Source organism: Martes martes, assembly GCF_963455335.1.
Source record: "Martes martes genome assembly, chromosome: 18".
NCBI lineage: Eukaryota > Metazoa > Chordata > Mammalia > Carnivora > Mustelidae > Martes > Martes martes.
The window spans coordinates 13,560,358-13,791,856 of record NC_137906.1 but is presented as its reverse complement, the minus strand read 5'-3'; the positions used below and the strand labels follow the sequence as shown (position 1 = coordinate 13,791,856).

Sequence of the window (231,499 nt, the reverse complement as noted above, 5' to 3'; positions counted from 1 at the left end):
TCACGGGAGGAGAGCCTCACCTCTTAAGTGCTGTGTGTCCCATGAACCAGCCTTTGGGAAAGTCACTCTGGTCACATGGCCATGGTGACACTGTGCAGAGAGGAGCACCCATGGCCAGGCAGGAGCCGGCACCCCTGGAGAAAGATGTACTCACACCCGTCCTCGATGCTCAGGGAGAAGCATTTCCAGAGGCCGCAAATCCCCTATAGGTCTTTCCATGGCTGATGAGCCAACAGCTTGGCCAGGAGTGAGGATGACGGGCATTGCGAAAGTGTGTCGGGTGACTCGCATGGGATGCTGTAGATGCTGCTGTGAGCTCGTCGAACCCATGAGTGGCCTCTTATATGTGATGTAGATATGTATGCAGGACCCAAGGACACACTGCTCACCAACGAGCTGCTCTTGGACAATTTCATCCACACCTACCAATGGTGCCTAATGTTCACGTTGGTCACACGGTCCTTCTCAGTGGTCTTCTCTTTGGAAAAACAGAGGCGCCCCATATAGTTCAGCATGGCTTGAGTTTAGAGCCTGTGTGTATATGTCTGCTTTTTGTGTGTTTTATGTATTCATGAGTTTTTGTATATTCATGTTTGTGGTGCGTCTTTGTGATTTATGCATTTGCCTGAGCATTTGTATGAGAGTATGTGTTTGTGTGTTTCTGTGTGCATATGTATGTCTGCCCATGGAGGTTTGTGAGTATAAGGGGCAGCATGTCACATTCAATGGGGATGCCTGGTGGGCTTGCCCCATCTTCCCGTAGATACGGCAGCAGAGCAGGGGGCTCTGGGGAGTAGCCTGGGGCCTGGTGACCGACTGTGGGGTGAGGAGCGTGGAGGGAGACACGGGCAACGGCCAGGCTTTTGGCTCAAAAAACCAAGTGGCTTATGATGTTGTCATGGAGACAGCATCACTGGGCAGGGGCAGGTTCGGGGGTGAAGTTCAATCAAAGCTGGACCAAGCTGAGTTGAGGCACCTGAGGCACGTACGTGCAGATGTCTGTCTCAATATTTGGGGAGTCTGGGCATTGGGCATGGAGCCCTGGGGATGCCCGCGTCTAACAGACACGCAGGGGACTGGGCTGGTACAGGCCGGGGTGGGGAGGGGAGAAACTGAGTAGGCAGGGAGAGGAGACCCAGGGAAGGGCCACTGCATCAGTGCTGCCGAGAGGGACGGCCCTGGCGCCGAGCTGGGCAGAAGGCGGTCTAGGTGGGTGGTGGGGGAAGAGGCGGCCGGCCATCAGCAGGGACAGCCGCTCTGGGGCCCCAACCGCAGCCACCCCCGCCCTCCCTAGCTTCCATTCCCTCCCCGCAGTCCAGGAAAGGGGAGGGCTGAGGAAGCAAGCGGCCAGGCTGGGCTGCCTGAATGAAAGCTCCAGGGGCCTTGGCACACATTGGACCCTCTCCTTTGATTCTCAGGCTGTTCTGGGGCTTAATTAATGAATAGCTCAGGGGCACCCCTCTCCCTATTCAGAAACGATTCCATGGAAACTTCTCACAGGTTCCTTCGGCAGGCTCTGGCTAATGGGGCCGCCCCTCCAGGCTGTAACGGCCCCGCTGGGTTCCCAGCATGTTAATGGATGGTGCTGGCCCAAGGCCATCATCAGCCAGTGCCCCAGCCAGGAACGGGGACCTGTTCCTCCTCCTCATTCAATGTCCTCAGCCCAGCAGCAGTACTGAAAGGAACCAGGGACCGGATTCCGACATTTCCCCCCATATTCCCTGGCGACTTTTGAAGAACCTCATATTTAAAGTCATCTTGGCAAGGGCCTGGGGGTAACTTGCAGTAAGAGTCTGTAAGGACTCCTGGTGGGGCAGGCTGAGCACTGCTTTCAGACCGACAATTCCCGAAAGCTGAAAGCCAGTGGCAGGAGCGGGGAGGGGGCGTGTGTGCACGCATGTGCATAGGTCTATCTGCATGCATACCTCCATATCCACGCGTTTGGCTGTGCCTGCTGGCTGGGGGCCCGATGCTGGACCTCACTCCACTCTCTCGCCAGTTCTAGCTGAGACGCCCACCCCTGGATGCTCTGGGGAGAACGCACGGGGGCGGGCTCATGGCCAGGGAAGGGGTCTGCCGTGCCCTGCTCCCCGACGCTGTGCAGACTCAAGGCCCAGGCCGCTGCTCGACAAAGCATGAAGCCTTCCGAACAGGCCAGCTGCCCACGAGACCCACAGGGATAGGGCATGAAGTGGGCTCGGGCAAATGCTGGAGGCCGCTGACAAGTCCTTGGAGGGGCTTCCGGCAGATTCCAGGGGCCCTAAAGGCCCAGCAAGCAGCTGCGTGCAAGCAAAGCCGGGCACTGCAAAATCCTGGCAAGCAGTATCCCCAGAGAGTAGCTCTCTCCCGTCACCGGAGGGTGGGATTCCTGTCCACAGTTCCTTCCCTGCTCCTCAGGTGAAAGGTGAATGGAATTTGGGGAAATGCACTGGGCCGGCCTGGAAGAGGGAAGTGGCGAGGTGAGAGGGAGCAGCCGCGGGGTGGTGGCAAGGCCCCTTCCTTCCAGCAGGCCCTCAACACCCGAGCCGGTGCTGCCACCCAAGCGATGGGCCAGAGGCCCAGGAAAGGCATGTTTCTCAACCACGCCGGCCGCCGGGTTTGCACAGTGTGGGTGACAGCGTCACTCCCCTGGGGGCCCTTAGAAGCAGTAGGATTTATGGGGCAAACGAGATAAGTACCTGTAAAACCACCATGATTGACCAAGGCCAGTCCTGAGTAGCACAGACTGAACCCGTATCCCGTCCAAAGACTCACATACGCACGCCGCGTAAGGTAGGAGTAATTCTAATAAAAACGCTGAGGATCTGCAGATTCTTCTGAGCCACCCGATGGTGTCGGGATCCCCCCTGGCTTTTAAGAACACTGGCCCGGCCGGGATCTGTGGCTAGTGGACTGCTGGGAACTTGGCGAGGTCGCCCGCTGGACCCCTGATCCTCAGAGACATCCGTGAGCCCTGTGACAGCCAACCCTGCTCCGAAACCAGAGCGGGAGCTTGGAATGAGCTCAGGTGGGTTGTATCGAATTCAAATTGCGTTCAGACCCTGAAGGGTAGCGGGCTTTCTGCAGCGGGTAGTTATTTCTTGAAATCCCAACAAAGCCCTGCTGCTGTGCTCACCCTGGTGGACGAGCTAGGCTGGCCTCACGCAGGTGTTCTTGTGGGGACAGAGGGCTCTGGCCAGAAGGGCCGGGACACAACACAGGTGGCACGCGCAGCCAGGGCCGGCATCTGTTCCACAGACCCCCTCTTAGCTCATAGAGGAACGAGCAAACAAATGGGGCTGCCCCGTCCCCTGGAGGCCTGCGGGGCTCCGCCCCTCCTCCCTGCTGGGGGCGCTTCCCGGCCCGCACCCCACTCCCGGGTCACTCTGCAGAGACACCCGCAGCCGCGCTCCCTGAGAACCACCCACCTCCTGGCTCGCCACACGCACGTGTCTCACGTCTGCCCACGGTCCGGCCCACACACCAGCTGGTCCTGCCCCGTGGTCTTCTCACTGGCACCCGCTCCTCCTGCCCTTTCTCCTCAGCCCACGCTTGCTGGGTGGGTAGGAACTGAGGGCTGCAGATGCCACGGCACGGCCTGGACTCATGTGTCATTGGCCAGCACCTTCAGACAAGTGACACAACGGTCCATCCCTGGCTCCTGGGCCAGGGTCTCCCCCACGTCCTGGTGACAGGAACAGCATCTTGAAAGCCGGGCCAGGTCAGCGTGCATCCTGGGCAGTGGCCCCGGGGACCCTGAACCACACTGCTTTGGGAGGGTGGGCGGCCACGGCCTGGAGCCCTACCCCCACCCCCGTGGCCAGGGTGCCGGCATGCGCTCTGCCTGCGGCTGCCCTGGTCAGCCAGGACCGGGCACATGGAGGGTACTTGGGATGGAGAGGCGGCAGCTTCTCAGAGCACAGCTACCTACACAGACTCACGGTAAATGGTTCTGCTGCTGGGCGTCCCGGCTGATGCACGGGTGCCGTGACAACCCGGGCAAAGTGAGCCATGCATGGCCCTGGGCCTCCCCGCAGAAGGGCAGTGACCTGTGTCTCTGGGGTGCTCAGGGCCTTCTGGCTGGATCCCCTTCCCCTCTGTCTCGCGGGCCTCAGAGGGGACTGGCCCTGGGGTGAGCGACACAGCGGCCGCAGTTCCTCAGGGCCCCTCTGCAGCTGCGGCGCCCCAGCCCCACACCCAGGCCCTGCAAGCGCGCCGGTGCCCAGGGTTCTCCACGGGACCTGCGGGGTGACAGAGCCGCGGGGCAGGCCATCCCGCAGAGGCTGTGTGTGGTGGACATCAGCTCCAGTCACGGACTGGAGGCGCATCAGTGACCGAGGCAACTTTGAGACTGTTGGCTTTTAATGGATCAACAGCGTTGCACCCAAGTGCATAGACAAGTGTACACATTCACAGTTCTCTGCGGTGTTTCCTTGGAAATCCCCAAGTACAGGGGCTGACCTTGTCTTCTCAGCCCCGCCCGCTGCCCAGGCCCCTCTGGCCATGGCGCACAGGCCAGCCCGAACGCCGCGCGCAGCCGCCCCTGCCCTTCTCCCGAGCGGGCCTGGTTCTCTGGACCCGAGGCAGGGATGTCCCTTTGACCTGAGCCCCGGAGGCCACTGGCTCCTCAGAGCGAAGAGCGGGCAGGAAGGCCGCTGTTTGCGTGAGGGGTGGGAGCTGCGTCCTGGGAGCGTACAGGCTGCCGGCCCCACCTTCACTACCCCCTGGCGCTCGACTGGCCCCTGAGCTCTGAGCCTGCTCCCCGCAAGGGTGGTCCAGTCCCTGGGGAGCGCACCCCACAGACATCACAAGCCAGGGCCAGCAACAGATTCAGTCAAGTTACCAATCAGTTCGGCGCGAGAAAAAGAGAAAAGAAACGACGAGGCAGCCCATGACTGGACAAAGAAGAAAAGCTAAACGATCAAGTGTCCCAGCTGAATTTTTCTCGACCCGCTGTGGGAACAGAACCTAGCTGAGGAGACCCCTCCCACCGGGGGATGGCAATGCAGAGCGCCCCCCGCCACATGCCTAGTTGGTGCTGGAGCTGGAAGCTTCCTGACCATGGGGAGGATGGCCTGAGGTTCCCCAAGGAGACCATCATGCTCCCTCAGAAGGGCTCCAGGGGCCACCCTCGGTCCCAGCAAGAGTGAGCTTTCTAATGTCAGACACCTGACCTCAGGGACATGGGGCTCTAGAGACTCTTGAAATGCCACCCAAGCCAGAGGCTCTCCAGGTCACCATCAGCGAGGGCTGATCTCACAAATAACAGGCAAGACTTAGCTCCTGAGTGAGCTTTGTGCGGCAGAGGCCGGGCCGTGGAGCTGGGGTGCACATGCGGCAAGGGCTCGTGGGCTCCCTGCTACCCCTTCCTCAGGCCCTGGGGACAGCCAGCCCCCTTGCAAGTCTCAAAATTCCACCAGACTTCCTCCTGGGCATAGCAGCTCATGGGGACAGCGCCCTGGGGAGGTGGGGACGATGGCAGATGAGGGTCTGTGTGGAGAGGCGCAGGAAGGAGCGGCCCGAGGAGCCTAAGCCCATCTTGGGGCCCTGACATCTTCATGCCCTGTCACGGGGGTGGGGAGAGCCTGCCCTGCACAGGCCGATCACATCCCTCTCTTCCGGAAGGCATGGCCCCGGCATGTCCAGCCTGACCTACTTACTGGGAGGAGGTCGGGGCACGTGGTGTCAGAGAAGATATTGGCAGGCAGAAGGAGGTACTGCTGGGTGGCTCCAGACAGAGCAGCTCTTCCCAGCTCAAGGCCAAAGGTAGCCAGGAAGCCGCCACCCGGAGTGTGTGTTTGCCCGGCTCGCGGCTGCCCCCATCCCGGACACACGTCTGTCCGGCTGACCCTGAAAACCAGCCCAGACATGAAGCGAAGGCTTCAGGATTCCTACACAACCACCCACACAGGCGGCAAAACCACACCGAAGAGAAAAGCCCAAGAGAGCGCTGAGCTGTGGACTAGGTAGTTCTTGCCTAACGGGATAAATCACTTTCCAATTCTGGTCACTATGTCCTCTAGAGCGCACCTCTTCCTCAGAACCCTGAGCTCCCTGGCGGAGCCGGCAGCGTGCGAGGGCCCAGGGCTGGGGCCTACGGCGGGGCGGTGGCCTTCCTCGTGGGCAGCGCAGGAGCCACGACAATCTCATCTGAGTCATCCGAGCTGCTGTCATCTGCGGGCGGAGGCTCCGTGGGCTGGGGCTGGGGCTGGGGCTGGGGCTGGGGTGGTGGTCCTGAGGGAGAGGGCGGCCCTGCAAGGAAGCAGAGGAGGCTGTCACCCCAGCGGCTCAGGGTGGGACAGACCTTCAGAACTGTGTCTCAGCCGCCACAGAGCCACCTCGGCTGCCAAGCCCAGCTCTGAACACACTGGCCATCTCCAAAAGGCCAACACCTGCAACAGGTGAGGGCTGGCCGGCGGGGAGCCAGGGGCGCGCGCGGTGCTCCGATTCTGGGGCCGGGGTGGGGTTGTGACCTGAGGGCAGCCGGGGCTGGCGGCCACCAGAATGGGTCAGAGCCACCTTCCTCGAGACTCAGGCCTCCAGGCGGGGGAGGCAGGCGGGACCAGGGGATGCCCAGGGAATGCCGTGAGCTTCCCCACGGACACACCCCGCACCCCGCTTTCTTCAGCACAGCTGACTTCCCCAATCCTCAGTCCACCTGCACCCTGGGTGTGGGCTTGGTGGTGAGGGAGGGGAGGCAGGGGGGCGCCTAGTCACAGGAAAGGCTGCACTCAGACTGCTTGGGGACATGGCAGTCACAGGGCGGCCGGGCGCTGACTGCGCTAAGGAGGGTGGGACACCACACAGCTGCTGGCAGTCATGGGACTGGTCAGCTGTCCTCTGGGACTTCCGAGGGAACTATTAAAGGAGAGCCTCAGGACACTACAACACCTGTTTTCAAGCTTATCTTCAGTTTTTTCCGCTACAAACACTGGCACTGTTGGAACACACAAGGGCTGGTCCCACTTGCCCTGCAGGCTGCCCTGGGGGCAACCAAGAGCAGTGAGTTCGCACGCGGCTCTGCTGGCTCTGCGGCAACCTCTGGGCAGGGGGACGCGGCTGCCCCTTGAAGACGACACACGCTCCTTGAAGACGACACATGCTCAGCAGGAGGAAGAGGTTGCCTATGCGATGACAGTCACCAAACGTGGGGTTGGGCGAAATCAGCATGAAGCTGGTTTCTGCAGGATAATGTGAGCTTTGGGGAGCCCGGAGGTTCTAGATGACAGCCCCTCAGGCTCTGTGGGCTCTGCTCACCTGCACCTCACGTCCTCCCTGCACACCTGTGTGTCCTCCCTGCACACCTGTGTGTCCTCTCTGCACACCTGCACGTCCTCCCTGCACACCTGCGCGTCCTCCCTGCACACTTGCACATCCTCTCTGCACACCTGCGCGTCCTCCCTGCACACCTGCACGTCCTCCCTGCACACCTGCATGTCCTTCCTACACACCTGTGTCCCCCCTGCTCCCTCCCAGAGCTGCTCACGTTCGCTCCTTGAACTTTATATGTGGAGCTTGTGAAGCAAACACCAACGTCACAGGTCACAAGCTCTGACAGGCTAGATAGGGAGTGGGGACCTTCAGGTGAGACAAGGGCATTGAACTCTCAGCTCGTGCAGGAGATCCTCCAGGACCCAGCCCCAGAAGGGATGGGCTGGCCAGGCCCCCCACCCACAACCACGGCCTCCCCCACTCACCAGAGCAGGGCGGCAGGGCTGCTGGCTTCCCTGGCCCCCACGGCCCTGGTGCCTCGTCCTCGGCTGCCGGCCCCTCCACGATCTCCCCGCTGCTTGTGTCACTGTCCTGACCTGAAACAACACGCACCCGCCCTGCACAGAGCCGGCAGCAGATGCGGACAGGGCTCACTACCTCCACCTGTCTCTCTCTACCCCAAAGGGCTTTGGCTCAGAAATCTACTTCCTTGTAGTTTGTCCTGAAATGAAGCACCGCTCCCCACCAGCACCTGTCCTTCCCGGATTCCATCTGTGCAACCGAGAAGCTCGGGACATAACAGACCTCCCCATGAGCAGCGCATGGTGACTGCGTGGCACCCTCTCACACGAGACCTCAAGACGTGTTTCTGTCCAAGGGCAGCATCAAAGCTCACAACACGACCTCCCTGCTCGTCTCCAGCAGCAGTACCGAGAGTGCAAGCGAGCAGCATGGAGGGAGGTTCCCAGCCAGCGTGAGGGGCTGTCGGACTCATGGGGGCCCAAGAAATGCTCTAGTGGCCTTGGGCGGGCCTCTGCCTCACTCAGGAGGACCCAGGGCCCTGCCCGGGACCCCACATCAGCCGCCGGGCAGAGCAGGGACTGGGCCTCGCAGCTGGGGTGCGGCACCCCTGCCAGGTCCCAAGAGTTCTGCACTGTTTTCTACCCTAATGAGGTGGAAAAGCAAATACCAACAAAGGTTCATTCAAAACCAACACACAGGAAAAGCACTGGCCCAAGGGAAGGACACCACACGGCTGCAGTAGAGCCAAGAACAAAAACCGGAGACATACAAGCCACGAGGCTCCAACTGTGTGGCCCGTAGCTGGCTGGACACCACCATGACTGGCCCCTGAGCTGCCTCCCATGGGCTCGCCTTTCCCCGCAGCCCGAGGGATGAGGGACGAAGCCCTGTGTGGGAGGCTCGGTGGAGGCATCTCCCCGCCGATGGCCTCGCTGTATGGATGGGGGTCAGGCCCCGCCGCGTGCCCGCACACCCCAGGGCGGCAGCCACTCCTTGCTCAGAGCTCAGAGGGCCCCAGCTGCCCCTCGTGTGGAAATTCAACATGAAATGAAATTACCAGGAGAAGCAGGGCAGGGCGCAGCTGGCGGCTGGCGGGGGCTGGCCAGAGCGGGACTCCTCCTCCTAGAGGCTGCTGCAGCGGTTCTCTGGCTGGAGGCACTGGAAAAAAGAGAGAGAATGGCCGCGTGGACTTCACAGACTGCCCCTGTAGCCTGGGGGCCCGGCGGGACTCATGGAGGCGCTGGAGGGCAGCAGAGCTGGCACAGGTGGGCTGCAAGGGACACGGGGGTGCCCTCTATCAGACTCGCGGGCACATACCAAGGTCAGACCTCAGACACGTTCCTCTCCCAATCTCTCGTGCCCACTGCCATCTCCGTGGACATGGCCACCAGCTGTGTGGCTCTCCCTGGCCTGGCCAGGGCTGGCGGCACTGGGAGGGACCCTGACCTGCGCCGTGCCCCGGCCGTCCCAGCTCGTCCAGAACCGGGACCGTGAGAGTCTGCCTCCACCGCTCTCCTCTGGCAGAGAGGAAGCAGAGACCGAAAAGTGATGTGTGGACTGGGAAACAGGGGAAGCCTGAGCCGCCTACCCTCACGCCACCCCTCCACCCCCAGAGATACTCCCCTCGCCTCGCTGCAGATCCCACTCTGGCCGAGTCGACCTGGATGGGGTCTGAGTCTCTGCGGCCGTGGCCCCAGCAGGTGAGAGCGAGTGTGAGCTGCTGTGCGAGGGGCCTGACAACACCCATGTCCCCCTGAATGCTGGGGTCACATCACTTTTTTTTTTTTAAAGGGTGGTGTGTTAGGACAAGTGAGCCATCCTATAGACGGTGGGGACCAGAACCACACGGTGTGTAAGCCCTTCTGCTGGTTTTCCGCCAGCATGAGGAACCGTTCCAGGAAGGCCCCTCTGAGGGCCAGAACTGGCGGGCTACCCGACCCGCACGTGTGGGAGGGACTCTGCCCGGGCATTTGCGCTTGGTGACTCGCCAAGGTCCTGGCTGCCATACCCTGCGCGGGTGTGTTATGGGCTGCCCTTGTCATCAGGCACCTTCCTGCACCACGTCTCAGTAACACAGGACAGTGGTGGCCTGCCAGTTGGATTTACCTCTGCCTGACCCGTGCCAGGTGCGCCCGGAGGACAGACTGGATGGTGGTAATGGCCTCTTCCTGCCCTGGGTCATCCTCGGCCTGGACGGCGGGGCTTGGAACTTGTGGTGGCAGAGGGTCCTGCGGTGACACGACCATGGGGAAGAGAGCCCTTTGGGAGCCTCTGCCCACCTCCCGGGTGTGGCAGGGCCCCCGCCAAGCCCCCAGAGAGTCAGGTGAATGCAGCCCCATTCCAGGGAGCCTCCTGACACTCAGACTCTTAGAGATTCTTAGAATGAGTGTCTGGCCATTTTTGCAGAGGAGGGACGGATCTAGAAAATGCCTATCTTAATGCTTCCATCTTTACTGTGAGCTGGCATGCTGCCTAGTGCGTGAGCACCTCCAAGTAATGTGGCCCCCGGCGTTAAATCCATCCGGTGCCTGCACCACGGGCTCCGCCGCCGGGCCCCATGTGGTCCCCATGACAGCAAGGCGCCAGGGAGGACACGCACACTGCGATGCTGTGCTGCCCCAGCTGATGGGGCACGAGACGGGACACGGAGAAAGGGCAGGAAGCGCCCCCGCTGCATCTGGCCCCCCAGGGTTACCTGGCTGGGCGAGCTGGGCGGGCCGGGGGATTCTGAAGCACGCGCCTGGCTTGACAGTAGCTTCACCCGCGCTAGGTGTCCCCTGAAAGCTGCCTGGAGCACCGTAGCGGCCTGGCGGGAACGAGGGTGGGAGGGAAAGAGAAGTTAAGTCCCCTGGAAGGCGGCAGGTGCAGAGGACAGGGTCCTGAGGGAAAAGCTCTGCCAACGGAGAAAACAACGTCTCTCACTGGTGCACGGCCCCTATGCCACCCGCCAGCGCCTCCTGCAGGAAGAGCCACCCCCACCGCCCGTGCAGACAGAGGCACCTGCGTCCCCTCCCACAGTAAACCTAGTCCTCTGTTAAATGCCGTTCCGTTTAGCGGCCAGTACTCGTCCGTATTTTACATGCAGGTATGTTTCCATGTTGGGCAGTCAATCCCATGCCACGTGCTTTCCATACACATCTTCCAAAACCAAGTGGGGCAGACGTGGTCTCAGACTGTTGCCAAGGAATTATCTACCCTCTGACCTTAATCGTAAGTGGTTTCCATTTGGATGCTCTGTTAAGTCCTGAGATCAGTGTTCCGGACTCTGGGGGCAGCCCTGGCTGGACATGTCACAGCGTGACAAAGGGGTCGAGCTTTTTTCGCATCTCAGGGGAGTGCCACATGAGCACATGGGGGCCTGACGCGTCATGTGTCCAGAGGGCATGACCTTCCAGAATCATGGTCACTAGGAGGAACACCATCACTTTGTTGTTACAGGAAGTGGGGTGAAGGAGATGTTCTGAAAGCGGGGTTCAGAAAGTGGCCCAACAAAGCGTGGGGAGAGAACCCTCGTTCGGGCAAATTCGAACAATCAGGTACATGTGTAGACAGACCCGGGGGGCTCGCTGCATACAGACAACCTGGGGCAAGGGCTCACTATAGGCGACACAAGCTGGGGCGACGGCTGCTGTCGTCATAGCCACCAGAATCTGGCAGAAGCCCAGCCTAGCCCAGCCGCAGCCCCACACAGGGGTCCTGTCATCGCCTTGCCTGGGGAGGTGAGGACACGCAGGCCTGGGGGGGCCCCGGGGGACCAGCAGCAGAACACGACAGTGCATGCCAGCTGGCTGGCTGGTTGGGAAAGACGCTACACGGTCCTTTGAGGAGTCCCCAGCTCACCCACTCACCCACTCATCCCACAAATATTTGCTGAATGCTGACCATGTGGCAGGCACCATCTAGGAACCGTGGATACAGCAGTTTAAGAACAGAAGTGGGACTTACATAAATTGCAACAGGAGATAAGCAATTTAAAGCAAGCAAAATAGCAAAATGTCGAGGACGGATAAAAGCTACAAAGAGAAATAAAGCAGGACCCGGGGCTGGACTGATGGCTGGCACGGGGTATTGAGAGAGAGGGTCTCTGAGGACGCAACATTTCCTTTGTAAAGCGGAGGGGGCAGGGCCAGGCATGCAGGTGTCTGGAGGAAGAGTCTTCTAGGCGGAGAGAGCAGCCACTACAAAGGCCCCGTGGCACGAGTAAGCTTGGTATTTCCAAGGAGTCCCAAAGAAGCCTCCAGACTGGCTAGAGGAGAATGAGCAGGGCTGAGGGGTGGGGGTGGGCAGCGAGGGCGTGTGGCGTGGAGGGTCTATAGGCAACAGCTTCGGCTCTTGTTCCAAGTCTGGGAGTGAGTCATGAGCAGTGGTGGGTGTCACTTAACACTGAAAACATGCCACGCTGGAGGCTGCCTGGGGAACAGGCTGAGGGAGGGCACGGCAGCGCGGCAAGGGGCCTTGTGGGTCCCCATGCAGTCCAGATGGCTGCAGACTCCGTCGGGTCCCAGCACCCATCACAATGTGTTCTGCTGCTCACCAGACCTGCTCTCCTCCCAGGCAAGCTGCACTCCTGTGCACACCGTCTTCTGCCGGCAGCCCTTCCCTCTTAGCCTGGGAGCCCGCACGTCCCCCAGACCCTGGGCCAGGCCCTCCCGAGAGCCCTAACGCACGCCTTGCCATCCTGGCCTGCAGGGACTTGTCTCTACACCTTTCTGAGTCCCGAGGGCCCGCCGGGTCACTGGACCCAAACTGATGACCGAGAAACGTGTGTTGAAAAATCACTGAGTGACTGAATGACTCCGAACATGGAAAGTTATCCAAATAGTCATCCGGTGCTGGAATCACCCGGTCTGGTGGGTTTCACGAAAACAAGGCGCCAACACATCCCACCGTGACCTCGCTCTAGTGCAAGAATACGTATTGGAGGGGCGCCTGGGTGGCTCAGTGGGTTAAGCCTCTGCCTTTGGCTCGGGTCATGATCTCAGGGTCCTGGGATCGAGCCCCGCATCCGGCTCTCTGCTCAGCGGGGAGCCTGCTTCCCCCCTCTCTCTGCCTGCCTCTCTGCCTACTTGTGATCTTTGTCAAATAAATTTAAAAAAAAATCTTAAAAAAAAAAAGAATATGTATTAGAAACAGGTGACATAAACCTCACTTACCTCAGTCAGAACAGCCTTTTTTTTCTGAAATAAAGAGACAGATTATGAATTAACACAAGGATGAATTTTTCACAATACGGCATTCGTGTTCTCATCCTGGCCCTGCCACCGTCTCCGCAGACAGAAAGCTGAGCCGGGGCACCGGGGCGCACCCCTCACTGAGAGTCTGTGGAGGGCTCTGGGGTCCCTGTCCTCCCCTGCCTGGCAGACATTGCGGCGGGAGCCAGCAGCGATAACCAGATGGCCAGGCTTCTCTGGGCGAGCCGCAGTTAAAGATGAGCCTCGTTGCTGGCGTCCACGGCTCTCAGCCAACCCGCGGCAGCTCTCCAGGAGACAAGACCCACGAGTACCACCGTGGGCACTTATCTTCAGCCCCACGTGAGGAAGCCCCTTCCCCCAGCCAGAGCTGTCCCGACAAGGGGGTCCACTCTGGAATGGTCACACAGTGGCTGAGCCCCCGCCTGCTGGAGAAGCTACGAAGGGGAACCCCACCCTTCACAGGTCAGGTCACTGGCTCCCAAATCTGACCCATCATCAGAAACACCCAGGGACTGGAGAAGATTCAGCCACACCCACGGCTGAACAGTGAAGCCTGAGTCCTTCTGGTGTGGAAACCCCAGGATGACGCACGTGTCATGGGGGACAAGGGCCATAGTCCCTGAAACATACACCCGCCAGCTCCACGTCGATGTCGATCAGAATGCCTGGCCCCCCGCCTTTATAGAAGAGCGTATGTCCCTCGACAGATTAAGGAAATGCGGAGTATGAGGACCTGCGGGATGTACAATGAATGAATGAATGAATGAGTGGCCGAACGTTTAATCACAGTAACAATCAAGACCAATGAAGACCACGCAGATGAGGACAGTGCCAGCGAGGATGTGGGGTGAGCCGCAGGATGAGGAAGTCCAACAGGAAGCCTGGAAAGAGCGTAAGTGCAGGAGTGGAAATATGCTGTGACTTGAGAGAGAAGGAAAAGCCATGTTGCCCACGGAAATGGACCCTGAGTGGAGGAGGCATGTTGGACCGTGGCCGGCCGTTGGCCCTGTTGAGGGCAGCCTGCGGCTCACCTCAAAGCACTGGCCAGGAGGGCTCGGGAGGGTCCCGAGTTTCCTCCTCACAGCCGCAGACACCCCGGTACCCCGAGGTGAGTCTGAGACGTGCAGACCAAGAGGACCCTGGACTGAGGTCCCAGGACCCCGAGGTCTAAACAAGTGGCCTTAATTTTTTTTTTTATTTAAAGATTTTTATTTATTTATTTGACAGACAGAGATCACAAGTAGGCAGAGAGGCAGGCAGAGAGAGGAGGAAGCAGGCTCCCCGCTGAGCAGAGAGCCTGATGCGGGGCTCCATCCCAGGACCCTGGGATCATGACCTGAGCCGAAGGCAGAAGCTTTAACCCACTGAGCCACCCAGGTGCCCCAACAAGTGGCCTTTCAAATGCTTTATTCTCAGATGTAGGTATGTGCATTTGATTTTCCTGAGTTGTTTTAACGCAGAACCCTGAAGGAAGGACTCAACCCGTGAGTCAAGAAGGCAGCTGTGCCCAGCTCCCGGAGGGGCCAGCAGTGGGAGCCGGTGTGGGTGGCTAGGCCTGCCTGGGGGGTGGGGAGCAGTCAGCTAGGGCACTGCTCTTAGAGCACTGCATATTTTGTCTTTTTAAAGTTAATTAATTAGGACGCCTGGGCGGCTCAGTTGGTTAAGTGTCTGCCTTCGGCTCAGGTCATGATCTCAGGGTCCTGGGGTTGAGCCCCGGATCAGGCTCCCTGCTCAGTGGGAAGCCTGCTTCCCCCCACTCTCTGTCTGCTGCTCCCCCATTTATACTCTTTCTCTCTCTGTCAAGTAAATAAATAAAATCTTTAAAATAAAATAATTTAATTAGAGAGCTTTTTAACTTATTTAATTTGAGAGAGAGAGCATGAGCGAGCCGAAGGGCAGAGGGAGAGGGAGAGAATCTCAAGCAGACTCCCCGCTGAGCGAGGAGCCTGATGGCGGGGCTCGATCCCAGGACCCTGAGATCATGCTCTGAGCTGAAATCAAGAGTCAGCCACTCAGCCAACTGAGCCATCCTTAATTTGTCTTAGTGAAGCAAAGGCCTGATGGGGAGAAGGGTGAAAGGTGAGGGGAAAAGCTGCACAGACAGTCAAGTGGCTCAGAAGTGGCAAGCACCACCCAGGTCTGGGCTGAGGAGGACGGAGAGCTCGGGACACCCTGTTGTGCAGAAAATAAGGGTGCGCCAGCAAGACCAAAGTCACCAGAGCCAACCCCGAGTGCTCCCACAGATCAAGTGTGCGACACGATGAATGTGAAGAGAAAAATGACGCATTGATCTTAAAAGCAGCAGTGCTCCCTCCCCTGAGAGAGAGCGGGGGCAGAAGCCCACTGGCCCCCCCATCCCTGGCTTGGAAATCAGCGCTCACTTAGTACTTGAACGAAAACAGCGAAGCATTTAGCCTGCCTTTTTGGAAGACCATGGAGCTGTGCCCCGCTGACCAGCCGATGAGGAAAACCACTTTACAGAAGAGTGCCAGCCACTAAGTAGTGGGGGGATCTGAAGTCACCCCACAACCGTGTGAAAGATGGGCTGAGCTACGCAGCGTGAAGGGTGTAGAGCCACCAGCAGACGGTGGGCACCAGGGCTCACGGAGGCCACTCCCCCAACAGATGGATGGGCTCACTGTCGAGGGCAAGGTGTTTCCTGAGAACAGCAACATTACCCAGCACCTGCAGTCACACACGGGTGGGACTACCTAGCCTCACCTGGACCTGGAGGGGGACAGTGCACCCAGCACCACCTGCAGGGGCGTGCTCTGGCCAAACACGCCTCACCGGACCCAAGGCAAGCCTGTACACCCGATGTGCCACGTACGGGAAGTAAAGGGGACAGAGGAACAAGCTAAGGGCCACCCCAAGGACACAATCGGACAGAGGCAGGATGCGGGACGTCCTGCAGGAGACCGGCCTGTGCTCTTCAAGAAGAACATGACTTTCAAGAGAAAAGAAGGCGGAGGCTGACAAAGCACTGCGCAGGTTTATACAACCAAAGAGGAAGCTTTCACTGGATGCAGGTCAAGACCCAACCTTGACTGGATCCGGGGTGGAAAAAGACAGTTGAGCGGCATCCCGGGGCACGGGGACAGACGTGACCGTGAAGCGGACACCAGAGGACTGAGAGAAATTTCGGCATGTTTTGGGGCGTCTGACAGTGCGACATGTGGTCAGTGAGACGCCCTCATGCGTAGAAGACACTGAAGTTTCACAGTATCTAAGACTCTCACATGGTTGTGCAAAGAGACGATCCGCATAGAAAAGAAACACAGCTGCGTGTTAACTACTGTCGAGTCGGTGTGGGAGCAAGCATTTGTGCTGGGCCTTTGTGAACTCGTGGAATTCCTTCAACTATTCTAAGTGTTCTGTACGTTGTCATAACAAAAGGTGGGAAGAAACCATAGCTGGAGAAACTCTACAGACAAAACCGGAACTGAGATCGTACGATATTCAGGCTGGTAGAGGACTCTAGAGTCTCTGTTGGTTCAGCTGGAGAGATAGGGCTCTGCTGTGTTCTGCACAACTGGGAGCTCTTTCCGAGCACGCCGCTCGTTCAAGGAGATCGCCACCCTTACCCTGGGAGCTCAGGAGAGGGGCCCCATTCCTCCCTCCACAAGACAGCATGGGGGGGTCCCCCAGGCTTCATCCCCCCACTTCCCCCACCCTGGGCTCCTCTCTCATCCCTGCACTTCCCCACTTCCCATCGGCCCACTTGCTGCCGAGCAGGAAGGCACTCAGCACAGATCCACAGCTACTTGTTTCCTGGGGCCTGAGATGCACACGCTCAGCTTGGTGGGTGGTCTTCCCGTCCCCTAACCTCCAGGTGCTGTCCTCTGAGGAGCAGCCACTCAAGGCAGGTTTGTCATAGTCCCAGTAAAATGGACCACAGCTCGAGCTGCTGCCCCCCAGACAACCCCAGAAGAGGGGCTACTCTGGGGGTTTGAATTTCCAGTTGTTTCTGCAATGGGTGCATCTGCCTGGGGACCCTGTGCTCGGGCCGGACACGGGGCGGTGATTCCAGAGGGGGTCTCCCTGGCAGCCCGCCACCCGGCCACTGTGTTCACCCGGCCCATGGGCCAACAGAGGCTTCCGGACGAGACACTGCCATTTTCCACTGGCCAATGACCCCTGCCCTCAACGCCCTGAGGACGAGCTGAAATGGAAACCTCCCCTTCCTTCCTGCAAGACCAAGTCCTTCCCTGGCAGGTCCGGGTGCTGGTCTGTCCCTCAGCCCCCGTGTCCTCTCTCTGGCCGCGTCTAGTCCATCCCGCATTTCCACCTACGCCTGTGGCGCCAAGCCCGCAGCCCACGCAGCACAGGGACGGCCTCCACGGTCTCTCACCTGGCGTCGGTACACCTTCCACCGGGTCTGCAGGATCCTGGCTGCCGTGTCTCTTCGCCCCTCGGAGCAGCTGGAGGGGGGCCGGGAGCCCTCCTCACTTGTGTCTGGCTCCCAGTCCTGCTGAGAGGGCCTGCTGGTGGGAAGGGAAGGTCGGGGTTCTTCTGGGGTCTGTAGAAATTCAAGGTGTAAAGGACGGTTAAGCCAGGCAGGGAAGATGGGGAACGGATCAGGCGGCAGGATGTCGGCGGAATACAGACGGAGCTCGTCAGGCTAGACTCTGTTCTATAACACGGAGGAGAAATCTGTTGGTTCGGCACACTGCACGACTAACAACATCCCCGCAGAAACAACGTACAGCTAATAAACAACTGAAGGTCGGTTTTCATCCCCCTCCCAGACCCGGTGTGGCGGCGCTCCCCTGGGAGGACAGCACAGTGACACCACCTGTGGGTCGTGGCCCCTTACTCGCTGTGCCATACTTCCCGAGCTCAGGGACACGTGTGTGTTATTGCAAGGTCCACCTGCTTTTTGGGGGTCCTGTGTTTGGTCTTTCTTTTAATCTGAGACTCTGACAGAAAAAGGACCTCTGTGATGAAAGGCATTAGATTTCTAGCTGGGTTTTCCCAGTGAAAAGAGGCAAGAATTGCTATTTTGACCATTGAAATAACCCCGATTTCTACATACTCGAGGGCCCAAATTTATTATCTGCAGGGACATCTCTCGATAAAAATCAGCACACCAGACTGTCCTCCTCACCACTGGGGGCACACGTGGAGAGGAGACTGCCCTGCAGAAGACCAAAAATGTTAAAAACTGTGAAACTGTCCTGGGTCTGAGGCACCTGGGCCCCCCCCGAGCGGATCAGTCACAGCAGTCACCCAAGGTAAAGGAACATGCACTCAAAAACTCTTGGCAAACAGCTAAAAGAATTTTAAACTTTGGTAGACGTAGAAACTCCGGGAGGTGACTGTTAGAAACTGCCCCCACTGTCACCCCGTTTAAACCTACGACTAATGACTCACATCCCAATGCTAAGAACTGAATCCCACATTTGGAAATGCTTCTCCAGCAGGAAAACACCCAAAGCCTGTTACAATGACATGTGTGCCTGTAGAAAATTCCAACAATGCTAGAAGTAAAACAGTTCCCGGATGCCACCGCACAGAAGCAGCCGCACTTTGGTAATCTGTTCGGACGTTTTTCCAGGTGTAAGTTTTTTCTAACATCAGGGGGTCAGTGCTATGACCTTCTCTGGAGGACAGGGTCACAGGCGGCTTTTGGAGTCAGCAGACAGAGAACCTGATCTCCCCTGGCGGTGGCTGGACAGTGTCCCCGTGTCCCGCTGTCCCACCTGCAGATGCACCGCTCACCCACGGGTCTCCTGTCCGTGGTGTCTGCACCATGACCTCGGGGCTGCACCTAATGTCCTTGTTCCTATAGCTTTGTGGACAGCACGGCTCCCTCCCTCGGCCCAGTCTGTGAATGAACAGTGGGGTCCAAGACCCACTCCTGCCATTTGTGGGGACACCAAACCTCCAGGATGGATACGATGTCCCAGTGAGTACTGAATGTAACTCCAATGCCAGGCAAACGTGAAGGCCCTGCTGGGGACGCAGACACAGTGATTAAGGATGTCATCCTCCGAGGAAAAGAATGTTCATTGGGGCTTCCTCTTGACTCGGCCACAGGGCCTCACACTGAGTTAGTAGAGGATCGAGATCCCGAGTTGGTGGGATTAGCAGAAACAGCGGCACGTTTGTGGTTAGGGGCTTGGAGAAGCGGGCCTGGGCCTCGGGACCTCCATGACCTCCTGGAGGTCCGCTCGAGGGCTGGAGGGGCGAGGGGCCCGCAGCTGGGGCCACCCTCCTGATGGCGGCTGCACGTCAGTCCCCGGGGGCGGACACCGGGCTACCGTGACTCCATCTCTGGAGCACGTTGAAGAGACAACAGGGGAAACTTCCTTTCCTTTCCATGTGAGTGTCTGCAGGAACACCCAGCGGGCCTCCCTGCAGAGGACAGAGTCTTCAAGAACCAGAGAAATTAAGATAAGCAGAAGAATCTCCATTGGCTTCTGTCAGGTGCTTCCCCGGGGGTCAGGATCATGGACAAGTCACAGGTGGGCAAGCGCTGCTGTTTCAGAGCCCGGGGAGCACCTGCGTGGGAAGCAAGGGGGCCCCGGGGGACCCACCGGCGACACGGCCCCTGGGGATACGTAAGCTCGGCTCTGCCGCATGTGTGGCATCCCTGGACTCCTGGCTGCCCAGCACCGACAGCAGGTGTGGACCTGTGGGGCAGCATGGGGTCCCCTGGAGAGTGATGGTCGTGCAGAGTGGCTTGCTTTGGGATGTGGGATGTTCACCAAAGCACTGGAAAAATGAGCACGGAAAAGCATCCCACGGAGAACACAACAGTATGCTTTACTGAGCAACAGAAACAGTTCCCAGAGGGATCGGGAAGAACTCACAGCGTCTGTCCCTCACACTTGGCCATCTAGTACCAAGGCCACGCTGCAAACTGGGGGGTGGGGGGGGGGGCTCCTGCCAGCACATGCCACGCCCCTGCCTTCCCTAGCCTCCTGGGGAAGCTGCGGCCCATCTCGATTTGCAGCCAGAGCTGCACTCATCATCTTCTCCAGATCCCGACTTCCAGCTCTTTCCCGGTTTCGAAGCACACGGTGTCCTGCAGTCAAAGGGCCTCTCGGTGGAGACTCCAGCCAGTAAGCTTCAGAAGCCGGCTCGGATTCCAGCACCACCCTCAGCAGAGACTCAGCCCCGGTGACCATCTCCATCAGGTTACTGGCTATAAAACAGGAAGTCGCCTTCCGAAGCAATAGAACTCCTTGGCCGAAGCATGCACCAGGCAAAGCCCCGCCGTCCTGGTGGGCCCCCTGGTGTTACCAAGTCTGCAGCAGACAGACAGACAGAGGCTCGTGGAAAGGGACCACAGACAGGCTGCCATGTGTCCTCTACCATCTCGCACACTAACCAGCTCGGCGCCAGCTACCCGCGGGGGCGTCCTCTGGGGAAACAGGGCAGCCCCAGGATTGTAATACCTCTGTTGTTTGTGTGAACAGATTACACCCGCCATCTGAGAAAACCCATCAGCTGGAGAAAAGGATTAACACAGAGCCACCAGACGTCCAAGTGCAAGTGGCATCGGGCCCATAGGCACCAGAGGGCTTGAGAGTGGTGCCAGCCAAGCCTCTCATGGCCACAAAGGTCACCTCAGCTGCAGCTGCCTCCATGAGGGGACAGGGGTAGGACAGTGGGAGCCTGCACTTACCTCTCGCCTTGAACCTGCCATTTGCCACACACTCATTCAACACCTGGATGAGCGCACAGCTCAGTGGCAGGCACGGGGGCCCTGTAAAGACACCCCGCCATAGCGAGCGCCCTCCCCGCCAGGCCGTGTCAACGTCAGAGTTTGAAACTCCCACGAAACACACAGGGCGGGGGGCAGGAGGTCCTCGCTCAGTGTCACTCCTTCTCACCCATGAATGGACACCCCCTTGTCGGACAATTAGACTTTCTGCTTATGTCAAGTTTGGGGAGGATCTTCACTCGGCTTCACTATCCAAGACTCAAACCCTTATTCAAAAGTCACTTAAATGACAACAGATGGGTTCAGAACCCCGGATTCAACACACACCATTGATGAAGATAGACAGGGACGATAAAGGGGAAGTGGACCGTCAGCGTCAGAGTCAGAGTCAGGACAGCCGGGGACAGACCCCGCAGAACCATCTACGCCCGGCCAAGAGCCCCGAGGTGCCTGCACAGGAAGTCCGAAAACCCACTGAGCCATACCTCGGGACTCCTCTCCACGGGGTCGTTTCTCTCTTCTCTCCTGATTTCCTCCAGTTCTTGACACTTCTTCGTAAGTGTTTGAATTTCCTCTCTAAAGCGGGAGGGGAAAGATGACATATTACTCCTCATCACGTGGCGGCCCACGCCTGTATGGGATGGCAGGGAGGGCCGCCCGCAGGGCTGGCAAGGCCACCTCCCGCGCCATGATGTGGGGCCCCGCTACCAACCCCCTGCCCCTCGGGTGGGATGGGGTTCCCACTGCGGGACTGCACTCTGCGGCCTGTGTCCACAGCTGGACCTGAAGCCCTGAGAGGGCAGGGCCAGAGGATCCCCAGGCCAGCACCACCTCAGGCAAGTGGGAAGAACTGAATAGACCATGATGGCAGGAGTGACACACGGGAAGGCAGTACACGGGGTTTTCAGCGCATGGTGTGCATGAACGCAAATACACCTTGCGTCCTTGCTACAGGTCTCAAAGGTGACAGAACAGCAGCTTTTCCCTGTGGACCTGCCCCTTCTGTCTCCTTCAGTCCTGCTTTCTGACAAAACCTAGTCACAGTTCTCTGGAAGATAAATATTCTTTTTTTTTTTTTTAAGATTTTATTTATTTATTTGACAGAGATCACAGGTAGGCAGAGAGGCAGGCAGAGAGGGAGGGGGAAACAGGTTCTCTGAAGAGCAGAGAGCTCGATGCGGGGCTTGATCCCAGGACCCTGAGATCCTGACCTGAGCCGGAGGTAGAGGCTTAACCCACTGAGCCACTCAGGCACCCCCGGAAGATAAATATTCTTATTCGTTCCAGCAATCTGTGTCTTCCTCAGTATTCTGAGCATTGAATGTTTCCGCTCAGGGTTCGAACTTACTTTTGGGGGCATTTCTCACTGAGGTAAAGCTCGTAGAATGTAAAATTCACTAGAGTAAAATACAGGATGAAACGGGTTTCCGTGCGCTCATGGCGTCGTGCCATTGCTACCAACTCCAGAACTCTCCTGTCACCCTGAAGGAGCCCGGACCCGTCAGCCACCCCTTCCCGCTTCCCCGTCCCGCACCCCCTTTCCGAGACTTTGTCTGTGTGTGTCAGGATTGTTCGGTGCGTGGCACTTCCCGTCTGCTTCCTTCACGCGGCGCGATGTGCAGGAGGCTCAGACACTAATGTCCCGTGTGTCAGAACATAGTCCTTTCTATCCCTTTGTGTGGATGAACTACTGTTTGTTATCTGTGCCTCAGCTGATGGGATTGGGGCTCTGTCCCCATTTTTGGGGTGTGAGCGATGACCCCGATGGTGCGGGAGGTCCCACCCCAGGAGTCCTGACCCGGGGGGTGTCAGCAAAGGGTGCGTGCAGAGGCAAACCCCGGCCCGGTGGGGAAGAGCCCTTTCCCAGAACCGGGACTTGTACTCAGAGGACCCGATCAGGACACGGGGGGCGGGGCACGGGGCGGACCTGGGTTGGGGCCGCATGCAAAGTGTTCCAGAAGCTGCATGGAGGCAAGACAGGAGATGCCTGGAACCCCGTGATCTCCTGATAGCCCGTGAGTCCTGGCACACTCACCTCAGAGCCTCCTCTCTCCCTCGTCTCTCCTCTTCATCTCCCTTCGCGCCCTCCAGCTCCTTCCGCAGCTCGGCGTTGGTCCGCAGCAGCTCCTTCACCTCCAACCTGGGTGCACAGAACCACAGACCTTCAGCGTTCGTGAAAACAGGGGGCCACAGTTGCGCTGATAGCCACAGAGCAGGACGAGCTCTCCGAAAACACCAGCCGCCCGACTTCCTTCCTTATGACAGTCGATGGACCCGGAGGCAGAGGGACAGAGGTGCTCACTGATTAGCCTGCGGAGCCAGGAACACACCCAATAGGCCTGCTACCCCGGCAGTGGTTCCGCCAGATATTTACTGATGAGCACCTGCTATGTGCCTGCGACAGTTAGGTGCCCGGCATACAGGGGTGACGAGCTGTGACCCCAGACGAGCTGGAATAGCGTGTAATCCCAAGAGTTACATGGTATGTGACCCTGAGATGAGTGATCAGAGGATCTGGCCCGCACTACACAGGGCTGCTGCCTGAGCCGAGCCATCGAGAACGGGGGGTGGGGGGGCACCCAGGACCTCCAAACGCATTGCTTCCCCACGGGGTTTCCCGGGTCCCACAGGTGGCACGTGGCTAAGAACATTGCTCCGAGTCAAGACCTCAGTCTGACCTCAGCTCCATAGCTCACTGCTGTGTGGCCTAACTTTTCAAGGTCCCTTAATCTCCTTATGAATCAGAGGGAACACCCTGAGTGTTCCACAGAGCAGCCTGTCACAGAGCAAGGGCTCGTTAAGTGCAAGGTTTTATCACGCCAGGTGACAGCTGAAGAGATTATCAGAGACGTTATTTACCTTTCAAAATGACTAGCTCAATTTTTAAAATCCTTCATGAAACACTAATTCTTACAAAGTACCTACCAATTTGCAGAGATGCATTTGGATTGGAGGAGTAAGAACAGGTGGGGTGTGAAAGAATTTTCCTCTGCTGTAAACAGAAGGCAGCAGAGAGTAGACAAGGAGTCAGCTAGGGAGTCCTTCTGAGACCTAAATGTGCACAGGAATTGCCAGGGGACCTCATTAGACACAGAGTCAGATTCAGGAGATCTAGGTCTGACGAGGTTCTGCATCTCTAACCAGCTCCCAGGTGGGAGGAGACAAAATTCTGCATCTCTAACTAGATTCCACCCCCCCCCCACCATGGGTGGGGCCTAGAGTCTGCATCTCTAACCAGATTCCCTGATGGGCGGGGCCTAGGTTCTATATCTCTAACCAGCTCTCAGGTGGGCAGGGCCTAGGTTCTGCATCTTTTTTTTTTTTTTTTAAAGATTTTATTTATTTATTTGACAGACAGATCACAAGTAGGCAGAGAGGCAGGCAGAGAGAGAAGGGAGGAAGCAGGCTCCCTGCTGAGCAGAGAGCCTGATGCGGGGCTCGATCCCAGGACGCTGGGATCATGACCTGAGCTGAAGGCAGAGGCTTTAACCCACTGAGCCACCCAGGCGCCCCTAGGTTCTGCATCTCTAACCAGCTCCCAGGTGATGGTGAAGCTACTGGCTTCCCAGGCCATACTCAGAGAGATAAATCCCATCTCAGAAGACATGAATTTGGCTTATTTATGACAGAACTGCGACCAGAGAAGCCACAAGTAAACAGCAGAGGAGGCAGACACATTTTCAGTAGAGCTACAGATCAAGACACTAGAGAACAAACAGTGAACAAGCATAATCTGGAGACTTTGCCTTTCAAACTCTCAGGGTCACACTGAACACAGCATTTATGTCTTATTTGGCATTTAGACTGGGTATCACAAACACATTACTGACTCTCTAAACCACTCTGCCAAGATCTAACTGATGGCCTATCTACTTTATACAAATCGATGAAAGTAAATTCTTCTCTAAAAAAGAATTTGGAAGTCACTCTGGAGTTCAGCACGAACAGATTTAAATGATACCTCCCCTTCTTTCAGTGACATAATGTGGTCAATTAATGTCTTCTTTTTTACCACTAAAGTGACTTCTACTTCATAAGCAAAATATAGGAAGTTTCTGAATCATGTAAGACTACAGCAGCAACTACCACGAGGAGCTGAGCGTTTCCCCTGAATTCTCCAGAATGGCTGGACTCTAGCCACAACCCCCTCCCAGGTGCCGGCCGTACCCCACAACCTACTCTTTCTCCTGCAGCTGCGTCTGTAGGGCATTCCGCTCGCCCTTCAGGCTCCGCATGGCCCCCCGGAGACGCTCGCTGTCCTCCTGCTGGTCACCTCGAGGCTGCCTGGGCACAGCAGAGCTGGACACAGAGTGCACCACGGCAGTTGAGTTGACTGCTTCGGAAGTGTGGGACTTGGGGCTTTCCATCGAACTTATTTTCTAGAGGCAACACAGGCATTTTTTTTTAGATATTCTTTCTCATTTTACTTTGCGGTTATGAAACCTAAGGAAGAGACGAGGGCAACTCAAGCACAGCTATGGGACTGCATGTGACCTCACAACCCCAGGACAGCTCCACCTTGTGGGAGCCTGTCGGAAGAGGAGCCCATCGGGGAAGTGAAGGGCACCCGGCCAGCAGAGCCCAGCCTGGGGCAGGCGGGGGGCAAGGCGCCATTCATAAAACAGAACACAGCCACAGGAGGCGAATTCACAAGCTTCTTTTCTTTGTGCTCATTTACCCTAGTGTTTCCTTAGGATTTCTGGGACTTTCAATCTCTGCGCTTTCATCCTGAGTGATAGCCCAGCTGTGCCAGCGGAGCGCTACGGAGCCCTGCAGCCTGCCCGACGCCAGCCCGTCTCAGTCTCAGGCGAGAAAGCGCCATCCCGAGGCACGTCTGAGCCACCTCCGGCTGACTCTGTTCCCAGCGAGCTTTGTTTTCAAAATACCGACAATAAATAGAAACAGCTTGGGTTTTGCTGCTGTGTAAATACGCAGAACTGTTTTGTTAAATGCTTCCCTCTAGGTTTGCTCTGCTTGGCCCAACAAGTGGGCAGCCCTCACGATTTTGCCAGGCTACTCAGAAGAAGCTGAAACTTTGGGCCAGCTCCAGTAGAATCCAGCTGATTACTGACCAGAGGAGTGAGATCAATTTTGCAGATTCAAATCTCCCTAGTTTTCTGGTGGATGGACTGTTTGTTTCCTGAGGACTCAGGCACATAGGCTGGTGGGTGAGCAGCCACGGAAACCCACAAGCACTCATCAGGCTGGGTCTCCCATCACCTGCCTCTGTCCCTGGTCACACACAGAGTCTGAAACCATGTGCCACGTGACCATGGCATTGCCCCCTGTGACACCAGGGAGAGGCACAAGGCATGGGTCTCATCCAGACCTGCGAGAAGCCTGCCCTGGGCGCCAACCGTAGACCACCACCACGCATTCACACGTTCACTCCAAGTGTCCTGTGAGCAAAGGTCTCCTCTGTGTCCACACTTTATAAGCTGCCTGGCTCCTCCCTGAGCATGGGCAGGTTGGGAAGGGTAGGAGGTGAGCTGAGAGGCGCACCACTCACTTTTTCCAGCTCTGCGATGCGTCTCAGCAGCCGGGGCTTACTCCATTCCACATAACCTGATGGAAGCAACGGTTTTAAGAGACAGACCTCATACAACCATCCCGATGGCCCTTTCAGCCTGGGCCATCCGTCTCAAGCACGGCCTGTGAGTTTCTCCTCCCAAAGCAAGCTGCAAAGCCGGGAGACCCCCACCTGGCAGACGCTTATAAGCCAAAAGGTGCCTTCCTGGGAAGGATTCTGTTCCCCACACTGTGGCGCTGTCCCTCGTGGGCCATCCAGTTCTGATTCTACCCATCAGGCTTGGCCCCATCCGTCCAAGACAGTCCTTCTCAAGGTCACACAAATCCGCTTTGCCCTATCCTCTACCCCCTCCCTCCTTCCAGCATTTCCTTCCGTGGTGCTCCTAGCTCGGCTGGCCATCTCGCCGGCCACTGGCAACCGTGCTTGGGCTCACCCTCACCTCGCCCTCTGCACACTGCTGAGTATGTCGGTGGCTGCACCCGGGGCCCGCCTCGGCTCCACTCACTCTCCGGTGCTCTGAATCCCACCCGGGTCCTCTGCTGGCTGGGGACCACCTGCCGAAGCCTCTGCCCTGAATCAGTGATACGTCCTGCCCCCACCTGGACACCTATTCCATGCAAAAGACTGGACCCATTCCCTTCCCCCATGGCTGCCCCTCTCTGTCACCTCCACCTCAGTAAAGGACACCGTCCTTTCCGGGCACTCAGATAAAAGCCCTGAAGCCTGGCTCCTCCCTTCCCTCAGAGGTTGCACCAGATCTCCCAAAGGCATCCAGAACCTGGCCACCTCTCACCCCCCAAGGTGCCACCCTGCTCTGGGTTGCCAGCAGCTCCTGCGAGGACACCGCAGAAGCCCCGTCAGTCCTACAGTCCACTCAGCACAGAAGCTGGTCTTCTCCCCTCGGCCCAAACCCCAGGGGCCTGGGCCTGGCCTGCACAGCCCTCTCCTGTGTCCAACCCCATGCCTTGTCTCATTGCCACCAGCCTCCCACTGCTGCCACATGCTGGGCACGCTGGTTCTGGGCCTGGCTCTCCCTCGCCTGTCCCAGCTTTGGCAGCTGTCACTGTCCCCGAAGCCCCTATTCACAGGTGCACACCACCGCCCCCGACACTTGCTACCACCTGACCCATGACCTATGGGTTGGCCTCTCGACCCCCTCCAGTATGATGCTGCCCCCACGAGGGATATCTGCTTTCATTCCCTACTCCATGATGCTTCCTAGAAGGGTGCCCGGCACACAGCAGGCGTTGGTTACATTGGGGAAGTGCGCGTCTGCAATTGTGGCAGCTGAACAAGGTCCTCAGGGACGCGGCGGGAGGGCCAGGACGCTCCCACGGCTTCTGCCCGCATCTTCCCTCCAAGAACCAGCCACGCGGCCTCTCCTCGAGCGTCCCTCTGCGGGTGGCTCTGGGGACCGTACCCTTCGCGGTGGAGACGGTGGGGGAGTTGCTCAGCACGCGGTCCAGATCTTCCTTCAGGCTCTGGTTCTCTTCCGTGAGCTCCTGGACGCTCCGGGACAAGCTCAGGAGGGCGCTGCTCACTTTTTTCTGCCTTTTGAGGCCCATTTTCTTCTCCCCGGGAGGCCTGGGAATAACAAAGCCAAGGATTAGGTTTGAGCTCCTAAAAGGGCTTTGTAAATGCCTGAAAAGAGGGATGGGCACAAGACAGCCTGTCTCTGGCTCAGAGTGGCCTCCGCAGATGTTTGCTGTGGAACAGGGAACACGGACTTTGAGCCCCCAGGAAGCAAACTGCTACCCCCCAAACCGAATCCAATTCTCATTTGTAAATCTGCATAACAAAATACCGTATTCAATACTAGTGATCTGTTCTAAACTGCATCGCTAAAGACTGTGTGGGAACTTGCTTTCCGTCTCGTTACATAGATCCCTGTTTAATGATTCTGCCCCTTATCCCGCGAAGTCCAACATAACAGCCAATCCTCACTGTTCCGTTTCTGCATTTGCAAATTCGGCTACTGGCTAAAATTTATTTGTAAGCCCTGAATTGACTCTTGGGGTGCCTCCGCGGTTGCTCAGGGGCACGGGCAGCGGGCGGAAAGCCTGAGGGGTGAGCTCCTGGTGGGGGTGGGGTAGGATAGGGGTGGGGACCCGGCCTTCCCCGCGGTCCCCACGAGCTCCACCAGCGGCACCTCCACCATCTGCTGAGCACTCTCCCCCCATTTGTGCTGTGGCTGGTGATCTCACGGTTTAAAACCACCCCCTCTGCCTACACAACGCTCAGGGGCTATCCCGTGTCCCTAATTGCGAGAAAGCACGTGTGCGTGTGCGTGTGCGCGATGCCGCTCCGGGAATCCAGTATTTACTAAATAAGCCGTCTCTAAACAGAAACACACACAGAAACAGGGCGGGTGACGATGTCGTGACCGAGGCTCTAGGAACCTACTCTGCACGCTCGCCCCGGGAAGCGACGGCTCAGTATTCAAGCAGGTCCCTGTTGGCAGACACTTCGCAGGACACACCTGCTGCGGACAGCAAGAATCAACCGTCCTTTATGGAAAAAGCTCGCCAACCCCAGAAGGGGAATAGGGAAGCCGTGCCTGGCACAGGGTGAATGTTGGATACTCGTTTGCAGCTCAGCGCTGAGGCCGGTGACACGGCCAAATCTGTGATAAGGGAATCTTCGAGATACGGAAACCCGATGTCTCTCCTAAGAAACTCTTTTGAGGAAGTGAACTTGTATTCTTTGTACTTGGTATTAAAGGTTCTGGACAAGGAAGGCCTGGCTTTCGACAACAGTGTTAACTGCGTGCGGAAACCGTTCCGTAGCAGGAGCTACGTGGAGAGCGGGAGCAGGAGCTGCGTGGAGAGGTGAACGTGCTGTTAGTAGCCAGCACGTGGCCACTAGGAGGGGACATGGGTAACGGTCCCAAGCGGAAACACGTCCACTCGAGCCACTAACACACCACACAGGTGCGGGCTCCAAAGAGGAGGGCACTGTGGGCTCCCACATGATGTTTGTGCTACTCCTAGGACTGAACACAAAACACAGATCCCGCGGACATGATCGTACTTCTTTCCTATGGTTTCGGAGCTTGCCAAGAGAGTCTGGAGACGATGGATCTGTAAATACCAAAATAAAGTACATTACGATACTAAATGAGCATGTAGACCTTCCCCTGAAAACAAGCTGAAACCGGATTCCTGATTTCCACCTAGTGGCTGGAAGTAACACTGAGTTGCTGGGATTCACGTGCAAGCGAAGGGTCCCCGGGTGCAGCAGGACAACCCCCACCCTACCCCGGAGAAGGCCACGCACCTCCTCGTAGTAAGTCTCCATGGCAATCCTCATCTCTTCCAAATTAGTGGTCTTCATATCAGTCTGCAGCTTGCTAGAAACCCAAGTTCAGAGTTAGCGCGCCAGTGCCAGCACCCCCGGGGCAGACCAAGGGCAAGAGTGCTTCTGGAACGTTAGCTGAGGACGGCTTTGAGAGAGAAGCAGGCTGGGTGGGGAGCCTCGCAGACTCGCATCGAGACCCACGGGAGGATCCTCACCCCCTCAGGACCCCCTCCGTGTTGGACCCGCCACCTCCAGGTGCGGTAACAGACTCTCTAAAGATATTCCTTCCTAAGCAGGAGGTCTTCTGGGAAGAGGCGAAGCGACTGTGAAGGACCCAGTCTTGGGGTGAGAACAGCTGCCTCGGGGGGGCGGGGGGAAGAGTGCTTTGTAAGGAAGGAGCATCACTTCCCTCCCACAGCACCAGCCCCTTCTCCCCACCCTCAGCAGCCCACAGACTTCAGATAAAAAGCTCCAGCAGACAAATGAAAGTACAGTACGAGTTCAGGATTCCGAAACAGGAGAAATCAGCAAATAATCCAAACGTTCACAGTTGACAATTTCAGCAAGAAACATAGGGCGGGGAGGCTGTTGTACACAGGGGAGACCGGGGCAACAGAGGACTCCCCTCTGTGTTGTATTACGGGGCGGCGGAGGGAGCGTGTGCGGCCGCCCCCAAGCAGCACCAGGGCGCCACGGGAACGGGCCGGCGGCTGGCGTCCCAGCACCAAGGGCTGGCATCGAGACCACAGACCCAGCGCACACCATCAAGCGGTCCACAGACGACCGAGGAGAGAAAGCAGTTCTCAAATGCACCAGGGACAGGAAAAGAGATGAAGGGATGGTCCCATTCCCAGTGATGTTTGGAAGAGGTGGCTAATACCTCTGGTGCAGAGAGGAAGCTGGGATAAGACACATAGGACAGAGGGTGGCGGGGTGGGGGACTGAAGCTGGGGTCTGGGCAGACAAAGCAAACCCTGGTACGGGAGATGAGGCAAGGCGAGGGCACATGTGCTGGCTCCAGCCAGCCTTCAGTGGGGCGAGGCCTCAGTGACCCTCCAGAGCCCGCCACCCCTGGCCACCCACCAGCGTGTCCGTACTTGATCGTGTTGTCCTTCTCCTTGCACTGCTGCTCCAGCTTGAGAATCCTCTGCTTTAGCCCATTAACGACCTGCCGATCGAACACCAGCACATCAAGTTGACTGCTTCCGTGTCCGCGACCTCCCCCTCCCGCTGGACACTCAGATTGCCCTGTCCCCAGGCTGCCAGCTGAGCTGGCAGCATCCGGACACCCTTTCCCCCTTGATCGCTGCCTTCTTTCACAGTGTCTAGGTGCAGCGAAGAGAGGGCCGGCTGTCCCACGGGCTCTGGGTGTGGTGGCGAGGGCAGGGCAGGGCCGGGAGATGTGCCTGCAGGTGCAGAGCCCTCCCCTTGGCCACATCCCACATTTCCAAGAACTGACGGGATGGTCCGCACTTTGGAGGAAGCCACTGCCAGCACTAGACACAAAGATCCCATCCAGACCTGTCTTGGGCAACTGTGTCCACAGTGTTCCCTTAGAAGTGAGCCTCTGCTGGACAACGTTCCCCTCCCCTCCCCCCCCCCTCGCCCCCGGGCTTCCCTCTGGGGAATGAAAGACCGCTCATCCACCTCATTTCTGCCTTCTCTCTGTTAACGTATCACTCTGGGAGATAGCACCCTTATGTTTCTGGAAGACTATCCCTTTCTTCTTGAACCATCAAACAACGTTTAAATTGGATTTTAAGCTGATTTTAAGTTATATTAGTAATACATGAATACATCTTCTTACAAAAAAAACTAAAACATTATAGACGGAACTATGCTCCTTGACCTTAACCCTCTCAATTAAATATTGTCCTCAACTGAATCTGAGTTCTCTAGACCTCATTATATGGATGTGTACCCCTCGACAGTAAGACGTTCGGCTGTGTTTGTGGAAACGGCACCCCACCGCACACAGTCCGCAACTTGTCATTTTCACACCATGAATGGTCTTGGTGTCTACTCCTCTTGTGCCTACAGATCTCAGTGATTCTTACACAGTGTGATCATGTGGTGTAGACATCCATCCCTCTACTGATGGATATTTAAGCTGTTAATACAAACAAGCCTTCAATAGACATCTAGCCCTCCTCATGCACGTGTGCAAATGTCTCTTGAGGGGAGACGGTGACCAGCACGGAAGACGCAGTGACTCTGAAGGGCAATTTGGCAGTGGATATGAAAGTGGGAACAGTACATTCCTGAGGATCTAGAATTTCTACTTTTTTTTTTTTAAGATTTTTAAATTTTATTTTATTTATTTGACAGAGATCACAAGTACACAGAGAGGCAGGCAGAGAGGCAGGCAGAGAGAGAGAGAGAGGAGGAAGCAGGCTCCCTGCTGAGCAGAGAGCCTGATGCAGAGCTTGATCCCAGGACCCTGAGATCATGACCTGAGCGGAAGGCAGAGGCTTAACCCACCCCTTTTTAAAGATTTTATTTATTTATTTGACGGAGCGAGGCAAGGAGAGTGGGAACACAAGCAGGGGGAGCGTGAGAGGGAGAAGCAGGCTTCCCGCCCAGCAGGGAGCTTGATGTGGGGCTTGATCCCAGGAGCCTGGGACCACAACCCGAGCTAAAGGCAGATGCCCAACAAATGAGCCACCCAGACACCCCTAGAATTTCTACTTTTAATCAACTTTAATAATTTTTTAAAAAGGGGTGCCTGGGTGGCTCAGTGGGTTAAGCCTCTGCCTTCGGCTCTGGTCATGGTCTCAGGGTCCTGGGATTGAGTCCCGCATTGGGCTCTCTGCTCAGCAGACAGCCTGCTTTCCTCTCTCTCTCTCTGCCTGCCTCTCTGCCTATTTGTGATCTCTCTCTGTCAAATAAACAAATAAAAAATCTTAAAAAAATGATTAAAAAAAAACCCCACAGCAGGGTGCCGGATGGCTCAGTTGGTTGAGCTTCTGACTTGGTTTTGGCTCAGGTCGCAATCTCAGGGTCATGAGATTGAGCCCCGCGTCAGGCTCCGCGCTCAGTGCAGAGTCTGCTTGGGATTCTCTCTCTGCCTCTTCCTGTCCCATGCTCACACACACTCTAAATAAAATCAATAAAATCTTAAAGAAAAAAAAAACCCCACAGCATCAGAATAAAAATGCAAAAAGTCCTTCCTCTACAAGTACATGTTATTTATGTAACTCCAGATTCTCACCTAAATTAATCACATAGACATTGCTGACCATAGCTGTACTATTTTATGTTCTTTTTTTATTTAAAGATTTTATTTATTTAGGGGCGCCTGGGTGGCTCAGTGGGTTAAAGCCTCTGCCTTCGGCTCAGGTCACGATCTCAGGGTCCTGGGATCAAGCCCTGCATCAGGCTCTCTGCTCAGTGGGGAGCCTGCTTCCCTTCCTCTCTTTCTGCCTACTTGGGATCTCTCTCTCTGTCAAATAAATACATAAAATCTTTAAAAAATATTTTTTTTCTGAAGGTGTTTTAATGTGGCATTATTCTGATTTTAATGGTTTCTGGTTTAATGGGCAACTATAAATATCCTTATATGAAAGGCTTTTTGGTTTTTTTTCTGCAGACACAGCCCGAAAGAGAGCAGCCCTAGACAAATGGCAGGCATGACCTCACAGACCATTCCTCAGCTCAGTCCTGCCAACGGAAAACGCAGTGTCCATCTCGGAGCACACCTGCACGGTCTCAGTCCTGCTGACACTGGTTCCAATAGCCTTACTCGTGGTAGTTTGAGCAAATGTCCTCACTCAAGTACGCACGCGGGTTAGCAGTGGGGACCCAGGTGGGCACTGCCGGCTGTGCGGGGCCTGTGGATTCACTATGAACCCACTCTGGGCCAATCTCTTAATCTCAGTTTCAGGATTTAAAAAAATGGGGACTGGGTCCCTATCACAAAAAAATCCACTGAGATTACATACGACCATACAAGGTCTAGGAGCTGCTGCTCACCTAAGAATGATTTTCTTGTGGAAACACCTGCGTCTGTTCTAGGCCCTGAAAGCATTTCCTCCGTGCTGTCCTTGGGGCAGAGCCAGTCTTCAACCACGCACACAGGGCCGGCCGCTTGCTCTCCGTCCAGGCTAGTACCGGCCCTCCGTGTGCTCGGGCCAGATTCTTGTCTGTCCCGCTCCCCCTCCTACTGATCCAGCTCCCGCTGTTGTCGCGGGGCGGGGCGGGGGGGCTGTTATAAATTTTAGGTCACCAAACCCGATAATCACCTCACTAATGTTACTGAACTCCCTGTGTTCTGTAATCTCAGACTTGTCTCCCTTCCAGTTTCCTTTTTGCATTTTGCCTTTCTAAGAAAAGTGTGCTCCCCTGACTCAGGAGAGTTAAGGGGATGCGGCTCTGTCCACCTGCGGTTGGTTCCCACCACGGCACTGGTCACAGAATGGCGCTGCCACCCGTCACTTCACTCCGTCCGCTGTGGGCTGTGCGCCCCACGGCCACGGTGGCATGTGTACCGACCATAAGGGTTTAGTCTGTTCCTACTTAGTTGCCGTGTTCACTCAGCGTCACTACTCGAGCTCGATGTGTGTGTCTCAGGTACGGCAGGGACGCCCCCACTGTGACCGCGGTTCCTCCAATGGCCCTTCCGCCCCGCGCGGAGCCCGCTCAGCCTCCCCTTGCGTCCCCCAACAGCATCCGCAGTGCTCCGGCTCCGTGGAGGCTGGTTTAGGGAGTTTTGGGGCCTCACGCTCTGTCACTCCTCTCGTGCGACTACGTGAGAGGAAAGGCAGCCCTCACCCGTGGGGCGATTTCAAATTCAGATTTCAGCGGGAAGGTCATCTGTCCTGCGGGCGATCGTACTCACCCAGCCAGTATCAGGCCTTTTCTCTGCCAGAGTCCGAACAAAATCAGGGCCCTGCGGTAAGCAGACGGAGAGATGAGGACACAGGCGGTGCGGCCTCTCCCCCCGACGGCCTGAGGCCTGGAGCCTGTGCCGTCCCAGTCCGAGGCCGGGTGCTGCCACGCGGGGCCACCACTTACTCGGGAGGGGTCCAAAAGCTGCTCTATTTGCCGGTCCTTTCTGCTGTTTTCCTCTTCTAGGCGCCGAAGCTTTGTTCTCATGAGATCCACATCACTTTTCTGCATGTGCAGTGACTGAAGGGAGACAGAACCACACACACGTACATCCGTGCACACACACGTGCACACGAACGGCCTGGTCAAACGCCCATTGGAGCAGATCTTGCAAAGCAGCCCGGTGCCCGGTCAGGGTGCTGTGTGTGTCACGGAGGGGAAGGATGGCTGGATGTCACGGCAAGGAGCCCCGCGTCTGTCACAGTGTGTGTCGCTAAAACTCGTCAAAGGCTAACTACCATCCTCTTAACACCCTTGTCTTCTGCTGGGGCTCAGGGGGTCAGAGCAAAGGCCCCACAGGTTTTCACCAATCTGGGGTGAACTGAGTTGATTCGACCCCGCAGCTGCCGTGTACTTGGAATTCTCTCCTGCTTCCTATTCGGGACTTACATCACCCTTTTAGGAAACGGCAATGGCAAGGTATTTCTGTTTTGTCTTCCTTGTCCTCACTGAAAAAGCTCTCTCCCAGGCCGTGGAACCCCAGAGCCCAGAGAGCGTGAGGTTTGGTGGCGCTCACAAGCCACAACAGGCAATGCCCATGCCATCAGCCAGTGCGGTCAACCCGCAGCCAAACTGGCCAGCTCTCTTGGGAACACTCTTCTCCACTCCGGGCACTCGTGGTGTGCAGGAAGGGAGACAGCGTCTGAACAAAACCACCACCGGCCAGTCGACTCAAAGCATGCGCCCATGGAGGGAGGCCTGGCAGGTCGGCCACACGCCCATGGTAGGCCAGTAGCGCTCTGGGGCACGAGAGGTCCCTGGCACTCGGTGAGGGTTTAATGAATAAGTCAGTTCATGCACAGCCATTGAAAAGGAGAAGAAATCATATCATGGGAATTCTACTTCTGGAAACAGGGGGTACGCTCACTGTTCCCTCCTGCTTTGTACCCTGAGAAACCTTGGACAGCGTATAGGAGGCAAACATGAGGAGGCGCAGAAGGGTGGGGAGAAGCGGCAGACTAGTTCAGGACCCAGGAGATGACCACAGAGTCCCTAGTCCCTCCTTGTGCCTCATACTCACTCACTGGAGTATGGGGGAAAGGCAAAGCCTGGACTAGCCCATGGGCACAGACAGGAGAGCCTCCTCTCCCCAACAGGAAAGGGCACCCCCCAGGCAAAAAACTTATGGATAATAATGGCTCCACCTCGGGCAGACCCTACAGAACCGAGCGTGGCCCCATCCCTGTCAGTGACAGCTGAGTGCGGAGCCCAGTCCCAACCCCCGCCACCCCCGCCAGGCTGTATGTAGCAAGACTCCCTGCCCCCTCCTCACTGGGGGAGGGGTGGTCAGAGAAGGCGTGGGGAAGGGTCAGGACTTCCCTGTCCAGGGGTAATGAGGCCACATACACACACACACACACACACACACACACACACACACACATACACACAACAAAATGCAAGACTTAAATCCTAACATACCAAAAATTACATTAAATGTAAGTGATCTAAACAAACCACCCGGAAGACAGAAACTAGCAAAGTAGATTAAGACCAACCATATGTTGTCTACAAGAAGCGGATTTTAACATGGCAAGAAAGGAGGTGGAAGTAGAAGGATGGAAAGAGAGACACCACTGAAACATTAACCAAAGCAAGCAGGAGTGGGTCTGTTAGTGCCAGTCAAAGCAGACATCAGAGAGCAGAGACAGATGTCACGTGTGACTATCAGGTTCAATGGGACACAGTGACCCTAAAGGCACACACACCCAACAAGTGACAAGACTGGAGGGGAAGCCAGACCCACAAGCACAGTGTGGCCTTCAACACCCTTCCCTGAGCGACGAGCAAGCAGCTGCACAGAAAGCCAGCAGGGGTGCTGGGGAGTGCGCCTGGCACCCCACGGGGGCTGACAGCCTGCACACCACATCCTGCCTGCCAGCAGCGTGCACACCCTCTTCCCAGGCCCGTGGCATAGATGCGAGAACGGACACTCCCTGGGCCACGCGGCTGACCTGGACACACTTACAAGAAACAAAACTACATGGGGTGAGTTCTGTGGCTGCAACAAGTCCACTACAAGTTGGCAACAAAACAACACGAAAACCTCTAAACTCTCAGACACTCAACGACATAATTCCAAATAATCGTGGGCCAAAGGGTCTTCAGGGAATTAGCACAACAGAAAAGTACAACAATATCAAACTTGGCAGGATGCAGCTGGACCAGGGCTGAGCGGAAGGAGCCACGGTACGGGCCGCCTTGGAAGGTTCCCAGGGCAGGACGCTCAGTGGAAAATGCCAGTCTCCAGGGGTCCCATACGGTGTGATTCCATGTACAGAGCATCATCAGGACGCCAAGATTATAGTGATGGGGAGAAGTCATGGTCACCGGGAGTTAGGAATGGTGAGTGGGGAGGGAGACAGGTATGACCACAAAGGGACAGCTCAAGGGACAGCCTGGGGCAGCATGTGTGCTGACAGTGTGGCAGGTACATGACCACACACACGTGGCAACATGGCATGGAACTGGACACGCACATGGCGCACATGTCCGTGTCCTGGTTTTGATACTGTGCTGTTGGGTGGGGGAGACCAGTGCAGGGTCAGGGGACTCTCCATGCCACCTCTGCCACTGCTTGGGACAGTCTACATCCTGGCTCCCTGCTGAGTGTTAAGCTCCCTGGGGCAGTCTACACCGCCGGCCCCTCGCTGAGTGCTGGGCATGGCATGCAAGCACTCGCACCAGTACTCTTTTGAGCTCTCACAGCAACCCTGTGAGACTATACCTCTATGGTCCCCATTTTCAACAGGAAACTGAGGCATCACTTGCCATAGAAAAACAACTGATGCTCCAGACCCCAGAGCCACAGTGTCAAGGAAGTAGACTCTCTTCTCTCTGCGTCTAGAAGCCTGGGCTGATTTTTTCCAGAAGCCTGTGATGGTTAAGTCTGAATAAAGTCAGCGTAATTTTACCCAGAGACCCACTTCTAGCCCCACGATTCAAGAGTGCCACCGCAGTGATTATTCAGAGTTCAAAATCGGGGTTCTTCCCACAACACCTGCCCAACACCTGCCTAACACCTGCCCTGAGAACGTGGCACACGGGAGGCACCTTCACTGCTGGGCACTCCCGTGGGGCACAGTCTCTTGGTTCTACCTGAAATCTGAGCATCTTGTCTGGACCAACGCAGAAGGACTGTGTCTTGTACACAGTGGCCTAGACCAGGCGCTCCTCAGGGAGGGACGGCTCGCAGGCCTGTCGCCGTGGCCGGGCCCTGGACGTGCTTCCTGCCCACACCCTGTTTAACCTCTGGTGCCCGGACAGGCTGTGGTCCCCCAGATGGGGTTCGGCTGGTGGGGACAGTAGGGCTAGAAAAAGACAGACATTATGGAAGGGAGCGAGCCCTGGCCTCTTCTCTAGGGGCCTGAGAATGCGTATGGGCACTAAAGCGCAGCATGGCAGTCGTGGTTATGGTGACGGTGACGAGGATGATGGTGATTCAGCTCAGTGCACTTCATACGTCAGGGACTGGGAGATAGCACGCGGCGGGAAAAGCAGCCTTGGCCTCGGGAGGCAGATGGCCTAAGTGGAAGTCTTCATTCTGCTACTGGTTGACCGGACGACTACCTTGTCTGAGTCTCAAGGTCATCACCAGCTAAGAGCTGTGAACTCCCTCAGAGACTCCTGTGGAGATCCACAGAGCGAGGGCACGTGGAACGTCCAGTTCACACGGAAGACACACACACACACACACACACACACACACACACAGGAGGCTACTCATGACAACGACACCAGCGACCTTACCCAATGCCAAACCTCTGTGCTGAGGGACTGTGAGGTCAAGCCCGTGTTTCCCCCACCACCCTGCCATGCTGTGGGAGCAGAGCCGAGATGGCACTGACACACCGGGGAGGCCTCTCCCGCAGCTGGCGCAAGGTGGGCCACCAAGCTTGCAAGGCACGGGGCCGGGCTTCAAACTCAGGCATCCCTCCAAAGCTCACGTTCTTTCCACGCAGACACATCAGCACCGACCCAGACCTTCCCACCCGTCCTTGCAGAAGGCTCTCGCTGTCCAAAACCAGCAAGGGACAGTCAGAAACACTACCTTCTTCAGCTCAATGATCTCGTCGTACATGTCTTCCTTCTCTCTGTAGACCGGGGTCCCGGGAACGTGACCTGGAGGGAAACACGCAAATGTCTGAAAAGATCATCCCAACAGCAGAAAGAATTCCTGGTTGTACCTTAAGGAAAACCTGGAAGTTGATAAAATTACCCTTTAAAAAAAAAGGAGGATTTAAAAAAAAAAATAAAAGAGCAAAAATACTTGCAAGTTTTTTTAGCCTGACCACAATACTTCCCCTGAAAGTAAGGAGACCAAAACTGATAGCAGTGCAGAAAGATAAAGCAGGAGGAAGTGGAAAGGTGTGAAGACAGGGCTTACTTGCAGGAAAAGGAAAGAAGGGGCCAAAAGGAGAAGCGGTATGTTCAGGTTTTAAATAGCAAACAAAACGAAAAGACTAACACCCCTTCCCGTGTCCAGGCGGTGAGGCACATTCTGGTTCCGATGTGATACCCGATATACGGAGACTCCAAACCACCGAAGCCTAAAGTAGAACTCGGAGCCAGCCAGCCTGGGCCGGGGGTCAGCTCACGGTCACAGTGACAAGGGCGGAGGCCCTCAAGGAGAGCTGTGAGAGCCGGGCAGGAAACGTGGGTAAAGGCCAGGCAGGAAGACAGAGACAGGACAACAGACGCAGCTTTTCTGGTGAGATGTGGGCTTTTCCTTATTTGCAATTGTTATTTCTAAGGTTGTGTGTCCAATAGATTTCATTAAGACTCTAAGTTTAGGGAGACGGGCCCTACTGGAGCCCGGGAAGATGTCTCTGTCCACATGAGCAAAGCTACTTTCTAGGAGGACAGAGTGGATTTGCAGGACCCCGTCCTCTCTCCGTGATCTCGCAGGGATCCAGCACAGGAAGCCCCAAATCTCACTGTGTCCCAGCAGATCCCGCGCTCTCCCTCCTGCTCTCCCTCACTTGGGGCCTCACCAGCATCACCGGGCTCACCATTGCTGGTAGAACGCCTGAGATCTGACCTCTTCATTCTCAAAGCTTCTGTCACATAGTCGGGTGTGCTGCTGGGGGGGGTGGTCCATGCATGCTCCAAGGTCACGTCTGACTTCAGGGGCTGGGTCAGACTTCCTGGTTTGAATGTGCATGGATTTAATACGACAGGTACACACAAACACGACGGGAGGTTTTGCCTCTAATCATCAATCTTCCTGGGCGGAAGACAGCTTAAGGCAGCCATCAGATAGTGGCGATCAGTGCCTTGCTGCTAAGTGTTCAATAAGCAGATCTCAAGAGACAAAGAAAGCCCAGGTCTATTGCATCTGCTTAGTTCCCTGGTATAAATATTCCCACCATGTCCAATCTAAGCTGCCAGGGTGACATCGACCAGTTCCCAAAATTCCTAAAATGGAACAAGAGGCTCATGCAAGCTGGCAGGAGCTGTTTCCAACAGGCCGAGGCCTCCTAAGACTCAAAGACGTACGATGTCACACACGCAGACCGTCAGAAACCACACTGACCGGTTCGTAAAGGTTATGAGGGTCAACGTCTTCGGGAAGATTAAAAACAATGTCATTCAAGGAAGTCAAATCACAAACTGTAGCTTAAATCACCACCCTCGATTCCTAACTCTCTCTTGTGGAGTGGGAAAGGTCTCTATCAGAGCGACTACGTACCTGGCTTTGAGCTTCCCAGCCACAGTCTCTGTGGGGTTAAGGACATTCTGTTACCAAGAGGCATGCTTGCTGCTGTCCTCAAAGATCTCCAAGATGCCACTTTTCTTGGCTTAGAGTGATAAGGTGACTCTAGAAAGTCAACACATGGTTTCAGAGGTGCAAGAGATCAACGCCCTCCCCACAATGCAAGTGTCTCAGACAATAACCAGACCACAGAACAGTCACAAGAATATTCTGGCAAAAGTAAGAAACACAGTTATGATGTGTAGATATATTTACATTTCCTTTTAAAATTTCATTATAAACACATAACATAATGGGAAATTTATCTAAAAACACAAATCCATAAATCTGGCCATATTGGATGTTTTCTGATGCGTGTGTAGCTCAGCATAGCCGCAGTTTAGTGAACATATAATTTTGTGTCCTTTATACTCGACATTGTAAAAAATTTTCCATTTTGCTTCCATAAGCAATAATATCAACAACTTAATATATTAAAAAATGTGGAAGAAATGAGAAGAAAATTATCTTTCCAGGCCATTTTTTACTTTGTTATCAAAATAAGGGAAATGCTTTAAAGCTCTTTTTTAATCTGGAATTTCATCTCTTTAATTATGGAAGATATGACAAATGTATGTGAAAACTTAGTTATCCAAAAAACAGGCTCATATTTAGCAAAGAAATGTCTGTCTACAGCAGTTCCTAAAAACCTAAGTCTAATATGTTTAGTTTTTTAAAAATTTCTATATTTTGGGGCACCTGGGTGGCTCAGTCATTAAGCTGCTGCCTTTGGCTCAGGTCATGATTCCAGGGTCCTGGAATCGAGCCCCACATTCGGCTCCCTGCTCAGCAGGAAGCCTGCTTCTCCCTCTCCCAACCCCACGGCTTGTGTTCCCTCTCTCACTCTCTCTCTCTGTCAAATAAATAAATAAAATCTTAAAAAAAAATTCTATGATTTTGGGGAGCCTGGGTGGCTCAGTCGTTGAGCATGTACCTTTGGCTCAGGTCATGATTCTGGGATCCTGGGATCAAGCCCCACATCAGGCTCCCTGCTCAGTGGGAAGCCTACTTCTCCCTCTCCCTCCCCCTGCTTGTGTTCCCTCTCTTGTTGTCTCTCTATCAAATAGGTAAATAAAATCTAAAAAAAAATTTTTTTTCCTATGTTTTTTCCATGGCTTCAAAATTTATGAGAAATATCCCATTATGATTTAGAACAGGAGAACGAAGACACATTTGACCCGGACACATTTTCGCTCACCGGGACAGCTGATGGCCTTCCAAAATTGTCCATTTAAGTGCTCACTTATAAAGTAAATCAGCAATCAGGTAAACAGCTGTCCGAGCAACATTTCCCTCCTAAATGCATGTGATTCATCAACGAATCGTAAGAATTCCTCAGGAAATGTGCGCGCACACGGACCAAAGCAGGAAAGGCAGAAGGAAACTCAGGCAGGGGAGCACATTGGCGAGCAGGGCCCCCAGCACCCAGCCCCCATGCTCCGGAAGCTACAGACCCACGTGGAGCTGGCCTGCACATTACAGAGACACACTTGTGACGCTAACAGGACACGCAGTTGCTGCCATCATGGCCCAGGAATTCAGACAAAAGCACACGTGCTGAACAGGCTTTCCGAAGGCCGTGAGGGGAACGGGCCTTGGGCCTGAGGTCTGGCCAAGCAGCGTGAGAGGGAGTGCAGGCCCACGGAGAGAGGAGCCAGAGCTTGGGGTCAGGACACGCAGGTCAGCGGGGAGCAGGGCAGCCTCGATCAGTGATCAGTGCAGGACCAGACTCCCCACCAGGCGCCAAGAGAAAGCACGGGAGCTGCGGGGCCGCTGAGGCTCAGCAGCCCCCTCCAGTGGTGATCCGGGGGTTCTCACCAGTGTAACTTACATGAAACAATTCTGACATTTTAGAGAAATCAAGATAAAAACGATTTGCTAATTGTGATTTTAAACACTTGAAATGCTGACTTTCGGTGAGAATGATGAAAGATGCTGTGATATTTACCTTTGGCACCTCGTAGCCACGAGGACTTAAAACAAAATGGTTTTAAAACAAGAACGTTTAAAACACAAACACCACCCTTTCACTTTGTATCAATTGTCAGGCTCCTCCATGGAAGGAGGGCAAGATCATCAAAAATCCAAACTCAAAAACAATTTCTCTCTAATGTTTATATTTCTTTGTAATAGAAAACACACTTTCTTTCCTTGGCAGGAATTATCTTTCAAATATGTTTCCCTTGGGCTACTATGAAAGTCCGTTAGCATTCTCTGAGCGCGTCATACACGTGACACGGTGTTTGAAGTGTACACGCATGTAAGGAACATAGCTATGTGTGTAATAAAGTCTGGGACTGCCTCAGGTTTTTGGCGAGCAAAAAGGAAGCCAATCCAGGATTTAAACTTTGTCCTGAAGACACTCCTAAGCATAAAATTCACCTGTGGCTCACTGTGCTCTAGAGTAATGTCGTAACAGCAGAGAGGAAGAGGCTGGCTGGCCGTCTGGACAAAGCCCATGCGTCACGGACTGAACATTTGTGCCCCCACAAGTCCTACGCTGAAACCCCCTACTGTGACTGCGTGAGGGGGTGAGGCCTGCCGGAGATGACTAGCTCATGATGGGGGCCCTCATGATGGGATTAGTGCCCCTGTAAAAGGGACCCCACAGAGCTCCCTCGCCTTCACCCATGGGAGATATAACCTGGCAGCAGCTGTCCACAGTCCAGAAGAGGCCTCACCAGAACCCGACGGTGCTGCCACCCCAGTCTGGGACGTCCAGCCTCCAGGGCTGTGAGAAGTAACTATCTGTTGTTCAGAAGGCGCCCAAACTTCAGTTCAGCTGCCTGGGCAAAGGAGAACCCACCCCTGCAGCCTTGTACCCGACGGGCAGCCACCTGCTTGCCCACAGCCAAGGACGCTGTCTCCCAGACGGAGCTGCTGCCCCTGCCGAGGATGTGGAGCACAGAGTCACCGGGCTGGCACAGCCAGGGTGAACCCATAGGAAACCATGACACCTGCTCAGCCCAGTGTGCCGACAGCAGCTCTCACGCAGGAGCCGATCCCGAGGGGACAAGGCTCTCTGGCCGCGGTAGCATTCCAAAGACACAAGCAGGTTCAGAGGGTAGGGAAGGAGCACAAGAGGCCGGAAACATGGCATCTGCTGGGGGCTCTGGGGACCACGAACAGGAGCCTCAGCCTCTCGCTGGGCCTCCTCCCACAGGGAGCACTGGGGCCATGGGGGAAAGCAGGAACCCCAAGAGTGCCAGCTCGTAAGGCTCCAACACAAAACGGAGCCAAGCAGTGGAAGCGTCGCATTTCAGCGACCCCAAGTGTTAGAAGAAGGCATTCGCGATCCTTCTCCCAAGACGCCAGGGAAGGAGAGCTTCTGAAAACCATTTTCTGAGTTCAACTGCAGAACTGAGGGACGAGGGGCCTGGTCATACTTACTCGGTGATGTGGGTGGAGGTTTGTGGAAACTTTTCCTTTTTGTTTTCTGAAAGAAAGAGGAAATGAGGTAAAGCACGCTGAGCCTTCTAGAGCAGCCCGGAGGCCCCAGTGATGAAGTGCGGGCGTGTTCAGGAGGGGTCGGAGCAGGTGTGAGGGCAGTGACAGAGGAGCTGAACTCAGCAGAGACATGAACACGGTCTGAGCCAAGGAAAAAGCCCACAGCACGGAGGAGAGACCCCAGGACACGTGATCAGAGCCGCGTTCAGGCCAAGCTAGGTCCCCAGGGGCCCTGGCAACACTACATAGGCACAGACTGAAGACACCCCACAAATGGCGTATCTTCGACCACCCCACTGTCCTCATGCCAGCGCCTGGAGCGTCAGCGCCTGGAGCGTCAGCGCCTGGAGCGTCAGCCTGGAGCTCCTGTGACTGTCAATGAGGGCGGATTCGGCAAGAAGAAACGCGTGTGAACACGGCACTTGCAAGGCCGCCTGGGGAGGGCTGGTCCAGCAGAGGAGTGACCCTGTCGGCATCCCGTCTCCCGGGACAACCCTGATGCCAGGTCTGGAACTGGGCACCAACTGGGTTCTCCTCCCCACTACTTATGTGACATGCTGTCCACTCTCCCTTCAGGCTAGCTCCGGCAGCCCGGGGGCCATCTAGCCACGACATCATGCAGCACCAGGATGGCTGCCAAAGGGTCTCCTCTTTCCTCCCGGAGCCCTCACCCTCCCCTTTCAGGTCAGGACTGCGGGCCGAGGGGTTGTAGCCAAAACCAGACCCAGGAGAGGAGCTTACCATCTGCCTCAAATATACGCCATTCGGGACTAACATCTGCATACAAGTCTTAAAACTATAACCACAGTTGTTTACATCCAACTGAGGGCTCAAAACTCTTCAGGTGCTGAGGAGCACGTGCGGTTTGTATTCCAGCTCTAAACTCAACACTCGGGGGGAATGACCTAGTGCACGCGTTTGGGTAACATGAGCAACGGCAAAACAGCCAGCGCGGGAATCAGCGGCTGCCTTGGTCACACTCACCGTCTCAAAGTCAGAGTCAAAGGTAATTGCAGATAGACTGTCATCTCCCTGGAAGAAGAGATGCAAACATTGAAATTTTAGGGCACCTGCTTGGCTCCCCACGGTCGTACACACAAGGTGGAAAGAGCCCATCCACAGCTACACAGGCAGAGACTCAAGAAACCCGGTCAGAGTAAGCACGTGGCGGCCAGACAGCTCAGCCTGGCGGAAAGAAGGGGTGGGGGACATAGAGCAGAGCCTCTGCCTGCAGGACAGCTCCGTGTCTGTCCACTTAGCGACACCGTTGGCACAAACTGTTGATAAAGAGACAGTTTGGGATAAAAGGACTTCATTTTCCACATTTTTAAAACATGCTCTCGTTCACTTTCACATCAAAGCACGTGGAATCTGGGACTGGATCCTGATCAGAACAAGTTGAAGTCTTTCAAAAAAAAATACGCATTAATACATGCATTATTCAGACACGTAATGTTTCCTGCCCTGGCCCGGGGAGGGGCGCGAATAAAATCTGTACTGCCTAATTTCAGGACTAGGAGGTCGTTTCTCAAGAGAAGAGTGTTTCTATGTAACTCACTGGCTCAAGTTTACATCCTGAAGAAAGGAGAGAGACGGGAGGAGCAAAATTTAAATTCTTTCGGACTGTTTGTCGCTGGTTTACGAAGCTGCTGCTGGGAGTTAGGACCGCACGCCCCTCCTGTGAACCGACTATCCGTGTCTGGCTGTGGGGGTCCGTGGTGTGGTGGAGCCCACTTCCCACCCCAGCGGGACTTTGCTGAAAGCCCTCTGCAGTGCTGAGGGTCAGCACCTAAACAACATGCTACTAGCAGCTTGCGGGTCTACTGCAAATGGTGGCAGCGTCCCCCTCTCTCTGAAACCCAGAGTCGGGACCCATGGTGCCGCGTGACGTGGGGCCGGGGAAGGGAGCGTGCTCTGATAAGCACAATCTTTTACCAGCCACAGACTTGGGTTTTCGAGGTCACTAAACAGATGACCTTTTCACTGGGGAAGAGCACATGCCAATTAGAGAGAGTTTTCCTTGAGCAAAGTGTATGAATATAACATGCAACATTTAGGAAGGGAAGACAGGGATTCAATGTGCAGATCCCGGGCAAGACCAGAGGAGCCACCACGGCGACCGCATCCAGGTGCCTGGGCATCGCCAAGGACGCGCCTGCCAACGGCGCGTGTGAACCCGCTGGAAACCACACAGCAAGCAAGAGGTTTCTCTTGTGGACACTCGTCATTATTACTTGTTCTGAATACACCCTTGAAAGCTGTAGTGACCTGAAGGCTCAATGAGGGAATGAGGTTATGTGTGTGTGCGGTGGATAACGCCGAGGGACCTCCCTCTCCCACAGGTGTGCCTGCCCACCACACCCTCTCCCTAGCCAGTCCTCCCCACCGGTCACTGTGGTGTCTAGCCCTGCCAGCCACGTCTGGAGCCACGGAGCTGGTGCAGACCCGCCCCTTTCACGCCACAGACGGCGTGAAAAACAGCGACCACGTTAAAGAAAAAAACCGACAGCGAACACATTAACAGCCGGTTCTCTGAGGCTGCCGGGCTAGACAGCACCTGTTGTGCGATGGGAACCTAGGGGCCATGGGCGGGCGGGCAGGCAGTCCATGGGCAGAGAGTCCCAGGAGGCCTGGAGCGGCATCAGGCTTCTGTGCATGTTGTGCGATGTGGCTCATGCCACTGACCCTCCCCATCTCAGCTTCCTCGACCACAGAGGACACGTTCCTCTACCAGATTTTTAAAAGCACTGAAAGACCACATACACCACTAATTAAACACAGAGGGAGACGACATGGCGCGTCCATCTGAGATGCGGGGGCCTGCGGGGACTCAGTTCACGGTGACAGTGAGGGAGGGATACACTTCCAGAATGGTTGGGTGAGGAGCTCGGGCAACTGTCTCTTCTACAACCACTGAACACAGAAGCTTATAAAATAAATAATCACTTGAGGTTTCTGGAAATTGACCTAAAGGCATAGAGCAATAGAGGAAAATTCATTCAAGAAAATCTACTTAATGTGGGGGAAAATAGTGGGAATCCGGGGCACCCCTCGCCCCCAAACTCCATCCCTTAGAAACTACTTGAGAGATACCCAATCTAGGTGGGTGCAGGTAGGATGGTGGGGAATGGTAGGGTGTAAGTTCTGCCCCAGATGTGGCAGGCTAGGAATTCTGGGTCCCCAATGCCCCAACACTGGCTTGCTGGTAGGGCAGAGGTTCCACACAGGGAGAGTCAAGCCCAGAAGGCCAGCACCACCCCCCCCGAAGCAGGGGTGTCACTCCAGGAGAAACACACAGCCATCCCTGCCGCTGAGCGTAGCACCGAAGTCCTTCCCCGGGGAAGAGGCAGGCCAGTGGTTGTGCAGGGGGGTGAGGGGCCACTGGCTTTATTTGTAGTGGGTAGTGGAGCACTCCCATGCTTCCCCGATTCCACTGTCAAGTCGAAGGTCGTGGTGATGTGGTGGGGAGCAATTACATAGCCCTCCCGGCTCTGCAATCATTGCAGCAGAAAGTTAACCAGCAGAGCAAGTGAACTCTAACAGGTCCGGGAGCGCCTTCCTGGGGTCAGAGTCAACCCTAAGGCTCAGGGAGGCCGTCTGCATTAGAACGCACCCACCAGGAGTAGGCTCAGGGTGGGCTTGGAAACATTCTTCACACCACACCTCGATCCACCAAGGGGCACAAGCCCATGGGCACTACCTTGAACCAAACGCTGGTTCAACGAGGAACTCCGAGGCTAGAGCAGCTCCGAGGAAGCCAGGTTTAGAGGTAAAATCACACATTCCTGAAGTCCAGGGGCCACATGGGTGGCTCAGGTTGCCCTTTCAGGCTGCCCTTTCAGATGGAGAGGAGCGACCCAAGCTGCTAGACCTTGGCTGCAGGTAGACAGAACTGTAAACTCCCGCCCTGTGCCAGCAGCCTCCAGGCCACAGATGCGCACATGCAGGCACACACACCACAGATGCACATGTGCATGCAAGCAGGCACACACATCATGCACGCACACACAGACATGTACAGGCATGCACACATACCAGATGCACACATGCATGCACACGCACGCACACACATCACAGATGCATGCGTGCACACCCGCACATGCATGCACACACACATACACGCAGTGGTCAAGGGTAGAAAGTTGACCAGAAAGTGGCTTGTGCTGACCCAAGGGTGACCCCTAGGTGGTGAGGCTAGAGGATGTAAATAAGAAAGAATCCAAGCTGGGAATCAGAGGCCACACAGTGTGGGGAGATCAAGTGCGGGTCAGTCCAGCCAAGTCGCTCTGTGAACAGAAGAGCCACCAAGCAAACCACATTGGTCCCATGGGGAGGAGGGATCAAAACCCAGAGTTGCTGTAACATTCTTTCTAAATGTCTAGCTTCCAATAGGAAACTATGAGACAAAGAGAAAAACAGGAAAGTGTGAGCGATAGACGGGGAAAAAGAAGAAACAGAAACTTTTGAAGGGGCCCAGATGATGGACTTAGCAAAGTCTTTCAGAGCAGCCATCATAAATATGTTCGAGCTGTGTTGCCGGGAGGCTGCAGGAGGGTCCCGGAGGCAGGAAGGCACAGAGGTTGTGCAAGAGGTCGGGGGGGGGGGGGTTGCCCAGGGGTCACCTGAGTAGTAAAGCACATGACACAGAACCTTACACATGGTGAATGCCTAATAAATGTTCTTACTGTCTTGTTCTAGAAACTCTAAGCCCTTCCACAAGCGTTGGCTCTTAAATCACTGGTGGTCCCACTTGGGCTCCGTGTCATCCTGTGGCTCTGTACACAGCCACTGCACGGTGAGCCCTCTGGCAGAGAGTAAGCACTCTGGGAAGTCCACCAGCCAGCCCAGAGGCAGCTGCAGTCCACTAGGGGAACAGACAGACAGCACAGTGCCTGCTCTCAAGAGGTTCCTGTCTGATACCAGACAGACCCAAGCTCAGCAGAAAGCCACAAGTTAGCCTGGACCAAGGGCTGAGAGTCTCCTAAGTGCTGAGAGAGCTTTGTACTGGTTCCTCTACGAGACCGGGTTCCTTGAGACCAAGGCACAGGGCTTTACTGGTTTCGCGTCCTCAGAGCCTCACATGGAAGGGGCTTAACAAATCCTTAAGTGTATAAGAATGTTCACACCCGCGCTGTTCCTAGTATCAAAAAAGTGCAAACAAGAGGGGGAAAGCAGGGAAACGGATAAAGTAAGGGTAGCCACAGCTCAGACTTTCTAAATCATGCTCTTGAAAATGTGTGGCTGTGGGAAAACGTTAACAACAAATTAAATAGTAAAGGTCACAAAACAACTTAAATATGATCTCGATTTTTTTTTTTTTTTTAAAGCTGTGTGGGAAGAGATCCATTGAGAAAAGATCAGGAAGGAAATAGACCAACATTAAGGTGATCTTGTGTAGGTGGTTAGATCATGGGTAAATTGGCGTTCCACATTCTAGCGCTCACAATTTTCACAATCACGACCTAAGGAGTTACTTTCTAAAGGAGCAGTGAGTGAGTCCTGGGTAGGTGGCCCGGCCTTCCAGATGAGGCAGGGCTTGGTGTCTTGAGGGACGCTCTGCACAGGCCAGCTCTGTGTAGCCCTGCCCAGCACGGCCTTCTCCGTGAGAAGGAAGCAAAGTGAACAAAATGCCCTCTGTCTGGAACCCTCCAGAAGCCCTAAAATAAAGTTCAAACTCCCCGTATGGCCTGCGAGGCTGTCCAGGGTCAGGCCGGCGCCCACCTTCCCCAAGGAGGTTGCCCAGCAAGCTTTCTTTCCCGCCTTGGAACACACACCATGTTCCCCACCCCAGGACCTTAGTGCTTGCTGGCCCCTCTGCGCTCAGATCTCCTCTGGTCAGGGACATCCAGGGCGTCCTGGGCACCTGCCCGGCGCGCGCAGCCTAAAGCAGCCCTCTGCAACCCACCGCGGCCACATAGGCCTGTTTCATGTTCTGCACAAGCCATGTTAGTGCGGTTTACTGCCTCGTTCTCCTCCCACCCGAAAGCCGCCCATTCCTCCACGTTGACCCTCCAGCGAAGAGCATGCGCGCCAAAAACACTCGAAAAAGGCAGGAGCTGACAGCACGCTTGCTCTCACCCAAGGGAGGAAACTTGGAGGCACCTCCTCCGGGAAGCCTTCTCAGACCCGCGCTGGGCAGCGCGCTGTACCCGGGAGCCTGGGGCTTCTTCCCCCCGATTCATCCCCCCACCCCCCTCGCGCATCCGGATGGCTCCGTTCCTCAGCCCCGGCCGCTGCCCTCGCCCCGCAGGCCCGGGTGGAATGGCACTTACGCAGTGGGCTCCGTTGCCCCGCGGACCGCGGTCGCAGGCTCGGCACAGGCCGGGGCCTCGCAGGCGCGGCGCGGCGAGGGTTCAGCGTTCGGGAGGGCTTCCTGGAAGCGGCGGCCTGTGCAGGGGCGGGCGGGGTTTACGGGCCGCTGGGGGCTGGGTGGGGGGCGGCGACGCCCGGCCGGCTGCACGCGGGCGGGGGCCCGAGGGCCGCTCTTATGCGGTAACAATAATGGCAGCTGTCACCCGGCGGCCGCCGGCCGTGCGCCCCTTCCTCTGGCCCGCGCCCGGCCGGGAGAGCCGGAGAGTTGTAGGGAGTGAGGAGGCCCGCCCGCGCTTACCGTCTCCGAGGCCGGCTCCGCGGTGCCTAGCGACATGGCGGCGGCGCTGCCCAGCCGCCCGTCGGCGCTGCCCAGCCGCCCGTCGGCGCTGCGGGCTCGGGTGTCGGGCTGTGCGGCTCCGCTGGCCGCCCGGCAGCCCGCAGCCTCCGGGCCTGCCAGCCCGCGCGACAGCCGCGACCCCGCTGCCATGGCAACCGCGCCGCCTGCGGAGCCCCGGATGTGGCCGGCGCCGGCGAGCCCGGCCGGCGGTGCGCGTGCGCTGAGGCGCCTGCGGGCCGATCCGCAGCGCGCCCGGAGGTGAGGGGCGGGGAGCTGGGGGGTGGATGTCGGAGGTTGGTGGGGAATGTCCCGAGAGCCCGGCCGGTTGCGCTTAACGAACGGTTCCTGGGGTGTGTCCCCCAGCCCTCTCTCGTGGAGGCTCCTCAACAAACCTGTATGCTGGTCACCAGAACGGGATGCTAGTATTTGTTAGATTAACGCTGAAAGGGACAAGGGGCTTGTGCAGTGTCCCGGGCTGCTCCTTCGGGATACATGGCATTCGTAAAGTTATTCTCCCTGATCTCTGTTTTAGGCTCTTGGGTTCTGATGTAGCCCCAGGACAATAAAAAATAATGAGTTTGCACTGCACTCAGTGGCGTCATGAAGATCTTCAGGAGCGCTGGGCTCCAAAGCTTATTTAAATTATTATTAGCAAGTACCATTTGCTCTTGCTCCTTCATACAGGTCTCCAAGGGCACCTACCCTGTCCCCTCACCCAGCTTTTTTCCCCCTGGCCACCTGACATTATCTACAAGAGTATTCTGTGTCTAGATCGTAAGCTGTCTGGGGCAAGGTCTTTGTTTAGTTCACAGCCGTGCCTCCATGCCTTGGAACAGGGTCTGGCTCAGGCAGGTGCTCAATTAATACATATTTGGCATCCAAGGAGTCATGTAACTTCTCTGTGCCGCTGTTTCCTCAAATACAAAGTGGAGAAAAGTGTTGTTGTGAGGCTCCAATTGTAAGGGTCCGTGATCAAAGGAGCGAGACTGATACAAAGCGAAGGTCAAGCAAAGCTTTATTTCACGCCATGCATCGAGAATCAGACTGACTGGTAGGGGCCGTCTCTTACGAAGTCTTACGAAGAGACGATGACGACGACAAGAAGGCCGCTCCGGACAAGGCCGCTCTGGACGAGACCGCTCTCTGACAAGGCCACTCCCCAGACGAGGCCATTCCCCGGAAGGAGGCTGCTCCGGCGAGGCCGCTCTGGAGGAGGCCGCTGCCGAGGAGGCCGCTCCCCGGACAAGGCCACTCTCCGGAAGGAGGGTGCTCTGTCAAGGCCACTCCCCAGACGAGGCCACTCTAGATGAGGCCGCTGCCGATGAGGCCACTGTGGAGCAGGCCGCTGCTGACGAGGCCGCTCCCCAGACGGGCCACTCCCCGGAATGTGGCTGCTCCGGCGAGGCTGCTCCCTGGATGGGGCCGCTGCTCTGGCGAGGCCGCTGCCGACAACTCTAACAGCTCTTACTGCTCTAACAGCTCTTACTGCCCCTACTAGCCTCGCAAACTAAACTTTTATAGAGGCACTTTTAGCCGGGCTATACACAGGTAGCCAATGAGATTGCAATACACAGAGAAAACTGCACAGTCATGCTAGATCTGCCACACACAAAAAAACCCTGCTAGGTTACACACGGGCGGCCAATTGAATTTCAATTTACCCTAGTAGATATATGCGTGCCCCTCTGATTGGATGTCTTCACCTGGCCTGACCCGCCCCTGTATCTAGGCTTTGCAAGGAAGTTCTTCTAGGAGGGGCAGGGTCAATCTAAATTCACTGCAACAAAATGGCTCCCTCTGATTAAGTAGGCCCTTACACAATGAGTCGGTATCTGTAACATGCTTAGTTGCCCGTGCTAGAGTGCGTGCAATGTGACAGACTTCGTTTGATGGGGTGAATGAAGGAACCGCTGTAGTATGGTGTGGCAGAAATGCTTGGCAGGTTATTACTGCTCTAGTTCTGGTACCAACAACTACTACAGGTTCGTGGCCCTCTTGTCCTCTGCGTCCTCACCTGCACAACAAAGGGGTGAGCCACAAGATGGTTCAGAGGCTGTCGCCCCATCAGCAGGAGAAACTGAGCTGGTTATCTTAATGACTCCCATCTATTTCCTCCAGGTATTGCCCACAAAGGGGACAAGAGCTTTTGCTACCTAAACTGCCTATGCAGGTGTACCTCTTGTTCAGCTCCTGGGGCTCTGCAATCCCCTTGCTCTTCTATTTGTGTTGCTTCACTTACTTTCTCTTGTTTAGTTAGAGAGAGACACATCCACTTTTTATCTGCTCTTCTGAATTCTAAAAACTTCTAAAAAGCCTTTCAAAATTTTTTTGTTGGCAAAACCTGTTCTGACCTCAACTCCCTTGCCGACAAAAGTCTGAGCTGAGGCTATGTACAGTGCTTATGTATTCCACTTGGAGTGTATATTAATGCATCTCACGGTGGGGGGGGGGACTTTTAACACATTGGATTATGGCATGAGATACTGCTGGGATTGTAATCTTGCATAAAGTGTGTATACCAGTAACTTCCCTTAAGTGTGAATAGTTACGTGTTCTGATCCACGTGTCCTCAAAAGTTTCAGGTACGAAATGGTGGACCTGTATAATATAGTATTTAACTTTGGAGCCAGACTGCCTGGGTTCAGACCCAGACTGTGTCAGCCCACTAGCTGGGAGTTAGCCTCTCTACCCTTCAGGTTACTCACCTGTGAGGATGGTAATAGTACCCACCCTCCTAGAGTTGGCACAGAAGCACCTGGATTTATGTTAAGTGAAGCACTTAGCACAGTGCTGCTGAAAGATGTTTTTCCCCCACAACTGCTCAATCACGCAAATATTAGTATCCCCAGTTTTACAATGAGGGATCACAATTCAGGGAAGATAACTGTGCAGTCAAAACCTTCTCACCCATGTAGTTCTAAGGGGATGGGGTGTCTGGAGTGCTTACCCATCAAAGTCCATGTTTTTTTAAGTTCTTTTTTTTAGTTTAGTACCCCTAGGAATTCTGCTTTGTATATGGTAATATGTACCTGGTGTTTCCCCAGAAATTTCACTGAAACACTGACACTGTGGGAAGACAAGGCTTGTTCTGTTGCTGTTGTTGTCGAAGCCAGAGGTGGGGCTTGATCTCATGACCTGAGCTGAGATCAAGAGTCAGAGGCTTAGCCCACTGAGCCACCCAGGCACCCCAAGATGAGGCTTGTTTTTGTCCACTGGCTTTGAGTAGTCTGGCACACAGCTGATGGGCCCTGAGGATCCAGTTTTGAGGCCAAAGGACCAGTGACTTCGCCTTAAAGTTGGGGAAGTCCCTTTTCCGTCGTGCAACCCTCCCACCTGCCCCTAGTGCAGACTCTAGGTTCCCGGGCGGCGAGACCACACCTTTTCCGGCCTTGGCCCCACCCCTTCCTCCAGAAAAAGCCCCGCCTTCCGGGCGCAATGCCCCCTGGATCCTCCGCACGTACCACCGGCCTCCCTGTGAGACTGACCGGTGGGGCCCACAGGTGAGGCACTGACCTGGCTTAGCGCTACTCAGTTTGAGCTCGTTCCCCAAGTGTGGGTTCCCGCGGCTCCCAGAGTGGCCTTCCGGGGACTTTGAGGGTCTCCCGTGGCCAGCTGTCCTTTTGCGCGCTCCCGCCAGACCAGGCAAGTGGCACGGTCCGGGGCGGTGCCTGCGGCGGCCGAGGGACGCGGAGCAGGTGAGCCGTGGGCCCCGGGAGCGGTGGCAGCCTGGGCGGCCTCCCGGGTGGAGTCCTGGTCTCGTGCCCCCTCTGCGCCCGTCGGCCGGCCGGGCCGCGGCTGCTCCCTCAGCGAGGGCTCCCTCGTCAAGGAACCAGCATCACCGGGGACGGACTGCGACGGAGTCCCTGCCCACCCCCAGCCTCCCGAGAGAGCACGCCCTGACCGCAGGACTGAGGGGCTCCCGGCCCCTTGGCGGCAGGACTCGCAGGTGCACTTCCCGGCCCGGGAGGGACTGACAGTGGACAGAACGCCTCCGCCTCCCCGCGCTGCTGGCTGCTGGGGTGTCGGATGCAGACGCTCCGACCCCTAGAGAGACGCTGTGCCCCGTGCGCGTGGCTGGCACCAGAACGCGCGCACACACCCCTAACTGGCTCACGCGCTGTCCGAGGTTGGCAGGCCCCGAGCTCCTTAGGCCCCTTTCCAGCCCAGGAGGCCGGAACTCAGGGCCTTGCTTGCTCCTGACCAGCGCCACCCAGGCTGAGGTTTTGCATCACATCCCGGCAGCGCCCTCAGGGGACGACCGTCTTCAGCGCCTGGCCCAAGGAGACACAGGGGCTACCTATGGCTAGCGTGGGTGGGACCTGGCTCTGACGTTTTCTTTGCAGGACTCTCCAGCCTCACCATGGACCCAGAGTGCTCCCAACTCCTCCCGGCTCTCTGTGCCGTTCTGGCAGACCCCAGGCAGCCCATGGCAGATGACACCTGTTTGGAGAAGCTGCTGGACTGGTTTAAAACCATAACTGAAGCTGGTAAGGGGGAGGGTGGTGCTGTTGACTGTCTCCCGGAGGCCAGAGGGTGCCTGTGCAGGGGAAGGGGTGACCCTTTGTTTCCCTTCCTTCACATCCTAGAGAGCCCCTCTGGCTAGTTGGGGACACATCAGGTTGAAGCCTGAGGGAATGAGCAGGGGACAGTTATATCTTGAGGTTCTGATCTGCTCCCAGCCCTGATTCAGGCCTCCTCTTGTTCAGTTAACACTGGGTAACTGCAGAGGAACTTACTTTGTTGTTACTGTTGGCATTTACTTGTTTGTTTCAAGAAACCACTTGTTGTTATTTTGAAACTAATACGGATTCTTTAGGTGAAACTTGAACAACACAAAGGAGTAAAGAGGAAAACTAAACCACTATCAACTTTTTAATTTCTTCTCAGTCCCTTTTCCTAACACATCATAAAGCTGTTTTTATCTTTTTCTTTTTTTTTTTTTTAAAGATTTTTATTTATTTATTGAGAGAGAGAGGACATTTGTGCAAGCGGGTGGTGGGGCAGAAGGAGAGGGAAAAGAGAATTTGAGTGGACTACCCACTGAGTGTGGAGCCCCACGAGGGGCTTGATCCCACGACCCTGAGAGCATACTTGAGCTGAAATCGAGAGTCAGACAATTAACTGACTGAGCCACTCGGGTGCCCCAAAGCTGCGGGTTTTTTTTTTTCCCCCAATATTTTATTTATTTATTTGACAGAGATCACAAGTAGGCAGAGAGAGGGGTGGGGTAAGCAGGCTCCCCCTTGAGCAGAGAGCCCGAAGCTGATGCCGGGCTCAGTCCTAGGACCCTGAGATCACTACCCGAGCCGAAGGCAGAGGCTTTAACCCACTGAGTCACCCAGGTGCCCCAAAGCTGCGTTTTTCTTATAAAAATGAAGTCACACCATAAACATAACATCGTGTTTTGCTCTTTCTCTGTTACCGTTATAATGGGAGTTTTCTGTGTAGAACATGTTGATTTTATCAACTCTGTTCATTCGCTGTGTGAATGGACTATATTTTATATAACCACACCCCTGTCATTAGGTATTTGTGTTTCTGATGCTTCTTATTATAAATAACTCGGCTTTCTTCCTGTGGAAATCTTTTCATGTCGATGGTTGATCTCTTCATGGTTGATCTCTTGGCTGGCAGGGGCCTTAGGATAGAGCCCATGTCAGTAATTTTTGCTCTTCATTTGGTGTATCCTGCTCTTTTCCTCTCCTTGGAGTTGAGCATCTCCGTCTCTCCTCTCTAATACATGCACGAAAGGCTGCATACTTCTCTGGAAGCTTAGTCCTGCACATTTTACTGCGAGGTGCTTCTGTCGTTTGTTTTCGGGTATATCGTACTATCATGGTGTTTTTTTTTCCCCCTCACACACAAGGGATTTAAAAGGGTATCTTTTAGATTCACAGTGTGGGGTTTTCTTCAGTCTTATTACCCTTGACTTCTAACTTGTTTCATTGGACTTGGAAAACGTGCATATTTTGATTTCTCTGTACCCATCAGGGTTTTTATCGTGGTGGAGCCCACAGACAGTTTCCACAGATGCTCTGTAGACATCATACCTACTGTGCTTCTGGTATTTGTAGAGTCCTCAGCTGTGGCCTAGTTTGTCGTCAGATTTTAAAAATTCCTTTCAGACAGGTTTCTTGGAGACGTAATTCCCATACCACGGGCCTGACGCAGAGTGTACAGATGGTTGGTTTTCAGTGAGTTCACAGCCAGGGCGGTACGAGCATTGGCACAGTGTGATTCTGCAGCCCCGGTGCCCCCCTTCCAGGAAGCGGGGTGCGTCCACAGTTCACCTCTCCCCTGGCTTGCCTGGGCTCTGTCGGCCTCGGTGCTCCGCACGATGGCTCTTTATTCAGCTGTCCGTGGTGCAGGCCCGCTGTGTTCTTGCTCATCGCTTTGCTGGATTGTTTTTGAGGTAGGAAAACCCTACCCTGAGATAGTGGATTCAGCAGTTTTTCTCTGAGATTCCGTTCTGTGTCTTCCTCTATGGATCTCGAAGCTAGCTTAGGCCCGTGCGGGTGCAGGCTGTTCCAGCTTTGAATAGCGACGTTCTCCCGAAGGCACCCATCACGCTTTCTGCTTTCACGTCTGGTTTGTCGCCGTTCCTCTTGCTGCCGCCGTGCCCTGGCCGCTGTGCCCCCAGCCCTCTCACGTCATCCTGTTTCCCCGATTCTGGCAAACGCTGCGTGGCTGGATTGTTCTCATTTTTTTTTTCTTTTAAAGATTTTATTTATTTGACAGAGAGATCACAAGTAGGCAGAGAGGCAGGCAGAGAGAGGAGGAAGCAGGCTACCCACTGAGCAGAGAGCCAGATGCAGGGCTCGATCCCAGGATCCTGAGATCATGACCTGAGCTGAAGGCAGAGGCTTAACCCACTGAGCCACCCAGGCGCCCCTGGATTGTTCTCATTTTAATAAGAGCAATTCTTTAATAGACAATCTGTTTCATTTGTCAAGCTAAATGTTCTGTTTGAACCTGTGTTCTTTTGCATTTTCTTTTAGAACTTCCCATACCTTGTCTTTGTTCCTTTTTCCTCCTTTTCTGGCCTCCATTGGATTGATAAAACTTTTGCTTTTAAAATTTTTTCATTTTCTGGTTTTGAAGTTATGCCATCCACTTCTGTTCTTCAGTGGTTACGTTCACACACAAACTGGATTTAAAAAGTCAAAAGTTAAAATAAAGTCAGAGGTTAACTAGAATCTCTGTCCATCCCATCAACACGAGGATCTCAGGGCACTTTATCTCCAGCCCAGCACAATCTTCCGAGTTACCATTCTCTAGAATTTTGATTCTGTCTTGTTTTAAAACCCATCAAAAGTTGTTCCATTTGTAAAGTTGATGCCTTTTAAAGATTTTGTTTATTTGACAGAGACAGAGATCACAAGTAGGCAGAGAGGCAGGCAGAGAGAGAGGAAGGGACGCAGGCTCCCTGCTGAGCGGAGAGCCCAATTCGGGGCTCGATCCCAGGACCCTGAGATCATGACCTGAGCCGAAGGCAGAGGCTTTAACCCACTGAGCCACCCAGGTGCCCCAGTTGATGCCTTTTAGATTCACCCACGTGGTTATTGGTTTCTCGGATTCCTGCTCTCTCTTCTTCACTCCGGTCTTTTTCCTTCTCACTGAACCACAGTCGGTGGTGGTTGTGTCTGCAAGGGCCTCTCAACGGGAAACCCTCCCAGCCTGCGCCCCACATTTCCCTTGGCCCACCTGGGTGCCTTCGGACAGCAGCATTGTGGAGTACAGACATTTCCGGTGCTTGTCTGGGAAAGGATGGCTGTTCCATTGTACTTCTTGCAAACAGTAGTCACAGTGTAAGAGAAAGCATCCATTTGAGAGGGAAGGCGGTCTCCTGCTTTAATTTGCATTTCTCTTTTGTAATCAGCAGCAACAGAAGGCCCGTTCTGGTGTGCTGGGCCCTTGTGTTTCCTATCCTGTCCCTTACCTGATGTGGGGGTGATGCCTTTCTAGCTTGTGCCCTCCCATTGAGTTCAGGTCGTGACTCCTTTGTGGTTGTCGCAAATATTTCCTCCCGTAGGATTGCTAAATCTAACAGTGGGAGAGATAGAGGTCTGGAAGATGCCAGAATGGTCCTTTAGGGGAAGGGCTGGCTGGCTGGGTCGGAGAACGTGCAACTCTTGACGTCAGGGATAGGAGTTTGAGCTCCACTTTGGGTGTAGAGATGACTTAAATAAATAAAACTTAAAGGTGGGGAAGCACTTGGGTGGTCCAGTCAGTTAAGCATCCAACTCTTGATTTTGGTTCAGATCATGATCTCAGGGTCGTGGATCAAGCAGTCATGCTCTGTGCTCGGACGGGAGTCTGCTTGGGATTCTCTCTCCCTCTGCTCCTCCCCCCACTCATTCCTGCGTGTGCGCATGTGCACTCTCTTTCTCAAATAAATAAACTGTATTTAAAAAAAAAAAAGAATGGTCCTTTAGGGCAAGCTGCATCACGGTGCCCCGGTGACCGTCTCTCTGGCTGGGCCTGCCCCCAGGGTCCAGTCTCCTGTTGTTGCAGGAGAACCCCTGCCTCGTGGAGCTGCTGTGCCATGTGCTGAAACCCCAGGACCTGAGTTCCAGAGTCCTCTCCTTCTCACTCCGCCTCACGGGGGTATTTGCAGCCCAGGAAGATTGCTTCCAGTATCTTCAGGTGAGCCTGGGTCCTGCCACCTCAGTGTCCCGCTGAGAAGTGCACAGCTCACTTCTGTGCAGGTGCACAAAACAGGGCGGCCGCCGTGGCCCCTTGGTCTCTGAAGTGCGCTGCCCCGTGCTGTGACTCGTAGCACCAGGTTTTTATTCCTGAGTGGGATCCTTCTTTGAAAAGCTGGCCCAGAATGATGTTGGGGTAAAAGGGTCAGATGTTTGGAATCAGAGCTGGGATTGACTCAGCTCTGACACTTGGCCCGCTGTGTGGACTTGCCCGAGATCATGAGCCCTCTTAGCCTTGGTTTCTTCCTGTGACAGAGAGGAGGGCTGTGCATGTCACAAGGCTTAACCAAGACCACTGGTCTCACACTTGGTCCTGTTGGATGAATGAATGAATGACTCATAAGAATTTCTATGTAGTACTAAGGCATGGAGCTTAGAGAGCCCCCAGAGCCGTGTGTCTTATGGCTCTGCACCCTCCTGCATGGGCACAGCTGGGTTGGTTAGGCGACGCCCGATGGCAGCCTGTCTGGCCCGCGATGGCATCTCTGGGCACCTCGGAGCCTCCCCAGCTTGTGGGAGGGCACATCAGCTTTCTCTGACCCAATGTGCCCAAGGCCCCAGGAAGGCCATGCTGTGATGTGGCTGCTTGAAGAGAAGACAGTAGCGGGGAGGGATGTGTCCCCTCAGTAGCTTTGGGAGGCCGCTTGTGGGCGCTCCTCAGTCCGGCTGTGAGTGTTCTCCAGAGGCACAGCTTGCTGTGGACCCACCTTACAGGGTGTTCTCTGGCCGCACCAATGCGTGTCTTGGGGCATAAATCTGTGCTGGCTGTGCTCGCGTGACACATATGATCACACACGCACACCTGTGGTGCCTTGCGGTTTGTAAAGCTCTTCGGGGTTTGCAGAAGCCCTTTCGTTTCATCCTGGCAGCCCGGCCAGTCAGCAGACCAGCGGTCTTCATTTCGCAGGTGAGGATATGGGGGAGGCCTAATGTAGGAGCCCTGCAGAAGTGGCAGCGCTCACACTAGACCTTCAGGAGTCTGCCGCTGGCTCCCTCAGGGCCGAGGGGCCTGGGCCGGGGACGGGCTCTCAGCTGCAGGGAGAGGCTGCTCTCCCTGCTCCGGAGCCCACGGCACTGGGTGACCTTCTGTTCCCTTCCCAGCTACCCCTGCACAGACTCCTGGGGTGTCTTAAGCGCCACGGGCTCCTCATCAGCCAGCTGCACTTGACAGTGTCCAGGCAGAGGACATGCAGATGGTCGAAGCTAGGCAAGGGGCCGAGCCTCTGTGCCCCGCCTCCCCCTGCTGGCGAGGGGCCCTCACTTTGGGATGGTCCCCCTTCGGAGACAACGGCTCCCACAAGGTGCCTTCCCTGTGAGCCGCCAGCAGTGGCACCCCTTCAGGGGCCCGTGGCCTCTGTAGAGTTAGACTCATGTCCGTGAGCAGTTGGCATCTGTCTCTGGGGTCTCGCTGTCCCAGATCCTGGAGTTGGAGATGATCAGAAGGGCTCCTTGTAGCTTGAGGGTCAGGCCGTAGCTGAACAGGATGCCCTGGGTCCTGGCCCAGGCAGGCAGAGGCTCTGACCGCCGTTGGTTTGGCGCACGGAGGCTCAGAGTGAATGGCTGCACCAGCCAGCAGTGCCTTTGGTAAGAGGCAGCGCCGGGTTTCCCACACACCGTGTGGAAACTTAGCAGTGAATGAGAATGTCACACACCGGCAGCAAATGTAGGACAACGCGTGATAGTCCCGTGGGCATCCACAGCCAGTGGAGCTTGGGTGGGGGTATTAGCCACTGCCAGCTTGGGGGTGGGGTGTCAGCTTTGTGAGGGTGGTGGGCTTGCAGCAGGTGTGCTGAGGCACCGGAGTGGGGGATACCTGGAGGAGGGTGGGTGCCCTGGTGGACCCTGCCTGCTCAGCTCAGGAGTTTGATAGGCTGTGGAGACCTTCGGGGTCCTGGAGCACAATGTCCTGGTCAGAGTTGGACTTTCGGAGGGGAAACTTAACGGTGCTCTTTTCAGGGGAGGATTTCTGAAGTAAACAACCAACAGGGTTGATGAAATTTGATTTATAACCCAGTTCTTCTCCCAAAGCTGTCCCCTGGTCGGCAGACGTGATCTTGCTGGGGCTGCTGGGGCTGGCACTGGTGGTCACCTGCCACTTCCCAGAAGCCTGTGTTGGCAGCAAGTGAGAAAGTCCCAGAGAAGTGCTTTGACCCCCAAACAACAGCAAAACCATCTCTGATCTGCTCTTCTCCTGGAACGGGCCCTGGTCACCTCTTCCTTCTCTGCTTCCCAGCAGGGGGAGTTGCTACCCAGGCTCTTTGGGGAGGCAGGCCCCCTGGGGGGAGCCGCCTGGACTGCCCCCACCGTCCGCAGCGGCTGGATCCAGGGTCTGCGCTCCCTGGCGCAGCATCCCAGTGCCCTGCACTTCTTGGCGGACTGCGGTGAGTCCCCTGCCTGGTCCGCCCTCGGCCATTGGCCTTGCCGCATCCGTGTGACCCTGCTGACATCACGGCACCTTGCTGGGCCACGTTTGCGTGTCTGTGGAAGTGGCTGTGATGTCACAGGGCTGCTGTGAGGAGCATACGGGGTCATGGGGAGTGGGGGGCTGGAGGCCCGAGGTCACTGCGGTTTCCTTAGCTCGCAGGACAGACCCAGCAGTTGGGGTGACTTGGAAATTAATTAGGATCGAAAGGCTCCTCGCAGGGGTCTAAGGCTGCCGCCCTGGGAGCTCTCCCGCTCCGGTGCCCAGCCACTGTGCGGATGGGAGGCAGGGCCGAGCAAGCCACTTGGCTCTGTTACCATATCTGCCCTCTCCCTTGGGTTCTGTCCCAGCTGAACCCCATTTTCTTCTCTCCCCGCCCTGTCCCCGACCCCAGGTGCCGTTGACACCATCTTCTCCCTGCAGGGAGATTCCAGCCTGTTTGTGGCCTCGGCAGCCGGGCAGCTCCTGGTGCACATTCTGAGCTTGTCTATGCGAGGCCCGGCCGAGGGGCTCCCCGGCCTGCAGGCTGATGATTGGCCGGCGTGTGCCCAGAAGATCGTGGGTCACATCGAAGAGTCCCTGCGCTCCATGGCCGCCCCGCAGATCACACAGGCTCTGAACGTCCTGACCACGACGTTCGGTCACTGCCATGACCCTTGGACGCAAGTTTTGTGGGTGCGGCTGCATCCGCTCGTGGCCGCTCTGCTGGAGAAGGACCCCGTGCCAGCTGCACACTCGCTTGTGGATCTCCTCCTCAGTGTGGCCCGGTCAGTTCCTCTGTGGTGCAGCCGGGGTGGGCAGGCATTGGGGGTGCTGTTTCCCTTGGGAAGTCTTAGGGTACCTCTTAGACCTGGGGCTGCAACTCGTGGGCTCACCCAGGGCATGCGGGGGGGCAGGGGATGCCAGAGGGGGTCTGAAAGCCTGCACACCTAGGAAGGACTCTGTCTCCGCTGGACGTACTGGCAGCACGTGGGCTTCGGTGGGCAGGACTGAGAACTGAGTTTCTTTCTGGGCTTCTCTGCAGTTCTCCTGGGCTGAGTTCTTCTAGCTGTGGCCTGTGGGAGACGCTGGCTCAGACTCTGAGCCATCTGAGCCCCACCCAAGCAGGGCTGTTGGCGTTAGGGATCCTGAAACTGCAGGACTGGTAAGGATTGGGGTTTATCTTGTGTGAGGACAGACAGGAGGGTCTCGGGCATGGGCCCCATGGTCAAGGAGCTTTTGGGGAGTTCCTGAAACCAGAGAAGGGTCAGAGGCGGCCAGCAGGGTGTGGCCAGGCCATACTTGGGTCATTGCCAAGGCCTTGCTGGAGGCTGTGGCCTCTGCATGTTGTAGAGACAGAAGAACGTTTTCAAACAAAAGCTTTATAGGTTCCCCAGAGATGAAACAGAGTCTTGGGCTGCTCTGGTCAGAGCAGGGCTAGATTTATACCCAGGATCTGCTTGCTCAGCTGCCCTCTGCTCCCCTCCCAGTGGCCTTAGCATGCTGTGCACATTGCTGGTGTGGGTTCTAGGGGCCCTGGGTAGACAGGAGTGGCTAGAGAGCCTCCCACAGGGAGAGGGAAGGAGGCAGGGGTCCAGAGAAATGCAAAGAAAGAGGGAGTCTTTCCAGGGTTCTGGGCAGATGAGAGGTGGTCACGTTGGCCCACGTTGCTGCCGGGCCTGGGAGGACAGTGTAAGCCTGGCTCTGGGCTCCAGCTCTCCAGATGTTCAGGGAGAGGAATTGGTCTGAAGGGGGAGGACCAGGCAGCCAGCCTGGAGGCAGAATTCTGTGCTGGCTTAGCCTTCCACCTGACCCTGAGCCCCAGAAATGCTCCTGGGAGCTGGGCCTCCCGTCGCCCTGGCCCTTAGCAGACACTGTCCATTGGAGCAGGTGTGGCCCGTCCTTCTAGGGTCTGTTTCTGGGGCCTGGGGAGCTTCCTCGGAGTCCCACGCTGGCGGCCTGTGTGCCGGTGGCCTGAGTGCTGGGCATGGTGCTTGCAAGAAAGCTGTTCCTCAGGAGGGTGTCTGGATGCGACTTGCTGAGGATGTCAGGGGGCAGCCGGCTCAGCCCAGGGCCGAGAAGGGTGCTCACCATGTCCTTTGTGCTTAGTCCACAGGCACTGAGGGCGCAGGCCTTTGCTGTCCTCCTCCAGCCTCTGGCCTGTGTCCTCAAAGCCACGGCTCAGGGCCCCGGACCCTCAGGTATGCTGCTTCCTAAGGGTGGGCAGGTGCAGGAGGGCAGGCTGCTGGGGTCCGGAGCTCATCCTTGGTGGCGGGGCAGGCCAGTAGGCAGCAGGGTACCCCGCTCTCCGCCCTGACTGAGAATGCAGGGTCCTGGGTAGGGCTGTCGCCCTGGGCCTATCTGTTGCTTGTTTCCTGTTCCAACTGTGGGATGAATGGGGCAGCGTCACCCCCAGTGGGTGGTATCTGAGGTGGCCCCAGAGCAAGCTGGGTGGTTGCATGGGCCCGTGCCACATGGCGGTTCCTGGCCCACAATAGGCCCACCAACTGTCCCCTGGATGCGTCCCAATTCTGTGACCAGGGTGGTGGTGGAGTGGTGGCTTCCCCTGTTGTGACTCGTCTTGCTTCTGCTGCACGGTGTGTTGAGGGTCAGCGAAGGGGACCCGCTTGTGCCTGGGACCCCTGTGTTGTGTGTAGGGACCAGTCTGCTGAGCAGCGGGACCAGCCCAGGAACGGGTTGTGGGGAGGACTGGGCTCAATGGCTCATGAGCCCTGCAGACAGAACCAGAGCCCAGGTCTGGCCACCCCCTGTCACCCTGGGCACGTCCCTTGCTGGGAGCCTCCGGTGCTGGTTTCCAGCATGCAGCGGCAGCCCCGAGGCCTACAGGGGCATGTGGGAGGCCCGCTGACTGGGTGCTGCCTCTGGCTGGGCCCGCAGGCCTGCTGGACAGTACCGTGGCTGACTCCATGACGGCCGACATGCTCCTGCCCTCCAAGGCAGCCTGTGTGGGTCTCCTGTGCCGGACCCTGGCCCACCTGGAGCTGCTGCTGCCCCTGGTGAGTGCAGCTTGGGCCCGTGTCCGTGGCAGCAGCAGGACCCGGGGCCTGTGCTGACCCCTCCCTCTCCCCCAGCCCCAGCGCCCCTGCCCCTGGCCTCAGGCGTCCCTGCTGGGGGCTGCGGTGACCCTGTTGCAGCTGTGCGGGGGTTCTGGGAGCCCTGCCTCCGACGCAGGGCGCCAGCTCTGCGCACTCCTGCTGGGCTGTGTGCGGGTCCAGCGGGCGGCCCTCGATTTCCTGGGGACGCTGTCTCAGGAGACAGGTAAGCCAGAGCGCCCCATGGGCCCTGCTTGCCTGCTGCTCTGCTGTGCCAGGACCACCGTCCTCCACGTGTCCTCTCTGGGCAGGGGTGGGATTCGGCCGGCCCACGGGTTCTGTTCCCTGCTTTCCACGGATTGACGTGCTCTCGCGCTGGGGAGGCCCCTGGTGGGGAGGGTTGGGTGCTTCCTCCATGTCTGTCTCAGGCCCCCCAGAGTTGGTGACGCAGGTGTTTGCTGTCCTTCTGGAATATCTCAGGAGCCCAGACTCCAGCCCCACGGTACAGGCACGGGGTGCAGGGGGAGGGAGGGAAGGATGGGGGAGACGTGTGGGGAGCACCCTGCAGGCCTCTCAGAGCAGGGCCTGCTACAGGGCCAGTGGCTTGTTTTTTCCAGATTTATTGGGAGAGAGAACAGGGAGGGGGCGGAGGGAGGGGGAGACAGTGCCAAGCAGACCCCGTGCTGAGCGTGGAGCTCCGTCTCACGACCCTGAGATCGTGACCTGAGCCAGAACCCAGAGTCGGACACTTAGCTGACTGAGCCCTGCAGGCGCCCCCAGAGTCTCTACTTAGAGTGAGGGGCAGGCGGCAGCACAGGTTTTAACCCAGGCCCAGCGATGGGGAGGACTGAGCACCGGGCGGGCTGAGCCATGGGGAGCAGGAAATTAATTCCCCGGGAGAGTGGGGACTGCAGCCAGTCGAGCCCTGCCCTTGGGGTCCAAACTACTTGTCAGCGTTTTCTGCAAACATAGTCCTCATCCTGCCCACGGTGGCTGCGCTCTGGCGGGTGCGGTGAGAGCACCCCTGCCATCGAGCTGGCAGTTGGAGGTGGGGACAGCAGGCTTGGTGGCTTCCTGGGCTTTTGAGGAAAGGGGTCCTGCAGAGTTTGTCCAGTGCAAGAGGGGGGCATCCTGACGGGAGCGGCCGCCTCCTCCTGTCTTGGGCCCCGGAATGCCAGCTCTGCCGCTGCCCAGGGCTCCTGCCTCATAAAAACGAAACCCACTGCTGCCCTCTCCCTGCCCCTGGGGCTCCATCTCGTGTCCCAGAGCGGGGGTAGGAGCACCGGATAGGCAGACCAGGACAGGCAGGCCAGCTACCCCCTCATTGCCCCTGGCCCTGCAGCGCGCTTTGCCTGCTCCAGGTTCTGAAGAAGGCCTTCCAGGCCACGTTCAGGTGGCTCCTGAGTTCCCCCAGGACCCCCGGCTGCTTGGACCTGGATTCCCACGCCCTGCTCTTCCTAAGAGGTAATCTGGGCCCTCCCCAGGTAAAGCGAGGGGGTTGCCGGGGTGAGCGGTTGGGGGCAGGGCGGGCCTGGCCTGGGCCCCTCTGAGCGGCCCCTCCTGCCCCAGAGCTGCTCCCTGTGCTGCAGAAGCGTCTGTGCAGCCCCTGCTGGGAGGTGAGGGACTCCGGCCTCGAGTTCCTGACCCAGATGACCAGACGCTGGGGAGGTGAGTGCCAGGCGGGAGGGGGCCCAGGCTCGGCACGCCGGCTGTCTCCTGTTGGCTTCGGGAAGTAGAGCACCGTGGCTGCCCTTGGAGAAGCGAGGGAGGAGGCTGCAGGCTCTGGCCTTAGTCACAGCCACCTGTGGCCACTTGGACCCCCAGCGCAGGCCGGCTTCAGACACGCGCTCCTCGCTTCGGAGGTGCCCAGGCTCACCGAGCAGCTCCTGCGAGACCCTGAGAGTTACGTCCGAGCCAGTGCAGTGACTGCCATGGGGCAGCTCTCCAGCCAGGGGCTGTGTGTCCCCCCCGCCATCCCTGAGCACCCAGGGGGCCAGCAGGTAGGAGGCGGTGGGTCCCCAGGGAGCTGTCTTGATGTGCAGGGCCCAGTGGGTTGGCTGCCCAGTGTCGGTCGGTCTGGGACCAGGGTTCCGTCACACACATTCTCTGAATCTCTGGCTCTTCTTACAAGCACCCTGTCACTTGGGTGTGGTTACCCTTGTTTGATACATGAGCAAATGGGGCCTGAGGGGAAAAGCAGGTTTCACGCCACACCTGGGGGGCGGGGGGTTGTGTGCCCGTCATTGGGGGCCTGCCTTCCCCTGTCCCCTCCCATTGCTTCTCACTCTGTCCTCCAGAAGAGCGTGCTCGGGGAGCTTCTGCACATCCTGTCCACAGACTCGGAGGGATTCCCACGGAGGGCTGTCATGCAGGTCTTCACCCAGTGGCTGAGGGATAGCCATGCCGACGTGGTGGGGGACACAGAACAGTTTGTGGCCGGCGTGCTCCAGGTGGCCGGCCAGGATCTGGACTGGGAGGTCCGGGCCCAGGGCCTGGAGCTGGCGCTGGTGTTCCTGGAGCAGACGCTGGGCCCGCCCCGCTCCCACTGTCCCTATGCCGTGACCCCACCCGTGGAGGCCCCCGCCGGCCCGCTGACCCAGGCCCTCCAGCCACTCTGCCGAGTGCGGCTCTTCGAGTTCGCCTTCCGTGCCTTGTTTGACTGTGACCGACCCGTGGCGCAGAAGTCCTGTGATCTGCTCCTCCTCCTGAGGGCCAGGACGGCTTCCTCCAGCAGCCTGCAGGAGCCCAGGAACAGCCCCGACGTGGCCTCCGTGGAGGCCGCCCTGCAGAGGTGGCGGGCGGGCGATCAGGCCCAGCCCCTGGGGGACCTGGAGCCCGAGGTTGTGCTGGCCGTGCTGAGGTCGATGGACCTGGAGGGCCTTCGGGGGGCACTGGCCGAGAGCAGCGACCACGTGGAGAAGAGCCCTCAGTCACTCTTGCAGGATATGCTGGCCACGGTGGGCATCCTGGGGGAGAATGAGGCCGACTGCTACTGAGGCAGCCCCGGGCTGACGTGCCCGGGCCCCCCTCCCCTGTGCCTTGGGACCCTGTTGTCCTGAGAGCGCTGGCCAGTCTGGTGGTGCGAGGGATCTTTGGGGAGACCGGAACCAGGTGGGACCAGCCAGGTTGATGAGTCCATCTTGATGTATGATGAAGGAAGTGGCTTGTTTTTTACTCAAAATAAATGTTGTTTGGCAGTGCCACTGAGTTAGCCTGTGTTAGACAGCCCTGGGGGTTAGGTTCTGGGCCTGATGGGGCTTGGAGAAACATCTGCAGAAGGATTTCTCTGCTGAACAGCCACGTGCTTCATGGGTGTGTGTTGGGGCATCTCCACTTGGACCCACTGTGCCCCAGGGATGCCTTGATGTCAGAGAGCCAGTAGCTCAGGCTGGAGCGTGTCCGGCCCTGGATTCCAGCCCCCAGTGATTGTGACCCCGGGTTGGACCAAGGCCAGGCCTCCAGCCTCTGAACCCCCAAGATCACCATACACTCATAGTGACTGACAGCTTGCCGTCTCAGCTGACCGGGCAGGAAGAGCTGCTGCTGGTGGCGTGGCAGGGAGTCGGGACCCGGGCCGGTGCCCAGGGGCTGTATGGCTACACCGGGGCCAGCTCTGCCACCTCCGGGCCATGGGACCCTGGGCATGTCGCTACCTCTAGGAACCTGTTTTCTCATCTGTGAAATGGAGATTCTCCCCTTTGCCTCCCACAGGTAAGTGTCCTGGAGTTCTGAAGCAGCTGGCACGGTCAAGGAAGAACTTTCAAGAGAAATTTAGAAACGTTTTTAATTAAAAGAAAGTAAAAATACAACTTATGAAAGTTTGTGGGATGAAGCAGAGCGCTCAGAGGGAAGGTTACAGCCTTGAGCGCAGAGATTAGGAAATGAGCATCTCAAATCAATAGGCTGTACCTTTGATGAATAGAAAAAGAATAAATCTAAGGCAGAAAGAAAAGGGGAGTCAAAATTGGAGCCAAGATCAGTGAAATTGAAAACAGGACATGAGTAGAGGAAATCACCTAAGCCAAAAGCTGATCCTTTGAAGAGATCAGTAAGTGGAATTGAAAAGCTGACTACGGAAAAGAGAGGGCATACAAAGGACTAACCCCCGAAATCAAAGTGGGGCGCTCGCTGCAGGTTCCGCGGACATGGGAAACCGGCCAGGAATAATGGACGGGGTCCTGTGAGCGGGTTCTTGCCACAGACTTGACCTCGATGAGACAGGTCGATCCCTTGAAAGACACAATCTGCCAAAACTCACCCAGGAAGAAATGGAGGATTTCCATAGGCCTGCTTCTTTTTTTTTTTTTTTTTTTTTTAAGGATTTTATTTATTTGGCAGAGAGAGGTCACAAGTAGGCGGAGGGGCAGGCAGAGAGAGAGGGGGAAGCAGGCTCCCTGGTGAGCAGAGAGCCCGATGCGGGGCTCAATCCCAGGACCCTGAGATCATGACCTGAGCCGAAGGCAGAGGCTTAACCCACTGAGCCACCCAGGCGCCCCCATAGGCCTGTTTCTGATAAGGAAACGGAGTCAGTAGTTCATAGCTTTCCGAAACAGAGCAGGGGGCCTGGGATGGGTGCGCTGGTGAGCTTAGCAGACACTCGGAGGAAAGGAGGGCCAGAATGCTCATCTGGTGAGGCATCACCCTGACTCCCAAGTTCCACAGAGGCTCCAGGAAAGCGCGGGAGACCAGGATGCTATGAACAGAGGCGGCAGGTGTCAAAGCACTAGCACGTCGAATCCCACAATGTAGGAAAACACCGCCACTGCCACCGCCACCCGGTGGGACCCATCCCGGGCGTGCAAGGCTGGGTTAGCCTTTGAAAACTAACATAAGCCGTGCCACCCACAGGCTAAAGGAGGAAAATCAGATGCAGAAAAAGCATCAATAACCCCTGCCCTGTTCTCCCCCAGATGAAGGCCCCAGAGACTTCTGGAGGGAGAGAGGTATGTGCAGACAGCAAGGTCAGCTGTTCTGGGAGCCTGCTCGGTGGGAAGCTGCTGCAGCCGTTTCGGGCAGGCTTTGCAGTCACAGGGCAGGCCCAGTGCTTTCCACCTGCCCACGACGGGGGTCGAGTCCTGGCTTCGCCACTCACGGGCTGCCGTGTCCTGGGTGGGACCCTGCCTCCCCTGAGTTACGTGTGGGCCGCCCCGGAGTGCGGAGAGCCAGCGGGGACACATGGTGTGTTGCTCACAGCGACAGGGGTGGATGTGTTGGCTTCTTGTTTTGCTCCTTCCTCTTTAACTGTTGTGTCCCCAGGGTCATGTGGATTGGCCTGCTCTCCTGCTCTGCCCTCCTCCTTCCCCTGGCTTCACACACCACCCTCACGCTCCTGCCCAGGCTTCTCTCTGAGCCCTGGACCTGCACGTCCACTGCCCACGGGTCAGCTGCCCTGGGACAGGGAGAGGTCACTGTACACATCCTAACACTTCCCTGTGTCCACTGCCTCTCCGTGGGTTCCTGCAGCCACTTCCTCATGGGTCTCCTTCCACCGGCCTTCCCTCCCCGCCGTGTGTTCTCCTCGGCTGCAGAGTGAACTGTCTAAACCCGGCCATTATCCCTTCCCTGCCTAGAACCGGCCATGGCTCCCCGTTGCCAGCAGGCTGCACACAAGGTCTTTTGGGCCCGGCGCCCATCAGGCTGTCCTGCACGATCTCTTACAGAGCCCTACCTTATTCTCCTGGAGAATCACCCGCAGGAGACTACGGGAGTCACGGGCCATGGCTAGATCTCTGGGCCTCTCCGTTTCAGCCTCAGCAGGTGGTCTGCGGGGGGCCCAGCAGTCTGCATGGGCAGACAACACTGCAGGAGAGGCGGGTGATGACCATCCCTGTTTCGCTTAGTCCTAAGATGTCATCCTGTCCCCGTCCTTCTCAGGGCACGCTGACACCAAGACTCTAAGCAGACAACGGTTTCTTCTAGCACGTGGCAGTCCACCGAGCAGGTTCCACAGTCCCCGTCTCCCGCTGCCACGGCCGAGAGCTCACTGCCCGCCTCACTGCTGTCTTTTCTCTGTGGCTTCTCTTAGCATTTGTCTCCTTGTCTTTGGTTTTCTGCAATTTTACTATCATGTAGATGAGGGGTTTTTTGTTGTTTTTTGTTTTGTTTTGTTTTGTTTTAATTCTTGGGATTCACTGGGATTCTTGAATCTAGATATTCTTCCATTAGTTCTGGCAAATTCTCACCTGTCGTTTCAGATGTTGTCCCCGCTCCATATTATCTCTCACTTTTCCTAGAATGCCAGTAAATACCTGTGATCTCACTTTTCCCTTCACATATCCTGTCTTTTGATTTTTCAGTGTTCCGTTCTCTCTGTGCTTTTTGGAAAATCTGTCATCACTTCATAGAGCTTCTGCTGTGTGCTGGTACTTTCAAGCTTGCCTTTTTGTCTTTGAACACAGCAAGCTCCATTGTTTTACAGCCTGGGTCTACCTACACTAGTCATGGTGACACTAGTGGCTTATCATGCACCTTAAGGGGGCACGGCTGAAGTACAGGTTCCCTCGCTGCCCACAGAGCGTTTCTGTCCTCGGCGGCTTTCCTCCCGATGGTGAAAGGGAACCCAGGCCCCTCTGTTCTGGTGCCTTATCATCAGCCTACGACTCCTAAGGCTCCTGCGGGTTTGGGTCCCTGCCAGGCATACAGAAATGAGAGGAGAGCATGAAGGATCAAACAGGAGTGGCTTCGTGGGCTGGGCGTGGAAGGCCCACGTTCCCACGCATGTTCCCTGGCCTGGTTTCAGTCCCGTGGTCATGCCCAACAGCGCCGCACTCTGGGGAGCATGGCGGTGGGGGGAGAGTGACTGGGGCCAGCCAGCTGGGATCTGCCACAACATGGGACAATCCCAGGATCCAAGTCTGTCTCAGTGCCTGCCTGTGGCTCCTCGTTTCCGCCCGTTGTTGGCCGCTAACCGTGTGCTCCTCCCTGGATCTCCAACACCTGGAGGCCTAGGGTGAAGAGGAACTCTTCTGGGGAGCTCAGTGGGGACCGCCCCCAACCCACACTCACAGCCTGAAGCTGAGAGCCCCACCCAGGTACCATGGCCCTGGGTCTGAGGTCACTGTGGGTGCAGCTCCCTGGGGTTCCCAGCAGGATCGGGGGCAGGTGTGATTCTGACCCATCCCCACCCGAAGAACGCAGTCCTTCAGGTTTTCAGTTTAGGGTGAGAACTGGCTCTGACTTCTGCCCTCTGACCCCACTATGGGAGTCACAGGCCATGGTCCCCTGGAGAGCAAAACTCAGAGAATGAAAGTTCTGATCCAGCCGGATCCTGTGGCCATGGCCTTGGGCAGGTCCCCCACCCTCTTGCACCTGGGAGCTGGGACGAATAAAGCCTTTCTCTGTGTGCTGTGGGCTCCTGGGAGGCAGCAGGCTGGCATCTGGTAGGTCTGTGTCCTGCCCACACACTCTAGGCTGGTCCTTAGCAGCCTGGGGGTGGGGGGCATTTAGGGCTCTCACCATGTGCTGACTGCGTTAGATTGGTGGCTGGCGGCTGGGGCCCTTGGGAAGGGGTGTATCAGTTAGCTCCTGCTGTGTAACAAGCTCTCTAGCCAGGGACTTGGAACAACAGCATTTGATTGTGTCTAAAGGGTCTGGGGGTGCCCTGCAGGCACTGCTGCTTCTCTAGGCTTGCTCTCCTGCATCTGGGCTCCGCCAGTGAGTTGGCTGGGGGCTAGCTGTTCCGAGGTGGTCTCAACGGGAATGGCCCAGGCCCCCTGTGCTCTCGCACCTTCCAGCAGGCCAGCCCGGGCTTGCTCTCATGTGGTCACTCCAGCCCACAGAGAGCAGGCCGAGGCACACACACACCCCACCCTGGGGACCTGCCACAGCGTCTCATCTGTCACCATCACTGGCCCAACCATATTGCAAGACAGGCTCAGATTCAAGGTGGGATACGGGCTCCACCTCCCACAGGAGTTTCTGCAAAGGGCACGCGGGTGATTCAGGGAGGGCTTTGGGGTTGATCTTCCACAGAGGGGGAGCCCTGAACCCTTGCCCCACTGAACCGGCCTCCATGTGGTAGGGGGAGGCTGGGCCTTGGTGCTCTCAGAACTGCTCACCTGCCTCGGATGGGTCTTCACTGGGCCAGTGGGAACAATAGTCCAGCCTCAGGACACGACACCAAGTCCTTTGGGAGCCAGGCCCATGCCCAGGTACTGCAGCCAGCATGGGGGATTTGTTGAATGACTGAGTGACCAAAGTCAGCCCCTGCAGTATGTAGCCCCTGCAGTATGTAGCAAGAGGAAAATCTGAACCTCCTCCGTGTGCAAGCCCGGTTCAGGGTTTGGGGGGCTGTCTCCACAGCGAACCACGCCCCCCTTGCCTGCTTGGGAGCCTGAGGGCAGAGACCTTGAGCCTCATCGCCTCTGTGGAGACTGTCTTCCCTGCACTTGTCTGTTCCCGTCAGAGCCAAGATGTGTCGCCATGGAAACTGCTTGGCAAACACGCCAGCAGGCAGAGGCGGCAAACAGCAGCTTGGGCGCCTGTTGCAGTGAGGGTGGCGGGGATGGCATGAGCGAGCGAGCAGCCTGGCGGCGCGTGTGTGACCTGTGTGTGTGGGGAGGGCAGTGAGGGCTCCGGGCGGGGCTGCCCGCAGGTGGGCGCGGCCGGGCGTGCCCTGTGCACGTGTGCAGATGGAGGCAGGTATGTCCGAGCCCGTGCGCTGGGCGTGCCACGTGCAGACGGGCCGTGTGCAGGGGCGGGGCTGATGGGCTGCGAGGCTCGGCCGCGCACCCGTCTGGTCTGAGTGCTTCGTAGGACACGGACGGGAGCGCAACAGAGGTGGCCGCGGCGCCCCAGCCCACAGCACGCCATTCCGCGCCGAGGACCACCGCTGACCAGGTGAGGCGCATGTGAGGAGGGCTTCTGGGAAGAAGTCGCGCTGGGCTCATGGTGGAGTGGGCGTCGCCCCTGCCAAGGGGAGCCGCGGGCTGCCTGTGGAAGGCGCTGCCCTGCGAGGGCCTGGAGGTGGGCTGGGAGGGAAGGAGGCAGCCTGGAGCAGGTGGGGAGGGCAGCCGGGGGCGGCGGCCAGAGTGCCTGGGCCCCCTGCACGGGGAGGGGTTCCGTTCCAGTTTGGGAACCCCAGGTGAGGGCTGCGGGATGCCTTCTAGGCAGAGGGACCCCAGAGGCAGAAAGAGGGTAGCATCTGGGACACACAGAGCCAGGGGCACGTGTGGGACATGGCGGGCCGAGGGGCTCCAGGGGGAAGCCTGGACTTCCGGAGCGAGGGGACTCCTTCATAGGCCTCCGTGGGGTGCGTGGCCTGGAGGGGGCTGCAGGGAGGCCTAGGCCATCACCCAGGTGAGGTTGGGCAGCCTGTCTGGGACTGGGGCCGGTCAGGAGATCGCCTGGGGGTTGACCAGAGGCTCCCTGGTGTCCATGGGGATGAGGGAGTGTTTCCTGGGATGCTGTGGGAAGAGGGCACGGGGGGAGGCTTGGTTGCACACCTGAAGGTGGGGTGATTGTGGCCCCGGGGCTGCCCCACCAGGAGCTCCCAGAACAGGCTCGGAGCGTGGGGCTCCGATGGGCCGGACCCCGCCGCTGCCTGGGGCTCCAGCTCTTGCCATTCCGGCCCTCCCAGCAGGGCGGGGTGTGCGGTGCACCCAGCAGGCCCTTCTGGGAGACCCCGGCTCCAGGTGGGACTCCCTGACACTCAGGGAGTGCGCCCGTGTCCTTGGCACCACCCCAGCTGCTATAGCTCCGGGACTGGGGTGTGGATGTGGGTGCGGGGGGGCTCATGGCCTCATCAGGGAAGGGGGGCCATGCAGCTGTACCACCTCCTTCTGCCACCCTCCCTGCTCTGGCTGGTGGGAGATGCCGTGACACGGGTTCACTGCACCCCTGCAGCCCAGTGAGGCTCCACTCGGGACCCCTCCCCTGCCACCTTCCCTGACTGAGCCCCACCTCCAGTGCTGGGCCTGGGCAGGCTCAGCTGGGCCCCGGGGATGGAGCTGTTATGCCAGCGGCTGCCGGGGCCCAGAGCAGGGGCTGTGGTCCCTGGGGCCCAGGTGAGCCACCTATGGAGTCCAGGTGACCCTGACGGGGACCGATGTCCCCAGGGCATGGGGCTGCCTCCCCCCGAGAAGGCGTCTGTCCCAGCCGCGTGCTCACCCGGTGTCTGTGTGTCTCTGTGTCTCTGAGAAGAGTGGGGTCTCTCTCCGGTCCCCTGACCTCCCCAAACCAGGAGAGGCAAAGGGATGCCCCAGAGGGAGGCAGACACAGGTGGAGGGGACATTGGCCAGAGCAGCCCTCCTGGACCCCCACTCCCCCTGCAGGCTTGGCCGAGCCCATGAGGAGGGCCCTCCTTGTATGGTGTGTTGGGGCGGCCCCTTGGCGTCTGGCTGCTCTCTGGGGGCACAAGGACTTTGTGAGCCTGGCTCGAAGGGATATTAATCCAGAGCTCGGAGGTGGCCCCCCCCCCAGCAGCCCCAGCCCTGCTCTGCCCCTCACTCCCATCTGTCCCACCTCCAACGCCAGGGGCTTCTGTCCGCCCACCCCCACCCCCCAACCCGTGGCCGCCCGAGCTGTAGGTGAGGGGCTCCAGCTCCGGGAGCTGGGAGTGCCCGGGAGCCCGGGTGCGGTTCCAGGCTGGCGGGCGGGCGGGGGCTGAGCTTCACTTTCCAGTGACCACCCCTGAACTCCAGGAGCACTGCTGAGACCGGAGGCCTGGGGGAGCTGGGGCAGGGGCAGGGAGACCCTGAGTCCACATCCCTGCTCCATTTGAGCTGACTCCAGGTCCCACTGAGCAGCAGGGTGAGATCCTCCCACAGCCTGGGCCCGATGTTCCGGCCTCCCCCGCACGGCTCCCAGGTGACCTAGTGAAAGACACGAACGCCCGTGCCAGGCTGTCGGCCCCCTTGCCTTTGTTCCAAGGCCCCTGACCACCCCCGCCGCCCCCCATGTCGCTCTGCTCCCCTTCCTGAGCCCTTCATTCCCCCCTCCCCCATCCCTGGGACAGTCCTTTCCCCAGAGGCCCCACCCACTCTGACCTGCAGTCCCCCTGGCCGGCAGGACCCCCGTGCCCCCGAGCCAGGCCTCTCGTCCCCCTCACGCTGCACAGGCTCTCCAGCGGCATCCGCAGTGCTCTGTCCGCCCTCGCAGTGTCTGCTGCCAGCGGACGGAAGGGTGGCCCGTCCCCCCGCCCAGCACCTGGCACGCCGCAGCTGTCTGAGCTTTGCTGGATGACGGCTGCCGTGTTCTCGGGGCCGACGGAGTGCTTCCTGGCCCCGGCAACAGCCCTGTGGACGGGTCTCCTGTTTGCAGCCCGGGATCAGCTTCCTGAGGCTCCGACGAGTTCCACAGACCACAGGGCTGGAAAACAGCCGAGACCCATGCCCTATGTCCTGGAGGCCGGAAGCCCCAGTCAGGGTGTCGCAGGGCTGTGCTCTTTCTAGACACTCTCGGGGAGGGTCCTTCCTGTGGCTCTGGAGTCCCGTGCTTGTGGTCACACCCTGCGTGTTGGCCGCCGGGGTCATCTGGCCTCCCTGCGTTGTCTTCTGTCACTGAGAAGGACACCTGCCGTTGGATTTAGGGACACTCTGATCCAGGACGATCTCCTCTTCAAATTCTTACCTTAATTCCTTCTACAAAGACCTTATTCCCAGTAAGATCCCATTCTGAGGCTGCGGATGGGCCTCTACCCAACCCCTCCCAGGGAGCAGGTGCAGGGAGGTGCGGGGATGCCCCGGACGGAGGATGGCAGTAAGCCTGGAGCTGGACACGGTACCCTTCGACATCACCGCCTGTTCTGAGAACCGGCTCTAATGAGGAGACATCACTGGAGTGGTCTGGGGTCCGCGGCCAGTGTGTCCGTGGGGCAGCGCGGAGGGCGCGGGCGGGGAGGCGTGTGGCTCCCGCGTCTCTGACCCCCACGGGGAGAACCCGGACGCGCGTCCAACATGTAGCCCCGTGAGCCAGACTCTGTTTGTGGGCATTTATCCCGACGGGGAGAGAGTCGGACACACGGGCCACAAAGATGTATGGAAGTAAGATCAGCTCAGACTGTGCGCTCGTAAAATAGCGAGGAACCTGGGAAAAAAACTAAACATCCTGAACCAGGTGACCCATCCACGAAACACCACGCACCCAGGTGGGGACGCCCATTTCCACTCGTTGTCGGGGAGGGCCGCCCGCAGGGCCGGACGTGGGGTGCAGACCCCTGAGAAATAGGTTCGGACACGGAGCAAAAAGATCCTGTGAAGGATGTCCGGCAGCAAGTCGAGAGACGACCTCGCGAGGGTTACACGACAGGGTCTTCTTTGTTTCCCTTGATTTTTCAGAGTTTTCCAAATCTGCTACAATGGACGTTTGTTGTCACATCATTTCTTACGGTTGAAGCAACAGACTCCCATGATGACAAATCCCTCAGCCATCCGTGGGGGCACTTGTTTCTCCAGACTGAGGCTGGGCAGAACGGTGGGCGGCTGGGGAGGGCCCGGGGGCCGGCGGTCCAGAGCAGGGCGACACTTGGCTCAAAGGGAGCCCTTAGCATAGAGGTTTCCGGAGAGAAACAAGGCAGCTTGGGGGCAAGACGAGCCGGAGCGGTAAGGCCAGCCTTCAGACGGGACCTCCCCCTGCACGTGGAGCCCGTCCCCGCCACGGGGCTGCCGTGCGGGGCCCGGACCACACTCGCCGCTGGCCCTGGGTGGAGCCGGGCGCCGCTCTCACGGCCGCTGGCTGTGGGGGCCCCACGGGAGCCCGGATGCCCTGGCCATGGGAAAGAAGGGGGCCCCCCGCTCAGGGGCCTTGAGAACAGAGCCCCTCTGTCTCTCCCTCTGGCCGGCTCCCCCCCACGCCCCGCCACCAGCCCCAGGTAGGACCCTGGGGGAAGGGAGAGAGGGACCTCATGGGAGCTGGTGGCAGTGCAGGGCAGAGCAGTGGAGAGGGGCACCTCGCCTCCCAGAAGTCTGTGGGGAAGCTTCTCCCCCAACTACAGGGGCCAGGAGGCGGGAGAGGCTTCCCAGCCATCCAGGTGACATTTGGGAGCCTGGGGTGCCCGCTCCCTGCCCTCACCTGTTCACTGAGCTTTTGGGGTCCCAAGCCAGCACCCAGTGCTGTTGGGGCTCAGGACAGTGGCTGCTTGAATTGGCGGGTCTGTCTGGGCCCCACGGATGGGGGGACGGGCTGCACGGCCCTGCGCACCCTGCCTGGCCCACTACCGTGCTTCCCTGGGTCACGGCAGGCAGACGGGCGCGCGGACTCAGGACCGGGAGGTCCGTGTGCTGTCAGGGGGGCGGCCTGATAACCTGGGGCTGTGGGGCTGGGGCAGGGACCCCCCCGGGAGGGACAGTAGGGAGGGAGCCCCGGGCATCCTGGCGTGTCTTGGTTTGGGGAGCTCAAGGTAGGGCACATTCACAGCCGAGACAGGTGTGGGGTCCTAGGGCAGCAGCCCTCTGGGGGCCCAGGAGTCCCCCGACGCCAGAAGGGAACCTCACCCTAAGGGAACATCGTGCTGGGGCTGTCCCCGGGGCCTCTCCCCAGCTGTGCGGACACCCACCCCCCAACACCTCCAGTGTCCAGACTGGAACAGGCTCTGAGTGCAGGGGGCAAGGCTGCTTCTGTAGAGGCCGAGAAGGTTGTTCTCCCCGGTCTTTAATGGCATGCCAGGATCTGGTGTGGGTTCTCTCTACAGTTGAAGGGACCATCGCCAGGGGGCGAGGGCACCTCCGGCCCCCACAGCGCAGACATCAGCCCTGGCCCTTCCCCCAGCATCTCCCAGACCCCATTCTAGAGCATTCTCTGTCTGCACTCCTGAGCTCCTCTGGTCTCATTCCCCGTCACACCACATCTCCTGAGAGAACGGTAGGGCCCCCCGTTTGCCCCCCCGCCAGTTACCCTTCACTCCTTACCACCACTCGATAGGACAGCTTCGTCCAGGGAAGGCCCCAGAAACCTGAGAACCCGGCCCGGAGGCCCCCTCCCCACCCTCCCTCCTGGACGGCCCTCCCGACTGGGCCACCGCAGCACCAACACCCACCCCCCTACGATCTTGTCCCTGGTCCGTCCTGGCCACGAGGCCATGAAGGGGTGCTGGTGAGGGTGTCAGGAGAGGGGCGTGTCCACAGCATGTTGGCTTGTGCTCCAAACCCAGCGTCCCCCCACCTCTCCTCACCATGGCCAAGGTGTCCTAAACGGGTCTCAGACTTTGTGCCCCCAGAACTTGCATTTCCTCCCGCTAGCAGTTCCGGCTGCACGATCCCATTTGTGAAGGAGTCCAGCTCAGAGGTGGTGCCGACGGATGTTTGGGGGAATACGTGACCTCAGTTGGACACGAACGGAAGAGGTAGCCTTCTATCTGACGGCATCAAGGGTTTCTCCATCCAGCACATACTTACTGACCATCTGCTACGTCCCAGGCACTGATCCAGACGCCTCCCAGAGCACTCGCGTCCCGGCGTGGGTTTATGGCACGGAGGGAGGGAGGGAGGGATGGTGAGCAGGGAAACCGGGCTCCGCTGCACACAGTCGTCGTATGAATTGCAGACTGGACCAGGGTGAGCAAGGGAGAGAGGGAGGGGTCCGTGCACCGTGCACAGTCAGTGCTTCATGAGCCACGGGAGCAGGTGACAAGGCGAGGGGGGAGAAATCTGGAAGAGAACACAGAGACCCGGGAGGAAGACCAGCACGACCGTGCCGGGTGGCGTCTGGAGCTGCGTGAGGTCAGGATGAGGACTGGGGCTTGGGACGAGATGACGTGATGCACCTTAGGAACTGCACGGACCTCAGTGTCCGTTTCTGGGACTCCCTGAGCCTCCTGCCCTCTGGGTTGGCATAAGCATTACCGGAGGTGACCACGTCATCCAGTCCCTGGCCCACCGCCTGGAGGCCCTGTATCCCTGAGGGGATGTTCAGTGCATCTAGGGCGGTGCAGGGGTACACGTACTGAGTTTCAGGGGACTATCATGGAGGCCCCCTCCGGCCAGTGCTCTGCAGGCGACCCAGCCGAGGGACTGGCCCCACGCCCTGCCCTGTGGAGCCAGGACCTTTGGCGTCTCCATCCTGCAGGTGGGAAAAGAGCTCAGATGGGAAAGGACTTTCCCTGGCCCGGCTGCCTGAGTACCAAGTCCAGATGGTTGACCACCAGCCCCGTGGCTCAGGACGATTCGTATGCCTCCCCGGGCTTGCTGGGAAGTCTTTGCAAAATCCTCCAGACGGGACCGGTCCTCAGTCAAAGCTCTTTGGGGGCAAATGGCGGAAGCCCCTAAGGCACACCCAAGGCCACGGGGCCTCGGGTGGTCATCAGGGCTGGCTTCACCGACTCTAGAACATTCCCCGTTCTGCACTGAGGCTGCTCTTGGTTTTTCATCTGTAAAATGGGGACAACAGAGCTCAGGCTCGTTGAGATGCTGAAATGAGGGTACATGTGCAGAGCGCTCAGAGTGCCTGGCACAGAAAAGTCCTGGAAAGTCATTCCATTCTTACAGGAGGACTGCCAAATCCAGGGGGAGTTCTGGCAGGCATGATGACAGAACTGGGTGTGTGTCATATGCTGGAGTTGTACCCCCACATTACTGGGGTAACTGCTGCCTGAGTGCGGGTTTACCTGCCTCACCTGGGGTCTTACCTGGACCGTGCGGGCTTACCTGCCTCACCTGAGGTCTTACCTGCCTCACCTGTTTGGCTCTAGGAGCTTAGGCTCCACCCCCCACCCTCTCCCATGTGTTTCTGGGAGCGGCCGGGAGTCCCAGGCATGCTCTGCCCGAGCTCCGTGGAGGTCAGCAGCCATGCCTGGGGCCCAGGAGCTCCAGTCAGCCTTCTGCCCGCTGGTGGACGGCGCGGGGTTAAGATGGCAGCAGCGAGCAGCCCGGCTCCTGCCTGGCAGCCCCATCACACTTTCCACTGGGTCCACCCTAGTTAGTCTCTGCCCCGGTGCTGACGTCACACGGGTACCCCACGACAGGGGTCCATGCTGCCCTCCGTCGCGCTGCTTCTGCCAGTTCCTGCCAGTTCCCGAGGATGCGGGGCTGCAAGGTAGGGAGGAGGCGCGAAGGTCATGGGCGTCACGCGGGGGATGGGAAGCCTGGGGTATGGGGACTCTGCGGGGGCTGGAGCCCAGGTCACAGGGTTTGGGCTGAATGGGCTGCAGTGCAGCACGGGTCCAGTCGCACGAGCCCCGAGGACGCCCTGGGGGTGGTCATACCTCCACTTGGCTGCGGGAAACGGAGCTCCCCACACAGCCCCGGGGGCAGGAGGTGGGGAGTGCCGGGACAGTTTGGTACAGGGCTGCGGTTGGTGCTCCGAGCTCCGCGCCAGAGCCGGACTTCCCAGCCAGCCCTGCAGAGGAGACACCCCGCCGTGTAGGGGTCTGGGGAGGGACAGGGCCATTGGCACCCCAGGACAGGGTGGCCCAGGTTCTGGAAGCAAACAGGCAGCAGCAGAGCCCAGGGTGAGGGAAAGAGGGCATGGAGCCCCCCCAACCATGGGTTGGGAGGGACCCCGAGAAGCTCAGCCCACGCAGGGCTCCTCCCCCGCCCACTCCTTGGGAGGGGCCTCAGGGACCCCCGTGCTGCTGGGCAGGGAGGCTCAGGGGCCTGTTACAGCCCCAGGAAAACAGGGCAGCAGGAGAGACGCCGAAGTTAGGCTCACGGCCGGCATCTGGACAGGGAGGGGCACGGGGAAGGGAAAGGAAGGGCGGCCGGAGTCTAGGCTAGGGCTCAGGGCTCGCCGGTGAAGGGAGCCACAGCAGGAGACCCGGGTCCGACTCCTGGACCTTCGCCCCTGTGCTCTGAGCCCTGGGATCCACCCTGGCAAACGGAAGCCCTCGGAGCAGCATGAAGCCATCACCGCGCCTTTCGCATGGAGCTGCTCTAGACGCCCGAGGGCTGGGCCCGGGCTCCCGAAGGGCTCCGTGCAGCTGCTGGGCTGTTGTGCCGAGCGTGTTCAGAATAACAAGAATCAGAGTGCGTTTCTTGCCCAGAGGCTCGGGCCTCTGTCCAGTCAGACGGGGACAAGGGCCCAGTGCTGTGGGGTTGGGCAGCCTGCCCTTCCGGCAAAGCAGAGGCTGGGACAGGGGGACGTGGGCACCCCAGAGGTGGGGGTGTGCTTGAACAGCGTGGCCAAGGCCCCAGTGTGGAAGGGCCGTGCAGAGTCATCCCTGCCCTCAGGAGAGGACACGTCCCACCCCGTGTCCACCGTTCGACCTCTCCTGCTTCGGGGTCGCAGTCAGCACGCAGGAGCTTGGGCTCCATCATGAGGCATGGCTTAGAGACACGGGCTGGCTGCCGTCCAGCCCTGTGGCCCCGTCTGAGGCCTGGGGACCGTCACAGTGCCCGCAACATCCCACATAAGAAAGACTCCCATGGGACGATGCAGGAGGAGGTCAGCTGTGTCCCGTGCCCCGCGTGCTGAGCTGCTGCCCTCACCTGCACGTGGAGGAGCGTGCCAGAGGGTGGCACAGCTGGGACCGGCACGGAAAGACAGAGGGACTCCAGCAGCCTTGTGCCCAAGCTGGAGCCTCAGGTCCCAGTGACCTGCCAGCCCAAGCGCGTCTGAGACCAGTGTGGCTGCTCCTCCCAGGCTCTTTGGGCCCCTGGTGGCCAGTGGGGCTGGGGCCGGTGCCAGGACAGGGCTCATGGGATTTCGCCGGCTGGCGCCAGCCCCATCCCCCCATGCAATTGCCCATGGGTATGCAGGAGTCTCAGGGAAGGGGGTTCGGGGAGAAGACCGTGGTTCTCAGTAGATCTTGGACACCCTACGTGGGATCCACGAGGCCAAAACTGTTCTCGAAACAAAGCTGAGGCCTAATGGGCTGTTTCCTCACACATGTAGGCGGGTGTCTCCAGGGGCCACGTGATGCCACGTGTGGGGGCGTGTGCTGGAGGTGGCAGAACTTTGTCCTTGTGTTTGACACGTGTCTCGGTTCTAAGTTCAGAGGCGGTGGCTGTCGGCGGCTGTAGCCCACATGTGCCAGAGCTTCTGGGGGTCCCTGTGGTCTGTCTGCGTGGCAAAGCCCCAGGAGGGATCACGGGCTGCACGTGGGGCCTGGCCAGCCTCCTTTGGAACTGCCGGCCACGTCTCCCCAAACTCTGGTACCCGGGTCTGTGCTTGAGGCTCCCAGACGCGCCTTCCGGGCCCTTCCCATGCCACAGGACTGGGTTCTGTGGGGACGGTGGGGCTGAGCCCGAGGTTTATAGTTTGGGTCCGATTCCCACCGGGACAGACGTGGCAGGGCTGTTGGATGTTCGGTACAGAGGAGGCATTCTTGATTTTCCTGGGCTGTGCCTGGGCTAGGGGTGTCCGGGGGCCATGGACCCCAGAGCGGAGTGTGGTGCGGGGGGTGTGGGCAAGCACACTGACACGATAGCCCCTGCAGGGGTGGGAGGAGGACCTGGAAATGAGGCCCAGAGTGAGGGGCGCTTGGAGCTGTGCATCCCCGGGCAGGTGGCTTCCCCTCTCTGGCCTCCGTCTCCTTGGCTTATACGGTGGGTGAATACTGGCAGCTACGTTTTGGGTAGTTGTGGGTTCCCATGAGGTGTTGGGTCAAAAACGGAGCTTGGGGTTTACAGGATGGAGGCCCTGGGGGGGTTGGCAGGGGGCGGGTTGCGGACTGGGGCTGGTTCGGACTGCCCTTGACACAGCCCCTCCCGGGTGTCCAGGAAAACCAGGCTGCCCTAAATGCTAGTTTGTAGACTGCTCTCAATGATGGAAGGATCCCGAGCTGGCTGGGACAGCAAGGGATGACTTGGGGTGGTTACAGCTGGCGGGAGAGCGTCACAGTCTAGCTGGGTGCCCCGAGGACGCTCATGAGTGGAAGGTGTGGGGAGAGGTAAGGGCATAGGAACAGGGTCAGGGGACCCATGTCCAGAAATAAACCGTGAGTGTGCATGGTGTCAGGGGCTCAAGGCAGCACCCCCCGTCCCCCTCCTGGGATGGTGCCTTCTTCCTCCTGCCCAGGAGGACACTGAGGCCTATGGGGTTGAAAGTCAGAGGGCTCCCTCATCCAGGGTCTCCTGAGCGCCTTCCTGTCCCCAGCCCCCAGGGCCCTGGATGGTGAGGAGCTCACAGCCCACCTGGAAAGCTGGCCAGAGGGTCCAGCGTCCACACAGTGTGGTGCTGGCCCACTGGGGAGGAGGTGGGCAAGACACACACATGGAGCACCCCCCACACCTCCCAGGGGGAGGCCAGAGCCCTCGGCACAGCCTTATCCATGCCTGTCTCTCCATGCCTCCTCCCACCACACCGGTCTCCTCGCTGCCCCTGAAGCTACCCACGGGGCCTTTGCACCTGCTCCTTCACTTGAGACACAGGCCCCAGCCCCTCCCTGACCTCTTCCAGGCTTTGGGGACATCGTCTTCTCAGTGGGCCCCCGGCCAGCTCTGCCTTTTCTCCCCGGGGCCGTTTTTCCTCTTTTAACACCCCCTACCCGGTATTCACTTTTACTACCTTGTACTGTCTGCCTTACGTCGCTGGAATTTAAGCTCCCAAAGGCCAGGGACCTGTGCCTGTTTGGTCCAGGGGGAGTTGGCCAAGCCCCAAGGGTGGGCAGGTGCTCACGGACTGTCCGTCCAGTGGAACGGACACAGGAAGGAGGGAAGCTGCCCCTGTGCACCCTGTGCTGCACCCCCCTCCCCACACAGCCACTTCTGGAAAGCCAGATCTTCTCTCGGGTCCTTCTGGCTCCATGGAGAGCCTGCCTGCGAGGGCCCCTCCCCAGGCGGTGCGATTTGGTCTGTGTGTTCGTGCAGCTGATGCTTTCTCCAGGCAGCCGCATGTCTATACCTTGTTGCAAATTGCCAACCTTGTGCTGGAGTCTGGTGTGGAAAGAGGGGTCCCCACTGGTCCGGGTGATGGGGGCCCCTGCTGCTCTGGCTGATGGGGGCCCACCTCTCCGGGTGATGAGGCCCACTACAGGTGCATTCCTGCCCCGCCCCCAACTCTTCCCAGCTGGGTGGCTCTAAGGACAGTTTGTTTGAACCTCTCTACATCGTCTGCTCCCTCTTGGAAACGTGGGTAGGAACGGTCCCACCTCCCCCAGGGTTCAAGTGGAGAAGCCCCACCTGGGACTCAGTGGCGAGTTGTATTGGCTGCTGACCTCTTTGAGCTCGAGGGTCATTGGCAAGACCGTTCCGAAAAAGCAGTGGGGCCATACAGACACGTGGTGCCTTCTGGGAATCTCTCCTGAGGACAGAAACTCAGAGCTGTGTACCAAGACGTCCATCACGTTTTGGAGGGGCAGTCAGGAAAAAACAGAATTTTTTTTTTTTTAAAGTAGCCTCACGCTGAGCATGGAGCCCAATGTGGGGCTCAGACTCCTGACCCTGAGGTCAACAGCTGGACACTTAACCGACTGAGCCAGCCAGGCGCCCCCTAAAATGGCGTTTTTTCATAGAATGTCGAAGGACTTGGGGAAACGCTCATCATATACAAAATCAAAAGGATGTAAGCTTGTGTGCGGAATCAGGCCTGACCTCTGTTCTAAAACACACACGCAGAAGGAAAGACGTGCCTCTGAGGGTGCTCTGTCCTGGCCGGCCCCCGGCTCCCCCAGGAGCTCCAGAAAACAGGTCAGAGTATCCGTACGGATATACATCCCAAGAAAACTTGGGAATTCCAGAGGACGCCGTGGTGTGTATGTGTGTATATTGGCGTGGGTTTGCGCAGATGTCTGTACACACACGTGCCTGTGTGTGTGTTCTCCAGATGAATGTTTTAAGTCAGGGTTAGCCAAAGGGGGTGTGGGCTCATTTCTCCATTCTTCCGCCCAAAACAAGGCCTGCTCCTGTTTTGGGGTTTTGCATCGCTGGCTTGACTTTCTAAATGGAGAGTGGGCCAAGCGCTGTTCTCCTCTGCGTTCTGATCCCCCCCACCCCATGCCCCGCCGTGCTCTGCTCTGTTACATGTTCGTCTTCTGGCTTCCTCCGTCGTCGGCTCCCCCTGTTCTGCGAGGCTCCCCCTGCCCACGGCGCACGCCTCTGGATGGAGACGAGAGCCCGTCGTCCATGGGAAATGTGGTAGCATTTCTGGGAGCCTGTGCAGGGAGGGGGCCTCGTGTCCGATGAGCTGGGACGTACGGGTCCGCACTCAGACTCTCAAGGAGAACGCCGATCTGTGAACCGACTTTGTCCCCTTCTCCCGGCCCATCTGTCCTCCCCGGCGTCTGCTCTCCCCGCCCTGTCTGTTCCAGCCCTTAAAGCGCTCTTTGTTGCTTTGCCCCATCACCCTATTTATAGCTTTCCGTGGTTGGCACGTGTGCCCGCGCCTCGAGTGTGAGGGGAAACCTCCGGGCCTGGTGCTGTGCGGGCTCCCGGCTGGCCGGGCGACTCGGGGAGCAGGCTTCCGTCCTCGGGCATGCGGGGACCTGCCCGGAAGGCCTCCAGTTGGCGCAAGGAGGTGCTGCGGGGCCCCAGGAACGGCTGGGTTTCTTCTCGGGGAGGCCCTTCCCCCGGCGTCTGAGGGCAGGTGGGGTTGGGGAGTGGGTGCTGGTTCTCCACGGAGACAGGGGCTGGGGGCTAGAGCAGGAGGACATACCGTCCTTCTGTCCCCCGCCGGGTGAGAGGGCCGCGTCCTCTCCCCTGCCGGAGAGAAGGGGCCCAGTGTGCTCAGCGGGGCCTGTCCCCCTCTCCCCAGGGTGCCGCCAGGCCTGGACGTGTCCGTGCCGCAGCCTCTTGCTGTCGCAACGAGACCCCACACAGGGCAGGGCTGGGAGCCCCAGGACCCTGGCCTAGCATCTGTTGGAGGGGAGGTTTCGGCGGTTCCCATCGGCCTGCAGGAAGGTTCTGGAAGAGCTGGTGGCCGTCCCCGAGGGTGTCCATGGGCCACAACGGGGGCTGCCCGGAGAGGCCAGGCCCGCCATGCTGCAGTGCAGGCCGGCCCAGGAGTTCAGCTTCGGCCCGAGGGCCCTGAAGGAGGCGCTGGTGTCCACCGACCCCAACCTGCAGCAGCACTACGTGGCCACCTTCACCCCTGCTGAGAGGCTCTTTCTGGCGGAGGCCTACAACCCCCAGAGGACGCTCTTCTGCTCCCTGCTCATCCGCTCCGCCTTCGACTGGCTCCTCAGCCGCCCGGAGGCCCCCGAGGACTTCCAGACCTTCCACGCCTCCCTGCCAGCCCGGAGGCAGGGCCCGGCCCGCAAGCACATCTACTTGCAGCCCATAGGTACCAGGCTTGGGGGGCCTGTGGGGGTTGGGGGGGGCGACCCCGAGCCAGCAGGGCCCCGCGGGGAACCTGGACTCTGGATCTGGGTAGGGAGTCTGTGCCCAGGCCCCACGTGGGCCCTGCGGGGAACGGGACAGCGCCGGGGGGTTGGATGTGGGGGTGTGGGGCTGGCAGAGGGTACGTGGGGCAGGTGTGGACCTGGCTTTGCAGAGGACGAATAGGCGGGAGCTGGGCAGAGAACCTGCGTGTCCCACCTGCCCTGGGGGACCAGAGGCCCAGAGGCACCCCTCCTTTTCCATGGCCCTGCAGCCAGTCGCCCAGCTCTGCCTGGAGAAGCTGCCTCCACCCACTGCTCCCAAACCATGCACTTGGCTCCATGTCCCCTGCTAGTGACCCCCCAGGGCTTCCTGTGCCCATGTGAGCAGATCACGGGCACCTCGTGAACGTAGTTCTGGAGCTGAGGTGGCCTGGGGCTCTGCATTTCCAACCAGCCAGTCCCAGGCCCTCCAGGGTGCCACCCCGGGTCTGTGCCCCTCTGTCCTCCTACAACACAGCCTGTGGGGGCTCCCCCAAGGGCACCTTGCCCGCCCGGCCTCATTGGCACCCTCACTGTGTCCCACTCTACTCCTGCCAGGCAGGCTCTTTGCAGCATTAACCCCGAGGGGCCTCTCTGACCTGCCCCTGCTGCCCCCTCCCTGCCAGCCTTATGGACTGTGGCCCTGGGTGAGTCCCCACTGCTCCTTCCGGAGCTCCCTGCCCCCAGACTTCTCATCTTTCCTCCAGGCATTGGCCTTTCCTTCATTTTTCTTTGTCCCTTAAAAAATGTTCGGGACCGACTCTGGAAAGGCAGGTCCCTGTCAGCCTTCTTGGCCCAGTGGTCAGAGGGGGTGCTGGGTGGAGATGGGATGCTGGGGGGAGGGGTGCTGGACTACTGGGTGCTGCCAGGGGCACTGAGGTGCTGGTGGGGATGCTGGACTACTTGTTGTGGGTGGGGGTGCTGGGGTGCTGGCAGGGATGCTGATGTGCTGGGTGCTGGCAGGGGGTTCTGGGTTGCCAGCAGTGGTGCTAGGGTGCTGGTGGGGGTATTGGGGTGCTAGTGGGGGTGCTGGTGGAGGTGCTGGGGTGCTGGTGGGAGTGCTGGGTGATAGGGTTGGTGGTGGGGGTGCTGGGTGATAGCAGGGGTGCTGGCAGGGGTGCTGGGGTGCCAGCAGGGGTGCTAGGGTGCTGGTGGGGGTGTTGCGGTATGGGGTGCTAGTAGGGTGCTGGTGGGGAGTGCTGGGGTGCTGACAGGAGTGCTGGGGTGCTGGATGATAGCAGGGTGCTGGCGGGGGTGATGGGGTGCTAGCAGGGGTGCTAGTGGGAGTGCTAGGGTGTTGGCGGGGGCTGCTGAGGTGCTGGCAGGGGTGCTAGGTGCCAGTAGGGGTGCTAGCAGGGGTGCTGAGGTGCTGGCAGGGGGCTGGGGTGCTGGGTACTAGCAGGGAGCTGGCAGAGTGTTGGGTGCTAGCAGGAGTTTGGGGTGTTGGTGGGGGTGCTGGGTGCTAGCAGGGTGCTGGTGGGGAGTGCTGGGGTGCTAACAAGTGTGCTGGGGTCCTGGGCGATAGCAGGAGTGATGGCAGCGATGCTGGGGTGCTGGGTGATAGCAGGGGTACTGGTAGGGTGTTAGGGTGCTAGCAGGGGTGCCAGTGGGGGTGCTGGGGTGTTGGCAGGGGTGCTGGGGTGCTGACGGAGGTGCTGAGGTGCTGGTGGGGGTGATGGAGTGCTGGGTGATAGCAGGGGTGCTGGTGGGGGCTGCTGGGGTGCTGGTGGGGATACTAGGGTGCTGGGTACTAGCAGGGGTGCTGGTGGGGGTGCTGGGGTGCTGGGTGCTAGCAGGATGCTGGCGGGGGGTGCTGGAATGCCAGTGGGAGTGTTAGGGTGCTGAGTGGGTGCTGGGGTGCTAGTGGTGGTGCTGGGGTGCTGGGTGATAGCAGGGGTGCTGGCAGGGGTACTCTGGTGCTAGCAGAGATACTAGTGGGGATGCTAAGGTGTTGGCAGGGGTGTTGGGGTGTTGGCAGAGGTACTGAGGTGCTGGTAGGGGTTCTGGGATGCTGGGTTATGGCAGTGGTGTTGGTGGGGGCTGCTGGGGTGCTGGCGGGGGTACTGGGGCACTGGCTGGGGTGCTGAGTTGCTGGCAGGGGTGGTGGGTACTACCAGGGGTGCTGGCAGGGCTGTCAGGGTGCTGGCAAGAGATGCTGGGGTGATGGTGGTGCTGGGTGCTGTCAGGAGTGCTGGGGTGCTGGGTATTAGCTGGGTTGCTGGTTCAGGTGCTGGGTGCTAGTAGGGTTGCTCGGGTGCTGGCAGGGGGTTCTGGGGTGCTGGCAGGGTTACTGGGGCACTGGTAGGAGTGCTGAGGTGCTGTCAGGAGTCCTGGGTTTTGGGGCACTAATAGTGTGGTGGCGGGAGTGCTGGGGTGTTAGTGGGGCTGCTGGGGTTTGGCGGGGGTAATGGTTGCTGGTGGGTTGCTGAAGTGCTGGCTGGGGTGCTGGGGTGCTGGGGGCTAGCAGGGGTGCTGTTGGTGCTAGTGGGGTGCTGGGTGCTTGGGTGGGGGTGCTGAGGTACTGGTGGGGGTCCTACAGTGCTGGGTGTGAGCAGGGCTGCTGGTGGGGGGTGCTAGGGTGCTATGTGCTAGCAGAGGTGCTGGCAGTGGGTGCTGCGGTGCTGGCAGGGGTGCTAGGGTGCTATGTGCTAGCAGGGGTGCTGGCAGGGGGTGTTGGAGTGCTGGCTGGGGGTATTGGGGTGCTGCCAGGAGTGCTTGGGTGCTGGCAGAGGTGCTGGTGGGGATGCTGAGGTGCTGGGTACTAGGATGATTGCTGGCAGGGGTGCTGGGTGCTGTTGGGGTTACTGGGTGCTGGTGGGGGTGCTGAGGTGGTGGCAGGGGTGTTGGGGTACTTGGTGCCACAGGGTGCTTGTTGCCAGCAGTGGTGCTGGTGGGGGGTATGGGGTGCTGGCAGGGTTACTGGGTGCTGGTGGAGTGCTGGGTGCTAGGGGTGACACTGGTGCTGGTGGTGGTGCAGGAGTGCTGATGTGGGTGCTGGGGTGTTGGTGGTGGTTGCTGGGGTGCTGTGTAGTAGCAGGGGTGCTGGCAGGGGTGTTGAAGTGCTGGTGGGGTATTGGGGTGCTAGTGGGAGTGCTGGGGTGCTGGTGGGTTTGATGGGGTTCTAGTGGGGGTCTGGGGTGTTGGCAGGGGTGCTGCAGTGCTTGTGGGGGTGCTAGGGTGCTGGGTGCTAGCAGGGGTGCTGGCGTGGGTGCTAGGGTGTTGCATACTAGTAGGGATGCTGGTGGGGTGCTGGGGTGCTGGCAGGGGTGCTGGGTGCTGGTGGGCTTGCTGATGTGCTGGCGGGTGCTAGGGTGTGGTGCTGGTGGGGTACTGGGGTGCTGGGTGGAAGCATGGGTCCTTAGGGGGGTACTGGGGTGCTTGTGCAGGTGCTGGGGTTGTGGTGGGGGTGCTGAGATGCTGCAGAGGTGCTGGCGGGAGGTGCTGGGATGCCAGCTGGGATGTTAGGGTGCTGGTGGGAGTGCTGGGGTGCTGGCTGCTAGCAGGGTGCTGGTGGGGGGTGCGGGGATGCTGGCAGGGGTGTTAGGGTGCTGGCGGGTGGTGCTGGGGTGCTTGTGCAGTTGCAGGGGTGCTAGTGGGTATGCTCTGGTGCTAGTGGGGATGCTGGGTGCTGGCAGGAGGTCTGTGGTGTTGGAGAGGTGCTTTGGTGCTGGCGGGGGTGCTGGGGTGCCGATGGGGGTGTTAGGGTGCTGGTGGAGCTTGCATGGGTGCTAGTGGGGTGCTGGGGTCCTGGGTGCTACCAGGGTGCTGGTGGGGAGTGCAGGGATGCCGGTGGGATTTTAGGGTACTGGTGGTGTGCTGGGGTGCTAGTGGGGGTGCTGGGGTACTAGTGGGGGTGTTGGGGTTCTGGGTGCTAGCAGGGTGCTGGTGGGGTGCTGGAATGTTGGCAGGGGTGTTAGGGTGCTAGTGGAGGTTTTGGGGTGCTAGTGGGGGCGCTGGGTGCCAGCAGGGTGCTGGAGGGGTTGCTGGGATATGGGCAAGGGTGTTAGGGTGCTGGTGGGGTTCTGGGTGCTAACAGTGCTTGCAGGGGTGCTGAGGTGCTGGTGGGGGTGTTGAGGTGCTTATGGGAGTGCTGGGATCCTGGCGGGGTTGCTGGGGTGCAGGCAGGGTGCTGAGGTGCTGGCAGGGGTGATGGGTTGCTGGGTGCTAGCAGGAGGGCTTGTGGGGGTGCGGTTATGCTGGCAGGGGTGTTAGGGTGCTGGTGGTGGGGACTGGGATGCTTGTGTGGGTGTAGGGGTCCTAGTGGGTGTGCTGGGTGCTGGGGGGAGTGCTGGGGTGCTTGGTGTTAACAGGGGGCTGGTGGGGGGTGCTGGGGTGCCGGTGGGGGTGTTAGGGTGCTGGCAGAGTTTGCATGGTTGCTAGTGGGGTGCTGAGGTGTTGGGTGCTAGCAGGGTGCTGGTGGGGGGTACAGGGATGCCAGTGGGGTTTTAGGGTGCTGATGGGGTGCTGGGTTACTGGGTGCTAGTGGGGGTGCTGGGGTACTGGGTGCTAGTAGGGGTACTGGCAGGGTGTGTTGGGATGCTGGTAGGGGTGTTAGGGTGCTGGTGGGAGGTTTTGGAGTGCTAGTGGGGGTGCTGGGGTGCTAGCAGGGGTGCTTGTGAGGGTTGTTGGGATGCTGGCAGGGGTGTTAGGGTGCTGGTGGGGGTGCTAATGTGCTTGTGGGGGTGCTGGCAGAGTACTGAGGTGCTGGGTGATAGCACGGGTGCTGGCGGGGTATGCTGGGGTGCTTGTGGGTGTGCTTGGGTGCTGGTGGGGTGCTGGTGTGGTGGCAGGGGTGCTGAGGTGCTGGATGCTAGCAGTGGTGCTGGCAGGAGGTCCTGGGATGCCGGTGGGGTTTCTGGGGTGCTAGTGGGGGTGCTGGGGTGCTGGCAGTGCAAGGTGCTGGCGGGAAGTGCTGGGGTGCTGGCAGGATGCTTGAGTGCTGGATGCTAGCAGGGGTGTTGGCAGGGATGCTGGGGCACTCCGTGATAGCAGAGATGCTGGCGGGGGTGTTGAGGTGCAGGTGGGGTTACTGGGCTGCTGGGTAATAGCATGGATCCTTGTAGGGGTACTGGGGTGCTTCTGTTTGTGCTGGGGTGGTGGCAGGAGGTACTGAGGTGCTGGCAGTTGTGCTGGGGTGCTGGGTGTTAGCAGGGGTGCTGGTGAGAGGTGCTGGGATGCCGGCTCAGGTGTTAGGGTGCTGGCGGGAGTGCTGGGGTGCTGGCAGAACTGTTAGGGTGCTGGTGGGGGGTGCTGGGATGCTTGCTTGGGTACGGGGTGCTAGTGGGTGTGCTGTGGTGCTAGTGGGGGTGCTGGGTGCTGGCGGGGTTGCCGGGGTAGTTGGTGTTAGCAGGGGGCTAACAGGGGTTGCTGGGGTGCTGGTCGGGGTGCTGGGTGCTGGCGGGGGTTGCATGGGTGCTAGTGGGGTGCTGGGGTGCTGGGTGCTAGCAGGGTGCTTGTGGGGGATACAGGTATGCCAGTGGGGTTTTAGGGTGCTGGTGTGGTGCTGGGGTGCTAGTGGAGGTGCTGGGGTGCTGGGTTCTAGCAGGGGTGCTGGTGGGGTATGCTAGGATGTGGACAGGGTCTTAGGGTGCTGGTGAGGGTGCTGGGGTGCTGGTGGGGGTGCTGGGGAGCTGGATGCTAGTAGGGGTGCTGGTGGGGCATGCTGGGATGCTGGTGGGAGTGTTAGGGTTCTGGCGGGAGGGTTTGGGGTGCTAGTGGGGGTACTGGCTGTGTACTGGGTGATAGCATGGGTGCTGGTGGGGCATGGTGGGGTGCTTGTGGGTGTGCTGGGGTGCTGGCAGGGTGCTGGTTTAGTGGCAGGAGTGCTGGAGTGCTCGGTGCTAGCAGGGATGCTGGCGGGAGGTGCTGGAATGCTGGCAGGGGTGTTAGGGTGCTGGCTGGATGTGCTGGGGTGCTAATGAGGGTCCTGGTGGGGTTTCTAGTGTGATAGTGGGGGGGTGCTGTGGTGCTAGTGGGGGTGTTGGTCGCTGGTGGGGGTTCTAAGGTTGCTGGAGGGGCGCTGGTGGGGTTGCTGAGTTGCTGGTGGGGGTGGTGGGTACTAGCAGGGGTGCTGGCGGAGCTGCTGTGGTGCTGGTGGGGATGCTGGGGTATTGGCAGCGGTGCTGAGGTGCTGGCGGGGGGTGTTGGGGTACAGTAGGGTTGCTGGGTGCTGGCGAGGGTGCTGAGGTGCTGGCAGGGGTGCTGGATACTAGCTGGGTTGCTGGCAGGGTGCTGGGTGCTAGTAGGGTTGCTGCAGTGCTGGCTGGGGGTGCTGGGGTGCTGGCAGGGTTACTAGGGCTCTGGCAGGAGTGCTGAGGGGCTGGCAGGGGTCCTGGGGTGTGGGGTATTAACAATGGTTGTGGCGGGGATGCTGGGGTGCTAGTGGGGCTGCTGGGGTTTGGTGGGGTATTAGTTACTAGCGGGATGCTGAAGTGCTGGCTGGGGTGCTGGGGTGCTGGGTGTTAGCAGGGTGGTGCAGGGATGCCAGCACCAGCAAAGAGCTGGTGTTCGGATGCTGGTGGGGATGTTAGGGTGCTGTTGTGGGTGCTGTTGTGGGTGCTGGGTGCTAACAGGGCACTGGAGGGTGTGCTGGGGTGCTTGTAGGTGTGCTTGGGTGCTGGCAGAGGGTGCTGGTGTGGTGGCGGGGATGCTGAGGTGCTGGGTGCTAGCAGCGGTGCTGGCAGGAGGTGCTGGGATTCTGGTGGGGGTGCTAGGGTGCTGGCGGGGGGCACTGAGGTGCTAGTGGTGGTGCTGGCATCCTGAGTGCTTGCAGGGTGCTGGCGGGGAGTGCTGGGGTGCTGGGTGATAGCAGGGGTATTGGTAGGGCTGCTGGGCTGCTGGGTGATAGCAGGGATGCTGGCGGGGTTGCTGGGTGCTAGTAGGGGTGCTGGTGGGTGTGTTGAGGTACTGGTGGGGGTATTGGGCTGCTGGGTGATAGCATGGGTCCTCGTGGGGGTACTGGGGTTCTTGTGGTTGTGCTGGTGTGGTGGCAGGCATGCTGAGGTACTGGCGGGTGTGCTGGGGTGTTGGGTGTTAGCAGGGATGCTCTGGTTCTGGCGGGGTGTGGGGATGCTGGGTTTCTGGCGGTGCTGCTGAGGTGATGGTGGGGACGCTGGGTGTTGGGTGCTAGGGGTGTGCTGCCGGGTAGTGTTTGGATGCTGGAGGGGGTGTTAGGGTGCTGGTGGGATGTGCTGGTTGTGGTGTTGGTGTGCTGGGTGCTAGCAGGGTGCTGGGGGGGGTTTGGGTACTAGCAGGTTTGATGGTGGGGGTGTTGGGTGATAGTGGGGTTACTGGGGTGCTGGTGGGGGTTGCTGGGGTGCTGGCAGGGTGCTGAGTGATAGCATGGGTGCTGGCGTGAGGTTCTGTGTGCTAGTGAGGGTCCTGGGGGTGCTGGAGGTCCTGCTGGGTGTTGTCAGAGTTCTGGGCGCTGGAGGTGACACTGAGTGCTGGCAGGGGTGGTGATGTGGGTGCTGGGATGCTGGCGGGGTGTTGAAGTGCTGGTGGGGGTTCTGGGATGCTAGTGGGAATGCTGGGGTGCTGGTGGGTTTGATGGGGTGCTAGTGGGGATGCTGGTGTGCCCCAAGGGTGCTGCAGTGCTTGTGGGGGTGCTAGGGTGCTGGGTGCTATTAGGTCCTGGCGTGGGTACTAGGGTGCTGCATATTAGCAGGGATGCTGGTGGGGTGCTGGGGTGCTAGTGGAGGTGCTGGGGTGCTGGCAGGTGTGCTGGGGTGCTTATGGGGGTGCTGCGGTACTAGAGGGGTGCTGGGAGCTGGCAGGGTTGCTGAGGTCTGGTGGAGGTGCTAGGGTGCTCGGTGCTAGCAGGGGTGCTTGTGGGGCTGCTGAGGTGCTGGTAGGGTTACTGGGGTGCTGGGTGATAGCATGGGCCCTTGTGGGGGTGCTGGGGTGCTTGTGGGGGTGCTGGGAGGGGTGTGGAGGTGCTTGCCAGGGCGCTGGGTGCTAGCAGGGTGCTGGCGGGGCTGCTGGGATGCTGGCAGGGGTCTTAGGGTGCTGGTGGGGGTGCTGGGGTGCTGTGGAGCTAGTGGAGGTGTTTGGTGCTGGCAGGGGTGTTGTGCTAGGGGGATACTGGGGTGCCGGCGGGGGTGCTGGGGTGCTAGTGGGGTGATGGGTGCAGGGGGGTGCTGAGGTGCTGGTGGGGGTTGCTGGGTGCTGGCAGTGTTGCTAGGGTACTGGGTGCTTGTAGGGGTGCTGGGTGCTAGTACAGGAGCTAGAGGGGGTGCTGTGGTGATGGATGCTAGCAGGGGTGCTGATGGGGTGTGCTGGGATGTGGATGGGGTGTTAGGGTGCTGGTGGGTGTTCTGGGGTGCTAGTGGGGGTGCTGGGTACTAGCAGGTTGCTGGAGGGTGGTGCTGGGATGTGGATGGAATTGTTAGGGTGCTGGTGGGGGTGCCTGGTGCTAACAGGGTGCTTGTGAGGGTGCTGAGGTGGTGGTGGTGGTGCTGGGGTGCTGGGTACTAGCAGCAGTGCTGGTGGGGGTGCTGAGTTCTAGCAGGCCTGCTCGGGTGCTGGTGGGGGTGTTGGGGTTCTTGTGGGGGTACTGGGGTACTGGCAGCAGTGCTGGGGTGCAGGAGGGATGCTGAGGTGCTGGCTGGGGTACTGGTTTGCTGAGTGTTAGCAGAGGTGCTGGCAGGGGTGCTCGCAGGGGGTGTTAGGGTACTGGTAGGGGGTGCTGGTGTGGGTGCTGGGGTGCTGGGTGCTAACAGGGTGCTGGAGGGGGTTGCTGGGTGGCTGGCGGGGTGTTAGGGTGCTTGTGGGGGTGCTGGGGTGCTTGTGGCAGTGCTGGCAGAGTACTGGGGTGCTGGGTGACAGCACGGGTGCTGGTGGGGTGTGCTGGGGTGCTTGGGTGTTGGTGGGATGCTTGTGTGGTAGTGGGGGTGTTGAGGTGCTGGTGGAGGTGCTGGGGCATTGGGTGCTAGCCATGGTGCTGGCAGGAGGTGCTGGGATGCAGGTGGGGGTGCTGGGGTCCTGGGTGCTTGCGGGGTGCTGACAGGGAGTGCTGGGGTGCTGGTGGGAGTACTTGGTGCTGGGTGATAGCGGGGGTGGCAGGGATGCTGGGGTGCTGAGTGATAGCAGGGATGCTGGCAGGTGTGCTAGTGGGGGTGCTGGGGTGTTGGTGGTGGTGATGAGGTGCTGGCAGGGTGCTTGGATGCTGGCAGGGTTCTCAGGTGCTGGCCGGGGGTGCTGCGGTACTAGTGGGGGTGCTGAGGTTTGGTGGAGTTGCAGGGGTGCTAGCAGAGGTGCTGAGGTGCTGGTGGAGGTGCTGGAGTGTTGGGTGCTATTAGGGGTGTCTTGGGGGCTGCTGGGGTGCTAATGGGGATGCTAAGGTGATAGGTGCCAGCAGGGGTGCTGGCGGGGGTGCTGAGGTGCTGGTGGGGGTCCTGGGATGCTGGGTACTAGCAGTGGTGCTGGTGGAGGTGCTGGGTACTAGCAGGAGTTCTGGGGTGCTGGTGGGGGTGCTGGGTACTAGCAGAGTGCTGGCGGGGGTGCTGGGTGCTAGCAGGGGTGCTCAGGTGCTGGCAGGGGTGTTGGGGTGCTTGTGGGAGTGCTGGGTTGCTGGTGGAGGTGTTGGGGTGCTGGCAGGTATGCTGTGGAGCTGGTGGGGTGTTCAGATGGTGATGGGGTTGCTGGGGCCTGGGTACTAGCAGGGGTGCTGGCAGATGGTTCTGGGATGCTGGTGGGGGTGTTAGGGTACTGGTGGGGTTGCTGGTGGGAGTGCTGGGGTGCTGGGTGCTAGCAGGGTGCTGGAGGGGGTGCTGGGATGCCGGCGGGGGTGTTAGGGGCTGGTGAGGTTGCTGGGTTACTTGTGGGGGTGCTGGCTGTGTACTGGGTGATAGCACGGGTGCTGGTGGGGTGTGGTGGGGTGCTTGTGTTTGTGCTGGGGTTCTGTTGTGGCGGGGGTGCTGGAGTGCTGGGTGCTAGCAGGGGTGCTGGTGGGAGGTACTAGAATGCTGGTGGTGGTGTTAGGGTGCTGGGTGGGTGTGGTGGGGTGCTACTGAGGGTGCTGGTGGGGTTTCTAGTGTGCTAGTGTTATACTAGTGGGGGTGCTGGTCGCTGATGGGGTGCTGAGGTGAGGGAGGGGGTGCTGGGGTGCTGCCAGGGGTACTGGGGCACTGGCAGGGGTGCTGTTGGTGGTGGGGTGGTGGGTACTAGCAGGGGTGCTGGCGGGGTTGCTGGGGTATTGGTGGGGGTGCTAGGGTGCTGGCGGGGGTTGCTGGGGTACAAAAGGGTTGCTGGGTGCTGGTGGGGGTGCTGGGTGCTATTGGGGTTCTGGGTCCTGGTGGGATGCTGAGGTGCTGGTGGGGGTGCTAGGGTGTTGGGTGCTAGCAGGGGTGTTGGCAGGGGTGCTGCAGTGCTGAGGGGGTGCTGGGTGATAGGTGATAGTGGGGGTACTGAGTGCTGGTGTGAGTGCTGAGATGCTTCTATAGGTTCTAGGATGCTAGCAGGGGTGCTGAGGTGCTGGGGTGCTGGGTACTAGCAGGGTTCCTTGTGGGGGTACTGGGTACTAGTGGGGTTGCTGGGGTGCTGGCAGAGATTCTGGGGTGCTGGAGCCATCAGGGGTGCTGGAGTGCTTGGTGCCTGCAGGGGTGCTGGCTGGGGGGTGCTTGGGTGCTAGTGGTGTGTGCTGGGGTGCTGGCGGGTATGCTGAGATGCTGGCAGTGGTGCTGGGGTACTGGGTACTAGCAGTGGTGCTGGTGGGGTGCTGGGTGCAGGCAGGGTGCTGGCAGGGGTGCTGAGGTGCTGGCAAGGCTGCTGGGGTATTGGCGGGGGTGCTGGGGTGCTGGGTGCTAGCAGGAGTGCTGGCAGAGGTGCTGAGGTGCTGGTGAGGGTGCTGGGGTGCTGGTAGGGGGTGCTGGGTTACAAATGATGCTGGGGTTCTGTTGGGGTGCTGTGGTGCTAGTGGGTGTGCTGGGTGCTGTTGGGGGTGCTGAGGTGCCTGCAGGCAATGCTGGGGTGATGGTGGTGCTGGGTGCTGGCGGGGGTGCTGAGGTGCTGATGGGGATACTAGGGTGCTGGGTGTTAGAGGGGTGCTAGCAGGGGTGCTGAGGTGCTGGCAGGGGTGCTGGGGTGCTGGGAACAAGCTGGGTTGCTGGCGGGGTTGCTGGGTGTTAGTGGGGTTGCTGGGGTACTAGTGGGGTTGCTGGGGTGCTGGCAGGGGTTGCTGGGGTGTCAGCAGTGGTGTTAGGGTGTTGGTGGGGTTGCTGGTGTGCTGGTGTTAGCAGGGGTGCTGGCGCATGTGCTGGGATGCTGGTGGGGATGTTAGGGTTCTGGTGGGAGGTGCTGGGGTGCTGGTGGGGTGCTGGGGTGCTTGGTGCTAGCAGGGTGCTGGCGGGGGTTGCTGGAATGCTGGTGGGTGTGTCAGGTGTCTGGTGGGAGTGCTGGGGTGCTAATGGCAGTGCTAGGGGGGTGCTGGGGTGTGGGTAGTGGTGTTAGGGTACTGGTGGGGTTGCTGGGTGCTAGCAGGGTGCTGGCAGGGGTGCTGAGGTGTCAGTGGGGTTGCTGAGGTGTTGGTGGGGGTGGTGGGATGCTGGGTACTAGCAACGTTGCTGGCAGGGGTGCTGGGTGCTAGCAGGGGTGCTCTGGTTCTGGTAGTGGTATGGGGGTGCTTGTGGGGATGCTGGGGTTCTGCCAGGGGTGCTGAGGTGCTGAAGGGGATGCTGGGTGTTGGGTGCTAGCAGGGGTGCTGGCAGGTGGTGCTGGGATGCTGGTGGGGTGTTAGGGTGCTGGCTGATGGTGCTGGTGGGGGTGTTGGTGTGCTGGGTGCTAGCAGGGTGCTGGGGCGGGGTTTGGGCACTAGCAGGGTTGGGGGTGTTGGGTGCTAGCGGGGTTGCTGGGGTCCTGGTGGGGGGTCCTGGGGTGCTGGCAGGGTGCTGATAGCATGGGTGCTGGCGCGGGGTTCTCTGTGCTAGTGGGGTCTTGTGCTGGCGGGCCTGCTGGGTGCTGTTGGATTTCTGGGCACTGGGGGTGACACTGGGTGCTGGTGGGGGTGCTGGGTGCCACCAAGGGTGCTGCAGTGCTTGTGGGGATGCTAGGGTGCTGGGTGCAATTGGGTGCTTGCGTGGGTACTAGGGTGCTATGTACTAGCAGGGATGCTGATGGGATGCTGAGGTACTAGTGGAGGTTCTGGGGTGCTGGCAGGTGTGCTGGAGTGCTTGCAGGGGGTGCTGTGGTGCTGAGGGGTGCTGGGGGCTGGTGGGGTTGCTGAGGTGCTGGCGGGGATGCTACGGTGCTAGCAGGGGTGCTGGCGGGGTGCTGAGGTGCTGGTGGGGGTACTGGGGTGCTGGGTGATAGCATGGGTCCTTGCGGGGATGCTGGAGTACTAGTGGGAGTGCTGGTGAGGGTGCAGAGGTGCTGGTGGGAGTGTGGGGATGCTGGGTGCTAGCAGGGGTGCTGGCAGTGGTGCTTGGGTGCTGGCAGGGGTGCTGGTGGGGATACTGAAGTGCTGGTAGTTCTGGGGTGCTGGCAGGGGTACAGGGGTGCTGGGTGCTAGCTGGGGTGCTGGCAGGGGTGCTTGTGTGCTGGGAGTGCTGGTAGGGGTGCTGAGGTGCTGGTGGGGGTTCTGGGGATGTTGGGTACTAGCATGGTTGCTGGTGGGGTCATGCTAGCGGGGTTGCTGGGGTGCTGGTGTGGCTACTGGGTGCTGTCAGGGTTTTGGGCACTGGGGGTGACACTGGGTGCTGGTGTGCTGATGTGGGTGCTGGGGTGCAGATGGTGGTTGCTGGAGTGCTGTGTAGCAGCAGGGGTGTGGTGGGGTGTTGAAGTGCTAATAGGGTCCTGGGGTGCTAGTGGGAGTGCTGGAGGGCTGGAGGGTTTGATCGGGTGCTAGTGGGGGTGCTGGGGTGCCAGCAGGGGTGCTGAAGTGCTTGTGGGGGTGCTAAGGTGCTGGGTGCTATCAGGGGTCCTGGCATGGCTGCTAGAGTGCTACGTACTAGCAGGGATGCTGATGGGGTGCTGGAGTGCTGGCAGGGTTGCTGAGGCACTGGTGGGGGTACTGGGGTGCTGGGTGATAGCATGGGTCCTTGCAGGGGTGCTGGGGTGCTTCTGGGAGTGCTGGTGGGGGTACTGAGGTGCTGGTGGGGGTGCTGGGTGCTAGCAGGGGTACTGGAGGGAGGTGCTGGGATGGTGGCCAAGGTGGTAGGGTGATGGTGGGGGTGCTGGGATGCTGGTGGGGGTCTTAAGGTGCTGGTGGATGTGCTGAGGTGCTTGTGGGTGTGCTGCGGTGCTAGTGGGGGTGTTGTGTGGTGGCGGGGGTGCTGTGGTGCTGGAAGGGGTACTGGGGTGCTGGCAGAGGTGCTAGGGCACTGGTGGGGGTGGTGGGTACTGGGGGGGCTGGCGGGGCTGCTGGGGTGCTGGTGGGTGTGCTGAGGTGCTAGTGGTGTTGCTGGGTGATAGCAGGGGTGCTGGCAGGGATGCTGAGGTGCTGGCGAGGGTCTGGGGTCTTGGTGGGGAGTACTGGGGTACAATTGGGTTGCTGGGGTACTGGTGGGGGTGCTGGGGTGCTACTAGGGTGATGGGTGCTGGTGGGGTGCTGAGGTGCTGGTGGGAGTGCTGGTGTGCCAGGTACTAGCAGGGTTGTTGGCAGGGGTGCTGGGTGCTAGCAAGGTTGTTGTGGTGCTGGCAGGGGTGATGGGGTGCTGGTAGAGGTTCTGGAGTGCTTGGAGCCAGCAGGGGTGCTGAGGTGCTTGGTGCCTGCAGGGGTGCTGGCAGGATGTGCTGGGGTGCTAGCGGGGGGTGCTGGGGTGCTGATGGGGTTGTTGGGGCACTGGTGGGAGTACTGAGATGCTGGCAGGGGTGCTGGGGTGCTGGGTACTAGCAGTGGTTCTGGTGGGGTTGCTGGGGTGCTAGTGGGGGTGCTGGGGTGTCAGAGGTGTTGCTGGTGTGCTGGGGTGCTGGGTGCTTGCAGGGTGCTGGCAGGGGTTGGGGTGTGGGGGTGCTAGTGGGAGTGTTGGGTGCTAGGGTGCTGGGTACTAGCGGGGGTGCCGGCGGGGGTGCCAGATTGCTGGTGGAATACTGGGGTGCTTGGTGCCAGCAGGGGTGCTGGCTGGGCATGTGTCAGTGCTGGTGTGGGTACTGGGGTGCTGGGTGATTGCATGGGTGCTGGTGTGGGTGCTAGGGTGCTGCATACTAGCAGGGATGCTGGCGGGTTCCTGGGTGCTAGTGAGGGTCCTGGGGCACTTGCTGAGGTGCTGGGGTGCTGGTTGGGTTTCTGGGGTACTAGTGAGGGTGCTGGGGTACTGGCAGTGGTGCTGGGTGTTGGTGGGAGTGCTGGGCACTGGAGGTGACACGATGCTGGCAGGGTTGCTGGGGTGCTGGTGGGTGTGCTGGGTGCTAGCAGGAGTGCTGGCAGGGGTGCTCAGGGGCTGGCAGGCGGTGCTGGGATGCTAGTAGGGGGTCCTGGGTGCTAGCGGGAGTGCTGGGCGCTAGCAGGGGTGCTAGTGGCGGATGCTGTATGCTGGTAGAGGTGCTGTGGTGCTGACGGGGTACTAGGTGCTGGCTGCAGTGCTGGGGTGCTTGCAGGGGTGCTGGCAGGGTGCTGGATGCTAGTAGGGGAGCTAGCAGGGGTGCTGGGTGCTAGTGGGGGTGTTGGGGTTCTGGGGCACTGGCTGAGGTGCTGGGGTGCTGGTGCTGGATGCTGGTGGGGGTGCTGGGGTGCTAGCAGAGGTGCTGGTGGGTGCTGGGGTATGGCGGGGGGTGCTGGCAGTGCTGGCGGGAGTGTTGGGTTGCTGGGGGCTGGGGTGCCTGGCACCGGGGGCGTGCTGGGTGCTGGGGTGCTGTGTGCTGGCGGGGGTGCTGGGGGGTGCTGAGACACTGGTGCTGGGGTGCCGGGCGCTGGGGCGGTGCTGGGCGTGGCCGGTGGGGGCCGAGCGGCTGACGCACTGCCCCTCCCCCAGATCTGAGCGAGGGTCCGGTGGGCAGCGGTCTGCTGGAGCACCTGAGGAACTGCACGGAGGCCTTCTTCTTGGGCTTGCAGGTCCGCTGCCTGCCCTCGGTGGCGGCGGCGTCCATTCACTGCTGCTCGCGTCCCAGCCAGGACTCGGACAGGCTCCAGCTGCACACAGGTGGGCGAGCGCGGCGGGGCACAGCCTCTGCCACTTTGCATGGAGGCAGAGGGCGGGAGGAAGACCCCCGGGGGAAGGCGGGAATCCCTTCCCCCTCTTTGCTGGGGGAGCCTCTATTTCCCAGCCTTGGGCAGGGGAGGGTGGGGCAGAGTTGCCTTCCCTATCCCGCGGGTGTGGGGCGGGACTCCCAGCCCCGAGTCCACGGGGAAACCCCACGGCGCGCCAGGCGGGTGAAGCGAGCCCTCCTCCGGCTGCCCGCTGCATTGCACGGCCTCGCTCCAGCCTTTAGTCTTGGGTGCGTCCAGAAGACCCCTCCCTGCTCCCCAAATCCCCGGGGTTGCTGGCAGCTCAAGAGCGGCGGGGGATGGGGCACAGATGGACCGGAGGCTCTCAGATGTGTGGGACACCCCGACCCAAGTCTAGGGGGCCCCAGCAGGGGTGCACATCTGGGGTGCACCGGGGTCTTGCGTCAGAGGCGGAACCCCAGCCGTGCTCTTCCTTCCAACTCAGGGCTCTACCTGGATGTGCAGTACCTCCCCTGTGCGTTACCTTCCCTGTCTGGTACCTTCTCTGTGCCCGTGCTCCAGCCACGCGTCATTCCCGTGCGGATGACCGATCCCCCAACTGCACCATGGACGCCGTGACGCCCGCGCCCCGAATTCTGCATTTCACTTCTCCTCTTGTGCATTTCTATAGTTTCTCGTGGATTCTTTCTCAAACCAGCAGTATCACTTCTAAAAATACCGACTTCCTGCTGGAACTTAAGCTCTGTATTCACACCCATGAACGCGGCTGCTGGGAGGGCTAATTCCACCACCGGGGGCGCGCTCGTGGTCTCTGCTCACTGTCTTGATCGCCTATGCTGTCTGCATCTCTTGTTATTTTTCATCGTTAGCCATCTTAATTGGAAAGTTAGTTTAACTTTGAGAACTCGTGGCCTGGGATGATGTGATCGGCTCTAGGGAGGATTCTGGATTTCCTCTGCCAGTTACGGGCAGGTGGTGCCTGAGACAGAGGTGGGCAGTTTTTCGGGGCCACCCATGGCCCTGGGAGTCCAACCTGCACTCCCCCCACCCAGACCAATCCCAGAAGCAGCTCAGCCTTAGCTTCCTGCTCCAATCCTCCCCCCATCCCTGTTCTAATTTCTCATCAGGTCTCTGGTTTTTCTTAAATCCTGTTTACTGAGACATAATTCATGTGTAGTGAATTGTCCCTTTGCAACAGCTCTGGGAGCCTTGACAACCACACCTATAACCTAGTCACCACCGTGACCAGATGTAGAAAAGTTTTCTTCGTACCCCCCGCCCCAGGATGTGCATGGTGTCCCCTGTGGCCATCGCCACCCCACCTAGGACACTTTAAGAAGCTTTTTTGTGTTTCACTCAGCTTATCTGGTTCTCCTCGGCAGGAGGAGTGCTCACAGTCCCCAGGGTGCATTATAGGGAGCCCATTACGGGCACGGACTTTTCAGGGGGACAGGGAGCTCCTGGCTGGGGCAGGTGCCGTCCTGATGCTGGTGGGTCCTTCTTGTGTGCCAGGTTTCAGGTTTGGCCACTGAGACCCTCTTCTGGTCCTAGAACTTGCTGGCCCTGCCTTTGTCCCCTGCTTACGGGACATGGCCCTGCTCGAGGCTCGGTACGTCTCTGCCCACCACCATCACCTTCAGGTCTCTCTGATCCTCTGCCTCTTCTTCTAAAGACCCTAATGACTGCCTTGAGCCCACCCAGAAAACCCAGAGTAACTTCTGGTTTTTAAGGCCTTTAATTTAATCACGTCCACAGCGTCCCTGCTGCTTTGTGAGGCAGCACATTCACAGGCCCTGGGAACTCAGATACATGCGTCTCTGGGGCTCCTGCCATATCCGGTGGCTGCCGGGGCACTGTCCCCTGAACACTGGTCCCATTGGTCAAGTGGCCTTCCTGGCGTCCCCACTGGGATGTATCTGGGCCTCTCAACTACCCCGTCCGAGCCAGCTCTTCTAAGTTTTGGAAATGGAGACCCCAAGGGCCTGCTCACGTGACCCCGGCTGCCTGACCCTGAAGCCCAGGCCTGTGGCCCCTGCTCTGTGTCATGCAGTGTGGCTGCTGGGACTTCCCCACCTCGGGCCACGAGCTTCTTGTGGAACGTGACCAGCTTGCACCTGACTTAGGGAGGGGCTGGCCACAGGCAGAGGAAGAGAACAGGCTTTCTTGCCCGGAACCTGGGCTGGGGAGACGGGGGCCCAGCCGCCCACTCACCGCCCCTCGGGCCCTCTCCCCGCGCAGACGGCATCCTGTCTTTCCTGAAGAACAGCAAACCGGCGGACGCGCTGTGCGTGCTGGGCCTCACGCTGTCCGACCTGTACCCTTGTGAGGCCTGGAGCTTCACCTTCGGCAAGTTCCTTCCAGGCCATGGTAAGCCAGTGCCCCAGCAGCCCCTGCCCAGCCGTGCTTGGGTGGGGGGGCGCACCCTGGGGTGCAGGGGCGGGGCAAGTGCACGGGAGCCCCAACCCTCCTAAGGAAGACGACACCCTACCTGGAAGCTGCTCCAGAACGCACACCCCCAAGTCCTGCCTCCTCTCGGGCGGGGACCTCGCGGTGGCCTTTGCGGAGGCGTGCTGGCAGGGCCGGGCCTCCAGGACCCATGCATCCTGAGGACGGGGTGGCTTTGCTTTCAGGCTCCCCGTGAGATGCCGCCCTCGTGTCTCTATTTCTCCCCAGAGGTAGGCGTCTGCAGCTTTGCCCGGTTCGCGGGGGATCTCTTGCCATCGGGACCCCGCGCCTCTGATCCAGCCTTGGTGGAGGTGGCCACAGACGACCCCGTGACTCCCGTGCAGGACGGAGGGCCAACTGTGTGCTTCAGTGCCCTGGGGATGGTCCAGTGCTGCAAGGTGGGCAGGGAGGCCAGGGTGTGGGGTCGGTGCATGGGGCAGGGGGAAGGAGATGGGGGCAGCAAGAGGATGGAAGGCCTCGGGGCTCTGGTGAGTTCCAGGCCACTGCTGAGGATGGGCAATCAGCCAGAAGGGCCCGAGCGCTCCGTCCAGCCCCATGCCGAGGGCCAGGCTGTCCAGAGCACAGACAACAGGGCTTGGAGCCGCCCACACCTTTGCCTGAGCTCACACAGCTGGGAATCGGCAGGGTTGGGGTATGAACCTGTTTGCTGCCCCAGCTCCCATGCTGGGTGGGCCCTGGGTGCTCCAGAGCCGTCCATCTGTGCCCTGTGCCGTCGGAAGCAGGGGCGAGGGCACAGGGCCTGCTTCCTGGCCATTGGGCTCCTGTGGGCGCCAACCCCAGCACTGGGGGCTTGGCTGGTGGCCGGGCTCACGGCAGCGAGGGCAATGATGCTATGTGGTCTCCCTCAGGTCACGTGTCATGAGCTCTGCCATCTCCTGGGGCTGGGGAACTGTCGCTGGCTTCACTGCCTCATGCAGGGGGTGCTCAGCCTGGACGAGGCCCTGCGGCGGCCCCTGGACCTCTGTCCCATCTGTCTGCGGAAGCTGCAGCACGTCCTTGGTTTCAAGCTCGTCGACAGGTACAAGGTGAGTCGCCGGCGCCCCGGCAGGGAGAGAGGGCGTCTGAGCGCCCTAGCAGGCCTCGTGCATGGGGCTCGGGGGACAGCAGGCCGAGAGTTGGGCCCTGTGGGCGAGACCTGCAGGCCAAGTGAACAGACCCCTGTGCCAACCTCCTGGCCTCCTGCTGGGCAGTATTCACGGCCCTCGCCGGGTGCCTGGCCCACAGTATGCACCCAGTGATGGGGGCTGTGGCCATCAGGTTGCTGCTCTGTGGGAGCGAAGAGGGGCAGATGGTTTTTCTTTCTCAGGCCACGCTCTCTGAGCGCTGGTCAGGTGCTGGGCCTATCCTAACACTTCCCTCCGGCATCGCACAGGGCCCAAGCTGCCCCCCAGCTTCCCCTCAGCCTGCTGGGCCAGCCCCTGGGAGGAGGAAGCCCTTGCAGGCGCTGGGGAGGTGGCCAGGCCAAGCTCGGGGGGTCAATGCTGCCCTCTGCTGTTTCCTCAAGGCGCTGCCCACAGCAGGGTCCCAGGCTGGCCCAGGGAGAGGGGCTCACTGCTGTCCTGGGGTAGGCCATAAGTGGTGGTTTTCTGGTGAAGGTGGGGGATGCCTGACTCCATTTCGGACAGGTTCTCAGGCAGGAGGGAGTTTCTGACCTGGCCCCTCTGAACAGGAGGGCCTGCATTTCTCAGGCTCCTAGGGGTGCTGCAGGGCAGGGACCCCACTTTGACGACTGCTGACCTAGCAGGCTGGGTGTTTCCAAGTTCCAGAGCTGCCTCCCCATGCAGATCTTTTCTGGGTGACTGGGAAATGGGCTATCCAGCCCAGGTGGAAGGGCCCCCCCAACACAGCCCCACTGAGGACTTAGGGGGAGTGGGCACACACTGCAGGGCATGTGTAGGGAAAGTGGCTGGCTCTGGCTGATGAAAAGCAGGGGTGTTCTCACTTGTGTCCCTCCTTGGGCCTGTGTTCCCCTGACCCAGCGCTCCCACCTTCTGCACACACCCCTGCCCAGGAAGGGAGCCTGTCCTGGAGCCTCACCCATATGACTGGAGGGGCTCAGAGGAGGAGGACGGGGGCCCTGGAGCCCGGGTCGGTCCCTGGATGCTCTGGCGGTGACCGAGTGCTGATGGAGGGCTGGGCGGGGAACAGTCCTTGCTGTCCCCTTGTCCCGGTCAGTGGGGTGCTGGAAACACTGACCACGCTGCAGAGGGGTGTGGGTGACACTGGGAGCAGTGCTGGGAAGGGGTGTCTAGCACGTGGTCACAGGCGTGTCCACTATGCAGACACCAGACAGAAGTGAGAGCAAAGATCAGAAAAGTAAGACCATGTGCAGAAGTTCTGAGTATTTATTGCTCTTAATACAGTGTAAGTTAAACTGAACTTTGGGCATGCGCTGCTTCTGAGTGTTTGCGTGGGGGCCCCTGGGGGGCCCGGGCTGGTGGGTGGGGGGCAGGGTGGTCCCCCACAAAGGGGCTGGGTCTTGGGGCAGCACTCTGGCTCAAGTGGCGGCACCCACACAGCCCAGCCTGTCTCTCCCTCCCAGAGACTTTACGCCTGGACTCAAGCGGGGACGCGTACGCGGCCCAGCCAGGACGCGGGGGCGGCGTCCGCTGCAGACACCCTGCCCGGCAGCACAGACTCGGGCCTGAGCTGCGGGAGCGCGTCGGAGCCGGGCAGCAGCCTGTCGGAGCCCCTAACCCCTGACGCGGGGAGCCACAGCTTTTCTGTGGGGCCGGAGCTGGAGCACGAGGAGGGGCTGGGCTCGCTGGCCATCCCTGAGAGCCCGCCGCAGCTTGGACCCCCGTGTGAGGCCATCGAGGAGCACGGGCAGTGGCTGGCGCTGTGCATCCAGGCCCTGGAGCGGGAGGTGACAGAGGAAGAGCTGGCACAGGTGGACGGGGCTGTGGATGCCCTGGCCGGGTGGGGGATGTTCACGGGGCAGCTCCCTGCACCCCGACCTGGCCTGCCCTGCAGCCGCGACGGCACGGGGCTGCGCAGGGTCCTGGGGGGCACGCTATCCTCCCTGCGGAGGAAGCTGAGCACGCGTAGACTGGCCAGGGCGGGGTCGTCCCCCTGTCGCTGGAGAGCGGAGGAGAATTAACCCGGAAGCCCATCTGTCTGTCGCCGTACACCCCCAGGATCAGCGGCAGTCCTGGGTCCTGTCCCCAGGGTCCCAGCAGAGAGTCTTCAGGCCCAGCCTGGACGGCACTGGGGGCTCTGGGCCTCCCTCGCCCACCCCACTGGAGCAGAGGCTGTCCGGGGCAGAAGCCAGGCTGCATGCCCGGGGGAAGCGAGGGGCTTACGGTTTGGCCGACCCCATGCGGACAGGGCTGGCCCAGCCTTCTGAGCCTCAGGCTGCACGCAGTGCCTACAGAGGCTGCCGGGCAGGGTCGAGGTGACCGAGGCCCTCCGTGTCCCTGACCTGGTCGCCTGCCATTCCCTGCGGTGGTGAGAGCAGAGTGGGCTGCCGACAAGGGGAGCCGCTGGGGTCTCAGGTCCTGGCACTTAAGGGGTCGTCGCAGACTCTTTGGACTCCTTTTCATGCAGGCTGGGCCAAGGCGGCCAGCTTACCTGGGGTGTCTGTGTCCCTTTGCTTCTGTCACACGTTTCCTGAGCTGAAGCTTGGGCGTGCACGGGCATCTGCCAGCTCCGTCCTAGTTCTGTGTGTCTGTGCAGCGGCGGAGGGAAGGTTCCAGGCCCCCAGCAGTGCGCCTACAGCTGCGTCCCCCTCCTGGAAAGAGACCAGAGCAGGGGTGCTCGTACACTCTGGGGCTAGCTTTACAGTCTGGGGGGTTTCCTAAAAAAAACTGCAAAATACCACCCAGATCGAGGATCTCCTCCCCCAGCAAGCAGGCCTGAAGCTTCCTATCTACAGACTCCAGGTAGGAGCACAGGGTCCCAGGCCCACAAAGCACTGGGCGCAGGTGTGGGGTCCAGGTCAGGGTCCTGGGGGCTGCAGGCATCTCCATGACCAGGAGGCCAGGGAGGGAAATGGGGAGAAGCCAGCAGAGGAAGGCTTGTGCCTGGGGAGCTGTCACTGCGAACACAGCCCCCAACCTTTGTTTGTGCCTTAAAGCCCCAACCCTATGCTTAGAGCTAAGGCATTTGCATTGGGGGTAGAGTCTTTAGGAAGGTTGGCTGCATGGAGGGCTGGCTCCTGCGGCTCAGGACCTCCGGGAGCACCCCAAAATGCCGCTGCCCCGTACCCCAGCACGGCCGTCACCCAGGTTCACAGGGAGGGGCCCTGGGACCCTTCCCTTTAAGAATGGTGGTGGCACGGTCAGACAGAGCTGGGGTGAATGGGAACCTGCCCTGTCCATGAGCACGGCTTGGACTGGTCCTCCTGCTGCCTCAGTCATGTTACCTGTTTCCCAGTTTCCTTCCGTCTTCTGCAAAAGGTGGGTCTCCAGATGGTAGTGGAGAAGCTAGGATGTGGGGAGGGGGCACTCGGCGTGGAGCCTGGGCCATGGGGGTGGCTGCCTGTCTGCTCTGCCTCCGGGCTGCAAAGGGACAGTGGTTTGAAAGCCAGTTACTGGGGGGAACATTGTGAGAATAAAACTTGGAGGAACAGAGGTTCCTTCTGGCATTAAGGAGGCTGGAGGAGTGGGGAGCAGTTTGGGACAGTCCCCAGGGGCAGTGGCACATGTTATGCGAGCGGAACTGGGTATCGACACACCATTGCTCCCTAGGGGCCTGGTTTTTGCTAATAAACATACAAAGTGGACTGTATTGCCTTTGAGCTCTGTATCTGTCCCCGGTCCCGGTGAGTCCCACACGGGGCTAAAGATACTCTGGGGTCACGACATCATGTGTATGGTGACTCCCGAGTGCAGGGCGGGGGCGCTGGGAACCTACCTGCCTTCCGAAGCAGCTTCAGCACCCATCTAAACAGTTCTGATGAAGGTGGGTAGGGCGGCAGCCTCCTCTCCCAGTGGCCACTCCTCCCTGCCCCCGGGTGCACCCTGCGGGCACAGGAGGGCCCCGCTGCTCCGCCCCCGCACAGTGCCAGAGTATGGGTCAGAAGGTGGCTGTGGGCCTGCTAACAGTCTCATGGGACAGCGGATTCAGACCTTTCCCCGAGGAATGAACTCTCGAAAAGGCTTAAAAATAACCCCAAACATGCCATGCCTTGGCCAAGCAGCTAATGTTGAAGCTAAGAGTCCATATTTAGATCCCATCAAGTTCAAAAGAGCAGCTACACCATTCCAGGGGTGCGCCCACGCGCCCACACTCAAGGTCTGAGCCTGGGGCCTGGAGAAGCTGCTTTCAAACCCGACAGGCAGGGGCAGGGGCGGCTGAGGACCCCAATCTACCCGGGAAGGGACAGGCCCATCTTCCTGCAAAGAACCCGCCCCTTTGAGCGGGTCCCTCTAGGCAGCAGGGACGTGTGCCCGTCACTTGTCCCAGGCTGCGAGGCTGGAGGGCACACTGGCCCAACTGCTTCCAGCTCCGCGGAAGCATGCAGGGGAAGGCTGAGCAGGAAGGGGAGTCGGGGCCCCCAGCTCCGGGGTTCCCGGGAGGCTCCGCTGCCGCAGCACGTGGCTTGGGGGCAGCACTCTGGGGCAAGGGTGCCAGGACTTGGGCTCCTCGACTGTCTGTCCAGAAGGGCCAAGGCCCCAGCCGAGCCCAAGTATCCCGGGGAAGGCCAGTGGTGGGGGGAGGACATCAGGGCTTCCTCGGGGGGCTCTTGAACTGGACCCGGGGCTGCAGAGGCTGCTACAGCCTGGGAGGACTCCCCCTCGCGGTGGGGCAGCTATGCATGGACAGGAACCGGGTTTCAAGGATGCCCGGGGATCACAAACTTGAGGCCCTCAGAGAGCGAGCAGATGCCACAGGGTGATTGGGAGTCGCAGGCAGAACCGGCCAAGGCGGCTCCCACTGCCCTTCCCAGAACCACCCAGCAGCACCTGGACTCATGAGAACCCAGAACACCCACACGTTATTTTTGAATTCTATTCTTGGGCACAGATGCAAACAAAAACAAGTTAGGGGTTTAAAAAAGCTATTTCCAAAAAACCTCCAGGGGCCACAAGGCGCTCAGTCTACCCCCACCCTGTGATGACCCATGTGACCCGTGGAGTTGCTCACCAGAGGTGGCTCAAGGGTGCAGCCCGTGCCCCAGCTGACCTGCAGCCGGCCTCCACCTCCTGGGTCAGAAATGACCCCAGGCATCCAACGAATGAACCAGAAACACCATCAACGAGGCTCCCTGTGAGGCCATGCCAAGTTGCGGCTACCCTGACCCTCTTGACACACTTGTGAGGTTCTGGCCACAAGGCCAGGCCCAGTGTCCCCGTCCTCAGGCCACTCCTGCACATGGGCCACTGTGCTGCTTCTCTGGCACTGTCCCCTTCCTCCCGGCAGCTCTCTGGCTAGACCGCAGCCTCAGTGTCGCCTCTCAGCCGTGGCGAACATGGGATCTTCCAGGTCCCAGACATACTGAACACCGTGTCACGTTCCTCACAGTGCTCGACTTCCCCACGTTTGTAAGGCTGTGTCGTGGGTCTCTCACCAGCCTGAGCAGGCAGGACACCGAGTCCCGCTTACCACCAGCTCCCCACCCGCGTGGCACGTGGAGACACACTCACCTGTCCCTGGAACAGGTGGCCGATCGAGCAGAGGGCTTCTGGGCTGGAGGATCCCGTCTGAGGTGGGTGTCACTGTCTTTTCCCTCATTTGGACTTTTGGCAACAAATAGAGATTCGCTGTCTCTTGCCACACCAGCTAGAGTGAGAGCAGAACTTCAGAGGGAGTGAGCCGGACCCTTCCTTCTGCTGTGAGCCCTCAGGCCGGCTTGGTGCCTTCCTCCTTTGGCCCACCTAGGGGGATGCTCCCGGGGGCTGCGCTGGACAGACAGGTGAGTCACAAGCTGTGGGACAGGGCTGGGAGCACGGGGGCCCTGGGAGAGAGCACTGTGTGGGGCCTGAGTGTGCAGAAAGGGGCTTTTCTCAGAGAAGCCACCTGTGTCACGGGCAGGACCCGCAGGAGCTCGGTCACCTGCCCGAAGCATGAAGCACGGAAGAGGCAGGGAGAGACCAACACCCCTGCGGCACTATCCCCCATGCCCTCTGCTCTGGGGCCACCCTCCCCAGCCCGTCCTGCCCCCGCAGCCCTTGCTCGTGGCCCCCACCGCATCCCGATCCCAGGAGCTCCTGGCACAACCAGTATAAACCACCAGACTGGCATCGTCCATGCTTATGAATGTCCCACAGCCAGGGGGAAATTCGCTAGGGCGTGGGTGTCAGTCCCGGGGTTCCCAAGGAGCCTTGGACATGCGGAGTAAACCCTACGTAGTTCAGATTTTCTGGAGCGCTTTTGAATTATGTTTTCATTCTTAAAATTAATAAATGCTGTCAATGCACATGAAGAAAAAGCCCGGTGGGGGGGATGTACTGGAAGCTCAGCTGCAAATGAGAGCTTCACCCTCCGAACCCAGCAGGCGCTCCTTCCTGCGGGGATGCAGGGTGTCCGCCCACCTGCCGGGCTTGCAGGTGCACAGGGCACAGGGGCGAGGGGGAGGGGTTACGAATCCTACTTGTCACACTGGCTCACTCCCTTTCCTGTGTTTCCGGGGTCCAGGCTGTGCCTGAAGGGATGGGAGGCAACCAAGGCGGGGCTGGTGTTTCTATTTATGCTAACACTACCAACGGCATTTTCCTGCCTCGAGGTCGGGGCTCCACACTGTCACCTGGCTGCTTGCTTCTGCTGGGGCTGGCACCGACAGGATAAGCGGCAAGCAGGTATGGGGAGGGCCTGGATCCGAGGCCATGAGAATCCACTCACCGTACCTTCCTGTGGCCACACGCCCACGAGACCCAGCGGGAGGCCTCGGCTTCTGCAACGGCGTCTGCCCCACGAACCACGCACTCCAGGATCCGTGGTCACCCGTGTTTTTCCATCCTAAAGTTGTCACCCACTGGGGCCGCGGGGCAGTGGAAGCTGGTGTTTGGCCAAACGCTGGGAAAGCAGGCAATTTAAGGCAAATTGTAGTATATTTATCAAAACCCCGTACACAGAACGCGGTACACCCCCCACTGTGGCCATACAGTGCATCTCTACCCTTCAGGTAGAAGTGTGCTCACCTGGCACACGCGTTCACAAACGCAGGCCTCCAGGTGGCACTGTGGGCAGGCTTGGCTCTGCGTGAACTTCCAGGATGGTGCCCGTGGCGGAGCGGGCAGCCGTTCCTCCCAGAGTTTCCCTCAGTGAAGCCCGCGGATGGGCTCTGAGCTGGGTTTCCACAGGAACACTGATGCCGCCACACCGGCCCTGCCCTTCGTGGGGTCCTCTGGGCGCTCAGCCCTGGGCGTGCGCAGGGTGGGCATGGAATGCTGCATCGGGTCAGAGGATAACCTGCCAAATTTAGTTGGTTTGAGTGGAGTTAAGAAAAAGAATATTTGGAAGAGGTCCAAAGGTGATTCTTTAAGATTCTAGAATAGAAAGATCTGTTTTAAATTGCTTCGTAAGCAGGCGAGTCTAGCAAGAGCTCAACTCCAAACAGGACAAATGGTGGGGGAACAGCCAAAGTTGTGCCCCCGCCCACCACCCACAGTCCACAGCCAGAGTTCTGCCCACCCGTCAGCAGGGGGGTCTGAAAGGTGTCCGGGCTCGCCCAGACCGCCTGGCCGACTCCCAGGGCAGGTCCCCAGTCCCCCAGAGGACTGACAGCTTGCTGCCGACAGCTGGCAGGGACCGGCGTCTGAGGAGGGTAGCAGGGTGGGCAGTAGGGGGAGGGCCCCCAGTGTCACCCAAAGCTGCAGAGGCCATTCCCGGAGAAGAAGGGGCATGTGGGCACAGCTGGGCGCAGGCACTCCCCCAAGTGCTCCTGGCCCGTCAGTGGCAGGACAGATGGTCTCTGGCCCCGGCTTTAGGGCAGAGACCGCGGGTCATGAAACGGGGCCTCCCAGCCTCCCGGCTCTGTCTTCCTCCTGGGTGGCCACTCTGACGGCCTCTGGCACAGCTGACCCAGAGCCGGGGGAAGGGGGCGTCCAGCTCTTTTCCGCCCTGCGGCAGATGTCAGGGCAGCCTTACCAGACTACGTGTGGTCCACGCAGGCCCTCAGGGAAGGGCTGTTCCCACAGGGAAACTCCACCGAGGCTGCGGTTGGCTGGGACTCTGTTCACTTGGGGGAAATACATCAGCTTTTAAAAACACAAAATAAAGTGAACTCACAGCTAATAAAAAGGCCTCGAAACGATAGGCCGGGAACAAGGGCCCCTTGCAATGACGGAACAGGAGCCGCTGGAGAAGGGACATCCTCCCCGCGGCATGGCGGGTCTGGCTCATCGGCGCGCTGGCCCAGGCCCCACTCCACTCCACACCCTGCCCCATGCTCCGGCGCAAAGTGGCCCATCATATGCCTGTAAGCGCTGTGACGCGACACGTGCCAGCTGGTGAACCATCTTCATGAACCAAGCGAGCTCCTTTCCTCGGGGGCCCGACACCTTTCTTGTCAGTGCCCAGCAGGGCCACATGAATGACACTAGAGCCCAACGTCCCCACACGGGGCTCTCAGCCCCCTGAGCTGCAGCACCCCCCACCTCCCCACCAGGACTGGTGGCCCTGACGCCAAGTCAGCGACACACAGAACCACATGCACCAGCTCCCTCGATTTCCAGGGACTGTTCCAGAACAAGGCCCCTAAGGCACATCAGACATACCTTACAGAGAAGACAGGACCAAAAGATTAGAGACCGCCCAACGTTGGGAAAGGCTCAGCCAGAACTTGCTCTCCAGGGAAAACCCACCACTGCTTTCTTGAGGTGGGCTGCTGGTCCCAGCAAGGGGCAGAGCTGGTGGCCTTGAGTTAGATCATGAAGCAGAATTCTCACTGAGCTAAGCACAGAATCCTGCCTGGGAGAAACCCTCCAGGACCTCAATCTGCTTGGACCATGTTCCTACCAGATGGGCCCCGCCTGGGTGGCTCAGCCTGGGGCCTCTGTAAAGCTCATCGGGGGATCTGACTGTGACGCCCGTGTGAACCACTGTCCTGTCAGGCATTGACACGTGTTGAAATTGGGACCCGAGAGCTCAGCCCATAACCCATAGCCCTGGAGTAACACAGAGCATGTAGCACGCTCATTGCTGGCGCTTTTCTTGGGGGGGGGGGTCTCTACCCTTCCCACACATACATGTACATCATGGGGCTCCCCCAAGCCACAGCCGCTGGACAGCACCCACAGGCCCCTTTCTGGAAAAGACCGCAGTGCGACGAGGACCTCCGGGGTCAGGACAGCAGACTCCCTACCTGCCCCTCCCCCTGGTGCCCTCTAGTCGCGGGACTTGGGCCGTGCCAAGTGTCAGTCCGCATATCCCTCTCCTCAAGCTCTCAGACCTCAGAACTGCATGTACGGCCTCCGTCCCTCACCGCATGCGAGGGCCGTGCATGTGTGCACACACGCACATAATCATCTCTGTGTACAAGACACTTTTATTAGCTCTGAAGCTGTGTTTCAGGTGGTTTCCACACAGCATGCTCTCGGAAATAAAAGCCAATTATTGGATAGTGAACCTTCAAGTATGGTTTGGATTGGCATTGCTGGGCTCTGAATTTAGGGGACTGGAAATTCGACATGATGATTCGGTCTGAATGCGGAGGATAGAGCTTAATGGACACCCAGAGCAAAGGCGGTTGTCACCACACCGGACCCTCCAGCCAAGGCTCGCGGGAGTGAGGTGGGAGCCACGCGTTGGCCGTGTGGGCTGCATGCATCCCGGGGGCGCCTTCCCCCCACAAGTCCCACTGAGTCCATGTCCACCTGTCCCCAGGATGCCCAAGTGAGGTGGTCCTAATAATCTTGGAGAGTATTTTTGGATCTCGGAAATAAAAGAATCTGACTTTTCTTTTATCCAAGAAGTAAAAAAGTTAGAAGAATACAGATGCTGGAGATCACTGTACATCACCAGGCTGAACGAAAAGTCTCAGACCGTTTCTCTATAAATAGAAAAATATTTCCAGGAAAAGCCTACATGTGTCCTTCTATGTAAACAGTAGAACTAAGAAGAAAGATCTTATTTTGAGGAAGTTTATTGTTACATTTTTGCAATAATAGACGAGGCACGACTATCTCCTGCTTCTCCAACAACTCAATAAAAAAGACAATAATCAAGGATAACAGTGAAGTTAAAATAAAAAAAATACAAATGCCGAAGGTTTTGGAGACAAAAACAACTACAGTCTATGTGTGGGAAAGCTGTGAATGGTTTTAGCCGAGCCTTGCAAATAGTTTCCTTCCCCAATTCCAACGAAGCCCAGAACTTCGAGCTGGGGCCTTCAGAGACCGCCCCCCCAACCGCCCAGGGACCCAGGGCGCAGTGCCCGCCCTGCTCTCCACGCAGCTCAGCACACGGCCCCAGCCTCTCCTGCTTGTGAGTGTCCACTGTGGGCTCAAGGGGCCGGAGCATGGCGCACACGGCCGGTGGGGCAGTGTGGCCAGCGGCAGCTGGTGAGGCCCCGACAGAGACTTGCAAGGAGGGCGCACCACGCTGGGGACCGGGCTGGAAGGACCGCAGACCTCCCTGAGGGAGCCTGCCAAGAGTGCTCCTTTTCCTTTAAGCCACAGTCATCGGCACAGAGCCTGGGTCACATCCGTCAGTCTGTGAAGCAGAACAGGAACAGCACTGTTCTCTCCCAGCCGAGGGAACCAAAACGCCAACATCCACGGACACAAAGCCTTGAGCACCGAAAGAGAAAGGCTTTCACGTTGTTTCCTCATTAAGAACACTGATAACAAGGATGACTCAGGAGAAGGTTGTGCTCCTTCTCCCTGACCCCAGATGGGTCAGCATCTGACCCAAGATTCGCATTTCCCTCGCTTGCTGGAAAGGAGCCAGGAGGGAGATGCGACAGGGACACAGGACCGGGAAGAGGGCGCCCGGGGATGGGGGCCTCACAGCTGTTACTTGGCCACAGTAATGGGCTAGTGCCGGTTAGTGGAAGCAGTCCCAGCATAGAGGACAGACCCTAGGAAAGGGACGCATGGCAGGACCAGCATGGGATGCAGTGTCCTGAAGCCAGGGAGAGACCTGCACAGAGCTAAGGGGCCAAGTGCACAGAGGGGGACATGTGTCCACCCATGCCCACACTCATGAGCTTGGGCAGCTTCTCCCGGACGAGAGCTATGTCCGGTGGTGTTTGCTGGTGACGTGTGTACACGGATAGAACAAGAGACCTTGGTAAGTATCAAGACCTCAAGCACAGCTGAGAGTGGGGACCGGCTGTCCAAAGGCATCAGGGTGGTGGCAGTCTGCAGAAACTCGGAGAGTCTGGGCTTTTGGAAAGGTCAGCTGCGGGACTCACAGAGGTCTGCTAGGAATCCTGCCAGTGTTCAGAAGCCTCAGAGGAAGAGGAAGCGCTCTAGCACTTTCCACAAGGAGGGAAGGCAGATACAGCCCAGTGCTGGTGCCGGAGGGAGGGCGTAAGAACAGAACCCTGCGAGGCCAGGGGGAGGGTGGGCGGGTGCGTGTAACAGGCACGCCCCCCGCCAGCATGCCGGCATTGGGGCATTAAGGCAAGCCCACGCCCACCCTCTAAAGCTGGGGGCCCCTGGCCGCATCTCGGGCGCCTGGACCAGGGTCTCTCAAGGAACCGGCACCAGGTTCTACAAGGCAACACATGTGCTCTGGGAGGGGCACGGAGACACCTGCTCTCCCACAAACCACCAACAGGCCAAGCACTCGGGCTCATCTGTCTCACGGAAGACTTGCACATTAGAGGGAAAAGCCACCTGCAAGGCCAGCTGTTTGTGTTGTCGTTACCGAGTGTGTGTGTGCAGGCACGTGTGCACAGCCGCCGTTCACACACAGTCCTCGATTAAACGGTGTCAAAGAAGGAATACAGTTTCTGTAAAGAGAGAGAAAGCTGTGTTACTAGGTATTACGTGTTAATACCAAAGTGACCCCTTGGATTCTCAGTAGTTTGACTACGCCCCGGGTTCAGTAGCTAACGTCCGAGTGTCCGCGTCCCCGGGCCTGGAGTGCGGTGGCATGGCCCGTGTGGCTGGCGCGGCCAGTGCGGCGGCACCCCTGAGCCCGGCGCCGGCGGCACGGGTCCGAGAAGCGCCCTGCAGGCCCGGGGGGGTGGGACAGCGGCCGCCGAGGCTGCTGCGGATGGCGGAGAGGGGCGTCCTCTCACTGCAGCATGATGTCCTTCAGGTTCTCCTGCAGGATGGTGTCCTTCACGGCATGGAACACGAAGCGGATGTTCTCCGTGTCTATGGCGGTGGTGAAGTGGTGGAAGAGCGGCTTGCTGCGGTTCCTTCTCTTGCGGTCGAAGCCCTGCACCAGGAAGCGCTGCACGTCCTCCAGCCTGTGCGGGTCGCCCTTGAAGTCTGGGAAGTGCTTCTTGATGCTCACGGTCTTGACCTTCTCCACCAGGAGGTCCATCTTGTTGAGGAAGAGGATGATGGAGACGTTGAAGAACAGCTTGTTGTTGACTATGGTCTCGAAGATGTTCATGGACTCCACCAGCCGGTTGGTGCGCCTGTCCTCCATGAGCACCTGGTCGAACTCGCTGGAGGACACCATGAACAGGATCGATGTGATCCCGTCGAAGCACTGGAACCACTTCTGGCGCTGGGACCGCTGGCCGCCCACGTCCACCATCTTAAAAGGGATTTTTTTAATAACGAAGTCATGTTCCACAATGCCCTTGGTGGCTTTCCGTGCCAGCAGAATGTCCTGCTTGCTAGGAAAGTAATTCTGTAAAATACAGGAGAAGGGAGAAGTTGAGCAGGAGAAGAACCTGGGAAAATAAGGATCAAGAGTCCGACAGACTTGGGCAAGAAGCTGAACCAAATGCCAAAAGCCACTCCCATCTGTACCACCAGACACTGGCCACAGAACAGAAGTGAAGGAGTGAGCGGCTTGTTTCGAGTGTGCAGAGGCTCCCCAGCCCGAGGCAGGGTGCTGGCATCCCTGCTGTCCGCTGCAGCCAGACCCTCACCATGTTCCTGTCCATAGGAGCCGACCACCAGGTCTGTTTCTGCCCACACCCACCTCTTTACTTCCTGACTTCAAGAGCGTGTGCATTCCCAAACCTTACTGTGAACCAACCTAATCTAGGTTTGCAAAGCTGGCTAGAGTTAGTTGGCTGTATACGTAATTCATCATTCTGGGAAGCCTTCCACAACCGTGGCAATGCCCAGTTAAAACCTTCCGCGAACACTGTGCAATCATGTGGGCAGCAGGCCCGCTAAAATCCAGACAGGGACTAGGCGGCCTCGGGGTCCAGAGACTGTGCGCACCGGCCCGGGGGACAGAGAGGCCTCCTGGCTAACGCTGTAGGGTCGGGACAGCGATCCGCACAAGAGGCCCCCACGCAGGAATGATCCAGCTACTTCAACAAAGAAACCAGGAGAAAAAGAAAGATGAGGGGGAAACCTACAGAGTAGAAGACATTTGAGAGATGTGACCCAACCGCCAAGGACGGGCTTTATGAGGGCACGGACTCCAACTGTGCCCAGGAACATGCTAACGAGCGCCCCAGGCAGATGCCTGAGCGGACCGGACGCAGGTGAAACTGGCGCATGCGGCGGTGTCTCAGGACCAACACCGGCAACAGGGGCAGGGGCCTGGACAGAGCCGTTACTGAGAGACGACACGAGGATACGTGCGCTCCGGGGAGGGGGTACTGGCCAGGGGCTTGTCCGACGATCTGTCCTTGTGTGTGTGTCTGTGTGTCCCATCACAAAATGTTAAAGGAAATCCTCTGTTCACTAACACATCCCTGTGTCCTCTGTGGCAGAGCAAGAATGGGAGGTGGAAACGCTCACAGTGCACACGGACGTTCCCTCCACTCTGATGCAGTCGGGAGCTGTGTGAGGGCAAGACGCCACAGCTCCGTCCGCAGTCATTGGACGCGGGGCACCCAGGGATGCTGTGCGCACCCGTGTGCCGGGGGCCACTCCAACCTTCACGCATGCGCTTCCTACCCCTGGCTCGTGGCTCTCGGGGTGTGGGGGCTGGGGTCTGTACTCACCAGCTGGCCGATCCGGTCCAAGTTATCCAGAAAGTACTTCACCGATTCACCCTGTCATGGAGGAAAAACACGCACGACTCAGTCTTGGTGGAGAACCCTGATTTGGCCACTAAGAGATCACAACGGATCACGTGAGTGTTATTTTGCCTCTATATAATGGGAAGGCAGAGAGACTAAGCATGTACAGGCATTTTTAAAAAGTAAAAACACAGTCGAAAACATTTTTAAATGCGGTTTCCCTAGGATTCAATTCAGACTGTGTTTTTTTTTTTTTTTTAAGATTTTATTTATTTATTTGAGAGAGAGACAGTGAGAGAGAGCATGAGAGAGGAGAAGGTCAGAGGGAGAAGCAGACTCCCCGTGGAGTTGGGAGCCCGATGGACTCGATCCCAGGACTCTGGGATCATGACCTGAGCCGAAGGCAGTCGCTTAACCACTGAGCCACCTAGGTGCCCCCAGACTGTGTTTTTAAAGCACCTGGGTGAGTCTGGTGACAGGCAGGGTGCCTGCCCCTATGACTGGGCTAATTGTCCCTTTCCAGATGTGAGCACTAGCCGGCTCCCGAGCCAGAAGCTCCCGCGAGCACCCCGTGAGCAGTCCTGCGTGGACAGAGATGGCCCAGGCCACTGCAAACGTGGTCTCTAGAGAGGGTGAATCTTCCACAACAGAACTGGGACCACACACTTTCCAGGTTCTGGAAACAGGCCTAACATTCCATGGCTACTCCCCACGCCTGTACGACCTGATTCATAGCCTTGAGCAAGGAGAACCTTCCGGCTGGATTCCTGTGGTGGAACAGTGAACCCACCGCCCCCCTGGATGTCCTCTGGCCTGAACGCAGATACAGACAGACACTGGTCTCCAGCCAACGTGCACCTTACAATCACCCAGGGCCTGTCTCAGGAAAAGCGTTCAGAAGGTGTTCAAACACGGACTGAAGGGAGTGGAACAGGGGAAGGGGTGAGTGCACAGGTGCGGCGATTCTCCCCGAAGAAGTGGAATGCAGACGAGTCCTCACACCCCACGCCCTCGGAGGACACGGCTTCCCACAGGCTTCCTCACGTGGGCCCGGGCGCAGGCACGCTGGGGATGCCCACATGCGCTTGCACAGAAGCGGGCAGGCTGACGCTCTAGACGGTCACGGAGGAGACACCATCGGGGAGACATGGGATTACGGCTCAAGTCTGTGACTTTATATAAAATAATAGAGAAAACAGATACAAATGACAGGTGCAGTCAGCCTCCAACAGGCCTAAAGGAAGACAGTAAAGAGGCAGCTTCCTTCGATGGGAGTTAGCCGTCCTGTTTTATGACGACAGCCTTTGGAGGATTCGCAAAAGAGCATTTTGAAGAGGGACAGAAACACGCATCACACACACACTCGGGCACAGAGGAAGATTCACAAATGCAGTTCTCCTCCCAAAGATCGGGGTGTGGTAGGTGCAGTCTGCTCTCTGCTCTAGGGACACACAGGCAGGGGAGACAGCACCTGGAGCTCCAGGATGGAACCCTCAGTTCCCAGCACCCAGCCTCTGCCACTCTGTCAGCCGCACCCTTTGGCGCCTGTCCCCCTCCAATGCCAGCTTGGGCGTGGGGACAGCCATCTCCGCAGCATGAGGCAGCTGGTCTGCTTGTCCCACTGCCTCCCCTGCAGGACAGGACAGCGTGAGGCAGCTGGTCCATGAAGCGGTCGAGACAAACCCATCCGATCCGTGACTTCCCCCAGAACCCCGTCTCTCTCAGCCCCCCGCCTCCTGGCCAGAGACTCTGCAGGTGCAAGGAGAGCGGACAAAGATGCCAGCGGTGTCTGTGCACCTGGAGGCCAGCTGGTGGCAGCCCCTCCCAGCCCGGGCCACCCGGGGCCAGTCTGAGGTGTGCCATGGCTCCAGGCAAAAACAAGGCGGAATGTGCTCCCGACCAGGGCTCAGTGGAGGATGAAGTCACAGCAGTGCCAACGGCCTGGCCAACGTCCTGTCACCACGGTGTGACAACCGTCCTGGGGAAACACCGAGACGTGCGTGCTCACCCCATGGCACAGGTGTGAAAGGAGAAGTGCCCCTGAGAATGAGCTAAGTATGAAGTACGAGAAAAGCGGGAAAGTTTTATGTCCCAGTTTGAATGGAAAGATCCCTAGTGAGCTTGAAGTCAGGGTCACCCCACCTGTGCTCCAATGTTAGCATCCTTTCACTCCTTCAAAGGTACAGGAGTTATCTGGGACTCTCTCCACTGCCTACAGGCGCACAAGGAGGGGACCCAGTCTCGAGCCTGGCTGGGCTCTTCTTGGTGCTACCTTGTGGGTCCACGTGACAGCTGCTCCGGAGCTGTCTGTCCACGGAGCTCTCTGTCACGGGGGGAGCGGCCAGTGGGGAAGAGGAGGGAAGCTCGTTCAAACCAGCCCCGCCAGGCTGAGTGGAAACTGTGGTTTGGACACTGTGGTTTGCCATCAGGGACTGGGATGTATGCCATCACGTTCGACACAAAGCCTCCAGAATGATCATTCACACGGGCTTCAATGTTCCTAGAGCATCAGCCCCTTAAAACATCCAGGTTTAAATTCTGATGGATCTCCAACCCTGGGGGATGGAGTCATGGTGAATGGCAGGAATGAAACTGCCCCCATGGGATGAACCACTCAACGCCCGCAGCAGACGGACTGTGCCCCCCAGCCCCATCAGGCGCTGAAACCTAGCCCCCAGGTCCTGTCATTGAGCAGCGGGGCTCTGCGGGCTGGAGCCCCCATGAACGGGGTCAGTGCCCTTATAAAAGAAACCCCAGAGCACTGTCTCATGAGGACACAGCGAGACGACGCTGTCCGTGAACCAGGAGGGGGCTCTCACCAGACCCTGAGTCTGTGGGCACCTTGACCTTGGGGTTTCCAGCTTCCAGAATATTTCTCACAATCACAGGCTAGGTTATATTTGCCAGCAGACCAAACCAATGAAGACGGCACCTTGACAAAAAGAGTATCACATGTGGTGAAGACAGTCTCGGGGTCCCCTTGGTGGTCACTGCAGTCACGTGGTCCGACGAGAAAGAGTACGTGACAAATGGGCTTTTTTTAACCCTACCTAGTCTGAAAATCGAAGTCACTTCTTTAACACCATGGGTCCATGGATCAGACAAGACAGAATCTGCTAGCCTGTGCACAGAGGCCACTGGGCACATGCTCAATGTCACACTACTTTCCCGACCCAACTCTCAGCAACACGTGCATTTTCATCACCACCAGCTGGATGGGTCTGGGGGTGCTCGTGGTGGAGAAGAGGGTGGATCAAGCAGCAGTGGGACTTTCTGGGGTGTTTGCAATTGTGACACAGAGGGACGAACGCGGCCAAAGACAGTGGGCAGGGTGTGGACATACCACACGTGTAAAGAGAGTAAGCTTTTTGGCCAGTGGACTCTATTCTTCACAATGTCTTCCCTGGAAGCACCCATGACCCACACCTGCTGCCGACTCATCACATGTGGTGGGCTTGCTGCTTCTTTGAAGCTTCTGTCCCCACAACCAGCCCCAGCCCCCTATACACCCATCTGTTGTGCGCTGGTGGTCCCTGCGTTATGAACCAGCCCCGTCAGTGGATGTCAGCGGACCTCGTGCACCTCATCCAGCTATTTCAAGACCGCGAGAGAACAGACTCGACTCTCTCAGCGCCGCACAAGACCAGGCCATCAAGATCAATATTTCAGGTCAACTGGTCACACCTGTTTTCCAGCTAGAAGTGAGACACGTAGTTCAGGTCCTGGTACTTGCTCCCAGTGCCGTGGGCTGACAGATGCAAGCGGAGGTGAGTGAGAACCACGCTAAGTGTGAAGGCGGAGATGGGGACATCAAGGGAAAGTGGTTACAAAGAGAAACACGAATCTGCACTTAGGGCTGGTGCCCTTTCAGTTTGAAAGCCTATCTCTGCACACATGAGCTGTCCCTGAAGTTTCTGGACCCAGTGAAGTTGATTCTGTGTTCCAAAATGGGGTCAGTCACATGGGATGGAGACACAGGCTTGTCAACAGTGAGCCAGAGGACTCGGAAGTTTACTTCCCTCATTTAAACATAACAAATTACAAAGACAAAATTTAAAACTGCTGTATATTAGGAATAACGACGACGTATTCCAAAGGTCAGATTTTCCTTTTCGTTACTTAATAAATATCAAATTTAAGACATAACTTTGGCTTTATCCAAAACCCAAATGTTGTCTGGCTAACTAAACAACGTTTGAATATAGAACTTCTACAAATACTTAAAAAAGATGATCTAACTCCCAAAAGAAAACCCCTCACTTGAATCTGGGATTTGCCAATCCCTATGACACCTCACTGGGGTCTCGTGAGAGTAAATGGTATCATAGCTGTGACAGTATGGAAAAACATAGAGCATCATATTAATACACATCATACAAATGGAGATTTTCAAATTTTAATCTGGATGCCTATAAATTGTCTGCTGCTAACTTGTAATCCTAAAATATTAGGTACAGGATTCACTACAGTAGCTCTACAATATCCAAAGCCCAGGGAGAACCCAAGTGTCCACAGACAGAAGGAAGGCCAGCTGGACAAAGCACGTTCTCTTCACGCGGGGAGTCAGACGCGGCTGCGGAGAGCGGATGCCTGACCCACAGATATGTGAGAGAAGGGGCAAAAGAGAAAGTCTCCTTGTGTATAAGAAATGGTGGCGAAATTAAAACCAGTTGCTATTTGCTTATATTTCAGAAAAGAGACACGAAAGATAAACCAGCAAGAGATAAAAGTGGAGAGGTACGGGGAAGGGGAGAACAGGCGAGGAGGCACAAGGGTAGAAACTAGACGTCACGGAATGCATTTTGACTTTGGAACCATACAGATAACTTGCATAATTAAATAAACAAAATTTTTAAAAATAACAACCACTCAGAATGGAAACCAAACTACAACAAGTGAACCTAACAGTGCGTCAAGTGGGGGCAGAGCCCGGGACGCTGGCGGCCCTGTCTTGCCGTTCGGGATGTCCCTGTGCTTGTGAAGTCCCCCACCCCAGCTCCCAGGGACAGCTGTTCCCTGTCATCCATGATTAAGACCCCAGGAAAAGGTCCAGAGTGAGTGCTCTAAAGTGCCAGGCCCCTCTCATCTGGGATTTTTCTTTCTCTTCAACTGAGGTCAAATTCAGGTAACATAAAACTAAGCATTTAAAGGTGTGTATAGGGCACCCGGCTGGCTCAGTGGAGCATGCAACGCTTGATCTTGGGGCCGTGCGTTCGAGGCCCACACTGGGTGTTCAGATTACTTAAATCTATAAAACATTAAAAAACCCCATAAAATCCTGAAAAGCAAGTGTATAAATACAGTGGCATATAAAGTATTCACAGCGAGGGACAACTGTCTGCTTGACCTCGTTGGAAGACACTCTTGTCCCCCCCACGGCAATCCCGCGCCCAGCAGCGGCTGCTCCCCCTGTTCCCCTCAGCAACGTGCGCTCATGGGTGACCCATGTCGCAGCAGCTGTGAGTGCCTCCCTCCCTTCTCCCTCTCCTTCTCTGAATACCCCACGGCAAGCGTGCACCACACGGTGTCCATGCACCTGTCAGCAGATGGGCATCTGGACCGCCTCCAGCACCTGGCTGCTTCGAGGAATGGTCATGTGCAAGTTCTCGTTTGAACTCCCATTTTCAATCCTCTTGGGCATATGTTCCACCTAGTAGTGGAATTTCTGGGTCATACGACAATTCTATGTTTAAGTTTTTGAGGACCCATGGCACTGTGTCCCGCAGTGGCCACACCCACTGGCATCCACATCAGCAAAGGTAAGCAGCCCTCCTGTCCCCACTGGCACTTGCTAGCCTCTGGGTGTTTAACTGGAGCCGCGCTAGTGGGTGTGAAGTGTGTCTCACTGCGATCTTGTGTCTGGCTTTTACGGTGGTGCTGTCTGTACATTAAGAACTTTGCTGGGGCGCCTGGGTGGCTCAGTGGGTTAAAGCCTCTGCCTTCGGCTCAGGTCATGATCCCTGGGATCTGGGATCGAGCCCCACATCGGGCTCTCTGCTGGGCAGGGAGCCTGCTTCCTCCTCTCTCTCTCTCTGCCTGCCTCTCTGCCTACTTGTGATCTGTCTGTCAAATAAATAAATAAAATATTTAAAAAAAAAAAAAAAGAACTTTGCTGGCGTATGAGGAGCTGCTAGGCTCATTCCCGAGACAACTCCTCCAGGTTAGTAGTAAGAAGTACAGACTCAGCCTGGACGACCACAGATTTCGAGTCTTCATTTGTATCACAGGGACCACCACCAAAAAAGGAACTAGAAAGAAATTCCAGAGCAGGATTTCAGACATTCTTTCCTCCAGATAAGAAAGCACCTACCTCAGGGGGTGAGGGAGGCTGGGAGTGGGGGTAGGGAGGGAGAGGGCTCACTGAGTTCCTAAAGGTTTCCATTGCACAATCCCATCTTTCTGATCCCACATGTAAAGAACCTCCAAGTCGTCACTCCAGTCCTCATGACAAGACAAAAGCTGAAGAAACTGATAATCGACAACCCTTCTTAGATCCAGCCCAGATCTGATGTTATAGGGCAAACCGCTGCCCCCCCACCTTGAGAGGCAGGTGAATACAGAGACTTACAGCTTCTTGGGGACAGACAACGTGGCTGGAGCCAGCCATTGACACATTATGCCCGACTTTCACCAGAAAATGACAGAGCTCACTAAAAGGCAAAAATCACAGTCCAAAGAGACAAAGCAAGAATCAGAGCCAGACTCTGATATGGCAGAGAGTTTGGAATGAACAGACTGGGAATTTAAAATAATTATGATTTATATGTTAAGGGTTCTAGTGGAAAAAGTGCACAGCATACAAGAACAGATGGGAAATGCAAGCAGGGAGAGGGAAACTCCTTGAATTACGTGGAAATGCTACTAGAAACCAAGAAGAAATCACAAAGTACATTAGAAAATATTTGAAGGGGCCCTGGGTGGCTCAGTAGGTTAAGTGTCTGATTTCAGCTCAGATCATGATCTCAGGGTCCTGGGATGGAACCCGGGACTGGATTGTGCTCAGCAGGGCATCTACCAGAGGATGCTCTCTCTCCTCCCTCTGCCCACACCCACGTGCTCTCTCAAATAGACAAAATCTAAAAAAACAAAAATAAAAACAAAACAAAAAAACCCCCCAAAACTTTCAGATGTAGGTAATGTATAATTTAGGGGGGAAATCTGTACCTCTAAATGTTTATATTAGGGATGGAGGAAGTGCTGAATCACTACATAGTACACCTGAAACTAATATAGCACTGTATGTTAACTATACTGCCATTAAAATAAAAAATATTTATATTAGAAAAGAAAAATGATCCAAAATCACTGACTGAAGTTTCTTTCTCAAAGGGCCTAGAAAGGAAGAGCAAAGAAAACCCAAGGTGAGTAGAAGGAAGGAAACAAAAAAGACCACATATCACTGAAATAGGAAATGGATGCACAATGAAAAAAATTAACGGGGCCAAAAGCTGACTCTTCAAAAAGGCCAACAAAATGTATAACATTCTAGCCAGAGCAATACAGTTAAGAACAAGGGCAATCACTAGCATTGACAGTGAAAGGGGAGTTACACTACGGACCCTACGGACATTACAGAGATATTAAGAGAACACTATGAACAACCTCATGCTAACAAACTGGATTTCTTAGATGAAATGGGCCAAACTCTTTAAAGATTTCAATTTACCAACAGTGAAACCTGAATAGACCTATATTTACTTAAAAAACAAAACAAAACATGAATTTGTTATAAAAAATGTTCCCCACAAGAAAACCTGAGGCCCTGGCTTCATTGGTGAATTCTAGCAAACACTCAGAGGTGATGCTAATCTTGTGCAAACTTTTAAAGAAACCAAAGAGGAAGACTACTTGCTAATGCCTTTCATGAGGCCACCACAACCCTGATACATAACTGACAAGCATCACCAAAAAAGCAAAATTACAGACCAAAGCCACCTTGTACAGACACAGTATTCTTCACAAAACTTCAGCAAGTTGGGGTATTGTGATTTATGGTAAGAAATGTATATTTGGTCTTCATTCCCTGGCAAGCAGATCTCCTAAAAGCCTTAGGATTTTCCTAGGTGATAAAGAGATAAAGATATCTTTTGTAATTCATAACAAACCCTTTTCAACCTCACCTGTGTTTATGTTAAGGGGACTTTTGGAAAGCTCCCAAGGACAGGGGCTGGTCCCCAGAAGAACCAACCTTGGTTTAGAAGATTGTAACTTCAGCCCCACCCCGACCACTGGGGAAGGGAGAGAGTTGAATCAATCACCAATGGCCAATGATTAATCAATCAGACCTAGGCAATGAAACCTCCATAAAAATCCCTGATCTATAGGATTTGGAGAGCTTCTAGGCTGCTCAATAAATATCAATTTTTGGGAGGGTGGTGCACCCCAAACTCCACAGGAACGAAAGCTCCTGCACTCAGGACCCTTCCGGAATGGCACTGCCCTGTGTATCTCTTTGTCTGGCTGTTCCTTTGTATTCTTTAATACCCTTTGTAATAAACAGGTTAATCTAATAAGTAAACTGTTTTGAGTTCTTTGAGCCACTCTAGGAAATTAAACCCGAGCAGGGGGTTGTGGAAACCTCTGATTTATAGTCCATGTTGGGAGGCCTAGCTAGTACAAAAAAAGCAAAAAAGCAGGCAAATAAATAAAAGGCATAAGAATCAGAAAGGAAGAAAAAAACCCATGCAGATTGCATGACTGGTTGCTGCTCTGTGGACAGTTTCCCTTTCTCTGGGGAAGTGCTCAGGCGATGGCTGGGTAACATGGTTAAGTACATATTTAGGCTTCAGAAGAAACTCCCAGGCTATAAGCCAGGATCGCCGCGCCATTTTCCATTCCCACCAGCAATGTGGGAGAGACCTGGTTTCTCCGCGTCCTCACCACCTTTGTTTGGTAGGGCTGCTGCTTTGCTTTCCCGGTTTCTAGTATGTATCTCAGCATGGTTTTGCATTTCCCCTAATCTGCAACGACCCAGTGGCTGGTGATGCTGAGCATCTTTCCATGTGCTTCTCTGCCACGTGCACATCCTCTTGGGGGAGATCTGTTGATATCTTTTGTCCACCTTCCAGTTGGATTGTTTTATTATTGTTGAGTTTCAAGAATTCTTTATGTATTCTAAGGAAGGGTCTTCGGTTAGATGTGTGGTTCACAAATATTTTCCATCTGTCTCCTTACAAGGGGGTCTTTCTGCAGAGCCAAAGTTGTCATTTTGAGAAAATGAAAATTGACTTCTTTTCTCCAAAATGATTTTTTTTCTCTTATGGGTTTTGCATTTGGGATCATGTCTAAGAATACTTCACCCAGCCCTAGGTCCCAGTTGCTACTATGTTCTTTGAACTTTCTATTTTACGTTGAAGTCTATGCTCCAGTCTACGTAGTGCCTAAGGTCCTGAGATTTAGTCCCGGTTCCTTTCCTTTTTCGGTCAATGGATCTCCAACTGCTCCAGCACCACACGTGAGAGGCTAGCCTTCCTTTGTTGGACTGCTTCTGCACCTCTGCCCACATTGGTCGGGCATACTTGCGTGGTGCTAGCTTTCGGTCTGTTCTGCTGGCCCACGTGCCCCTCTCTCCACCAGTACCACCGTGGGGATTACTGCACAGGCCTGCCAAGTCTCGTGAGACCTGAGACACCGATGGTTAGCACTCTATTGTTCACTTTCAGAATTGTTTTGGCTATGCTTGTGCCTCTCCATACAAATTCTGGAATCATCATATTTATATTTACAGAAGGTCTGAGATTTTAGCAAGAACAGAAATCTGTATATAAACGTGGGGAGGACACCGTCCCTCTGGTGAGTCTCGTAATCCAGGAGAGTGATCTGTCTCATCTGCTCAGATCTTCTGATTTCTTTAATGAGTGTCCTGTTTTTATTTTTGTTTTTTTAAGATTTTATTTGACAGAGACACAGTGAGAAAGGGAACATAAGCAGGGTAAGTAAGAGAGGGAGAAACAGGTTTCCCACAGAGCAGAGAGCCCAATGTGGGGCTCGATCCCAGGACCCCAAGATCATGACCTGAGTTGAAGGCAGACGCGTAACGACTAAGCCCCCCAGGCACCCATGTCCTGTCATTTTTAATCCTGTAAGTCTCGTACGTGTTTCGCTAAATTTACATCAAAGTATTTCCCCCTTTCCTTCCTCTTGTTAATGGTATTGGTGGTTTAAACTTCCGTTTCCATGTGTTCACTGTTAATACACAGAAATAACGTTCATTTTTTACCTGTGTCCTGTAGCCTGTCTGAATTGATTTCACTAGTTCTGTGACTTTTTTGGTTGATTCCTTGGCATTTTCTATGTCAACTGCCAATAAGAATTTTTTGGATTTGTGTGCCCCAGGTTTCCTTTCTTATATTTGCTGTCTTATTGCAGTAGCTAAAACAGATTTTTTTTTTAAAAAAGGTTAAAATTCTCTTCATTGGAAACTGTAGAACACTGGCACAAAAAATTTAAGACCCAATAACTGGAGAGATGTGCCATGTTCATGAATTTCAGAAGCCTCAATTATTGTTAAGATTCCAGTTCTCTCCAAATTGATAGAGAGACTCGGTATAATGCCAATCAAAAGCCCAGCAGGCTTTGTGTGTGTGTGTGTGTGTGTGTGTGCGCGCGCGTGTGCGTGCGCATGCAGAAAATGACAAGCTCATTTTAAAAACATATTTTTAAAAAAGTGACCCAGAGTAACTTAATTTTATAAAAGAAAAACACCTTTACAATGCCCGATTTCAAGACCTTCTATGAAGTGGGAGCAAGAGTGGGACTGGTGAAAGGAAAGGCATACAGACAAGAGAGGAGAAATGAGAGTCTGGGAACAGGACCTCCCATAGACGCCAAGTAGGTTTCGACAGTTGTCAAGGCAACTCGAGTGGGAGAAAGGAACATTGTTTCAAAAAATGGTGCTGGAAAGACTGGTGACCTGTATGGGGTGGTAGAAAAAGGAACAGAGACCCTCATCCATATCATACACAAAAATTAACTCAAAATGTGTCACAGACCTAAATGTAAAAACTAAAACTAAAACTATAGATTAAAAAAAAAAACCTATAGGTGAAAATCTTCACGCTGTTGGGTTAGGAAAAGACGTCTGTGCTGGGAGAGTGTTAAGATGGGCCTCAACGACTTGTGCCTTTGTACGATCTCTTTCCCTCCAGCAGGGGGCAGCACTCACAGACTGGGCTACTTGGAGCTGATCTAGGGTGGGCCTGATCTAATCAGGTGAGACTTTACCAAGAGGCACCAAGTTGTGAGAAGAGTGGGCCCATGGCACGGAACCCAGAGCAGCGCCTGGCAGACCAGAGCAGCTGCTGGCCAACAACCAGCAGAATGATGCTCTCTGTCACACAACTCCAAGGAAACAAGCTCTGCCAATGACAGAGGACCTGGGAAAGGCCAACAGATGAGACCACAGCCCCATGGGCCCCCTGATCTCAGCCTGGCGAGACCGCAAGAGCGGACCCAGTGAACTCCAGGCACTGGGACTTCTGACCTGCATCCACTGTGAGAGAGTCCATCAGTGTTGTGGTTTGACCTGGCTTTATCGTAACAATTAGGGACCTAGAACAGGGCTAGGAAAAATCCAGGAACCAGGAAAGAAAGGGTCACCCTCTCTAGTATGCTCCCAGCTTACCAACAGTGTCTTGGCACGTAGGTACCAAATGCTTGCGGGTGAATGAAGACACGGCTTTTTTCAAAGCAGCGACTCCTAGTGCTAGCTTAGACATTACTTCCTTGGGTAACTCGGTGGATTCCTGCCTTGTGTTTGGTATCTAGGATCGATCTAGAGAGAACTGCCCCCACACTGGAACGGCAATAGGAATGATTTCTCCTTCTCCTTATAATAGAGCTGCCTGATTCCCCTAAGACAGATGCTCTAAAACCTAGTGAGTGTCTGAAAAATCTCTTGCTAAGGCATTAGTCATTTGTTAACTCGAAACAAAGGGGATGAGTCAGAACGCCGTTTGTTCAGGTTCTTTATGGAAAGCCCCTGTACTCTGACTGACTTATTTAAATCAAACAAAGGAAACCCCTCCCCCAAACGCAGTATCTCCTGAACTATCACTATTGACCATATTAGAAATGACAACCTGACAAAATTTAAACAGAAGAACAGACAAGCATAAGTCTGGTTAGCTTTCGGAGCGATGACACTGTCACATGCCAAATGTTTTCTGGAAAAGTCCACGGTCCACTCCTGAGTGAACGAGAGTGAAAAAGACACAGGCTATCTCAGTATTATCCTGAAAATCATGTTGGTCTCAGGACCCCAGACCACACTCTGAGAACCACTGCCCCACAGACCTCTGTATGTGTACCAGAATCCCCCCAGCAGCAAGATCGTCAAAGCCGAAGCTAGGAAAGCCCTGAGTTCAAGGGATAACTCACTGGCAGCACCTAGAACAGCACAGGAGAATGAACAGGAGGGGACTATCACCATAGGCATCAGCAGGATGAAACTCAAAATATTACAGTGAATGAAAAAACCCAAGTCCCAGTAAAATATTTACATTCTTCTTGATTTACGTGATGCTTAAAAACTGGCAAAACTGAACATAACAGTGATTCCAGTAGCTTAATACACATATTGTACTTACTATGTGCCCGGCGCTGATCTGAGGGCTTTACATACAGTAACTCAACCTCAGAACAATGCTTGCAGAAGGCACTTCTGTCCTCCTCCCAGAGTGCGTAAGAGCGGGCGAGTTCTATGGGTCCTTAGCACTGCTTAGGGTTCCCTTGGTGGTAAATACGGACGAGAGGAAGGATGAGCCCAAGTCCGGGCAGTGGCATTCTTGATATAGAGTGCACATGGTGGCTGGCAAACCGTCACCAGTGTTCTCGATCTGAGCGGCAGGTCCAGACATGTGGCTCGTTATATTTAAACTGTATATGTGCTTTCAGATCCTCTTCTGTACTCATACAGGATAGGAGCAATACTCACACATCTTACAATTTTAGAAAGGAACAGAGGGAGAGAGACCGAAACGCAGGGAAGGGCGTCCCCCCAGCGGCCGGCTCTCAGCCAAGTACATCCTTCTGTCCAGGGACCACCTCGAGCATTTCTCCCAGACCCCCCAGTGGGGCCTGCGTGCTCCCCGCCTGCCCCTCCTCCTGCTGCCAGGCTGTCACGGGACCGTGAACACGCAAACACAACACAAACACTCCATTTAAGAAGTCCAACACAGACTAGATGGGCACCTGGCCCTTCACGGTTGAGGAAGGAAGAGTGGAGCAAAGAACAGGTACTGGACGAGGCAGAGGGTGTGCCCTTGACCCGCGGCCGCCCTGTCCTCTGCTTCAGGCAGCAGTGGGAAACCCTGACAGAGGACTAACCAGGCAGTCATTAGGAATTATTCAGGATTTCCAAGTCCCGGAGAGATCACTTTTAGCGAACCAATTCCAAGCAGTGCTGCCATGTGAGTCCATGCCTGATTTGCTCCCAAAGGTCTGACCAACCCTGGAACGAGTCGGCCCGTCTCTGGTGGCCAGAGTCGTCAACCCTGCAGTGCTCTTGCAGCCGTCTGGACGACACCAAGATTCTCCCCTCTGGGGACGGGGCATTCTTTACCCCGGACCCCGGAGACTCAGGGCCCCCAGGACACAGCACCAGCCGAGCTCTCAGGACGCCTCTCAGAGTCGGGGTAGGTCCACCCAGGCACCCACCACACAGCCCGAGAGTCCCCACAGAGCCCCCCAGAAAGCCTGTGGCTGTCCCTTTAAGCCTCCACACCCCGCCCCCACGTCCCTCTCCCCTCCTTCTGCAGGCAGCTCATGCAGGGAGCTAAGTTTAGCTTCCACCACTTCCAGTCTTCCCTCCAGGGACATCCTCTGCTGGTGGGGCTGGCTTTCCGAAGGCCCCAGATGCTTGCTTTGCTGGAAGCATTGAGGGGCCTGATGAAGAAGAGCAGTCTGGACCCCAGGAAGGCGGGGACCGCCCCCACGCACAACCGTTTTGGGGGGTGGCTCTTCTGCCGGGACTCTTCCTCAACCCAGTGTATTCTGTCCTCCTCAGTCAGGACAAGGGTGGCCTTGTCAGTCCTTCCAGTCTGTGACTCATTTGGGCCCAGCTTGTTTTGGGCCTGAAACAAGAAAATCTAAACAGAGCCACAACACAAAGTGCACCTCACAGACCCCAACCCATTTCCTCTGCCACCCGGACCTCGGCCGCAGGAGTCCTTTCCGACTCGGGCTCGCAGAGGAAAACCCTGGCTGCACAGAAGGTCATGGGAGGTTCCCGTCCCAGCCTGTGGTGCTCCTGTCACCCCCAACCCGAGCTGTCTCCAGGCCAGGACAGAGGCACCCGGGGCCAAGGTTCCCATGGGAGCAACCAGTGCTCAGACAGCAAGCCTCAGAATTCACACAGCTCCAAGGATGGCTGATGTGGAGACAGAACCCGAGAAACTGCAGACGGGAGAAGAAGTAAAGAAAACCCAGGAAAAAATTATTAACCAGATGTGATGTGGGCTCCACGGAAAGAGGAACCCAAGGGGCTCTTCTGCAGCTGCTGGACGTGACCTTCCCATCCTCCAGAACCACTGCTCGCTGATCTGTTTCATCTCTACGACAGAGGTAACCCCCACTTCACAGAATACATGTTTCCAAAGCTGCCTCCCGGCCCTGAACTCAGACACATTTTCTCTCCATGCACCACTTGGCAACTCCTGGTCCTTCTTTGTGTATATGTGAGTTTGCTAACAAAACAATCCCATCAACAGTTGCCAGCATGGGGTACTGGGAAACAGAAAGGTGATCGGCACTGTTGTGATGAAAAAGTGAACCAACAGCAATGAACAGGTTGCTGTCGTACTTTTGGTTGTGCTCAGTGCCAAATGGTTCCTTAGATCACAACTCCGGCTCCGGCTCCTGGTCACGGTGTCCCAGTGGTTGTACCAAACAGTGCCAGAGCCTAAGAGCCACACGGCCCGTCCAGTTGCCCAGCCGTCTATCCATGACCAGAGCCTGCACGTGACCCTTCACAAACCCCACAAATGTCACAGCCTCATCCTCATTCCTGCACAACCACCGCCTCTCCCGTCAGTCCCCTAACAAAAATCTGCCAGCAGAGAAATCCGTGAAGCGAGACATGCCCCGAATACTGACTCTAAGCCCCAAACTCTCTGACTCCGAGGCTGGGGGGTAGTGGACACGGGACTCCTCTCAAGGAGGAGCTGTAAGGGTCTAGCAGGTGTCTGGCTACGGGACACTGCATAGACCCTCAAGGTGTGCGAGATCTCTGATAGGGTACATGGCCGGGTCACTACACCGCTCGCCCAGCCACCGGGCGTGCACTGTCTCATGGAAGCCGAACAGTCTAGTTGTTCCCACTTCCTACCTGAAGAAACCAAAACTTAGAAGCTCAGTTGCCCTAGGTCGAAACACTGCTCAGCCCCAAAGGCCAAGCTGGTAAGCAGCCCGAGTGCAGCGCCGGGGGTGATGGGCAAACAGCGTAAGTGACCAAGGACCACACGCCACGCTCCGTGTTCATGACTAAAGTTCGAATGTGTTTCTGAAAAATTCAATTAGAAACCGGAGTGAGGGCAGTAATCTCATGCGTCACATGACCCGTCAGGGAGACAGAGCTCAGGGCGGCAAGACAACGAGAGGATAAAGCATCTAACCGGGCAGAGCTTTGCAGAGCTTTGAAGCCAACCGCTTCCCCCTTGAGGGAGCCAAAGCCAGGGGGTCAGGGTGCCTTCGGCGGGATGTTTACCCAGCCTCATCCTCTCTCACCTTGGGCTGAACAAAAGGGAAAGAGAAGCGCCCAATGCAGCTTCCCCTCTGGCAAAAACTGACTCATCTGCAATGCTCCAGCCTGGCTCTCCGGAGCCAAAGGCCAGCTCTGCTCATGGAACCAACCGGAGCTGCGGCTGGCCGGGAGGAGAGGGAGGCAGGGGCAGGAGGCCGGAGTGCCAGAGACGTGCCGGCTCCTCGTAAAGAGCCCTTGTGCTCTAGGCCCTCGCCGCCAGAGCTGAAGGCAGAGGGTTTGGTGCCCTTGGACAGCAGGACCACAGACTCAGCAGCCACCCCCTCTGCAAACACTCTGAAGTCCGCTCTCCTTCCAGAATCACAGAAACACTCCCTGCTGACCAAGTCTGCAGGACTCCTGAGACCCCACCCCCACCACAAAAGCCCATGGAAGCACACAGAGAGGGCAGCATGCCCAAGGGGACTCGCAGCGGAACCCAATGCCCCGTAGCACGTGGGGGGAGCCATGGGAGCCCCAGGCAGAAGGACCTTTGGCGTGCACTCGTCACAGCTTACATGTCTCCTCTGGCAGACGACGCTCAGAGCTCCAGCACAGGTAGCCCACAAAGGGCTTCCTCCTCTGGCCGCGCCTGCTGTCTGAGTAAACGTTTGGTCTGAAAAAGCTCCCTGAACTCCTTCACCCCCGCAACAGGGCAGTTCTGCCAAGGGGGATGAAACCCCTATGTGTGCACAAACTTGTTTTTCAACTTTGCATGGTCCTATGATCTAAAACTAGCTCAAAACAAAAGAGAATTTTTCCAAAGTCTAAAATACCTGGAGAGAGCCATGCAAAGATTTACATTTTCCAGATATGCATCATAAAGAAGATTCTGGAAGCAGGCAATGACTGGTTACTGTGTTAACTCTCCGATTGTGCCAGGGAAGTTAAACATCTGGAACCTTCACTAACTGCTCTTAACAAAAAAAAAAAGAAAGAAAGAAAAAAAAATCACAGTAGTAAACCTCTACCCCAAAAATGATTACCTCACAAAAATCAATTGAGCAAAATGATCTTTATTTAGGTTCTGGTTTGTCACCGAGAGAGACTGTTCAGTACCAGGTGAGCCGGTCAAAGCCACCTACAAAAGCAACGTTCAGGTCAAGGCAAGAGGAAAGTTTACGTAATTACTTCTGTGAAACCGATCTGTTAAGCAATTTGGAGGTTAGACCTCAGTCAGTAACTAAGGGTCCTGATCAACTCCCTGTTTTTTTTTTTTTCCCTCTGTAGGGGAAAACTGGATGTGAAATAAACATCCAGTTCACTTTCTGCCTTTAAGAATCAGCACCAGCTGGGGGCGCCTGGGGGGCTCAGTCGGTGAAGCGTCTGCCTTCAGCTCAGGTCATGATTCCAGGGTCCTGGGATGGAGCCCTGCGTCTGGCTCCCTGATCAATGGTGAGTCCGCTGCTTCCTCTGCGTCTCCCTCTCTCCCTCTCACACACTCTCAAATAAATAAAAAAAAAAAACAAAAATCAGCACCAGCCAGAGGGTTAGAATTTGGACCTCACGAGCCAAGTGCCACCTACTGGAGTGTGCTCTTCATGGGATGCCCACAAATGCGCATAAACCCCAATTCAGGCTACCTTTGGGGTACCTCCTTAGAACAACATCACAGATTTGTCCAGGAACAGAGCCAAGGGAAACGCAAGCCACCCACAGCCTGAGCAGCAGGAACCTCCTGGACAAAGGGGACATTTGAAAGGTGTCAATAAATTGCTTCTCAAAGCAACATGTTTTCCACCTCAGATGGAGAATTTTGCTTGATATTTCCAAAAAATGTTTTAACCCAGTAAATAAAGGAGTGAACTGTAGGGTTATTTCACAAAATCTTGCTTCTTAAAGCTCAGGGAAGACACACATATTTTATCACATTCTGCCTGAAACTAGTGAACAAAGTTCCTTTTAAGAACAGAACATTCATGGAAAGACAAAGTATAGATTTACTTTAAAAAAAAAAAAAATCTGCCCCAAACCAGAAAAGCAGTTCTGGTGATCAGCATCTGTTGAGACTGAAATGAGCACTAATGATGGATCCCTGTGCTCCGCTGAGTTGACTTGGGAAGGCTAACTCACTGCTTTCTTTCACTAGAGGGATCAAACTCACTCTCCTTTTTTTTTTTTTTTTAAAGGTTTTATTTATTTGTTTGACAGACAGAGATCACAAGTAGGCAGAGAGGCAGGCAGAGAGAGAGGAGGAAGCAGGCTCTCTGCTGAGCAGAGAGCCCGATGCTGGGCTCAATCCCAGGACCCTGGGATCATGACCTGAGCCGAAGGCAGAGGCTTTAACCCGCTGAGCCACCCAGGTGCCCCTAAACTCACTCTCCTTAAGAGATCCTGAAATCTTACCACAAAAATCACCTCCAAAGAGTCAAACTTCAGCTTTCTTGGTGGCACCTTTAGTACAGATTTTCTTTTAAAAAGCTGCCTAAGAATGTTTATGGTAGCATCCTTCTTAACAGCTGGAGAATGGAAACCATCCCCATGTCCATCACACACAGGGGAAGAGACAGAACGTGGTTCATCCACATTATGGACTACTTACTACTCAGTGAGGAAAATGAAGAACGTGCCGACCCGAGCTAAAGCAGGAGGGGACCCCAAACATGTCATGCGGAAGGAAGGAAGGAAGCCGGACACTACAGACCAATTACTGCATAACCCCATTCCGACGAAATATCCAGAAAATTGACAGAGGCAGAGAGTGGATGAGGGGCTGCCTGGGGCTGTGGGCTGGGGATATGTGTACACGGGCACGAGGGACCTGACTGGGATGAGGAAAAGGTCCTATAACTCATGGTAGTTAAATCTGCTAAAAGTCACTGAATAGTACCCTTAGAAAAAGCTGCCTAAAAAGAAAAAAAGTTTCCATGAAAGCAAGTTATTTACTCAAGAATGCTCCTGTTTTGCTCACACTGAGAATAATCATCTCTGTTCAGGTCTAAGAACTAAGTTGGAGGCTCAAAATTTTCATGGCAGGTAAAGCACCAGTTATAAAGTGGGTTATGGGGCTGTTTCCATCTTTATTAAACCACCGGTATTTAACGAAACAGCGGCAGGAAGTTAAACAGACCCTGAATGTCAATTAAAAGGATCTTGAGTTAGTAGCCCCACATGCAGTGACAGGCGTCTGCGTGTTCCCCTCAAAGGGCCATGCCCAGCCCAGGAAGTGGGGCGTGGGCACAGCAGGTCCCGGGAGCAGAGCTAAGTCTGCAGCATCTCCCTGTGCTGATATAGTTCTGGCTTTGTAGAGCCCCCTAAAAAGGGAAGGCAGAAGCCGGGTGTGTGGTTTGGTATAGCTGCTAGTCTGGGGATTCCTTCTTCAAGTGCATCCTCTCTGACAGCACTGCTTCCCTGAGGAAGGTCTGTGCAGGAAGCCACTGCTGGGCTCCCCTCCTGCAGGACAGGAGCGGACACCCCTGGCCCAGAAGCAAGGCCGGCTGTGTTTTAAGTGTTCTTCTTACATTTATTTACTGTCAGACTCATTCTTCCTGTAAGACTAAAACTCTACCTTCCTTTATTTTATTTATAAAGATTTTTATTTATTTATTTGATAGACAGAGATCACAAGTAGGCAGAGAGGCAGAGAGAGAGAGGAGGAAGCAGGCTCCTTGCGGAGCAGAGAGCCCGATGTGGGGCTCGATCCCAGGACCCTGGGATCATGACCTGAGCCGAAGGCAAAGGCTTTAACCCACTGAGCCAGCCAGGCACCCCTCCGTTATTTTATTTTATTTAAAGGTTTTATTTATTTGACACACACACACAGAGACATACACAGCAAGAGAGGGAACACAAGTAGGGGGAGTGGGAGAAGCAGCAGGCTTTCCACTGAGCAGGGAGCCCGATGCGGGGCTCGATACCAGGACCCTGGGATCATGATCTGAGCCGAAGGCAGCCACTTAATGACTGAGCCACCCAGGCATCCTGACCTTCCTTTAAATATGAGGGGAAAGAAAGTCCTCTTCACAATGTGTCTTTATGAAAAAAGGGGGCAATTACCTTTATAATTTAATAAAACCATTTTGGCATCTGATGGGAACTATGTCAGGACTTATGTGTGTCACAACTTTGAGGCAGAGAGATGGCAAAGATTAAAGAAAAAAGCATTCAGACAAAAAACTGTATGAGAAAGAAGATCGGGGGAGAGGTGGAGGGAGGAGGGGTGAGAAAGGGAGAGAAAGGAGGGAGGGAGGGAGAAAGAGAGGGAGGAAGCCGTTTGGCAGTGGGTGAGGCAGAAGGCAGTTCTCAGAACACCTCTTGCGACTTTTCTTTAAATTCAAAATAATCTCAAAGAGTTAAAAGAAATTATAACCGGAGATCTTTTATACTTGTGCTGTTGGAGGAAGGTGGCTAACAATACTCCAGAAAGCCCAGTCAATGCCTACTGGGAATCTGTTTCTAGAAACTCATCCATAGGAAGGATGGGACGATGCCGTGTTTGCAGAACGGCTGCCTTGGGGACTCCCAGATACAACAAATTGTGTCTGCTCGTCGTGTATTTAATTGTTGCATAAAGATGTTGCAGGAAGAGTCCAGAGCTCTCCCCGCAAAGTTGCAGTGCCTTTTCTAGAAGTCTCCCAAGGCTGCTGCACTGGTCTCCTCGCCGGTTTGGTGCTCATGGTGATATGCACCTGACATTCCTTGGGATCTGCTGACCAGGCTACAGTGGAGACTCTGGGTGACGTTATTTGGTCAGTTATCTGAATCCTCCAGACCACGGTGGAGCTCGGTCTTTATTGGGACTTCAGGCCTCTCTCTGTTGCATCTGGGCATCAGGTTGTACTGTTGCCAACATCTCCATGAGTTACCTTCTCTACCATGGTTCAGGGATCCACAATCACGCTAAAGAATCTCCTCTCATTCAAATATTTTGCTAAAACCATAGCCTTTAAAAAAGTTCACAAAAAATTCACAAGATTTCAGTTCTAATATTCTTAGCTGAGGGAAAGAAACCCAAAGCATTTCTAACGCACAGCCCTCCAGCTCGTTTAATTAGAGCCAGGGCCCGCCCTCTGAGCTGGGGCAGCGAATGAATGCGTCCGTCCCTCTTGGCTCCTCTTTGCCAGGCTGAGGGGAGCTGTTTTTTTGGCCCCAGCTGGGTACTGGGCAGCATCTGAAGTACCTCTCATTTCTCACAGCACGTGCCAGCGAATCCTGACGGGAATGCAGACAGTAATTACTGCTGCCCTTGCTCTGCCCAATCCTCTTAGTGAATGGAGGCCCTGGAGATGGAAGGAAGCATTAATTATTTTAGATGCTTCTGTTCAGGCTGAGTGCAGGAAGTGCCGAGGCAGGTCCACCGCATTTCGTATGGTTCGTATGGTAACAAAGTAACAATCTGCAACCCGCAGAAAATGGCGATCCTTCCTGAAGGGAAAGGAGGCGCAACCCCTGGAACCCCAATTAAGTGTCCCCCAAATCTTCACCCCTGACATTTATAATCGCTTTTGGGGAAAGGAACATTCATTTTGCCAGGCTGACGGCAAAAGTCAAAACGAAGATTTTGCTGGGGGTGCCTGGGTGGCTCAGTGGGTTAAAGCCTCTGCCTTCGCCTCGGGTCATGATCCCAGGGTCCTGGGATCGAGCCCCACGTCGGGCTCTCTGCTTGGCAGGGAGCCTGCTTCCTCCTCTCTCTCTGCTTGCTTCTCTGCCTACTTGTGATCTCCATCTGTCAAATGAATGGATAAAATCTTAAAAAAAAAAAAAAAAAGATTTTGCTGAATGAATGAATGGGCAGGGATAAGTGGGTACTCGCTGAACTCCAGAACTCACGTCCAGATTTTGTGACTCAGATATTCAATAAAAGGTGAAGAAAATCACCTCTAACAAGCAGCGAGGTCTGCACCCGGTGTTTATCCCTGGCAACATACCTCGTTTGTGTTGCATATTATCATACACACAAAATACACCATCTTAACTGCTTCTAAGTGTGCAGTTAGGAGCGTTACATCTGTTCACATAGTCGTGAAACGGATCTCCAGAATTTTTTTGTCTTGAAAATCTGAAACACTGACCTACTGACAGTTCCCTGCCGTACTGCTCCCCACCCCCATCCCCCCGAGGGACCCCTAATCTACGTTCTGGTTTTATGAATCTACCTGACATACCCTTGGTGAACCTTGATGCCCTTTTCCCATCGTAGCTGTACTATTTTACAATCTCACCCACAGCAAGGGCGGAAGTGTTCCAGACTCTACGGGTCCTCACCCACACCTGTTAATTCCTGATGCTCTGACAGCAGCCATCCTAATGGATGTGAGCCGATATCTCACTATGGTTTTGATTTATTATTTCTTTGATGATTACTGATGTTGAGCATCTTTTCATACAGTGCTGGCCATTTTTGTATGAAAGATCCATTTGAATCCTTTGTCTTTTTTTTTTTTTTTGTTAAGATTTTATTTATTTATTTGACAGAGAGAGATCACAAGTAGGCAGAGAGGCAGGCAGAGAGAGAGGTGGAAGCAGGCTCCCCGCTGAGCAGAGAGCCCGATGCGGGGCTTGATCCTAGGACCCTGAGATCATGACCCGAGCCGAAAGCAAAGGCTTTAACCCACTGAGCCACCCAGGTGCCCCGAGTTGCAGTTTTTTAAAAATATATTCTGTATATGAACTCATCAGATTTGTGACTTGTAAACGTTTTCTCCCATTCCATTGGTTGTCTTTTCGTTCTGTTGATTGTGTCCTCCGATGCACAAAAAAACTTAAAAATTAAGTTTGATGTAGTTCTCTTGGTCTCTTCTTGCTTTGGCTGCCTGTGTCCTCTTCAAGAAGTCATTACCAAGTCCAGTCTCATGAAGCTTTTCCCCTAATTTTCTTCTAGGAGTTTTATAGTCCTCATCTTAGGGTTAGGTATGTAATCCATTTGGAGCTAATTTTTGTATGTGGTATAAGGGCCCATATTTTTTAAAATAGTATTTTTTACATAGCATTCCACTGAACAAATGTGTAAAATGTGTAAAAATCCGTTTGACCCTATCAGTAGCCATCTGGTGTATTTCCAGTGTTTTGCTATTGCCAACAGTGACAACACTGAAGCTCCTCACAGGTGAGAGCAAGTATCTCCTAGCTTTTTAGGAGTTAAAATGAACTTCTGGCCGGCTTGTTTCAAATTTCACGTTTTACCTCTTCCCTACTTCATGGGTACTGCAATCCCTTACCTTGAAACCATTTGGACTAGACAGACGTATTCTGGAATTCAGAAATTTTCAGATATGGGGAAGTAATATGGTTCATATGCTCTACATTACAAAATGTCCCCAGTTGGGACCTCGGGTAGCACCTTATAACCAAATAGGTATTATAGCATAATACCTATGCTATAACATGCATATATATGTAACACACACACACACACACACACACACACACACACACACACGAGTATTTAAGACTGGTGGGGAGGCAAATGATAAATGCCCGAAGGTAGTGAGGTCAGGCTTTGCCAACAAGCAAGTGCAGATCAGGTCAGACTGCGTTTTGCTGCCAACTGAGCAATGTTTCCATCACCAAAGCTTATACTCACTAAGTGGAGTGGCTAAGGAATTCCTAATTTGAATCTGTATCTCTCGGCTTCACTTTCACTGAGTTCAATCTAAGGAAGGTGAGGAACCTTCCATTTTAGGTCCTATTTTAGGTCCTGCCTTAGCAGGTTAAGGTTTTCCTACTATTTCTCTGATGCAGGGAGCTCAGTGAAACACTAACCACACGGAGGATGGCTCAGAATGGAAATATCCAAGAGTCCTCTGAGATCCGTCCTTCAAAATCATGGACAGAAGACACAGGGAAAAAAAGATTAGAATGAAATCAAATGCTAATAGTGATCATTTCTTATCTCTTCCATAATTGCTGTAATGCAATTATAGACATTTTAAAAAATTCATTCATTTATGGGGCACGTGAGTGGCTCAGTCGGTTGAGCATCTGCCTTCAGCTCAGGTCATGATCCCGGGGTTCTGGGATCGAGCCCCGCATCGGGCTCCCTGCTCAGCGGGGAGCCTCCTTCTCCCTCTCCCTCTGCTTGCTGGTCCCCCTGCTTGTGCTCTCTCTCTTCCTCTTTCTGTCAAATAAATAAATAAATAAATAAAATCTTGAAAAAAATTCATTCATTTGTAAGACTAGGTAACCAATGAATACATACAGGTAAAAAAATTTAAAACAGGGATAAAAGAGGATTCGTACTCATCCCACAAGTTAACCACCATTACCAACTAGTACGTACTCGTCTACGGCCATACCACCCTGAACGCGCCCGATCTTGTCTGATCTCGGAAGCTAAGCAGGGTCGGGCCTGGTTAGTACTTGGATGGGAGACCAACTAGTACGTACTCTTCCAGACCTTTGTCTCCAAATTCAAGGCGCAGGTGTAGGTGTAGAAATTTACAGTTTTAGTCTTTGTTTGGCTTTCCATAGATGGGATCAAATGCTAGTATCATTTTTTCAACTCACATTCTGCCATGTCTCAGTGCTGCGGATCTTCACCCCTTCTAACCAACACCCGGGAGCTACTGACTAGGACTACTGGGGACGTATCCTCAGTTAGTCTCTACCACCACCATCAGTGCCACAGTAACGGTCCTCACAGTGCCCTCCTGGGACACATGTGTCTGTAAGCTCTGTTCCCACACACAGAACTGCTGGCCCAAAGGCTACCCGCGTCTACATCTGGAACAGCTCTGGCAAGCTGCCTCACCAAAAGGTTCCACCAATCCATGTCCCAATGAATAAAGGCGGAAGGGATCTGTTTTCCCATGGCCTCGCCACACCGGATATTAGCAGTCTAATTTCTTCTTTTTTCCCCTACCTGCACAGTTCGATGGGTGAAAGGTGGTCTTTCATTACAGTCTGGGTTTTCTCCTGATCACCGGGGGAAGGAGGGTTTCATACTTATAAAAGCAAACACTTCGTAGTAAGAACTCCTGATAGAAACACACTGTGGTGACTTGCAGAAGTAGGGTCCAGCTCCAACTACACACTGACTGAGCATTAGGAGGAAAATGGACTATCTGCTCGAGCACAGAGAGCCACACATAACTCTAAAACGCATGGCTTTACTCAAGTTCACTGCCATATTGTAAATAGGATAACCATAAGCCTCACTCTGCCTTGGGGCACCCCATTTCAAGCTGATTGTCCTGGTAAAATTATTAGCAGGGTTTGTTTTTCCCCCACGCACAACACGCCCTGATTTGTGTCACCAAATTTTACATGTGGATACACTGTGGCTCAGTAGTCACTAGAACCCTGTCAGGTGTGACCTCGTTCAGCAAGGCCGGTTACAGGGCAGTGCGGGTCCCCTGGAATTGGCCTCCCTTGTTAGTTTGAGACCTTGCCAAGTTCCTGAAAGCTAACGGCAAGTGCGCCTCTAACTCTGTTTCTCCACACAGGTTTATTACAAATCAGAATTACGGCCCTATTTGCTCCCTAACTGTTCCCTGCTTCAATGCCAGGCTGTTACGCAGCCTTTTGGCAGTGTCCTAAGGTCGTACGAACATGGAGCTTGTGAGCATTAGGCTCTGATGACTTCCTGCCCCAGCAGTGTCAGGGGGAAGAAAATTAGGGAACGAAATTATTAAAATCGAAGAAAAGGGCCTGACATACAGAGCTCAGGAATCTCCAACATGCAAACTGCATTTCATCCGACTTTCCAGACAAACAAAAAACAACAGCCCATGTGCCTAAAGTTGCAAAACTACAACCAAGTCTGTTGTTGACTGTGGATAGGCTGAATTGCACAAGGTAGGCACAGTGCTTTGTAATCTACTGTTTCTCTACCCCCCTCTTACCCTGTCGTCTCTTCTAATAAAATATCTCTGCTTTCCATGTTTGGGAGACGTGGTTTGCCTTTCTTTTCCATAAAAGGAAAAGAAAAAAAAAAAAAAGCCCAGATAATTAAATTTTTCGATTGGGTGCCAAGAGTTTCAGTTCCTGCACCACACTTCCCACTTGGAGGACACACGTTCTGTGAGCTGTCACAATGTCACGTCGGTCCAGGAGAGGCAGCGTTAAAGCAGCCTGCCTGGTAAACACATCCGGCCGACTACACTCACTGGCATGTTTTCTAAAACAGACATAAACTCGGGAAGCACGAGATAAATCTCGGTCTTCAAACAATTACATTCAGTGTTCTATTTAAATCGCCAAGTACAACGCAGCCGCCTTCGGGGGCCAGTTACCAGGATCAATCCAGTCTACGGAGGAGGCACTCACAGCCCTCGGATGACCCTGACCCTGCGGTGAAAGGAAGAAACTTCTGGAACGATAGCAGAAACTCAGGGAGACTCTTGAAGAAAGGCGGTCCCTTCCTTCCCCTCCCAACCACCAAGGCAGAGAAATCCCAGGCCTTGCTGAACTGAATATGTAAACAAAGACAGTGACATTCCCAGAAGGCTCTGTTCAATGAGGGACCTTCATAAGGCACCAGGAAAAGAATCCACTTAAAACCTGACCCAGTCAATGAAGAGCATTATTGTTATTATTATTATTATTTTTTTTTTTTGAAAAGGCCCAAGGTATAACTGACAAGCTCAGAACTGCACACATGCAGAGGGTGTGACGTGCGAGCTTCTGGTACAATGTGCACATAGCTGGGACCGCTGTGGCAAATCCCAGTGACAAACCTGCCTCCCGCCCTCCCCTCTGACGCCCCGAGGTTCCCGAGTGTCTCTTCTTTCCCGTACTCCCTTCCTGGCTCCAGGGGACACTGACCTGCTTTTGTCACTACGTATGAGCCTGTATCTTCTAGAATTCTACACCAATAATATCAGATAGCGTGGATCTGTGTGAGTCTGGCTCCTTCACTCAGGATAGTTATTCGGAGGTTTGCCCACACGGTTGTGGGTATGCACCGTCCATTCTTTCCACCGCGTGGCAGCCGTGGAGGTGACTATGGCCTTCATCCATTTGTCCACGGGCAAGTTCGCAGTTTTCAGCTGCTACAAATAAAGCTGCTCTCAACAACTGTGGTCGAGTCTTTGTGGGGACATACATTTGCATTTCTGTTCAAAAAATACCTAGAAGTAGAACGGCTTGCTCACAGAAGTCTAGGTCTGACTTTAATGAAGCAGTTCCATCTTCCATCCCTGCCGGTAGCCCCGGAGAGCTCTGAGGGTCACCCCTCTGCAGGGTTAGCCCTTTCCACAGGGTGCCACGGGACCTCATGGTGCTTTCGGCCTGCGTCTGTGCACCGGCAAGATACCGATTCAACTTTTTCACGTGTTTAAATCTGCCGTCTTAACCACCGTTCAGATCTTTCGTCCTTTGATTAAATTCTGGGTCATTTTTTCTCTTATTATTGAGTTTTAAAGAGTTCTTTATATATTCTAGATACAAACCCTTTATCAGATCTATAACGGCAAATAATTCATTTTCATTCCCTTAAAAGTGTCTTTCAAATGCAGATTTTAATTTTTGGGCCTTGATTTGATTTCAGTTAAGCATGTTACGGTAAAAAAATAAATAAAATATAAATTTTGGATTCTCTATTCGATTCCATGGACTCATTTGTTTATCATTATGCCAATCCTATGCTGTCTTAATTGCGCAGATTTATAGTAAGTCTTGGAATCCGTTAGTTTGGTTTTCTTTGTTATTCTTTTTCAAAGTTGTCGTGGCTACTCTAGGTTCTTTGCATTTCCATATAAATTTCAGAATCAAATTGTCAATTTCTACAAAAAGACTACTGGGATTTTGTTGAACCTATAGATCAATTAGGGAAGAAAAGATACACTGATATATCAAGTCTTCTGACTCCTGTACATGGTATAGCTGTCTACACATTTAGATCTTCTACTTATTATTTATCTAAACATGTATTTATTTGGATCTCAGCTTTGTTTTTGTGATTTTTCAGTATATTGCAAGATTTTACACATCTTTTATTAAATTTAATGCAAAGTACGTCATTTTTTTGTGCTACTGTAAAGGCTACTTTAATCCCAACTTTTGATTATTTATTGCTAATGCATAAAAATACAATAATTTTTCAAAAAGACTGAAATTGAGAAGGTACAGAGACTTTCCAAAAACCTCTGACCCCCACATATGCACATCACTTTTTTTTTTTAAGCTTTTTTTTTTTTTAAACCAAGATTGAGCCTGCACTGACATGTCATAATCACCCAAAGGCCATAGTTTACCTTGGGGTTCACTCTTGGTGGTGCACGTCGTATGGGTTTGGACAAAAGTGTAGTAAGATGTTTCTATTGTTTTAAAAAAATCCTCTGGCCAATGTCTTCATTACCCCCTGCCCTGTGCCAGCCACAACCACTGATCTGTCTTTCTCATTTTTGCCTCTTCCAGAATGTCATAGAGATGGAATCCTATAGTAGGGAACCTTTTCAGATTGGCTTCTTTCACTTAATTTAAGGTTCTTCCATGTCTTTTCATGGCTTTGTAGCTCATTTCTTTTTATTTCTTTTATTATTATTTTTAAAATTTTTGTGCCAGCTGTGGGCACAGCGAGTGCCAAGCTTGCCCTGGACACTGGGTGCTCTTCTCCCCCTTTCCTCCCTCCCTCTCTCCTGGAAGGCTTGGAGGACGTTCATTACTTTTCAGAACTGAATAATATTCCATGGTCTGGACCTACTAGCATTGATGAACACATTCGCCTACAGAAGGACATCTTCGTTGTTCCCAAGCTTGGGCACTTAGGAAGGAAGCTGCTGTAAATATTCATGCGTAGGCTTTTGTGTGGACGGACATTTTCAGTTCCTGTGGGTAAATACCTCAGAGCATGACTGCTGGATCATATGCTAAGAGCATGTCTGATTTTGTAAGACGGCACCCAGGTGTCCCGAGTGATGTACCATTCCACAGCCTCACCAGCAATGTCTAAGAATCCTTGGTCCTCCACGTCCTTAACAACACTTGGGGCTGTCCGCATTCTGGATCTGGGCTGTTCTCACAGGTGCGTGGTGGCAGCTCATTGTTTTACCTTGCACTTCCCCGCTGACATACGGTGTGGACCATATTTCCGTGTGCGTAATTGCCATCTGTGTATCTTGTCTGTTATGGTTTCTGGCCCATTTTTTAAACAGGTTTTTTTCTTACTGTTGAGTTTTCAGAGTTCTTTGTGTTTAGGATAACATGCCCTCATCAGGTAAGTTTTCTGCAAATATTTTCTAACAGTCTGTGTGGCTCATCTTCTCATTCACTCGACATTGTCTTCCGTGGAGAGTAAGTTTTGTTTGTTTTTTTAAAGATTTTATTTATTTATTTGACAGAGAGAGACACAGTGAGAGAGGGAACACAAGCTGGGTAGTGGGAGAGGAAGAAGCAGGCTTCCCGCTGAGCAGGGAGCCCGACATGGGGCTTGATCCCAAGACCCGGGGATCATGACCCGAGCCGAAGGTAGATGCTTAACGACTGAGCCACCCAGGTGCCCCGGAGAGTAAGTTTTTAATTTTAATATTAATTTAAAGCAAAGCCATTCTTTCTTTCATGGTCAGGTCTTTGGTGCTGTCACTAGAAGGCATCCAAGACCTAGATCCTCAAGGTCATCTAGGTTTTCTCCTACGATCTTCTGGGAAGTTTTATAGTTTTACATTTACATTCAGGTTTGTGATCCTTTTTGGGTTTGTGATGGGAGTAAGGTCTCTGTCTAAAGTCTTTCTTCTTCTTCTTCTTCCTCTTCGGCATGTGACTGTCCAGTTGTTCAAGCATGATTTGTTGAAAAGACTATCTTTGCTCCACTCTACTGCCTTCGCTCTTCGGTCAAAGAGCAGTTGACTGTATTTATGTGGGTCTATTTCTGGGGTCTCTATTCTGTTCCACTGATCTACTTCTCTGTTCTTCTGCCAATATCACATTGTCTTGATTACCATAGCTTTACAGTAAGTCTCAGAGTGGGCAGGATCACTCTTCCAAATTTGTTCTTCTCCTTCAATATTGGGTTGGCTATTCTGGATCTTCTCTTGCCTCTCCATATAAACATCAGGATCAGTTTATCAATATCCATAAAACAATGTGCTGGGATTTTTAACTAGGATTACAATGGATCTCTGTACATCAAACTGGGAAGAACTCACATCTTGAAAATAATAAGTCTTCCTATCCATAGACATGGAATATCTACTTAGCTCTTTGATCTTGTTCATCTACATTTTGTAGTTTTCCTCATACAGATCTTGTACATATTCTGTTATTAGGATTATGCCTAAGTATTTCAGTTTTAGGGTGCTACTGCAAATGATGTTGCGTTTTAAACTTAAAATTCCACTTGTTCATTGTTGGCATCTGGGAAAGCAACAGACTTTTGTATGACCTTGCATCTTACAACCACATTATAATTGCTTCGTAGTTCTGGGATTTTTTTGTCAATTCTTTTGGATTTTCTACACAGATGATCATGTCATCTGCAAACAAAGAACAAAGAACAGTTTTAGGTCTTCTTTCCTAATATGTATTCTTATTTCCCCTTCCTTGCCTACTGCAATAGCATGGACTTCCAGTATGATGTTGGTAAGGAGTGGCGAAGGAGCATTCATGCTTCATACTTGAACTTTATGGGAAAACCTAGTTTCTCACTATTAAATGTGATGTTAGCTATAGCTTTTTTGAAGATAGTCCTCATCAAGTTGAGAAAGTTCCCTTCTTTAAACAGAAGTAGTGAAAGTAGGCAGCGCAGTCTTGTTCCCGATCTTAGAGGAGACGTTTTCAAGCCTCTCATCACATAGTATGATGTTAATGGTGGGTTTTTCCTATGGCTTCTATCATACGGAAATAAATCCCATTCATTTATACTTATTGACTGTGTTTATCAAAGGGTATTGAATGTTGTCAAATGCTTTTTCTGCACTGACAATACCATGTGTTCTTTCATCCTTCATTCCGTTAACATGGGGTATTACAATGATCAATTTTCATATGTTGAACCATCCTTGCATTCCCAGAATAAATTGCACTTGGTCATGGTATACAGTCCTTTTAATATGCCACCAAATTCGGTTTGCTAGTGTTTTGTTGAAGATTTCTGAATTTATGTTTGTAAGGGACACTGGTTTTCTTATAGTCTTTCACTTTAGTATCAGGGTAATGATGGCTTCACAGAATGAGTTAGGAACTATTCCCCACCCCCTCCTCATTTTGGGGGGAAAAGTTTGAGAAGGATTGGTATCAGTTCTTTTTAAAATGTTTGGTAGAGGGGCACCTGGGTGGCTCAGTGGGTTAAAGCCTCTGCCTTCGGCTCAGGTCATGATCCTAGGGTCCTGGGATCAAGACCCGCATCAGGCTCCCTGCTGAGCCTTCTTCCACCTCTCTCTCTCTCTGCCTGCCTCTCTACCTACTTGTGATCTCTGCCTGTCAAATAAATAAAAATCTTAAAAAAAAAAAGTCTGGTAGAATTCACCAGTGAAGGCATCATGTCCAGAGCTGTTCTCTCTGCCAGCAGATTTCTGATTGCAGATTCAATATCCTTATTGGTCATAGGTCCATTCAGATTTTCTATTTCTTCATAATTTAGTCTGAATGGTTTTTGTGTTTCTAGGAATTTGTCTCACTTCATCTAGGTTATCAAATCTGTTAGCATACAATTGTTCACAGTTCTCTCTTATAGCCCTATTTTTGTAGAATCAGTGGTAAGTCCTCATTTTCATTTCTGATTTTAGAACTTGAATCTTTGTCTTAGTCCAACTCACTAAAAGTTTGTTGATTGTGTTGATCTTTTTTGAAAAACCACCTTTTGCTTTCACTGATTTTCTTTATTGTTTTTCTGTTCTCTATTTCGTCTATCTCTGCTCTTTTATCTCTCCCCTTCTGCTAGCTTTGGGTTTAGTTTGTTCTTTTTCTAATTCCCTCAGTTGTAAAGTTAGGCTGCTTTGAGATCTTTCTTGTTTTTACAATGTAAGGATTTACGACTATAAATTTCCCCCTTAACATGGCTTTTACTACATGATGTAAATGTTGGTGTGTTGTGTCTTTGTTTTCATTCATTTTTAAGTATTTTCTAACTTCTCTTATACCCAATGGTCCAAGAGCATGTTGTTCAATTTCCACAGATCAGTGCATTTTTCAGTTTTACTTCTATTATTGATTACTAACTTCATCCTGTTGTGATTAAAGAAGATGATTTTTATGATACCTTTTTAACACTACTGGGATCTATCTGTAGTGTAAGTTAGTGGTCTATCCTGGAAAATGTCCCACGTGCACTTGAGAAGAGTGTGTAGGCTGTTGTCGTTGGGTGGCTGGTATAAGCCTATTAGGTCTGATTGTTCATTGTGTTGTTTACTTCCTTTATTTCCATCTTTATCTTCTGTCCAGTTGTTCTGTTCATTATTGAGAGTGGGGTGTTGAAGTCTATGGCTATTACTGTACAACCGTCTACTTCTCCCTTTGTCACTTTTTGCTTCATGGATTTTGACAGTCTGTCATTAGGTATCCATGTTAATAACTTGTATATTCTTGTTGTAGTGAACCTTTTATTAATATATAAGCCTTTGCTTCTTGCAACTTTATTTGATTTAAAGTCTATTCTGCGGGGTATTAGTATAGCCACCCTACTCTCTTCCGCTAACTAGTTATACAGAATATTTTTTTCCACCTTTTCACTTCCGATCTATTTGTGTCTTTGGGTTTAAAGTGAATCTTTGGCAGGCAGGAAATAGTTGGGCCATGTGTTTTCATCCATTCTTCCAGTCTCTGTGATTGAATTGCACAGTTTAATCAATGTGCACTTAAAATAATTACTGATGGGGAGGGCCCTACCTTTGTCATTTTGCTATTTGTTTTGTAGCTTTTGTATTCATTTCCTGCATTACTGTTTTCTTTTGTGTTTAGTTGAAAGTAGTGAGTTTCTAAAAAATTTATTTGAGAGAGAGCATGCACACATGTGTAAGCAGGGGACCGAGAGAGAATCTCAAGCAGACTTCCTGCTGAGTATGGAGTCCAACGTGGGGCCTGACCTGAGCTGAAACCAAGAGCTGGATGCTTAACCAACTGAGCCACCATGTGCCGTGTAAGTGGCGAAAGATTTAAATTCCTTTCTCATTTCCCTTTGTTGTAAAAAAGAATGAACTACCAATAATGTAACAACACGGATAAATCTTGGTCATTACACTAAACAATTATGCCAGATTTAGGGGCATAAATTATTCCAGTTAAATGGACAGACGACAGCAATGCCCACCTCTCTTCATCAAAAGACTACAATATTCACAGTAACATGTTCTGTCAAAATCCCGAGTGCCCATCAACAGGGGGGTCCATCTTGAATTGCATTATATCCACTCAAGAGAATCCTGCACACCAGTGAGAATGGAGGAGTTACACGCCGTGCCCTGATACGATGAGTCTCATGCAACACGATGCGGAAGGAAAGAAGCCAGGTACAGAAGAGTAAATAATGGACGGAACCACATATACCAAGTACGAAACCAGGCAAAACCTTTTATGCTGCTGACGGTCAGGACTGGTTACTTCTGTAGCGTGGGAGGGAGGGACTCAAGAAAACGGATCTTGGGGTGCTGGTCATTTTGTATCCTGATTTGGATAAGGTTACATGGATGTGTTCAGTTTGTGAAAACTGAGTTAATATATACACACTTCTTTTTATATATAATTATAACGCATAGATGTGTATATACACACACGCATCACATATATATACATGTGTAAGAAATTCTCCAACAACAGTATTTTAAAAATGAAGCAGGGAAAAGTGAGGTAGTGGTGGGTGGGGTCGTGATGTTAATCAAGAAAATCAGGGAAAACTCCACAAGGAAGGTAACATTTGAATCAACTTAAGATGCAGGAGGATGCCAGGGAACGAGAACAGCAAGTGCAAAGGCCCTGAGGCCAGACTGTGCTCAGAATGTTGAAGGAGTAGCAAGAAGGCTTGTATGCTTGGAGCAGAATGAAGGAGAGAAGGAGTAGGAGGTAGGAGTGTGGGGAAACAGGATTCCACATCATTAATTCATCAAACATCTTAATTACTTAAAGTACAGCTAAAGCACTAAGTTTAAGAATATAAGTTAACACCTATTACTGAATACTCTTTCGAACTTAAGATTTGTCTTCCTTTTTAGACAAACCACTTTCAAAGATGAATAAAACCAAACAATTATAAGAACAAAAATATGCATAAAGCCTTGTCTATTAGTTGTTTCCTTTAAAAAAAAAAAAGACAACGTTGCACATACTTATCAAACAAAACATGTATTTGAAGAGGCAACTTCTTACTCGGGGTTTGGTTTATGGTTCATGTGTAGTGGACAGCATGGTTAAGCACCTACTATACAGGAATCACTATTAATATCACAATCAATAATAATCTAAAAATTGTGTGAATTATATAATTAAGTTTATTGACATTCATCTTTCAAGTTTGCTGGTAACATACTTTCCTTATAGAATTTGAACTTCTCACTATATTATGAATTACTTAACATTTTTAAAGTTTTTGAATAGATAATACATGTACATAGTACAAAATTCACAGTTTAAAAAAGAGGGTCGGGGAAGCCCTGGAGAAATAGATCTCCCAGCTATTAAGGTCTTCGCCTTGATCACATTATCCCTTTCCTGGAGTTGGTACACTGCTTTTTCCTGATTTTACAATCTTGTTTTGCGTTAAACACCATGATATAAGTTGGCTGGACTGAGCTATCAGCCAGCCAGAATGGTCTCAGGAGACTAGGATTTCAGGAAGAAGTTCTGGATGGAAATGAGCACCAGGTCAAAAATAAGAGAGAAGAGGAAAAATAACCTGGAAATGGAGCCTGAGTCCCCCTCCCCCGTTTTAGCAGAACTCAGGAGGACCACCATGCCCCGAGTCTCTGCCAGTGTCGTTTATAAATGCAGCAGAAACTCGTGGGGCAGTGCCGGCCAGCCACCAGTCTTTCTCTGGCTCCAGCATCCTTCTGCAATTCTGAAGTGCCCGTGACAGCAGCAAAGGGAAGGGAAAGGTCCCCCAAGGGACAGGACTAAAATGGGGTGCATGAGAGCGACCGGAGGAGACACCTGAAATCTGAGAATCAGCATGAAAAGGAGGAGAGAAAGGCAGCCAATGTTGAGCAAAGTGCCTACAGAGCAGGGGTCGGACCCCCGTACCCAACACTCGCACTGGGAGCACAACCAGGTGGGAGAAGACAGGGGCTCTGGGTTGTCGGCACTTTGGGAACACGGGCTACTGTGGAGTCACCGATTTCCTGTGCTCAGGCAGAAACCAGGACTGATGCCAGAACTCCACGACAGTCCCACTGGGTGTCCCATCATACCTCCTGGGAAGTACAAACGCAGAAAGAGGCTCTGGAGAATTTGCTAAAATGCCTGGAATGATACAAAACACCCATGCAGTGGGCCTCCGCCATACAGAGTTCCTTTTATATCAAATATCCCATAAGGAATGAAATCAAGGAAGGTGCCTCGTGAGACAGGTTCCGGCCAGGACTGTCCCTCCCGGGGTACCATGTCACAGCACCACAGCACCCATGCCCACCATCAGCTTGGCCTTTGGGAACTTCACAATCACGCCGGCCCAGGGAAAGTGCATACACCAAACTGGCAATAAAAAGTCACCTGGCTTCCGGGACTGAAACCCCATTTACTGAGCAGAGGTTTCGGTGACCAGTTTCAGTACCGCCACACCAGATTAAGGGCAGAGGAGGAAGGCAAAAAGCAGAGACTGTCCTGGGCTCACAGGGCTGAGTGCATCTCAGAGCTACCCTTACTATAAACACAGCAGCATTCTAAATGTCCTACATTTAATGCCCTGAGCAAACGCGAACCTTGGTCCCTCCTTTCTCTCCCTGAATTCTGCTTTCCTCACAATTCAGGAGGCTGGGATCTCCTTTAAAATAAAAATTTTAATGCCATCTAATACTCTGGGTTCCAAACTCTTGGAAAGGGAGGGGGACAATCCTATTTTAGCTAGATAAGGCATCCTTTATCCAATGTATAACATTAACGCAGATCTAGCCATGCAGCCAAACACATAAAACATGTCTTCTTACAGAAATGCAGAAACACAAAGGACTAAAGTAAGCTGAGGAAGAGAGGTTGGTTAACTGCCTTTGGGAAAGGAAGCAGGGAAGAGCGAGCAAGGGCAGGGTCACTGTTGTGGGCTGAATGTTTGTGTCTTTCCCGGCCCACCAATGTGACGGGAGTGGGAGGTGGAGCCTTTGGGAGGTAAATGGGCTTCCTGGAGGTCTTGAGGGACGAGCTCCACGATGGGATTAGTACTCTCCCTCCTAAGAGGAAAGAGTCCAGAGCTTGGTCTGAACAGGCACCAAGATGAGGGCCCTGGCCAAGAACCAGATCCGTAGGCACCCCAGTTTTGTAGGCCCTGCCTGCAGAACCATGAGAAAGAGATGCCCGCTGTTTGTGTCACTCCCTGCCACCTCCGGCCGCCGTGGCGTTCTGTTATAGCAGCTCTAGCCGGGATGGGCAGCCGTGGAATCTGCTGGCCCCGATCTGAAAGGCTCACAGATGACATCTTTGATCTGTTTCTAAACCTTGAACTTAAAAGCAGCAAGTGTGCTATACAAGCTTGTGGGGCGCTCCTGGTGATCCCAGCAAAGGTGCTTTCCAATGTCAGAAGATGAAGGCCCCATCCAATCTCTTGACCTATTTGTTAAATGGCCAGCTGTCCACACCCTCAAGGAATCCCCAAGGAAATGCTCACACACAAGCTAGACTTTCCCGAGACTCGCTGGGATACATTTGCTCAGTTGATACTGACCTGCTAGAAACCCTTGGTGACTTATAACAAAGAAAAGGTGTTTCACCACAATTAAGAAAAAAGGAAGAAAGAAAAAAAGGCATAACGATAAATCCACCATTTCATCTGGCTTTAATGCAAAATTCTCAAGAAAGTTCCCCTAAGGACAGCAGGAACAGGGCAAGGCTTGCTTTTCTAGATGCCTCTTTCCCTAGACCCAACCGAGTTTTTCAGTCTCCTGATTACTTCTCTCTCGATCTTATCAACCTGGCAGCGGCCTCCTTCCTGTGTTCATATGAGGGCTTTCGTTAGAAACCCACCTTGTTCAAGGTCCAGCTGTCTCTGTGACACGGACCGACCGACCATCAGGCTTATGGGGACTTCTCCGCACATGGGGAGATGCAGGTGCTGGGGTGCCCTGGTGCCTGGTCGGGGGGAGCCTTGTTGGGGAGAAGCAAGGAAGAGAAGCCTCCGCCTGCAGTCCACAGCCCAGGAGTGAGTACAGAAGAAATTCTAAACCAGCATACTAGTTTCCTAGACAGACCTGTCATGCCAGCATGATGCTACTAGGTGTTTTCACTGCTCAGAGCCGATCTAAAAGGAGACGTGCGGAACTGGAGCTCCCACAACAGGCAGCAAAAGGGGATTGAGAGTCCAGGCCTCTCCCCAGGTCTTGGGCTCACTCAGCCCGTGCTCAAGCGGACCACATTTCTTGAAATCTGCTCAAAGGAGGTGGGGGCGAAGAGGGGAGGTGATACTGCCATCCTTTGAAACTTGCAGATTAACAGCACATTTCAGTTAACCAGAATTACTCAGACCTTAAGCCTTCTTTCAGGAACAATGCAAAAGATTTATGAAATCATTGTCTGCAGACGTTAATTTTTACAATTCATTTTAAAATGTTTTCATGGCTTTTTCTGATTATAAAAATAATATATTTCTGCCACGATTAAAAATAATTTTTAAAACAGACTCTTTTTGCAATTATAGACATGCATAAGATGAAAAGTTACAACTGGAGTAGTCCAGTGGATATATTTACTTGAGGTTTTAATTTTCTGTGCATATATACATATACACTAATGAGTGTGTGTGGGTGGGTGTATACCTTCTTCTTTCTTATGTATGTGCTGCTTCTCGGTCTGTTTTCACTTGATGTGTCAGGGAATTGTTCCCGTGTCAATGCACAAGCCTCTCTTCCAGCTTCTCTCCTAACTGTGCAGCATCGGCTCCACGGTCAGCGGCCTCAAAGGTGGTCAGCCAGTCCCTCCTGCAGAGTGTCTGGGCTAGTTCTTCTTTGCTTTAGCATTTATGAGCAATACATTGAACATTCTCTACACATACTGTTTGCATATGCATCTAAGTACATTTTCCCTCTCAAATCCTCATCATTATTACTATGAACGACACATGACACAAGACAAGCGCCTGAGAGAGAAATGTCCAACTGGATTGTAAACACAGCGGCCACCACAGGCAGCGAACACAGCCAGGAACAGCGCTCCAGAAGGGCCCTCGTACGGTGCCCGCCCTGGCCTGTGAAGCGAGCCACCGTCCCAGTGCTGGTGAGGATGTTTCCTAATTGCTCCCTGGAGCTTTGTCACAGCATGGGCACTCAGCAAGGGTCTGCATCACACTGGAACCCCACGGTAATACGTCAGCAGGTCGGACTTCTCTGGTTCAACATCATGGTAGCTTTTGACAGGAGCGGTCCTTTGTCCATTTTGGCTGCCGTGCTCACGGATAAAAACCAACTTCTTTACCCATTTGACTGCTGAGGAGCATCTGGACTGTCTCCAGTTATGAATGATGCTGCCATATGCACATGTGCACACACACCTGTCTGCACAGCCAGGAGGGGGACTACTGAGCCACAGGGAATGCAGATCTGCAACTTGAGCAAATAACACCAATCTGTTTTCTAAACGAGGTATAGAATTTATATACTCACTAGCACCAGGGCTTACCAGAGTTCTTACCACTCTACATGCTTGCCAATTCTCGGGACTGTCAAATGTTTTAATTCTGCAAATCAGGTGAGCAAACCACAAGATAATGATATTATTATTAATATAATTTCATTGTTTTGAAAATGTCCATTAAGCCTTTAACCCATTTTTCTACAGAACTGTCTATTTCTTGTGGATTTGTGGAAGTTCTTTAAACATTCTGGACACTTTTCCTTTGTCAGTTATAGATGACGAACTCGTTCTCTGCTCCCGCAGCTGGTGGGGTTTCTGGATGAACTGTCGTTCTTAATTTGATCGTAGTCAAATTATTAACCTTTTCTTTTGCATTTATTTTCACTTTTTTTTTTTTTTTAAAGGAGAGAGAGCACGCATGTGAGTGGGGGCAGGCGGGGCAGAAAGAGTAGGAGATAGATAATCTCCAGCAGGCTCCCTGGCTCAGCATGGAGCCCGACCCCGGCTGGATCTCATGACACTGAGGATCATGACCTGAGCCGAAATCAAGAGTCGGACACTTGAAAAATTGGGCCACCCAAGGCACCCCCTGCATTTGTACTTTTAATCACTTAAATTCTTCCCTGTACCAAGATCATACAGACTGTTCTATACTACCTCCTAAAAAATACATCGTTTTGTTTTTCAGATTTAGGTCTTTAATCCATTTGAAACTGGGTGTGTATACAGAGGGTCCAATTTCACTATTCTCCACAAAGTTCCACCAATTTACTTCTCTTATTCTGCTGCACCAATTCCCCACTGTACTGGTTATTAACTTTTTTTTTTTTAAAATACAAATCGCAGTGTCAGATTTATTAGAGAAGGGATTAGCAAACTTTTTTTTTTTCCTGTAAAGGTCCAGATGGTAAATATTTTAGGCTCTGTGAACCACATATAGTCATCTTATTGCATATTCTTCTTTTTCTCTAAGCTTTAAAAAATGTAAAAAACATTCTTAGCTCGCGGGGCGGGGGAGGGGGCGCGGGGAGTCTGAACAAAAGCGTGCCACGAAAGTCAGCCTGCGGGCTGTAGTTTGCTGACCTTTATGAAGAGCAAATCCCTCCATTTTTCTTTAAAAGTAGCTTGACATATTAGTCCTCAGGGGAGAGCAAGTCAAGACCAGAATGAGAAAAAGAAAAGAAAGCTGGAAGATTTACACTTCCTGATTTCAGACTTACTACAAAGCTACAGTAATCAAAATAGTGTGTTACTGGCCTAGGATAAACATATAGACCAAAAGAACAGAAAATAAACCCAACATGTATGACCAACTGATTTTTGTCCAGGGAGCTAAGACCACTCGACGGGGAAAGGGCAGATGTTTGACAGGGACCACTGGACATCAATGTGCAAGAAAATGAACGTGGATCCCTACCTCACTTCATATACAAAAATCAACTCAAAAATGGATCAACAGTCAAAATGTGAGAGGACAACCTGAATATAAAAAGAAAAAATAGGGATAAATCTTCCTAATTTTGCGTTTGGTCACGATTTCTTATTTGACACCAAAAGCATGACCAAAAAAAGAAGAAACAACAGATAAGAAAGAATGAAGATTAATTTATGTTTCAAACTCTCCATCTGGAATCCCTTGCCTTTTGCCTGAAGTGGAGTCTTTGGTACAGCACATAATAATCTCCTTCTCTGTCTGAAAATGTCTCTGTTCTACCTTCATTGTGCAGAATTCTAGGTTAGTGGTTATACTCTCTCGAACACACCACTGCCTCAAACATCATTCACTCTTTATGGATTCTGTTGTAGCTCTTGGGAAGCAAACTGCCAAACCGTCCCTCCTTGAAAGTTCATCTCTACCATTTTCTGTAGCTGGTTTTAAGATTTTCTGTCTTTGGCTTCTGCAGTTCTGTTGTGATAGGTCTAGTTCTAGGGGTTTTATTTATTTATTTATTAAAAAGATTTTATTTATTTATTTGACAGAGAGATCACCAGTAGGCAGAGAGGCAGGCAAAGAGAGAGGGGGAAGCAGGTTCTCTGCCGAGCAGAGAGCCTGATGCGGGGCTTGATCCCAGGACCCTGGGATCATGACCTGAGTCGAAGGCAGAGGCTTAACCCACTGAGCCACCCAGGCACCCTTATTTATTTTTTTAAATTAATCTTGCTTGAGACTCATTAGGATTCTTCACCATGACCTGATGTTCTACCAGCCACTAGCTCTTCAGGTAGCGCCTTTGCTCCAGCCTTCTTTCTGTAACTCTTGATGAAAAGTAGGTTAGACCTTTTCGCACCAGGCTCTGTGCCTCTCAACTGAGCTTTCTTAGTTTCCCTCTTTGTCCTTCTGTTCCATGTTCTTGAAATGTGCTTCCTGTATTTCTTCTACTTTATTAATATTCTCTTTTATTGGGCTCAAACTACTGCCTAACACATCCACTGCGTTTTAATTCTGGTGTTTGTATTTGCCAATTCTAGAAGTTCTTTTAAAATATATTAAGTCACTTTTGACAGTTCCCAGGTTTTTTTCCCTGGGATATATTTTCTAACTTTTATTTTCCTGAACACATTAAGTATCATTGTTTTACTTTATTTATTTATTTTTTTAAAGTATGCCCACGCCCAGTGTGGAGTCCAGCACGGGACTTGCACTCGAATCCTGAGATCAAGACCTGAGCTGAGACCAAGAGCCGGATGCTTCACCGATGGAGCCCCAGGCGGCCCAAGTATAGTTGTTTTAAAGTCTGTGTCTGGTAAGCCCAATGTCTAAACACTTCGGCTGTCCTTTCTTCTGGTTCTAGGCACTGTGCCTTGTTTCCTTGTGATTATGGCTATCTCCCTCTCTGGCTATGCTCCCCCGAACCCCTGTCCTTAAAAACATTTCTGGGGAATATCCAAGGTTTAGGATGAAAGTGTCTTTCCCAGAGAGGTTTCTATCTGCTTCTACCAGGTACTCAGGCACACTACCCCGTATGGTATCACTTTAAACTAAACTCAGAGCACTGGGGGGTTTCTTGGACTGTCTTACTCTGCCTTACAGAGCCGAGCACCAAGTCCTCAAGGGAGCCTGCCTAGACAGTTTCGTCTCTTCCCCCTCCCTGCCCCGGTTCCGCAGTCAGGCAGTGCTCTCCACTCTCTCCATTCTGTGGGTTTACTTTGGTTCATCCCCCCACTGCCCCGAGGTCCCAGCTCACTGCAGGGGGATTTCCTATCAGATTCCTCAACTCTGGCAACCTTAAGTCTCTACCTCCTTTGGAGACCCTGAAAAGTCTATGAAACAGCGCAGTTTCAGGTTCATGGCTTAGATCACTGGACATCTCAGGGAAACAGCTGCCAGGGCTCGGCTCACCTCTGCAGGTCTCACACTCTCGGGTTGGCCTGGCGAGTCTTTACCATCTTCTCGGCACTTAGAGGCTTTCATAAAGTTGTTTTCAACATTCCATTGAGCATTTTCAGTTATCTTCGGCAGAAGTCTCTGGATAACAAGTCTGTGGTAATTAGGAGCCAGAAATCTCACAGTTACTGCTTCAGAGTAAATTCCTGGGAAGATGAATTACTGCCAGAGGAAGTAACACTCTTTGCTTTGACACACACTGACAAACTGAACCACTTCACTCCCTGCCACCTACGGATGGCAGTACCTATTTCCCAGGACCTCAATCAGCGAATTCTTCACCATCACGACCAGTCTGACTGACAAAAAGTTACTTCATGGGGTGCCCGGGAGGTCGGTGAAGCGGCTGACTCTTGGTTTCGACTCAGGTCATGACCTCAGGGTTGTGAGATCGAGCCCCGCATCAGGCTCCTCTCTCAGTGAGGAGTCTGCTGGAGATTTTCTCACTCCCTCTGCCCTTTCCCTGCACGCCTGCTCTCTCTCTCTCTCTAAAATAATCTTAAAAAGAAAAGTTACTTTGTATTTGCACTTGCAATGTGAGCAGTGAGGATGGCGGGTTTGACTTCTGCAGAGTCTTCACGTACTGGCTCGTAAGAACTCGTGTTGGAATTGTTTCGTATGCTCTCAACATATTAAAAAACACCTTTGTTACATGTCGTGATTTTTTTCTAATTTGTCATTTCCCTTTTAACTTTCTCTGTGCTGATGTTTGCCATACAGAAGCGAAAAACGTTAACTCAGTCAAATCCATTATTCTTTCTCTTGGGGTTTCTGGCCTTGTTATCACACAAAATACTCCATTATTAACTCCACCACTGTCACACCTCAGAGATGTTGCAGCTTCGGTTCCAGACCACTGCAGCAAAGTGCACAGCAGAATAAAGTCGGCTGAATGAATTTTTTGGTTTTCCACTACACACAGAAACTAAGTTTAAGCTACGCCGCAGTCTGTTAAGTGTGTGGGAGCATTATGTCTAGAATTGCCTTAAGAAAGAAACGCTTGATGGCTACGAGATGCTAACCACCCCCTGAGCTTTCAGGGAGTCCTAATCTTGCCTTGTCGTCAATGGCTGCAGACTGATCAGGGTCGTGGCTGCTGAAGGTTGGGATGGCCGTGCCAAGTTCTCAAAATAAGACAGCAATGACGTTTCCTGCCCTGACAGACTCTTCCTTTCACGAGGGGTTTTCCTGGTGCGCGTGATGCTGTTGGATAGCGTTTTACCCACGGGACTTTCAAAACTGGAGTCGATCTGCTCCAACCCTGCTGCTGCCTTACTAACTGTTTATGCAATATTCTAAATCCTCTGGTGTCATTTCAACAACCCTCAGAGCATCTTCATCGGGAGCCAACACCATCTCGAGAAACCACGTTCTCGGCTCCTCCGTAAGGAGCAGGTCCTCATTCTCTCAAGGGCCGCAATTCAGCCCTGCCTGCAGGCTCCACTTCTGGGGCTCCCGCTATTTCCATAACCCTTTAATTTGTAAAGAACACTCGACCTGCAAAGCGCAAGGGAACGAGGTCGGCCTGCATGTATCACATTTCCACCTGGACTACGACGGCACCAGCTTACAAACCCTCCAGAGGCAGGGCTTGACAGCAACATTATCCACAGGGATCTGCGTTAAAATGCTTAACACTTCATGTTTTTTCCCCCTAAAGGAGCAGATTTTAGAGGTCTGTAAGTATATAATACTATTCATGATTAATGAAATGAAGGGGGAAAGCCAACATCATGAGCAAGAACACGTAAGTTTCTCACCAGCCCCCAATCCAAGAATAGCACAAGTCTGTTTCCTGCTTCTGTGTCCTCAGGCAAGAGCCACCAGGAGGAAAGCTTGGTGTGGCCCCCTCGCCCACCGCCCCCCCACCCCCCGCCCCAGCACTGGGATCGGGACCCGGAACAGCCATCAAAGGCTGGAGCTACTCAGGGTTCTCTGCACTGACGTTCTGCCAGGCCCTTCACTAGCTGTGTCACTGCAGCCAAAATGCTTCAACTCCCAGGCCTCAACCCATCTCAGGAGCAAATGGGAGGATTTGGTTAGAGAATTTCAAGCCCCTTTGACATGAACAGTTAGTTTTAAGAAGGCTGCATTTTCCACTACGAATCACACTATGGAAGTTACCTCAGTTTGAAAGGTTAAACATGCGCACACACACGCACACACACGGTACCAAAGTGAAACTAACCTCTAGTCTCCTAGTACCTGAAACAGAACTCCACTTTCTCCTGAAGTTATCCATGAATTTCTAACACTTCTGAGCTACTCTTCTGAGATAAAGATGCCGCCTTCTCTGTCTGTCCATCCGTAGGAATCCGTACCTGCACCCTTGGCTGCATCTGTAGTCACGGTGATGCCCCCACACAGGAAGGGCTCCCCAGAAATAAAGAGGCACACGACGGACATGCTGCATCTCAAGGGCATTACACTGAGACAGAGGTCAGCCTCAAAAGGTCCCACACTGTATGACGGCATTTATACAACCTGATCAACTTTAGGGATGAGAACAAATCAGCAGTTGCCAGGGGCCACAGTGGGGGAGGAAGGGAGCTGTGTGACTACAAAAGGAGCAGCACGAGGGAGGTCTCTGTGGCGAGGGAGCACTTCGTCCCATGTCCTGACTCCAGGGGCGGTTACCTGTGACAACGAACCGCACACACGTGCACACGTGCTGTACCTATGTCAATTTCATGGTTTTCTTATTGTATTGGAGTCCTGTGAGATCTACCCACGGGGGAAAACAGGCCAAGGACGCAGGGACCTCTCTGTACTATCTTTGCAAACTTCCACGAATAAATGATTACTTCAAAATCATGAAGTTAAATTAAGAAGTTAATTTATCATTAATTAAATCAAAATTAAGAAGTTAAAGAAAAAGGTCTGACAAAAACAGGCACCTAGAAACTGACAAGTATAAATCAACGGAAACGTGTTCCCCAAAGAAGAAAGGAAGTAAAGGGTATCACTGGCAACTCACAAAAGAATAACTATAAATGGCTAATACACATAAGAAAAAAACTAATAATCATGGAGTTGTTCCACTTTTCAGCTGGTAAAAATTTAGGAGGAATGAAACTAGCACGGCTGGAGATAAACGCAGGACGGCAGAGGGGACAGGGAAGTCCTGTGCTGCATGGCATGAGAGGGGCTCTTGGCTGACTTCAGTGTTCACTAATTAAAGACCAATCCCATGCTAATGGGACACCTGTGACCCATGCCCCTCCCCCAGCAGCACAGGAGGGGCTGACGCTTTCCCTGGGGGCATGTGGGTCTCTAAGCTGCCCGCTGCTGCCCTAGATCCTCACTCTTAGCACCTGGAGGAAATGAAGGGTGACTGACCTCCACAGAAAGATGGGGACGTGCAGCCTGATGCATGTCCCTGGCAGCAAGCACGGACGGCAGGATGCGTTTGGACACAGATGCCATGAACGCAGGGTTTACTTCCGTGGGCTCCAGGGGCCGTTCCAGACACACAGGCGGCCCGGATGTAACTTGCAAAGAGAAACGGACTTTCCAACAGTGTCCTCAATTTAACGTCTAAAATAAAATACTGGGCTCAGTATGAGCCACAGGGCTGATGCTGAGGGAATCCTTAAGCTGGATGGGCAGTGAGACGAGAGGACCTCCAAATTCCCCTCCAGTTCTAAGACACAGACATGACCACTTCTCATTGCCTCCACCATGATCATGCTGGTCCGAACCCCCACTCTGTCACCTAGATTACTGTAAAAGCCTCCAAACAGGCCTTCCTGTTTCTATTCTCAAAACAGCTGCCAAAACAATCAAACCAATTTATTTAAAACAATTACAATTTAAAATGTAAATCAAACCACAGAAATCGCTCTGCTCCTAGGAACCCGTTCCCTCTTACTCTACCTGCTCACTGGGCTCTGGAACACAGGCTTGACCCCACCTCAGGGCCTTTGCTGGCCACTCTCCCAGCTAGAACACTTCCCCCTTCCCCTGACACCTACAAGTCCTGCTCTCCCACCTCCTTCAGGGTTCTCAAGTGCCACTTGGGGGAAGCTACAGGAGTCTGGGCTCCCAGTACAGACACAGAGTCTTCAACAAAGTGGCCCGGGTGTCTCTGCCGTGTTCTGCACATCACTTCCACTGTAGGCTTGTGCTGAGCACCCAGGTTCTCAGCACTGGTCAATAGCCTGTGGGGAGGTAGAGGGGTTGGGGCAGACGTGTCCAGTCATTTTAAGAGCAAGACTCAGAACTGAGTCCCAAGGCTGCACCAGACCATGCGTAGTATAATATGCAGCCTGGCTCTGGGGCCGTATGCTCAACTCAATTACCGTGACAGCAGGGAGCACAGAACCTCCACCCTGTGATCACCCTGTTTATCCAAGCAGGCTCCTCTCTCCCCACACTCTCCCAGCTCCCTGATGCTTTCCTCTAACACACACGACACATGCCTGCTGGTTTAGCGACTGGCTCCTCTTATCAGAAAGTCAGCTCCTTGCGTTGTTTGTTTGCTGCTTTTTCCCCAGGACACAAGGCGGATGCTCCACAAATATTTGCAGCAGGAATGAATTCCACAGAATTCAGAAGGACACACAAGATGGCAAGCACAGTTGTGAGTGTCTGCATTTAGCCCGTACAGGATACTTCAGTGTTCTGTTATGTGCTCTTATGACTGGCTCCTTACTCAACAAAGGAGAGTTCCAGTAACTTAAAGACCCAACTCCCCCTCTCTGGGGCTCCATACGGAGCACTAACCCCTGCCCCAATCAACTCAGAGGCAGAAAGGTCCCAAAGGGACTGGGCAGAGGCTGCTAGCTGCCAGCCCGGCCTGGGGCCATTCTGTGCTTCTGGCTCAGGAATACCAGGCTGGGAGGGCCCAGGCCGCAGCCCCCCCTGCAGGTGTGGCCAGAGGACTCAGCTCCGAGACTAGACTGACGATGATGCGCCTGGCGAGACTCCTAGCAAGTTGCCCTAGAAGGAAGAGGCCGGCCACTCCTCCACACCCACTCCTGCTCTCTGGCTGGGGCACAAGCCAGGGAAAGGAGCCCCACGACAGGACACTGGGAAGGGCCTGGACAGAGGCCCGCCCTCCCATCCCTGGACTGGCTGTCCTGGAACTTCTTTACCAGAGAAGGGGAAAAAAATCAGTCCCTCCCATGTGGGGTTTTCTGCCACGTGCCACCAAATGTCGCAGCAGCCGCAGACGCCCAGGAGCACCAGCATCGTCTGAAAGCAGAAAGATAGTCTAAAACGCCCCAAACTGCACTACAGGAAACATCACAAGCTACAGGCAAATGCTCACTGCACTGCTGGGGGTTTTCTTGTCTCCCTCTCGTCTAAAACCTTCGATGACAGCATTTAAAAAAATCACGACCACAGGGTATCCTGAGAGCAGAGAGAAGACGGGGTTGAAGGAGTCCAGGGCGCGGCAGGTGCCCGGGCAGAGACCCAGCCAGAGAACGCCTGCGTTCTCCCCAGACGGCCCGCAGACATAAGCTGTCACCGGCCAGGCTTGCTGCGACCTCAAGTCTTACTCCTAAGCCACCAGCTTCCAGGGAGTGCCGCCTGCGTGGCCGAGAGCACCAGCCAGGCCACCACGGAGGACATCTGTCCCTAGAAGGACGGGGCTGGCTGCGGGTAACTGTGCTGCTGGGGAGCAGGCCCTCTGACTCCTTGCACCCAGGGAAAGCCACGGAAAGTGACTGTAGCTACAAATCGCTTTATCTTCGCTTAGCCTCGCCCTCTGGAGTCCCAGAGGCTCACTAAGAGAGCTGAGGAACGTGAACCTGTGGCATCCAGCCTTTTGAAGAGACCGGTTCATTCTTTCCTCAAATGATGTAACTGATGTTTGTTGCAGGAATGTGAAGGAGAATCTGGGGCACTACTTTACCCCGGAGCTTTAGGGAAGAGGCATTCCAAGCCTAAGAACTTGTAAACCCTGTTCCTAAGCCCTCAAGAAGCCCACATCCCAGGGGTGAGGGACAGGAGGAGCAGGCGGCCAGGCGAAGCCCCCGCAGACCGTGCCTGGCAGAGCTATGCGATCAACTCGGAGTAATTCCGAAGCCCCAGGCACCACCGAACTGAGTCTGATGCACGGGGACCTCATGCCAGGCGCCGGGCCGGCAATCCCAGGGCTTCTTTCAGAGCCGGCGTGCTATTCCCTAAGCCACAGGGTCACTTTCACTCTGAAAACATCACACTCAGTGGCTTCTAAGGAGGCACACACAGAACCGTGATGAACACCGTCTGCCACATCTAAAGCAGCTTGAACACCCAGCCTTTCCAAGCAACCTCCAGGAAGGTTACAGGGATTCAGTTCCTTGCAATGTGACAGGAAACAAAAATCATTCTGTGTCATAAGCACAATCGCCCGATTCCCAGAAATTAAGAAACCCTGCACAGTCCACATAAAATTGCTCCTCTGAACTGAGCCTTGAGTCCCATCTTCCAAAGCCAGAGAAAAAAGGCGGTCTCAGGAAGGCACAAGGCCCTGCCCCTTGGAAATACACGCTGAACGGCTGTGAGAAGTGAGTTACAATCCATGTGGCCTGTCCTGTGTATGAAGCACACCTCCCGAGCGGTGGCCCCAGCTCTGCCCAAATGCCACAGGAAGGCACGTGAGGACTCCAACAGGAGGCACCAGCAGAGGACACGCCGGACCTGGAGCAGCACCAAGCCCTAAACGCAGCGGGCTGGCCGCAATCTGGAGAGCGCGCTGTGAGAAGCCACACCCGGCCCCATTCATTCAGGGAGATCAGCACCCCGTGATTTCCCTCACTGCTCACCCGGCACGTCCGGGGGGCTGGGGGAGTCCGACGGTGAAGGTGAAGAGGAGAATTAACTATAGAATAAAGAGGTGTGCAAAAGACCAGCCCCCACCCTGCCTGGTAGCGGTAAAGATAGCAGGGAAGCCAGACCCGGATGGCCCGAGCCCAGAGAAGGGGGCAGAGCTACGGAAGGCCCAGAATAGTTTCCTGCCGCTCTCATGGCCCTGCACGTCGTCCGCAGTGCCCTCTCTCCCATCTCACTGCCGACGTCCCCAGTAGTTCATTCCATCTGATCTTTATAAATCTCCTCGAAAACACCTCTCCCCTGACCACTACCTGCCACGTTAGAATTGCCCATTTTCTCCCTTTCACCCTAATGTAGACTGTATATTCCTCAAATATATTGCTTGTAGCATTTTACTGCTATCACTTGTTTGCACACCTGCTTTCAGAATGAATGGGACTCGCCTTCAGCACAGGACCTGGCACGCAGAAAGGGGGAAAGTACGCCGGCCGCAGCCCAGCGAGGAGGAGGACGACGACGTGCGAGCCCACGGGCCCTGTCGCTGCAGGAGTTATGCCCCGAAGACAGCAGGCACACCAATGCCGTACCGTTCGGACGAATGAGACCCTAAATTCAAAGGTATAATAGAAAGCAGACAAACTGTGGAAATAGTATCCCTATTTGGTATTACAAGCAGATTAATTAGTTCATAATTTGCAAGACATGTTTAAAAATCCAAAATTCTCTTTTACTAGAAAAAGGTCATAGAAGTAGACAATATTTATATTCATTGTACCTATGAGAAAAACTTCTTGGTTTAGCATCTCATTATGTCTTACTTATTCGAAAGCTAAGGTCCAACATGGTATGGGTCATCTTCCTTTCTTTCTCCTGAGCTGCGGGGTTGTATTGAATTCTGTGTCTGAATGGCTTTCGACATCCACGAACACACAGAAGGGCACAGCCGTGTCCTCTCCGGAGCGGGAGAAGCCCCCGCCCTGCACACCCACCCTGCCCATCACCAAGGAGAAAGGGCCCTCACAAGGCATCACCAGACTCGGCCTTTCTTCTTCCCCTTTTTGTTTCTGCCTCTGCCTGGAACGTCAAGTAAAACCCAGAGGGCAAAGGGAACAGGAAAAAAAATCTAACACCTGGCTGACAGCAATTCTCAAAGCTACTGGATTTCTCCACTGAGAGACCGTCAAAGGCTTGTCACCCGGGGAGGAGACAAAAAGCAAACACGAGCTGATGAAGCATCACGCTAGAAAGGCTCTGACACAAACAGGAAGATCCACAGAGAGGAGAGGCCAGGGGTGCGCTGCAGACGGGGGAGGGAGGGCTGATCGTGCTGTATGACAACGCTCACACCCCTCACGGCTGGCAGTAACCCCACGCCTCGGCAGTGAGGACTAGGAAGGCCTACTGTTCACCTATTTTAAGAAAAGGCTCTAATTTATTAAAATAAAACATATAGAAAAGCACAAAGTATGAGACTAACAAACACACATGTACCTACTACCCAATGAACCAAATCCATGGTCACTGTGGCCCCTGCTTTAGGAGAGTCCTAAAGGACACACGGCTCCCTGGAACCGTGCGCTTCCCAGGTACCGAGTCTTCTGAAAGCCCAGCTGGTGGGGGAGCCCACAAGATGGAAACAGAAAGACTGATAACTACCTTCCAGCAGCTTTACTTGAACCCCAGGCCAAGGTTAAGTCTAGATTAAAAGATCTCAGGGACAGGCTCATGGTTGGTCTTATCACTGCTGTACCCCAGCACACCGCAGTGTCCAGCACACAGAAGGTGCTCCATAAATGTTGGATGAATGAATGAACGGAGAAACAAGCAGACTGGCTTCTGAGGCCCGAGTTCCTTATGGTGATAACTAAGAAGACATGGCCTGCAGCAAACCATAGCCTCTCCGGCTTACTTCCCTGTCTGTACCCACATAAGACTGTGACCTACTCAGCGGGGAGGTCCCTTCCAGCTCGAGGACACTGCATGCAATGGAACAAGCAGACAGAAGTCTGGCAAAACTGCCCCAGCACACAACCCTTCCAGACCGAACACTTCTTCAACACGAATTGTAAATAATTGGCTCTGGATGTTTACACTTGCTTCTTTGGTAAATTCTCGATTGGTGGTAGCGATTTCCATCTTCTCTCCCAGAACATACCAGTTTACAGGGAGAAAGACTTCGACCCCAAGTTCACACCGAGATACCGTATTCCCTGGTTGTTTCTGATATTCCTGCCCTTTAGAAGATTAAGGTTTCCTTTCCGTGACAACCATCCTCTTGTTCTTTTGACTCTTCCACCTTAATTTTTAAAGTAAACTTGAAAAAGACTGCGAAGAGGAGAAAGGGTTCTAAGAATGTCACCTTTAAGATCCGCCACTGCAGAGCAAAACGAGTAGGCGTAAGCTTGAGAGAAACCGGGTATCTACATTGTCTCCCAATATTTAATGGTAACGAGAGCGACAGGAACTTTCTAGCAGACACCCTGGCAAGCACGGCCTTCCCTGAGCGCTGCAGGCTCATGTCACCAGGAGCCGAACCCCTGAAAGGATGCTCTGTGGGCACACATCATCCCTTCTGCGGTTTTCCTGCCCAAAAATGCATCATCTCATCCTAACAATGAGGAAATACTAGACAAACCCAAACAGGGACAGTCCACAAAGTAAGTGACCAGTGCTCTCTAAGTGTTGAGGTCACAGAAACCAAGAAAAGATGGAGGACAGTCACGGGCTGGAGACTAAGGAGTGTGGTGACTAAGGCCGCTTGCCGGGACCTCGATGGTCTTCAAGGAACTTCTGCTGAAGGTCCAAGCAGCCGCGTACAACGCGACCATGCGACCATGCCACCTGGAGGCCTGCGCACTCACCAGCTGGAACTCGCTCCTCCGGCTGAAAGCCTCCCTGATGCCGGAGTCCCTCCAGAGAGCGCTGAGCGCCGGGACGTACAGCTGGAAGGTGGCGGGCTCCACGGGCAGCCCCGCCTTGTTCTCGAAGGCCAGGAGGAACATGCCGTGCTTCTCATTCTCCGAATACTGCCATGGAATGCCAAGCTTGTCTCGTGCATCGACAAGAACCCGTGAGCCCTGCGAGAGGAAAGACACAGAAAGGGTTTAACTGTGACGAGAGCACCACAGAGAGCCTCTGCCCAGGCATCGACTGTCCTCGAGTAGGAAACTCCCAGGCCCCCATCAGGACCTGTCCCTTGGTTTGCTCCTCGACACCAGGGAGACACATGCCTCTTTCAGCTTCAAGAGTGGCCAGCAGTCGGGAGACAGGACAAAACCGAAACGGACCACAAGCCGAGCGGCCTGCCCCTGGCGCTAAAACAGGAGCTGGGGTGGGGGCAGATCCTCGACTTAATGCCACCACTGCTAGTGATGAGGAGAAACTGTTTTCATTATTGTTTGAAGACTTATTTGTTTTGAGAGAGAACACGAGTGAGAGAGCAGGAGTTGAGGGGAGGTGCAGAGCAAGAGAGAGAAGACGACTCCCTGCTGAGCAGACTCGACCCCAGGACCTTGGGATCATGACCCGAGCAGAAGGCAGATACTTCACCAACTGAGCCACCCAGGCGCCCACTGTTTTCATCATTTCCTTAGTTCCTCACTGTTAAAAGATAAGTATTTCCAGCCCATTTCTGACCTCGCAGTCAGGGCCGATGGGATGGAAAACCGCCTTAAGTACAGGAGCAGAGGCATCCGGGCTGCGGGGGACAGGCCCCTGGGAATCAGGTCCAGTTCATCATTCTTAGGCTAGGGCTTCCGAATGAGCAGTACTGTAGTAAGCCAGTTTCTGAGTTCGAGGGGACCCAGTGGATACTGTGTTGGGCCAAGAGCAGCAGGGGGCCTGTCTGGAAAAGCCTTCACAGGCTCAGAGTGGTCTGGCAGGACCCCAAACAACCGGGAACAGTAACTCACCCCCTGGCACAGAGAACCCCAGGATGCTCACTGCCCACTTGGCACTTGCTTTAAAAAAAAAAAAAAATAACAGCTTTATTGGATATAAGTCATACAACATACAATTCCCCCATTTAAAGTGTACAACTCAGTGGTTTTTAGTTGGCAGCTACCCTAAAAAGTTTCACTTCCAACACTTGGGTCAGAGCGGACTCCTCAGTTCTGCCTTCTTACTATCTCTCCTGCTGCATCGGTTTGGTGCCTACGATCTCTGTTTCTGCCTGGAACCACCGAGCTGAATGTAACGGCGACCAAAAACAGTAGGTAGGATCTCTCCTCCAGGCCTGTGAGATCGGGACTGCTGGTGAGAGGCGTTTCTGTGAGTTCCTTCCTTAGGGCCCACACGCATCTGCCGTTGGTAACCAGGCCCATCTGCACTGATCCACAAACATGCATTTAACACTTACTCCAGGAAAAGCACAAGCTAGCACTGTGGGCAAGCAAAATGCTTACGAAGCAGAGTCTGATCTCCAGAAACTCAGAATCTATCTAGACAGAAAGATCTAGGAATTAAAAAATATTAACACCCATTCATGATAAAAATGCCCAGAAAACCAGAAATAGAGGAGAACTTCCCAAAACTTCATGAACGCTGACAAAAAACCTACATCTGAATCCTTTCCTCCAAAACTGGGAACAAGACAAGGCTAGCCACTCTAAGCAGCGCCAATTGACATGGTAATGGTAGTTCTCGTCAGTACGGCAAGGTAAAGACAAGAAATATATGGTGTAAAGACCAGAGAGAGAGAAAATAAAACCAAACCTCCTTTCAGATGAAATGAAATGGTAGTCTTTGTAGAAAATTCCAAGGAACCTACCAAAAAAGCCTCCTAGAATTCAAATGAACTCATTCGGCAAGATCCCTGGATGTAGAAATCAACCCCCAGAAGTCAACTGTTTACTAGAAGTGAGCATGTGGAAACGGAAATCTAAAAGGCAGTATTATTAGCAATTGCTAGAAAAATATAAATCTTATAAAACATGTATAGGACTTGTATGCTGAAAACAAAATGTTGATGAAAGAAATCCAGCTAAACCTACTAAATGGAGGAACATACCATGTTCATGGATTGGAAGCTTTAAAACAGTAATGACATCAATGCTCTCTAAACTGGTACACAAGTCTAACACGATGTCTATAAAATCACAGCAAATTCTTTTATGGGTATGGATGTGGATATGGTGTGTGTTGTGTGTATGCGTGTTTTAGTTCTGAAATTTATGGAAAGGTGCTAGTTTAGTTTTTCTAAATTGTTTTGGCTAAGTGAAAGGTATCAGTCAACACTTCCTATACAGCTACAATAATCAAGACTGTGAAGATTCAGTGACACAGGTCAACTGAACACAGGCGACAACCCAAAGATGCTCCCACACAAGTATGGCCTGCTGATTTTTGAAAGAATCCAAAAGCAATTACACCGAGGAAGAACAACCATTTCAACAAATGATGCTGTAGCCACTGGATAACCACAGGCAACGGAAAAAGGAGCCTTGACCCAAACGTTAGATCTTATACAGAATTAACTCAAAACACAAAACTAGAGTGGAGGAGAAAATGTTCAGTATCTACAGCATTGTCCTAAATGCATGATTCATAAAAGAAAGATACCCATAAATTGGATTTCATCAAAATCAAAACTCTGTTCTGCAAAAGACTCTCTTAAGAGGCTGAAAAAGAAGAACAACAACAACAAGAAAAAAGAGGCTGAACAGAGGCTCTCTGGGCTGGGAGGTGATACTTACCCACCACTTCTCTAACAAAGGACTCCTATCTAGAATATATAAAGAGCACTCAAAACTCAACAACTAAAAAAAACGCCAAAAAACAAAAAAAACCAAAAACTCAACAGCTAGAAAACTTAACAATCCAGTCGGAAAATGGGCAGAAGGTATGAAGAGATGCTTCACCAGAGAGCACACACACACAGCAAGGGAGCAGGTGAGGGCGAAGCAGGTGGGACCTCAGCAAGGTACTGCCATCCACCATTAAAACAGCTAAAACAAACCTAGCAAGGACAGCAAATGGGGGTGAGGACACAGAGGTACTTGCTGTCTCATGTGCTGGTGGGGAGGTGGGGCAAGATGGCACAGCCACTCTGGAAGCCAGTTTTCCAGTTTCTTCAACAATTAAACACATACCTCTCATACAATCTAGCAATCTCACTCCTGGGCATTGAACCCAGAGAAGCGGGAATTTAGGTCCTCACAAAAACATGTGCAGGAATGTCCAGAGCAGCTTTATTTGTAACAACCCTGAAATCCCTCAACGGAGAAATGGCTGTATACCGGGGGGGGCCTCCACACTACGGAACAGGACTCGGCAGTAGAAGGGAACAAACACTTGCATCATGCAACAACCCAGGTGGATCTCAACATGATGCGGAGCAGAAAAAGGCAGTCCCGAGAGGTCACGTACCGTGTCGCTGTTTTCTGCAACATTCTTGAAGTGACAAAGTTATAAAGACAGGACACAAATTAGCAGCTGCCAGGGACGGGGGTCGACCAGGGAAGCAGGAGGGCAGGTGACTGGATAGCTGGAGGATCTTGGAGATGATGGAGCTGAGCTGTGTTGGTTACACAGACCCTCACGTGGGAGAGCACGTCACAGAATCTTACACACACACACACACACACACGCAGCACCAGCGTCCATTTCCTGGTGGTGAGTTTGCACTGCAGTTCTAGAAAATGTAACCACTGGGGGAAACTGTGTGATACCTCTCCCTGTTATCTTTGTGAGTTCCTGAGAACTTCTAATTATTTCAAAATAAAAGCTTTTTAAGAAGTTAACCAGCAGCCATGACAATAAATGCTCCAATTTCGTGGTGTGGAAAGGGAAGGTTTACTAGGGGCCAGCAGGAAAAGCGAGACAGATGGGTCTTGAAGGGAGCTTTCAAAGTGCAGGTTAGTGTCAGCAAGTGGCAAGAGTGGATTAGAACCCACCCAGCGTGGGGAACAGGACTTGACTAAATCCTCCTCTCTCCTGCCTCTGGGTCCTTCCCATCTCCCCACTTCCTCTGACAACTTCACACCGAACTCCCATCTGCCCAAAAGGACAATATCAGAAAGCTTCAGGAACCTAAAAAAACAAAGGTGTTTCATATTCTCCACGTGCTACACGACAAAAAGATATCTGTGTACAGAGAAGGTAGATGAGATCTCTCCAGTGAGATTTCTAGTACAGGGTTACCTCCAGGGTCACAGCAGCTTTGTGCAAATCAGGCAAAGCTCCCCACTGTCCTGGCACATGAGGCACCTTGTTCAGCGAAGGAGCTAGGTCAGAATCTCGACAACCCCCCCGCCCCCAGCCCCCAGTCAGGTAACAAGCCCACCTACCATTCCTGACGGCCCAGCCCACACAAGTCACACCCAGCAAATTCAGTCTGACACACCAGGTATCTTTTCAGTGCTCTTTTCACACATGAAAAAAGTTCAGCCTCACAAGGAGCTCACAAGGGAAATTGAACCTCTGCTCCCTAGGGAGTTTCGTTTTTATATGTCAGAGCTGAAGGCAGGGAATCAAAACGGAGTTAGAAGACTGAGTGATCATTTCCAAGCCTGTTTTCAACACTGCACAGACCAGGCCTTCCCTAATTATTGGGGTGAATACAGGTTTGGCTTAGAAAAACCTGGTCTATCCAAAAGCGGCCTGTGTTCCCACTGCACACACTGCCACCCAGGCAAGCTTGGAACTGGTCCAAATTAACTGCTCCCAAACACGAAGAAAAGGCTCCTTATTTCTCTTTTTAAAAATCCAGGGAAATTGACAAAACTGATGAACTTTGGATTATACCAGTTAGCTATGGACTGTTTTCTATATTTTAGTCTCTTCATTTGGAGGGGAAAAAAGCATCAAGAAAAAAGAGGTCCCTCTTGCCCTTTTAAATTTATCCTAGTAAAAAAATACTCTCTGCCAACTTTGTTCTGAACATCCAAAATCAAGATAAAGGAGAGGTTTCTACTTTGGGACATCTGCCTAAAATTGGAGTCTTTTTCTTGCTTTTTAGAGAGCATAAAATCGTTGGAAATGCTCTATTTACTATACTTAGGCAGACCTGATAGCTAGCCGGGTTCATCATCATTATAGAGCTGCTGATGTCTTAAAAGAAAGATACTGCTATACAGCAGGCATACGACAAAAATAAAACACCTCGCCTCATTCTTTTGTAATGAAAGACCTATTTCAAGAAACACAGAGTCCTGAAAATCCGTATACACTCAGAAGAAAAGGAAAAAAAATGAAGGCAGAAGATAATTTGCTTGTCTCAATAATGGCTTTAAGGAGAGCTCTTCTTTCAGTAACAATGTTACGGAAGTATTAATTTTTTGAGAACTAGCCGCCTTATTCAGTTACACAAATATGAACAGTTAAAGGCTTTAGCAGTTTGGTGACTTCATCTCGATACTATGTAACACTTTAGACTGTTCAAAGAGCACATTTTTAAGACAACTTATAAATCCAGCAATTTAAACTTCTAGTCAAAGAATAGGTTCCCTGTCTGCTGGGGATGTAGATTTGGGGGCTTTTCAGTTTTACTGGATGGAGACCAAAACTTGCAAATCCTGTTATCTCATTTAAAAATAAATGTTGTTTGTTTAGCCCCTAATCAAACCAAATCTTTTCAGTCATTCCTTACTAAAATCTTCCCACAGTAAATACTAAAGCTGAGATAGATCGAAAATGCTAGATCAAATTAGCTTTTTCTACAGAATGAAACAGTGACATTAAGGACATGTTAAGGTTTAGAATGTTCCCCAATCAGATAACAGCGTATCTACTTGGAAAGCTCTTTTTCTTACATTATTTTTTTTTTAAGCCCACGAGGGCCAAGTTGTTTGCCTTTGGCCGCCATCCAAATAAAAGAAATGCTGCCAGAAATGTAAACAGGATACATTTCTTTAAGTTAATGAGTCCAGCAAGGAAAGGCAGATGGCTCCTCTTAGTTTCTCTCTGAAACTGAAGCGGAGGAGAGCTTCTAATTGAGAGGTCAGAGAACAAGTGAGAAGGGGAAGCGGCAAGCGAACAGCCAGGTCCGCAGAGCGCCACTACTGTCGGGACAGGGACTGCGGCCTCCTGGGCCAGTCCCCTCCCCCACCGTGCCTCCCCACGGAGCTGCTGGGAACAAATCCAGTAACAGAACAGGCTGGTCCTCACCCGCCGCTGCTCCGGGAAAGCCACGTCGGGAGTTCTACACTGAGAAGTCCCTCAGACAAAGACAAGTGCCAGGGAAGGAGGCGGGACCACAAAGGTGGTAAATGCGGGGCCCCCAAGAAGCAGCGCAAAGCACCGCGTGCAGAGGACATATTCAGAGGCAAGAGGAGGTGGCCGGGCACTACCCCCTCAGGGGAGAGGAGCAGAGAGCTGCGGGGGCGGGGCGGGGGGGGGCGGTGGTGTACTCGGAGGGAGCAGGAAACATCGGGTCTGGAAGGAGCAGCTGCTTGCTGACTCAGTGGTGGGACGGAGCCAGTACAGGTGTGGGGGGGCACTCAGAAGTCCCCCACCCCCCCCAAAGGAAGAGGAGAATGAACAGCCAGAGAAAGAAGTCACCAAATGTGGAGAGTGGGGCAAGCGGAGAGAATGCACAACTAGACCACCAACAAGCTCTCCTGCGCTGAATCCAGACAACGGTTTGGCTCGGGATGGGGGAGATCTGGGTAAGTTTAAGACAAATTAAATTTAACGGGACAGCAGGAAATCCAAGGCAACACGTTAAGGAAACGGAACTGTAAGAAAAACTCTGGATTTAGGAAGCATAGGGGAGAAGCAAACTGTCAATCACGAGCTTTTTCCGGGTACCCAGGAAAGGCTGGCGCTCCTAAAAGCTAAAAAATAAATAAGCAAACAAGGAATTCAACAACAGTTCAGAATTCCTCAGATCTCCTCAAATGGAATGTGAAAACCCATGCTGAATGTCAGAGCCCGAGAGCCCGCAGGCTGCAGGCTTCTGAAGTCGCCTCCTGGAGCCTCCCAGGGAGCAACCTTTCCTCTCCTCTTCCAAGTGGCAGGGTCGGAACCGGGAATCAGCTTGGACTAAACAGCCCCTAAGTGTTGTAAAGACAAGCTCTGGCGCGAGAGGGAACGAAGCCTTCTTGTCGAAGTAAATAATAAAGACATCTGAGAACAAATAAATACAAAATATCCCTCCAAGGGGTGGGGGGGGGGAGATCCCATAAACACTACACGTAGGGAACACAGCTCAGTGTGCTAATTCAGTGTTTTCAAAATTCAAGTCAGGATCTGCACAGTGAAATAACACAGTGAGCTTTTAAAAAATGGAAGAGAGGGGCGCCCGGGTGGCTCAGTGGGTTAAAGCCTCTGCCTTCAGCTCAGGTCATGATCTCAGGGTCCTGGGGTTGAGTCCCGCGTGGGGCTCTCTGCTCAGCGGGGAGCCTGCTTCCTCCTCTCTCTCTGCCTGCCTCTCTGCCTACTTGTGATCTCTGTCTGTCAAATAAATAAATAAAATCTTTTAAAAAAATGGAAGAGAACATTACAGTAAATATCTGAATAACCTGTAATAGTAGTAGCAAGAGTTTCACAGAAATTCTGTGTTAGGGTGCCTGGGGGGCTCAGTCGGTTGAGCGTCTGACTCTTCAACTCATGGCTGTGAGTTCAGGCCCCGAGGGGGGCTCCATGCTAGGTGTGGAGCCTACTTAAAACAAACTGTTTTAGGGGCACCTGTGTGGCTCAGCTCGTTAAGTAACTGCCTTCAGCTCGGGTCATGATCCCCGAGTCCTGGGATCGAGTCCCGCATCGGGCTCCCAGCTCCATGGGGAGTCTGCTTCTCCCTCTGACCTTCTACCCTCTTGTACTCTCTCTCACTGTCTCTCTCTCAAATAAATAAATAAAATCTTTAAAAAAACAAAAACAAAAACAAAAAACAAATTGTTTTAAAGCAAGACTTGCATACACAGGGAGAGGTATATACACAGATGGACGTGTCTGTATATGTCCAGGCACTTGCACATGCACCCACGCTGGGTAAGATGTATTTTCTGCCGTGCACTGTGCTCAGAGAGCCACAGGGCCAGACTTGCGTGGTCTCTGCTCTAGGAGGGGCCCTCTCTTGTGCCTCTACCACTTCAAAGCTAATGGGACTGGGCTGAGGCTCAGAACTCCAAACAGTAAGGAGCTGGGTTTGGGGAAGAACAGATAACAGTGTGGAAACAGATTAAGGGAGGCGGTGTGAGAAAATCGGGCCACTAGACTGCATTTGAGGAAACACAACCTTGGCCCATCTGTCAGGGTCATCTTGGACAGCAAGGAGAGGTCCGGGCACACATCTCATGATATTTTCTACCCTGCAGATTCTGGTCAGGACAAGCAGTGAACACGGGCTGCAGAAAGACTGCCTCCCCACTTGTCCCGAGGTCAGGGGTGTGACGCGCACATCAGAAGCCAGTCCCGGAATAACAGCCGCTGCGTCCAGCCTGCTCAAGCTCGGGGCCTTGGCATATGGTGGGAAACAACAGCACGGAGGTCACAAAAATGCTATTTTTCCACAAATCCTTTAAATTCTGATCAGGGCGTCCAATGAGCAGATGCAGACATGCACAAAAGTCATGCTCTCTCAGCAAGCCAGAGGCTGGGTCAGGCACGCTACAGTAACATCGTTCATACCAAAGTACTTGCCATGTGAACAATACTGTGTCAAATGCTTAACGTCCATGAGCTCATCTGTAACACTGTAAGGTGAGCAGGAGTGTGTCCATTTTACAGATGGTTAACACTGAAGCTCAATCACACAGCCAGTTAAGTGTGATTCTGAGGTTCTACAGGTGGTGTTTCTTACCTACAGTCTATTCCTCTATGGGTTTATCGGGGAAGTAAAGGCACAAAGGCAGCAGGCAGAAGCCGTTTGTCTGCATCCTGTCTTTTCGCATAGCTAACAGCAGGCCCAAGGCTACAACCAGATCTGAGTTGACCTCTGAGGACCTGACCTTTCTGGTATTCTCTGTAAGATTTAAAACAAACAAACAAACAAACAAACAAAGAGTAATTAAAATCTAGAACCATGGGATATGCCTACACCTGGCTAAGTGAGAGAAAATTTAGTGAGTTCAGATCATACTTTAATCTCTGAACAGTAAGAACCTTTCACTCATGTAAATGACCTTGGGAGCACAAAATTAGAACATTTGATGGCTGCTCTGTCCAACACAGAGGTCCTTAACCGTCCATGACGACTGAGCGGTGGAAGAGTGGCCAGTCTGAGTGGAGAAGTGTTATCCATACATACTGCCTCTCAAAGACTTATGAAAAATAAACACAAATATCTTTTAGTTTTTAATAATGATCACAGGTTGAAATGATAATGTTTTGATATTTCAGGTTATCAAAATATATTAATTTTCTTTGTTTTGCCTTTCTTAGCGTGGCTAATTTAAAGTACATTTGTGGCTCACATTACATTTCTGTTGGACTGAATCACTTACGTGAACATTTCTTCAGAGTTTGTTTCTTTCCGATTACAAAAATATTTTGAGCATAGAGAACAGGAAATACAGAAATACATTAAGAGGAAATTAAGTCCTCAAGAATATTACTATTTAGAAATGACTGTAGTTAACGCAGAATGTTATCGGTCTTGTTCTTCATAGAACAGCCTTTGTGTATGTATGTATAAACATCTTCTAAGTCTTCAAAAACATTTCTAGCAGTATATCATAAACATTTCCCAGGTCATTAACTATTTCAAAACCTCAGGATCTGTAAATGCTGTGTAGTAATCCCACCTATGGGGAGGGCTGTAATTAGGCGGATCCTCTGTTGCTGAACCTCTGAGTTGTTTCCAAAGCATGGAAAGTATGAACAACAAGGCCGGGAGCTCCGCAGATGGACGGGGACATCTGCACGTATCAGACTCCTGTCCTGTGACAGATTCCTCAAAGTCGCGTGATGAAATTGCAGGGTCAAAAGTATGCATACATTTTTGAGGCTCCTGATAAGTATTACTAAATTGCTGTCCAGAAAGGCTGTACCAATGTACACATATTAATAGCTGGTAAATTTCATTTTCCTGAACTGATTTTTTTTTAAAGAATTTATTTATTTATTTGGCAGAGAGAGATCACAAGTAGACAGAGAGAGAGAGAGGAGGAAGCAGGCTCCCCGCCGAGCAGAGAGCCCGATGCGGGGCTTGATCCCAGGACCCTGAGATCATGACCTGAGCCGAAGGCAAAGGCTTAACCCACTGAGCCACCCAGGTGCCCCTGAAACTGATTTTTTTAATTGGTCTGTTTGGCTTTGCTAAAATTGCTCTACAATAATATTTAACCAGTCACATCCTCAATCTATAGCTCCAAGGGAAATTCCAAATACTACCAACCGAAGATGAAACCAATTTGCGGGATGCCTGAGGGGCTCAGTCGGTTGGGCATCTGGCTCTTGATTTCAGCTCAGGTCATGATCTCAGGGTCATCAGATCCAAGCTGCATGTCGGGCTGTGTGCTGAGCACAGTCTGCTTGAGATTCTCTCTCTCCCTCTGCCCCTCCACCAACTCAAGCTCTCTCTCTAAAATAAATAAATCTTTAAAAAAAAATGAAAAAAAAATGAAGCAAATTTAGTGTGTATGTGTATGTCACAACACACACACATATATACTGACAACCCAAAGTGTGGAAAAAATAGTAAATTAATAGGCATTTGGCTTCTATACTTCAAACAAGCTTTTATAGAAGCATTTCTCCTCTAAGTTCTATTAATAATAAAACATGAATAATAAGCCAAATACATCAAATGATGAGTAAAAGTGAGTTATCTAAAAAGTGATTAAAGTCATGAAGTAACCATTAATAAAAATGCTTGAATTTCTAAAGTGTCTGCTTCCAATCAGAGAATGAAGATCAGCCAGTACTTCCAGTAAAGCATCTTGGATGAAGGCAAGAGGTAAAACATTTTAGCCTGAGATCTTAGAAGCTTCCTCATCAGGAGAGCCGGGAATCTGATGGGAGGGCTAATGCCCAGTCTTATTTGTACAGAGACCGCTGGAAATGGCGAGGCATTAAGATAAAGGGCAAGAGGCAGAAAGATCGCGTGGACAGCACACCAGCCTGCTGACCACTCTCAACCCCCTCTCCGAAGACACCCGAGGGGAAGTCTGAGGCTACAAGACTAACTGGAGAAAGGGGAAAAGAAGATAAAATTACCACCGCAGAACACAAGCAGCACAAAATGTCATAAATCTGAGAGCAGCATGAGGCAGACTCCTGCTCAGCTGCTGAGACCCTTCCAGGTCAAGTCTCCGGCATGCACACACCTGGGCAGGGGGGCAACAGGGGAGGCAGCTGCTGGTGCCATCAGGAGCTCCTGGAACATCACAAACACGGCTTCCTGGCCCCACGGAGGAGGAACTATGGTTAAACAAGGTCAAAGCACCTACGAGCCTGATACTAGTCGTGCCTTTTCCTGCATCCCCGCACTCCAGCGGCTACATGGAGGCCCTGCCTGTGGGGCCGTCAGGATTTTCACTACGTATTTCGTGACTCCGTGCGTGCGTTTCTTACTGACTCACACTCCACCACCTCCTTGTTCAGATACCAATGCAGAGATAACGTGCAGTGGTGTCCAGCACCGCACACAGACCAGCACGGCCCTGCTGCACATCTGGCCCTGCACGCTTTCCGTGACCCTTCCGCCCACAGGGAAGTTCCCTCGGGGCACTCTGCAGGTCACATCTGCAGGCGTCCTCTCCAGTCTATCTTCAAAATAAGTCAGTTCACAGCTCTCTTTCCTCAAATGCTACAGGAGTCCCTGTCTCATCAGAGTTAGAGCCCAGGTCCTTAAAAAGGCCCAGAAGGTCCCACATGACCTGACCCTGTTGTTTCTCTGACAAGGTCCTTAAAAAGGCCCAGAAGGTCCCACATGACCAGAGCCTGTTATTTCTCAGACTTTACTTCCTCCTCATCTCTCCCTTTGGCTCCATTACAATCACAGGGCTTTCCTGCTTCTGCCTCAGGGCTTTTACACCTTCTGTTCCCAATGCTTAAATTAAAACCCTTTGGCCCCACATATCCCTTGATTGCCTTAGATAATACACTCCCTCAGCTCCTTTGATTCTTTATTCAAAGATCAGCCTCTTAGCAAGGCCTTCCATTGGCCATCTTATCTATGACTGTGACCTTCTGCCACCCCAAGCCCACCTCTCCTGTCCCTTCCCCACTTTATATCTCTCTTTAGCACTGACCACTAGCTGACTAATGGACCCTATGGTCCACTCATTCATCTTGTGTATTAGCTTTCTCCTCCCAGGGGACTGGAATGCCCTCGAGGGTGGGATCCTTGGTCTGTTCTGTTCACACCCATATTTTCACTCCCGGGGGCCTGGCACACAGTAGGCAGTCTACTTGTTGAGAGGACAAATGCCTGAATTTCAGGTTCCTCATCTGCTAAACAAAGATTACCTTTCTGTTTACCTCTGAGGGGGCAATGAGGAATACATGAAGACAGTATGTGCATACTAACAACCAGACAAGTCTTGTACTCAAACTGATCAAATAGCGCACACCAAACGTCATCAGTCACTTCACGTTACTTCTCACTGGAAACCTTACCTCCTTACATGAGGAGTCGTTACTGAGATTAATAACTCAACACTGGCTCATGTATTACCTGAGAGTAATTGAGTTGTATGATGGGTCTGGAAATTCCTTTAAAAACGATCTTTCTATACGTCCAAGATAAAAAGCTAGTTTACAGGAAAAGTTCAACGAAAGAGACAGCTTAATTTACTGTAGCAAGTAAATTAAAACTCCAGTATGAAGGTTTAAATCAAAGAAATGCCCCACATCTGTGTATTGCTTCTTTCCAAAATATACAAATGTTTCTATAATTAGTAAGATACAAATAATTATCTAAAATCATAATGCACTTGGAGCAGTCTTCCGTTGTTAGACCTACTCCTGACCAGCAGACCAGCCTGGCTGTCCCTGGAAAGACGATAAGAACAAACAGGGAAGGACGGTCCAGGAAAGATGCCCTTCAACAGGGGATACTGAGGCCCGCAGCTCAGCCCTTTTAGACAGTACACACAGGACCAGGAGCAATGAGGACATTCGCACAGTCAAGTGAGGAGACTTCCTCTTCTAACAGTAAAAGGAGCTGAGAATGTGGCTGGGAACACAGAGCTGGCAGAAGCCCCAGCCTGAGGTCCCCAGGCCAGGCATTGATGTCAGCCCCAGAAAGAAGGTCCCAGCTGGTACTCGAGGCTGCACCTGCAGCCTGGGTCTCCCTAACGCCAGCCCCGCAGCACTTCGACCGAGCCTGGAGGCGCCGCTGTAGGTGTCGGGCCAGCAGGCAGGGAAGACTAAGAGCGTCAAGGCTACCAGAACCCCAGTGTATCCACGCCCGGCCTGGGATCCCCAACACAGATGAAAGCAGGAGCACATTTAAGGGGAGTCAGAGAATACACTTGCTACTTGTTACTCAGATCGATCTTATTCCTGACCAGTAAAGGAACTCAGAGAAGCAGAGTGAAACCAGTGTACCTGTAAGACCACTGCCCGGACTCACAGGCTGGAGAGCTCTAAAGAAGGGCTGTAAACTCAACCGTGAGCCCCCATGAGCAACACTCGACCCCTTCCACTGGGGAGACCTAAGGGAGGCTCTGCTGGGCCAGCACAGGGGTCGTGCTGGTAGTTCTGGGCACTCAGCCAAGTGCTCCCACAGCACACATGGGAAGCATGGGCTTGCTCCCCGCGAGTGGGTTCTGCTGACGATTTAAATACAGCCCCACAGGCCATAGCAAGCACCATCCAGAGGGCACCTGGGACGCTCAGTCAGTTAAGTGTCTGACTCCTGGTTTCAGCTCAGGTTAGATCTTATGGTCCTGGGATTGAGCCCCCGGCCCGGCGTCAGGTTCTGTACTCAGAGGCAGGTCTGCTTCCCCTCCCTCTCAGCTCCCTCCTCCCTGTTCACACTCATTCTCTCTCTCTCTCTAATAAATAAATCTTTAAAAAAAAAAAAAAAGGCACCCTCCATAAAGAACCAGGTAAAAAGTCACATATTGCTTCCATATAATACCAAAGGAAACCCGACATTTAGCACAGAAAGCATTAGTTATTTAGAGGTTGGAAGGAACCTCCCAGAAAGTTTCCTTAGTAATGCCACACTACAACTACGGGAGAGGTAGTCCAAGAGGTTTTCAAGTGCTAAATACAACCAGCGTTCCAGACTGTTCTTCACCAGAAACCTGCAGACTTAAGTTAATCCTTGTGTTACTAATTCCATTAAAAAAAAAAAAACAAACTATTTTTAGTTTTCAAGTAAGTAGAAATATCTCCTTAAAGACACACATCTGCTTTTCCTCAAAATTATGATAAATCATTGAGGCAGTGTTTTCCTTAGCTTGCTTTCTTTTTCTTTTAAAGCTGCTAAGACACCAACATCGTCTTTAGAACCTCTGCAATTTCCTAAAACCGTTCAGACACACCATATTTCCCTGACTGCACTGCCAAAGCCAGGTGAACACACAAACATTCACGGTGAACTTCCAAGGCCATCTAGATAACGTGCGGGGTGGGGAGCACAGAAAAAGACAAGCAGCACACCGCAAAACCCACACCTTTCACTAGGGATAAAGCTGGTAAACAGTCACAGTTACCCAGCATCGGTAGATGGATCTGAGGATAAATACACCTGACTTGTACACAAAGTACAGGTTAGGGGTGCTGACCCCGTCCCCATCGCCCTACACAGTTGAAAATCCATGCGTAACTGTGACTCTCCAAAATGTGACTACGCTGTTTGACTGGAAGCCTTAGGGAGAACACAAATACTCAGTTAACACATTCTGCACGTTCTATGTATTCTATACTGTATGCTTACAGCACAGTGAGCTGTAGAGAAAATATTAAAATCATCAAGAAGGAAAAATGCACATACAGTGTTGTATTTCTTAAAAAAAAAAACCCCACAAAACCGTGTATAAGTAGACCCATTGTAGCCTAAACCTGCGACATTCAAGGGTCAATGGCACATACACAAAATCAGAAGAAGTGAGTGACTTTTAAAACCTAATTACTTCATCTCCAATAAGAAGAGGTTACAGCCTCGAAATTGTAAATACGTATCAGCTTTGATGAAACAGAACGCTCTTTCTCAGCAGGATGATGTTTTTGAGGGTTTCAATTATTTAACAAGTAGATGAGAACATATGCTCACAGCACCAATTTCTTTAGGTAGCCCCCTCCCCCATCCTGCTGCCTTGGCCCCCCTCCCTGGGGCAGAGGACGCAGAGTATCCACTGGGTGCCCCATGCTACAGGGGCTACAGACACCAAGGACACTTGCTGTCCCTGCAAGTAAAGCCCAGCTCGTGCCGAGAGACCTACTGTACCCGTGGCCCCTCCAGAGCAAGACACTGGGGACGAAATGACAGTCATTCAGGGAGAGCACTGAGATGGGAAAAAGTGGCCAGGCCCGAAAGGAGGGGCCAAGGAGTGCGGAAGGGAAAAACAAGATGAAAATGCAGGCAACGGACCGGTGTGAGGTTTAAGAGCAGAACTGGAAAATCAGGAGGCACTGGGATTAGTCACAAGACTGGGATTTGAGGCCACAGCTGGGTCCGCCCGTCTGCAAAGACTCGTGGACGAGCCGGGAGCCTTTCCGGAAGCGGTGCCTGGCTCCAGCCGGCTCTGGCTGGGTGCACAGAGTCGGTGGCATCCCGGGCCGTGGTGGCACTCGGCGTGTGTGTGCTTAGCCCAGCGGCAGACGTCCAGTTTCTGTCCTCTGTCCTGCTGCATCCAAGTCAACTTCTGTCCTCACGAGCCCCATAACCTCAACTGAGGACAACAAAAGACACCAGAAGAAAAGACCCTCTCAACGCTGGCTCACAAGTCGAGTCCGGGGCAAATCCAACACTCTCCGGGGAGGTCTTCCCCAAACATCAAGTCTTTATTCCAGAGCTACCTTCTCAGTGAGGCCTCAGCCAACTGTCCTACTGAAAACCACAACTCCCACCACAAAACTCCTTACTTCCTTTTCCCGCTTTCTCATGGCACAGAATTTCACAGAATTTCAAAGTTAGAAGGACCTCTAAAAGGTGCAGCCACAAATCACCCTCCAGACAGGAATTCCTTATAAATATCCGCTTTCTACCCGTAAAAGGTTACCAGCCTATGTTTGACAGGAAGAGGGGTTCCCTGTGCTATCCCACAACTCCTAAGCACCTTCCTGAGCCTTGCGCCCCCACCCCCCACCTTCCCCTCTTCCACACAGCCGCCCGCTCACCTTTCCCTCGCCACGGCACCCACCAGGCCCCGTGTTCTCCGCACCTGGGACGCGTGTGCCATTTTATTTCTATGCCGGACACACTGCAGGGATGCTATACCACAGGCGGCGACGAGGAATACATTTCTCTCCTGTGGCGGGGAGCCCCTTCGGTCAAGTTCAGGTCATTGTCAAAGCCACCAGGTGCCAGCACCGTGGCAGGTACCCAAGTTACGGCAGAGACAAGACAGGCTGCTGCCCTCTGCAGCTCACGAGGAGGGCAAGGGGAGAGACGAATTACCAGGCAAGAGAGATAGAAGCAACCACCGCAGCCCGGCCCTGGGAGGGGACGAGTGCTCTCCAGGCACTAACAGGTCTGCAAAGAGAACGGGGAAGAAAGTCACTGTCAGCAGGGCTGTCGGGGAAGGCCGGCGGGGTGACCAGCTAACCCGGAGGGCAGGAAGGAGCCAGCCATGCGGTAAGTGGCAGGCTGGGCTTTCCTAGCAGAGGGGAAGCAAGGCCCTGAGCTTAGCAGTTTCTAAACACTGAAACCAAACACCGGAGGGGCTGGAGCGTGGCCAGCGGGGAGGGGACGAGGAGGGGGTGGAGAACGAAGTCAAGCCTGGTGGGTGCAGACTCCACAGGCCGCCGAGGTGCAGGGTGTTGGCAGTTTTCCTGGACTATGGTTTGAAGATATTACAAACCATAACTTAGGACTAGGAGAAATGTAATGTTAGTGTCATTTCACCAAACCATCTTAAAAATGTGCCAAAGTGGATTCAGAAATAGCCCACTTGGGAGCAGGGCTCTTTGGGTTATCAGTTTACCCGCACGCACAGGGGTGCTTCCAGATTTTTCCACCACCCGTCAAGAAGACAAGAGAACAGAGGGTTCTACTTGTACGTGCCCTCATCACACAGTGGTGGTTCAGGGCAGAGTGGACACTTTAGGGAACGGGCTTCTTGTACTCGTGGGCAAAGTGAAAGTTCTAGCACCATTTTTATTCTGCGGCACCGGAGGCTCCCTGTGCTCAGGAGCTGACCCTCGGCAAGCAGCATGCAGTCATCTGAACCTCGGGGGAAAACACAAACCTCGAGGCACCACAAATGGGTCTACATGGCACTCTCACGATACCAAAAAATATACAGAATGTTCTTCCCTGGGCCACCCCAGGCTGAGCACCATCCAGAGCAGAGGGAACGCTGTCCCACCTGCGAGCAGAAACAGGGAGCGGGAGGCACTCCTGGGGTGGGGCAGATCTGCAGATGGAGGCTTGCAGGCCCAATCCATCCGTCTTCTGACTTGGGCCTGTGAGCTAAGAATGATTCTTTGACATGAATATCTGCATTTGATTCGATGATAGGAACACTAATTTGAACCCCAATTAAGGGCAATGTTATCCACCCCCCCCCCCACCCCCAGAGAATCCTCTTCTTGAGAGTACACCTGTATTACATAAAACTACATAACAATTCTCACTGTTACACTTTGGATTTTTATCAGCAAAAAATTCATTGAAATTAATTTTCTTTCTTATTACATGGATAATCTATGTAATAGATTTGATATGGACTCCTGGCCTGCAAAGCCTAAAATACTGTCTTTACAGAGAACATTTGCTGACTCTTGTGACTTCTGCTTCTTCCCTGCAAGGCGAGTGTATTTGATGTTACAAAGCCCCGTGAATGAGTTTTCAGGGTCCTCTCTCTGCAGACCACTACTTCTCTGCCTTGGCTGCTGGGAGAGTCACCTAGAGAGTTTTAAACATCCTGATGCCCAGGCTGAAACCCCAGACCGATAGAATCGGGAGTCTCCAGGGGTGGAGCCTGAGCTGGGCCCTTCCAGAAGGACCTCCTACCACTGTGATCACTGCGGACCTGAACTAGGAGGGCAAATAGGCTTGCAGGAGGAGAAAAAAAGAGCAATTTCACGTTTCTGGGCATTACTAGTCTAGGTCACAGCTATCTTCGAGTTGTTTCTTCTTGTGTTAATTGTGTTCTCTATATTCTGTATTCATGATGCCCAGACATCTCTGGGGCTTGCAATCCTGGAGGGACAGCCTCCCCCAGGGCTAGCTAACTCCCTCTCATAGACAAACCAGCCAATACGGAGCCCAGGAGGCAGGATTCCCCTGTTCCAACCACGCAGGGCCAGGTACTGGACAAGCAGGGACCATCCCTGTCAACTCTCTCCCCATCAGCTGCTCACCCTGCTCTGCTCACTCTTTCCCACAAAAGTACCACCGAGGCTCTGGGCCATGCTCTTCCTTCTCCCTCTGCCTCCTGACGGACCCTGGTGCTTCCCGGGGGCCCTGACTGGTGGGCTGTTGCCCCTGTGCTGAAGATCAGTCAGTATGAACTTCTTCCTTCATGACTGCCATCTCCCTGTCGATGTGTCTTACCACTCTCACTTAGAACAAATCTGGGTGAATTTCCTATGGCTCCTCTAGCTCATGTACTTGACAAGTCCCAATACTTTGTCCACTCAAACACATACACAGGGAATTTTTCACTTAGCTGAAATAAGGAATAGTTTTCCAGTTCATTTAATAGCTTCACTAAGACTTTCCACGAGGAACGGTGTTTGACAGCACTCTGCAAAGCTGCGGATGCACAGACCTGACCCGGCAAGTCCACGTCTAAGCAATGCTCTGGTGAAACTGTGGCCAGTTTCTGCAGACATGGACAAGGACACACAGGACGGCTCTGCCGGTCACAGGGAAATCAGGAAGCCACGCTGCTCCGCGTTAATAGGAAGAGATTACAAATCACGTAATTAGCACAATGGTTCAAGAAACAAACTAGATCTGTAGGTACCAACATGGATGGGATGCAAACATACTGCTGAGCAAACCCATTTCTAAAATAATATACTCAAAAGGCCGTTTATATAAATTCTTCACTATTTATTTTAGAATGCTCACACACGTGTGTATGCATACACATGCACATGTATGCTAGGAGGTAGGGGCAGAGGGAGAGAATCCCAAGCAGACTTGGAAATGAGTGTGGAGCCCACTGTGGGGCTCAATCCCATGACTCTGAGACGGTGACCTGAGCCAAAATCAAGAATCGCTTAATCAAGTGAGCCACCCAGGCGCCCCTTATATAAACTCTTACAAACACATGAAATAAATATTGATTACCGATACATACACAGGTACTAAAAGTATTAAAACACAGACTGAATACAATCAAATTCATGCTCGGGGCTGCTCTGGGGAGAAAGGTAGCAGCCGGTAGTAATAATGCTAAGAATGAAGCTAGTGTTCACTGAACCCTAACTATGTCCAGGGACCAGTCTGACAGGCATTAACTCACTTGATTCTTAGGGCAACCAGAAGACAGCTACAGTTATTACCCCCATTTCACAGATGGGAAGACTGAGGCTGGCAAGATGACGAAAACCCCACGTCCCTTGCTCCCAACCTAACCGAACTATCAGTATTAATATGCAGGGACTCCTGAGGTCCTCCAAGTGATCTCCCCCCGTCCTCTGGCCCATAGTCCCGTTTCCCCACTTGGTACCCAGAGCAATCCCTTTACAAACACAAGTCAGATCATTTTGGTTCTCTACTGAAGAACCAAACCAAAACTTTCCAGGAGCTCCCCATCAAACTTGGTTTTAAGCGTGAAATCCTTAGTGTGGCCTTCAAGACCGTGTATGATCTTCCCCATTGCTGCCCTTGCCGACTACACTCTACCCACACTGACCCTGCCCTGTCGCTCCAATGCCAGGGCACACCCCAGCCTCTGGGCTTTGGCAGTCACTGTTTCCCCTGCCTGCAGCACTCTCCCCGCAGTTATCAGCAGGGCTGGCTTCCTCTGGGAGTCTTTGCCAGCTGTGTGACATCCAGACCTGCTCCCACAAATCAGTTATGCTCACCCGGTTAACTGACCACCGTGGCTTTGACCTTATACCTTAAAAGAGATGCAACTGCAGCCACAATCTAATGAACACAGACAAAACTCCACGGGAATCCTGCACGTTCTACAAAATGTGATTTAAGTGAAAGATGTGAACCAATGATTTTCTGATTGATGTTCTGCTTATTGTACATAGGCTTAAAATTTTTTGTGAAGATTCTTAGATTATCGACATGCCACCGAGACAGGCTAAGAAAGAAAAGCGTTAGGATCACTTGGGCTTTATTTCCGGAGACCCCTTCTTTCAACAGTGGGAAACCTGCTGCTTCCCGTGCTCAGGTGCCCAAAGGCTCCCCCCGCGCCCCCCCCCCCCACAGAAAGATCTCATGGACGAACTAATCCACTAGCATTCCTTTCGGTAGGTTGTAAACACAACTGTGAGAACATGGATGTCAGCCCCCAACTGACCGCAGAGAGGAATTAAACCCACATGTTTTTAGTTACATGGAATAATGAGGACAGAACCCCCTTTATCAGCTACTCATGCACCTCCCAATCGGTACTAGGGCTGTATAGAAGGAAACAAGGCTGCAGCTCCCCGCTAACTCAGCGGGTGGCCCAAGGCAAAGTGACTGGCCCTGAACACTCCTGGGGTGGGGGAGGGGGGTAACGGTGGCTCCTGCAGGCGTCCTACCCTCCGCGCCCTCTGTTCCACTTCCACTCCACCTTAGCAAGAGAGCTCTACACCAGACCAGGCAGACGATTCTTCTTCCTTCCCTTTCCTACTAGCACAGGGCTAACGGCCAGGAAATACACGACAGTCCTGACCTTCATGTTATTAAAACACGAAAAATATTTTATGAGATCATCAAAATTAAAATCGGATTTTCGAGTTTTTTCTGACTTCTTTCCTCTAAAAGCACTTACTTGTACGTCCAACAAATATATGAATGATGAATGACTCCCATATGCCCGTACCATGCCGGGCCTCTGGGATCCGAGGCACAGGAGGTCAGGTCCCCGCACATCCCCCCAGGACTGGCATTCCAACACACACCAACTAGAACCAGGTAAAAATGTAATAAAGGCACACAGACTGAAAAGATTCAGAATGATGTGACAATTTCTTAATAAATCTAGCTTAAAAAATGTTAGAATGTTACCTCCTTGGCTTTCCTATGTTCTGGTTTTATAACTTTTCAGCTATATTTGCAAATTCTGAAGCTGCTGCTGGACACCCCTTTTCCTTTGAGATGTTCCACTTCGCAGGGTTTTTGTTCCCCCTCCCACATGTCTCCGAACTCAAAGACCATCCTCTCGTCTGAACCAGCATCTGCAGGTGTCCGATAACCAGGAGTGGTAATTCAGCCTAACGGGGACCTTAGATCTGCACACTCTTACCTCCCAAACCCAAGACCCACCTTGAGGGAGGCCCTTTCTCAAGTCCCACTAAAGATAAAGACAGTGACTTGCAGAAGAGCTGGACAGAATTAACATCCTCAGTCCTCTAACCCCCCGCCTGAAAAGCACTGGATTTATCATCAGAATTCCTCATACCCGTTCCCTGACCTCACGCTTACCAGAATTCAATATGGTTTAAGAGATTAGCTACAATAAGCCTTTTAAGAACACTACAGCGACCAACCACCACCACCACGCCTTGAAACAAGTAATTTTAATTCTTAGTGAGTTTTCCTATGTTATTTGTAATGATAAAAAGTCTGGTCTGAGGCCTCTGTGACAGGCCTTGCTGGAAGGGCTCTTCCCCATGTGCTGGTCCGAACAGCCCAGAGCCAGCCCCCAGCCCGGCTGGGTCCTCCACCCTGCACCGACACTCCACCCACCACTAGACCCAGGGGCCCTGTTTTTCTGCGACTGCAGGGACAAGACTATTTATAGAACGGGCTACAGATCTAACTGAAGTATTGACAGCAGGAAGGGCAAACTGGGTCCCAGGTCTACAATTTCTGCGAGCTGAGAACTTTCCAGTGGGACAGGATGAGCGCCCTGGGAAGGTGACGGAAACGGAGCATGTGAGGAGCTAAGCACCGGGAAGAATGAGACATTCTCGGTCTTTCAATCACATGGATGACGAACCTCTGCAGATTTAGAAAGAGAAAACCATTTTGGAAGGGGCCCAGTCCTTCTTCAAAGGAGCTGGAACAGTTCATCCAATAAGCACTTAGAAGAGTCTGTCCAAGGTGGAGCACAGAGAAAATCAAAAGAACATCCTGGACTTCAAAGGGTCTTGAATTCTAGTTGGACAGATGCACAAAATTAACTAAAAAGATAAAAAAAATTTAAAAAGCACGTTGCAGACACAATAAAGTATGAAATACAGGTTAATATCTGTAAAGTGTGCTGCCAATAAGTGGCTGTGACGGAGTAAAGGGCTTGCAGTGAAACTGCACAGAAAAAGTTGTTTAGGGTCTTTGTTTTTGATGAAAGTAACCCATGTGCTTACTAAGTAAGCAAAAATAAGAATAAATCCCCCCCTTTTTTTTTTAAAGATTATTTGACAGAGAGAGATCACAAGGAGGCAGAGGGGCAGGCAGAGAGAGAGGGAGAAGCAGGCTCCCTGCTGAGCAGAGAGCCTGATGCGGGGCTTGATCCAGGACCCTGGGATCATGACCTGAGCCGAAGGCAGAGGCTTAACCCACTGAGCCCCCCAGGCACCCCTAGAATAAATTCCCTTTAATGAGAGATACGTATACACCACATTTTGGTGACTATAATAATGAACCCCCCCCAGCATGCACGCCATGTATGTATGTATTTACTTATTTATTTCACTCAAACTTTGGACCTTGAAGAATAGCAGTTCACTCCTCTTTCGGTTAAACATATCACAAGCATGTTTCCATGCCTCAAACACATTATTTTCACTACCAGCACCTTCGAAACATTCCCAGAACCTGGTCATTTCTCACCATCTCTACCTCTCACACCCCGGCCACCCCCTCCCGAGCAACGGTAAGCACTAACCCTTGAATGTCCAACTCCAATTGATCGGGTCACTCCTCTGGGGAAACCTGTCACAGGGAGCCCGTGTCCCTCAGACATAAAGCCTGAGTCCCTGCAAGGACCTGCAGGGCCCCACTGGATCTGCACCCCTTCTCAGGCCCTTCCCCTTTCTGGGGCAGAGTGGGGGGTTCTCCTGGTTCCAAGCTGCCACCCAGTTTCCAGGCTCCAGCCTCTTGGCATTTTCTCTGTGGGAAGCACTGTCTCCATGTCCCCCCGCTAGCTCCTGGCCTCCTCGCACTGCTCAAGTGCCACCTCTGACAGCAGGCTCTCTCCAGGCCACTCTCCTCCACGCCCCTCCTCCTCCCTCCGCTCTTCTTCCTTTTCCCACGGCACCTCACACCTTCTAATGTTCCGGAGGAGTTAAGAGTTGATTGTGTTGGCCGCCTATTTCCCACACTAGAGTAAAAGCTCTAGAGGAAAGGGATTTTCTTTCCACTGATGCATCCTAAGTACATAACACATAGGGACGTCCAATAAACGAGTGAAATGACTTCTCACCGGCTGTGTGGTACCCAACGCGCGCAATCATGGAACCAAGTACCCCCTACTGCTGGCAGTCAGGTGTTCAGGGGTCAGCGTTATCAAACACCACTGCGGCATGGACCCTCGCCATTCAAGGTGTGGTGAGGACCAGCAGCAGCCTGGACCCCACCCAGGATCTTACTGGAAATGCCGCTCCGCAGGCCCTCTCTCTCCCAGGCCTACTGAACAGGACACTCTGCATCTTCACAAGACTGTGGGAAGTTGCACACACAGGGAAGGGCCCAGACAAGGGGAGGCGAGCAGGTGCCCCAAGTGTGACCCTGAGGGAGGCTCCTGTCTCGGGTCACGCAGAGTGACGCCCTGGCCCCGGGTGGTACACAAACCCCTGTGACCAGCAGCACACTCAGACTAGGGAACAATTACAAAGGGGTGAGGGGCACTGGGAAAACACGTCGGTGGGGGGAGCAAATGCCCTGATCTCATGCTCTTCCCTCTCCACCCCTCATCTGTGGCCAGACCACTATAGACCGGAATCCTGGCATGAGATTCCACGTACCCCCAGGTGGTCTACGTGAACTTGAAATACAAACCTAAGGCTGTGGGAGGATGGCTCTTGGCCAAGCAGAAGCCAGAGAGCACCAAACCCGTGCAGGTCAGCCCTGTGGGGCAGAGGCAGAGAGCTGAGCCGAAAGGGTGGAGGGGCCTAGAGAAGCTGCCAGATGTGAACTCTCACAGAAGCCTTTTGCTTTTCCTGGAATCGGTGTGTCCTCCTTTTATAGCGAAATATACAGAAGCCAAGCAGGGAGGAAAGTGTCAGGTAAAAAATAAGGAACTGGGAAAAAAAAAAAAAAATAGGACCTGGAAGGTAGGGAGCCGTCCTAGCAAGGGCAGGGAGCGTATCTGTGCCAACAGAGAGCGACTGTGGTCAGTTCTGGCTTAGAAGTTGCTGGGTCTAAACGGAGATCAAGGACACTCTTAATTTCTGAAGCAGAAACACAGCCTTCTGAAAACCGTCTGAGAAGGCTCACGCTGACAGTCATGGGAAGGGTATGAAAGGAATAGGTACACAGAGCAGACAAACCAGCAGAACGGCTGCTGGGGAAATGCAGGCACACAGCAATCGAGACAGTGCAGAAGAACATGACTTGGAAGCATTTTTGCCCCAAGTTTAGCTTCTCAGCATTCTCTTTAAAATAGTTAAAAACCTCTTCAATATCTCTTCATATTTCCAATTCTTTGGCATCAGAATGGCGAAAACAGTAGCTTTTCACACACACACACACACACACGTACATATGATTATAAAAATATAGTGACTACTCACATAGGTTTAAGTAGGAAGTGGAAGTAAGAAGTTAAAACGAAGAGTCCTGAAAGCAACACCAACAAGCCCATGAAAAGCTCCTCGGTACCACGGGAAAATGCAAGTCAAAACCCCGAGTGCGGCCATCCACATGGCAGACAAGAGCACGTGCTGGCGAGGAGGAGGAGAAGCCGGAGCGCTCGTGCGCTGCTGGAGGGAACCGAGGGAACGTACCATGATGCAGACAAGGTTCCCCCAAGTGCTGACCGTCTGTGTTCCGGCGATCCCACTCCTAGGTATATACCGGAAAGAAAACTCATTCACGCAAAACACGTGCCCACACGCGAATGTCCACAGCAGCATTAGGCAGAGGAGCCCAAAGGGGGAGTGACCCCCACGTCCAGGCGCTGAGGACTGGAGGAGCAGAACACGCTCTCCTTGCACAGCGGAATGCGATCTGGCCCTAAGAAGCCAGGCAGTGCCGGTGTGTGCTGCGGCGTGGATGGGCCCTCCAACAGCAGGTGAAGGGAATGAGCAGATGAGTCGAAGGCTGGAAGAAAACCATCTCAGTGTACATGGTATTCAAAACGACAAAGAACTCTTAAAATTCCTTCTCTCTCTCTTTCTCACTTTCTCGCTCTCTTTCTTTCTCTCTCTCACAAAACTGAACTCTGACCAGCAACCACATTCCTTGGCGCTTACGCAAATGAACTAAAAATTTTTATCTACATCAAAACCTGCCCAGAAGTGAGTGTTTATAGCATAAACACTTTCTTGTAATTGTCAAAACTTTGAAGCAGCTAAGAGATCCTTCAACAGGTAAATGGATAAACAAACCGTGCTCCACCCAGACAGTGGAATATTATTCAGCACTAAAAAGAAAGGAGTGATCAAGCCAAGAAAAGACACGGAAGAACGTTAAATGCATATTGCTAAATGCTAGAAGCCAACGTGAAAAGCCTGCATACTATACAATGTTCCGGAAAGGGCAAAACTATGGTGAAAGATCAGTGGTCACACGGGGAGCCTGGGTGGCTCAGTAGGTTAAGCATCTGCCTTCAGCTCAGGTCATGATCTCAGGGTCCTGGGATTGAGCCCCGCATCAGGGGGGCTCCCTCTACCCCCTTCCCTACTCTCCCCACCCTTGTGATCTCTCTCTCTAATAAAGTACTTTAAAAAAAACAAAAACAAGGCTTATTAATTAAACAAAAATGTTAAGTGAAAAACACTAGACATAAAAGGCTACACATTTATATGAAATACTCAGAACAGGTAAATGAGAAGAGGGAGAGAGAGCACAGATTAGTGGGTTCTGGGAGGGGGTAACAGGGGGCATCGGCTTACTGAGTCCATGTTTCCCTTTGGGGTGGTGATAATAGCCTGGAACCAGACAGAGAGGATTGCTGTACAACAATTTAGTGAATGTACTAAATGCCATTGAACTGTTCACTTTAAAATGGTTAATTTTATGATATGTGATTCTGACCTCAATCATGGAAAAAGCAGAGAAAAAAAAAAGACTGTGTCAAAGCACTTTGCCAGTTAAGTTTTCCATGTCCGACTGAAATGTCGGACACTGCTGTCCTGATTTAAAGCACCCAAACAGAGAGCAGGGCCAGCAGATGGACTCCCAACAGAGGCCACCCAGGGTACGACGGCAGGACCAGGCAGAGGACAGTGGAACAACGGGTCCGGACTCAAGTCACATTTGAGATGCCCATCGCACACCCAGGTAGAGACGTCTAGGCAGTGGTGTGAAAGGTCCAGAAATCAGGGCCAAATGTGTGAACTTGGAAATTACCAGTAGATGTAGAATATCAGAGGACTAAAGACATCAGTTTTTATCATATCCCGTGAATACTACTTCCCAGTTTGTTCAACTTCATGCTCCTTTCTACCAAGCAGAATTTAAGAAATTGTTACGGAGCCAAAGAGATCCATACCCCATCCCTTTTATCCTGTCTTTGGTGTCATAAGGCCTTCCTTAGCCTGACATCACAGAAGTACCCATCTACATTTTATTATAGTTTTTTGATTTTAATGTTTTTGCCCTTAATTATATAGAATTAGAGTATTAGAAAGGGATCTAACTTTCTTGTGTTCCTACATGATTGGCCATTTCCACAGCATCATTCCTTCAATCATCCCTTGCTCCCCACTGTTCTGAAAGCCTCCCTTCATGATATTCTAAAGGCCCTGGTACAGGTGGGTCGGTCTGGGATTTGAGTCTCTACCTCACCAATCCTACTCCTGGGCCAGTACGACCCTGCTTTAATCACAGCAGCTTCTCGTGGTAACTGCCCAAACACACAGCATTTTTTCCCAGAATGTATTCATTAGCAAATCTCAGAATCATTCTGTCAAGTTCTAAGAAAAATAAATTGGGATTTGACTGGTATTGTGTTCAATTCATAATCTGGCATTATTACAATCTCAAGAATTCCTACTCACGAAAAATTTTTCCCAGTCTTTATGCTCTTCAGCAAACTTTCATGGCTTTCATTATATAGGTTTTACTTTCTTGTTTATTCCTAGTATTTTATCCTAGGATTGCTGTTATGAATTGGATATGTATTTTAAAATTTTTATTTAAATTCAATTAATTAACATAGAGTGTATTATTGGTTTTTTATATAACACCCGGAGCTCATTACATCACAAGCCCTCCTTAATATCCGTCACTCAGTTACCCGACCCCCACCCATCTCCCCCACCCATCTCCCCCTCCAGCAATCCTCAGTTTGTTTCCTATAGTTGAGTCTCTTACGGTTTGTCTCTCCTCTCTTATTTTACTTTTCCCTCCCTTCCCCAGGATATTTTTCTGTTATAGGAAAGTACATGGACACACATGTTCAAACACCAACATTTTGTATCCAGCCACTTTTGGAACTGTGTTTAATTCCAACAACATTCTGGGTGATATTTACCACTTACAATGCTAATTTTGTCCCTTCCTTTCTAGTAGACATGCGTAATTTTTTTTTTCTTTTATTTAATCGACTAGAAACTCCACAACGTCACTGAATTAGATTAGCACCTGGCATCCTTGACTTGTTCCAGTCTGAAATAAGAATGTTTCTGTGCAGGGAAGAACCTTTCCTCCAGACAACACAGTGACTTATCTGTGATTCCATCTACTGAGTACTCAAAGGTCTCCTCTTGGATCACATTGTTTACATAAAATAGTTTAGATGACAGGATCAATGTCAAAACTATTTGGGGAAAAAGTCATCATCAAGGAAACAATTACCTGAGTAACTAACTATAAAAACAGTACAAAAGAAAATAACTATTCATGGCTATCACCAATTACTTATAAAAACAGTGGACAAGGCTCAAGACTTGTCTTTTACTCTACTTCAGAAACACCTACATTTAAGACTTATACCCAATACTTTATTTTTAAGAATGTTACTGATTTTAAAAGTTAAGGGAAGACTAGAAAAAGGCATTTATGTTGTCAGAGAGTTTTACTTTGTACAAGATACAGGAAAGAGAGCTCAAGCAACGTTGTGGCTCTTTTCTTGAAGCTTCTGAGCATTCAGAAACAAGACAAGTTTCCAATTAAAAAAAAATGTTGAAAAAAAATGCTAAAGATGCTGTGGTCTCCTTGGTAAATATTTACACATTCTGAAAATATTCAAGATTACAAAAATTCTAAAGGAAGATTCAAACCACAAATTAAGTTAAAACACCTACAATTAAAAATGAAAATGTCCCTGTAGCTGTAGAGAGTTGACATGGGGGAAAGGACTTTAAGTCATCACTATTGGATTTTTTTTAATATAAACTGTATTTATCATAGCTATATCAATTACATTAATCACATAGGATAGATTCCTAAGGACGCATACTATAGAATTACTATGACAAGGCACACTAATGTTTACCATAGAAAACACATTTTAAAAAATAGATTCATAATTGCTTCACAGAAATAAACAGGTGGCATTTTGCTACTCTTCTGGTATTTTCTCCCTGTATGGTCACACCTACTTGTACAACAGGTCACAGTCCATGAACTGCTGCGGAGGGCGTGTGTCTCTGAGTTCTGCGCAGCAATCCCACGTGAGACTCAGTGGTGACAGCTGTCACACTGCAGTTTCCAAACCTACCACTACTGTCCTAGCACAGCGAAACCATACACTACTACTGCTAAGGCTATCACCGCTTAAGCAACACGGCCATTTTTTAAAAAGCGGAGCCAAAGTCAACATAGTCTTCTCTCCCCAACTCCCGTTCGGCAAAGTCATGTGGTACAAACGGCCAGCCACTGGTGTTCTCACCTGAAGCGTGGCCCCGACCCTGCCCTTCACCTGTGATTAGGAAGCTGCCACAGTTAAGGAGGTACCCACGGGAAAGGAGGTCTAAAAACCATAAGGCCACACACATGCAGGAGTCAGTGCTATTTTACGGCGCCAAGGAGGCAGGCGGGAGAAAGGCCAGGCTGTTACCCAGCTTTGTAGGTGCCTGCCCCAAGTCCTCCCATTCCTGTTACCTGTGCACACTAGGTTAAACACCAGAGAAGCAGCTATTCCTGCTCTCAAGGACCTCAGCGTAGCAGGTGCCCAGGGCAGGAAGTTCCCCTCTGCTCAGGTCCTTGTGTAGTGCACAGGCCTATACCTGAATGGCTCGTTCTCTGCTGTGGAGTCTGAAAGGCTCATAGTGGGACACAGATGGGTTGAAGCCCAGAGCAGACTTGCAGTCCTTGCCGGAACAGGTCACGGTTGGAGTGACGAGAGAATGGTGCACCCCTTGTCCGCCTCTGCGGGCACAGAGATGAGAAAAGCAAGGCTTACTTGGACATGGGGTTTAGGTGCGTGTCTCCCTGCAGATGCCAGCAGCACTCTGGCTGGCGTCCAAGGTCCCTTTCCCAACAGGGGGACATCAGTGATGGCAGGACTGGACCCGCCCCCGTGTCCTGACACGGTTTCCATGCGGGCCCTTCCAGCGTCTGACTTACTTAGGAGACTCCAAATGGCGTGTGTGTGACTTTTCAGTGTCTCGCTGGCCCTGCAATCGTCCCTTCTTTCTCATGTTACTGTTTATCAGACCCCTAGGCTCTGGTCTTATAATAAATGCTTTCACAGCACACCTTCTTTTCCCGACTTGTGTCTTCACTTGCCTTCTGCTTGCCACTCCCAAACTCCTTTGGGTACAGAACTCACAGTGGCCAGGCCGAGTCTCTCCACCAACCTGTCCTTCACACGAGGACTCTGGGGCAGTTTCCCAGATAGCATTTCTACCTCGTTTGACTTCCCAGACCAGAGCTGAGTGTGACAGACGGATGCTGCTTTCCATCTGTGTCTGCGGGAAGGGAGGGGAAGGAAGCTGGAACCCTGTCTGGGGCACAGGGGGTTTTCTCTTGAAATCCTACGAAATGTCCTGTACTTCAAGTTCACTTCCTGTCTCATGAGCTTTGGCTCAGGACACATTCTGCCTCTGCCAAGGTCCCTCTGCTTCTCAGTGCTTTCCCTAATGTTTCCCAGGGCTCCATTCCAGACCAATGCTCTGCTTCTCTCCAAACTGGAGGGGATCAGTGAGATGTTCAGGGCTGCACTGACCCACCATCCTCCCTCAACACCACTGCCGGGGGTTGGGGCTGAGGCCAAGAGGTGAACTACCTGGCCCGAGAATCATGTTCCTGCCTTTGGCTGCACTGTTTTTGATTGGACCATATGAAACTGCTGTTTTTGTAGGTCAAGAGTCTCAAAAAGCAGAGTTTCAGACACTTCAACCTACATATGTAATAAGGCCTCCTTCCCTTCTGGTGAATTTTTTCATATTCACATGTTAGATTATTTTTAAACAAACGCACACCCATTTGTAAATGTATATATGCATCCCATCAGGAGACGGGAGAAAGTCCCGTGATCCGGCTCCATCCTCACCTCCTGCCGCAGACGGGTCACCGAACAGGGAATCACGGTGATCCCCTGCTCACAACTCTGCCCTCACGGCCCACTGCCAGGGGCATGACCTTGGCCAAGGCGGCCCAACCAGATCCGAGCAGGTTCTCTCTTCCACCGTGCGCCCAGCATCGATTCCCTAACAGCCAGCTGCTTCCCTGCCTTACTGCTTCGGTGCACCTGGGGGCCTGCTCCTCAGTCCCTCTTGCCCGACGGCTTCCCCTCCAGCTCACCGCAGAGCCGCTGCTTTCCTGCATTCCTGACTCCGTGCTTCCCCCTCCAGTCACAGAATCCCCCAAAGGACACGGATTCCGAAGGCACAGCGCGGGGCTAACAGCAGCTTTACCCATGGGGAGGGGGGCAGGAAAACCCAGTTTTGTTCTTAGTTATTTCTGCAGTAGGAAGGGAATCCGTTGAGTAAATAGAGAAGTCAAAAGCGATCACGCAGAAGGAGGGTCTGCAGCTTGTGCTGCTCCCCGGAACACTGTGTCAGGTGGGGCCAGGCGTCTGAGGGCCACCTGTAACAACTCGGCATCAAGAAGCGTGTCCGGGGACAGGGGTGGCCCGGGGGAGCTCCTGGCCTAAGAGCTGCTGAAGGGAGGGAGGGCTGAAGTGCCCCCGTGAGGGACACTGTGGGGACAGCAGAAGCTCAGGGACTCTGAGGTACTGTCAAGCCCCAGGCTTCCACAGACCGGTAAGCAGTCAGCATCCCCCATCACAGCCGGGCAGACACGGGGCGGGGGAGGGGCGCCTGACTGCGAAGGCCCAGAAACAGGAAAGCTAGCTCCCTGTGAACAGGCTGGTTCCAGAGGGGGGAGCCTCGAGGGCCAGAGACCAGCACGTCCCTCCTCCTCCGGTCAGCACAGGGCCTCAGGAGGGCAGGCAAGAGCACCCTGGACCCGAAGCCCCCCCCAGTCAGGGTAAAACCCCCACCCTGACTTCACAGGGTTACTGAGGACTAGAAGGGGCCTTCAAGAGCCGGTCCTCTTGGCTTTTGCGGCCTCTCTCTCACGCTCGGCCTCCGGAAGGATTGCTGTGATGAGACATCTGCTGGAAGGAGGGTGCTCCGGCAGCACTAGCATGTCTGTTTAATGCCCCACCGCACTCCTTTATCCTCGTACGGCTGTGTACTGCCAGGGAGCAGAGCGCCAGGCTTCCAGCTCTCAGCCCCGAACCTCTCAGGGTGGGTCTCTTCCCCCACATGGTCTGCACTCACATGTTTCAGCCTAGGTCTGTAATCAAGTCCTCCAAGTTCTGGGCCAAGGCCCTGCCCTTCCCCAACCTAGAACAAGAATTAAGGAGCTTCATTTCCTGGAGAAAACATGTAAGTGGCTGCAGATACATAGTTGGGGGTCATCTCAGCTGAGCTAACTGGAGAAACAGAACTGGTAATCAGTGGAAAACACAGATCAAACATCCCGTGTTAGAAAAATTCCAAAATCAGGGGCGCCTGGGCAGCTCAGTCAGTGAAGCGTCTGCCTTCCGCTCGGGTCATGATCCCAGGGTCTGCTGAGCAGGGAGCCTGCTTCTCCCTCTCCCTCTGCCCCTGTTCATGCATTCTCTCTCTCTCTCTCTCTCTCTCTCTCTCTCAAATAAAAAAAAATCTTCAAAATAAAACAAAATTCCAGAAACAAACTTCTAAAGCAGCTACTCTTTTCACCTGTAACAGAAACCAGCAGCAAGGTGAGAGTTTAAATAATCATTCCCTCTCCTCCCTCAGCAAATGGCAGGTATTTTGCCGGGAACGCTGTATAACTTGTCCACAGAGATGAGCACCATCTTACCCCATAAAGGCTGGCACTGGGCTTCACGCGGGGTTTGGTTGGTGGCTGTGAAGCCCGTGCCCCTGGCCCAGCGCCCAGCACCGAGCTGCCCTATTACAGGTTTCTCAGCAGTCTGGTCACTGATTCGTCCCAGACACGGGTCCAGGGGAATCTCAACACACATCCTGCAGGGGATGATGATAGCCTCCTTCAGCTGGCTGGGGCTCCCACCCTCCCAGTGACTTACCCAGTGATGTCCCCTTTCCTGCCCACTCTCCCCTGTGTTTCCTGTCCTCACACAAGCCAACCAGGCAGGTACACGGTGCAAAAGGACTCACCCCTGGGCACACAGCACAGCAAGGTGCCTGGCTCTGAATGTCAGGAGTGGGTCTTGCTGTGCCCCTGACCTCTATCCTGGCCTTCCCTGGGTACAGCAGGGAACCTCCCTGTCCCAGACCGGATGGAACCCACACCACGCACAATCACCAGAACCTTCCACCAAGGCAATGACAATATTAACACGGCACAGGACACAGATTCTGAACCACTGTTCCGGTGGCTTCGTTTCTGCTCCACTCAGTTTCAGGAGCTGACTGCCTAAGGCCTGGGTTCACTGGCCAGCACCAGTCAGTGTTCATTAAGATCAGTCTTCACTGCTGAGTCTTGATGTCACAGAGCCATTTGGCAAAGCGGGGGCCATGGTTTTAGGCTAGACAATAAATCAGATGCCCAAGTTCAGAGAGAGGCACTGTCTACTCAGGCTCTGCTGAAGACAGCAGGGGTGGGAACATTCTCTTGGCATCCCTGACAAGGGCATGGAGGCTCTCCAGGTCATTTCTATCCACCTGCAAATACTCCCAAGAGTTAGAAACTGGTCTTCTTCTGTCCTATGGACGTGGCGCTTCTGGAGCACAAGTTCCCAATGGACCGAGCCCGTCGAACCAACGCAGAAGTAGTGGCTTCCCGAGACACACTGCGGAACGCAACCTGGGTTCTCCTTTCCACACCCCAGCGTGCTCAGACCCACCTGAACAGGCACCCCAATGGACACACATCTTCACGCACCAAAGAATCACTCCAAAAAGCTAACCCTGTGGTCAGCAACCATTACTCATGTTCTGCCCACTCGACAGAGCTTCGGGAGGAACTAAGCAGCTGCTCTGTCCATCCCACTGGGCAGAAGAGGCGAAGAGGACCACTGCTTTTGCTGAAATACAGACTACAAGAGTTAGCACCGGAAACAAAGCCTTGCGTCCTGAAGGGAGGGTCTGCCCTCCCAGCCACGCCCGGCAGGTGGGGCACACACTGGCTTCCTCGGTTTGAAGACTGCCCTGTAATTACATCTCTAGATAAGCCTGAAGTATGAATCCGCCATTCACAACCGACAGGATCCTGTCCTCACTCTCAACTTCATAATAACAGAAAATAATCATGAGCTAGCCACACAACGCCCTCTAACATCAAGCACAGCTATATTTCAAGTCTCACATGACCGATGACAGAGGGTGAAAACTGCTCCCCTAAAGTCGGTTCGGTTAAACAACCAACATGTCAGCCTGAAAGCTGGAGGGGAAGACCAACCATCCATGTGCCACGAATCCCCAACAAGGGCCGGAGGGGCCTCTGGATTTTGTGAACCCCTGGAAAGAGAGATTTTTGTTTCTTGGCATTACCAAAGGACCAACCACGTGTGTCCACGTGTAAAACTAAGTTTGCTTACTTAAATGCAATTAGCCAACAAGGCAGTAAAACCCCAACTGTTCTCCCAGACCCTGGAATTTGCACTGCCGCATCTGTTCTCATGCAAGCCCACTGTGGCATCAAGCACAAAGGGATGCTGAACCCAAGAAACAAAGACTCTGCAGGCCAGGAGCTTCAAAGTGCTTAAAAATATAGAACAGAGCGGAGGCTTCTTCAAGGTCCTATTCGCCTTTGCAAAAAGTAATGACACAGAAAAATCCTAAAGAAGATGTTAATTTACAGAAATTTAACATAATCTTAGCTATTCTACCACTAACTTTCTTAACCTGCAATCCACAGAGCACAAGCAGGCCCACTTTGAGGCTTAGGATGGCGAGGGACTCCTTTAAACTACGTGCATGTGTACGAACTTTCTAGGGAGAAGGTCCACAGCTTTCAGATAAAGGGCATCCTGACCAAGGTCTCTAGCCAGCCACTGCATTATGACCAGTCCTCTGCACTAGAAAGTTCTGTCTAGCTCCTATGCTCCTTAATACTCCATACTATTAGAATTCTTTGTCCTAACTGGCGGAAATGCGTGGCACTGAGATGGTCTCATGTGTGTGTTCCCCCCACCTGCTAAAACTCCATGGAGCCTTCAGAGGCCAGCTCAAATCACACTTCCTATATAGGCGTTTCCTGGTAGCTCAGCCAGAATTAATCTTCCCTGTTCTCACCGAGCCACCTGTCTCCTTTTACAATGGCATCTAACATGACATCCATTCAGATTTTATATTAAATAATGTAACCGTCTCCCCAGCCAGTCAGAGTACCTGGAGGGTAGACACCAGCACCTGCCATCACCAGAGGCATTACCACACAAGTTCTGAAACACCACATACACAAGCCCAGAGAGGGAGAGACTAGCATCTTTGAGATTATAAAAATGAAAAGAATGGGGGCTCAGTGGGTTAAAGCCTCTGCCTTCGGCTCAGGTCGTGATCCCAGTGTCCTGGGATTGAGCCCCGCATCGGGCTCTCTGCTCTGTGGGGAGCCTGCTTCCTCCTCTCTCTCTGCCTGCCTCTCTGCCTAGTTGTGATTTCTGTCTGTCAAATAAATAAAATATTAAAAAAAAAATGAAAAGAATGAATAAGAAGTATTACTGGGAATATTGACAGGAGGTCAAAGCAACGAACAGATTCAAATCATCCCTGCAGAGGGTAGTGTGAGGTGATGAAGTTAAAAGAAATGATAGTTTCAAATTCAGGCACAACTGTGATCCTGAAGGAAGAGTCCTGGACCAAGTCATCAAAAGACCAGGATGATGGAAACTTCTGGTTCTGCCAAGATGGGAGTAGCCCCATCCCTCCTGAGTCCTCTCCCTTACCGCTAAAGACGCTCTGGACAGAACACAACAAGCAAGAATAGGAAAGACGGTGCAGACAGGAGGGCAGGCTGCCTGGGACTTCAGGACCTGAGGAACCACGTGGCGGGGAGTCCCCAGGTCCTTACTGCCTGTCCCAGACACAGGCTGCACAGCCTCCAAGCTGGAAAGCCAAAAGGTGCCGATGGAAAAGAGCTCTATGAAAAGCTTGTCCCTCCTAGCAGAAGGACTGGGGAAAGGGTGGTCTTACAACAGAAAACTTTTTGGCAACACCTAGCCTATTCTAGCCAAATACCAACAGAAAAACTGCACACATCACCCACTGAAGTTTCAGCAGGATTGAAAGGGAAGTTGATCTCCCATTTTCCCTTCCTGCCCTGCAGAACCAGGAAGCATCTTTCAAGTGGCCTAGGTAACGTTGGCAGAGCCAAACAAGGATCTCCTCTCCTAGCCCCTGCCTGGAAATGCAGAAGGTGCTCCAGTTCCCCGACCTGGGTGGCCTCAGTGGGGATACAAGCCTCCACCCTGACCCAGTCCCAGAGGGCAGGAAAAGGAGGTGGGAGGCCGGGCGGGGTGCCACCGTGCTGCCCCCAGTACTCTCCGGGATCAGCCAGGCCAGGGTGAGCTGATGTCACATCCCACTCAACAAGGCACAGAGGCTCAGGGACCTAGAGGTCAGGAATAAGAGCCACTGACCCTCCTATCACCAGAATCTCAGAGCGAGGGGACAAAAAGTGCGGCTGAAAAAGTGTTTGAAGAAATAATGGCCGGAAACTTCCCAAGCTTGGCAAAAGACACATCTGTACAGATTCAAGAAGCTGAGCACACCCTAAGCATAATAAACTGAAAGAAACCTATGTCCAGAAAAGTCAGTGCTAAACTCTGGAAACTAAAGGACAAATGAGCAATCTTCAAAGCAACCGGAGAGACAGGACACATTTACTTACAGAGAATGAGCAATTCAAATGACAGTGGATTTCTCATCTGAAACCAGGGAGGCAGGAATAAGGCACATTTTTCAAGCACTAAAAGAATGCGTCAGCTGTGAATTCTGTAACTGGCAAAGAGATCTCAGTGACGAAGGGGATACAAAGACATTCTTGGATGTAGGGAAGCGGAGTTTGTTGTAAGCAAGGCCACCCTTAAGAATGGCTAAAGGAAGTTCTCCTAAGGAATATTCGGAGAAAGGAAAGGGTAACCTCAGGAAGAAAAGATCATCAGAGCAGGCAAAAATAGGGGTAACTATAACAAAACCATCCTACTTCTCACATGTTTCTTAAATCCTATTTGATGACTGACATAAAACCATCTGATGTGGGACCCAGGATATAACAATAAATACTTAAAACATGTATATTTAAGATGTGGGGAGGGTAAAGGGATCCAAATGGAAATAAAGTTCCCACACTTCACTCACAGCTGTAAAACACTGATGCCAGTGCACTGGGATAAGCTATGTGTGTATGTTATAAACCTAGAGGAACCAAGAAAAGTAAACAAAGCTTTAATCAATACAGTCAAAAAGCAATCACCAATTGATCAAGATGGAATCCTAAAACATGTTTAAATAGCCCACAGGAAAGTAAAACAAAAGAAACAGAAAAACAACAAAATGGGAGGCTTATGCCCTAACATATTAATTACCTTACCTTAAATGTAAATGGCCTAAATATGCACATTAATAAAAATGGCCAGAATACAAAAAAATATGACATAACAATATGTTGTCTACAAGAAATTCGCTTCAAAGTAACAATGTGGGTAGGTTTAAGGGATGGGAAAATACACAACATGAAAACATTCACTTAAAAAAATGAGTGGCTATATTAAAATATCTGATAAAATAGACTTCAGAGCAAAGGAAATTACTGGAGACAAAGAAGGACATTACGTAATGACAAAAGGATCAATCCACCAGGAAGTCATAATAATCCTAAATGTTTATGTACCACACAACGGAGTCTCAAAATGTATGAAGCAAAAAGTGACAGAAGAATTAGACAAATCCACAATTATAGTTGGGGGACCGCCACACTTCACTTTCAGCAACTGGCAGAAATACTAAACAGAAAATTTGTGAGAATACAGAGCACCACCGTCAACAACAGTGTGTAGAAAACTCAAACAACAGATACACATTTTGTGCAAGTGTCCATGAACATTCACCAACAAAGGCCTACAGAATATATACCAAGATGGACCATATTCTGGGCCATAAAACAAACCTTAAGTATTTATTTATTTATTTTAAGATTTTATTTGTTCATTTGACAGACAGAGATCACAAGTAGGCAGAGAGGCAGGCAGTGGGGGCGGGGTGGGGGGGCAGACTCCCTGCTGAGCAGAGAGCCCGATGTGGGGCTCGATCCCAGGACCCTGGGATCGTGACCTGAGCCGAAGGCAGAGGCTTTAACTCACTAAGCCACCCAGGCGCCCCCAAACCTTAAGTATTTAAAAGAACTGAAATAATATCAAATATGTTCTCTGACCTTAATAAAGTCATAGAAATCAATAACAGAAAGATAACAGGAATATCTCTAAATTCTTGGAAGCCTCAACACACTTCTAAATAATACATGAGACAAAGAAAATATCTGAAAAGAAATAAAAATACACATGACACTGAATAAAAGTTAAAATAAAACATAACAAAGTATGTGGACACAGCTAAAACAGTGCCATGTGGGAAATTTATAGCACTTAAAATGTTTACATTAGAAAGGAGGAAAGGTCTCAAATAAATAATCCAAAATCTCTACCTCAAGAAACTAGAGAAAAAAGAGCAAAATAAACCCAAAGGAACAAGGAAATAAGAACTGAAATACATGATATTGAGAAGAAGAAAGCCATAAGGATAATGAAATAAAAAGCTGGTTCTTAACGGGGGAAAAAAAAATAAAAATGATAATCCTCTAAGAAGACTGACAGAAATAAAAGATACAAATCACTGAGACCAGGAAGGAAAGAGAAGATATGCCTCTCACCATTCTCATTCAACATAATATCAGAAGTTCTAGCCACTGCGGTAAGGCAAGAAAAAGAAATAAAGGCATGCTTCAAGAAGAAATAAAACTGTCCCTATCTGCAAGGAACGATGATCTGCATAGAAAATCCCAAGGAATCTATAGGAAAGCCCTTAGAACCATTAAATGTATTTGGCAAGGTTACAGGACACAAAATCAAGACAGAAATATCAATTCTATTGCTGTGTATGAACAAGGAGTATGTGGAAACTGGAAAAAAAAAAAACACACAGTATCATTTAGAAGTGCTCTAAGGAAAAGAAGATACTTAGTTTAAACTCAAAACACAAACCAGATCTGTCTGCTGAGAAATGCAAAATGCTGATAAAGAAATCAAAGATGGAAATAAAGATAAACCATGTTCATGGATTGGAAGACTTGCTATATACAGATGTTAATTCTCCCCAAAATGATCTATAGGTTTAATGCAATTGCTATCAAAATCCCAGCAAGATTTTCTTTTTCTAATAGACACACACAAGCTTATTCTAAGATACATATGGAAAGGCAGAGGTCCTAATATAGCTAAGCCAATACTGAAAATGGAAAATGAAGTGGGAGAAAGCACTCTATCTGATATTAAGGCCTACTCTATAGCTGTAGTAATCAACAGAATGTGATAATGGCAGGAGAGATATACAGATCAGTGGGACAGGATGGAGAACCCAGAAATAGGTCCATACAATTATGCCAACTGATTTCTGACAAAGGAGCAAAGCAATTCAATGGGAGAAGCACAGTTTTTCCAACATGTGGTACTGGAACAATTGAGCATTCCAGGCAAAAAAACCAAAACAAAAAAACAAAAAACAAAAACAAAAAAATGAAACCAAAAAACCTTAAACTTCCACCTAAACCTTGTACATTTTCATGGGATAATTAACTCAAAACAGATCAAGGACTTAAACTTAAAATGTAAAACTATCAAACTTTTAGGGGAAAAAAAATTGGGGATCTAGGGCTAGGCAAAGAGTTCCTAGCTTTGATACCAAATGCATTACCTATAAAGGGGAAAAACTGGATAAACTGGCTTCATCAAACAAAGTTTTGTTCTGTGAAAGACCTTGTTAAGAGGGTGAAAGGGAAAGCTACAGACTGGGAGAAAATATCCGCAAAACATAATACGTGGAAAATGAGCGGTATCTAGGATGTATACAGACACCTCTCAAAACATTTACCAACAATAAAGCACAATAAACAAACAATAAAAAATAAGCAATCTAACTAGAAAACAGGTAAAAAAACATGAAGAGACATTGCACCAAAGAGGATCTACGGATGGTAAATGAACACATGAAAAGATGTTCTACCTCATCTGCTGTTAGGGAAACGAAAACTAGCTCTTACACGCCTATCAGAACGGCTGAAATAAAAGGGCCCTCCGATGCTGGCGAGGATGCGGGGAAAGTGTCACTCACACGTGGCTGGTGGGGATGCAGGATGATGCAGGCACTCTAAAAGCAGCTGTAACATTAACCACGCAACTGCCATTCAACTGAGCAACTGTACTCCTGGGCACTTAATTCCACACGCGTGAAGATGTGCATACGTGCAAATACACATACATGAATGTTCACAGATTTATTCATAATAGAAAACTGGAACAACCCAGAGGCCCTGAATGGTTATACGGAATGCTGTGCTAAATCCGTACCACGGATACCACTCAGCAAACAGAAGACACAAACTATTGATTTTTGACACCCACAACTACTTGGGTGATTCTCCAGGGAATTGTGCAGAATGATAAAAGAGGTCATGTTCTGCATGGCTTCATTTACGTAATAATCTGGAATGAATTAAAGTTTTAGAATTGGAGAACTGATTAGTTACTGCCAGGGTCAGGGAAGGGCGGAAAGGAGGGGCTCTGAAAGGCAACATAAGGGATCCTTAATGGTGATGGGAATGTTCTGTATCTCCATGTTCCCTTGTCAATACCTTGGTTGTGATACTGTATCACAGCTCTGCAAGCTATTACCATGGAAGGTAAGTGGGTAAAGGGTACACGGGCTCTCCTATACCTGGATGGGACTCCACAATTATCCCAAAATTAAAGTTGAAAAAAAAAAAAAAGGACTAGGTCTGGTCGCCAGCTCTGCCACGTGTTACTGGGAGGCTGACCTTGAGCAAATTTTAAACTCTGTTCTCAATTTTCTCATTGGCTAAATGGGACAATACCAACTGAAAAATGGTAAAAAGTGCAAATGTCATTTGTGAAGGACAGGGTAATGTGCACAGCACATAGTGAGTACTTCAAAAACAGCTTGCTAACAGCACATCTCTATGTAGACCCAAGTATTATTCTAAAGTGTCATTCAAACGTCCACTGCTAAAGCCATGACAAAGCTATTAATTTAAAAGGTCTTTTCCCAAATTGATCGGCCTAAAAATGGTGTGGCAAGGGGAAGAATTTTTGGTTTTAAAAATCGGAAGATAAATTTCTAACTAGTTACTGAATAGTCACAACAGATAAAGTGAGTTTAAAATGGAACTATAGTTAGTAAAAAGTTGGGAAGGAAAATAGGATATTGGCTAACATATCTTATTTCTGTTGACTAGGAAGTCCGTAAAAGCTAATGTTACTGAGCAATGGGAAAGGGTTAAGACGGAGTTTTCTAAAATGCACTTAACACGATGACTTAGATTTAAGATTCTATGTTTCTAAACATTTTCTCCACCTCCGGCGTTAAACGAAAGTGGGAGGGAGTCAGCTAAACCCTTATACTTTTATACCTGCTTGCTTTGGAGGTTCAGAAAAGCAGCAAAAATACAATCTGGCTCTGTGATAGAGAAAGACAATGACATGCACTTTACCCCAGAAGATGAGGGGAATTTTAAGCACACAGTGGATCCCCTTGAATCACACTGGGCTCCTAGCCTTAAAGTTGATGAAGTACTGGCGGAGCTGACTCACAGAGAGGCTTTTGAAAGAGGTGAAAAGGAAAGGAGTGTTTTATCATTCAAATTATTCCCTTCCTTTCATTCCCCAGCAAGATTCTAAAAGAGCTATTTCTACTAAAATAAATTATTTTAATAACAAATACACAGAGTGGGAATACCAGTGCAAGCCTGGAAGGAGGAAGGCCTGGGAGGCCAGACCCAGGGTTCCATCATTCGGGTCCCCATAAGGAGCCACTTTCCCCCAAGGCCAGGAGAGTTTCCTCATGGGTGAAGTGAAAGAAATGTACCAGATAGGTTTCTACAGCCCTCTGCTAAATTTAAAGTCCCTTGGGGCACCATAAAATCTAGTCTCCAGACAGCTGTCTGGTATGACGAACTCTCCTCTACCTCTGCTTTGAGACATACCTGTAATTTGCTTTCCCCAAAATGGGCCCGAGAAAGAGTAGGTGAGAGGACAAGGGAAGGAGTAGGGAAAACTAAAAAACAAAACAAAAACCCTGCAATGATCATAGGTGCGGGAGGGAATCTACTTCCTGCCGCTCATGGTCAATTTTATCCAGATTTCCTTTCTTTGGGGCCCTCTGGCACAGACTCACGGTAGAGAGAGACTAGAACCCAGACTTTGCCAGCTCTACAGGTTTCCCCCCAAAACACTGCCAAGAATAAGAGGGGCAAGGAATAGGACTGCCAGAAGATTACACACCACTTAAGAGATACTCTGAAAGTTGCAAAGCAAGGAAGGACTGTGTATCCTGATGCAGACAAACAAAACAATTACAGGCCGCGGAGGAAATGTGAACACGGGCTGGGTATCTGAGAATATTAAGTAAGGAGTTACGAACTCTTAGGTCTGATAAGGGTACCAGGGCTGTTTTTAAAATGAAGTCTTATCTTCCGGCGACAGACGCTACGAGAGTGTCTAACGGCGTAGCACGGTGTCTGGGATCTGCCGCAAGCCACAGGGCAGGGGTCTGGGTGAACCCAACTGTAAAGAGGAGATCAGGGCCGAAGGTGGGGGAGGGGGCGTGGGTGCGGACGGCTCCTTCTATTCTCCGGACTGTGGGTAGGTCTGAAATTTTCCTAAGAAGCAGTTCCACCGGGGGCCTTGCGGCCCGTTCCCCCTCCGGTCTACGCAGCTCGTCCGCACTTACTGGGAGGGCAGGAGAAAGAGGGCTCCCTGAGCCCCGGAGGCTGGCTGTGGGAAGCGCCCAGAAGCCATCCCGCAAGGGCGCGTCCCCGACCCGGCGTCCAGGACCGGGCCCTCCCAACCCCCCGAAGCCGGCAGCCCCCGAGAAGGGAGAGGCGGAGGCACCCCTCCCCGGCCAGCGCCCTCCCGTGCCACCCCGCACTCCCGCTCCCCAGCCCGGGCAGCCGGGAGCTGCGGCCGCACCTGCGCGCACCTGGGCGCACCTGGGCGCAGGTGCGCGGGCGGGGACGCGGAGGCGCGCGCACCTTGAGGATGTTGTCGAAGATGGTGTCGCGGAACTCGAGCAGCGCCTTCTGGTCGAACTCGCGGCCGTGGATGATGCGCATCTGCTTGAGGAAGGTGGACTTGCCGCTCTCGCCCGCGCCCAGCAGCAGGATCTTGACCAGGCGCCGCACGGCGCGCCGCTCGCGGGCCAGCCCCGCGTCGATGTCCCGGCTGCGCCGCCGCGCCTCGCGCTCCGCGTCGCGGGCCCCGCCGCCGCCGCCCGCCCTGCGCTCGCGGGCCCCGCCGGCCTCGGCCGGCAGCAGGCAGCGGCTGAGGGTCCGCACCACGCCGGACATGGCCGCTCAGGCCATGGACCCCGCCGCGGGCGAGGCGAGCCCCGCGCGGCAGCCGGCCGCTCCCTCAGGCCGCGTCGGTCCGCCGCCGCCGCCGCCCCGAGGCCCGCTCTCGCCCGCCGCTCGGCCCCGGCGGAGGGGCGGTGCGCGCGCCTCTAGAGTCCGGCGATTGGGCCGGCTGTCGTCCATCCGGGCGAACGCGCCCTCCGATTGGGCCGTGCGGCGCCGGGAGGCGGGCGTCCCTCCGCCCTCGGGGCGGGGCCGGCGCCGAAAGAGGCGGGATCTTCGGGGTGGGGGCGCTTCTCATTGGGCGCCCGGGATGAGGTTCTTTCTTTCAGAATGAAAGGGAGGCGGGGTGGCCGGGGAGGCGGAGCGGCCGTCCGCCATGACCAATTATAATTGCTCAGGCGTCACGTCCATCACGGCGAACGGGCTTGGGACTGGGGGACTGGCGAAACTGGGCGGGACCAGAAGTGCCAGGTGTACAGAAACATTCTCCCTGGGTTCCCAGATTGGGTCAACCTGTGAGGCCAGAAGGTTCGCTGACTGGACTATGCGTTGCCGGAAAATGCCGATAGGAAGTGCAGGTGCTCTTTTTAGGCTTACAGAGACAGCTGTTCCTAAACCATTTCCTTCGAGAAACACGGGGGAAGGGGACACACATTTTCAAACAAATGAACCCTTTGAGAGTGGCGTGGCCTCTGGGCGTCTGTCTTCTCTGAAAGCTGGCTAAGCATCCAAATCACCAGAAGCACCCCGAAAAAATCTTAGGTAGCACAATGATTGGGGTCTACGGTTGCTGGGTCTGAGTTGGAATCTCCCCTCAATCCCTTACTGGTTGAGGAAGCTTATAGGCAGCTCCCCCCCAACCCCCAACCCCATATTTAGCGTCAATCTTCTCTGCAAAATGGGGGCGATTAGAGCAACTACCTCCTACGGTTATGAAGACACAGGCTGAGAACGTGAATTTGTAAAACACTTCAAAGGCTGCTGAGACCCAAGTAAGATACTGCTAGGAGTTGGCGGACCTTATTACAGATTTGAACCTGTCCCAGGTGAAGCGAGTCAGAACCTCTTGGTAGGAGCTCAGGTATCTCTTAACCTCCAGGTGACTGGCCAGATTTGGGAACCATGCTCGGTTAAAAGACAGACTGAAGCATATTAAAATGTTTAAGAGTTTGCAGTATTGGAGCAAAAATTCAGTCAAACCAGAAGTGGTTAAGAATGCTCCTCGGGGGGGCGCCTGGGTGGCTCAGTGGGTTAAAGCCTCTGCCTTTGACTCGGGTCATGATCCCAGAGTACTGGGATCGAGCCCCGCATCCGGCTCTCTGCTCCGTGGGGAGCGTACTTCCTCCTCTCTCTCTGCCTGCCTCTCTGCCTACTTGTGATCTGTCTGTCAAATAAATAAATAAATAAATAAATAAATAAATAAAAATAAATCTAAAAAAACAAAAAACAGAATGCTCCTTGGAATGGGCCAGGGAAAAGACTTCTGTAGAGAAAGTGCCAGGAGCAAAGAAAGGAAATTGATTCTCTATAGCTTAAAGGTTAGCTGGCTGTTTGTGATTGGTTGTCTTCAGCGTTTTGATTTTGTAACTGAAGCATTTACAGGCTTGGATTTTGGTTTGCTTTCCTAAGTCATCACTGCATTAAAGCCACTTTAGTCTAATGGCCTCCTTGTTGAATTGTTTTAGCAAGTCTTAAAGACGATCCTGTCCCCAAACCCTTCTCACCAGGTGGATAAAATAAAAACCAGCTTGCAAACGACTGACCCAAGTACCCAAGTTCTACACAGGATGGACTGGAGCCCTGCTCTCTCTTTCACTGTATCAGTGTCTCTGAGTAGAGAGGAGTGTGTGTTAGAAAAATTGATTTTGAATGTTATGTAAATAACGTTTACGTACTCATGAAAATGCCAGGCACTGGAGACTTTAGGAGAGGAAGCTGAAGGTGGAAAAGATGCATTCTTCGTGTCAAGAAACTTCCATGTTAGTTAAGGAACCAGGATGCTCAAGTCACTGAGCACACTGGAGACTACAGGAGTCCCTAGTCTCTGCCCCAGATCCAGGATATTCCAGGATCTCAACTCCCCGAGGAGCCTAAGTCCCAATGATGGGTGGCATGTCATTTACAGGGGCATGAATTTGTATCACTTATGAGTCAACATATGATCTAGTACTCTGTCATCCTTCAAACATGATGAAAAAGAAAGTCTTGTTTTTCTGTGAAAATGACCTTCTGCAGAAAGACACAACACCAGTGTTAGGACAGAAATGGAAAGGACTTGCAGAAGCCTCAGAAAGCAGTGTTTCTTAAAGAGAAAACAGGACTTTTGAGCAAATAAAGAGGAAAATGTAGACTTCAATGGTGGACCAGAGTTAGCTCTTTATTCAGTTAAAAGAAATCATGAAAAGGTAAGGCACAAAACACTGTTGAGCAAGTTACAAGTAACTTTACATCTTTATAAATAACTTTGTGTCTGTGTTTATGCAGTTATTATGTAGTATCCAGTCTGGGGAGTTGATAAGGTCTCTGGGCATAGCCCTTACATTTGTCAAAGCGCTCAGGTGCTTGAAGTAAACAAGCTTATCTGTGTACTTAATAATGATCTCTTAATGATCCCTTACATTGGTGTGATGAGTTGTAGTTTTTTAAGTGCTTAAAACCATCTCATTTGTCCTCTGCTGGGAGGGAGACAAGGCAGAGATTATTGTAACAGGACAATCTGGGTCCCAGAAGTTCACGTCACATGTCACGGGAAGTATAGTTAGTAAGTTGCGGAAGCTTGATTGGAGACCTGACCCAGTGTCTTCCCCATGTGCAGTATGAAATGGATGAAAGCATGAGAACTTGGAAGCTTGGCTCTACCACCTACTAGCTACATGATCTTGAACAACTCACTTAACCTCTCTGAGACTGAGTTGCCTTATCAGTAAAATCAAGAAAAAACAGGGCTGTGATAAATGTTGAATAAGCTCACGCATAGAAGGAAGGCCCTAACACATAATGGGCGTTCGATAATTTCTAACATTGTTGTCATCATCTTGGAGCTGTGGGGATCCAGTGCTAGAAATTTAGAACAATAATACTGGCATGATGAGGAAGAATCCAGAAGGACCAGACACTGTATGATATTAAAATCTAAAACCTGGGGAAAGGTCAGGTTAAATAAATTAAGGTACAGCCCTATAGATGAAATAACATACAGTTCCTAAAAATAAGCAAGACCGAAATTGGTAAACAGATGGCCACCATGTGTTTAAAGATTGGTCGAGGGGTGGGAGGGGTGGCCTGAATGCTCCTCCCACCTTGTGTTCAATTCCGCCTCCTGAGCTAAGGGGCAGCTGGGAAGGAGGGTCCAGTGGCAGGGCCTGGAATGCGTATGTGGAAGAGCGAGCTTCCCTGGGATCTCTGGAAAAGAGAACAACCACAGTCTCCAACTCTCACTCTCACTCATCAGCAGCTCCAAGGTCAGGGATAAGGCCCAAGACTCTGGGGTTCCCAAAAGGAATAATCTCCCCTTGCATCCTATGAATGTAGTCCTGTGTGATGTCTTCTCTGGCGTGCAGAGAATGTGGGAGAGCTGCATGGGCAAACAGGCTGACAGCTTTCCCGTCTCTGAGGATGGGAGCTCGCCAGCAGCCACAACTGCTGAAACACAGGAGCTTCCTCTCTGGGCTCAGGGAGCAACATCTAGCCTGTTACCTCATATTTCCTCACTACAAAGGGACCCTAAGAGCTTTCCCTGGAAGCCAAAGAGCTGTGAGTAGAAAAGAGAAAGTCTGAATAGGCTTAAGGGGACTGAGGTGCCAGAGAGAAGAAACGGAACATCTCAAATAATGAAAAATGGATGAAAGCTTGACATCATCACCATCACCGCCACCACTACCATGATCGTCACCACCATCATCACCATCGTTACCACCATCATCATCACAATCATCATCATCATCATCACCATCATCACCATCCCATTACCGCCATCATTATCCCACCTCAGGAGAGTTGTTCATGGTATAAAATGGCATTGTAGGTGCGCCTGGGTGGCTCAGTGGGTGAAAGCCTCTGCCTTCGGCTCAGGTCATGATCTCAGGGTCCTGGGATCGAGCCCCGCATCGGGCTCTCTGCGCAGCGGGGAGCCTGCCTCCCCACCTCTCTCTGCCTGCCTCTCTGCCTACTTGTGATCTCTGTCTGCCAAATAAATAAATAAAATCTTAAAAAAAATAAAATGGCATTGTAGGGGCAACTGGGTGGTGCGGTTGGTTGAGCATCTGACTTTTGGTTTTAGCTCAGATCGTGATCTCAGGGTCATGAGATCAAGCCCTGCATCAGGTTCTGTGCTCAATGCAGAATCTGTTTGAAACTCTCTCTCCCTCTGCCTTTCTGCCTCCCCTCTGCTCACACACTCTCTCTCTCAAATAAGTAAATCTTTTTTAAAAAAATAAAAGCGATAAAGAGACATTGTACAACAGCAACAAATGATAATGGTAACCACTGAGAAATATTGAAAAGAAGATGAGAGAACTGGAAGATAAAGTGAAAGAAATATCTCGAAACCCAGAGGACAAGTATAAAGAGATGGGAATCATGAGAGGAAGGAAGGGAGAGTTACATGGGAATGCTAAGAATTCTAGAAGGACGAGGGAGAGGGATGGAAGAAAGAAGTAATAAAGAGACTTCCTTTTCTGACAGTATTGTAGACCAAATACTCAGACCAACCCTTCTGCAATAAAAATTAAAAATGCCTTATAAACTATTTAAAACTTTTTAAAGAGTCACTGAGCTGATTAAGGAAGCCTCAGGGGCCAAAATCAAAGGGGAAACAAAAAATTCAGAGTTAAGCAGATTAGTGCTGAAGCCACCAGCTTTCTTGACAAGATCTGTTGAACCCTTGAAGATTATAGTTCTATTTTCCTGGCTGCAGGAGATAAAAACCTAAAGATCAGTTGAAGGTAGGGAGTCTGATAGAAGAGACCTGTGTAAACCTAGGACCAGAAAGGACTACATATTCAGTGATAGAGCTGGTAAAATCAACAGTATGGATGTCAATCATTTATCAACAGATTAAGTTCCAAAGGAAGCAAGTGTACATTTTTAAAAAAGATTTATTTATTTGACAGAGAGAGAGATCACAAGTAGGCAGAGAGGCAGGCAGAAAGAGAGGAGGAAGCAGGCTCCCTGCTGAGCAAAGAGCCCGATGCGGGGCTCGATCCCACAGGACCCGAGCCGAAGGCAGAGGCTTAACTCACTGAGCCACCTAGGAGACCAAGTGTACATTTTCTTAACAACCAGTGAACACCAAAGAAAATAAAGCATCACGAGTAAAAGCCAGCCCAAGATACAGACAACAGAATCACACTAAAAAATGTGGGATATTGCACTTGTCAAATACAAATGATAGAATAAAGATGCTTAATATCGCAAAAGAAATAAAAGAGCCTGGATGGCTCCGTCAGCCGAACATCTGACTCTTGGTTTTGGCTCAGGTTGTGATCTCAGGGTCTTTGGATCAAGTCCTGCGTTGGGTTCTGTGCTTAACGGGGAGTCTGCTTGGGATTCTCTCTCTTCCCCATCTCTTCCAGCCCCTTCTCCTGCTCCCGTGTGCATCGATCTCTCTAAAATCAATCAATCAATCAGTAAGTGAGGATACTGAAAGTATGAATAAGGAATAAGAGAATATAAAAAACGTTAGGGAGGATGTGAACAAGAACCAAATGATACCTCTAAAAATGAAACCTACAATTGAAATAGAAACGTAATGGGTATGTTAAGTTGCAGACTAAGACACAGATGAAGAGAGGAAGCTGGAATACAGACCTGAAAACATCACCTCGAATCCAACATGAAAACACGGAGAATAAGGGATGGGAAAGACCTACTGAGCATCTATCTAATCAGAGTTCCGGAGGGACTAGAGAGAATAAGAGGCAGTATCTGAAGAAATTACAGCTTAGAATTTTAAGTCGGCAAACAACACAAACTGCTCAGCTTAATAAATGAAATCTGGATGGAGATACACCATCATGACCTTAAAGGACATCAAAGACAAAGAGAAGACCTTGAAAGCAGCCAGAGAGAAAGCAGTCGTGGCTACTATTTATAGGAGAGTTACTAGGGGCCAGGCACAATTCTAAGCATTTTGCACGTGCCAGCTCAGGAAACCCGGAAAGCAACCACAGCGGTTGATGGACAGCTGATCTCTCAATGGCCAAAGTAGAAGCCAGATTGGAATTAATATCTTTTTTTAAAAAAGATTTTATTCATTTATTTGACACAGAGAGAGAGAGATCACAAGTAGGCAGAGAGGCAGGCAGAGACAGAGAGGGGAAAACAGGCTCCCCGCTGAGCAGAGAGCCCAACACGGGGCTTGATCCCAGGACCCTGGGATCATGACCGGAGCCAAAGGCAGAGGTTTAACCCACTGAGCCCCCCAGGTGCCCCTGGAATTAATACCTTAAAAGCATTGAGGGGACATAACCATTAGCTTAGAATGGTAAACCCAGTAAAAATATATTTCAAGAAAAATGGGAGTACATGAGGGCATTTCAAACAAAAACAGACAATTACTTTATCCTAATAACGTGTGTTATGGGCACATAACTGTGCCTTCATCCCAAAATTCATATGTTGCCCTCCTAATCCCCTGGACCTCAGAATGTGACTCTGTTGGGGCATAGGGTCTTTAAAAAGGTAATTAAGTTCCAAGGTCATTGGGTGGGGGTTGTGACCCCGTGACCAGTGTCCTCATAAGAAAACGAAATCTGGACACAGATGCATACAGAGGGAAGACCATGTGAAGACACAGGAAGAAGACGGCTGCTTAAAAGCCAAGGAGACAAGCCACAGAAGAAAGCAAACCTGCCAACACCTTCATTTTGGACTTCTATCCTCCACATATGTGAGGAATTTAATTTCTATTGTGAAGCCATCGAGTCTGCAGTATTTTTGCTATGGCAATCTACTATAGTTTGCTTTAAGAAGGAAAAATCATCTCAGAAGGAAGGTCCGCCATACAAAAAGAAAGAGGGACAGTTTGTGAACACATAGGTAATTCTTATCACTGACAATATTAAATAACAATAATAATTTTAATTTGTGGAGTTAAGGAGAAAATAGCCCTAAAACCCTGGACACCAAAAGCATATATATACACACATATATGTATATATATGTGTGTATATATATATATATATATATATATATATATATGTAGGGAGGATGAAAATAGAGTGTCCTAAGACCTTTTAATTGTTTGAGAGGAGAATAAACATTTTGATTAATGTTAAACTCTGTCAAGTTAAATATTCATGCTGAAAATTTGAGGGTAAGCACAAAAAGAGGAGAAATAGAGTGCATAAATTCCACACAGGCAGAGGGGGAAAAAACGGAATGAGGAAGCAGAAATCAACCAAGACAAAAGAATGTGAGGAACGAAGGAGAGAGAAACACAGGAATAAAGGCAGGACAAATGGGGCAGAATGAGGTGTAAATACATCCAAATACATGGTTCATCAAAATAAGCGTGAGCAGACTAAAAGAGTTCAAAGACAAAGTCTGTCAGACTGGATGAAATCAAAAACAAGGTGCAGCTGCCTGCTCCTAAAGGACGTCCCTGGTGACCCAGAAAAGATCAAAGTAAAAGAGTAAAGGAAGATTTGCCAGGCAAATACCCAACAAAAGAAGTCTGGCCTATCTATAGTAATAGGAGACCAAGTAGATTTTAAGTCTGGAAGCACGGCTAGAGACGAAGAGTCATTTTATACGATAAAAGTTTTATGGCACTGGTAAGACAGAACAATTCTAAACTTGTAGGCACCTAATAACATCCTCAAACACTGAAAGGAAAGAATGAACACAGCCTTACAGAGGAATCCACCATCACTGCTGGGGTGAGGGTGTGGGTTAAACATACCTCTGCCAGTAATTAATAGTTGAAGAAATCAAAAGGTGCCATTGTGGGAGTCTGTTACTGTAGCCCCCAGAAGAATCACTTCCAGTATGAATCTGGATTGGATGTGGGGTGTGCATTGACAAATAGAGTGTGGCTTTTTTTCTTTCTTTTTTTTTTTTTTAAAGATTGTATTTATTCACTTGACAGAGATCACAAGTAGGCAGAGAGGCAGGCAGAGAGAGAGGGAGAAGCAGGCTCCCTGCTGAGCAGAGATCCCAACGTAGGGCTCGATCCCAGGACCCTGATATCACCACCCAAGCTGAAGGCAGAGGCTTAACGCATTGAGCCACCCAGGTGCCCCTAGAGTGTGGCTTTCTTAAGGAAGCCTGCTAGCATCTGTTTTTGTGCACTCGGAGCCCTGTGCTGCCTTGACAAGCCCAGGTGCTGAGCTGGAGACACTGGGAAAAGGTGAAGACCCAGGACTACCTGCAAAGGGAGACTGCTCCAGCCACCCCAGTGTCCCAGCTGAGCTGTGCCCTCAGGCTCAGCTGAACCACACTGAGAGAAGGACCCGCCCAGCTGGTTGGCTTGAGTCCAGGTTGCAGAGTTATGACCACATGAAATGCTAAGTCACTAAGATTTGAACCGACTTGTTATGCACCAATAAATAAGTTAAGTGACAATGAACAAGTCTGACCTACTACAGATAGGTTGAACCGCGATCCCAACAATTACAGAATACGTATTCTGTCCAAATGCAAGGAACATTTTCAAAATTGACCACCAAGTGGGTTAGGAGGCAAGTTTCAACACATTTTCAGGGACTGGTGTCATCCAGACCTCATTCTCTGACCACGTTGCAGTTAAATTTGATATTACTACCTAAAAAAATGTGTCAAGTTAAATTTGATGTCATTAACATGAGTAGATCTTCTGAAAGCCACAAAGTTTTAGAAGTTAGAAATAGACTTTCTAAGCAAATAGCCCAGCTTGTTAAACTTGTTTGTTACAGTATCAAGTAAAAAAGATCATGGGGTTGTTTTTGCTTCCTAACCTAGTGCATCCTTACTGCTACAACAGCAATGTGGCGGTACAGTCCACAGCGTGGCTCTCTTTTCTGATCCTGGCTCTGTCCTCTATTCACTGTGTGGCCTTGAGCAAATTACTTAATCTCACCGTGCCCTGCTTCTCTTCATCCATAAAATGCGAACGATAAGGGCATGAGTTGAAATTATTGAAAATTAGATGAGATCTGTAAAGTCCTAAGAAGAAAGACGTGCAAAAAGTAAGACCTCTGTAAATGTTGATTATTATTATGATTATTACCATCATATTCTATACACGGACACTGATACTTGGCAGTGTAAAGTCTCTCACCCCAAATCACATACCAAGGAGGCGGCAAAGCCAGAATTTCACCCCTGTCTTTCTACCTTCCTTGGCAACTTTTGCCCCCTTTACAGCATCACGTGTCTCCCCCTTTGCGGGATGAGGAAGGGAGTCACCATTCCTTCCTTCCCTGGCTCCCCTCATGCCCGTCCACTCTGAAGAATTTAGTGATTCTGGCTCATATTCTGAGGAAAGATTGTTCGTGCCTTAGGACCTTCCTCTCGTTAGTCCCTCAGCTCCCCGAACTGTCCTGCCCTCAATTGTCTCCCAGGCGCTCACCCTTTTAGGCTAAGTGCAAACCATACTTTCTCAGGAAGACTTTCCTGACCCCAAACATTCCCGCCTGCCCACCAAGCTAGGACCAGTTCCCATTGTCTGCTCTCCTAGTACCCCACGCTTTCCACTTCCAGCATTTATCACACTTAAAATTGTGTCCTTGTATGTCATATGTCTCACCAACGGTATCGGTGAGGCAGTCTGTCTGTGTAAGGGTGGAGCCCTGCACCTGCACATAGTAGGAACTCAATCACTACTTGTTGGGTAGGTGGGTGGGAAGAAAGAAGAAGGGAATAAAAGATAGATGGATGGATGGATGGATGGATGGATGGATAGATGGTTAGATGATGAATGGATGGATGGATGGATGCAAGGATGGATGAGTAGATGGACAGATGGATGGGTAGATGGCTGGCTGGGTGGGTGGTGGATGAATGGATGGATGGATGGATGGATGAGTAGATGGATAGATGGGTGGGTGGATGGCTGGCTGGCTGGGTGGGTAGACGGATGGATGGGTATGGGTGGTTAGATAGATGGATGAGTGGATGGATATATGAGTGGGTGGATGGGTGGATGGGTGGATGAGTGGATGAGTGGATGAGCAGATGGCTGGTTGAATGGCAGGCATAGTCTCCAGGGGCCTTGAAGGCATCACAAAGGAACCTCTCTTTAGGATAGGCCTTGTCATTTCTCTTGGAAGGGGAAAAGGGAATTCTTCAGAGTGGTGCCTGCCATGGCTTAGAATAGAGTTGTCTTGCTGGTTGACTATTTCACCCAGAGTCAGCATGTTTTTAAGGAACATTAGTCGTGGGACCCAGGACTCATGTGCTCTGGCACGTCTCTCTTTGAACCTAGGTTCTACTTAACCTAACCCCACGTGCCAGAAGGAGAACAATTTATGGGATCTAAGAGTCAGCAATGTTGAGAGTCAAGTAGCTATCTGGACAGTGGGGTGAGTTTTTGTTTTAGGTGCCGGTCTGGGTTCAAACATCACAGGTTGGTGTGTGTTATCATTTCATCCTTGGTAGCAACACACGTGGAGACTTCCCTATCACCTCTGAGGAGCAGGTTAGGATCTGGGGATGCCTTTGGGGGATGCTCAAGAAACAGCCAGTTCACAAGGGCTGCACAAATGCAAGGTGAAGGAGAAGGTCACACGTTCTTTGGACGTAGTTTAGCCTCACGAAATTCTCCTAAACCCAAGATTTATTCATTTCTGGCTCCCACCTCAAGTCCACTGAAGGTTCTGGGGTGGGGGGGATCGCCTTTTGAGATTTTATTTATTTGAGAGAGAGAGAGAGAGAGAGAGAAGGGGCAGAGGGAGAGAGAGAATCCCCAAGCAGACTTCCCACTGAGTGTGGAGCCTGGTGCGGGGCTTGATCCCAGGACCCTGAGATCAAGAGTAGGATGCTCAACCCACTGGGCCACCCAGGCACCCCTGAGATCTCCTTTATTTCAACTCATCCCAGGACCCAGGCTGACCCGGCAGCCACCACCTTGAAGACTGCTGATCCCAAGAGAGGGAAAGAAAGAACTCTGGAGGGTTTTGGACCCACAGTGAAATGAACGACCAGGAAGTGACAATCTCTTCCCGCACAGCTTATTGGCCAGAACTTGGGATGGTTAGCTGAAGGCGTCCATTTGGGGGAGGCCATCATACTCAGTGATTTAATCAAACACTAACCCGGAGGTTGCTGGGACAGCACTCTGTAGACGTGGTTGACACCTACAATCAGTGGGCTCTAAGTAAAGGAGATTACCCCGTGAACGTAGGCATGCCTCATCCAATCAGTTGAAAGGCACAAAGAATAAAAACTGAGGTTTCCCTGAGCAGAGGAATCCTGCGTGGGTCTCTGGCCTGCTGACCTATCCTACAGGGTTCACACCTGTCAGCCTTACAATCCTGTGAGCCAGTTTTAAAAAATAAGTCTCTTTTTGTACATAAATATAAGCCTCTTTATGTGTATATATGTATATATATATATATATACACACACACACACAGACACAGACAGACACAGACATACACACACATATTACAGTATATACACAATTATTATATATACGTACTAAATATAATATTATGTGTATATAATGGCTTGTTGGTTCCAGTCCTTTGGGGAAGTCCCACACTGGTCCACAGTTGCTTGTGTCTGTTTCAACAAAGGGACCAGGAAGTACTGTCTTAACCACATACCATGAAGACACCCCAAATCTTTGGTTACCAGTAATAACTACTGTGGAGTTCCTGCAAAGGTTAGAGATAATCCACAGAAAATACTTAGGGTGCAGAATATATCCTGGGTATACTAGGCTCTGCCTGCCGCTTGCTGGCTGTGCCGACTCCTGGACCAGTTACTTATCTCTCTGTGCCTCAGTTTCTGCTTCCGTAGAAGGGAGATGAACTAAGCAAGCCTGAACAGGTTGTAAAGATGAAATGGATTAATAGCCGGGAGGAATTTAGTCGGGCATGTGGGCGGTTACCTCATTCCTGTTACAGCCTGGCTCCCTCCTTGCCCTGGGCCTTCTCATCCCATGGCACCTGTCTGGAAATGTTGTCTACCTTATTGTGGGTTTCTATGTCTTCCAGGACTGGGAACAAGGAGCTGTCCTAGGACTGGCTATGAAATTTGCAGGCCCCAGTACAAAATGAAAATACGGGGTCCCTGTTCAAAAGGTGTTAGGAATTTCAAGGCAAAAGAACAACAGAGTGGGTGTGGGGCTCTGAGTGTGCTGAGGGCATGGGCACAAGGGTGGGGGGAATGGGGACAGGGGTGTAGGAGTGTGTGGGGGCATCCAGGGCCAAGACTCTCACGGGGAGCATGTCTGGGGCATGGAATGCCTGGGTGGAGAGATTACCCTGTCCTCCTGCAAAGTTGGGTTTGGACACCCGCTCGCACCAGGCACTGGGGACACGTGTAGCTGTTTATGGTCGCTCTGGCCTACCTCGGGAATGCACAGGAAATGGTTTGGTTTTCCCCGCTAGTGATTCACTCCCCTCAGCTTTGCTCTTTCCACTCTCTGCTTCCTGTCCCTTCGCTAGAGCTCGGACAGATTCTGTCATTTCCCGGGCACTTTGGGGCAATAAAAAGGCCTGTTTGGTTGAATCTAAAACTTCCATCTCAAATCCAATTTCACGGTCATCTTGTCCCCTCCTGCAGAACAGTCAGGCCTTGCCCTGAGGGCCCCGGGAGGGAGGCAGGGAGGAGGAACCAGCTGCCCCCTCCCTCCTCCTCCTCCCTCTCTGCTCAGCCTGAGCGGTGTAGAGGAGGGAGAGGAGGTGGAGGGGCAAAAAGGGCTGTGTCTCTTTCCTAACTTGACTGTGACACACCCCCTGCCTCTGGCCTCCTCGCTGTCCCCTGCTTGTATGGCTGGCAGTGGAGGGTTGGGGAGACCATGGGCTGGCATTTTGGTCACTTCTTCAGCCCTGAGAACACATCTTACCCCTTTCACTGCCAGCTGGGGGGACCCGATACTCCTCTACCTCCAGCTTGGCGTCCCGGATCACAGTTCTGGGACAGCGGGAAATGGCCCTCTTCCTAAGACAAGACCCAGAGACACTCAGAGCTCTGCGGGGATAGCCAGAAAGCAAACAGCTGCTCATCTGGCTTTGACACAATAATAACATTGAATGATTGCAGCTTGTTTTTACCTAACACGTCTTCTATGTGCCCCGAGATGCGCGAAGCTCTTCACTGACATTAAAGCCTTACGTGTTCTCAACCAGGAGGGACATGCTATTTTAAGTCCCGTTTTTCACTGATGAGAAAATTGAGGCTAAGAATGGCTAGGGACCACGCCCACGGCCACAAACCCCTGCAGTGGCCAAGTCAGGGCAGGACTCGAGGTCTTCCCAGCTCCATATCCCGCGCTCATACTCCACTCTCTGACCTTGTGGAAGCGTCCATACAAGGAGCACAAGTACTACAGCAATGGTGGTAGGGGCTGATTCTGCCTGTGGAGTATCAGGGAAGGCTTCATGGAAGAGGTAATCTTTTGAGTTTCGTTGTAAAGGGCAAGCAGCTGGAGGGAATGGCCTGCGCCGATGTGGCTCTGCAGCCTGGACAGCATAGCAGATAAGGACTTGCAGGTAAGGAGCTCTGGGAGGATGGGGCCCAGAGTCTGTGTCAAGGTGAGTGCAGGAGGACGAGGCTAACGCGAGGCCCGCAGAAGACCCCGAGAAGCATTTTGGACTCTGTTCCTGGGCTCGAGAATTCTCACAGCACCGAACACATTATGAAATTATCTCATTATTTACACGCTCATTCTCTGCCTCCTGCATTAAGGTGGACACTCTGTGGAGCCAGCATGTGACTGTTTCGTTCATCTCTAGATCCCCGAGAGCTGGCAGGCAGTGGGCATTCAATGCATGCTTGGCGGAAAGAATGCATGAAGTCCTCCTGACTGGGAGGTGAGGCCCCTGTAGCTAGACCTTGCTGCCACTGTGTCCAAGTCTCAGGCTCCCGCTGAGCGGCTGCTGGCTCGGTGGGTGGTCTCACCTTGGCCCTGATCTGGTCTGGCCTCCTGGAGAACATGGCTCGAAATCCCCACTGACACCCACCAGGTGGCGCTCATGCCACACAAGGAAACCCAGAGCGGGTTTTGTTGAACTGCGGGTGTGGAGGGGTAGGTGGGGGTGAAAATCTCATCTGGGAGCCACAAATGAGTTCTCCAGGCTGCCATTTGTTCTCATTAGTGCCTGGATTCCCTTCTCCAGAACCAGACGGGTGACCAGCGTCTTGAGACCCCAGGTCTTGTCTCCCTCCCCGGCCAGGGGCAGCTGTAGGTGAGAAAGCACGATGGCATGGGGAGGGGGTTGCTGGGGACGGGACCAGGGGTGCCCGTGGCTGTCACTCCCATCCAGCAGCAGCTCTACCGCTGCCCACTACACCTGTCCACCAGGCTTGGTCTTGGCAGCTTGGGAGAGCAAGGCCATTCATTAGGCCACGGCATGCCGCCACCCCCACCCCCCAACGAACCGCCCCAGCCTCCAGAGGCTCAGCAAGTCCAGGGCTGCAAGGTCAGCCTCCTGACACAGTTCCAAGGGAATTCTCCCTGCTTGTAGCTCGAGGTGGGTGCTTCTAGCCCCAGGGGTCTGGCCACGCCTGCCTTCTCCCACACGGCTGAGTTCTGGGAGCTTCTGAGGCCACCCTGGGAAGGAACCCGTCTCATGACCTGGGTGGTGGGGATGCATTTCTTCCATCAGGGACTCAGGTGAAGCAAAACCAGGACTGTGTTTCTCGGTAACTCAGCCCGATGGCTACTTTGAGGCCCTATTCGGACCCATGGCAGAAAACGCCATCTTGGCCAGCTCTGGGTAAACTGGGTCATTTAAACTCAAGAGTTTAGAGGGTCCCTTTGCCCTTCTTTTGGCCTTGGTGTGGCAGTTAGGGAGTTCTAGGGGGTCATACAGACTTATGCACTGAGCAGGTGCCTGGTCATTGGTTGCTCCTGATGCCAGTGTCCCCTAAAAGGACAGGGGCATGTCTCATCCCCCTGCTCTACTTGTCCCAAGGTGTCCAGGCCTCAGAGAGTTTCCTCCTCGGTAGCCTATTCACTGTCCCTTACTTACTTCCATGCCCTTTGTCCCCTCTGCCCCCCCACCCTCTCCAGCTCCTCCCGTATTGGCACCCCCCAACTTACCAGATTTCCCTGGGTTCTGTCTGTCCCCAGCTGTCCAAGTCCTGGGGACTTCTCATTCCTCTCCCACAGGAGGGGGCAGGCTGCCGGACCCCTTGTCCGACCCCCAGTGACATCCAAACCCCGTGCTTTCCCCTCTGTCTCTCCTCTTTCCTTTCCCAGCTGGAAGGGGCTCCAGCTAATTTAGGAGCAGGGAGAATGCGCTCTCCGGATCTTAGTTTCTTTCCAGGGATTTTGGAGCCACATTTTTTGTTCCGCCACAAAGGTCAAGATTTGGCTTTCTAAGCTCTCTCCCCCGAGGGGATGGCAGCCTGCCCCGCCAGGGAGGGGCGTGGGGTCGAAAGGGGGTGTGCGCATGCGTGCGCCCTGCGTGTTTCCTGTGGGGTGACGCTCCCAGGACCACCTGGTCTCGCTAAAACAAACACACCTGTTCCACGTGGCAGGGGCGTGGCCTCGTTCCTTGTATCTGGACGAGAGAACCCTCAGCCCTGCCGTGGCTGCCCGCGTGCGCTGGGGCAGGTACGTGCCAGGAAGCGTGCGGGCGCTAACGGCGTCCTGGGCTTCTGCTCCCGCAGTTAGAGCAGAGCCGCTCACCTTGCAAACAGCATGCACGCCGCGAACACAAGCTGCGGAGGTAACCTGAAATTTTCTGGTAGCCTCGTTAAAAAAGGAGGAAGGAACCGCGAGAATAAATTTTAAGAACATATTTTACTTAATGTGTGAGCGGTAGCAACGTGTAATCAATATACGAGTTATTGATGATGCAGGTTAAGTCTCCAAAGTCTGGTGTGTATTTTCCGCGTGTAACGCGTCTCAGCTCTGGTGCTACATTTTAATGAGAAAGAGTTGACCTGCGTTTAGATGTCACAAAACCTACAGCCTGAACAGAGATTCGCATACCCCAGGTGCACGGAAGGTACTTAGAAGTTTCCCAATAACTGAACACAGTGTCAGTTTCCAAATTAAAAGAAAATAAAAAAAACTTGGTTGCTCAGTCTCATGACCCATGTGTCCAATGCTCAATAGCCACGTGTGGCCAGGGGCTACCCTGTTGGACAGAGAGGTCTAGAATGTTCTCTCCTTCTCTTCCTCTAAACACACGTTCTCTTCTTCCTTTACCTGGCTAACTCCTCCCTGCCGGTGAGCACTTGCTCCCCCCAGCTCCCCAGGATGCCCTGGCCCCTCGCCGCTGGGTGGGTGCTGCTGCAGGTTTGTTTTCCAAATTAATGGCTGACTTTGAGGAGCACAGAGACCCACCCTTGAGGCTGGGCCTTGGTGTTAAAATGAGGCTGCCGTAAACCCCGCATCTGACAAAGACATGTATCCAGCATATATAAAGAACTCTCAAAACTCAAGGGCAAAGAAACAAACAACCTAATAAAAAATGCACAAACGAGGGCGCCTGGGTGGCTCGGTGGGTTAAGCCTCTGCCTTCGGCTCAGGTCGTGATCTCAGGGTCCTGGGATCGAGTCCCGCATCGGACTCTCTGCTCAGCAGGGAGCCCGCTTCCCCCCCCCCTTCTCTCTCTCTGCCTGCCTTTCTGCCTACTTGTGATCTCTGTGTCAAATAAATAAATAAAATCTTTTAAAAAAATGCACAAACGATTTGAATGGACACTTCGCCAAAAATAGTGTTTGGGTAGCAGACCAGCACGTGAGGAGACACTCCGCTTGAGAGCATGATGTGATGCCTGGAAAGAAGGAGGGTGGGTAGAGAGAGCCTCGGCTGGCAGGACAGCTCCTGACAATCTCGACCAGGCCAGCCGTGGGGGGTCACAAGGAGTCGTGGGAAGGGCAGAAATGGCAGCCCCTCCACGCCCAGGGCTGCCTCCAGCTGGGCCCAGCAGCTCTGGGCACTCCCTTGGCAGTTGCCTCCTGAGGAGAGAGCGAGGGTCGTCCCTGTGCTAGCAGACAGACAGGCGATGCAGCAGGGTCCTGAGGTCAAGGAGGCTTCTCCAGTGGGGAGCCCACAGCCGAGATGTTAGCCAGGAGAAAGGGGTGTCAGAGAGCAGGGAATCAGAACATCACGGAGGGACTGTACCAAGGACAGCTTTGTGGGAGCCAAGATGGGGGGCGGGTGGCAGGAATCATATTTGAGGCAAGGCTGTGAAGGTGGCAAGGGCTGGTCTTGCAGGGCCTAAGGGCCACATTTAGGATTTTGATCCTGACTACCAACTCGCTTTGAGTCCAATGGCCAATACAGCTCAGACCACACCTCCCCACTGGCCTGGCCTGGGGCCCATCAACCAGTGTCAGACTGCTGCCAAGCTCGTGCTGGCGTTCTGGGCTCTTCTGCTGATATATGGCCTGATGCCCTCAGACAAGGTTTGAGAGCTCTCTCT

General features: G+C 53.3%; 4 protein-coding genes and 1 long non-coding RNA gene across 6 annotated transcripts; 2 read left to right on the top strand and 3 right to left on the bottom strand.

Annotated features, from left to right (window-relative positions):
• Nucleotides 1–4,326: 4,326 nt before the first annotated feature.
• On the bottom strand, nt 4,327–50,480 carry IQCE (IQ motif containing E). The gene is made up of 23 exons (XM_080830937.1): nt 50,323–50,480; nt 44,697–44,744; nt 43,656–43,701; nt 40,203–40,331; nt 39,523–39,657; nt 38,562–38,632; nt 34,418–34,531; nt 34,242–34,292; nt 30,502–30,572; nt 29,384–29,456; nt 29,138–29,187; nt 27,528–27,691; nt 26,087–26,142; nt 24,757–24,956; nt 22,613–22,717; nt 21,063–21,153; nt 17,257–17,424; nt 12,867–12,890; nt 10,409–10,519; nt 9,820–9,941; nt 8,771–8,871; nt 7,677–7,808; nt 4,327–6,231 (listed from the first exon to the last, which is right to left on the bottom strand). The coding sequence occupies exons 1-23, from the start codon at nt 50,356–50,358 to the stop codon at nt 6,074–6,076; spliced, it is 2,256 nt and encodes a 751-aa protein (XP_080687063.1). The 5' UTR covers nt 50,359–50,480; the 3' UTR covers nt 4,327–6,073.
• A 3,465-nt stretch (nt 50,481–53,945) lies between these two features.
• BRAT1 (BRCA1 associated ATM activator 1) lies at nt 53,946–67,720 on the top strand. Of its 2 annotated transcripts, none has more exons than XM_080829832.1 (14): nt 53,946–54,056; nt 54,705–54,848; nt 58,853–59,007; nt 61,300–61,447; nt 61,883–62,255; nt 62,513–62,632; nt 63,577–63,668; nt 64,366–64,484; nt 64,560–64,746; nt 64,949–65,022; nt 65,882–65,984; nt 66,090–66,188; nt 66,345–66,520; nt 66,818–67,720. In XM_080829832.1, exons 2-14 carry the CDS (start codon nt 54,722–54,724, stop codon nt 67,514–67,516), a joined length of 2,472 nt encoding a protein of 823 aa, XP_080685958.1. In that variant the 5' UTR covers nt 53,946–54,056; nt 54,705–54,721; the 3' UTR covers nt 67,517–67,720. The 2 variants fall into 2 exon arrangements, with proteins under 2 accessions (XP_080685958.1, XP_080685959.1); XM_080829833.1 differs by lacking the exon at nt 53,946–54,056 and adding an exon at nt 54,180–54,307 and having other exon boundaries at nt 66,821–67,720.
• Nucleotides 67,721–86,305: 18,585 nt separating this feature from the next.
• On the top strand, nt 86,306–107,351 carry AMZ1 (archaelysin family metallopeptidase 1; the record flags this gene model as incomplete). The annotated part of the gene is made up of 6 exons (XM_080830554.1): nt 86,306–86,609; nt 101,592–101,759; nt 104,024–104,152; nt 104,459–104,628; nt 105,100–105,276; nt 106,794–107,351. The coding sequence occupies 6 exons, from the start codon at nt 86,306–86,308 to the stop codon at nt 107,349–107,351; spliced, it is 1,506 nt and encodes a 501-aa protein (XP_080686680.1).
• LOC308359488 lies at nt 106,580–110,959 on the bottom strand. Its single transcript, XR_013968430.1, has 4 exons — nt 110,839–110,959; nt 108,615–108,750; nt 107,822–107,981; nt 106,580–107,105 (listed from the first exon to the last, which is right to left on the bottom strand). It is a non-coding gene; the product is annotated as an uncharacterized lncRNA (long non-coding RNA).
• Nucleotides 110,960–115,268: 4,309 nt separating this feature from the next.
• On the bottom strand, nt 115,269–213,962 carry GNA12 (G protein subunit alpha 12; the record flags this gene model as incomplete). Its single annotated transcript, XM_080830478.1, has 4 exons — nt 115,269–117,949; nt 119,229–119,279; nt 170,566–170,781; nt 213,648–213,962. The coding sequence occupies 4 exons, from the start codon at nt 213,960–213,962 to the stop codon at nt 117,380–117,382; spliced, it is 1,152 nt and encodes a 383-aa protein (XP_080686604.1). The 3' UTR covers nt 115,269–117,379.
• Nucleotides 213,963–231,499: the final 17,537 nt, after the last annotated feature.

Coding starts and splice junctions, on each gene's coding strand:
- IQCE (XM_080830937.1), bottom strand. CDS start 50,358: ATGTCGCTAGGCACCGCGGAGCCGGCCTCGGAGACG. Junction 27,692..29,137: donor TCCGAAACCATAGGAAAGAA/GTACGATCATGT, acceptor TGTTATTCCCAG/GCCTCCCGGGGAGAAGAAAA. Junction 22,718..24,756: donor ACGCAGCTGCAGGAGAAAGA/GTAGGTTGTGGG, acceptor CTGTGCACCCAG/GTTGGAGGTGAAGGAGCTGC.
- BRAT1 (XM_080829832.1), top strand. CDS start 54,722: ATGGACCCAGAGTGCTCCCAACTCCTCCCGGCTCTCTGTGCCGTTCTG. Junction 62,633..63,576: donor ATCCTGAAACTGCAGGACTG/GTAAGGATTGGG, acceptor CTTTGTGCTTAG/TCCACAGGCACTGAGGGCGC. Junction 65,985..66,089: donor CGCCCTGCTCTTCCTAAGAG/GTAATCTGGGCC, acceptor CTCCTGCCCCAG/AGCTGCTCCCTGTGCTGCAG.